Source organism: Lissotriton helveticus, chromosome 12 (assembly GCF_964261635.1).
Source record: "Lissotriton helveticus chromosome 12, aLisHel1.1, whole genome shotgun sequence".
Classification (NCBI taxonomy): domain Eukaryota; kingdom Metazoa; phylum Chordata; class Amphibia; order Caudata; family Salamandridae; genus Lissotriton; species Lissotriton helveticus.
The window spans coordinates 831,046,439-831,334,796 of record NC_136073.1 but is presented as its reverse complement, the minus strand read 5'-3'; the positions used below and the strand labels follow the sequence as shown (position 1 = coordinate 831,334,796).

The 288,358-nt window shown below is 46.6% G+C and overlaps 1 protein-coding gene and 1 long non-coding RNA gene across 3 annotated transcripts; both read right to left on the bottom strand.

The window, feature by feature from the left end:
• Window positions 1–20,159: 20,159 nt before the first annotated feature.
• Window positions 20,160–25,022, bottom strand: LOC144798268 (uncharacterized). Its single transcript, XR_013603494.1, has 4 exons — window positions 24,902–25,022; window positions 22,181–22,566; window positions 20,679–20,729; window positions 20,160–20,446 (listed from the first exon to the last, which is right to left on the bottom strand). It is a non-coding gene; the product is annotated as an uncharacterized LOC144798268 (long non-coding RNA).
• A 74,666-nt stretch (window positions 25,023–99,688) lies between these two features.
• SPPL2B (signal peptide peptidase like 2B) lies at window positions 99,689–228,209 on the bottom strand. 2 transcript variants are annotated; one of them, XM_078668824.1, is made up of 15 exons: window positions 228,062–228,209; window positions 196,056–196,175; window positions 192,128–192,310; window positions 183,235–183,324; window positions 181,113–181,252; window positions 178,997–179,139; window positions 172,474–172,570; window positions 171,982–172,098; window positions 158,631–158,712; window positions 157,254–157,328; window positions 156,306–156,368; window positions 146,622–146,721; window positions 109,961–110,038; window positions 106,186–106,414; window positions 99,689–102,274 (listed from the first exon to the last, which is right to left on the bottom strand). In XM_078668824.1, the coding sequence occupies exons 1-14, from the start codon at window positions 228,110–228,112 to the stop codon at window positions 106,233–106,235; spliced, it is 1,521 nt and encodes a 506-aa protein (XP_078524950.1). In that variant the 5' UTR covers window positions 228,113–228,209; the 3' UTR covers window positions 99,689–102,274; window positions 106,186–106,232. The 2 variants fall into 2 exon arrangements, with proteins under 2 accessions (XP_078524950.1, XP_078524949.1); XM_078668823.1 differs by having other exon boundaries at window positions 106,254–106,414; window positions 228,062–228,208.
• Window positions 228,210–288,358: the final 60,149 nt, after the last annotated feature.

Sequence of the window (288,358 nt, the reverse complement as noted above, 5' to 3'; positions counted from 1 at the left end):
TGTGATAAAACATTTAATCCCATATATATTTCTATATCCAGGATAAATTGCTCAGTAAATAAGATAACATCTCTTATTTACAGGGATAAGAAATGGCAGGTGTGATATTTTGTGCTATATAAAACACTATATTAAGATTATTATTTAAATCAATCTTACATAAATTACTCTTTTCAATACTTTCAAGCGCAATTCCTATTAATGTAAGCCATTTAAGCAACCTATTATCAAAGTACTTATCAATACAACTACAATGTAGAAAATGTATTCAGAGGTACTTCTCATTGAGTCATCTGTTGTAAACACAATGATGGATGTCAGTTGAAGATTGCCCTTTGCTATTTAACCAATAACACTGTAGCACTCATACCCTTCTAAGTAAATCATTAAATGTATTTAAACAAATGATATCTTCCACCCTATCCAGCAGAAACAGATCAAGATCTCCATTGAGGAATGCAATACCTACAGCCAGGAGTTTGCCCGTCTTGCAACTAATAAACGCAAGAAGAAAATGACCGGGAGAAGAAACAATCTTTCTTTACGCATCAACGTTCCGGAATTCCATCATAAACAGATCAGACAAATGTCTTCAAACCTCCACCCCAGGAAGGAGATAAAGAACCAAATTTTATGTCAATGCACGGAGGCAAACATTATGTAATCCTCCTTTATTGCAAACTCACACAGCAGCATCAAAGCAACAATTTAGAACAAAATATAAAACATTCTGAAATCCATATAAAATCACGTAAACCAAAGCCATCATCCTTCTTTTGTTGCTACTCAAGCTTCAGATAAGTAATGAGTGATGAGTCTGTGATTTAGGTGGATTCATGAATGGGGGATGATTTTTGTGGGGTCTGGTCAATTTATAGATCTTCAGAGGCATGCTTCTTGCTTGCCTTTAGTAGGAAATTGCTAAGCGAATTAAGCAAATTATAAAATTGGTTAAACAGTGGAGTCTATTCATAGCAATTGAACTATTAGCAAACCACACTACACATTGTATATATTCTGTGGAAAAAACATTTTCAGAAAATAAGGTTCCCCTATGAACACCCAGGAAATATCAAGCAATACTTCAGATAAATCAGATCATTGCTGAACATGGGAACATGGGTTTGATGGAGCTCGAGTTGTGGATCACTCACAACTCACCACTAGCCGTGGCACAACTTGCCCAATGCAGCTTTAGCTATATGGTTCTTCTTTAATGACGACTAAACATACAGAAAGACTATGCTTGATAAAGCAATAAGAAAATGAAGCCCACCTGATAAAAACACTTGATTGGCTCCCACTGGTTTATAAAATAAAACTCAAAGCTCTCAACTATGCATTGTATATAGTACTGCAACATTTATATCGCACTTTCTACCCCTATGTGGGGCGCTGAAGAACTTGCTTACATGGGTAGCAAGCTGCACCATGTTGGATGTGCATTTAGAAGAGTGTTGTCTTTGCTTTAATTCTAGGTGGGAAGTGTTTCCATCACATGCATGATGACCATCATGGTATTGTAATTGCGTTATAAGATGTAGTGCATTTAACCTGCTGGAGAAAGGATACACGTACATACAGAAGTATCCACCCTCTGACCTCACCACACCATTTGACCTTACTTTAGGCTGTGCAAAATCATGTCAACTCTCAAAACCTCGCGACAAGTTACTCAGAACCACAAGCACATGGTCCAGCAGCTGGGATGTCAACACAGCCTAGTGAGTACCCAGCACAGCCAAACTACTCGCTCCTTTAAACCTTCGATAAATAGCTTGGCCCGATGGTATAGAGAGGTGGTCTTCAACCCTTTTATCTCCACGCCCCCACCTCCCCCCAGTGGAGAAAAAAATCATGTTTAAATATGTCTAGACTTATTTGAACATTGCAGTGAAGTTCTGTTACAGTTTTAAAAATGCAATAAAATACATGATTGCCAAACATACTATTCTGGTCATGCAGGCCTTATTTGCGTGTAACTGTATCCACAGTGTGATTATTCAAATAGAGTGTGGGTTTTTTGTAGGGGAACATCCTTTACAACGCAACTTTTACAACCCACTACCATTATGACGCAACTTTTACAACGCATTGCTCTGGGGGGCGCTCTAGGATAGGGAATAGTTTTAATATACTAGCCAACACCTTCCCTACTATCCACGGGGACTGGAGTTTGAATAGTAAATTAAACTATTCACTATCCAGCGCCCCCCAACGCAAGTTGTTGTAACGACTTGCGTTGTAAAACCTGCGTCGTAATGGCATGCGTTGTAAAAGCATGCGTTGAAACGTCATACATCCGTTTTTGAAGCATATTTGGTGTCCCTTCCCTTTTGACACATACTCCCAGCCAGGATATGAATGACAAAAGATGTTAGTGATGACCCATTAACAGAGAGGCTTACTGACGCACATCCCCCCTCCACTTCAAAGTACTGTTATCAGCACAATGCTTCTTTTACCCAATGCCTGCGCTCCCCCGCCCCCATCACTCGAGGCCCGGGCAAGGGGCACCCCCAGTTTGAGGACCCATTGTATAGAGTGACTGAGCGTTGACAGAATTCGGGTCAGAACAAAAGCAAATCCCCTCGCATGTCGACGGCGAGACTGCCATCTCTGTGCCTTAGTAACTACTTTCCCACTTTGTAAGCCCTAACCAATCATATCTACACAACCCTCCTACATCTCCTGATCCATTTAGATTTGTAGGAAAACCTTTCCAAGTGGTGAGATCCATGATATGTTATAAAAATAATTAAATCAATACATAAAGGCACTAATACGCAGATCTTAAATTATTACGTTTCAACAAAGAAATCCTATTCGCCCTTCTCAGTGTTTTCCAGAAAGCATAGATGACTTTCTGTGATGGACTTCATAATTTGTAGGTATCTCTGATAGTGAATTAAAAATGAATTTTGCCCTACAATTTCAAATCATGTAGTCAAGTAAAATCTGCATCATTTGGTAGATTTGATAAGAAACCTACGCTTGAATTTGTTTTTAAAAAAATCAGAAAGAGCTCATTTTCACACATCATTTTTTTAAATACACTGCATGATTTATTTATTCATTCTACCTGGATGTCTAATGATCATGAACAGTAGAGAAGTCATGTCTGACTGGTAATTCTTTGGGAAACCCCCTACATCTATAAACATACTATAAAAATGTCATTTGATAACAATTGAATAAAGAGGAAAGTGATGAAGCATAGTTGAAGAGTTAGAGAGAGATATTTGAGAGAGGATAGAAGCATTTATAGTAGATCCCACGCATGCTGGTCTTTTTCACCGATCTATATTAATTATAGCCGTACAATTGCCACAAGCTAGATTATTCCTAAACATCTCAACAACAGAAATGTTAAATGGGTCTTTTTGAACTTACTTATTAGTAATCCCAGGAAAATACAGATGACAATAACACCAAGAAGCAAAGAAACGCCCGTCCCTTTACAACATGATGTGTCTGAACATCTCGGCTTCCGTATATCCAGCACTATTTCTTTTTCAATATCCTTTTGATCCATGCTTTTAAAATCCCTATCAGGGAGCCTGAAATGAGAAGAAAAAAAGATTGTACAGTCATGCAGTGTTTAAAGTAAGGATTTCTTACAGCTTTTTTCCAAAGGTGCAATGATTTCCTACAAGACCCCCATTTGTTGAGTGTTCATGCAGAAATAATTAGTTTACTATATGAGTTCAGAGTAACACAAATGACTGCTTCTATACTCAGTTATGTTTCACCCTCAAAAGACTGAGCCAGGAACCCCACCAACTGCATCCAGAATTGTAGATTAAAGTTCTCACAATGTCAAGTTAACAGAGCCCGATTAGGATGTTAAGGTGCTGGTCACAAAATGGTCAGTGATTCAGTTAATAAAGGATTTGAAATTGATCATTCTTCTGTTATATGCGCCACCATACTCTTTTCATTCTCTTTATCTTATTTTTGAAAAGCAAAACAAGACTATATTGTTCTACGTTTCAGTGATGATTTGCTTAATGCTCACATACAGATGTCCTGCCTTACTGACTCATTAAATGCTATACCCGACAGAGGTGGAAAGTGAATTAAATTACTAATACGTGCTCAGTATCTCAAAGGGTTGGCTGGTGCCATTGCTTTTAAAGTATAGTATTTTTGAGGCATACATTTAGGCAACAGCAATGATTACCCCTTGTTAGCCATCCTCCTAATGTGCAGAAACACGGATTTCTCCTAGGGCTTTGTTAGCAAGAAAGTCATGTCTGGTAAATAATCTGGATAACAGTGGTTGGAAACTATTCTTCGCTAAGAATGATCATCATCAAAAATACTTTATTCGAGTAAAATAATTGATCATAAAAGTACAACAGCTCAAATTCTTCGAAAACAGTAGAGATGGACATTTCAACAATAAAAACAATAGAGATTAAATAAAAAATGTATAGTTTTAAGACATTCGGTAGCACATTAAAATAAAAAACAATGCCACACAAATATGAGGGTCTTGTAATGTCTGAGGAAAGAGTAGGGCATGTCGCGATAATCTTAAGTTCTACATTTTCAAAACCAGTGAAAGAAAAAGCCTGGTATATTTAAGTTAGAAACTACGGAAAAATATAAAATGTAAAAGCGTTTGCTGAGAAACATCACCTCAGGGACAAACAAGGGCAACGGACCCCGCTATACTGATCCAATGGGACACAGAGAAGACTTCATATATTGCCACGGCTAAATTTCAACAGGGCTGGTCCCAGTGGTTAGATATAAGCAGCAAATATGGTCCAATTGAAACAGAGTTAACAATGAAGGACAGTGCCTACTGGTAGGCTTTTTTAGTTAATCCACACCCCTCATCCACAGGCTGTCATCGTGGAAACTGTGCATCAACCACGTCAAATTGGACTTGGTAATGCACTTGAGGGTCATTAAAAAGAGAAGACTTGTCCAAACAAGAAAAGCAAAGATTGACATAAGCAAGCAATTGAATGTGTTTGCTAGTATCAATTTTTGTAATCCCTTAGCTCTTGCTGATTTAAAGTGGTCTTATTATTGTTCCAAAGTGACAACCAAAGTCTCAAAGGAGCAGGTTTAATCTGGTCCTCAACATATCTTAAGCCTAACTCCTTATGGTAAACAAAATGGGGACAGCTGGGGGGCTGGGATATTTGCCTCCGATAGAAGTGGTTTTTTTTTCTATTTGAAGACCTGTGGCCGCTGAGGACCCCCAAACTCCAGCACCATAGGTAGCAGCTGGCACACATTGTGCATTATACATTTCTAGGAAAGCTACTATCTGTGTGCCCACAACCAGAGGGATCAGATTGAAAAGAGCACCAACAAACTGCAAATGTTTAACCAAGTGGTTGTTTCAGTATCCGAGGCTTCATTCGAGTAAAAATAGACTCCCAAATATGGCGACTGCTCACAGCTGACAATTTATTGGAATTAAAACAAATAGGTCTCAAAATTTGATTCTTGGCGCCACACACCAGGATATGGAACTTTGATTAATGTCCATCTCAAAAGTAGATGTACAAGAAGAAAAGGACTAGAATAATACTTCAATTTCGGGGTGCCCAAGCTAATAGAACAGCTTCGTCAGCATTCAGTAACGTTCAGACTTTCTGCTTACCTATCCGCTTTGAATCAAAGAATAAGTAAAATAATTAATATGAAGGATAGGTAATGTACTATATATATATATATATATATATATATATATATACATACACATACATACATACATACATACACATACGTGCTAAAGTATAGCCCTGTGCAAATCAAATGGCTTTGTGCACTCTTCGTTTGGTCCAAAACGTACCCTTGCCGATAAGTTTAATTTAAAAAGTGCAGGACATTAACCAATGCCGCATCCAAACCACTTTCTAGAAACATGGACCTTAACTTAGGCCGGTTAACACAGTCAAATGCACTAAAAAGATCCATAAAGGCCATGCACAGCTGGCAGCGACTGGCTACCACATATTTACTTATAAGGAGATGAAGATTTAGGCACTGGACCTAGACCTTCCATAAGCCCATACTGACACAAACACAAATTGTTTTAAACATTGGCCCACAATCTAATTCAATTTAAGAGCACTCTTACAAAGATGAGCACTCTTCCAAAGATGATCCCTCTTCCTAAGATGATCCCTCTTCCTAAGATGATCCCTCTTCCTAAGATGATCCCTCTTCCTAAGATGATCCCTCTTCCTAAGATGATCACTCTTCCTAAGATTTTAGCCCGAAAACTCAATATGGGAAATAGGATGGTAACGGCAAGGGTCAGACCAGTCGCCTTTTTTAAAAAATCGGTACAATCACAGAAGAGGCCAGGGTCAGATGTAGTGAAAAAAAACAGAGTTGAAAATATTAATACGTAAAGGGCCCATAAGTCCAGATTGCACTTGAATAGGTCAATCGGAACTCTATTCGTCCCGGTAGCTCTAGTAGAGGGCCGTTCCTGAGGGGAGGTAATAACTTCCTCATGATCAACCTTCTTACAGGAGTTCGAGACACCCAATAAAAGCATTCAGGTTGGTACAGGTAACAATCAACTTGAGCTACTGCACCTCTCTGGTTAGCATGGACCTCGCACGTGCCTTGGGGACTCTCGGCCCTGGCACTGATCATCACATTTTCTAAGCACAACTATAGTTTCAAGGGCCCATGAATAACCCATGAATGTCTGCATGCCCTGTGAAAACCATTGGCCAAACTGCTAAGCACTTTGACAAATATGTCAACATTTTCCAGTAAACCCATACCATATTTTCAATTCTGGCGGTCACAGTTTTCACCTCCCCATCTCTGTTCCTTATTTCCGGTTTAAAGGTCCTGTACCCTTGAATCATGTCCATGCATCCCCAATATACAGAGACCAACCTGCGCACTGTAAGCCAGATTTACAGCACTGTTCCCTCGTGGTGGACATTAATAGCCGGCCACTCGCACCTTTCACCACTGATTTACCTTTATCTGTACCACGACAGCCTCCTACTTTTTGTGTATTCATCTGTTCAGAAGCAGCCAAGCAATCTCTATATGCGACATAGCTATGGTGTCAAAATTATGATGACTTAACAAGACCCTGCAACAATGAAATTCAGCTCAGAGTGGTTTAGAACTTAGCCCAGAAGGTAGAAAGGAGTTGTAGGCATGAGAAAATCGGTAGCCTTCTTTGAATATGCAAGATGGGGCGTGTGCTAAAAAGTTGACATTTAGGAACTTACTTTGAGTTTGGTGCATGGGATACTCTGTTACCACCACCGCAGTTGACTTGACCGCCATATTATAAATGCATTGTTGCTTTTGACACTTGTAGTATGCCAGGTTTATGGGCTATGCATCATGTTTGTGACAGAGCATCCTGTCCACCAAATTCTACCTAAGTCCCGTAGTGGCTTCATAGACGAAGTAGGTCCATTCATATGAAGTAATTCAAGCCAAATATTTAAAAAGATCTGCCATTTACACAATCCCCAAATTCTAGACTCCGACACCAGAGTGAAATTCAGGGCCAGATTTTCTAAAACTTAAGCAATGCTGCATTAAAACCTACAATGCTACTGTAAACAATTGGGTAGGTTGATCCGTTCTAAGGGCTTCGACAGATGGGACCTTATAGGTATCTCCAAGGTGGGTGATCTGTGGAAGTCGGGTGAAGTGGTCCCCTTTCCCCAATTGCAGCAAGAGTACGAGTTAGCCCAGTCTGAATATTTCAGGTATCTCCAAATTAGACATGCCCTGCTAGCGGTACTTCCCAGAGGTGGTGCTTTCCCGGATTCCTCTCCACTTGAAGACAGGATCCTGGACGGAGACCTACCAGAGAAAGCCATTTCCCTAATGTACAAAAAGCTCATCAACAATATGGTGGATACTCTGACCCGCTTGAGAGCTAAATGGGTTGCGGGTCTGGAAGATGAGGAGTGGCGGGTGGCGGTGGCCTCTCCTTGAGAGGTGGCCATCTCCTCTCGGCTCCGCCTGGTGCAATTAAAGCTTCTCCATAGATCCTATTTTCCAGGGCCTCTGATGGTAAGCATGGATTACACCCTGGATGGTGGTTGTGTATGACAATGTGAACAGGAGGGAACTTTTATTCACACTCTCTGGAAATACGCAGGGATCCAGAGGTATTGGGAGAGGGTGGTGCGCCGAATGGAGGAAGCGCTGAGGCAACAGATTCAATGTAATATCAAGTTGGCACTGTTGAACATTTGGGACCCTACAGACCTGAGCTCCAGGGAACGAATATGGGTCACGTTGGAGCCGATGGTTGCTAAAAGGAATATTGCACAGTTGTGGAGGGAACGGACCCCACCGAAGATAGTAGACTGGGCCAGTGACTTGGATTGGTGTATGGTGACAGAAAAATCCATTTACGAAGTCAGGGGATGCCCGAATAAATGGATGCAAATATGGGGGTAGTGGAATATTTACAGGGGGGAGATCTGTGAACCTCCGAGGGCCAGAGTGGATATCACCGGTGGGTCTTGACTCTGTACGATGAGCACTGTCTACTTCATTTGTGATGTGTACACTTCAAGGAACCATTCACTGTGTGACTTTTATTGCCAATTCACATACTATTGCCTTTCGTATGTAACATGCCTTCTTTTTCAATAAAAAGAGTTAAAAAAAAACTACAATGCTGCGTTGCACGAAAGGAGAAAAAATGTATAGCCACATATTTCCGTTGTGTGCGCAATGATGATGTCAGCCACACTTCTGCACAAAAAGCGGTTAGAGAAAAATACTACAATTAAAAAAGCGCAACAAGGGAATGGAGTTAAATGCAATTGCATCTATCCTAAGTGCTGCCTTATTTAATCCTTTAGGTGCAGCGGACCGGAGATTCAAAATCCCCTAAATCTCCCAGGGCAAAAACTTCCCTTATTCTCAAATTTGACACAAATTGGTCCAGCACACTGGTTTTGTCCCAATCATTCAACAATAACCATAATTGCTAAATACAAATATAAATCATTGGTTGCAGAATCAGTAGTGTTGTTTGAAGTTCATTCTTTATTTATTCTTCAATAAAAGACTGTAGCCGTAGCCGGTTATTGTTGAATGATTGTGACAAAACCAGTGTGCTGGACCAATTTGTGTCAAATAGGGAAAAATACTACACATTACGCCACTGCACAAGGGCGGTAAAACGCATCTCAGACCTGTACTCTAGGTAGATGACCCAGTACAAATTCGTAGGCAATGACAACCAGCCATGGGTAACCAACACAGAATGTGTAATTTTGCCGAGATCACAGGTTATGCTTGTCTGTTATTTGTATCTGTTATCATTTGACACTAGAATTCCATACAGATCTGTTAGGCTAGTTTAGAATTTTTTAGGCCTGGCTAATCCCATAGTACCAACTTGTATAACACGATATCAGTCATCTTCTCATGGTCTTCCCAGCAAGAACAGATATCACACGGTGCAACACCAGTGTGCTGGAAACCTCTTCAAAGTATGGACTTCCAGCTCCTGTGTGGTGGAGCGGCGTGGCTAAAAACCTGCAAGGATGTCCCCTCTGATGCACATCAGTGGCAGCCTCAGAAGCTTTTTTATTTTTTTGCACTTCAGGTGAGGTGGGGATCAGATATTGATCCAGGCTTAACATAATACCCCGCCCCCGACAATTGTCCCGCCCCCTACCGTTCTCTCACACTGTGAAAAATATATTTTAAAGTTGGCTGGTCTGATCTCTGCCTTTTCTTGAATCCTGTGGGCTTTTGCATGGTTACTATCATGCTGCTGCCTCTTTGCATAGATTAGCAGGAGTATAGCTCTTATAAGGCATTTGACGCTCCTCTTGCGGTCTTGTTTGAGCCGCTTTGCCGTGAGATTTATCGCTCAGCAGCTCAAGAGCACCGGCATAAAAGCCAAGTATACCTAGAATTAAAGGTTTCAAATTAAATTGCCAAATATGTGTATTCATCTCAGAGGGGAAGAAACCCTGGACCCATGACTGCACAAATCAGGTAAAGATATCTCTGGAAAATGTTTTTGCAATACCATATTTGCAGCAAGTTGGTCAGCACCATAATAATCAGCAGGGTTATGCGGGTTCTGAAACTAAAGTTCTACAGCATTTTTCAAAATATTTATTTGCTAAGATTCCATATGCAAGAACTTTTCAAAAGGGACCTATAAAATAAATAAATGTTCCATGTCTGGTGCAGTACTCAGGAGCACTACTACTCTGCAGCAGCAATTAATGCGGGTAGCAATATTTTGGTTGCTACTGTACTGGAATTAAAAGGAACCCAAGTATCACAAGGGAACCTGGGGTATTAAAGTATTTATAAATAAAATTATCCCTATGCATAAGATAACGCTCTTCATTTAATGAAAAATGTATATGAACATAGATTTAAGACTGGTGCCAGTGAGAAAACCATGCTCCGTGCTTTGTCGTGCGATGCACACTGGTGAATAAAGTGATCAACATGTATATCATGTAAACAAGAACACGTCTTGTTTGATTAACCCGTTCCGTGCTCAGACAAGAGCACTACCTTCCAGGTGCTGCGCATGACTGTTGGCCGACGCAGTCCCGCCCACACTGTAGAACGCCCGCACCGCGGCGGAATGTTCGCCACAGTAAATGGGTTAAAATACATTAATGTAAATAGGGTCCGTGTTATAAGTCATACGTTTAAGTTGCATGGTAATTAAACTGAGCCTGCTCACAGAGGGCTGCCTCCAAGGTGGTGTGGACTAGGAATACCCCAACACACACTACCCCAAACCAGTCCCTTTCTTCCTGGCCTACAGTGAATTTTCTAAATTCCTCCCGTCAACACTCTGGTACATCATATTTTCTTATGCCCATAGCATTAGAATCCAACAGACAAATAACTGAAAGATAAAATATAAAGAGAACTTAATTTCTTGTCAGGAGAAACACCTACAAGTTCTTAAATTCTATGTAATTGTAGTAAGTCTTATACAGTTTCTATCCTGCTAAACAGACAAATATTCGTCTGTTTAGCAGGATAGAAACTGTATAAGACTTACTACAATTACATAGAATTTAAGAACTTGTAGGTGTTTCTGAAAGATAAAATATAAAGAGAACTTAATTTCTTGTCAGGAGAAACACCTACAAGTTCTTAAATTCTATGTAATTGTAGTAAGTCTTATACAGTTTCTATCCTGCTAAACAGACAAATATTCTGGCGCAATACCCCGGTAGTAGGAATAACACCTTTAATATGCCTAAATATAATAACCTATTGTTCTTATAACTAAACAGATTTAATCGATATAAAGGTTGTTTTCACCAATTGACTATTGATAAAGAAAATCAATTCACACCAAACTGCGAAAGATTGCATTGCGTCAGTGCAGAGTTGCTCAAAAAAATTCCTCGCACAATTTTTCTGGCCATTATTGGTCTAAGGTGAGGGTCTCTGAAGAATGGAGGAGGTGAGAATTCCTAAAAAGGTGAGCATGCGCAAAGCTGTAGCTGTAGGGGTGCCCTGTATCCCCCTCTTTAATGTCCGCTTATCACTCCATGCTCTTCCCGCCTCTAAATTGCATTCTCTTTTTACTGAGCCAGTGGAATCAGGAAAGTGGAGCCAAAGGGTCATGGTTGGCCAAGCAGCCGCACTGACCTGGGTCATCGAACCAACAACCTCTTGGCGCGAGCAACGAGCCTGTGCGGGTTAATGCATCTCTTAGCGGCCTTCTCGATGCCAGGAGCAGAGCGAGAGCACAGGATCCATCTCCATTACCCTTCTGGCGGTGAAAAACTCCAGCCTCGGCCACTCCACATCGTGCATCCATTTGGACCCGAAGCCAAGTATTGCTGGATCTAGGAATCACTGCCAACGCCGAAGTCACGCTTGATCGAACTTCGCCCACATTTGCCAACGATCCCACCTTATCGCTCTTACTCATTAAATTTAGATTTTCCAGGAAGAAAATAAATCCTATGCTCAATTTCATCCATTGTACTTTATCTTCTGCTTAGGTTCTGCTTGGTTTAGTTTTATCAGCAGTTATGCATTGGAGGAGCCGTTATCGTTGTACATTTATTCTGAAGCCTAGATGCCACGCGACTGACCCAAATTCCAATTCCAGAATTCTTTTGAGGCCATGCCGTATTCAAATGTGGAGACTAATTAGTACATTTTAAGATTCATTAGGTTTGTGAGAAATTTCCATTACACCGGCATATCTAGCATTATTTCAGAAATTTAGCATTACGCTTGTTACATGAAATTCCCAAATTACGCTGCTATCCACGATGCGTACTATTTGCAGCAAAAATGTAGGACGAGCACAAAGGAAAAATGTGCATGACCACAACTCGAGCAGCTGCTGTTTGCAGCTCTAGTTTAGGCACAACATGTGTCCTTCCGTCCAAAATGGTGGCTTTACAGTTTGCGTAATTACGAGCAATGTTGCACAAGTTTCCCAAATTCTCATATAATTACAGATTATGTGAATTTCGCACAGACCTATACTGCACTTCAGCCTTGCTATATCTATTGGTTAAGTAGAAATTGTAGTTGTGTGTTTACAGCCTGACGTCTAGTCCAATGTTAATTACCTGATCATTACTTGCGGAATAATATGCAGGCGACTTAGTGCCATTATTGGCAACACGGCCCACCCACACCAAAATAGAGCATGCATGATGAATAAATAAAGACACAACACAACTTTTGTGAAAATATTGCTGCAGGTTTATTCCAGACAAAAGTATGCAATATGGTGGGTTATCTTACGGGCGATCTAAGGGCAGGCAGCAGTAACCAACCCATGCTGCCCCGCCCGCCCGATGAGCCAAGCACTGTGGGAAACCGAATCAGTGCTACCTTATGGTGTGATCCTCTTTGCCGGATCACGTGAAATATTGGTCCCTTATTACTCACAACTCTTTAAGGGCGGAGCGCAGCAAGGCAAGCCCCCGGTTGCTGAGGCCACCGACGTAGTTCTTCCAGGAACCTGCCATGAGGCTCCTGGTGTTTGGCTCTGGTACCCCTATTGTGCTCCTGCAGAGGTACCCTTCTGTACCCATATGCTTCCAGATCGCTCTGGAACTCCGCCTGCAACATGAGAAAAAACAATACATCGTTCCATGTACCTAGCCTGCCACCCCCACGCCGGGTAAGCGGTAGGGTGGGAGACGGCGTGACTGGCGCAAAGAGGACACTAAAGTGGCCGGGGAGGCATAAATAGCCTCCCGGAATCCTCTGCGCACCGGAAGTGACGCACATCGTGCGCTAAGGCCAAAAAGGGGGTGGGGACCCCCACTGAGTCCCAAGCACTGGCAAGGGTGGTGCAGTGCCCAAATGGCACTAAAGGGCTGCTCTTTTAGGGTGGCCCTCTGAGTGTGCCTCGGGCAGCCACATTTTCCAAACAATTGTGAAAACAGTCGTACTGATTTGCTTGCATTTTCCTCCGGCTATATCCAGATGAAAATTGCCCTTGCAAAAATTAGGAATTATTATTAATTACACTTATTTAGTAATGTGCACAAAATGAATTAAAACAGACAGAAGCATCATTTTTGCCCAACTTGTGAATGAACAGGCAACTACTCAAGTGTGATACAAATTAGAAAACTCAAAGTTCTTAGAGATTTTTTTTAAGAGAGTTAAACAAAATAAAATATATTAAAAGTTGTTTTTGTGGAACAAAATCAATCCTAAACCAACTGGGAGAACACCTACAAAAAACCCCACACAAAACGTTTCTTAAAAGGAAGTTCCCCAATTGAGAAAGTTGTGCGAACCCACACATCTCCCAACTTTGTGAAGTGCACCATTTGCACAGATTCTCTTGCAGTAATGTGATTGTGCGCATCGGTACTACGATTTTATCTTAGTCAACTGTAGTTGCTTGTGTAATTCACAACCAACTACTCTGGGTGCTGCCCGACTTACTTTTATGGCACGGTGGACAAGCATTGGCAAAGCCAAAAGGTCTCGAATTGCTCTTTTTTTGCCTTTATTCCTGATGCTGTGTAGCATCAGGAAAAAGCTAAATGCTCTTTGTAGTGCTGTGCACCATCAGCACAAAGATAGGTGAAATTAAGCAACTGTGTTATTCAGCTTGCACCGTAGACATGAGGAATTATGTGCATGCCAGTGTCATAACACGTGCGCCATTTTCCTTTTTTTATAATTTACAGTTTCAAGATGTTGCTCACCAATTGACTGGTAAATAAAAACATTACCATCTGTTAGAGAGAAACTGCTTTCTTCATTAAGAGCAACCTGGCAGCAAATCACTGCAGCATGACAAAAAAAACAAGCATTGGCAATGCCAATAGGTCTGGCCTTAAAGGAATCTTGAATAGTATTATGAAACATTTTAAGTAGATGGCATGGGAATGGATATGTATTTGTGTGGAAGAAAAGAGCTTTAGAATAATATTGCTGTAGGTTAAAAGGTCAGGTGACAGTAGCACTGTCAAGCTAGACCTACAAATCCATGTAGTGTAATGACGGTCCTCCTCCCATCGTGCTGCTGCAAGAGAAAAACACCATAAATTATCTAGCTATATAAGGGCCTGATTATGACTTTTGGCGGAGCGGGCGGCACGTCACCTCCATGCTCCCGCACCGCCAAGAGTCGCTGCAGTAATTTTGTGCTCTGGTGGGTGGCGTGGCCGTCCCGCAGCGGTGCTGTTCAAAGGCTCATTGTGTTCCTCAAACAGCACTGCAGCGGGACTGCCAGTGCACGTTTCTGCATGGGAAGTAATGCACCACGTCATGCATTCCTTCCAGTCTGGGGTGCAACTAGAGGGGCGGCACAACATGTACCCCCCTGCATGCACCCTCATGCACAGGGGCAAGAGAAGGCGCTGTAGGGCCCCCTTTCTTTCCTCACTGCCAGCAGTTACATGAAGGAAGAAATTCCATGACACCGCTGGTGGTGAGGAAACTCGTAATACGCTTGGCAGTGCCTCAGGGAACCATCAACCATATTGCGGCCCTCAGACCGTCACAGGACCGTCAGGGATTGCGGTTCCCTGGTGGTTGCAGCGGTGCAATGGTGGTCCGACCGCCAAAGTCCTAATCGGGCGATCGGATTGCCGGTGCGGTGGCGGCTGGACCGCCACCGACGCGCCCTGGCAAGTCTGTTGTTCTCGGACCGCCAGACTTGTAATCAGGCCCTATGATACTTTAATAGCATTACAAAGTCATGTGTCTGCCCCTGATAGTTCAAGCATAGGCAGCTTGGTAAATAAAGTGATTGCAGCTGAGTGGAAGGCAAGCACTTTTTTGTGGAAGTACACAACGTCTGCCCAATTAAAACATGTCCTCCTGGCTCACAAAATGTGAGAGGACCCAAAGCACCCTATAGTGATGCTCATATAATTGTCTTGTGTCTGTTGCGTTGTCAAGCCAGCCCATTAAAATAGCAATTGGCCCAACGAAGGAGTGAGTGGGCGGAGGCAACGGCATGACCTGCAACGGATGCTAAACTCTCCATGCACAAACTTAAGGTGGAATCCAATGTCCACCCAAATGTGTATGTGACAGCATCTGGTGCGACTACAGCCTGTGCTCCAAAACTGCAAATTACCTAGAGTTCTTAGGGGAACAGTAGGTAGTAGCAGGCATGTTTCCCCCCTGGGGCACTTTGGTATTACAGAAAATGTTACAGATGTGTGTGCGTGCCTTTACTGTAATATGGATTGCACTGCACACATTTCATGGCTGCATGATCACTTGGGAGGCTTTACGGTGACACATGGGTGTGTGGCATATGCAGATGAGGAAATGCCTTTTACCATCTGTCTACCAAAATTGTCAGACCACACCACCAGGGCTCAAGCTTGGTACCTCAAGCTGACGTAGGTATAACGGTTCTGCATCTGTTGGTCAACCGCAATGCTTTATATGAGCAGGGACAGCCAGTTACTGAATGTCAGCACTTGTCATGTAAAGAGATGGAGTAGTAGCGCTTATCTACAGAGTTCCCTAAAAGTACTCTTTGATGGTACGTAGGTGCCCTTATAAATTTTCATGTCATTCACTGGACCAAACCTACCACTCACAGTTAACTTCTATTGACTTCTATGACCCGCAATAACGCTCCCCCCACCCCCACATACACACCCTCATCAGTCAGACACACACAGCGCCAGGAACTCAATTATTTGCGCCCTGCATTGGTTACCGGTTGCCAGAAGATCCACATTCAAGCTACTTTCTATCACCCACAAAGCAATACATGGAATGGGACCGCTCTTCATCAGGAATAAAATCACCAGACACATTCAACAAAGGAACCTACGCTCTAAAGGGGCTTCTCGCCTCAAAATCCCAAGATACAAGAAAAAAACATGGGTGGCACATCCTCCTCTGTTCAAGCAGCCAAACTATGGAACTCTTTACCCCCCGACATAAGATCCACCGACAACCACCTTATCTTCAGAAAACTACTCAAGAATTGGCTTTTCCCCACATAAGCACCATAAGCAAACAGAAATTTACAGCATATTCCTCTGTATATAAGCATTTATTTTCACTATCGATATGTACCTATCTTTGTGTATTGCTTTGTATAAACATGTAGAATAATTATGTTGTCGTAAATAAATAAATAAAAATCATCTTTGGTCTACTTGTACTTACTTCCATTGTGCATCTAAGTACCTTCCATGTACTTGGATCTGTGTGTCTGTTACCTTTCTCCTGAAAAAGCATATCCAATGCACTACCCTATTTCTCATCCTGTACCTCTATCAATATCTTTAATTTATATATATTTACCTCCTTTATGCATCTATATACTTTCAATGTACTTATGGATCTATATATTTATCACTTTCTTCTAATTTAGCATTTCAAATGCACAACCCTTTTTTTCAGCCTATACTTCTCCCAATATAGCCTCTAGCCCAACATTCTGACTCATCTCAGTCTTCTTTCTACTACTCTTTCCAATGCACTACCCTATCTCTCACCCTATACATCTATCAATATATCCTCTACATTCACGCTCTCATTTGTCCCAAACCCCATGCCACTACAATGATCCCCAAATTAACCCTTTCTAGACTCTCTCCTACTCTACCCCTCCTTGCATCATCCGACACCTCTTTTTACTATACCGACCCCTAAAACAAACCTTTATAAACACTTCCCTCTGACTCTTCCCCTCAAAAAACCCTTTTACTTATCTAAAAGCCTCCTCCTACTGCTATGACCTAAAAATAAATCTCTCTTCTGTCCCTCCAGTATCATTTTCAATCAAAATAACAGACTGTGTTCACTTCTCAATTTCTATATTCCACTATACTAATACACCACTAATCCGTTATGGGTTCCAGAGTAGTGTGCTAGTCGCCATTGAAGCATTTCAACACCCCATCAGGGTTACCAGCGCTATATAAATGCAAACCTTTTTCCCTTTTCTACCCCTCCCCAACCCTTCTCAATCCAAATAACTGACTAACATATCCACCACTCAAATTACTTTCATGTTTCGCCATTCTAATTCAACAGTAATCCTTATGGGTTCCAGAGTAGCGTACTACTTGCTAATAAAGTGCTTCAAAACCCCATCAAGGGGTAGCAAGCACTATATAAATACAATCCTCTTTCCCTCTTCTATCCCGCAACCTACCATTCCCTTTCCAAATAATTAAATAACATATCCACCACTCAAATTACTTCATACTTCGCGAACCTAATTTACAACACAAATCCTTTATGGGTTCCGGAGTAGGGTCCTATTCACCAGAAAAGCACTTCAAGGCCCATCAGGGGTAATAAGCGCTATATGAATGCAAACCTTTCTTCCCTTTTATCCCTACACTGCCCTTCTCACTCCAAATAACTGACTAATATCCACCACTCAAATTACTTTCATATTTCACCATACTAATTCAGAACTAATCCTATAAGGGTTTCCGGAGTAGCGTGCTTCAACACCCTATCACGGGTAACAAGCGCTATATAAATACAAACCTTTTTTTCCTCTTCTATCCTTCTGCTATCCTTCTGAATCCACATAACTGACTAACCTATCTACCAATTAAAATTTACTTGCAAGTTTCACCATACATGCCAATAGTCTCCCGCCTGAAATTGCATTTTCTACAATAGAAGTCAATGGGGAATTTTCATTCTTCCGATTTTTTATTTTAAATCTCCCACGTCCCTGTCCTAAAATGTTGGCATGTATGGTTTCACTATACTAATTCAACACCAATCCTCTATGGGTCCCGGAGTAGTGTGCTACTTGACAAAAGAGCGCTTCGACGCCTCGTCAGGGGTAAGCGCTATATAAATGCAATTACAATACAATACAATAAATATTAAAACAACGCAGGGTACAGCAACACAAAAGACGGACTAGCTTTGGCCCACATAGGCGGCCATTCTCCCCAGCAGACACTGGGCCTCCTGTCTGCAATCCGCAGCAATCCTCACAATGGCCGCCTTCTCCGCCTCGTCCTCAGTGCCCGGTCACGGGGGTCGGTGCCAGGGAGCGCACACCTGTCATAAACGTCCCTTTCGCTGCCTGTTTGTTGATGAGATCACTCAAATAGTTTCTCTTTATGGAAGCCATTCGGCCATTGGATACCCGCCTTTCATAAAGGTCGACGGCTGGGCCGAGGGAGGGGGTGTAATTATTCCAGGCTCCCTCGGATTTCTTTGGCACAACAAGGCGCCTCTGACCCGCCGGCACAAAGGGCCCATTCTCTCGGTGGCCTCTGTTCCGGGAAGGTGGCCCTCCCTGGTCAAAAAGGAAGATCATCCTGGAGTGATTCTGAAGTCATTGGATGACTTCTCCTGCAATTATCTGGGGACGTCATCCCACACCATCCTGAAGTCTGCCCACAGGGGAAAAAATGTAAACGGGATGACTCTTACTGTAATCACAAAAACTATTCTAGGATGGTGTTCTGATGACTCTCTTACTGTAATCACAAAAACTATTCTAGGATGGTGTTCTGATGACTTCCACTGGCAGGGAGTGATTACCTTTTACAACTCCACGAATACTAATTGACAACTTTAGGATGAGTGTGAATTACTCCAGGATGGGCTCCAGACAATTTAAGGATGATTGTGGATTATTCCTGGATGATCCTATTACTGCTTTAGGATGGAAGTGGATTACTCTGGAATGACCCCATGATAATTTCAGGATGAGTGTGGATTACTCCAGGATAATTTAATGATAACTCAAAAATGAGCATAGATTCTTTAGGATTATATTAGGACAACTACAGAATGAGCGTGGATTACTAGACAAGGACTACATAAGGGCTTTAAGATGGCTACGAAAAACTCTTGCAGGTTTTTATACCAACGGCAGGCCAAGTGTAGATAGCTCCCAGGTGATTTAATGAATAACTTAGCGTGGCTGTGGATCAATAATAAATCGTTACGGGCTGGATTACACCTTAAAAATTCCATGTTACAAGTACATTAGCCGACTGCCATTATTCCCTTGCAGGGTCCCACTATTAGTTTAGGAATATGGATTTGGTGGTAGGGAAATATTTAGAGGATCACCTCCTCAATGAACCTTCCTGTCAAAAACAGGCCTCTTGGATGCAATATGCCCTCTTTATACAATACCATGAATTATTTGCAATGCCATGAGTTCTAAAGTAAGGCCTAGATTTACAATAGTGTCACTTAACGCAGCACAACACCCAAATTTGCTGCGTTGCATCACAGTGAGAGAGCAGGAAAGTGCCATGTCTACCCCTCTCCCTTGCACCACTGCACCATTAAGCAGTCGAGCACCATGCACATGCGTTTGCACTATGGTGCAAAGGTGTCTAGCTTAGATTTTTTACTGGAAGGGCCCCCTTGCAGTACAAAAAATACTATGCCTAGAAAAACCTGAAAACGATTATTTTTTAAACTCTACTGTGAGATGGGTTCACTGTACAAAATAAATCTTCGAAAGATTCCTTCTGGCTAGCTTTGTGCTGTAGCAAGACCATATGCATACAAAAGTTGTGGCTTCAACAATGTTATATTTTGCATTCAGATAAGATTAACAACTTGGGCAGCTACTTCCATACTCCTGACTCACTGGGACTTGCCTTACTTTGAGGTACAGAGCATTAGCTGAAGCTGTTTAATGTGGTGACCAGTGGCAAAAGACTGAAAAAAGTAATAATTAAATGAAAAAGCATCAAAGGGGATGTGTTAAGATGTAATTTTATTGATCTAAAACACACCTGTGGCCTCATAGGAGCCAGGATACTGAACAAGAGAACATAGAGAAAGTCCAGGACACTGTTCAAGAGGGGTAAAATGCCAGAATAATACAAAAAGAACAAAAAGGCTTAATGAAAGCCAGCAACTTCAATTTTTGTTTTTAGATTCAGAGTTTTCTTTAGTCCTCTTCCAGTATTGCAAATCTTTATAGCCAGCTTCCTTCTCATAGTTCTGTTTTCCAGTGATGGCCAGCCTTTATCTGTGCACATAGACTTCAAAGAGTCTGGAGGAAAAAGAAATTAACATACATCAGTATCATGTTAACACCACTATTTTAGGTTTTTAATAGGACGGGGCTGCCTTTAAAATATTCCAATCCATTTATTTCATATAGTGTGCCTGATGAGATATGCTTACAAGGGTTCATAAGTTTAACATTAAGGTTACTTGGTCAAAGAGGTATGGTGAGAGCAAGGCATCGAAGAAGAGGTAGGCAGGAGGTAAAGAAGACTCACCTGTCCAAGTGAAGAAACTGCTGCTGTTCACCAGACGCTGTCACACTTCCTCTGCAAACAGAAAGCAATCAATACCAGATTTCATTTACAAAACCATCATGGAGGCAGCCATGTTGAGCCTGAACTCTACTTACAGTATTCTTATTTGGAAAACAGTCTAAAGAAATACCATACTGACCAGAAATCCAAATAGGAGCTTACAACCAAATGCTAGGAACTGATCTAATTATTGGGAGAGCTGAAATTAAATCCCAACTCAAGGTTATGCGCCAGATTTGCATGTCATTTGTAGCACAAATTCTCAATGAGTTACAACCCCTCCCCCATTGCTCTTTTGCAGACGGCTGTTAGTTAAGTGTGAAGGAGTCTGTGTACAATAATATGATCCAGGACCACATATGCAAACATATATTTTAACACTGTATGTATATTCATGTATTTTCATAGTCTAAATCAATCAGAGTGCAAATTGTGCCAGTAGTGGCTGGGTGTGGTTCTGCTTGGGCAACAGAATCCCCCAATACCAGTTGACAAGTGCAAACAGAGCCATGAGGCCATGCTTAGTAAGAGCAAGGCAAGTTTGTCCCATGGCACTTTTCACCGCCATGCGGAATGGGGCACTGACCACATAACTTAATGGACTCATGGTTATAAGGAAGAGGGCACAACTCTGTGATCCAGACAATGGATATATAATGTCAGGTCACCAGTTGCTATTTCTTTTTTCAGGTTGTAAGTTGGTTAGTCTTACTGGTTGAGAAAAACTTGGGGTTCACTATATATTAGCACATGGACATACGCTAATATTTTTGCCAAGGTAGCATGAGAAAGGTAATGTTATTGCTGCAAGAGTTCAAATATTTTTGTAAGACTAAATCTCAATGCACAGCCAAGGTTGCAGTGGCTTTCACATGGCCAACTAATGGTGCAGGTCAGAAATAGACATCTAACACATCCAGAGACACGAGAGAGATATCCTGTGTGTTCTTTTCTAGCTTGGGGAAGTGATAAGTTCGGAAGTTAACAGTTGACTGATTCAATGTTGTCCCTTTACAGTTGCATGGCTGTGGCACCAAGCCCCTTCACCACTCATTCAAACAAATATGTCTCTGGAAATACTATCAGGGCAGAGTGATAGCTTTCCAGGATACCAGTGATCTATCTGTTCCATAACTATCAAAGCATTTCAAATTTGTTGAACAAGGATCCATTCTACAACCTTCTTTCAGCATATAAAACAGGTAATACTGAAGATGGACTTTTTCTATGACACAAAAGCTGGTTCACTAAAAACAAGGCCCTAAACACCCAGTATTAGACAGAACAAGGCTCAAGGAGAGCAGGGTGCAGGCATTGTCAGTCACGCCCACTCCTACTGCAGACAGGGAGCTGGGTGGAGTCAAAGTGCGGATAAATTGGTCAGTCCGTGACAAGAAAGTGGTTTGCGTTCAGTCACAGATCTGCCTAGCATTTCCCGCATTCCCTTTGTGTTGTCGACTTACCTGCTCGGTCCTGTTGTCCTGCTGTCGGGAATTCGTGGTACTTTGATTGGACGTCTCTGACATGTTACGGCTCCGACACGCGGGTCTTCCTCTTACAGTTTGTTGATCTCTTCTTCCAGGTTCCTGTCCGCATCCATGGTCCCTCACCGGAGGTACCTGCTTGTGTAGCTAGGGTTCTTCGCGCCCGAGTTTCTTCAGCCTCTCGTCCAGTACAGAATACAATGAGAGAAGAAAGATATATTTAACCAAAGAATCCTCGTCTATCAGGTATATGGTAGGATGATGATGTTATATATGGTTAGAAGGACATAGTTACTTATCTGATTTATCTGATCCACGGAGAGTGGATAAATGGCTATTCTTTTGTTTCCCTTATTTAACACGGGCTGGATATAAAAAGAAAATAGATGTAAGTTAGTTTCCTAATTTCTTAAGGAGAGGCTATATTCTTATCTGATTTGTTTATAAAAGAAAGAGAGTAACCCTTGAACCCACAGGAACTGAGTATAGTACAGTAAACAGAAGGATTGTTCCCTGGGTCTTTTTATATTTGTCTATTATGACAATTCTACAGCTCTTATCATAGGTAACCAATTCCTATGTGCACCAAATTAAACTTAATTCTCACATTCAATTCCCTCACATTCATAAGTAGAACCACAAAAGACAGAAAATATAACAATGAATCACTAATTCCACATGTACATTCTATTGTTTTATTAAAAAGGTTTTACCCAAGACATACATTGCCAAAGAAAGGTTCATTACAACACATTATGCAGCAGACAGACATTCCCAAAGGTGCACTACCACACATTATGCAGCAGACAGACATTGACAAGGTGTACTTCTACAACACATTGGGCAGCAGACAAGCATTGCTAAAGGAGCACTACCACACATTATGCCGTAGGCAGACATTGCCAAAGGAGCACTACCACACATTATGCAGTGGGCAGACATTCCCAAAGGAGCACTACCACACATTATGCAGTGGGCAGACATTCCCAAAGGAGCACTACCACACATTATGCAGTGGGCAGACATTCCCAAAGGAGCACTACCACACATTATGCCGTAGGCAGACATTGCCAAAGGAGCACTACCACACATTATGCAGTGGGCAGACATTCCCAAAGGAGCAATACCACACATTATGCAGTGGGCAGACATTCCCAAAGGAGCACTACCACACATTATGCAGCAGGCAGACATTGACAAAGACATTGATACATCACAAATCAATTCCATATTTGGAAGGGATGCTTACAACATGTCCCTTCCAAATACTGAATCGGTATGGGGGGGTCACAATAAAAACAAGCATTGGCAAGTCCTACAATTGCGCCTAGGTGAGAGCTATTGTCTTTGCCACTGTCTTTTAGCCATGTTGTACAGCAGCGTGGCTGCTGTTTAGCATGGCTAAATGTTAATGGAGTGGCGTAGAGTGGAGTGGCACAGAGTCAAATGGCATAGGTGGAACTAGACAGAGTGGCGGCGATAGAACAGGCATAGGATAGAGTGGCGCAGAGTACAGTGGGATAGAGTGGCATTGTGCAGAATGGCATAGTGGCATTGTGTAGAGTGGCGTAGAGAGCCATATATAGTGCAGTACAGAGGCATTGTGTTGAGTGGCATGAGGTAAAGTGGGGTAGAGTAGCTTTGAGTGGAATTGTGTGGCATAAAGTAGAGTGGGGTGGTGCAGTAAAGTAATATTGGAAAGATGAAAGGCTGTGTTCACCACACAAGGATTCAGATTGCTCCTAAAGCCGTGGTGCTTAACAAACTGAGTTATCCCTCACTGCACCGGTTCAACTTCATGTACTACTGCAAAGGGAGCCGGCTGAAAATAATCTCACGTAAAATGCAGTTAAGGGTTTTAAACCCAGTATGCCTAACTCAGGCTTTCAAATCACACAATATTGGTAGTCACTTATGTGACAATGCTTGTGGTGGTCGACAGAATAAAGAACTTAAAGAAAGTGTAAGGATATTTTGCTAAAATAATAGCTACCTAGAAGTTTGGTAGTGGAATGTCTCTTGGTAAGTTTTACGATTACTTCTAGGGTTGCCACCTGGCCAGTTTTGTACAGCATGGCCGTTATTATAATCTCCCTGACAGAACAAAAGTTAGGAAAATCCCCCTATGCCTGTATTTTTCCCTTATCAGTACATATTTTAAACATTAAATCATGTAACGAGAAAACCATTTGAACTGTGTTCTACAACATCATTCATGACCCCAAAACGACAATTAAGGTATACAAAGACAGAAAGGCTATGTTCCCAACAAATACTGGCAATTTCATAAAAAGTTCTAGTTAAGAATCGTAGCAGACTCTCAAAACATGATGAGCTGGGCTGTATTTTTCTCTGGGAAAGGTGACATCCCTGTTAATTTATATCAGCAGCTAAACATTGTCCTAGCAACAGACTAAAAGTAAGTTGTGCAAGATAAGAAAAGATGAAAGCTGATGCGAAAAAGTGCAATTACTGATAATTATTTTAGCTTTTACGGAACAGTGTAAAGTCAGAGATCTGACTCTTAATTTTTAGCAGATGTAAACTCGTGTGCCATAAAAAATCACATAAAGTGGACGAGCATATCTTCAAAGGATATATTTCAGACTTGGATTAGCTTTGCAACAGAAATATATATGTTTTTGCCGGATGCCTTTTAAACTGAGATAACAAACGGAAGTAAGCCATGCCCCCTCTTACCTGCCAGGAATCCGATCTTTGGCTGCCGTTTACATCTTCCTGTGCAGCGCTGAAACTCTTAAAGGCAGCAGAAATAAAATCGAGTACAAGGAATCGCCATAAGACTTGCTGGAAGAGACCTCGACGCAGATATCTCCAAGTTGCATTCACGCAATGGCGCAGGCAGTGACGTATTTCCGGCGCCACAGGATGTACGTAGTTTAGGAGTGCAGCACACAGCGTTACTCTCTTCAATGTTTCCATCTAGCCGCATTCAAACAGAGCATCAAACATGAGGTATGACTAAGAGTCACCTTGGAACTGGTGTGGTGGAAAAATACAAACATACAAATCTTGCAATCTCGGGTATTACTATAGAGCTAGATAGATTTTCTGGGTCGGACTGGACTGCAGGGCAATCAGGCAGTTCCCAGATGGGCTTGTCTGACTGGTCTGTGTGTGAGCTGTATTTTTGGTTGTTTTTAGGCATTTGTATGGTCTGATGGGCCGTTTTCTTCTGTTGATTTCCCTAATGCTGAAAAAACATTTCCTGCGGCAATGAGGTGCGCCTGGGGGCGGTGGAGGATGAACCAGGCCTCTACGTCGAAGCAGCTGCTTGTGGTATGACGTCATTGCCTCTGAGGCCAGAGCCAGCAGGCTCCCAGGATTGCATTCCAGAATCTTCCATATCAAACAACTTCATTAAATCTCATTAATTCTGATAAAATAACTGACAGGGCGGGTCAATAGGTTGTGCACCTACTGCAGAGATGTGCGCACCCTGCAGATGAACTTTTTCAAAATCCTGGCAGGGATGACTCAGCCTTTCATCCCTCACTTGTTTAGAAAAGAAGCACCATTGGACTTGTGTAATGATAGTAGTGGTTACTAAAGCTGGTAGTGGACATGCAACTGTGCTATAAAAAATAATCAACACTAGAGCAACATGTCCCTGTTAATCAACAGTGTTTATTTACCAAACTCCAAAGGATGAAGGGTGACCACAGAGATCTCAGCAATTTTTGTTGTTGTTTCAAAAACCTTTATTGATTTGGTGCACAGCATAACAATACAAAAGGACACAAGTTCAAAGTCCAATCACAAGTATCAATAATATGTGCAGTGCAATATGCTGCGCAGTTCTGTAGTCCAACTAAACTTACCTCCAGCCTCTACCGTCATACAAATGCAGATGAAAAAAATTAAGCAGTACAAAGAAGTCCAGTCCATTGCAAGATAGTCCATTAGCATACATTAATATACAGGGGGAGACAAGAAAGAGAGCTGCCACTTACCTGGTTAGACGCCGCCACGAGTCATACAGGGGCTGACACTTACATGAGAGCACGCCGCCACCGCCAGGAGTCATCCAAACGCTGCCAAATCGCTCTGTGACACCGCGCCAGCGCCAGGAGGCGCACAAAAGCAGAGCTGCGCCCGCTTCGCGGGACGAGCCGGGCGAAGCCCGGGCCAAGGGCAGGCCCGTTTAAGCCCGTTCAAGACAGGATAAGGTCGGGTCGGGCCACCCCTCTTACATCTATTATACGGCCTATCTCGTGAGTACTCTGCTATTGCACATATTTGTAGTTGTCTGTGATTATTGCTTAGTTTGCTGCCCGGGGCCTTAAATAAGGTCTACCAGAGAGACCAGGAGTAAAAAAGCTGCAGGAGAGATTCTAACAACAGGCACCTTGGACAATTTTATCATTAGGGCTAACACCTTTATTGATCAAGGGATCACACAATTGGAGCGTAGGGTGTCCCAAGACCTCGCCATGGCAAAGAAAAGATCATCTATGGGCCCATTTGCGACGGCCAAAACTCCCGCCCAATCTAAGGCAGTGGGTCTTATAGATGTCCAGGCAGAGGTACACACTGCTAGATGTAGCCTACCCAATACAGTAGACCTCTCAGTCTCTTACCTATCTTGTGCCTCTGAACTAAATACTGATCTGGAAAACACCCCGGACCTAGTTATTAATACCTCTCAGGAAGACATAAGTCCTACCACACTGAGAGGCAGGAAGGAGGGCGCCATTCCTAAACGACACAAACATAATAAAGTGAAGAGAAGGGGACAACCCCAGAAAAAGACTAGTGAGGCCGCAACCCCAAAACAAAATGCAAATCACGACCCCCAGGCCAGTGACGCTATAATAGAGCCCGAGAATACATGGAATGTAGAGGGCCCAACTAGCCCGGTTGGGAATAGTGGGGAAATGGCTGACACCCAACTTCTAATGAAGGTAGAAGAACTTTTTAAACGCTACCTCTCTCCTATTGAGAAAAGATTAACTCACATAGAGAAGAAATTAGCTGATCTCTGTACCAAGCCTCATAACCAAAAAACACCTGGGGCCCAAAATACGGGGAGTAATAAGCCTAATCCTAACAAGACCACAATACAAGTTCTCAAAAACCCGGCACCTCTAGCAACAAACATCAATACTAAAAAGACCCCCGTTGTCGAAAAAAAAAGTTGTAAATGAGGGTATAACAAATACAGGTCCCATCCCTCCCTTTGCAGGATCCACACTACCCAGGGAACACCCCACACAGTTAAAAGAGAAACAAACTGGTGAAGCAGTCACCAAAGGTAGAGTGGTGAACCTCCCCCCGGAGGCCACACCGTTTGTGGTGGTTATGACAGGGGTCCCTGAACTGGAGGAATATCAGGAGGAACCCAACTGGTCGCTATTTAATAAGGTCCGACACTGGCTCAACCAAAATCGTCCCCTGCCCCCACACCGTGTAGGTAAGATCCTGACAGTGCGGAGGGTGGCATGGCTGGGGTACCAGAAGAAAACTATTCAGGGAGACTGTGTGTTGATCAATTTTGCGGATCCACACACCGCCGCCCAAGTCTGTTCAAGAGACACAGGACAGGTTTGAGGGCATAGCCACCAGACGACTCCTTTTTCTACCCCTCAATGAGAGGGTCCACTCGGGATCCTAGAGAAATCAATAATTGGCACAGAGTAGGGAATCAAAATTGGGGCAGGAATTGGGAGCCTTGGGGGGAGCAGCAATCCAGAGAGCCGGATTTTAGAGACAATTGGGGTGGTTTCCCAATTAGGAACAGGTTTAACTGCCTGGATATGGTGGATTGACATACAATATCACCAAGTATTTTAAATTGGGAAAATAAGGTCCCTAGAGTTGTGGAAAAATGCGGGACTGGACAAGAGAATCTTATAGGTGCCAACCGCCGTGATAACAGTAGTAATGTAGTTACCACAGAACTAAAGCCCCAGGGGGATATCGGTGAAACCGATCCAACCCGAAGATTAACCGACCCCTTAGAGGAAGTTAGTGACCCAATTCCCAGTGTGCAGACTGGGGACAAGGGAGTAACCACCGACATATCTGTTATAGGCCACAAGGTGATTAATCTGATATCCTGGAACGTGGCTGGGTTAAAAAAAAATGGTTTTACCCGATTGGAACGCGTTCATCGAGAAGTTCGATGTATGCATGTTCCAAGAAACTTGGAGTCTACTCCCAGTGCATAAATCTGGCTACACTACTTTTTTTGTGCCGGCAATAGGTAGCGGTAGGGGCAGACCGGCGGGTGGACTTCATATTTAGGTAAAAATCTAATTGAACTGGGACATTACCATCCATGAAGTAGCGACTAGTGATATCCTACACATTTCATTTGCAGGGCATATTAAGGGGAGCAGGATACACCTATTTAACATCTACTCTAGATGGATTACGGGGGATACAAGCCGATGTACATTGACAATACTAGAGCAGGTTCTTGCCAAATGCCCCCCAAACTCTAAAATCATAGTGGGAGGGGACTTTAATTGTACATTCGAACCCCTATCTAGGGAGGATCCTCTGGGTATAGAGGAGGAGGACGCCAGATGGTCTATCCCTGCCCTCTCATTAGCTCCAATTAGAAACTGGTCAGCAAGGGCAATTCAGATCAATGCCCTGACCATGGGATTTAACTTAAGAGCATTAAATGGTAGGACAATCTCTGATCGTGCAGGAGCAATGACCTTTAACCGGCTTAATGGCCCGTCCAGAATAGATTATATCTTATTGGACGTCACATTGTGGCGTGACCTATTAGATATGGAGGTCGTGCCTTCGCAGGATAGCGACCACAACCCCTTATGCGCGAAGTTAAGGTGGGGTAGATTAAAGGGAAGCGGAAAAAAAGCCCCTGTGAGGATAACTAATGAAGTAATTCCTTACAATGGCAACCGCAGGTTGAAATGGGATAAGGTGCGGTTCCAGGAAGGGAACCTGGAGAGGATTGGGGACCATGTAGCAGAACTAACATCAGAGCTGGAGAACCTTGAACTGGGAAGTGTTAGTGACCCGGTGATGGCCTTCTCCTCAGCTTACAAGAACATGATTGAGGAGGTAGGGCAATACTTTGTAGTTCAGGTTAAAAGGGGTAGAGAGAATAATAAACCAGCTACAACCAGTAACCCGTGGTAGTCAGTTGAGTGCAAGGCTAAACGGAAGGAGCTAACAGTCGCCCTGCTCCAAAAGGATCCCTCACTAGTTAGAGCGGCTAGGAAGGATTATGCGAGGGCGTTAGTGTTGGCTAAACGAGAGTGGGAGGAACAACACTGGCAGGACCTTAAATCTGTAGCCAATAATAAGAATGCCAGGCTGTTCTGGGATTTAATTAATAAGGCTAGGCAGCAAAGTATACCACCTATCGCCAACCATATAACGGAACACCAATGGCACTCCCACTTTTCTGCCTTGTATGGTGGGAGCGAAGCAGCGGGCTCACCTCCCGCAGATCCAGACGCTAGGATTCAATCCCAACTGGGGTTTGAAGAACCATTTCTGCCCTCCGAAGTAATTCTGGCTATTCAACATTTGACCCCCAGGAAGGCAGCCGGCCAGGATGGGATACCGGGAGATTTACTCCTGAAGGATCCTGAAGCCTGGGCCAGACGTATTGCCATAGTAATGAATTTGATCACCAAGGGTTATCCTGTGCCAGACTCTTGGAAGGGAGCAGAGGTGGTAACAGTTTACAAAAAGGGCCCCAGAGATGACCCTGCCAATTACAGACCGATCAGTCTGATAGACGTGATGCAGAAGGTGGTTGGCAGGGTCATCATTTCAAGGTTAGGTGTCTGGATGGAAGAAGAGCATGTCCTCTCCCACTTCCAAGCAGGGTTCCGCCAGAAGGTGGGCACAATGGACCAGGTCTTTTGTTTTTTTGCGATCTATTGGAAGGCAGTGACCATCAACAACGGTAGTTTATATTTGGCATTCATAGATCTCAAGACAGCGTTCGACCTGGTACCACGAGCAAGGCTCTGGGATATCCTGAAGAAGATGGGTTTCCCAAAGTCTCTTCTGGGTTTTGTTGTAAAGCTACATGAGGGGAATTATGTGAGGATCAGATGGGGCACCCAGGGGCAACTGACAGAGAAGGTGCCCGTGAGGAGTGGAGTCCGCCAGGGATGTGTTATGGCTCCGACCCTGTTCTCCCTCTTTGTGAATGGTGTGGTGGATCATCTGAGGGAGGAAGTGGCGGATGCACCATCCCTGGCGGGGGATAAAATACCTACCCTACTCTTCGCGGATGATACCATCTTGATCTCTAAATCCCCCATAGGTCTCCAAAAACTCCTGGATCGCTTTAGTGAGTTTTGCACTGATAGAGGCATTACCATCAACACCTCTAAAATAAAGCTTATGGCCATTTCACCCTCCAAGAGTTTTAGGAACAATTTTTTACTTAATGGCGGCCCCTTGGAGCTGGTTGACTCCTTTGACTATCTGGGTGTTAGGGTAAACAGTAGGATGAAATGGAAAGATCACCTGGCTAAAATGTTAATAAACCACAAAAGAGTCGCAGGGGTGGAAATTAAGGGAACATCGGGAGTCGACGAGTAAACCTGTGGCACCGACTCTCGCAATATATGATGGCCAAGTATTACCGGCAGCCCTCTACGGATCTGAGCTATGGGTGTTCGAGAACGTCACGGAGTTAGCCACAGCAGAAAATAAGTTTATGCGAGATCTGGTGGCCCTTCCAGTTTTTACCCCGTTGACCCCTCTACGCCTGGATCTGGGTCGGCGTACCCTTAAAGACATAGTACGTTTGCGCCCACTACTTTTCTGGGTGCGACTAAGAAGGACCCAGGAGCTACACAAGTATGCTGCAGCCCTTGATGCACTTATCCTGCTTAACACAGCTAATAAAATCAAGTGGTTGTGCAACCTGAGACAGCTGGTTGAGCAACTGGGCATAAGCGAATCATGGCTGAGCCAAACCCCCCCTCCGAAGGCAGTGATTAAAAAACTTTACTGGGACTGGATACAGGAGACGGGCATACGGAGGAGTGATGGGGGGCCCCCTCTCCCAGCGATTTCTGGAGTTCAAATGGACTAGAAAACTGGAACCCTTTCTCGACTTTATAGAGAAACCCCTGGATAGAGCACTTTACCTGAAATTCAGGCACGGGACTTTGCCGGTAAATTACTTTTCTTCTGGGTGGAAAAGCAAAGGTGCTCTTACTAAATCCTGCCCTGGTTGTGCAGCCCCCAACGAGTCAGTAGCACACCTTTTGTTTGCCTGCCCGGCCTATAGGGTTGCTAGGAAAATATGGTTAAAACCACTATGTAGGGGGTTGGGCTTTAGATGTCATAAAATGGCCCTACGTGTTCTCCGCACTGACACGTCATCTACTGCTATGGTGTGTGGGGTAGCCAAATTTTTGGGTAATGCATGGCAGACCCGTACAAGAAGGGCAAGCTTATCCCCTGTCTAGTCTAACCATTGGACAGCCCTATGGCAGGAAGTACTCTTCACGATTTTTACGCGACAAGTTTGAGCTCGATTTTAGATAATTTAAACTGAGTAGTATATGAGGATGGTTGAATATACATGAATGCTGATCTCCTACTCTTTTATCTTTTTAAATCTACTGTATAAATTGTATACTTTTATGATGAAATTTTTTATCGAATAAAGTAAATGCTACAACCATATCACCAACAATACTCTTAAATTTAAAGTACAGGTTCAACATCACTTTGCCCCTTTGGAATGTTTGGACATTAATGTTTGACTTATTAATTTGTATAAGGGAAAGTTCTGTTGCCCTGTTGACTCCTCTCCCATGGCCATGTGGCACACTTGCCAAGCAAAATGTTGATTTTTCTTCCAGTAAAACATCATGTCCAGCATATGGTCTCAACAGAAGTAAGTAGCGGAGCATCACAGGTGGACCCGTGCAATATCCCCCCACCCTCTCCATCAATTCTGCTAGGTGCGATTAGAAATATCGTGCCATGCCCAACTTTGGATCAGAATTCCACAGTGATCCAGCCCGCCAAGTTGCGAATGATTTGGTATCGCCCAAGCGGTGCGTGGGGGGGCATCAGTCCCAGGTGTAATTTCCCCTTCCTCCTGGTCCACTGCTCTCGCAAGAAGATATGAGGTGAGTGGGCCCAGCGTAATGATGCATGTAATCCTGCCATGTGGACATTGCGCGGAGCAGATCTTTGAATTTAGGGGTGCGGCCTCTTCCCCACTTACATGCTTCCTGTCACCTTGCCAGTAGCAAGCCCATTGTTAGAAACTTTATGTGTACCGTGTTGATTTCCTGGGTCAGGCCCAGAAGGGCCACAAGCAGACACAGCGTCATGTGGGTGCCAATCATGCCCGATAATTTCTGAAACGTCTGAGTCCAGTAAGCCATCACCAGAGGACACTCCCAAGCCAAGTGGAGAAAACCCGCCACTTCTTGACCACATTTCGTGCATGCATCAGTGTCCCCGAGGCGGAACTTATAAAGCTTAGCCGGAGCATGGTATAGGCAGTGCAAAAATTTAAAGTGAATGAGACGTAACCTGCTGTTGCCAATTATTGCCTCAGTTTGTCTGCAGCAGAGTTCCCATTGTTCGTCTGTCAGGGTCATGTTTACATCTGTGTCCCATTCCTGCCTGGCACGAATGGGGCGCGAGGGCGGTGAGTTTTGTGTGAGCTGATAAAGAAGGGAAACGACATGCTGAGGGTCATCAGCTTGTAACAAGGCATGTAACGGGGCTAAGGTATATGGTTCTTGCGGAAAAGCAGGTGTTACAGCCTTTACACTTTGCCGCAGGTGGGTATATAAAAATTTGTCTATTGTCGTTAGTTCACAAGTCTCAAAGAATTGTTCTTTAGAACGAAACTGCCCACCCACATAAAGGTCCCCCCAGGTACTATAGTTAAGTTTGTCTAGCATCTTCCGACAGATCCCTTAATAGGTGACCTGTGATAAAGGATTCCGCATCAGGGACATCGTAGGAGAGTACAGCATGGGTACTTCAAGCCTACGAGCTATACGGTGCCATGCTTGAATCGTACAGTCTACCGGGGACGGATCACGATCCAGCGCCTTCACTGCAGTGAAGAGATAGCATGTCGTGGGTGTTCGGGCCAAATCGCCGTCTTCAACTTTCAAATGCGGCATAAAGGGCGGCGGGTGAAACCAATGAGTGGCAAAATGAGCTTGCGAACAGTAATAATAAATTTCAAAATTAGGGACGTCATATCCGCCCTGATGATATGGCAGCATCAACGTGGCCAGGTTTAGTCGCGCCTGGTTCCCGCCCCATATCAGCCTTGTAAGCTGAGTTAAGGGTGCTGAAGAAGAAGGCCCCAGGATGATAGGGTATATTAATGAAGAGATACAACAGCTTCGGCAACAAAACCATCTTTATTAAGGAGATTCTACCCGCCATGGAGAGCGGGAGGCGTAACCACTTGGTGATGGTATCCGTAATTTTGTCAATGGCTGTGCCATAATTTAGACGCATGAGTGTGTCCTTGTCTCTAGTGACATGTATTCCAAGATATTTTATCTCATCCGTTTCCCAGACAGGGGATAGTCCAACTGGTGAGGTGGGGTACTGTCCGTAAGGGGAAAGACAGCAGACTTGGACCAGTTAATTTGCACCCCATAGATGGACCCAAATTGTTATCTCGCGAAGAATGGGGTTGAGATGGTCTTAAGGTTTAACGTAAAGCGTCATATCATCCGCATAGAGGGAGATGAGCAGTTGTCTGGACGGGTAAATTAATGCTTTGTCATTGTGTTGTTGCCGCAGTTTAGTAGCTAAGGGCTCAATGGCTAGGGCGAAGAGGACAGGGGACAGAGGCCACCGGGCTCTGATATAGGATTTGGACCCACTGGAGGAAAGAAGAGGGCATCCCCATATAGCTCAGTGTGCCTAGCAGGTAATCCCACTCCAGGGAGTCAAACGCTTTGGTAGCGTCGAGGAATACAGCAACTGCCAAGCACTTAGGATCGATATCTTGCAATACCGCAGCCAAGGTTCTAAGATGGTGCGATGTGGCCCGACTTGGCATAAAACCCGCTTGGTCGGGCAGCACCAAGCGCTGCAGTAACAAATTTAGCCGGGTCGCCAGAACTTTAGCTAATATTTTAGTATCGCAATTTAAAAGAGACAGAGGCCGATATGACTAACAGTAGAGTGGGGACTTCCCTGGATTTAATGAGGATGTAATAAGCGCCTCTCGCATCGTCACAGGCAAGCTTCCTTCTTCCAACGCTGTGTAGTACACTTCCTTGAAGATAGGGGCCAGGACGGAAACGTAGGTTTTATAAAACTATTGGCAGCCCATCGCACCCCGGGGCCCGCCCAGACTTCATCTGCATGATGGCTTGAGTAATTTCATCTAGTTCCAGGTCTAGATTAAGAAATTTCCATTGGGTATCTCCTAACCAGGCGAGGGCAGTATCTTTAAAATAGTCAGGTAAGTCCAGAGGAGTGCCTCTTTGGGAGGAGTATAAATTACTGTAGTAGTCTCTAAATGTGTGCAATTGAGCAGGAAGGTTTCTATGCATGATGCCATGTGCATCCTGTAACTCTGTTACATAGTTGGAAAATTTAGGCGTTTTAACCGCAGATGCCAGGGCTTTCCCTGGACGGTCCCCCTCGCCGTAAACCCTTGCCACATGATGCTTTCTCTGGAACTTACACTCCCTATCAGCAAGGTCTCCGTACTCCGTGAGTTTGTCGCGCATGGCAGCTCTAATGTCACTCCTATCTGGGTCTGAGCATAGCTCGTTCTCTAGGTGCGTAATGTCTTTTGCCATAGTGGATAAGCTAGTGCGCAGTGATTTGAAGATACCCCCACCTTTGGATATACACCAACCCCGAACTGTAACCTTGAACGCTTCCCACACTATTGTAATGCTGGAGACCGAGTCCAAATTTCGGTCAAAAAAATCTCGAATGTCTCGTTCCATTTCAGCCTTAAAAGCTGTGTCTTGGAGATGCAGCGGGTTGAGGCGCCAGCTGTTATATGGGGAATGAGTGAGGGGCACACGCAGCATGGCAACTACCGGGGAATGGTCTGAATGAGTGCGAGCTAAGTGCGTCACCCAATCCAACCAATGTGCCATACCCGTAGTCACGAAGACGTAGTCTAATCTGGCCCAGGATGAATGGAATGCCGAGAAATGTGTTCACTCTCGCTGTACTCGGTGTTTGTACCTACAGGAATCAAGTAGGTAACCCTCTTTAATAATGTCATGTAGCACTCTCTGGGTGTTCGTGTAGTGCGTTGGGGAATCTCAAGATCTATCCACGGGGGAGGTGCATCACTGTATTAACATCTCCACCCCAGATAACATAAGTAGTGCCAATCTCCTGGATTTTGCTTCAGAGGCGAAGAAGGGCTTGCGTATCATCAATATTAGGTCCATAATAATTAGCAAATGTTACATTATATGAGTGAAGCCTTCCCCAAATCAAACAGAATCTACCCTCAGTGTCAGTTTCCGACCCACTGGGAATGAATGGCACCCCACGTTTGATCAAGAAAGATAGTCACTCCGCAGGAATAGGTAGAGTATGACGCAAAGCAACGGTGCGTGGCCCATCTCGAAGCAAAAAGGCCATCCGCACTGGGACTCAAGTGTGTCTCCTGTAACATAGCCACTATAATGTGGTGCCTATCTAAATAGCCAAGAATCTGCCGTATTTTCCTGGGGTCGTTGAGACCTCAAATGTTCCATGATGCTATTGTAATAGTATTAATATCGCAAGCAGCATGCGTCATTGAACCTTATACGATAGTCAATATAAACGTTTATGGTAGAAAACTCAGTATACGGGACAAACATTAAGACGGTCATAAAAGCAGAACCTCCCACCACCCACACCGGCATCCCCAACTCGCTGGGTACAAGTCCTTCCCCCTCCCATAAAGAACTTCATAATGGAACTATTCATACCCCTTTCTTATGTAACTTTTGGGGGAACGCCCACAAAGGGAACCCTCTAGGGGCACACGACCCGCCCTTTCCCCTCCATACTCTCACCCACCCACTACACCACCAGTAGGTGGGCAGCTACAGCAGGACGGAGGCGAGTAATCGAACCAGATATCATATCTAACAATAAATGTGCACATACATCACCAAACCAGTTTAGTCCGTTAGGAATCAGGTAGCAATGTAGCGATCCGCAAGCACCAATGACAGGTACGTAGTTCAGTTCGGGTCTAACCGGGGTGACGGGGATCTGGAACGATCTCGTGGGCCTGATTTGGCGGTAACCGAGTGGCGGTGGCATCACAGGTAGTACTCAGCCTGCTGCGGGTTCAGGAAAAAGTGCTTTGATCCATGATGAGTTATCCTGAGCTTTGCCGGGTACAGCATTGCGTAGGGGATTTGTTGTGACTGCAGTTTTTTCTTAACAGCCGCAAATTTCCGTCTGGCATCCTGCACCACTGTTGTAAAGTCCAGGAAGAAGGCCAGCGTCATGTTGTCACAGTGAACCTGCTTCTTTTCCCAGGCAAGGCGTAATACCGCATCTCTGTTGTGGTAGTTTAAAAAGCGGGCTATCACGGGCGCGACGGGGCTCCCGGCGGCGGGCGAGCCGCTAGAGACCTATGCGCTCTTTTGACTGAGGCGCGCTGAGAAGGATTCTCTCCCACAGAGTTCCACCACCAATCGCTCTATGAAGTCCTCTATGCGCCCCGTGTTTGTAGTTTCTGCCAGGCCAAGGATACGAACGTTATTTCTTCGAGACCGTGCCTCTAAGTCCTCATTTTTTTGTGTGATTACTTCAAGTAGCTTGTCCATTTGTGACACCTGGGTCCTGCTCGTCATGGCGCCGTCTTCAAGATCTGATATCCTGGTCTCGGCCTCTTTCAGACGTTGTTCATGTTGTCCCAGCTTTGCGACTACTGTGTCCATCAGCGTGTTCATTGTGTCTATTTTACCATTAATGGACGACAGACTCTGTCTCATTCCCAATAGGATCGCTTTCCAATCCTCTTCAGGCATATCCGTGGCATCAGTGTCCTCTTGTTTCTCCGAGCGTGACGTGGGAGGCTTACGCATCTCAAATGGGATTTTGGTTTGTTTGGCGTCAGTGTGTCCCATATCTCCGACTGGTGAGCAGAACAAGCAATTGCGATGAAGACAGAGAGGTCAGAGAGTCTATCTGACATAGCACCCCATGCGCAGCAGCAGATTAGCCACGGAGTCCAGAGTCCCCAATGTTAAAAAAAAGACTCTGGACCTTCTCTGTGTGCAGCCAGTAATACAGGGCGAGATAATGACACAGCCAAAGTCCCAGGCACCTAGGACAGTTCAGGGGGGGGGGGGGGGGAGCAGTGAAAAGCAGCAAGAGGCACTTATAGCAAGTAACACATGACAGTTCCAGCATCGTTACTCCACGTGTAGCGCCACAAGATTAGTAATATGCAGCAGCGCACTCAGTTTCAGCAAAGGCAGACATGCCAACCCTCCCGATTCAGGCGTGAGACTACCGATTTGAAGGCTAGTCTCCCGCCTCCCGATTTGTACAAGCAAAAACCCGATTCCTCAGGGGTTTCAGCTGACAGGGTTTGGTATTGTTTAAAGTGCGAATTCTTCCAGCAAAGAGTGGCGATGCAGGGGCTCTCGAAGGGGTGAAAAACCAACAAAGCGTCATTAACAAGGGAATCGTCTTTTAAAGACCTGCCAAGTACTTGGGGGGGGGGGGGAGGGGTACATGCACTCCCAACAACCTGCCAGGCCAGTACCCAACACTTGCATCACCTGCCTGCCATTATGCTCCATGTGCTTCTGAAAGGTAAGAAAAAACGTGCATTTGCGTTTCGAGTGTCCAATCCTGCAGCATGCAGCTCACTTCCAAAGCCCATGCATGACAGTAACCCGATTCAAAGCCCCATTCTCCCGATTTTTTTTTTAATCTCCCACTTTGCTCTCCTGAAATGTTGGCATGTATGCAAAGGTGCCCCCTCACAGTCATAAAATGCATGCACCTGCTGTCACGTTCGCAGCCTTACAGTGCATGCAGTGCAGGAGGCAAGCAGCGCAACTCTTACCCAGCAAGGGGCGTCGGGGCAGGCGGGGAGTCAGGCCTCGAATTGTTAGAGACAGCATGTAGGGAGGCCACAGGGTACCGGGCGCCGAACGTGGCAGCGGTGAAATGGCGGCCGCCACACCCGGTAGTGGAGCCGCCGCACCGGTAATCACTTCCTTAATGCACCCTCCATGATGGGCGAGGGGGGAGGTTCAGCAGCGCTCCGTCACCAAGGATCCGCAAGGAAAGATGAGTGTGTGGCCCCCAGATAGGCTGCAGCAGTGGGTTGACTCGCGGTCTAAAATGGCGGGCCCCTGGGTGCCTACCGCCATGAATACCAAATTGATTGTTGCCTAATTCCAGTGGCCGTAAATATATACAGTCGAGTACCATATTAAACTGCAGGGTTAGTTACAGCATTTAGGAAGGTAAACTGTGCCACACCTCATTCCATTGAAAGCACCTCTGCTGAACAAGGTTTTTGTTTATTATATGTGTTTTATTAGAAGGTACTGTATGATTCAAAATAATGAACTTGAAGAGATGCAATATATTTGTGATTCTTCTAAAGTCTGAGTGTCCTGTTGAAAGAACTGCAGCCTTGAGAACAGTATCTGTGTTGTGAACATGCATGTTTTAATAGTAAAATAAAAGAAAATAAGACCAATAAATTGTTGTAAGCATCCTATTTGAATCATATTTAAGTATTTAAGGTTTTTCTTTACTGTTACAGAAAGAAAGGCTTTCCTCAGTCCACAAAATGGTTTAAATTATTTGGGTGAGTGGCTTGTTAATTGGCTTATTGTAGCAAACAACAGCTGGCGCCTGCTTGACTTTCTGCCACAGCATTGTTTAAAGTCTGTAGCAATTATCATTACTTTTGATCCATTTGAGTAAATTATAGTTGAACATGTTATTGGCAGAGGAATGAATCAATTATGCATGACACTAAAGTGGGTTAAATCGTAAGTGTACCATGGTCTGCACATTACCCAAGGTTCCTATGAGAAAAGCAGGTAGTAACGGCCATGTTTGCCTCCTGGGGCACTTTAGTATTACAGAAAAGGCTAAAGATGTCTGTGTGCCCTTTACTGTATCCAAAAATGTCGTAAGCGATGTCCGAGGGGAGGACAAATACAGCAAAATGTCGTCCGCATAGAGAGATATCTTATCCTCCCATTCAGATGTCCACCGGAGACCCCTAATCGACCTATCCCACCGGACCCAGGCCGCAAGCGGCTCAAGCGCGTGCCCTTTACTGTAATATGGATTGCATCACACACATTCTTTGCCTGCATGATCATTTGGAAGGCTTTCCCGCGACACATGAATGTGTGGCCTATGCAGATGAGGAAATGCCTTTTACCATCTAACATATCTGTGTTGGAATCCAGTCATAGCGAGCTGGAATCCTACCTCATGAATATTAATGAAGTAGGTTGGATGGATGGAAAGCCACTTTGGTTCGGAATTTTGTGAACTCATCAATCGGTAAGTGGGTATATTTGCAAAAATAATTTCCATTCGCAAAAGACAGTGCACAATTTGCGACCACTTTTTGCGAATGCAAACTTTGTATTTCGGATCAAACACAGTAGATCAGACCGCTCTGAGCATTTAGATATTCTGAAATCAGTCACTAATCTTACAGTCCTTAAAATAGAGGATTTTGGGGCATAATGTCTAGGCCCTCATTACAAGTTAGGCGAAAACGGGCATGGTATTTACCAGACGTGATAAATACCATTACTCAATGGCGAGTTATTTACCACAGGTGGTAAATACCTCACATTTATGAGTTTTTGAATTTTAAATAAGGCAGAACATGTGTGGAATTGGTATATAACACACGGGATTAGCGTTTTTTGCCTTTTTTTCTTACATTTTCTACTGACAGTGTGGAGAAGCGTGGCTCAATGGTTAGTGGCAGACCCTGATGCAGAGGACTGGCCCGGGACCAGGCTTCAATTCCCGCCTCGGCGGGTCTTGGGCTCAATTTTCTCGGACCTGATAATTCTCGCCTCGGTGCCTATTCTAATCATGGGTCCAACTCTGCAACTATGGGCAATAGCTTGCTTAATCTCAACAACGGCCCCAACAGCGCTGGGATGCCTGGCTTCACCTTGGGGGTGCCCAGGAGTGGGCACTTCACAGGGAAAAGCCAGGAAGGGTTCCACAGCGGTATGCATACAAGCGCCGAGATACCCCAGCTGGGGTCTATTCGTGCGCTACAAATACACTACATTTACAGAGCCCAGAATCTATCAGGGGACAACTGCTAGAGGGATATAATTATTGGCGAACTCGTAGGCATTTGAGTAGGGATCAGAATTTAGCCCCGAACTTGTAATGAGAACCCTTGAGTTTGTTCTACTTGCTCCTGGTTTAGGAGCTGCACCTACTGGGTTTAATGATTTAAGATAAATAACCAAAGAAGAGTGGACAGATTCCAGATAATCACTGTTTGCAAAGTTTCTCAGTTTAGTTTGACCCATGAATAGATTTTCTCCTCATTGGGAGATATTTTACGGAATAGCGAGTCTTTCTCATCAGCAAATGCAGCTCATCTGACAAATGGTTAGAGAATTTTCCTTTCTAGATTAGCTTTTGTTGATCTATTTTTCCATATGCAGAGATACACATGCCAATTTCTTCACTGAAAATTACCCTTTTTCTGAGCTTTGCTGTGTATATTGACTTTGTAGATGGGGGGAGCCGCGAATACTGGAAAGGACACCGGATGCAGAATCATTTTCTTAGAGTTAAATAAGGACATTTTCAAGAAATTGTCAAAACTAACGATTTTTCCTCTGAAGCGTGACAGGTGGAAACAAGAAACAGGCAGGAAAGCATTAGGGTTCATGGAAACAGTAAACCAGAATCCAACAACCCAAGAAGTACCAACCTCCTGAAACCTACTGACGAAGATGCAACTAGTGGATTTCAACAGTTATTTCTGAACGTGATGGTCTGACTGGTGATAGCACCTTAAGACGCCTAGTAGAATGGCGTGTTCACAGTCAGTGCTCTCACATAAACTTTGTGGTACAAAAGGGGGTGGTAATGGACGGAGCATCTGAACCAATCAAACACTCACACCCAGTCAACAGATCTGGGTTTAATCCATCACCGTTCTTTAGTCCACTCTGCCACCCCAGTTCAGATATGGCCATATGCAAATCAGTCTGACTCTGTGCCTCATGGGAACAGTCCAGCCCGAACTGCCAAGCCATGCCTTCCCTGGACCGGTAACAAGCTTCTGAGGACCGGTTTCTGGCATTTCAGCCGTCTTCAGCCCGGCTTGCTTGAATCCAGTGGCAAAGTGAGCAAGGGACTCACGTCTGAGCATACCCTGCCAACTTATGGCGAACAAAGTGGTACAAAAGGGGGTGGTGATGGACGGAGCATCTGAACCAATTAAACACTCACACCCAGTCAGCAGATCTGGGTTTAATCCATCACCGTTCTTTAGCCCACTCTGCCACCCCAGTTCAGATATGGCCATATGCAAATCAGTCTGACTCTGTGCCTCATGGGAACAGTCCAGCCCGAACTGCCAAGCCATGCCTTCCCTGGACCGGTAACAAGCTTCCGAGGACCGGTTTCTGGCATTTCAGCAGTCTTCAGCCCGGCTTGCTTGAATCCAGTGGCAAAGTGAGCAAGGGACTCTCGTCTGAGCATACCCTGACAACTTATGGCGAACACTTTGCCACTGGATTCAAGCAAGCCAGGTTGAAGACGGCTGAAATGCCAGAAACCGGTCCTCGGAAGCTTGTTTCCGGTCCAGGGAAGGCATGGCTTGGCAGTTCGGGCTGGACTGTTCCCATGAGGCACAGGTTCAGACTGATTTGCATATTGCCATGTCTGAACTGGGGTGGCAGAGTGGGCTAAAGAACGGTGATGGATTAAACCCAGATCTGTTGACTGGGTGTTTTCAGTTGGGATTAGCTATAGAATTGTTTCTTTGTGGTTTTATTTTTTTGTTTATCTGCTCGTCAATGAATTACCTACTCTCTGTAGGAAAAACAAAAGCCCTTATTACAGAAAAGTTCTTCGGACAGGTGACTCATTCACAGGTTTAAATGATATTGGACTAGTTTAAGTACCTTCTCGTAGGTATTCATCATCTAGTACTTCTCATGGCTGCTCCACCAGAAGGCCGCTGTGGAGAGACAGTATGATCACATCACACTTCTGGCCAGATTGGCCACTTTGACGAGGAAATGGGATCACATCCCTCTCTTCTGGTCAAAGGCTCGCAATCGTAGCAAGAAGCATTTTCAATTAACTTGAAGCACTTAAAAAATGCCCCATACTAGAACCCTTAACTTTCCACCAGTGGACTGACCACCGTAGACTGACCACTATGAAATGCAGACACATACTAGAAAAAACAGCTTTTAAAGAAGAAAACCCTCTAAAACCATCGGTCTCAGAAAGCACATGCATGGTCTGGAACACATTCCACCAGCAACGAAGAACCTCTCATCTAGTGACACTTTCACGAATGGGTTAAAAAGTGTGCTAACACCAGGACAGATGTGCCTTTCAACTGGCCAGTAAATTCGAATGAGCTACAAGTGTAAATATTCTGCATTTTGTTCTTATTTCATTGGGTAGAATTGTTTTGATCTGCAAACGTTACCTTTTTTTGTGTGGAGTTTTATATAGCACGAACTAGACCCGAAGGTATCGGAGCGCTTTACATGACCACCAGTTGCGTTACAGACACATTCATTTTGTCAGGCACAGGGAGATTAAGTGATTTGCCCAGAATCACATGATGTTGAGCATCCCTGCCGAGACTCGAACCCGGTTCTCCAGCTTGGTGGTCGACTGCCCTAGCCTTTAGACCACATCCTCTTCTCTTAGACCACATACTCTCCCACTTCTTTGGCCGGTATGTCAATATCATATGTGTTGGACTTGGCCCTTTTTGCCTAAAGTTCCTTAAACTTTTTGCCTTCCTCCTAGACCTTTTTCTGACATAATGCTGCCGACTTAGATGCTTTGGGCCCTTTGCCACTGCTGATCAGTCTCAAAGTGCAAGTGCTCCCTGTATAAAGTGTTATGGGAATTGGTTGTTCATAATTGGTATGTTTTTCTTACTAGTAAAGTCCCTAGTAAAGTGCACTATGTGTGCCAGGGCTGGTGATGCAAATGCTACTAGTGGGCCAGCTGCACTAATTGTGCCACCCACACGAGTAGCCCTAAAAAAAGAGCTCAGGCCTGCCACTGCAGTGCCTGCACACAGTTTGTTAACAGCCTTTTTGTCCTGACAAGTGCACCCACTTGCACATCAGACACCCCTATAGTCGGCCCAAGTTTCCAACCGTGTCTCAACGACGCTTGGTGCGTGGTGCACAGTTCACTAATGCAATCACAAGCTTTTGCACAGTGTACACATTTACAACTGTTCTACACAGCCATTAGGCCACGGTGTAACTACCTGCTAATGGGTGCTCCTCACATCATATGAAGTTCTTCATGCTGACTGCCAGGGTATTGGATTGCACCATTTATATAGCGCGTATACCCCTATGTAGAGCGCTGAAGCTCTTGCCTACATATATAGTATGCTGCACCTTGTAACGGTTTTGGTTGGAAGGGTGTTGTCTTTGTTTTGATCCTATGTGGGTAGTGTGGAAGACCACCAAGGTGCAGTTACCGCGTGCCGACATGATCAGCCTTTGCACCACTAAATAAGGCCAGATCAGGCGTCTCCGACCAGTCGAATGCTCACACAAACCTTCAGAGTACCTCCCAGCCTCCGGTGTCCCTTTTAACTAAGATCTGCAATAAGTGTTACATTTTCCTTTTAAAGTTAAGGACAGGCTATGTTTATTTTACATTATCAGGCGGCAGATAGCAGAACCCGATAGTGAGCAGTGATCCACTCAGATGCATGACCCAAGTGCGCCACAGAGAGTCCGAACTGAAGCACTGGGGTATTTAACTCAAATAAAAGTCATTCTCAACTCAATACTGGAGCATATACACAAAATGATATTTCTGAATGCTTTTAAGTGGGAGAAAATTACAATGAGGAGTTAGCTTAAAAATTAACTCTTCGTTTTGATGTTCTCCCTTATCAAAGTGTCAGATTTACAAACAGCAGGCATCTTGCTCCAAGTGGCTGGTAGACACAGTGCCATATGAATAACTGAAAAATATCGTCATTTTCTTTTAAATGGCAGAAATTTTAAAGTGAAAAAAATAATAATTCTATGCGACACTGTCTTCAAGTTTTTTCGACTTTAAATGAAGCCAACCAAGTCCTATATATGTTTTATGAAGCATGTTTCTTCACTTTAAATTTCACACATTTAAACAAACGACTGTATCTTCCTGTTATAAATATGGCACTGTGTCTACAGGCCACTGACAGTAATATGCGTTTTGTTTGTAAAGACACTTGGACAAGGGAGAAAATTAGAATGACTTTTTTTATGTAAAGCATATAAAGAAAGTTAACTCTTCAGGTGAATTTCCTCCCATTTCAGTGTCACATTTACGCACAGCAGGCATCTTGCTCCCAGTGGCTGGTAGACACGCTGCCATATTTATAACTGAAAATGCAGCCATTTTTGTTTTTAAAATGGGAGAAATTTAAAAGTGCAGAAAACCGTTCCAGATTATGAAAAAATGTTTGCACCCTAATTTTCTCCTATTTAAAAAAAATGGTTGTATGTTTGTGTTGTACATGTAACGGTTCTGCATATGCTAAAAGGTACTTCCTGTGCCAGATGTACATGACAAAGGCTCTCAGTCACCCATACACATATATGTCAAGCTGTGTTTATACATTCCCATAAATGTAAGTTAGTGGAATAGCTTTATTGTATGGTCAAATATACTCTGATAAGTCAATTGTCCTTCAGTAGTGCACACTCCATTGGGATCAGAGATGAACTTCAAGTTTGGTGCCTGGATTTTAAAGAACAGATCTTAAGGCTGATAGTGATGGGCTCACTGCTCAAGCCTTGGGTGACCAGCTTTTGAAAACCATATTCCGGGACTGGGTCGGTTTCGAAAAATCCAAAATACCAGGGTACCCATTTATTGGACTCCCATGGTAGGGAAAACATTATAATGCATATGGTCACGGAAAGGCGGAAAATGTGTTTAACTAGTGCTTAATTTGAGCCGATGATTTCTGGTGCTCGGCACCAGCACTTAATTGTCAACACTGGCACTTACGACAGCTAGCACACAGTTGCACTGTTTGCATAGTTTAGAGATGAGCAGAACAGCAATTGTTTATTAATTCAGTATGCATTAAAAACAATGAATACCTGCTGCCCAAGCTATTTTTTATAGCTTTGGGGGAGGGTGGAATAGTCTGAAGTGTCACACTTGTAGCAGTGTGCTGGTTAGTAGCTAAGTTGGTACGGTCATTGGCAACGCTGGCAGTCACAATGGGTGGTGCAAGCTTCACTGGCCTCCTGACGAGAGCCATTTCCCTTGTTTTTTAAATTTATTGCAAATTAAGCACTGTGTTCAACTCGTCTCTCCACCGGGAGCCCCAGCAGTTTCAGACGTTTGCTGCTACATTTAACCAATTTACATACAGGTAACCATGAGAAGAGCGGAGGTACCATTCTGGAGGCCGTGTCCATTCAAGGCAACAGCCGTTGCTAGGGAATGGGCCACTTATCGGCGGATCTGTCGGCTAGGTTGAAGAGCGCGGCTGACCGGGCTTGCGTAGAAAGAGACAAAGGAGGCTGTGCAGAATGTGCCCTTTTAAAGACAGGTCCACAAGGGATTGGTCCAATCATCCCCATTGTGTGGGTGCCCGCAGCGAGCCGGCCCCACCAGCCATAGAAGGATTTATCGCATCAGGGCCTGCAGTGAGCTGGTATCTGCAGTGGCGTAACAAAACTTGAGGGGGCACCCCTGCAAAATACATGGAGCGGGCTCCCCATGCTCTGGATCCAGTCAGAAGCTCTCAGGCCAGGAGCCCGCTGCCCTTGCAAAGTACCGGACACACCACGGGGGCTAATGTTACACCACGGGGCATCTTTAACCCCTCGGCTGCAGGGCCGATTCCCCCCCGCTGTGCTGCGGGGCGCGCACAGCGCCCCGTTGCTCATGACGAGTTCAGCTCGTCATGAGCCACGTTTCTCGTGTGCGAGCCACGTTTCTCGTGTGCTCATTACGAGCTCAGCTCGTCATGACCACACCCGTTCGTTAGAACGCCCAGCACAGGAGGGGAATTAGCCACGCACCTGAGCGTTCTAACGGTCATGACGAGCTCAGCTCGTCACGAGCACCGTGGCTCATGACGAGCTGAGCTCGTCATGAGCATGGGAGGGGTTAAGCATGAACAGTGCATGCAGCCCATTGATGCAGATATATATACGAATTGCGCGGATTCAAAGTCACCAAAAGTGATGCAAACTAGTGGAAAGTTTTGAGAAACTATTTACTTTCCACCCAAAACTTTTTTCCACCAGAAATGTATCAAAAATGTAAAAGAGAAACACCCTCCAGACACCTGCGCTCCTCTTCACTCGCCCTCGCGCACACCCCGCATCAGCCGCAGCGATGGCCGCTCCTTCGCCTACATCACTCCCAAGATTTAAAACAACCTCCCCCCCCCCCCACTATGCACAGCCCCCTCGCTGGCAGACTTCAGAAAGAGACTCAAGACCTGGCTCTTCGACGGAGACACAGCGCCCAGATACCCCCAGGGGTGACAGTGTGCGCTTTACAAATGCTGAATGATTGATTGAAAGGACTTATGCCTCCGGTCTCACGAGCCTCACTGGTTCGGACCAAGCACAGCATAATGGCCCTCCTTTCGGCACAGAAGGCCTGCACTTTGCAGATTGCAAGATTGTGCAGGAATTAGCAGCACTGCCTCTCCGGTAACACAACCTACAGGCAGCAGCTCATTGTTTCCGGACACACAGAATCCGAACTTCCAAGCCTCGTACAGCAGAGCTATCCCTCGCGTACCTCGTAAAGTGCAGGCCCACGACTCTCACCTCAGACACACCGAACAGGCTCACCCTTGGACTTCAGGGGGGCAGCCCAAGGGACCCACACCTGGTGACAGAACACACAGGGATCACCAGAGCGAGCTGCTAAGAATCACACCAAGTGTCAGCAAGGAGCCGGGATCTTGTCACTGGAGGCCTAGCGCGTGTGTGGTGCATGTCAGCTCTCCACCCTGCCAGTTTTCTGCTGAACACCTTATTAAGGATTGTAGATGTTTAGAGTCACTTTTGTTCCTTTAATGCAGAGAACACTAACGCTAAGCCTTCACTCACTCTTTCCCCCCCCCCCCATCACTTCCACTCACTCTCACTTTCTTTTATATCTCTTAATTCCACTCACACTTTCGGATGTATTAATCCGAATACTGTGCTGAATACTGTGCTATTAGAAGGGGCTGGGGGGTTCTCGACAACTGGGCCCTGATTCCAAAGTAGACCTCTGGAAACCTGAAATGTGTGGGGGTGAAGTGTGTCTCCGAGGCACACTTAATTCCATAGGAAATCTTTTCACAGTTGACATAGCACGGCATTAAATATTGTATTATGATTCATAAAAGTGCCACAGGCCTAGTACACAAAGAAAGCACTAGCCACCCACTGGAACTGAAGAACGCCTGCCTCAGAGCACACAGTACACCATGGTTGTGAAACACAGGTCCTGGTCGGTAAAGTCCATTCCAGATTTTCTGGACACCCACACATGGTGCATTTAAATACAGTGGCCCGAAGAGTAACTAATGTCCAACGCAGGGATTATTCGGAATATCTGGCATAAATCCAGCTCTCGTGGGCCGACACTGTACACCCCTGACGTCCTCATCATTTCTACAGGTTTATTATAAAGTGAATAAAGAAACCAACCAACACATGCCCATACAGCCTGGCCACCAATAGAAACATCTCCTTTAGCGCCTGGGGTTCCTAACCTTCTCATACCTCTACCTTCTGTGAGCTATAGATTTTTTTTTTTTTTAAACGGATTCTCTGCCCTCACTCGCCACCTTCAATAAAAAAATTAGGAACATAGCCCCAGAGGGCACAAAGCAAAGTGGAAAATATATTATTATATGGTACGGCTGAGTAAATTATGCAGAAAGGTGAGGGGAATTATGCAGCATATTGTACACTTAAAGGCAGATAAAGAAACAGGTCATATTATTTTATTGCTATTTTAACAACCTAATACAAAAGGGATCTTGGTTCCATACTAATGCGTGTTTAAGAAACAATATGATTTTCTACTCATAATATCACACAGCAATGAGCAATAGTTTGGTCTTATTTTGATGTTTAGAGACTATTTTATTAACCCTTCCCTTCAAGCCTTCAAACGTACAAACCTATCGTAAAAAGATACCGTTTTGCGCCCACCAGAAGATAAATTTACATACACACACTTCTTATAATAAAAGGTGCGGCTCATTAATTAGTCACATTTCATTTATTTTCTAAAACTTGTTTTAGGCTTTACTCTGGGTTTCCAGAGCACCCTTCCCACCAGGCAACAGACATGTACCACCCACGGTCTCTGCCGCATGTTTGTTATTTGTAAGGCTGTAGTTAGTGTCTGTTGAAAAAAGTGTCACTTGTGCACAGTGTGCGATGCCAGCATAATCTGTGCGAATAAAACATGCATTTACACTACAAAGGGTGACTCGCCGTTTCCCCCTCTTTGAACTGCGAGTAACTATTGGCTTTGTCCTGGAGATGAGGTTCTCTGGGCGGGCGGGCACAATGTGGGCAAAACTGTTCCCCCTTCCAATGGAGGAATTCCTTCAGTAGCTGAAATTCGGCTGAAAGGGGCCGGCTCTTTAAGTGCACAGCACTTTACCTCGTACGTGCGTTTTTAATACAAATTGTGTAGAAAATGTGGGCCGTTTCAAGTGAGGAAGAATCCTGTTTAGGAAGCTCTGGGGCCTGCTAATAGTACACCCAGCCTGGATCGATTCCGTGGGCGGTTCGATCGATCATAAATCCGCTCCAATGGTCCCTACTTCCTGGTAGCCTTTGACCTTTGAGTGTGCTGTACTCTTAAACCCAGGGCATCAGATTCCATGTGGATGAATGGTTTAATGCTCGCTGGTGAACGTGCACTTTTACACAACATGTCCTTCAAGATGTTTTAAAAAGGTCCCCCCCCCACCCCGATGACGTGTCTGGACCCCAAGCTGAGACCTGCACCCCGCAATCCCAGGATTTAGGGGGACCCCAGGCACCGATGGGGATCTGAGGATTACAGACAGGATTGCTGGAGGCACAGGTCCATGAGAATTAAGGACTCAAGAGGATGCGCATAGAGACACTGACAGAGAGGCTGTGAGGAGTGCATAGACACTGACGGGGAGGCCATGTGGCTTAAAGACTAAGAGGGTGTGCCTAGGGACACAGAGGCCATAAAGAGTGCCTAGGGACACAGAGGCCATAAAGAGTGCCTAGGGACACAGAGGCCATAAAGAGTGCCTAGGGACACAGAGGCCATAAAGAGTGCATAGGGACACAGAGGCCATAAAGAGTGCCTAGGGACACAGAGGCCATAAAGAGTGCCTAGGGACACAGAGGCCATAAAGAGTGCCTAGGGACACAGAGGCCATAAAGAGTGCCTAGGGACACAGAGGCCATAAAGAGTGCCTAGGGACACAGAGGCCATAAAGAGTGCCTAGGGACACAGAGGCCATAAAGAGTGCCTAAGGACACAGAGGCCATAAAGAGGGCATAGGGACACTGACTGAGGCCATAAAGAGTGCATAGGGACACGGACTGAGGCCATAAAGAGTGCATAGGGACACAGAGGCCATAAAGAGCGCATATGGATACTGACAGAGGCCATAAAGATTGAACGGGGACACGGACTGAGGCCACAGAGAGTGCATAGTGACTCGGACTGAGGCAATAAAGAGTGCATAGGGACACCGAGGCCATAAAGAGCGCACAGGGACACTGAGGCCATAAAGAGTGCATATGGACACTGAGGCCATAAAGAGCGCATAGGGACACTGAGGCCATAAAGAGTGCATAGGGACACAGACTGAGGCTACAGAGAGTGCATAGGGACTCGGACTGAGGCAATAAAGAGTGCATAGGGACGTGGACTGAGGCCATAAAGAGTGCATAGGGACACTGAGGCCATAAAGAGCGCATAGGGACACTGAGGCCATAAAGAGTGCATATGGATACTGACAGAGGCCATAAAGAGTGCATAGGGACACGGACTGAGGCTACAGAGAGTGCATAGGGACTCGGACTGAGGCAATAAAGAGTGCATAGGGACATGGACTGAGGCCATAAAGAGTGCAAAGGGACACTGAGGCCATAAAGAGTGCATAGGGACACTGAGGCCATAAAGAGCGCATAGGGACACTGAGGCCATAAAGAGCGCATAGGGACACTGAGGCCATAAAGAGCGCATAGAGACACGGACTGAGGCTACAGAGAGTGCATAGGAATACTGACAGTGGCCATAACGAGTGCATAGGAATACTGACAGTGGCCATAACAAGTGCATAGGGACACGGACTGTGGCCACAGAGAGTGCATAGGGACACGGACTGAGGCCATAAAGAGTGCATAGGGACACAGAGGCCATAAAGAGTGCATAGGGATACTGACAGAGGTCATAAAGAGTGCATAGGGACACGGACCGAGGCTACAGAGAGTGCATAGGGACTCGGACTGAGGCAATAAAGAGTGCATAGGGACATGGACTGAGGCCATAAAGAGTGCATAGGGACACTGAGGCCATAAAGAGCGCATAGGGACACTGAGGCCATAAAGAGCGCATAGGGACACAGAGGCCATAAGGAGTGTATAGGGATACTGACAGAGGCCATAAGGAGTGCATAGGGACACTAAGGCCATAAAGAGCGCATAGGGACACTAAGGCCATAAAGAATGCATATGGATACTGACAGAGGTCATAAAGAGTGCATATGGACACAGATGCCATAAAGAGTGCATAGGAATACTGACAGTTTATTTATTTTAAAAGTTTAATATAGCGCTGGCTAGACCCGGAGGTATCAGAGCGCTTTACATGAGCATCAGATCATAGTTACAGGTTACATCGTTACGAAGGTTACACAGTTCTTAGAGCATTGGCCATAACGAGTGCATAGGGACACGGACTGTGGCCACAGAGAGTGCATAGGGACACGGACTGAGGCCATAAAGAGTGCATAGGGACACAGAGGCCATAAAGAGTGCATAGGGATTCTGACAGTGGCCATAAAGAGTGCATAGGGACACAGAGGCCATAAAGAGTGCATAGGGACGTAGAGGCCATAAAGAGTGCATAGGAACACAGAGAGCATAAAGAGTGCATAGGGCCACCTGTGGTCAGTCCCCCCGGCCTCTCTCTCCCCCTACACACACCATAGCACACCAAAAACATACCATAGCTAGCCACACAACTGATTGTCACCAAGATACACCCTCGCCCCCCCCCCCCCCCCCCACCCCGGGTCCCCTCCACAGTTAACGGTTCTGTTTCTTCCCCTCGGTATCCCCGAAACCAACCTACCCCAATCAGGAACACAATTATGAACCTTACACATGACGACTTACGAAAGTAGAGATAGGGACGAAACACCAAACCACACCCCCGGGAAACCCACATAATCAGGCTCCACGAAACATACAAATATAAGTAGAGTCAAATTGAAGGGTAATCCCCAGAATATCCCACTGTACCTTATCCATTATGTGTGATGTATGATAGGATTGTAGATCTATTCTACACAGGTACCATCCAAACGCCTGCAAACGCCTGTCAGCACGTGTTAATGATAATGTATAAATTTGTAACATGAAATGTAAAATCCCAATAAAACAAATTAAAAAAACCAAAGAGTCCATAGAGACCCTGACAGAGGGCCACAAATAATTAATAGTGACAGAGGCCATGGAGAGTGCAAATGAACACTGACAGAGAGACTGTGAGGAGTGTATAGACACCAACAGGGAGGTCATGAGGGATAAAGACTAAGAGGGTGTGCATAGGGACACAGAGGCCATAAAGAGTGCACAGGGACACTGACTGAGGCCACAAAGAATTAATAGTGACAGAGGCCATGGAGAGTGCAAATGAACACTGACAGAGAGACTGTGAGGAGTGCATAGACACGGACAGGGAGGCCATGAGGGATAAAGACTAAGAGGGTGTGCATAGGGACCAGAGACCATAAAGAGTGCATAGGTACACAGAGGCCCTAAAAAGTGCGAGGGGTGCAGAGGCCCTAAAAAGTGCATAGGGGCGCAGAGGCCCTAAAAAGTGCATGGGGACACAGAGGCCATAAAAAGTGCATAGGGGCGCAGAGGACATAAAAAGTGCATAGGGGCGCAGAGGACATAAAAAGTGCATAGGGGCGCAGAGGACATAAAGAGTGCATAGAGACACAGAGCCCATAAAGAGTGCACAGGGACACGGACAGAGAGGCCATGAGGGCAAAAGACTCAAAGGATGTGCATAGACACACTGGCAGAGGCAATAAGGAATGAATAGTGACAGAGAAGCCTTGGAGAGTGGACATGAACACTGACAGAGGCTGTGAGGAGTGCATAGAGACACTAACGGGGAGGCTTTGAGGAGTGCATAGAGACATTGACAGAGAGGCCATGAGGGTTACAGACTCAGATGTTGAGCATAGAGATACCGCCTGGGGCTGTGGGATGCAGACCGAAAGAGGGTGGCACCGGAATACACATAGGGGCGCAGGGGGTGAACAGATCTCCACCAGATGGTGCAAAGGGGTACAGACTAAAATGGGGGGGCTGGGTCACAAAGATACTGACAGGAGGAGGGGCTGAGGGCCAGAAGCGCATAGGGACAGAGAGAGCTGCAGACTCAGAGAGGGGTGCACAGGGATACTGACGGGGAGGGGCTGAGGGGCGCACGGATACTGACACGCACAGGTGGGCTCCAGCTTCCAGGGGTACAATGAGGGGCGCTGAGGGGACAATGGCACATGCGGGGGCGCCGAGGGAGGTTCTGAGGGACACTGAGTAGGGCGCGGGGGGGGGGGGGGGGCTGATACAGGTGGGGGCTAGATGCTGGCACACAAAGGGGCACTTGTGCACGCACAGGTGCTGGGGACCGCCGATCCGAAGGGCACTGGGACAAAGACTCTGAGGGACACTCACAGACTCTGAGGGACACTCACAGACTCTGAGGGACACTCACAGACTCTGAGGGACACTGACAAAGGATGCCGAGACCCCCTTACCTCCCATCCGCCTATCTATATATCTATATCTATATCTATATATATTTGGGCCTATAAGTGTTGCGGGGTGAATCTGCCACAGATCACAGGGTGCCAGCTACACAGAAAGGGGTGTTGACGGGTAAGGTCGGTCTACACTGCTCCTTACCCGCTCCCTGGTCGCCTCTGCCCGCTGTGTGATCCTCGTGCTATGCGGGGTGCCGGACGCTGCGATAGGGGTGCAGCTCTCAGACGCCCTCGTCCTTCCCTCCCCGGCCCGTCCTCCCCTCTGCCCTCCTGCGGTCCGAGCAGAGCACTCTCCTGGCCGCACCTCTTGCCGGCCCCGCACTCCCTGTCCGCCTGTCACCTGAGGCTCCTTTTGTACCGGGGCCGAGGGGGGCGCGCCTGGGGTGGCAACCTGGACACAGCCTTAAAGGGGCAGGCCAGCAGGAGAGTGGAGCAAGAACAAGGCGCCTGCATCCTATCCGATGGCAGCCAAAAAAGCAGTTCTTCTGCAGAATAAAAACACCAAAGCACATTTCCAAGCTGAAGCATCATTTGATTGAGCCAACCTTGTAAGGCGTTTATCTTGGCGCTGGAACGTAGCGCTTAGAGGCGCTTTGTTCTGTAAGCTAAAATGGAGATTTTTCTGTATTGAATTGCAACATTTATATATAGCGCTTACTAGCCTGTGTGGGACGCCGGAGCGCTTTCCTACGCGGGGAGCAGGCTGCACACCGTGCAGGTGCGTGGTTAGAAGGGTGTTTCCGCGTCGTGCGTGAGGACCATCGAGACGCGGTTACCATGTGATGGGAGGCCGCGCTGAACTTTCCTTCATCCATCCTTCAGGGAGGGATGAAGGAAAGTTGGTTTGCGAGCGCTGCACAAACACATGGATAGTTCAACTTCCACATAGTTTTCTCTATTTATAAAAGCCCTGACCGAACGCACTGATGGGCTATGTCATCTGGACCCTGACTTCAGGCTTTAACTTTTCACCTACAAGGCACTGCGTCCAGGTGTTTTCGTCCAATCAGTACAATCGAAGCAAAGCAAGACTACAACACCCAGAATGCATTAGGCTAGCACACAAAACTCCAGGAGTGGAAACAGTGTCCATTACGACCTGGATGAAGGTGGATATGGACTAAAGAAACTGAAAACATTTTTACTGCAGGATGATTATCTCAGACAGGTAAATCTGTCATAGGCCAGGGGCGGTCGAATTGCATTAAATAAACGTATGGGAACTGGGATGCTGCATGCAATGGGGTGGGGTCAGTGAGCATGGGGCCGGGTCAAAGGTGTGGTTAAAAAAACCCAAAATATTCTGTACTTTTTTTTTGTTCTTTCACTGTCCAGTTGCCACATTTAAAATAACGCCCAGTGTAAATTAAAAAGAAATGTAAATAGTTGCTACTCAGTGGGAAATACACTAGTACATTCTGAAACCTCTATTAGTTAATGCACTGCAGATGTCTGTATTTAACCAGAGACCGACAGAATTAAACCTTGGTTGGTGCAGAGGACATGAGTGACATGTGTATTTTTAGTGCTACAAGGTCACAGCCTGTGACAGAAAGTGCAGTGAATATGTAAGAAATTATTTTAAATATGCATTACACAGTATAAGATAGACATCTAGAAAATGCGCAAAAGGTTTAAGGATAAAATGGTTCTTCCAAAATAAAGATTTTAGTAACACCCAGACTGTACGTAATACAATTTTGTTTACTTAACTTTCCCTTCTTCACCTCTCAGGGATAGTAAGTGCTATATAAGGAAAATGCTACTTACCAGTATGCATCTGTTCTTAGCATGTAGGGCTGCAGAACCACACACTATTGCATTAGATCACCATCTGGTGGTGGGCCTGGATTATTACACTTTGTTGTTGTCCTGGAAGAGTCTTTGTCTTTGGATGACTCCTCCCTTGGATCGTAGTGCGCATGGGCATCGACTCCATCTTCAGATCGTTTTCGCCATTGGGCAAATGATGGAGTTGTAAGAGTACAGATAAAGATGACCATGTGTTGTGTATCTAAATAAGATAATACTGGAACAGATACAGGTAGCCGGGAGGCGTGTGTGGTTCTGCAGCCCTACATGCCAAGAACAGATGCATACTGGTAAGTAGCATTTTCCGTTCGAGGCATATGGGCTGCAGACCACACGCTATTGCATAGATTACACAGCAGTTTCTCCCTTAGCGGCGACCACCCACATCTGTTGCAGTAGTGTAATGTTTCGAGTACAGCCTGGCCCACACTTGCTTGTTGTTTTGCCTGCACATCTACACAGTATTGTTTTGTAAATGTGTGCGGTGTAGACCATGTAGCTGCCTTACAGATATCTAATGGTATATTTCCTAGGAATGCCATAGATGCCCCTAATTCACGGGTAGAATGAGCCCTAGGGGGAATGGATAAAGTGCGTTTTGCTTTTTGGTAACAGATTTGAATGCACTGAACAATCCATCTTGCAATCCCTGATTTTGAAATAGGATTGCCCTTATGTGGAGGAGAAAAGGACACAACAGTTGTTTAGTTTTACGAAATGGTTTTGTCCTATCAATGTAGTAGAGAAGCACTCTTTTTGCATCTAATGTATGTAGAGCTCTTTCCGCAACTGTTTGGGGTTGTGGAAAAAATACTGGCAACTCAATAGATTGGTTGAGGTGGAAAGGTGAAATGACCTTTGGCAGAAACTTTGGATTTGTTTTAAAAACCACTTTATTCTGATGAAGTTGTATAAATGGTTCTTGAATTGTTAATGCCTGGATCTCACTCACTCTTCTAAGTGAGGTGATTGCTTCTAAAAAGGCAACTTTCCATGTAAGGAACTCACACTTATGTAGTGGTTCAAAAGGAGGACCCATAAGTCTGGTGAGAACAATATTTAAATTCCATACTGGAGTGGGTGGTATTCTGGGGGGAATGATTCTTTTGAGTCCCTCCATAAACGCTTTGATTGCAGGTACTCTAAACAATGACAAATGTCTGTTTTGAAGATATGCTGCTATAGCAGCAAGATGTAACCTGATTGAGGAGTACGCCAGGTTAGATCTTTGTAGATCTAACAGGTAGCATATGATGTTTTGTATGGAAACATCTAAGGGATTGATGTTGTTGTTTGTGCAATACACAGCAAATCTTTTCCACTTTGCTGCATAACATGCTCTAGTAGTAGGGCGTCTTGCTTCTTTTATGATATTCATGCAATCAGGTGGTACATTTAAATATCCAAATTCAAAGACCTCAGGAGCCAAATCGGTAGATTGAGCTGCATTGGGTCTGGATGCATAATCTCTCCATGGTTCTATGTTAGTAGATGTGGGGAGAGTTTTAATTTGTGATGTGGTACTACCGATAGCTGTAGCAGCGTGGTGTACCAGGGTTGTCTTGCCCACGTTGGTGCTATGAGAATCAATATGAGAGAATGTTGCTGTAGCTTGCATACTACTAATGGAATTAGTGGGAGAGGTGGAAAAGCGTACGCAAATTTGTTGGACCAGTTCATCCATACCGCATTGCCTTTGGACAGTGGGTGTGGGTATCTGGCGGCGAAGCTTGGTCATTTGGAGTTGTGGTGTGTAGCAAACAGATCTATTTCTGGTTGACCCCACCTTTGAAAAAATGGCTGAAGAACTTGATGATGAAGTTCCCATTTGTGTATCTGTTGTCTCTGACGACTTAACAGATCTGCAACTTGGTTGTGAACTCCTGGTAGATGTTCTGCTAACAGAAAAATGTTCTGAGGAATGGCCCACCTCCATATGCTCTGTGCCAGCCGGGAGAACTGTAGGGAGTGCGCTCCTCCTTGTTTTTGAATGTAGTACATTGCTGTCATATTGTCCGTCCGGACTAGTACAGCTTTGTTTGATAGGTAATGCTGAAAAGATTTTTGAGCTAGAAAAATTGCCAGTAACTCCAGATGATTTATGTGGAGTAGTTTTTGTTGCAGGAGGGGGCGTGGCTTGGACGCCGATCGGGATGGCGGCGTGAGCTCGTAGCTCCGCGCAGGATCCCGCTAATTCTCCTGTTTTCGGAACCCTGGGCGGCCCGGAGACGACTCTCCTGCCCTCTGAAGTGTGAGGGGACAGCTGGGTGCACTTGATGAACTGCTGGGGGACTGCCGCCCCCGAGGAGACCGTGCTGAAGCAGCGGCTGAGGTGTTGCCGAGGGTGCGAAGAAAATGGCGGCGGGGAGGTCGGAAGGCCCCGAACTTCAGCCCTGAGCCGAGTTGTCGCCGACTGGCGAGGGATCCTGGCGAGAGATCCTGCAAGCCGCTGACTGGGGCGCTAGGATCGGCGGGACTGTGATCTGAGGCCGTGGTGCGCTGCCTTGGCTCGTCCGGAGCTTGGGGACCCTAGCTGGATACCGTCTTGGGACTTCTCCTCTTCCCCTCAGGCTCCCGTGGGGGCGGCCGAGTGGAGTGGGCGTCGCAGGCCGTGGCTCTTGCGCCTGTGAGTGTCGGTGGAGACATTGCATTGCCGGCGACCGGTGCTGCCCACGGGCGCTGACGGTAACCGAGCTCCTGGACTTGTGACGCAGCACCCTGGAATGGCGGCGACGAGTGGGTCGATGGCCGCGGGATGCACTGAGGGGGACTCGGCAACCTCCACCCAGCTGGGCGAGAGTCCCTCCTCGGAGCTCGATCGAGACCAACGGCTGAACCAGCGACTAGATGCCATACTTGATGCGATCGCCTCGACTAAGGACGTGTTGCACCAAGACATCGCCCAAGTGGCCGTGGGCCTGGGGCTGCTGCGCGCAGATCACGCGAAGCTAGCGGACAAAGTTAAGGACCATGACCAACTATTGCTGGACCTGAAACCGTCGGTGGTGGCCGCGGAACATAAGATCACTGATATGTTGGCCCGGTTGGACGCGTTGGAACGGAGGGCGGAGGATGCAGAAGGCCGCAATAGGCGGAACAACGTGCGGGTCGTCGGCCTTCCGGAACGGATTGAGGGGGAGGATGCAGTGGCCTATATGGAGAACTGGTTCCGCACTGTGGTGGCGCCGGAGGGGCTCACTCCTTTCTTTACGCTAGAGAGGGCCCACCGGGTACCTGCTCGCCCACCGGGGCTTGGTCGCCCCCCCCGCCCGATGGTGGCGAGACTCCTCCACTACAAAGACCGGGATCTTCTCATTCAGCGGGCCAGGATGTCGGGCCCCTATGACGTGGAGAATAGTAGGGTTACGATCTTCCCGGACTACACCCAAATGGTCCAGAAAAACCGGGCGTCGTTCCTGGCGGTGAAAAAGGAGCTCAGGGAGGAAAGCATTCAGTACTCCTTGCTCTACCCAGCTAAGTTGCGGATCATGTTGGATGGGTCTACGCACTTTTTTCAGACTCCGGACGAGGTTTGGCAATGGCTGGAGTTGTACAGGGCGGGTACGGACAGATCGCATAAAAGCAGGCGAGATGAGCCCAAGCAGCCCCGGGTGAGACAATCGCAACGCATCCGATCCCGCAACAGGCGCCAACGGGAGAGGCGGGAGGCCCAAATGGCGGCGGAAAAGAGGGATGCACTCGCAGCGACGGCGGCCATTACAGGGTCGCAACAGAACAGTGAACGTGCGGACACTGACTCGGGAGGAGAAGGCGGCAGGTCGGGAGAGGAACTTTCAGAAGCGGACAGTTCGAAGGGGCCGGAGGTGACCCCACAGACCTCGGATGGTATCTTTTGCGGCTGACATTGGGTTGGATTGAGCTAGATCGGGACTTCATGGTGGGGTGGTATCCTGTTGATAGGGGGCCGGGACGCCGGGAGGGGGGGATCTGTGCTTCAAGAGGGATGGAGGCGCGGGGCGTGGGCTCCGCTCGCTGAGGTCGGCGGTGACTCACCCCCCTTGGGCCCTTAAGGCCGCCTGTGGTGGAGACCACAGGGTTATGAGTGTGAGAAGTTGTTTCAAGGTTTGGATGGGGGCGGACATTGGGTTCGTGTGCTCTGTCCTGGGGAGCGGGGTTTGGGAAGTTTTTCTGTTTTGGGTGTGTTTGGGGGGGGGCAACTGCACTGGGGGGGTTATGAACATTCGTTATTTGATTTGGACTGTACGAAGTTGGAATGGGGACATTACCTAATCTGAAATGCCGAACGTGGAATGTCCGGGGGCTGCGAACTATGGTGAAGCGTCATAAGGTCCATGCATATCTTGTACGCAGGGGGGTTCAGATTGCTATGCTTCAGGAGACTCATCTCACTAAGACGGAATGTACTGCCTTGCAGAAAAGATGGCGGGGCCAGGTGTTTGGCACCACCTACTCAGCGTATGCCAGGGGGGTGCTGATCTGGGTGAGGGCGGGGATACCCTTTCAATTGCTGAATCAAGTAGTGGATCCGGATGGCCGGTTTGTGGCGGTGGAGGGGAGGTTATATGGCCGGGATGTGGTTTTCTGCTGTGTGTATGCGCCAAACACTGATCAAGCTCGATATCTTGATAGCCTCTCAGGGGCGTTAGCCTCCTTCCTGGCGGGCCCGATAGTGCTAGGGGGGGACTTTAATTCGATTACTGATGTGGCTCTGGATAGGTCCCATCCCCCTCTGGTGGACTCCCCGGTGCGCAGGCTGACCGCGCACAGGAAGGACTGGCAGGATAGGTGGGGGCTGCTGGATGTCTGGAGGGAGCGGCACAGGGAGACCAGGGATTACTCCTTTTACTCTGCGCTTCATGACCTGCATGTCAGGATTGACTCGGTGCTCTGTGGTGGATCCCTAGCTCCGTTGGTCTCCCATGCGGAGTACTTAGCTAGGACTATCTCAGATCATAATCCCCTATTGGTGCACATTCAGTGGCAGAGGGAGCGCTCAGTTATACCAACGTGGCGGCTTCGGCCGGAGACACTTGAGGATCCTGTCTTCCAAGACGTGGTTCGGCAAGGCATTGATAGCTATTTCGGAATGAATGCGGGCACGGCCACGAGTAGGTCCATTGAATGGGATGCAATGAAAGTGGTGGCGAGGGGAGTGTGTCTGGGCAGGTTCTCGAATGCTCGCACGGCTGTGTTGAATGACCTCGTGACAGCGGAAGATAGGTTGAGGGACCTGGAGCGCCGCAGGCCGGCTAGACCGGACTTACAAGCCCAGCTATTAGAAGCGAAGGAGGTGGTTGCCACTGAGACGGAACGTTTGCGATGCTATGACTATAAGCAGTATATCGTCAGGGCGCATGCGGAAAGGGACAAGGTGGGTACCCTCTTGGCCAGACTGGCCAACCCGGAACTTAGGGGCTCCCCGATCCTCGGCATTCGCACTGCGCAGGGGGAGATGGTGTACAACCAGGCAGCGATATTGGAGTGCTTTAGGGGGTACTATGAGGAACTGTACCAGAGTCAGCTGGAGGTGGGGGTCCAGGACATTGTGGAATACTTGGGGGAGAGGCAGCTTCCGGTCCTTGCTGAGGAGGACTCGAAGGAACTGGGCGGCCCGGTAACGCTCACGGAAATACGGGCGGCCATAAAGCATATGGCCCGCAACAAAACGCCCGGGGTGGACGGATTACCGATTGAATTTTATCAGCTGTATGCGGATATTTTGACACCCAGATTGCTGACGGTGTATGCTGAAGCATTCGAGGCTGGGGCGCTGCCCGGATCCATGCGGGAGGCCTTGATTGTGCCGCTCCTGAAGCCAGGCCGGGACGCAGCGGACGTGCGGTCTTACCGCCCGCTGTCCATGCTGACGGTGGATTATAAGATTCTGAGCCGGATACTGGCCACCAGGCTGGCCCCGTATATGACGGGCCTAGTACATAGGGACCAGGCCGGGTTCATACCCACGAGGAGCACGGCGCTGAATGTTCGCCGACTGGTGGGGATAATGGACGCCATCTTGGACGGGGAGGGTGCCCCTGCGGTCCTATCTGTAGACATCGAGAAGGCCTTTGATAGTTTGGAATGGCCGTTCCTGGACGGAGTTTTGGAGAGGTTTGGTGTGGGCGAGGGGTTCCGCAGGTGGACAAGGGTCTTGTATGCATCGGCGACGGCGAGAGTACGTTTGGGCGGCCTGGTGTCTGCGGCGTACCCGGTGGGCAGGGGCACGCGGCAGGGGTGCTCTCTGTCTCCCCTGTTGTTTGCTCTGGCAATGGAACCTTTAGCGGTCCATGCGAGGTCGGGTGTCGTGTACTTGGGGATAGCCAGGGGCGAGCAGTGGCATTATATATCGCTTTATGCGGATGACTTGCTCCTGTACCTGGCTGACACCTCCCGGGCGTTGGCCGGTGCTATGGAGCTGCTGTCGGAGTTCGGCCGGCTGTCGGGCCTTAAGGTCAATTGGGCGAAGACTTGTGTGTTCCCGCTGCGAGCGGGTTCACCTGCTCCTGACGGAGACTTGGACGTGGTGTGGGAACCATCTTGTTTCACCTATCTGGGTGTTCGCATTTACCACGCTACCGCAGACCTATTGGAGGGCAACATTGGTCGTTGTGTCCGGGCACTGCGGGGCAGCTTGTCTTTCTGGTCGACCCTCCCGCTGACGGTTCTAGGCAGGATTGCCCTTCTGAAGATGGTGGCACTCCCCCGCTTTCTCTATTATTTCCGGACGCTGCCCATATGGATTCCCCAAGGGGTCTTCAGAGACCTGAGGTCGATGATTATTGGCTTTCTGTGGGGGCATGGCCGCCGTAGAGTGGCCCTGACCACGCTCCTCCGCCCGAAGATGGAAGGGGGTATGGCTGTGCCTGACTTTGAGCTGTATTACCTAGCGGCACAGCTGCAGGTTCTAACACAGAACGTGGCTAGGGTGTTCAGGGGTCCGGAGGAGGACCGGGATCGGGGGATGCAACGCCATGTGTTGTCCTATATTATCATGCAGCAGAGGCTTGAGTTGCGGGCCCTCACCGTGGAGGAAAGGACGCTCCGTTTGTGTTGGCAGAGGAGCCTTCGGAGAGCGAGGGCTTCGCGGCCTTATGCACCGGAGATTCCGATCGGCATGCTGACGGCCTTGCCGCACGGGGGTGATTGGTCCCCGTTGCTGGCTTGGGAAGAGATGGGATTGCAGGTGGTGGGCGACCTGTACATAGATGGGGCATTGGCACCGTTTGAGGTGCTCCGGGACCAGTTTGGGCTGCCTGACGGGGGGTTCCTCCTACACGCGGCAGTGGTGGCTGCCGTACAGAAGCACTGGAAAGGGGGGCTCGTAGAACCAACGACGACTATGGCGTGCCAATATGTGGTGATGGCGGCTGGTACGGTTAAGGCTGTGACGTGCCTCCATAATAGGATGCTGCATGAGGGTCTGGAGCCGCTCCTGGGGCTCAAGTCTAAATGGGAGGAGAGTGTGGGCCGCCCCATACCGGATACGGCGTGGGGACACATCCTGCGGCGTACGTGGAAGGGCACGAGAAATGCGCGCTTTCAACAAGTGCATTTCTATGTGCTTCATAGGGCCTATTTAACCCCGGAGAAATTACAGCGGTACTTCCGGGTGCCGGATGCCCGATGCCCACGGTGTTCGTCTTTGGGTGCGGACATGGATCATTTGTTTTGGGGGTGCCCGCAATTGGGGACCTATTGGGCAGAGGTAGGGGAACTCCTGAATGAAGTGTCTGCCAGGGAGGTGGACTTTGATATGGCGGCGTGCCTGTTGCTCTGGTTCCCGCACACCAAACGCACCAAGGTGACGAGCAAATTTATTGACCTGGGTCTGATACTGGCGCAGAGGGAGATATCGTGGCACTGGAAGTCCAGGGGGGGGCCCTCGCTGCGTAGGTGGAGGAATGAATTGCTGCGGTGGTCTGCTTGCGAGAGTGTGCTCCGGATGAAACAGGCTGTTAAGTTGGGGAATGAGAGGGTTCTGGACGCGGCGCGTGCATGGGAGCAGGTGGTGCAGGCCTTGCGTGACTCTATGGTGGATGACGGGGATGGAGAGAACTGAGCCGGTGGACACCACGGGGCGCACACAGAAGAGCTAATTTCCGCGCTGTGGTAGATCCATCCAACTCGACAGGGCGAGGGGTACTCCTAGCAGTTGCCAGGGGGGGGGGGTCTTGGGGGGGACTGGTTTATGGGACTTGGGGTGGGACGGAAGCCATTAGGGGGTGGCTAGCCTGGGTGCCTAGGCTCTATTAGGGAGGTTGCGTGCTGTAGCAGTGGGGGAGGGCTGGGGGAGCGGCCAGGCGAGTTGGGGCGGAGGCACTTAGGGGGAGCCCCGAAGCGCGGGATGTTACTGCATTAGTTTTGGGATGGCTGACGGAGATTTTGTTGTGGGGGGGGGGGGTAAAAAGCAGATACGTGCGATGGCTTTTCGACCATGGTCCCTGTGGGACTTGCACTGTGATTTTCTCCTATTGCTTGGATCAACATGCCGCCCGGCCTCCGGGATGCGGGCTGAATGGCTGTGTACAGTTTGGATTTATTATTGGACAGTGGGGTGTCGCGGGGGCACGGGTTGATTGTTTGTATCCTGTGGTTTCTAACTCTGCAATAAAAATATGTTTAAAAAAAAAAAAAAGAGTAGTTTTTGTTGCAGAGTCCATGTACCCTGTACTGTGTGTCTTTGCAAATGCGCTCCCCATCCTGTGAGAGATGCGTCTGTTGTCAGTATCATTTGTGGAACAGGTTCTATAAACGGCTGGCCCTCGGAAAGGTTTTTGGTGTTCCACCATTGCAGAGAGCGATGTGTCCGGTCATCTACCACTACCAGATCGGTTATTTGTTGCTGAGCCCGATAACACTGACTTGCTAAGCACTCTTGTATGGGGCGCATTTGTAGTCTTGCGTATGGCACTATGAAAATGCAAGTGCCATCATTCCTATTAATTGCATGAACACTCGAGCTGGTAGTGAGTGTTGTGGCTAGAATCTTTTAATGAGATCCTGCATATTCTATATTCTTGTTGGGTTGGGGTACGCTATTGCCTTGGAGGTATCTATTGTGGCACCTAGATACTGTTGAGACAGGGACGGTTGAAGATGTGACTTTTTTTGATTTACCGTGAATCCTAATTCGTGTAGCAGGCAGATTGTCTGGTGTGTGTGCTGTACACATTGGTTGTATGACTTGGATTTTATTAACCAGTCGTCCAGATATGGGAAGACATGGATGTTGTCCCTTCTTAAGTGTGCTGCTACTAATGTCAGACACTTTGTGAACACTCAAGGTGCTGTAGTTACTCCAAAAGGGAGTACCTTGAATTGGTGGTGTTGACCTTCTAGTATGAACCGTAGGTACTTTGTGTGATTGATGTATTGGAATGTGGAAGTAGGCGTCCTTGAGATCTAATGTGGCAAGGAAGTCGACTTTCTTTAGCAATGGTAGAACCTGTTGTAGTGTGACCATATGAAAGTGGTCTGATTGTATGTACAGGGGTCTTGGATCTAGAATTGGTCTGAGGGACCCGTCCTTTTTGGGTATGATAAAATATAGAGAATAAAACTCCTGTGTTTTGATGTTGTTTTGGGACTGGTTCTATTGCATTCTTTTGCAGTAGGGATGCCACCTCTTGTCTTAGTAATAGGAGGTGCTCCTGGGATGCTGTCTGGGTGGTATTGTTGGAGGAGTGGAAGTGAGCTCCAGAAAATAACCTGACTGAATTATTTGTCTCACCCACCTGTCTGTGGTGATGGAATTCCAGACAGGTAGGAACTGTTGCAACTTTCCCCCGACAGGAGTGGAATGGTCTGGGGGGATGGAAGGGAAGTCACTGTTTGGGGGTAGAGGTGTTGCGATTGTTGTTGCCTCTACCTCTGCCCTTATTGTTGTTTCCTCTATACTCTCCTCTATAATATCCCTTACTGGGCGAGTTTTGGTTGGGCGCTTTGCAGGAAGAGGAGGTATTGTCAGTTTGGAAACCTTTAGAAGCGCCCCTATATGAGGAGCGACGAAAGGAAGGTCTATGGGCTTGAGTTTGTAAAGCTCCCATGGATTTTGCCGTATCAGTATCTTTTTTCATCTTTTCTAGTGCACTATCGACTGATGGCCCAAAAAGATGTTGCTGGTCAAATGGTTGGTTTAAGATACTGGCTTGTACTTCTGGTTTGAACCCAGAGATGCGTAGAGCTGCATGCCTACGCATGAGTACCCCTGTATTAATTGCTCTAGAGGCTGTGTCTGCAGTGTCTAGTGCACATCGTATGGAGGTATTTGTAATAATTGTGCCTTCTTGTATGAGGTCAGAAGCCCAGATTTTATATTGTTCTGGCAAGTGTTGCATGAGTGACTCTGACTCATCATAATGAGCTCTATCATATCTCGCTAACAAAGCCTGTGTTAGCAATCCTCCATATATTAGCAGCTTGTGAGAGTGTGCGTTTCCCTGAAGCATCTAAAAGCTTAGACTCTGTCAGGGGGTGGAGCATCCACTGTTGTCTGTGAGTTAGCTCTTTTCCTCGCATTTGACACTAGTAACGAGTCCAAAGGCAACTGTCCTTTAATATATGCTGGATCAGTTGGAGCCGCTTTGTGTTTTTTTTCTAGTCTGGGATTAATTACCCTGCCTCCGACTGGGTCTTTAAATGTTTCAGGTGCATGTCTTACCACTCCACTAAGCATTGGTAGTGTGGTTGTGGTCTTATGTGATGACAGTAGTGTGTCCATGAGAAAGTCTTCTTCCACTGGATCCGTGTGCAAGTCCACTCCATGGAAAGTGGCTGCTCTATGAATGAGCTGCGTGAACCCAATAGTGTCAACTGGCGGAGATGGTCTAGAAGGGTATGCGTCGTCTTGTGGCAGATCTGGTGCATCTGGCGCATTATAATCTTCCCATGGGTCACCTAATGGCCCAGGAAGATCATCTGGATCATTAATGTCGTCCATGTGATGTTCACTTTCCACCTCCTGTGAGTAACTATCCCCATAATCCTCCTCTTGTGGTATAAGACTATGTGTACTAGATGGTGAATGTACAGGAATAATGTGTATTGGTATTTCTACTTCTGGTGAAGGAATCCTTATGGGGGAAGTTTGAACATGCTTTTTTAGAGAAACTGGCGGTGGTCTAGGACAGTCCATTTTCCACTTTTCAGGTGAGATGTCCAGTCCTTGGATTAAATTGAAGAGTTTTTTGCCTTGGGTCAGGTTTGAAAAGCTCTTCCGCTGGAAAATCTTTTTACGGCGTCAATTTATCTTGCTTGGGGCCCAAATGTTTAGATTTTACAATGTCTATTGTCTTCGGAGCTGGTTCCGAAGGCTTATCTCGTTTTTTCTTAGGATCCGTGCTCTTTGGATCTAAAGTCTTTGTTACTGGAGTACGTTTGGACTCCTCTACTCTCGGAGCCGAAGTATGTTTCGGCACCAGCGCATGCTTCAGTCCACTTTTTTCAGAACTGGGGTGGTCTTCGGTTCGGTAGCCTTGGGAACCTCTTTCAGTGCCGGGCTTGCCTTCGGCTCGACCGCTTTCCGTACCGATGGATGTTTCGGTGCCGGCGTCAATTTTGGCTTTAGGACATTTAGCTTATCGGGACCGACAGGCTGACTCGAGCCCGAGTCGACTGGAGGCTTTTTTATAATCTTCGCTGCCGAGCCAGAAGGCGGGGCGTCGGAAGGTTTTGGTTGGTGTGCACCTGGAGGTGGAACCGAAGCCTGTCCCGGTATGGTGGGGTGAACAGGGTCTACGTCAGTACTCACGACCGGTTGACCAGCTGGAAGATCGTCATCTTCGTATTGATCCGCGGCTCCAGAAGCTGAATCCTCTGCTTCGGAAGCGATGTCTTCGTGCTGCTGTTCTTCGGCATCTACTTCAATCGGAGCCTCGTCTATAATGAGGTCTGGTGTTGACGAAGATGACTGCGCCATTACCCTTCGAGCTCGACGGTCCCGGATTGTTTTCTTGGACCGGAACGAAGCGCAGGCCTCACAGTCCCGACTCTCGTGTTCCAGAGATAAGCAGAGATTGCAAACCTCATGAAGATCGGTGTGAGGGAATTTGTGTCCACACAGAGGGCACTTCTTGAAGGGTGTTCTTTCCATGAGCCAATGGCGCAGTTCGCCCGACGGCCCAAACGAACGCTGGAATCGAGAAGTGGAGCCTCTCTTAGACGCTGGTAACCGGAATCAATGTCAACGACGATGCCGATGGTATTATGATTGATTTATGGATTCGAAAAGAGATCGGTAACGGGACCGAACGATGAACACATCCGAGCCCGATGGCGGAAAAAACAATCTGAAGATGGAGTCGATGCCCATGTGCACTATGATCCAAGGGAGGAGTCATCCTAAAACAAAGATTCTTCCAGGACAACAACAAAGAGTAATCATCCGGGGCCACCACCAGATGGTGATCTAATGCAATAGTGTGTGGTCTACAGCCCATATGCCTCGAACATATAATTACAATTAAAAGCACACACTTCACAGCTCAGTTGTTAACTCTTTCCACTACCACTCAAAAAGATTAAATCTGTCATCACAAAGCTTTCAGTGATTGGATCAATTAAAGCCAGTACTAGTCCCAAGCATACATTACATCTGCATATTACCCTTTACATTTGCAGAATTAATTTGTTGCTCACCTTTGCATTTCTGTCAGACAAGCAGGCACCCTGGCAGGAAGGCGTGTTTAGATGTCAACCTGGCTTCGGTTATACAGCACAGGAGACTCATTGAATGCCACATCAGCCGAAGCTTTTTAGCTGTCAATTAACTGCCTGGGTGACTGTCTTTTGACAAAAAGTAAGGAATGGGTTTTCATATATCAAAAAAAAGATGGGCGATCAAGCCCACTTTGGGAAATTAAGTTGTTTACCCATTTGTCCAGATTCACAGGATGCTGAGCGAGTCGACGCAGGTCTTAAACCTAATTTTCCAGTGCCAAAGTCCGCAGCTTCAGGGCACTCAGAGGCACAGGATCGTATCAAATCGAATCAACAGCATTTGTAAAGCGCAACACTGTCATCCCTAGGTGTATCTGAGCGCTGTGTCTCCATCAAAGAGCCAGGTCTTGAGTCTCTTTTTGAAGTCTGCAATGAGTGGGCTGTACGGTGCTGGAGGAAAAGGTCGTTCCAGGTCTTGGCAGCGATTTAGGAGAAGCGGCCACTGCTGCGGCTGCCACGGATGCAGAGGTGTGTGCGAGAGTGAGCATGGAGGAGCACAGGTGTGTAGCTGGAAGTTCAGTCGATGGTTGGGGTAGGCAGGTCCTAGGTTGTGGAGGGCTCTGTAGGCAGAGATGTCAGATGTCCCTCTAAAGTCCAGGGCTGTCCCACTGTGGAACTCATTATGTGGTCTCCAGAGTTTACACATGGTCATTGCCTCTCAGGAGGTAAGCATATTAAGGGCACCTGTATCTCTGGAGGGGTGGAGTAACCAGAAATTACTTGAGGGTTACTTCGGATCCCCTTAGAACTGAAGAATTACCAGGTGATTTGGTTCCTATTGCGATTCTGCTGTTTGTTCCTTATTTTACTAAAGTATTTCACACGGGGCTACTGTTGGCAAATTAGGAACCCCGCAGCCCATTTGTTAAAATTTGTGACCTACACTTCTGCAGTATATTTGCTAACATTTGCTATCAAAAGTCTGATATTTACAGGGAAGAGGAGATCGCTTTAATTCTTTACCTCTCAGGCTCATATACTGGTATAATGGTATTTTAATGAAAGGTTAAATGAAACCAAATCATTATCATTTGACCATCAAAATTGACAATCTGAAGCTCAAAAGACACCGTAAATCTCAATCCGCAAATCTAATATTGCACCTGGGTGGAGATTTAAGACTCCAGGAATACACAAATGTTTCTAGAAGTACCTCTGGAAATATGTGAATTCATATTTCTGGCAATAAGGAGGCCCTCAGCAGTGCTTATTGGAATTATACTTTTCTCTCCATGGGGAACATATACACATCAAAACACACAAGGGTCCTGTGCTCACTACGCCACTGGAGTCAAGCTATCCTGGCTGAAGAAGGCTGATAGCCAGAAACCAGTCCTAGGATGCTTGATTCCAGTCCAGGGAAGACATGGCTTGGCAGTTCAGTCTGGACTGTTCCCATGAGGGACAGGGTCAAGACTGATTTGCATATGGCCATGTCTGAACTGGGGTGTCTTGGTGAGCAAAACAACAATGGATTCAACCCAGATCTGTGACTGGGGGTGAATGTTTTGCCATTGTGCAACATTCCGTCCATCATCTTTTGTGTTTTGATGTTCACCCTATGTGGAAAGGGTACGCCCAGAAGTGGGTCCCGTACTCACTACGCCACTGGAGTCAAGCTATCCTGGCTGAAGACGGCTGATAGCCAGAAATCAGTCCTAGGATGCTTGATTCCGGTCCAGGGAAGACATGGCTTGGCAGTTCAGTCTGGACTGTTCCCATGAGGGACAGGGTCAAGATTGATTTGCATATGGCCATGTCTGAACTGGGGTGTCTTGGTGAGCAAAATAACAATGGATTCAACCCAGATCTGTGACTGGGGGTGAATGTTTTGCCATTGTGCAACATTCTGTCCATCATCTTTTGTGTTTTGCTGTTCACCCTATGTGAAAAGGGTACGCCCAGAAGTGGGTCCCGTGCTCACTACGCCACTGGAGTCAAGCTATCCTGGCTGAAGACGGCTGATAGCCAGAAACCGGTCATAGGATGCTTGATTCCGGTCCAGGGAAGACATGGCTTGGCAGTTCGGTCTGGGCTGTTCCCATGAGGCACAGGGTCAAGACTGATTTCCATCTGGCCAGGTCTGAACTGGGGTGTCTTGGTGAGCAAAATAACGATGGATTCAACCCAGATCTGTGACTGGGGGTGAATGTTTTGCTATTGTGCAACATTCCGTCCATCATCTTGTGTGTTTTGCTGAATATATCCACACGGCAACCCCCTTGAAGTAAATTTCCAACCTGTTCCAAGATGCAATGAGGTCAGAGGAAATTGTGAATACTCCCACACGTATCCACAAATGTATAAGTTTGTAAGTTTTCCCACCTTCACAGGGCACTCCAACCTTAGAACGCCATTCTTCACCCACTTCCTGTCCTTAGGTGTAGATTTATTCACCCCAAAATACTGATGTGAGCAAATCCTTTTACAATGATAAAACCAGCTGTTGTAAATTCCTAAAGGATTTTTTCACTAACATGTATTCCAAACCTCCATGCTCAAACAGTCTTTTTGAATTGCGCTCAGATTCTCGGAGCACACTGCAATGGCCTTTATTGGGACATTAGAGGACTAAAGTTAAGAAAAAAAACAAGACGCAAAAATATTAATCCGAATAATTATCGAAAACCTTGTGATTTTAGGCATATTTTTATCTCTCTTTTTTTGACACGGCCCTTTCTACAGTGACCCGCCGGGAAATAAATCGAGAAAAAAACGTAAAACACAATAAAGATTATGTAGATACAGAGCGGAATATAAAATGAGTGAATACATGCGTCGTTTGTTCACGTTGTTAAGTGGTTTCCACATCAGTGGCTTTAGGCTTTCGATGAACTCTCGTTTTTCCAGAAAAAGGTTTTTTGAAGAAATAGGTAGGAAAACAAAGACCTTCCTTGCAGAAAGCCTCAGGGCTGCAAAGAATTGGCCTCGCTTGACAGGCCAGCCCCTAATGATCTGGCCTACGTGACCCGACCTACGTCACACCTGACACAGAGGTCAAGAGGTCTGCACGGAAACCCGACGAAATCGGAAGCAGCATTTTCATGCGACACAACATATACATGTATAAAAAAAAGAAACAGTTCGCAATACTTGTTTCTATGATTTTTACTGTTTTTGCGGGCAATATTGGTATTTGACAAACTAGATTGATTTCTTTTTTTTTTTCCTCTAATTTGTTTTTTTTAAATTTTGTTTTGGCATGCTTTCTTTCCTCAGTCGTGAGACCAGTCACCTCGGGGATGAGACCACTTCTATTTCGCATCACCTCATTTCCAGATTTGCTTTTGCCCATTTTGATTGGTTGATTTTTTCCAGACGCCCGCCCTCCATCCACATAGGTCTTCCATGCACTGGTGTGGCCTGACCATCCTTTTCCAATTCAAATTTTACACCAGGGTGCAAATTAAAAATCGGACTTACTGTCCCTGATACGTTGTGGCAAATCCTTAGCTGCGCAGATGAGTAGTGCGCCATATTTCCAAGAACGCACTTTTTCCAGTGCGAGTGTGAATTTGGGATGGCGGGGGGGACCTGCTCCGTGGTGAAAGGCAGAATGTCTGTTTGGCGCATACGTCTTGCACTGCAGACAGCGGATTAGGCCTAAACCCCTTCCACGTGGGGCTAATTCCCCGCGGTGCGGTGGGGGGGGGCGCGCGCGGCACCGCGGTGCTCATGACGAGCCCAGCTGGTCATGCTGCACAGTGGAGCTGTGCTAATGACGAGCTGGGCTCGTCACGACTCCGCCCACTGCTTTAGAACGCCCGCACAGGCGGGGAATCAGCCGCGCATAGGAGGGCCGCGGCAGTTATGACGAGCTCAGCTCGTCATGAGCATGCAAGGGGTTAATGGTCTGTCTATCACTTTCGGACCTAGTCTTGCTCTGAATGCAGGAGGAGGGATCTACAAGCAGTCGTATGCAGTGCATAGGACAGCAACCGCTTGTAGGGGAAGCCCAACCGAGGCAAAGTGTCAACCCCCTCCTAACAGCTTCTTTGCTAAAGTTGCAGGAAAACCTCTGAAAACATTGGTAATTTTCTGATAGCTGTAAAAGATGCACATCTGGAGATTACCCGTATAAAATCAGTAACAGTTGTAATGATAGTGTGAATCAGAAGACGCTACAGCCCTCACTCGACCACCTTAAGTGGTTTATCCCTCATTAATTACAGCTCTTGTCAGCAAGTATTTTTCCATGAAGGGTATTTCAGAGCTCAGTACAGCGGGCCAGACTTATAAATATTTGACGCACCCCACGCAGCAAGACAATTTACTGAGCTGAGCTGCGTCAAATGGAGAGGGCAGGATTGCGTGATTAAAAAAAATATGGGGCATTCCTGCTCTCTCTGCGCAGGCGTACTATATGCAGCCTAGCGTCAATTCAGGAACCCTTGCGCCATGGTGCAAGGGTGCTTGCGTTGCAGACAGGATTTTTTTTGTGGCACAAAACAATCCTTAGTGGTGTTTCCTCTTTCTATGTGTGCTGCAGAACGCAGTAGATGTTAACCCCTTCGCAGGGGGGGTTATTTTCCCGCTGTGCTGGGGGGGGGGGGGGGGGGCGCGTACAGCCCCCGCATGCTCTGCGCTCCTGTGCTCATGACAAGCTCAGCTCGTCACAGGTGCATTACTTGCCGTGTAACGCTCAGCACAGCAGGGGAATTATCCCCGCATGCGAGCGTTCCACGAGCTGAGCTCGTCATGAGCACCGGAGCGCCGTGGCTCATGACGAGCTCAGCTCGTCATGAGCATGGAAGAGGTTAAAAGAGGAAACAACGAGGAGAACTAAAGATATTTCTCCTTATTGCACCTCTTTCGAGAAGGCGTACATTTTTGACACATCCCCAGGGTTAGTACTCATGGTGCGAAAAAGCATGGGTGGGTGCATGGAAACACCCACTCCACCCATGGAACGCCTTCCTGGTGCAGAGTAGCGCAAGGCAGCGACTCACGCTGCCTTGCGTCACTACAGGTTTATCAAGCCACGCAGGGCCACACTAGGTGGCTTTGCGTGACATGGTAAATCGGCCTTCAGGATTACGTTGCCCTTGGACACCTTGCATGACACAAGGGCAGCACAATCCTTGGACAGATCTGACCCTACATTCTTAGACTCTTTCCAAACCTGGAAACAAAACCCCTGCCCTTTCAGAATGTTTAATCACCTGTCCAAAGAGGAGACTTAACAAGACTGACCAGTTCCCACTGGACAGACCTACGTGCAGGGCCTACGTGAGCGTGCCAACAGACAGGCGTGTGCATTCAGATTGGATCTCACTGTTGAAATGCAATCCCTTCAGCTTTGGGTTTACAATTTAATGACCATTTGGCAGAACTAGATGGAGCCTCAAGGATTGGTGCAAATTGTTTCTGAAATGAGCCCCTACTTTTACGTCTTCTGAAGCCTAGACAGATAGCTCGCGTGTACTGCTAAGAAACAAAACGTCAAACTGCCCGGTCACTTATGAGGAAGGATTTACCAAGGAGACCAACTTTAACTAAATTTAAATAAAACTTTTAAAGCCAAAAATCACAATTTTAAGAGCCCATGTTGGAACTCATTGCAGTATTTGCTCGCATGGAGAATCTCACCTGAGCAATTCTGTCAAGATGGGGGGGGGGGGGGGGCTTCCAGGTCCGGCATGCACTGCCAGATACAGGTTTGTGGACGGTCACACGCTCCAATCCAAACTCTTCCTTCCCCGAAAAAGGATTGGCAAAGTCAGACATTTATTCTAGTCAAAAACAGGAGACCCTTTCCAGCGTCGGAAGGGAAAAGAATTGCCCGCAAGGGCGGTGGTAGCGTAAGGAAATGGGTTTCTTGACAGCTAAAATATTTTTCCCATGGGTAGAAAATATAAAAGAAAAAAAAAAAAGAAAAAAAAGGGGTAAAAAGGGGAAACAGAAAAAAAAGGAATCCAGTGTATTTCTGCTTCATTTGCCGACAACCCCATGACCAATGTGGGAATTCTGAAAATAAAAAAATGACAAGAATACAAGACCGTAGGTAACTTTCTGGTGGTAGGTGAAGGCAATTTTTTTTTAGATTTGGTTCATTTGCAAAAACTTGTTTGCACGTGCTTTTTGTTCACATATGTCTTTGCACATATGTTTTTTAAGTGATAAAGAGTTTTAATTAGTTTTTTGTGGTCATCCTTTTGTCACATGACCCTATTTTCTGAATCCCGTTAGGCAGGGTGATTTTGGGGACTTAGCATGCCTGGGAGTTCTTCTTCCGATTCCAGGGCAGCCTTCCGTATTAATCTGGTTAATAAAATCTGAAATATTTAAAATTTTGTGTCCTCAGCTTTGGTATTTTATATTCATAACTTGTGTGGCCTGGCATGTGTCACAGTGCTGCTGCTCCACAGGTGGGTCGCTAGAGATCCCCATCCATTATCCTGCTGCATGGGCTACAACACCTAAAAAAGCTGGTGCACTGCACCTGCTGCACCAATGAAAGCCGTGCCCTGCACTCTATACAACAGCAGACAAAACCTGAAAAGGTGTCGCTCTAATTGTCTTGCAGATAATGAAAAAGAAGTAATAAATATAGAATTTTAAGTATGATAGTTTGAGAATTGGTACATAATATTTCTGTGCATTGTTAAGGTATAAACTTTGAAGGAGACTACATAGAGTATGGAATAGAAACCATAGGTGCCTGCGCCATTTCCACATTTGGAGTCGCAAAACATTTTGGACACCCTAAGATGGCACCCAACACATGCAAAGGATTGCATGCTCAACGCTTCCCATACAAAGATGGCTGCCATGAACCACCTGTCATGAGATGAACTTGGACCAAACATCTACTCTGATCACTTCCGCATGTTTTAAAAAACAATTTGCATATGCAGTACTTGGTGGGAGGGTACGTGCGCTGTCGCATGGCAGTCTTAAGTGCGTCACCAGTGGGGAAGAGCAAAACAGCAGCATATCTTAGCAGCAACTTTGGTTACTGTGCTGTGTTCTGTCACATTTTTGTAAATTTTCCCACCTAAAGCCTGGTTAGACTCTCCAATTAGGCTTTGAGAATCGCGTATTGAGATTTCCGCTCACCTCATTTATTGAATCGAGTCAGCGTTGATTCTACTATTTCATGATCCATGGACTCTGACATCAACAGAAGCTGAAACTAAGATAAACATATTTCATTCAATCCTGAACATGCCAATCGTCCTCTCAACTGAGATGAACCCAGAATCACAACTTGGTTACTTGAATCCGTTTTAACAAAACAAAAAGGTCTTCAAAGTGGGGGAACTCAGAAATAAAGTGCATTTTCTCCAACAGCACCTTGATAAGTACTGTCCAAGATTTTGAGATGTCAGGTAAATTTTGACTCATGGTTAATGGGAGTTTGTGCAGGGTTCAAAATTGAGTACAGTGATAATTCCTGCACCCACAAGAATTTTCCATTACAAAAATTGTGGTAAGTTTTAAAGAGGTTGAAAACTTGCAGGGGAAAAGAGCAGGAAATTATGATACACACACAATTCAGAGTGGAAAACATCGATTCCGAATGTAATTTCAATTCCTCAGTTTCGAGAAGAAAACTCAGAATATGAGGTATTTAAATCGCACTGTAAATAGTACATCCCAAGGTATCAGTAAACAAGTTCTCCTTTACCCCCACTTAGTATTCATAAAAGGCAAAGTCACAGTATCCAAACAAATAACTCGAACATGGATCTTCAACTATGGTAGATGTACGATTTCTCAATATTCCCCTTTTTGCAAAAAAAATATCTTTGTGAATTTTGCCATGATACATTTCCTGAATGAGGTCAAATGCAGTCACATATGTTCCTGTGAAGGGTATAAAGAATTCAGGTACAGGCGACAATGTAGCCTGCTCGTACCCAGTTGGCCAACTAAACACCCATTTTGGCAAATGATTTGAAAGTATAGCAAAACTGAATTTGCCTTTTGGGATTCAATGCATATTAGAACTACATGTGAGAAAGTATATCCTGGTCACTGGAAAATATTGACTTCTTGCTGGTTAAAGAGAAATACTAGATGCAAACATTTAAATAAAACCGAGAGATAACAAGGCCTCTCAAATTAGGACTAGAGATTTCACTGGTCAGGAAAAAGGGGCAAATGTTTACATTTTGTCTAGCAAACTGTGAAAGGATTGAGGTGGCAATGAAAGCAAAGAGAAGTCAACAGCAAACCCAATGATTTTGGACCTTTTTTTGTTGTTGCAACGGCTATTGTGCAAATTTTCTTACAATGGACGTCACTCTAAGATTGTGGACGGTCTTACTTGAAAAACTGCTGGAATACAGCTGGAGAAACAGAAAAGTCAAAATTCATTGATTCCCATCAGAAGGTGTGTTGGTCCCGCACCACAAGGCAACTATTCATCGCATGTGGTCGTCTGTATCAGGCGATCAGAAGTAGTCTAGTCGGGACCAAGCTGTTAGCCAACGTCTCAAGGGCCGGCTGGCGATCAGACGTTCCTGCTGTAATACGAAGCACAATTGTCTCCGATAAACTATGCTAAGGGATGGTCGTGTAGTCAAAGAGGCCTTTGTGTACTCGGGGAAGACCATCTCGCCTTTGTCGCGGGATCCCTTGGTAATGGCTCCACGACTCTCTCACCGCTGTGGGAAACTGCTGCCAATTCCAGCCACTTTCGATTAAGTTTCTTCAATAACTTATTTCTTAATTTTTATTTCTCAGACACATTTATGAATTTCAACAATTAAATGTTCGAATCATTTATTGATTCATATCTGTACTTTATTTTATGTTTCCTAAAGCTATTTTTGTTTTTTTGAAAGTAGGTTTTTCTGCTTTTTCTTCAAGAGAGAAAATGTACGGTGCATGTATATGTGCCACATTGGTGTAAATAGCGCACCTCAATAGACTATACTATTTTACTTCTGTTAATCTATCTTTGGACAATCCAAGAACTACAATGACTGATCTAAAAACAGTTTTACATTGCTGTGGGTTTCTCAAATTTGCATAACAGACAGTTAACACTCCTGCACCATAACAGAAGGATACATTCCGTTGAAGGGGTCATCAGAGCCACATTACTGAACACCGATCTCTTAAAATTAGGAAGGGGCAGAGTTGTCAAAGTTCCTACAAAAAATTGCTGATGTGAGTAAATCCATGGCAATTACTGAAAACTGTAATCTATCTTCTCAGACTGGTGTGCAATTGTCTTATCGTCAGCAGTTAGATGTGTCGCAAGCAGGAACACTCTGGATCCTCTATAGAAGCCTCCTTAAATGTCGAAATTGTGTCATGGCCTGGATTCCTCCCCATTGGCGGATTTCCAGCCATTCCCCCTGCACATGCCCGATTTCATTTTCTTCCTACCTTGACACTACATTAGCCTTTTGTGGCTCATTTTCAGGGCTCCTAACAACATGGGGGACTTCCTCCGCCACCACCCTGTCACCAGTTCAGTTTTTTTCTCATTGCACTGCGAACATCCAATTTCCCACTCCGCTAATGCTCCTCGCTTCCTTCCCTCATAGATTACATACCGGCGGTCTCTTTGGCCTAGGGCCATCGTGGTGCGCCATGTTCTGGGCCTGTGTAGCGCTTGGGACAGCACATTTAGGCAGGGCGTGCTGATGAAGTCACTGGTGCAACGGAGTGCCTGGAGTTACACCCAGTGCAGGGTTCTCTGGTGGTTTGTAGGCAGGTGTTCATCTTCTGCAAGATGAAGGAAGCTATTTCTTGGCACTGTGTTTGCTGCTTCCAGGGATTGGGGGGGGGGGGGGGTTATAAACCTTATGAGGGAGAGGAGTTGGCCTAGGGGCTGGGGCGGTCGTCATCGAATCTGGGGAACTGGGTTCAAGTGTTGGCAACGACGCTGAACATCCTGTGATTCTGGGCAAATCACTTAATCGCCCCGTGTCCTCATGTAACGCAACTGGTGCTATGTAAATCGCTCTGATACCCGATATCAATTAACATTCTTTGACCATAGTCTTCCAGCCACTGGCTTGAGACTTTGTCAATCAGGTCGAAGGATCAGCCCTTTGGAGTTTTTCTCTCTCGCCTAATGCAATTGCCTGTTTCAGTGTATTCTTCCACCTCCGCACAAGTGCTTGCATTGAACTGCTTGAGGGACTTCTTTACAACTAAAGCACTTTTTAGGTCGCTTCCTACCAGACAGCACAGCTGTGTGGTACATGAAAGACATTGTGAAGTTTCAGAAAGTTGACCTGGGAATGCATTCTGTCCGTCGCGTCCCATTGGCTTTGGGGTTTGTAACTCATGTTTTCTTGCTTCCCATTTGCTGGCTTTACTTGCTTTAGGCTGTCCAGCTTGAGTTCATATCTCTCCATGCGAAAGCAGTGTTTACAGTATTCTACATACTCCTTTTAGGTAATAAACAGGACTGTAAATCTTGTTCTTATCTTGTCACATTTGCTGGGCAATCAAAGACCGAAGTCAAATGTCAGGCGCTGTCCTCCCAGGGTGCTTGTTTTGTTACTGAAACCTGCCCTCCTGCTCTTGTTGCTAAGGTACCTCCGTATCTGTTGGAAACCATTTGATTTTTTGATACATTGTACGCCTTTTTATGGTTTCATTTTGCCACAGACGCATTGGAAATTTGTCAGTTTCTGTTCATGCTACGTTCGCTTCATTGCATGTTTTGAAAACTTTTTTTGTCATTGTTTCATTAAATCGTGCATTCATATTGGACTGTATGCCAAGATTGCAGTATTTTTTAAAATGAGGTTTTCCCCATTTGGTTGTTGGCGGGAGCAGAAAATACAGATATAATTATATGAGCCTGAGGTACAGTCGAAGAGACAGTAGCATAGTCACAAACTAGTCAGTTTATCAACCGGGCTGGTGCCTCTGATAGGTGTCCCGTGTCAGACTCATTACATATGACTGACTCACTTCAACCCGTTTGGCCTTTCCACAAATCACAGATCAGTTTATGCGCCAGTGTGGCTGTGAGTACATCTATGCAGACTGCTGCTGGGTTTACAGCTGGCTGATGGAGTGCACCACAGAAAGCTGCCTTAAAGTATCACATGAGTGCCAAATTTAAAACAAAAATTGGAAGGTGCACTCTTTCTTGGAGTCAAAGAAGCAGCGTAAAGAATAATTCCAAAATGTAGTCCTTTTATTCAGTAATTTTCTTAAAACTGGCCCACAGCCAACGCGTTTCGATCCCAAAACTTTGCCAGTGGGAACTTCCTCAGGGCTCCTATATTGCAAGTATCCAATCACAAATGGCGATTATTAGACCTCAAGGATTGGTATGTACAGTAAAAATTTCTCAAAGGCCCTTTCATTCGTCATATGATTTATATAGCACTGCAGTAAACCTCCCTCGTTTTGCCTGGTAAATAAATGATCTCACAATTCCAATTATAGTGGACATGAGGAAATCCTAAGTCGCAATTGGCATCTACAGTGTTTTTTTAATTCTTCGTCCATAATGAAGTGGCAAGTAGTTGTCAGAACTCGAAAACGGGAGGAAGCAGCGCGTATGGCATGATAACCGGCAGCCCATGAGTGTCTCCATGAAAGGTGTTCCTCGCCATAAAGGAGTTTGTCAAGAGACGGTGATTTGTTTGAGGGCTGTCCACAAAGAAGCCTTAATTCACCTATTTCCTCTAGCTTCCTTGCAGTGATGAAGCTACATTGCTCTTGGCAACAACCACCATTGCATACACCATTGAGCTCTCACGTTTCAGCCAACGGTGGAAGGCGGGGGGGAGGGGGCGGGCTCATACAGATTAACGGATTGTTTTTTAGATCAATGAAGATGTGCAGGAAACCCAAAAGGAATTCTAAAGATTTGTGCAAAGTATGCTGTTATTAAAAGATATCTCCTGCAAAATCTAAAATATATTCGTTTATTTATTTATCTGGAACAGGGCTGTGGATTCTGATTGTAAGCGTACCCCACCGATGCGTACCACTTAAAGACGCCCCTTTCTATAGTATATATATAACCAACCAGTAACACTCGAAAGATTTATTAGAACAATTCAGAGATGAACCGCTAATGCTATTTTGAGCAAAGCACCCAGTAAAAACCTTACCAATGCCTGCATATCTAAGATCCTATTGGTTTATATGTTGGTAGTCTGTTCAATGGTGTAGGTGTGCTCGTTCAATGAAAACAAGCATTGGCAAAGTCAATGGGTCTTATCTATGTGAAATCTGCTGGCTTTGTCAATGCTTTTCAGATATATTATACCGCAGCGATGGCTTCAGTGCCGCATAGCTGAAAGTAAAAAAACGATATGGCGCAGTCAACGCTGGCTGTGTCATAGAGCTTTTATCTTTACTTTCAGCCATGTTGCAACATGGCTAAAATAAAATTGGCAAAGCCAACAGATCTCACATAGGCGAGACCTACTGGCTTTGCCAAAGCTTGTTGTCTGCTGCTGTTGGCTCTAGCCCTTGTGTTTTACTAAAATGCACTAACACTGTATGCAATAGCACATATACCCCAGACCTACTCGCTTTGCTAATGCTTGTTTATGAGGTGCAGGGAATACGTTTGCTTCGCTTTCCCTCAGAAATAAGGGCGACATTTTGAAGGGTAAACTTATTAGTTGCATGATTTGATGACCTGGAATCCTCATCGCAGGCACTATTCAAAAATATGATTATCACAGGTCGAGAAAAAGCACTGGCAAGGACAAAAGGTCTGGAGTTTAATTCTTGTGTTTTGGCTTTGCAATAATAGTTTTGTTTTGTCATGGTCTCGTGCTCTGCAGAGACCTCTAGTGGCTGACATCAGCCATTACACACAGGGATTTTTTTTTTTACTGTTTGCCTGAAATCTATTATAAATACGCCAAAAACGGAGAAGGGCTTTGGTACGGATTCCTTGAACTAGTGGCAAATTTGAGAAAAACCCCATTCAATAATATGGCTTTTGTGAGATATCTTTTACAGGAGGGCTGCGTAGTTATACAACTTAAATGGTGATTTGTCAAAAACGTACATGTCTTCTGTCTATAGGGCACAAGTCCTGAATTGCCGCTGCTGCCACTGTCTAGCAAACAACATAACCACCCAAAAAGCGCTTAGTGTCTTTGTTAGGACTAAGAAAGCGATAACCTAACAATTGCTATAATAAACAAGATAGCCAGTCTTGCTTAATGTAGGGAAGGTTTGAAGACATCACCATAGGATAAATTTGCTCACATTGAATTTAATATACATATTCAATAGTTATCCTGTAAAAAGTTAAAATAAAAAGTAAAAAAGTACAAAAATAGTAAAAATAAAAAGTAAAAAGTAAAAAAGCAAAATTAAAAAGTAGAAAAGCGAAAATAAATGGTGGGGTCTGGTCACACTCCAGGAGACCCAAGTATCCGGTTACAGGAAAAAACATTACACTATTATCCTCAATCTTTCATTGCCAGACAGAGTGTGTTTTTTTGTTTTTTAAGTTCTAATCACCTCTTGCAGTACAGTATCCATTTTAACGGTCTGTACCTGGGACCGAAAGGTATTTGTCATCCAATTTTTAACACCAAGGAGTCTGAAATATTGTCACTCATATAAAAAGGCAGAGTGGTTGTAAAGTCCGCCTCTTATCCACCGTCATCCGTAATCATCAGAACAGACTACTTACATTTATATTAATTAATTTAAGCCATATGGAGCCATAAGCAAGCCTTCTTTTTATTAGAACAATCCATGTCTCATGTGCTTCTTTTATGCACTTGGTCAATCCATTCTTTACACTCAGGAGGGTTGGGCTCAATCTATTGGGCATGTCTTGCAATCAACATCAAGTTAAAAATAAGATTCCACTGCCTTTGCCATTATACTCTGTCTATTTTGATGGATACCGAATAGTCTTAAAGAGGGGCTTACCTTGAATTCTTGGTTTGTCACTTCAGTTATTTCCATGCTTACATCATTCCAAGATATGCTCCAGGTCAGGCAATCCACAAACACATCCCCTGCTTTTAAAACGTCACAAGTCTTACAATGGACCTCTAGTGCTTCTGTCCATTTTAGAAAGTTGTGCAGACTCCAGTCGCCCTGTGGAAGGTAATTAGATGATTCCTCTTAAGCAATTGAGCAAATGGTGTTTGACAATATATCATTAAGAGAGTCAAAACATACTTGCCATAAATAATGTAGCTCCTTATTCAGCAAGCATCGATTCCATATCGCGTATAGTGTGGGTTGCTTAACATTTTCAACTTGACAAATTAATTTGTACCATTTTGAATTTTTTTTGTATCCTAGTATATTGAAGGTCCATTTCAATATCCGTTGCCTCTCTTAGTTCATTTTTATACGTGGTCGGCCATGATGATATTTTAAGAAATTTGCACTTGCAAAGCCTTCCATTGGTTTTTATGCTTCGATAGTTCCATGGTCTTACACTGGCCCCCTCTATCAGGTCTCCCTAATTTTCTAACCTATCTTCCCTTAAGTGGAAGGCTCAAGGCATTCTTAATACTTTCTTGGGTGCTCAATCCCAATCAGAATTAAATACACTATTATAAAGAGGCAGCCCACCTTGATCAAAGAACTGCAGCAGTTGCCTTACTTACAAAAAAATTAACAAAAAAATGGGATCTCCAAAAATCAAGAAGAAACCTGCACTTACTTTGCAAATCTTTGTCGTTTCCTCGAGTAAGGGTACTTTATTAGTCTCTACGAGGAGGCTAAGAGCATCCATAAAGATTTAAATTGAAATGGGCAACAATATAGCCGTTTATCAGGTAATTGTAGGCTTTCCTTAGTTTTTTACGATTTCTTTTTCCATGCCGTCTTAGCTCTTTTTGAGGCTCAGTTAAAAGTGTTTACATCTTTTACATTAGGTAAAGACTGTTTATTAAATGAGTGAGCTGCAGTTAAAGAAAGTGATTTTAGAAAGAATACACATTTTGATTAAGTTAACCCTCCCATAAATTGCTAATGCAAAGGTCGGCCATTTTTATAAATGATTTATCTCGTCTGAATCCTAGTTAGATCATTCTTGAGCGTCAGATCTATGGCACACTCTCTGTGGATGCCCAAGTATCTCTTCTCTTTTCACAGGTGTAAGTTCCATATCATGACCTTTGCTTCTCCTTGCTAAGAGCATCCCTCAGTAAGGTTCGGATATCCTTGGCCAGCAGCTCAAACAATGATGTATTTGTAAAGTGCTGCTCCTCACCCCGGGGGGTCTCCAGGCGCTGTGCTGCCGGTCTCAGTCGAAGCGCTAGGTCTGGAGTTTCCTCCTGAAATGATCAAATCTCTTTATTATATCACCTGGGTGTACAGTGTAGAATATTAGATGATCAGCGTAAAACCCCATCTCCAACCCTTTTAATTCTAAAGCATATATATTTATCACTCCTCACTTGTTGGGCTAAAAGTTCTTTACATCGATTAAAAAGTGTTCGAGATGGGGCCACCCCTGCGCATACCTATTTTTACGGGTGGGCTTCCTGTCAGTAGACCGTCGACCAGGATTCTGGCCAATGGGTATGGGTAAAGTGATTTAAGCACTTTGGTGAAAGGCATGGGTATTGAGAACTTTTGTGGGCAGGCCGATCGATACTGCCAGTTAACCTGATCAAATGCTTTCGCCGCAAAAAAGGTTATTGGTGGGGTGCCTTAAGTGATATAGCCAGGCCAATAGAGCTAATTAACCGGTGTATCAGGTTGTGTTGTTTTCTGCTGGGAATAAACCCCTGCAGATTTTCATGAATAACATTTCCCAAAACCTCTGACAGTCTCTCGGCTAGTATTCCAATTAAGATCTTATAATCTGCATTTAGCAGGGATATTAGGACGTATGATTCACACCTTCTGGGACTGTTATTAGTTTGAAAAATACTACTATGGTAGCTTCGCTTCGAGATACAGTGAATTTTGACCTCTAACCAGATTATTATTAAACAAAGCACTCCATACTGGGCATATTTCTTTAGCTACAGACTTCTACATTTCCCCTCAGAATACCACCGCCGCGCAGCCCAGCCATTTTTTAAATTTTTGCTAGGGAACAATTAATTTCATCTTTCATTATGCCTTGCACCTCTATTTATTTGAGAGTTTTATATAACGAGAACAAGACCCTTTTGGGTAACAAAGTGCTTTATAAGAATAGCAACAGAAGGTAAGTTACAAACCGGTAGGCAATTTACAAAAGTACAATATAAATTACCCAAGCCCAAAAATCTGGAACACTCTCCTTTCCGAGATCAGATGCAACCCTTCCACATCAATCTTCAGGAAAGAAGTAAAAACTCTATTTGTGAATAACTTCCTCTCTCATTGAGGAAAATCCTCTCTCCCCGCCTGAATGACCCCTTTCCTGATTGTGCGTTACTGCTTTTGCCACACCCTTGCACATACAACTCTGTTCTGAGTCGCCTCTCCTGTACTTTCGCGCCAACCTACACAAAAGGGTTCATTCAGGCAGGCAGAGAGAGAGAGGAGTGTCCTCAATGAGAAAGGAATTTGTTCACAAATAGAGTTTTTACTTCTTTCCTGAAGATGGATGTGGAAGGGTTGCATCTGATCTCGGACAGGTGTGTGTTCTGGATTTTTGGGGCCATTTCTGAGAACGATCGTTTGTAGGTTTTCTTTTTGTAAAATGGTTGTGGTTTGAGTAGAAGGGAGCTTGTGCTGCTGGACGGACTATTTCCACCCAACGGGGTCAGTTTCTGGGCCAGGTAAGAGGGGTTATTGTGATGCAGAGCTTAACATTACATAACATGTGTATTCGAGAGTGTAGTGTAGTGGAGAAGTGTGGCTCACCGGTTAGAAGCGGCAGACCCTGAAGCAGAGGTCGGCCCGGGACCAGTGTTCAATTCCCGACGCGGCAGGGTCTTGGGTCAATGTCCGCGGACTCGATAATTCTCGCCTCGGTGCCTACTTTAATCATGGGTCTCACTCTGCAACTCTGGGCAATAGCTTGCTTAATCTCCACAACGGCCCCAGCAACGCCGGGGATGCCTGGCCTCACCTTGGGGTGCCCTCTCACAGGGAAAGCCAGGACGGGTTCCCCAGCAGTATACAGCGCCAGGACGCCACGTAACGAGGTAACAGTGCGCTTTACAAGTATACATACATTTGTAAAGCACACGTTCACCACAATGGGTATCTTGGCGTTGAATAACAGGTGTTAATTGTTACTCAATGGTACTCCTTTTATCGGAGTCAGAAGGATGAAAGGATGAGGGGACCCACCAGGATTTGAACCTGTTGCCATGAGGTCAAACACAGGCTCTTACATTGGAAGCATTAGTCCACTAAGCCACCAGACCCGGCATTTATGGGTCATACAAACAATTTTGAGATGGATCCTGGCCTCATAAGGTAGCGATTTCAATGACTGGAGGTCGGGGATATGATAACTTTATTTTTAAGAGGTGATGAGTCTGGCTGCAGCATTCAAAGTGTCCTTAAGCGGTGCATCAGTGATTTTTGGAAGGCCCGCAAGAGTGGCACTGCCATAATCTAATTTTGATAGAACAAGAGCTTGAACCGCTGTTTTGAGGTCTGCAAAAGGGAGAGAAGGTTTACGTTTTCTTAGGACATGAAGTTAAAGGCTAGCTCCTCTGGCGGCAGACCTAATGTGCTTTTGCATGGAAAAGGCAGTATCCAGGGTAATCCCTAAGGATTTTGCTGAGCCAATGAGGTGTGGGGTGCAATTCAAGACCATGAGATGTGGGAACCAATATTTGATACAAGGAGTGATGGCGGCAATGAAATCAACAGGAATTCTGTTTTGAGGGCATTGAGTTTGAGGTGGTTGAGAGCTAACCAATGGTGCGTCTTTATCAGGATGTTGTTGAAGATATTGAGGTAGTCGGGGGAGGGAATTTTCCTGTGAATCTGGGGGTCGTCCGCATACATGTGGTAGGAGATTTTGAGGATTTCGGTTAGGGGCACCTGTAGGAAGCTGAGTTTCTGTTGCAGTAATCCCCCACCCACTTTTTGCCAGATTTGTGATGCACTTTGACTTGAAGTGCCCTGGGTCCCTGACAATCAGGTTCCAAGGGCCTGTGTTCTTTCTCAAAACTGTACCTTTGTACCCCCAATTGGCACCTCTATGGCCACATGCAAGTCCCTTGTAAAAGGTACCATGGATACGAAAGACACTGTGACCAGGGAAGGCCTCCAAGGGCTGCAGCACATATTGTGCCACCCTTCGAGGTCATGTACCTAAACAAACACAAACGCACACACACACACGCACGCACGCACACCCCCTCCCCCATTGCAGGCTGGGTGTTTTGATGCAGAGAAAAGTGAAGTGCCGACATACCTGCAACGAGCCGTCTATGGTACAGGTATAGGTAAGACACCGCTCTAGCTGGGCGCACTATACCACTGGTGAGAGTACAGGTGCATGAGCCCTGTACCCCTAGAGTGTCTAAGTCCTTTCTTAGACGTTGTAAGTGCAGTGAAGTCATGAAATGAAAATAAAATTTGTAAAGCGCTACAGCTGCCCTCAGGCGTCCAGGTGCTAGGACTAAACGGGAGTGCCCTCAGATGGACAAAACAAGGATTCTAGTTACTGAAACAAAAAAGTTTTAAGCTGCTTGCGGAAGCTGGTTAGATTCGGGTTGTTTCTCATGTGCAGAGGGAGGGTGTTCCATAATCTTGATACATTATAGGAGAAGGAACGTCCTCCCGCTCTGGCTCTAAAGATTCTAGGAGTCTTGGCCAGAGATGCAGACGAGGAACGAAGCACCTTGTTGGGCAGATAAGGGGAAATCAAGGAACGGTTGATTTCTGGGCCCATTTTCCAGAAGGCCTGGTGAGCGATGCACAGAGATTTAAACTTTACTCTGTCCTTGACTGGCAGCCAGTGCAACTTTCTTAGCCCAGCTTTTATTGAAGTTCTTCGTGGGACTCCAAGTAATGCACGAGCCGCACAATTTTGGGTGCGCTGAAGTTTTTGTAAGGTGTAGTCCGGTGCTCCGAGATAAAGGGCATTATTAAAATCCAGGCCCTGTATAATTATCTGCTTGGCCTCAAATAGAAGGAGGGGAAGGATTTTTTTTATCACCCTAAGGAGGCCGAAGCAGGTGGCCGCCACCTTGGTAGCCTGTGTATTGAAACTCAGAGACTTATCTAACCATACCCCCAGACTTTTGATGTTATCTCTGGGGGCAGGGGCCGCCCCCATGCTCGCGGGCCATAGCAGCTCCAAGGTAGAAGGGGCTGCCGGGCCCAAGAGCATGAGCTCGGTCTTATCGTCATTGCTTCAAACATGAGCTCATCATCCATCTCCTCACCTCCTCCAGACACACTGCTAAATTAGGCGGTGATTGGAGGCCACTCTTCTGCACAAGGGAGACCACCAGCTGGGTGTCGTCTGCATAGGAAATGATGTTAATACCATGCGGACGAACAATCCCAACCAGCGGCCTCATATATGTATTGAAGAGCGTAGGGCTCAGTGATGAACCCCGAGGAACTCCACACCCTAGAGGCCTGCTCGATGAAGCGGATGTGCCGTCAAAGACCTGGAAGGTTCTATCCGTTAAAAAAGACTTGAACCAAACCAGGGCTTCTCCGGACACTCCTAGGTCGGCGAGACGGTTCATCAGAATTTTATGATGCACCGTATCAAAAGCGGCACTCAGATCGAGGAGGATCACTGCCACTGACCCCCCCCCGATCCAAGATCCGCCTCGCCTCCTCTGTCACAGCCAATAAAGCAGTCTCTGTCCCATGTTTTGGGCGAAAGCCCATCTGGGAAGCATCGAGGAGATGATTTTCCTCGAGGAACTTCGTCAGGATGGTATTAATGTGCTTCTCCAGGATCTTCGTTGCCCATGGGAGCAGGGAGATCGGGCGGTAATTACTAGGGTTAGCTGGGTCAAGGGCAGATTTTTTTAGCAAGGCCCGTACCATTGCATGCTTCCATGCCACAGGTACCATCCCACTCATAATGGAGGAGTTCAACAACTCCATGAGAGTAGGGAGAATGGTTTTGCTGGCCAACCCCAGCGAGCCCGGTGGAGCAGGGTCACACGGAGAGCCAGATTTTATTTGTTGTGCCAGTGACTCCAATGTTTCCAGATTCAACAGTGGGAAGGAATCTAGCTTGTTTTGAGGGGGAGTTACTGTATCCAGAGCTGAATCAGAGCATTGGGCGGATAATTCAATGGCTGAGTCTGGAAAGGAGAGATACATTTTATTAACTTTCTGAAAGAAAAAATCAACCAACTCTTTGCATCTAGAAGGAGAGTTACTATTGTCTGCCGCGAGCGGGGGGGGGGGGGGTTGTCAAAGAATTAACTATCCGATATATTTCTTTCGGCCTAGATTTGGCCATTGTTATTTTATCGTTATAGTAGGCTGCTTGTGAAGTTTTTATTGCGAGTTTATAGTTCCTAATAGCGTCCCTGTAAGTGGCTTTATCAGTGAGGTCATTTGTCATGCGCCATTTCCTCTCTAATCTCTTACAGGAGCGCTTTTTATCCCTAAGTTCTTCTGTGTACCACAGTGCTGATTTACTCTGTCTCTTTGACCCAGATAGGTATGAGGGGAGAACCAAATCTAAGGAGGTGGTGATCCAATCGTTATATTTGTTATTATTTACCAATGGGTCATGGGAGAGTAGAGGTCTAGTGGTACTAAGGGCCTTCGTCCAGTTATCTACAGAGAGTTTGGACCAGTTTCGCGTTTTCCGAGATGTGAAGATGGATGATGGAGGTTTGCTTGTGGTCCAAGTGAAGGCTATCAAAAAGTGGTCCAACCATGGTAGGCAACTGATAGTGCCCACTTTGAGTTGATCGCTATTACTAAAGATCGGGTCTAAAAGATGAACTTTTTCATGCGTTGGAGAGGGAACTAATTGCTCTAATTGGATGGCGGCTAAACTCAACATCATCTCTAGTGCCGTGGGGTCTGACAAATTATCAAAATGAACATTAAAATCTCCAAGTAAAGTAAAATTTGAGGGAGAGGTAACCAATTCGGAGGCCACCGACAACAGAGATGTATTGAATTGTCCGATGGTTCCAGGAGGACGGTAGATAAGAATACCAGTGAAGCTGGTGTTAGGGGAAAACTCGATCACGAAAGGAAGACATTCGCAATCCTCAATCTCCTCCGTCAGGCAACGGCAAACATAGCTCTATTTATAAATAATCGCAAGGCCACCGCCTTTACCCTGAGGTCAATCTAACCGCGCTATCTGGTAACCAGGAATAATGGCCTGCACCAGATCCGGCTGAGAGTCTTGGCATAGCCAAGTCTCGGTCAGGAAAATCACATCCGGTGAATGTTCATCTAAGAGCAAGGAGATTTCTAGACAGTGCTTAGCTAGAGACCTGCAATTAAGCAGAAACATGGAGTAGTCCTTTACCTCAGACCTGGCGGTAGTAGTGGTGATTAACTCCGAATTACAGTGCGGGCAGCGGCGAGGGATCTCCAGTGGATATATTGAATGGCCGCAACTAGATAAAGGTGGGCGTAACTGATGTAGAAGGCTCGAGCTATATGACCTATCTTCCACAAAAGAGCCAGGGGGGTAGCCCCTGGACCCGGTCGGGCGCCGACGGGCTTGCCTTCGGCGCGCTACCGGCGCGCCCACCCGCTGCGCGGACGTGAGACCATATCCCTATATCCGGTTTGAGGAGGGCGTGAGGCAGCCAGCAGCTGCAGCGCCACCCTTCCCTCACCCAAGATGGCCGCTAGAACCCTTTCTCCCCGAGCGTCACGAGATGGCAATGTGCGCTGTGATCGGGGTTCGAGGGGGCCTAGAAATGTGCAAAATAAGTTATTAATCAACTACGCAGTGCACATTATACAAGTTAATAAAGGTACAAGTTAAAACAGATTTTTGTTAAAAGCAAGCAACATGAGCCCCCGGCTTCCGCCTCAGGGGAGAGACACTGAAAAGTCTCATAAAAGAGTATATGGTCTAGGAGCTTATCATTATTAACTCCACAGCACCATAATGGCTTTACTGAATTCAGGGAAATTTGGTATCAAAGGATCCATGAAGGCCTGCCGCATTTGGAAGCCGTCCCTGCCTTTTGCTGCCCCCAGCAACTGGCTCCCACCAGTTGTGGCTCCCAATTTGGGTGGGAGAATCAGCGGGAAAACAAGCTAGGAAGAGAGGTGTGACCATCTTTGTCAACCCCACTCCTCAGGTGGGGGAGGAGAGGTGAAGCACATATCTCAGACCCCTCCATCTCCCCGCTGGAGGGTGGCATAATACGGGGTGTACCCACCCCAAGAAAGTGGCCTTTTGGTACTGACCAGCACACCTCTCTAACACCCCTAAATCTAGTACTTACGGGCAATCCCGAACCTTGCCACCTCAGAATCGAGGAAGAAATAAAGACCGAAGAGCCGTACTGACACAGGAAGAGGACAACTATTGCTTTGGCCCCAGCACTACTGGCCTGTCCACTCCGACCTGCCTACAACAAAGAACCTCGCATGTCCAACAGCACCACCCAAAGCACACAGGACCTGACCTGAACTCACCTTACAGGCACTGTTTCCCATGAGCACCGGATTTGCTCGACAAAGACTCCAAGACCAGAATCTGGATTCCGGCAACTCTGCGATCCTGCACTGCTCTGCACCTGACGCCCAAGGCCCGAGTTTGAGTGTCCCAACACCACGAGGAGGTCTCCCCAGCGATCCTGATCTGGGATCTCATGATTCCTGACTTGCCTCAAGATGACGCATGCTGCTTCAACCTGAAGGGTACCCAGACCGGTAGCTGGTAAGAAAATCAGACGCCAGTAGACACCCCTGCACCTGATGCCCAACGGCCTTGGGTGGCCAAACTGATGGTGTCCAGGCATCCCCCAAGAATTGAACGTACCTCTCCAGCGGCAGGTCACTTTCAGGAAGCCTCACTGCCCGAGCCTGCATCTTTGCTGAACCGAAGGTCTTCATTGAAAAGTACAGGGCCCCGACGACTCCTTGGCTCCCTGCACTTGGGCACCCCAGTGCTGCTGGTGATGCAGCTCCTGTTTGGATTCTTGCCCCTGCAGTGCTGCCCTTAACCCCATGAGCTTTGCTCCCACACCCTAGTGGCTTGCTCTTAAGCAGTGCCTAACCGAAGGCCCCCTTAGCCCCATTGGCTAACATTGGGCCCCTGCACTCGGCCGCTGGTGGTGCAATTAGAGTGCCTATCTAGACCTTGGGGAACCTTGGTCCTATCCCCCAAAAGTCCCACTTGTAATACGTTTACTTAACTGCAAAATCAATAACCATTTTTCCCATAGGAACCCATGTTATGTGATTTTGGGCCTAACATCTTCTGTGTTGAACTGTTGTTTCCTATGGGAAACCAGAAGCTATAACTCAAAGCAAAGAAAAATCTTACTTACCTTGTATTGTGAGATCCTTAGGTGTTGTATCTAGGCATACCACCCCGTGCTCAAAGTCATCTCAAATATAAGCTAAAAGTAACTAAAAAGTATTCTAAAAGTAATTATTTTGTAATGCAAACTGCTTTTTGAATCAATACCAACTGTAACTATTGCAAAATTCAATCATTACTGCATTTCATTGTGAAATCCTGCATTCCAAGTATAATTGACCTACCTGTACCAAGTCCTGCTTAGATAAAATACAAGTATATATTTTTTTATACTTACCCAATTGGTGTGGATTTCGCCTGCGAGTGTGCACCAGTCTTGACTGAGTGAATACAATAAATGCTTAACACACCCTCTGGATAAGCCTAACTGCTCGCCCACACTACCACAAAGAGAGTGGTTGGTACTTACCTAATTTAGCCTCTGCTATACCTTTGGGGACCTCCTAGACAGTGCAGACTATGCCTTACTTTGGAATTGTATATTGAGCCAGCTTCCCACAGGAGTAACGTGGGCACTTTTGAGGCAATCGGGTCTAGAGCCTTCGGTGAATGAGGCATTGATGATCATCATCCATAAAGGGAGTAGGAAGTGAATAGATTTGTTGAGAAGTTTGGAGGGAAGGGCGTTGTTGAAATGGTTCGAGTACTTTAGAGAGGTCAGAAGTTTCAAGATGTCATCCTCGAAGGTTTTAAAGGAGGACCAGGTAGCGCTGTTTTTGGGAGTGCCAGAATGGTTTTTTGAGCACTTGTCCAGGTTGCACGGGTGGTGAGGAGAGAGGAGTCACCACACGCTAGGAGTTTTGCTGTGTTTTAATTATCAGAGGTGATTAGTGTGGTTTTTTCAGCAGGAAGGAGGCAAAGGTATCGCAGGTAGGAAGTGCTTTGTTTGAGGTTGGGGGGGATAACGTTTGCAAGCGGTCTGGCTTTTAATGTTTTCAAACAGTTTTTTTTGGTTGGTTTCTTGAGGAGTCAAGCTGATTTTGGAAGAATGCTGCTTTGGTGTTGCTGATGTGCCTATTATAGGCGCTCCATTTTGTTGAAGAAGTTTAAGATGGAGGAGAGAGGGGGTATGTCACTATGCTCTTTTAGCAAGTCTGAGATGTCTGAATTCATTGTTAAGGTTACAATTGAACCAATGGTTGGATCTTTTAGAGGAGGTTTGCTTAAGTTGCAGTGGGGCAAGGGTGCCCGTGATTTTTACATGGAATTGGTATAGTGCTCAGTAAAGTCATGAGTGTCGTACATGGAGGACAGAGGTTGTAGGATATCTTTGCAGAGTTGCCATTGTGAGCGTATTCATATTATTATTATTAATATTGTGTGTCTCTCTTACCTGGCATTTGTATTTTACAGGTTGACTCTTGGTGGTTATTGCCTTTTCGAATAGGTAGAAGGTGATGAAGTGGTGATCGGTCCAATCGCAATGTAGGATGGATTCAGTTTGTATGGAGTTCTCTTTTGCGACAATTAAATCTAAAGTGGCCCCTTTGTTATGAGTCGGGCGATTGACTGCTTGGACAATGTTGAGGTCCTGGAGGAAGACTTTAAAGCAGTTTACGGGAGGATCGCTGGAGCTGTTCCAGTGAATGCTGAAATCACCTAGATTTGGTTATTATGATAGTCATAGTTAGTGGAGATAATCTCCATGATTTGTTCAATGAATGTATGGTGGTCACCAGGAGGGTGGTAGAACGTGTGAAGATAGCAGGATGAATTGTCAGTGGTGGTGATGCTGATTCCAAGGTATTCGCAACTGAGCAATAACAGATCTGGAGGTCGTTTTAATAGTGCGTGTGTTCCTGTAGATGAAGGCTAGACCACCATCTGAGTGGCCTGGATGATCTAGTCTGATGATGGAATGACTGTGGGGGACTAGAATGTTAAGAGTTGTGGATAAAGAAGCGTTCAGCCAAGTTTCAGCAAATACGAGGATGTCAAGGTCCGGTAGAAGATCGACGGCTTTCATAGTTGAGCGACAATTGAATAATGAACATTTAGAGATGTTTTGGCAGTGATCATGGAAGAGAGATAGGAACTTGCTTGAGGTTCTCTGTGTTTATATGCCTGGTGTTGGGGTGGAGCGTTCTGGAGATGTGAGTAATAATTGTCTCGATTTTTGTCTTAAAAGTATCATTGACGGTTGGGCAGGTTTATAAGAGACTAGGAGAGAGTATGTCACTGTTTGTTAACTGTCTGGCTAGCCTATTGCGATGAGGTGTGGCTGTTATTTGGTCTGGATTTCCAGAAAAGTTATGAGACCTTGGAGTAGGCAGGGGTAGTACCAGTGTGGTGATTTGGAGTAGGGGTGTTGGTATTATGAACGCGAGTGGGGTGAGAGGCCCGGTAGTGTTCAAGGTTGGATGTTATACGAGTTAGAATGAGAATGTCTGCCCTAATCAGCAACAATTCAGAATTTGTAATGTTGAGTGTGGCTTCGGTGTGGCGACTCGAACCGAGGCTCCTGGATGGAGGTATATTTATGGAATGGAGAGTTAGCCGCATCAGGAAGGTTGGTGGGGCCATTGTTGTTGGGGTCCGCAAACATTGCATTGGTAATGGTTAATAAGTGTGTGGGAGTAAGGGTCTATTGGGGAGTAGGAAGAGATGGTGACATAGTATTTGTTGTGGAGAGCCGGAATAGTCGTTGATGGAGGGGGTGTGTTGTACCGTGGTGAAGTTCATGGAGTGATCAATATCCGCTTGGGGAGAGAGGAGGGAGATTGGGTAAAGGGAGGAGGGGGAGGAGAGGTTGTCTGTAGAAGAGGAGGCAGAGTAAGATCGAGGGGTTGGCAAGGATGGGAGTGTCATTTGTTCTGAACATCGAAAAAAATATCAACGAAGAGTTCAAGATTGTAATCAGAGTATTGAATGAGCACGATCCCATTATCGTACATAGAAATGGTAACAAATGCATTGTACAACGTAGAGGGTGCTATAATGAAATTATGGCCCTGTGGGATTTTCTTAATGCTGGTGGTGTTGAGTGATGCCGATAGGAATTTCCCCCATTGAGCACGTTGATTGGTGCAGAAGATGAGGTCATTCAGCAGGGAACCCTTGTTATAGCAGGAGTAGCGATCAGAGATAAGTGTTTCTTTATTAAGGTGGAGGATTTTCTGTTTGAGTTTTCTCATGGCATTTCTGGTTAGGTTGGGGAGTATTTTATTAGGTAAGGGTTACTTCCTACATGGGATAGTAGGGGGTTCAGCTTGTTAACAAGGAGAGGGTCCATTATGGATGATATTGGTTGGAGGGAGCTGAGTAGATTAGACGCAAGACTATTCAGGATAGATGCCAATATTGGAATATGAATGAGCACTGATGAATAGAGATGTAGGGAGGGTCCTTGGGGAAAAGGGTTACAGTGCCCAGGACCAGAGTGTTCAGGGGGCCTTTGTCAAACCAGAGATCCATTATCTCTAAGATAATAAACACGTGGGTGAGGCTGTACGGGAGCAGTCCTCGCGTTGAAGTCAGGGCTCAGAATGCCTGGGAAGGAGAGGCAGTCTCACAGTAATGGCAGCAACAATAAGGCCTACAGTAAATAGCGTTGGAGCGCAGACTAAAGGAGCAGCTCAACACACTCTATAATTACTCAGGGCTGTTTTGTGAGGACAATGCCCAGGCCTGAGTGTTCAGGGAGCCTAACTCAATTATGTTGGCGAGTATGCACGGGAGCAATCCTCACTTGAAACCAGCATTTATTCTTGCATCTTTCGAAATCCAAGTTGTGTGTATTCATTTGCTTTTTGAGAAAATGTCAGCAGAATTTCGAGTATCTCCAATTCATTTAGCAGAAGTTAGTCTTCTTTCTTCTCTGCACTGATGAATATCCATGACCACATAGTGATGATGCCACTTATATAAGCTTTATATGCATCCCCAATATTTTTGGAACTACTGCCTATATTGAAGCGCATATACTCACCCATGTTTGAATGCAATACCGAGTGAAGTCTGCTTGTGATAGGAGCTGCCTCCCCATAGACAACTTTAAGCCAGGACACCTTTCCACTGTCCTTAGCTCTAGCTAGATTGTTGATGGCTGTATGAATATGAAGAAATTAATTTGACATGTTTGACTTGTCCTGAGCATTTTCAGTCTACAAACCAGCAATCTAATCTAGATCTTCGCCAATTTTTTGGGCTGGTACAGGAGTATATCCTCTGATGAATTCTCCACTTCTACCATAGATCGAAGGATAATTTTGAGACATCCTGTCATTTGAGGAGGTTTTCTGAGCTTGGGAATTTGATCTATTCAAAGTATCGTTATTTAAGATGGTCAAATGCCGTCCCTCCCCCAAAATAATTGGTGCCCTATACTCCAGCATCTTATGGAACCCCAATATCCAACACAGGTAAACTGAAAGTGGCCTATGCTCAGTGCTGCTATAATCCATCGCCCCTACTCGTCAACCTCTGCATCCAGGACCTGAATTCCAGAGTTTCTTCTGAGAAGTGCTAGGCACTTATCAACGAACAACTGTGTTGTGTATATGGTGGTCTGAATCTATCTCGGATTGTTGAACAGGGTCTGCTGTGCAACTCAGTTCTGTGAGTGGAAGAGATAAATGGTCTTGATTAATCAATCACTGGACAGACCCCTAAAGTGAGTTTTGGAGAAGATTTGAGGTAATTGACTGAAATCCCAAGACTGTACAGGGTCCTAGCAAGAACCAACTAGCTGTTTGCAAGCAACACTCTGTACCAGTTGCCTAGGTAAGCATAGCACTGGACATTCCGTAGCACTGAGAAGGATACACAGAGAAAAGTAAAAACAGGCAGAAAACTGAAGAAGAGCATCACCAAAGAAGCAGTATTCAATCCGTTCTAATAAATGAAACAAGCATTTGCAATGCCGTAGGTCTCGCATTTGGAAGAGTTAGAGCTTTTGGCGCTGTAAATGACAATGTCTTTTACCCATGTGTTTTGGTTTGGAGTGCAGTGGGTGTATATGGTGTGGAGTGGAATTATGTGAGTTGTATTGTAATTGTGTGGAGTGGAAGTCAATGGTGTGGAGTGTATTTGTGTAGTAGGATTATGTGGAATGGTGAATAGATAGGGATGAGAGCTGCAAAGAATAGGTAGAAAGGAATAGAGAGGGATCGTGTGGGATTGGGGAACGGAAACGGCACGGGAAAGAAATTGTGCTCAGTATGTGTGAGCAGGCAGTATAGAGCGGATAGAAGTGCGAGGGACGACAGCGGTCAGTGGGATTGCGAGATGCGAAGGGGTGAGGCAGTAGATAGTTTTGTTTTCAAATGTATCTGTTTAAATTAACATTCCTGACTGTACAAAACTTTCATTTTTCACAAGTGGACAGAGAGCACAAGTTGGAGAGCCTTTAGAATTTTGCCAGGTTATGGGTCAAGAGGACACACTCAAATTGGTGGGGGGAGGTGAAGGTTGAAAAGAGCGACTGCTTTTATAGGAAGGTTTGAGAGGCAAGAAGAAAAACTCCATCAGGTAACAAATATGTGTGATTCGTAGAGAAGTTTTATATGTTTAAAAATATGCTGCAAAGAGCTGATTTTCTGAAAGTACTGTCATGCAAAGTTATTTTCTGTTTATATAACGGTGCCCAACAACATAGTTTACAGTTTTCTGAGAATTCTGAAGATCGTACAAAATGATGCACAACAGTCAAGATGTGTGCTGAAGTCTTTTGATGAAAAGTAAAGGAAATGCTCATAAGTAAACGACTCTGCATGTTTTTAATATAATCTACCTTTAGGAAGTATATATGTTGAGTTTGGCACATGCTGAAAATTATTCTGCAAACATTTTTCTTTTCACTAGTGTACGCATGCTAATAAATTGCGGAATTAACACTTTGTAGCTGGATTGGTTTATGAAGCGACGCGTGATACCGATCTTCACACGTGCTCTTTCCAAGCGCAAAAACTGGAGAATATTTTGACAGTAACTATTCACCTGCACACACTCTCACCGAAACCACTTTCTTGATATGGCAGTGGTAACATGTATGCGGAGATGTGTGCCCCACTAGTAGGGCTAGAGTTAAGAAACAAGTGGAAACGTGTCCACCCCGCCTGCAACGCAAGCAGGGAATTGAGGTTCTGCCATGATGTTAATTAATAATCATACATTAGCAGGCATATGTGGACCCTGGTTATATAACTTGCCACGAAAAGAGTCGGCAGTAGAAGTTCCACTCTTTTTCGAATACTGCAGTGATTTTATTTGATGCTGCACCCAACACTACTGCAGCTCTTGATATTATGCAAACAAATGTGAATCCTCCATCCTTAAAATCACACAAAACAAAGCAAGGCTGCAGGAACAGCAGCAGATTGAATGGTTGATTCACTTGCAAAGTAATGTAGCTCTGAAAAATAACACTTTCGGGAGTGAACCGAGAACCCATCTTGGTGAGGTGTCTTCCCCTTGGAGCATGCCCAGCAGTAGCGCCCCGTGGTGGGAGTGCTGCTGGGTGCTGACGTGGGGCGGGGGAGAGGCAGGGTAGGGGGTAGTAAAATTCAAAATACGGCCAAACAGAGGTAAGTAAACAAATAAATAAATGAAATGAATTTCATTGCGTGCACTGCATCGCCAAATGCACTCCCACCACGGGCCGCTACTGATGCCCAGAAACACAAAGAGCTGACCATAACAGCTATGTTGATGGTGCCTCTCCGAGATTGTTCCCTGTATACATTTGCAGACCTTATTCAGGGCGTGAGACTGCAGTTCCAGACCTGCGAAACTTAACAGGTTTAACTTGCAGATTCATGTGAGGGCTGCCCAGTGCAGACAAAGCTCCCATCTGGATCAGGTTGTCAATAGGCATTATGTGGTCCCCGAGATCGCGTGAGGCCGGACAGTAATTTTAGTGTAAAATACAAACAAAAACAGAACATGTCCCTGCTCATTCCTCCTCCCAGATGCCTGGCTCAATGTAAAAGATGACGCGAAAAAACCTCCACGTCACATACACTAACTACATGAGGAATTGCGCTCGAGAAAGCGAGGGATGCATACACCTCCATCAAGGATTACAGCTAACTTTTCATGGTGGAAATGCGGAGAAAACACACTTGCTTAGTCTTGACCACTCTCACGAAGTTAGGCTGGTTAATTTGTTACAGCAGTTTTGCGCAGAGAAAAGAAGGACTGCATACACTTCCATGAAGGATTACAGCTAATTTTTCACAGTGGAACATCCAGAAGACAACGCCTATGTTACGTTATGTGTAGTAACATCACAATTGGGATTCACACTTGTGCAGTGAATCAGCTTAAAGACCCGCCCACTGCAAATCAAAGCAAGTAATCAAAATAAAAAATTGATGAAGAATGAAGTGAGGCGTCCTACCGTGGAGCGGGGAGGGAGCATCTAACAGCCGATTTGGCTTGTTTACATGATGGAAAGCGTTATCTGTTGTTTCCCAAACAGTGTGCTTGGAGCGGCACCCTTGGCTACCTTTTACGGTGCACAGGGGTGCCACGACACACATTGTGAACCACTGAAAAGCTTTTAATTTGAATTAAACAAAAAAAAACTTAAAAGCGATCTTGGAGGGATTCTGAGGGTGGGCAAGCAGTGTTGTGGGAGGGGTAAGAGGGTCGGCATGCTTAACCCCTTGGGCGCGGCCACGATTCTGCGCCTGTGCGGCCGTTTTTAAGAGTGGGCCGGATCATGAAGGACCCCAGCCGTCATCAGCACACGCCCACCGTGATGCATGACGGACGGGGGCCGTCATCAGCATAGAAGGGGTTAAAGCGAAAGCAACTAAAACAAAATAATCTGAGGAAGCATAAAACAAGCCAGGCAGCGTGGAACAGGGAGGGAGCTTCTTTAAAGGGCAAAGTGTGGCGCCCATGATCAGGTGCCATGCTGAGCCACGAAAACAGTTGGACTCTGGTTTGTAGAGAGCATGTTGTGCCTGCAACAGAGGCTAGGAGACAGCGATTAAGAAAACAGTGCTCACAAACAGTAAATAAAACATACTGAGTAACCACACATGTAACAGGAGCAGGGCTCATGGGAATTTACAACAGGAGAAAAGGAGGAACTACTAAGCCTATTAACGAATCAAAAGCCCCCATTTACAAAGGACAGTAACGTGAGCCAATTGAAAAGATGGGCAGAAAGTGGGCGGAGCGTAAAGTCCATCCATGAATACAGCATGTCTCGAAGAGACAGTACAAGCGCTGCCTAGGCGAGATGTAAAAAGGGAACTGAAGAGGATAAATTGCTGTACAAGTGTGTACACAGTATCAATCTGGCAAATATCTGGATTGAACAGCTTTGAGAAGCAGATTTCTGCCCAACCAATACCCATGTGTTACATGACGAGCAAACCCACACTTAAGTTGTACACTGAAGTAAATATGAGTGGCTCAAGGTGTCCAGCGGATAACTTGCTAAGATTGACAGGCGGACTTGGCTGCTAACAAAGATAAGTAAAACATCCCCAAGGAAAAAAGTAGACTATAAAACATTTGAAAAAGTATTTTTAATGCAAATTTAACAAACATGATGGATCACTGACCTTTACCTTGAAGGACAGTGTTGGGAGGCACATGACCGGATTTCAAGTCTTACATTCAAGTAATAAAAATGTAATAAATTAAAAAAAGATCAACACTGTAGTGAACATAAACTCCTCCCTACAGATTCTCCTCGCTGCAGATCTTATTCTCCATCTCCAGGTTCTAAACTGTATTCACTCTGTGAATTGCTTAAAAAAACAAAGACAACTGCGTGTTTCACACACCGGATGAAACACCCTTCTTTTCATATAGAACTAAGCAAAAACTGCAGAAGAGGGCCATGCTTCAAATGTGTGTACCACTTGCAGCTTCTTTTGGAACAAAGCCATAAAACGGCATCAGCGACATTAACGGCAATAGGAAATGGGGATCATACTTGCTTAAAACGTGCCAGCTCTGCTCTTACAAAGCAATGCTCTCTTTGGCAGTGGCCGCATAGTTAAAAGAGACAAATTATCCAGGCTGCTCATCTACAAGTGTCTTGTAGGCCATCCCCAGATATTGCTACACATTTCACTCTGCCAACTAGCCCTTGCAAGATAACCAGGCAACCAGTAGGACAACCTTGCAGGACAACCATTGATCATTTTTAAAAGTTTTTTTGGGAAGGGGTGGGGATTAGTGGGGTTTGCTTCACTGTGAAGAGGTGAAAATTTAGAGAGGATAAGTGGTGACTATTCCACCTCCTCCCATCCGATGTAGCTGGACACCCAGGATCTGGCACCCATCAGAAGAGAAGACTCTGGACATGCATACAAGCACAGATTTATAGCGTACTCCAGGCTGCCGTAGAAGAGATCTGTTTCAACAATGAGTCGCAAAAGTTAAAACTGAAGTAGCAGAAAGTACTAAAAAGTAACTGGCTTTTGGAAATGGACAACTATAAAATTGAGGGAAATAAGCAAAAAGAAGAATTTCTGAAGGATTAGCAAGTAAAGTCAGGAACAAAGAAGGCATGAAATGCAAGGGCAACTTACAAATGATAGAATATACAAGCAAATGAGAGAAACTGCACAGGCCCCAGAAGAAAAGTGAATGGTATGGAAAGAAAAGGTGGAAAAAATTAAACAAGCAGAAAGCATTGAGGTCAGAGCGAGAAATGGAATTAAAAATGCAAACATCGCTGTAGACGAGATAAGCAACAAACACAAGAGAAATATGGAGAGCAAAGTAAAGAAAAACAAGGGCAGAATCTTCTGGAAAATGGTTAAAAAAAAGAAGAAGTAGGAATAGCGGTACAGATAAAGAGATTAAAGCAAAGCAGTAGGCAAAGTCGCATAAGAGAATGAAATCAAGAAAATGAGAGTGGCAATAGAACGAGGTGATGGGAACGAAGTGCTGAACTGAAACATCGATCTAAACAATGGAAAGTACACTCACAGATGTAGGACGACAAGCCAGAGGAGAAACATTCCAGGATAAATTTAATAGATCACATTGTGGAAGATGAAAATTCACATGGGCAAGACATGCTGAGGAAACGAGGAGACAGAATGTGGTAATTGCTAAGGAGCACAGATGGAAAACTATGCACTTATTCGAGATTGGTAGATCCGAAAGTCAAATGCAGGAGTTACGTTAATGTGAGGCTAGAGGAGAAGAAAATATACGTAGTTGGGTACTATTTCTGAAAATAACCAGAAGATACTACATCCCTGAACAGCCAAATACCCTATTACCACAAGTGTCTCTTAATTAACCACAGATGCAACTTTGTACGTCCCTCAAGGCCCGAAGCCAAGGCAATTTTGCAAGTATGAGTCCTTTTCCATATCACTTAAAAAAAATAATACTACCAAAACAAAAGTAAAGTGCTATGAAGGGAAAGTGCTAAATCCAATTGTTACACAATCTCTCCCCCCCCTATTATTATCCTTTAAATCCTTCCCGTCAGTCAACTCAATCTCTACATTGTTGCCGGATGGTTATCCTATGCTGAAAAAAAACCAAAAAACTAAAGCACAACAGCCAAAAGCGCAGAAAATACATTCAGAGAGCAAAACAATTGCGATTCTACTAGCCTGGTATAACGGAATAGAAAAATAAGTTGAAGTTATTGACTAAAATTTTATAGCTGAAGTTCGTACATAAGAACCTTTTTTGTGTATAATCAAAAAAAAAGCACCGTATCTCATAAAGACAATCATGACCAATAAACACTTCTTTTAACCTATGCTTCAGAAATTGAACATTTCCAGACATTTATCATCAAAATTCCATGTGAAATGCATCGCTGCATGGCGTAGAAGCTTTATTTCCCCTCTCCTTTGCTCTAGATCTTTTCTGAAGGAGCTTCATTTTCATCAACATCTGGCTTTGCTGGCTCTTCGGAATGCCGCCTGCAATCCTCCTCGATGGACCCAGACTGGTCCTCTGGGCATGGGGTGGAGTCTATCAGTTCTTCTACATGTAGTCTGGGATTGGTCAGCTGGTCCTCTCCCTCAAGTTGAGAAGAAGGTCCATCTGAATCTTTAAGGGGCTCGAGGCAGCCAACAGGAGCCATGACCAAAGGGGACGGAGGCAGCTCCTTCTGCAAAACAGGAAGTTGGTAAACTATGGTTAGGTGTCTGCAAACCACACTAAGAAAATATTACACTGAACAGGAGGAAGCTGCAATGAGGACGGATGGGAAGATGGAGCTTGAGACAAAAGACACAATCTAAGGTGCATTCTTTTTCATTTTTCTATTAGAGAGTGTTCAATCATATTTAACCGCTTAGGATGTAGAAGTTCACACGGTGGTAGATGTAAGGCTAAACGGGTAGGATATACACTCAGGCTTCCAGCTAAGACAACTGCTTTTGTCAAGTACACCACCAATGAAATCTCCAACAATTATAAATAAGAAGGAAATGCACAGTAAATTCGGCTTTAAGGGGGTTATCTCACAATAACAAGGAGTAGTTGCTTGCAGAAGAGTGGTTAGGTATGGCGGGAAACATCCTTTAGAACGAAACTTTCACAACGCGGTACCATTACCACGCAGGTTTTACAATGCAAGTCGTTACAACGACTTGCGCTGGAGGGCGCTGTAGGATAGGGAATAGTTTAATTTACTATCCAACACCTTCCCTACTATCCACGGGGACTGGAGTTGGAATAGTAAATTAAACTATTCACTATCCAGCGCCCCCCCAACGCAAGTCGTTGTAACGACTTGCGTTGTAAAACCTGCGTGGTAGCGGTACGTGTTGTGAAAGCACGCGTTGTACCGTCATACATCCGGTATGGCAGTTACCTATTTCTACATATCTAACAACTATCCCTTGCACTGATGGATGTCACACCTGCCCGCTAGCTTACAAGATGAATGTGCATTCTGTCTTAGAATATAATGTTGTGATGTGAAATTCAGTGAAAGTTATCAGCTGCTATCTGGGCCCCTTATGCTGAAGCTATCTGTTTAGCTTCTGTTCAATAAAATGGAGTTAATTCTACCAGACTCTTTCAAGTTTCCTCATTATCCCATGAGGTGAGTGTTCTGAACTTGGGAGGCAACGCGTTGCAGGCCGCTCGGACTACTCCATGGAAGACTGTTTCTGGGCATTGGCTGTTGTGTATTAAGGATATTTTAGAAGCAGTGTTGGCTGACAGCTGAGGAGGTTGGCTAGGAAGGGTATTCATGCGACAGGCGTTGTTTATACATAAGACAGCAGATTTTGAATGTGATTCTGGCAGACCTCATTAGCCAGTGTTTACGAAGTATAGGGGTAATGCTGCCATATCTAGCCGCGGAATTAACTAGTCTCGCCAGTGTGTACAACAGCTCTGAGTGGAACGAGGGAGATTTGGGGTGCTACTGCCAGACCGAAGTGGATAATTACGACTGTACTGCAGTTTTCAGATGTTTGATGGGAATGAGGTGTTTGAGATTTTCAGGTTATGCAGGTGAAAGTTTGCGGATTTGGCCACATTATTGATGTGAGGTACCATCCAAACACTGGCTATCGCAACAATCTATCATGGTGGTAACAATATGGAGAGAGGTCTAAGTTGTGTACAAGAAAGACTGCACATCACAAATAAGGCACTCAAACGTGCGGCTAAAAGCATCCGGAGCATCCAATGGAGTCTGGATACATACTCATCAAATGTGGTCTGTTATGCTTTCAGCAACTCATTTATTGGTTTATGGATATTTTTTTTAGCTCAAATATACTCACCAAGATGCAAAATGAGTTTTAAAACTAACCAGAGACATACAATGCAGGAGCATCTGAAGGGGGGAAATAAATCAGAACAATGAGACGACGAGGGAGCGGACAACCAAGTGAAGTCCATAAAGAGCTATGTCCACAAAAAGCTTTAATAAAGCAACGGGGCCTTCCACATAATAATGCCTCTATATAGCATCGAAAAGATCATCAATCTGAAAAGAATACGAGAGTCCAAATAATTAAGTTCCCCAAATTGTTGCTGTCACATAGTGTTTATTATTATGAGCAAACCCAATTAAAGATGAATTACTACAGAGGTAGTTAAAGCCAGTTACAACGACAGAGCTGCGAAACCCCCAATTTTGAATGGATAACAGTCTAACAGAATGGATTCACCAAAGCATTACAAACACAAAGGGTGATGTCAGAAATGCATGCAAACGGTCTAAATCACTGGTAATCTGTCTTTATAAAATTTTAAAAACTGGTTTTCGCCCCCTGTGCTAATCTCGTCAAAGTCTGTCCATTGCAAAGCAGTACAGACTGCTTCTCAAGGAACAGTCCACCTCAAAGTGCCAAGGCCTCAACCCTTGGAGAAAGCACCCCAGAGAGGCAGGTAGGCTGCTTACCATCACAAGAGAAACACTTGGCCAACGCTTGGCACAGCTCTCTGAAATACCAAAAAAGGTAAGTCTATTCACTCTTCTAAGTGCCAGACTCCTGAGAGGGTGACACTGGTAAACTCCGCTAACTCAAGTGGTTGGTCTTCAACGTGCAAGATGAAGTCTTTTAGCGAAACGTGCCTTGTGGGACAAATTGTTATTCTAAAGGCTCTCAGCACTCCTGGTGAGCCAAGGATGCTGATAAGCATTTGTGTACTGGCTGGCTGTCAGCGGTATTACTCAAATGGACTGCACAAGATTTCATTGGGAGATCAAGTCTAAAACACCAACATTCTCCATCTTAGAAAGTCTACATTTTCTCATTTCCAGCTCATGAGGATTAATGGGGCTAATGGTAGCCAAAGAAATGCTCAATTCACAGAGACAGGTTAGACGATCCGCCACCTATTCCAAAGTTGACAGTTTAAATCTACCTCATAAGGCTCAGAACCGAACCCTCTGGGATGATAGAGTACAGCATCTCTTATTAGCAATGAAACTAGCACCTTAAGATAACATTGAAAATATGACACAAATTAAAAAAAAAACAGGATGCAAAAAATGCTCATTGTGAGGTGACAAGAAACACAGACAACAAGGACAGACGAGAAAAAAACCCTGTAGATTCTCAAGTAGTAAAACCATCTTTAATGAGTTAAGAAGCTTGTTCACCCTCCTGTGACCCCCATCCCCTCAACCCACACTCCTGCATTAAGACATTTTGCTGAACTTACAAAAACGTACTTCTGAAAGTTAGGGAACATGACAAACGTAACTATGAGACTCTTTCCTAACTACATTTTGTTTTTTATTTGAATAATACTAAGTCGCCGGCCGATGCTACTACTACTCCTGTTAACGCTTTTGGATACTTTGTGAATGACTCAATGCCATGACCTTATTGATGTACAATCAAAGGCCAAAGGAGTTCAGCGTGCTATCCTCCACAGGCAAGCACACGTCTGGTTGCTGGCTATGTGGCACGCTTATACTGACCCTAAGCAATCGTCAAACGACCCATGGTAACATGCAGACAAAAAGCAGCACAGATACCTCTATTGTGGTCTAATCTCTTGAATAATATAACTCGGACAATTGAAAATTTAAAGTGCTATTTTGGATAAATTGAATTTTGGGTTAGAGTTGCTAAACATTATGCAAGCAAACAAAGTGGTACTTTCATAGAAAGCATTAACATTGAGATTTTGTTTTATGGTTAAAAAAAAAAAAGTCAGTTCTTTAAATAAAAAACAGGAGGACTGAACACATTATGGAATGCTTTACCAACTCTCTACAATGTTGCTGGTAAATGCATTTTTCCAGCACATCTCAAATAGAGATTACGGCATATCATGAATGTAGTCTTTTAACCTCAAAAGTCTTCTTGAAAGTCTTCTCCAATGTCGTACTGTATTATATTACAAGAAAAAAAATTGTTTTTAGCCATTGACAATTTATAAGCTCCTTCAAAGTCACATTTAGAGGTTTTATGCAGTCCACCTAAACCACAATTCAGCTAGGGAAGGTTGACCAACAAGGGAAACAATACACTACAAATGTAACACAAAATGATAGAGGTTATCTGTTGTATATGTTGATAATACTACAATGCTTTACTCAACTTTAATTTTTAGTAAGAGTTTAAAATATTAGTATTTCTTGTAGACACTCATATCAAACTGGTATTCACCACAAATCCGCTGCCCGTCCAAAACATGGTGAATTCCTTGCGACATAATGCCACGACAAAGCTGGTGATCAGAGTGCAGGGCACCAGGTACAGAAGAGCCGGCTGCCCCATTTGCATCAATGCCAAGGCCACAAAAGTCACGAGGAGTCCAATTCCGTAGGCTGCGAAAGACAAGAAAAAGGCCATTGCTCTTCATCAATCCAGACAGCAGAAGACAAACATAAATAAGAACAGGCACAGAAATTTAACGTAAAGCAGGTCATCCCTTGAGACAGCAAGGGTTAAACTTGCCAACCAAACTAGAGCTTGGGTGAAAAACACATGGACATGTCTGGGGGGAAAAATATAACAGGAGATTTCCTCTATCGGCGACAGACTTCAATGGGGCCAGAGAGGACCCAACAACACAGAGCAAGGCAAAAGAGACTGTACTTATTTCTCCCAGTTACATCTCCCAAAGCAATATTGTGAGCAATATATCCATTGAAGAACAGGTTTGTGTCTAGGTGATAGAGGGACTTTCTACATTTTTGAGGTGGGACAAGGAGGAATAGAGTTATGTCTACAATCTTATGTGAAAATGCAACAGACATGTTCTCTTTGGAATGTTTAGCAAACAAATTAGCTCAAAATAATATTAAATACAACAGATTTAAGTCAATTCATCATATATAAAAAGTGGAATTTTTACCATACTTGCCATTTTCCATATATGTCCAAACATAATGTGTGGAAATTATCGAATAATAAATGCATGATATATAGGGAAAAATCTTATGATATTTTTCAACATGCACAATAAAGATTTAAGTCAGCATTACAATTTCTTGTAAGTGTCAAAGACGTCAGAAAACCTGAGAAGCAGAGGGTAGGAAGCAACAAGGAGCTGGCTTTGATAGTGGAAGCAACGGAGAGTTAGAGGGAGAGGCAGTAGCAACGGGAACTGGACAAGAGCGGGATAATGTACAGGGAGCAGGCAGGAGTGTCAAAGACGTCAGAAAACCTGAGAAGCAGAGGGTAGGAAGCAACAAGGAGCTGGCTTTGATAGTGGAAGCAACGGAGAGTTAGAGGGAGAGGCAGTAGCAACGGGAAGTGGACAAGAGCGGGATAATGTACAGGGAGCAGGCAGGAGTGGTAGAAGCTACAGGGAGTGGACAGGAGGGGTGGGATCTACTAGGAGCTGTCGGGGGGGGGAGCTACACAGAGCAGGCATGGGGGAAGCTACAACGAGCATGTGGAACTTACAGAAGCGAGCAGGAAAAGTGAAGCTAGGTCAGAGGGTAGGAGTAAGGAAGTTACAGGGTGAGGGAGGGGGAGCTACAGGGAACAGGCTGAGGGTGGGAAGCAATGGGAAGTGGATCAGGCGAATCAGAGGGGAGCGGACGGGAGAGGTGAAGCAACCTGGAGTAGGTGCGATTGAGGGAGCAAAGGTTAGTGGGGCATACAGGGAGCGGGCAGGATCAGAGATGCAAGAGGGAGCAGGTTGAAAGCAATGGGGAGCCGTCGGGAGTTGTGGAAGAAACAGGGAGCAGGCAGGAGTGCAGTAAGCAATGAGAAGTGGGTGAAAGTAGGGGAGCAACCAGAGCAGGTGGAAAGGTGGGAAGCAATGACAGCTTAAGCAATGGGAGCAAAAGAAACGAGGAGCAGGCAGGAGTGGGGTACGCAATGAGAAGTGGCGAAAGGAGGGAAGCGACCGGAGCATGCCGAAAGGTGGGAACCATTGAGAGCCTAAGAAACAGGAGAAGGCAGGAGGGTGAGAAGAAAAGGGGAGCTAATGGAAGGGATGGGAGCAACATGTTGTATCCTGTTATCTCTTAGTTCCCTGCTTCTCAGCAGGTGTGAATGTGATGTAATAGAATGTTCATGAGTGCATGGTGTGTATGAGTGGCACCTAGAATGATTGGGGCTGAGCAGCAGGATGCCGCTCCCAGGGGGCATTCTTACCATCTTACTTGTAACTAAATAAACCTGCTCTTATAATCTACATGACTGGCTACTGGACTTATTACCTACAAGGGCCTTACTTTGTTTACAAAACAACTGTGAGCGGGCCAGATGTGGAAGCAATGAGGAACGGGCATAAGGTCTGAGCAAACTGTGAGATGCCCGAGGGGGTCAAAGCAATGGGGAGAAAGTGGGAGTAGGGATGCAACGAAGAGCGACAAGGAGGCGGAAGCAATGGGGGAGGCAAGAGTGAGACAAAGGGTAGAAGCAAAAGGGAGTAGGTGGGAGGAAAGCCAAGGGGAGCTGGTGTGGGAGTAAGCAGGAAGGTGGAAGAAATTGGAGTTAAACAGCGGGCAGAGTGAGCATGTTGGTACACAAACCTACAGAGTGTTAGTGTAGCCAACTCACGGTCCTATCAATGCAGGGACAGCCCATCCTTTTTGGTCTGTGTTTAGAAATTGAAAGATTTCACTCAGCACTCTCAGTAGGAGCATTTGTAGATTAATGTGTGAAATTGATCATCTATAAGCAGGTGAGTGTCAAATTCGACCATTAAGCTTTTAGCAGTAGATACCGGAATGGATAAGTTACCAATTTCTTAAAACAGTACAAGACTGACAATACACTGTTTTAACTAACTAGGACTACTACTTTTTTGTGAGTGTTTAGGTTGAACCAGGTGCTTCCATTATTAAAACTTATGGAGCAGACCCAGATCTTATAGACACAACAGGACTTGGAAAAAGAAAATTTGAAAATTGTCTTGTTTAGTCAACATAGTCTGTGCCTACGTCTGGAAACATAGCAAGATTGGATGTAGGGGGGACCTGGTACCCAGAGATGGTAAACATAAGTCAAACCTGCCTACCTATACACTTCAGAGTGATTAAATCCAGTAAACATGTAGGTATAGGTGTGATCACGGTAAGCATGTATTGGGAATAGAAATGGTAATGGCCCACGTCGACTATTTCACATTATATAAATTTGCGGAGATTGAACTGCTCTCTTGTCGAGTGCCAAATGTGAACGTGCACGCAAAACTGCAGATCGGGAAAGTGACCTTCATTTGTGACTGCTCTCTATGACATCCAGGCATAGGGCTAGAAATGCAATGCCCTAAGGCCGAAAATATATAGGAAGCAGTTTATATAGGAAATTGAAAAATACAAAGTACATACAAAAAACAGTTTGCAAATCATAAGAAGTTATGCAGTTTCCCATCCTTAGACAAAATTGACAAAATTGCAAACGTCCAGGACAGTTTATATAGTATATACACAAAGTGTCTAGATACAACTGCCGAACAAGCCATTATTTATAACATTCTGTGCCTTTGGCCTCTGCAAAACTTTTCAAAGTGTGAATCAAATAGCAAAAGCAGCAGATAATACAAATTATTTAAGGAACTTAACAGCCCAAGAAATGACTATTTGAGTTGTCAAGGTCCTTTCTTTTAAAATAAATGTGATATCAACGATATCCTAAGGTTATGTTGAACCGCCAGAAACGTTAAAAAAAATAATAATTGTCTCACGTAGACAAAAAAAAAATCTAAATCAGATTGATACAGGAATGTTATGGGCTGTCCTAGCTGATATTTTTAAATCACATTGGAATATTTTTTTAAATCCTCTTGCACTGATTATCAGCTTCCTCTGTGGAATTTTTATATGCAATTTTCAGAAATGAAAAATTAATTAATCCAACATAAGAGTTGTAACATTATTTGATGTAGTTACGCCTGTTCCCGTAATACAAACCTATTGTGCAGGCTACGAAATATATCCTTGAAGATTGCATCTGAATATCAAATCTGTGGCAGTAGGCGACCAACAATCCTACCAAAAGAAACACACAAAAACATATTACAAATGTCTACAATTCATCCATCGGAATAAGAACATGATCATACTTGAACATAATTAAAAACTATGAGTTTGTAAGTCAATCACTCATTGCCTTTGATGGTATACAGGCTTTCTATATTCAGAAGAAGTGTTTATTGCATTCTGTACATCAGACATTTCACAGACTCTTAGCACTCAACAGGGTTATGGTATAGTTTCTGCAATCAGATCAAATATTTTTTGGAAAAGCTAAAGCAAGTACATTTGTTTGTTTATGCACCCACCTCTCGAGGGCCTCTAGATGTCTAAAGTCCTAACCCCCAACTGCAAATAGGATTGCCTCCTAACTTTTGTGCTGGCCATGATATAAGAAAATAAGCCACTACACAGAAATGAAAATGTTACTTAACTCGTATTCATCTATTCGTAACTTATTGTGCTGTAGATTCACATGCTCTGCGTATTCCTGCCATCTGGTGTTGGGCTCAGACTTAGCAAGTTGTTTTTGTTTGAAGAAGTCTTTTAGACTAACAAGATAACATGTCACTTCTCTCTTAGTTGGCAATGTGCATTGGCCTCAACTCCATTGTTAGACTTTTTCGCACAGCTTGTGAGGATAGGTATGTAGTGGTGAACTAGTACAAAATGATGACTAAGTAGTAGATGTTAATATACAGGCATGTGTAACACAAAAAGCTGACTCTGGGGAGGATGGAGGGTGCATGTGAATCTACAGCACTACAAGCTACAAACAGATGCTTACAACTTGAGTAACATTTTCAGTTTGTAGCATATGCAGTTGTGGATACACATGCTCTGCATATACTATAAAACAGAACTCTCAAAAGTGGTGGCTAGTCTGTGGAGGATACAGATGTGTGAAATAAAGCTCTGAATACTGTCTGGCCAACCTTAACATGGACAAGAATATCCACGCAGTAGTGCATAGTAAATGTGTGTGGGGTTGACACCGTTGCTTCTTTAAAGTTGTCAGCTATAGGTATGTTCCATTAAAAAAAAAGTACCTTAGAGCTCTTTTTATTATCATTTATTTTTATTGCTTTACATATTTCAATGGAATAAGAAAACAAAATCATAACCAATCAGAATCAAACACAGTACATCACGCGTCAACTCCCCAGAGTGCTACATTGATCGGGATATCAAATCGAGAATCATGAGCTGGCCTGCCTCCCCACCCGTCCCCAAAATTAATTCTCCCCTTCATACATAAAATTGTATAACACCCTGTTATCATATTGAGGGAACACAAGCTCTTCACAGTTATTACATTATAATACAGAGAAGTACAACATTGGACTAGACCCGTCCTAAGTTTGAAAATAGTCTTGAAGAAAGCCTCAGAAATGTTTTGGCCTAGAGGTGAGCAAAAGCAATTCAGCATAGGACTCAGCCAAGTCACTACACATAACCATATCTTTCAACCAACTCTCATAATCTGGGGTTCCTGTTGTCCCCTATGTCAATGTGACCCGTCTCCGACCCAAGAGGGATGCCATCCCCAATAGTTCCTATAGAGATTTTGAGCATCCATTAGAACACAAGGCAAGGGAGTAACAGTGACCACACCATCCACCATAATGTTCAAGGTGTAGGAAGCTGGCTCTTTATATAGAAGACCAAAAAGAGGTACACTGTGTAAAGTGTCAAGGCAACCCCCAAAAGAATGACTGAGGCACAAAGTACACCCCAAATGCTCTCTTTTGTGCTAGTGTGGGCAAGCAGTTAGGCATAGCAGAAAGTAGTGCTAAGCATTTATTTAACACACAAAAGCAGTAAGTGAGGCACACACTCAAAGAAATCAGACACCAATTTATAAAAATATCACACTTTTATATGAATTTAGATACCAAGATCGGAATCCGGAAAGTACTTTTTGAGTTATGAATTTTACAGCTTTCAAAAGTGCAAATTTGGGGAAAGGTAATGTTATCCAATGGAGGAAAGACCTACACTGCATACAGGTACTTCACAGCGACTTACGGAGCCAATCTCCTGGACTAAAGGTCAGTATGGGGCAAGGTCCAATGCATTACTATCAGGTCACCTTCGGCGGCACTGGGGCAGCCGGAAGCAGAGGTGCTTTTCAGCATGGGTGCCTAATTTTATCAAATTAGGGGGGGTTGGGGGGGGCTAATGAACTGCATTCGGGAACTTCACTGTGACTTAGGGGACCAACCTCCTCAACTTAAGGTGGGAATGAGGCAAGGCCCAAGGCCACACCACCAGGTCACCTCAGGAGTCTCTGGGCCGTCCAGGTGCAGAAGTGTGTTACAGAATTGGGTGTCCCACTTACTTTAATAGAGAATGGTCTGGTTGCAAAGAGGATGCAAGCTGGGACTGGGAGACGAGTCCAGCTGAACCAACCCAAGGGCTCTGGTCTCATGATGTTCGGGGATGTGGGGACACCTTTGGTCCTCTTCTCCTTGGGTCAGGATGGCAGGGTGCAGCAGTGTTCTGAGGCGTCCAGTTTTCGTCACCAGTGACACTTGCAGTAGAGGAGGCCTGCACAAAGAGGCTGCAGGTGCCGTCGGCGAGTCCTCTGTAGGCAAACCCAAGGTGAAATTTGTGTATGGAGGGTTGGGGGACCACACTGGCACTGTTGCTCACTTCAACTTGGGCTAGTGGGCAAGGGTGCAGTGGTGCTTTTCGGTGTCGGGTTTGCGGCGGTCCTGAGTCCTCACAGTTCTTTTGAAGTGCTGGATGCAGGGAAGCAGCTCCATGGAAGTTCCTGGGTCTTTGTTGAAGGCAGGCAGTCCTCCCAAGCTTTTAAAGGCACAACAGCTGCAGGATAAGATAACTTTAGCGCAATCAGGGGGAACAGCAAACAGGCTGGCAGGGTTGGCACCAATACAGTTGCTTCTCCACTTTCCTTGCTTCTCCCACCTCTTCAGTGTCCTGAGGTCAGCAGGGCTCCCCTAAATACTAGATTTTGGGGCATTAGGGAACTATAGCCAATGGGCTACTTTCCCCTGGGATCACTACGCCACATATATGACCACTTCCTGTTGGAAGTGGGCATAACCCTGTCCCAGAGCTCCTAATTCTGCCATCATCAAGATGGCAGACTTAAATATCGTATCCACATCAGGTAGCTCACCTTAGGGTTTGAACTAGCCTAAGGGTGGACATGCCTTTATGACTACTAATTTTCCAGCCTGTACTGGAACCAAATGGGCCCTGGTCAGGGGGGTTGGCTTCTCCTCACCTCTGTGGGAAGCGAGATTCGCATACCAAAGGCAGTGTGCTCTTTGAAGCTCTCTGCCTTGGAATGCTAATTTACAAGCCTTTCTGGAGGTGGTGTAAAACACTTTGCTGCAGAGCAGGGATTGTTCCTGACCTCCTGAGAGCGTGGACTCTCACAGCTGGCGGTCAGAATCTAGTCGTGGTGGCAGGCTGGACTGGACCAGTCAGCCAGCACACTAGAGGGCTGGTAGGTTTCAGGGGTATTCTAAAGTACCCTCTGTGTGCATGTATTAATAAATCCATCACTGGGATCAGTGTGGATTTATTAATACTAGGTGTTTGATACTGAACACCATGTTTCAGTGAAGCCATTATGCAGCTTGGGAACTCGTTTTGACCAATGCCCAGTACATACCTTGAGATAGCTTGCCTGCTCACTTGAAATATCCAGTAATAGAACTAGACATCACAGGGGCATTTCTGCTCATGCAGATATGTCCTCACATACAATAGGGCCTTAGGGCTCAAAGAAATGCTGTAGGGGTGACTTACATATATTAGATGCAGTGACTTCGGCATCACACACAGGAGTGTGCCATGTCATGTTTTTACTCGTGGTTTGCACCATGTCACCCAGCCTATAATAGCAGTCTGTGTGAAATTTGTGTGTGGGCCCCTTAGGGTGGCATAAGAAATGCTGCAGCCCTTTGGGCCCCCCTTTAGCACTCATACCCAGGTACCATTTACTAGGGACTTACAGGAGTGCTATCGTCCTTAGCCAATTGTAGCACAATTGGACAACACCTTGTTTTGGGGAAGGAGCACTGGCACGGAGGTTTGGTTAGCAGGCCTCGGTGTACTGTCAGTCGAAAATCCGCAACTATGGGTTCCGGAGTAGCGTGCTACTCGTCGAAAAAGCGCTTCAACACCTCATCAGGGGTAGCAAGCGCCATATAAAGGCAAACCATTACCATCTTCTATCCCCCCCACTATCTTACTCAAGCCAAATAACTGACTAACATATCCACCACTAAACTTACTTTCATATTTCACTGTACTAATTCACCACTAATCCTTTATAGGTTACAGAGTAGTGTGCTACTCACCGAAAAAGCGCTTAGACGCCTCATTAGGGCTAGTAAGCACTATATAAATGCAATTACAATACAATCTAGTAGCTAAAAGGGGGGCAAAAAGTGAGGAGGATAACTGCAACATAAGTCCAGTTTCCTACACCAGGTACATGCCACTTGAGCCCAGAAGGCCACAATCTTAGGGCATAGCCATGAAAGATGGACGAAGTCAGCCATTGGGGCAGCACATCTACAGCAAATGGGGTCAGATGATGTGCCACATTTGAATAGGCTTTCCGGAGTGTGATACGCCCCATGTAAATATTTTAAATGGATAAGTCCATACTTCCCATTAAGGACCATTGTTGATCAGTAATATCAAGGGCTAAATCAGTGGAAATTTGCATATGGGTCCGCCATTCTGGTTCAGAAGCAGCCTAAGAAATCATAGAGTACAGGTGGGTTACAATGTGTGTGGTCAAGGGATCGGCCAGCAAGAAAGACAAGTGCTGCCAATCCTCTGGGGTCTCAGGAAAAGTAGGGAGCAGCTTCTTTAGACATATTTGAGGATATAGTAACTAAGCATATCTACCACATGAGAAGAATTCGAATCAATGAATTCCTCAAGGAAAGGAACTAACGATTAGGAAACAAATCGCACATGAACCGAAACTATTTAAGTCCTAACACAGTAAAGAGCGCCGGATGAGAAGCAACATGTGGGAACAGATAATGGGCGGGCGACTTCAGCCTGCATCGCAAACCGGGGGCAAACTCCACTCCGGTCCGCCAGCCGCATCAACGCCCAGCTCGAGCATTTAACCATACGAATCTTCCTATCTGGATGGGACGGTCGGGTGCTGCGATATACTTGAATAGGAGCCAGGTCTGACAAGCCATATTCTAAATCTACATGCAGTGCCCCTTTATTTTCTTCCAGTGTAATTGGTTGACAAAGACCCTCCCTCTGATCAGCAGTGGGCCATGCCAGAAAGGCATGATCCAGGAACTCATGGATAGCAGGTGGAGGGTCCGGAACAAGGGAGCTGTTTAAGTGTTTATAATAAGCAGTAAAGGCATCCAGGAGAGCTCTTGAGCCATGAAGCAGCTGTCCATCCTTCCCCAAAATTCCGGTAACATGATTCGCCGCCAAATTAGGATGAATATTTGATGCAAGGGTGTGCCCAGGACTGTATCCCTCACCATAAGAGTGGAAAGCCTAATACTTGCTACAGAAGCATATCTACCGGTCAGCGGTCACCTTGTATTCCGGATTTTAAAATGCAGAGATTCCGGGACCTGAATGTCCCTATCTCGAACTTATGCCTCTTCAAGTGCCTAAATAGCACATTCTAGCTGCCGCACCTCACCCCTAAGGGACTTCAAGATTCCACCACTCTTACTAATACCACCCGCCTTATTGTGGTAGTGGGTCGTACCCCTGGTCCAGTCCACAGATACGTCCAAGACTGCAATATGGTCTCCCCACTAAAACCACACTTGCACATGAAGCGAGCAGAGGTGATTTGTGTACAGAAATTAGAAAAATCTACATCGGGGGCATAAGAGTTCACTAAAGCAACATGTACAGAGTCAAACATTCCCAGAACCAATAAGTAATGACTTCATGGGTCAGAAAATGTGTGTAGATGGTGAAAGTTGAGGGATCTGTGAATTGAAATAGCCACCTCTTGTGAATAGGTTGAATAGGAAGAAAAGTATCTATGATACCCCCCAGGCCTTGGCCGGAGTAGGCATCAAGCCAGGAGCCAAATGTGCTTCTTGAAGAAAGGCCATACTGACATTATGACAAGTCGCATAGGCTAAAATGTGGCAGCATTTCCGTGGATTCCCAATGCCTCGAATGTTCCACGTAACACATTTAAAGACCGTGCAGGAAGCTTGTTAAAAAACACACCGGCCACAATCGCCCTGTTAATGTACTCTAGTCGAATAACCTAATCAAGAACTTCAACAGCAAATACCTATGCAGCAATACAAACAACAGGTATTTAGTCTAGAAGGGCTTGAGAAACTAATAACCAATAGTTCTGTACAGTCCTCACAAAAGCAGGGGGAACAATAGTGCATTTTACCCAAACTTAGTTAATGGCAATTAAAAAGGCCATGTCATCCGCATGGGTCAAAACCTCATGACTGTATTTAACAAGCACACCACTCAGCAACGCTAATCGCATCCGCCTACAGATGAGATTCAGCTCAGTTCATTCAACATCACCCAGATAAGGAACCAGTTGACTGGAAACAGCTGAAGGAGGACTTCAGGAGGCTCTGCAGTACTTATCTAGCAGGAAAGAAACCTGCTTTGGCTCAGCAAAAATCAATGTCTTGCCCTCGAGTGTGAAACGGAAGCCGGCTAGATACAATATCAAGTAGGAGATGTGGAGTTCCTGGAGCTTTTTCTTAACTGGAGCAAATTTGCCCTGGACATCCTGTACACTCTGGGTACAGTCATGAAAGAATTATGAGGACATGCCTTCATAAGTGAGAGTGTGCATCTCCCTCACCAGGTGCAGGATAGTATCATGATCTTTATAATTAAGCAATTTAGCAATAATAAGCAGTGGAGGTGTGCCCGGGATTGGACGTGGGGCCAAGGTGCAGTGCGCGCGTTCCACAAAAAACATACGCGAGAGGGAGTCTGATCCAAAAAGGTATAATTTTTTCTATATAGTCCTCCCCATTTCTGTAGTCTCAGCAACGCCCAGAATGTGGAAGTTGCATCTGTGTGAACGGACCTCCAAATCTTCATTCTTTAGTTTGATACGTTCCATTTCCTTAGCCATTTCTTTCATCACAGAGTAGCGTTGCGCCATATCTTCCACCTCTAAGATTCTATGCTTTGTGTGATAAATGCGCTGTTGGGGACTATCGAGGCAGGGGCGTAAAAGGCCCCCACAGCGTGGGTGGCCCCCAGGCTTACCCATACAGAATCGGGCTCCCTCAGCCTCTACACATGTGCATGTGGGGCCCCTTCAGCATATCTTGCAGGGGGGCCCCTCAGGTTTTGTTATGCCACTCAATCGAGGCACTCCTTCATGTCATCCATATGGTAGGTCAGGGAGTACATTTTCGCATCAATAGTGGAGAGGCTTGTTTTCATCACCCGCAAATGGCCAGCGACTCAGTTGAGGTAATACCACCACCCGCCGCCCTCTCCTCACCGGGGTCCCCTCTAGCATCCACCGCCTGTTTATGACTTTTGCGGGCTTCAAAGGTTAAGTCAAGACTGTTCATCAAGCTTGCCCATGGCGCAGGAGAGATGAGGGGCGACCAGCACAACAATCAGCCAGAGTCAAGTCCAACTAAAACATGCAGCAGTGGGCAGTAGTAAGAGCCGAGTAAGGTAGAGCTATCTCCTCACCGTAGAGCTGCAAGCCAGTCCATCTGCTAGAACGACAATAAGCAGTTGTTCGCGCACCAGGCTAGCAAGGTGGCCGTGGAGTACAGGGGTCGCTAAGCCCAAGCACAAGTGCAAAACTTTAGGGTCCCAGCAAGTCTCACCCCATCTGAGGAATAGGCCACAAGAACTGCATGACAACATCATAAGGCCCTTACAATGCCTTACAGGCCCCAACAGGGTACCAGGGGTCAGAGCATCTAGCATGGTTGCACTGCAGAGGCTGGTGCCAAATGGCGATCTGTAAGGCACGATATCCAGAGGCTGCCATGCACTCCGTAATCTAGCAGGTAGGCTGCTTGCCGCAAGGAAATCACACCCAAAAAGCGGGAAAAGTGCTGGAGCGCCACATCAATGTGCCACGTAGTAGGGATTGAGCCAGAAGTGCAGAAGAAGTTTCCAACATGTTAGAATGGCCTCACAGGCCCACACAGTTAACCAGGTGGCAGAGCGATGCGCAACGCTACTCTGTATTTCAGGAGACCACAGCCACGAGGGGAGGCCAGCCGCATCAGGAAAATCGAACTTATACTGGATAGTTAGTAGCCCTGGGCCTCATGGCCAGGCATATCAAACTCACGGCAGATGGTGTTTCACAGGACTTCGCCCTTTTGGCTTTTGTGGCAGCCGCCAACCAGGGGTGTACAGTCCGCAAGGCATACACGCCTCCTACAGCAATGAGGGACCGCGTCGCTGCAGGGGCCAGCAAACAACGAACGAGCTGCCTTCCTGCTTCAGGACAGTAGATTTAATCAATTATGGTGGCAGCAGCGTAGTAGGAAGAATGTTGCTGAAGGATTAGCGCTTAGGAGCCGATTCACAGAGCCACCATGATTGACAAGGGCTCACTGGAGCACTCCCTAGGGCTCTTTTAATGTGTAAGGAGTGAAGGGCCCTTTGGGCAAACTAGTCTTCGTGAGTAAAAAAAAGTTGGGTAGCTCAACTGTTGATATGAGAAGAAGAGACCACCATAAAATGGAAATTAGGCCTGGTTCTAAGCTCAATCCTGCATGTAAAAAAAAGGCTCTATAACAAACTCATATGCCATAGAGAGCTATCAAGAAATCTACTTTCAAGGATAAGAGCTTCAAAGGACAGGAGGACAATGGCTTAAAGTAGGGACCCATGAGTCTTGTGAGCACAATATTAAGATTCCAGAGAGCTGCAGGTGGAACTCTGGGTGGGAGAAGTCTTTTAAGACCTTCCATGAAGACTTTAATTACTTGGATTCTAAAAGGGAAGAGTGTCCCTGTATTGCACGTATAAGGTAATAGTCGCAAGGTGCAGGCTTGTGGAGGTATACAATAACCCAGATTTTTGTAGGTGGAGCAAATAACAGAATGTCCTGGACTGCTAATTTTATGGGGTGTAGGTGTTTGGACTTATAGTAGTCGACCAGCTTTGCTGCACAGTATGCTTTAGCAGTGGGTCTGGGGGCTTCCTCTAGGATATTCATGTACTCCTGTGGGAGGCTTAGATAGGGAAACATTAGGACCACAGGTGCCAAATGGTTAGATGCACAAGTTACTACTTGTGTAACGATATATCTGTAAGAGACATTAGTTAGTATTAGATTCCTTACCTTAGAATATCCCCAGGCGTCAGACTGGATCCGGAAACTTTAGCGTAGCAGTACCCTTGCGCGTCGGTAGGCGTCCTCTGCGGCTCCGCGTCCGTCGTCGGCGTCGTGGGCGCCTTGATGACGTCGTCGGAGTACTTAGACGCCGCCTCCGCGTGCTGACGTCAGTTCTTAGACACAGCTTTTCCGCGCCAGAAACGCAGAGCCATGTTAAAAACCAACACTGGTGCCATTGAAACTAGGGCCCTGAAGGGGACAGCCCTAACTCTAGATATTGGTTCGCAGAACGGGGAGGATGGGTGGGTCGGTAAGGAATCTAATACTAACTAATGTCTCTTACAGATATATCGTTACACAAGTAGTAACTTGTGCATCTGAAAGAGACACGTTAGTATTAGATTCCTTACCTTAGAATGATACCCCAGCAATACCAACCCCGGTGGTGGGTCTGCGAACCAATAATCACACCAGAAAGTCCTGGAGGACGGAACGGCCAAAGAAGCCATCCCTCCGGACTTGGCTGTCCAGGCAGTAGTGTCTTGCAAACGTGTGCAGCGATGCCCACTTAGCTGCCTGACAGATGTCTTGTAAGGGCACACCCCTGCCCAGGGCAGTGGTAGCCGCCGTCGCTCGGGTAGAATGAGCCCGCAGTCCAACCGGGGGCTCCTTCCTAGCCAAGGAGTAGCATGCCTGGATACACAGGATGATCCACCGGGAGATGGTCCTCTTGTGCACCGCTTTCCCCTTCTTAGCGCCCACGTAACCAACAAAGAGTTGGTCATCCACCCGGAACTGGCGTGTGCGATCCAAGTAGAATGAGAGCGCACGTTTTGGGTCCAGACGGTGGAGCCGCTCTTCCTCTTTAGAGGGATGCGGTGGCGGGAAGAAGGTTGGCAAGGTGATAGACTGCCCGATGTGGAAGGCCGTGACAACCTTGGGCAGGAAAGAAGGTTTGGTACGCAGCACCACTTTGTCCGGATGGACAGAAAGGAAAGGTGGAGTACAAGAAAGGGCCTGGAGCTCACTCACTCTCCTGGCAGAGGTGATGGCAACCAGGAAAGCAGTCTTCGATGTCAGAAGGCGAAGAGGACAGTTGTGAAGTGGCTCAAAGGGAGCGCACATCAGAAAGGTAAGAACCCGGTTCAAGTCCCACTGAGGCATCACAAACGGAACAGGAGGAAACGTGTGTGTGATGCCCTTAAGAAATCTATTTACAATAGGGGATTTGAACAAAGAAGGTTGATCAGGCAGCCTGAGAAAGGCTGAAAGGGCAGAAAGGTAGCCCTTGATAGTGCCCAGAGCAGAGCCCTGCTGGGCAAGAGAAAGAAGGAAGAGAAGAACCTCAGAAAGAGGGGCATTGAGGGGATCCACAGCCTTTGCTGTGCACCATGCCACAAATCTGTTCCACCTGCAGGCGTATACCGACTTTGTGGAGGGACGCCTGGCTGCCAGAATGATGTTACAAACTTCAGGAGGCAAGTCAAATGGCCTCAACTGTCGCCGCTCAATCTCCAAGCATGGAGGTGGAGACTGGACAGGTTCGGGTGGAGGACCGTCCCCTGCTGCTGCGACAGAAGGTCCTCCTGAAGAGGCAGACGAACCGGGGGATCGACTGACAGACTGAGTAGCTCTGGATACCAGTACCTTCTCGCCCAGTCCGGAGCCACAAGGATGACTTGGGCCCGGTCGCGCTTGATCTTCTTTAGCACTCTGGGCAGAAGTGGTATAGGCGGAAAGGCGTACAACAGACCGCAACTCCACTCGCGGCGAAAAGCGTCTCCGAGCGAGTGCCGCCTTGGAAATTCCAACGCGCAGAACAGATGACATTGCGCGTTCTCTTCGGTGGCGAATAGATCTAACCAAGGCTCTCCCCATCGCTGAAAGAGGCCTTGCGCCACGTCCAAGTTCAGACGCCATTCGTGATCCATCATGCACCGGCGGCTGAGCTCGTCCGCCCTGGCGTTCAGAGAACCTGCCAGGTGTTGAGCCACCAGGGTCACGCCCTGGCGTTCCAGCCATTGCCAAAGGCGAAGAGCCTCTTGACAAAGGATCCACGACCCCACCCCGCCTTGTTTGTTGCAGTACCACATGGCGGTGGTGTTGTCCGTGAATACCTGCACTACACTCCCCCGGACAGAGGGGAGGAATGCCTTCAGTGCCAGACGAATCGCCCGGAGCTCCAACAGGTTGATGTGGAGCCGGGTCTCCGCCGGAGACCAGAGGCCTCTGATCTCCGCCTCTCCCATGTGGCCTCCCCAGCCCTGGAGGGACGCGTCCGTCACAACCACGTGCTCCGGTTGGGGAAGGGAGAGGGATCTGCCGCTGACCCAATCGCGGTCCGTAAGCCACCACTGCAGTTGTCTCGCAGTGCCCTCCGAGATCAGGACGTGGTCGGATAGGTTGCCCTGATGCTGGGCCCACTGAAACTTCAGGTCCCACTGCAGAGCCCGCATCCGCCACCTGGCGTGATGCACCAGTAGGATGCAGGAGGCCATCAGCCCCAGAAGCCGCAGCGTCAACCTGACCGAAACCCGGGATAACGGCTGAAAGATGGGAATCAGAGCCTGAATATCCCGGACCCGCTGTTCGGGCGGATAAACCCGAAACCGCGCCGAGTCCAGAACCGCTCCGATGAAGAGGAGCTTCTGAGCGGGGCACAGGTGTGACTTCGGCACATTGATGGAGAACCCCAGCAGGTGCAGGAGGTCTGCCGTCGTCTGGAGGTGGCTGACGACTGTCTGGGGCGAGCCCGCCTTCAACAACCAGTCGTCGAGGTAGGGGAAGACTGAAACCCCTAACCTGCGCAGATGAGCTGCGACCACCGCCATCACCTTTGTGAACACCCGTGGGGCGCTGGTAAGGCCGAAGGGGAGCACGGTAAATTGAAAATGCTCGTGGCCCACCATGAACCGCAGGTAGCGCCTGTGGGCAGGCAGGACAGGGATATGAAAGTAAGCGTCCTGCAAGTCCAACGCTACCATCCAGTCTCCTGGGTTCAGGGCAGCCAGGACCTGAGCCAGTGTCAGCATCTTGAACTTCTCCTTCCGGAGGAAGCCGTTGACGTTCCTTAGGTCCAAGATAGGGCGTAGGCCCCCTTTGCCCTTCTTGGGTACCAGAAAGTAGTGGGAGTAGCAACCACACCCTACTTCTGGCCCAGGAACGCGCTCGATGGCCCCCTTGGCCAAGAGGGCCGTAACATCCTCCTGCAGAAGTCGCAAATGATCGCCCGATACACGGTGGTTCTGCGGTGGCATGGCTGGAGGAGTCGCCTCGAAGGGGAGGGAATAGCCCCTTCGGACGATTTGCAGCACCCACCTGTCCGATGTGACAGTGCGCCAGTGGAGGTGGTGATGGCGAACCCTGCCCCCCACTGGCGTCACATGGGCCTGGAAGCACGGACGAGAAGGGTTTTGAGGCGGATGCTGCGGGGGAAGGTGTGGACTGCCCGGACGACGGTTCCCACGGCCGCCACCGCGTTGGGTATTGCCCTGCGGTGCGTGGCTGGCGGCGCGTGTGGGCGCACCCCTTCCGTGGCCACGAAAGGAGTGAAAGGCAGCCGATTGCTGGCGCTGGCCCGAGAGGCCCAAGGACTTGGCCGTAGCCCTGGAGTCCTTATAGCGCTCAAGCGCATGGTCTGCCTTGTCGCCAAAGAGGCGACGGCCATCGAACGGCATGTCCATGAGCGTGCTCTGGACATCTGCCGAGAAGTTGGCGGACCTCAGCCAGGCGTGGCGTCTGACCGCCACCGTCGTTGCCATCGCTCTACCCAGCGAGTCAGTGGTATCCAGCCCACACCTGATGGAATACTTGGCTGCATCCCGGCCCTCCACAAGGGCTTGGCCGAGTTTGGCCCGTACCTCCAACGGACACTCTGGCAGCACTTCCGCGACCTTATCCCACACAGAGTGGGTGTAACGTCCCAAGAGGCAGGCGGTGTTGGAAGACCGCAGGCCTAGACTAAGGGATGAGAAGATCTTCTTCCCATACTGGTCATACCTCTTGGATTCCCGGTCCGGGGGGGCGGACGGGAATGCGGTCTGGGAATTGGAGGCCTGGAGGACCAGGCTCTCGGGGGTAGGGTGGGAGGACAGGAAACATGGGTCGCCCGGGGCTGGGCGGTGGCGCCTGGCCACGTTCCTATCTACGGGCGAACCCGTAGCGGGCTTGGACCAAGTGCCCAGAAGAACGTCGGTCAAGGCCTCATTAAAGGGCAGCAGAGGCTCGGCCGAGCTTGACTGCGGTTTAAGGACCTCAGTGAGGAGGTTGGTCCTCATGGCCGCGACGGGGAGCTCAAGGCCCAAGGCCTTGGCAGCCCTCATCAGCACCACACTATATGTTGCCCCCTCCTCCGAAGCCACGGTAGGAGGGGAGACAAACCCAGTGTCTGGAGAGGTGTCCAGGCCACTGGCCTCCCCAAGGTCTCCTGTCCAGTCCTCATGAGACTGACACTCCCTGGTCAGAGGGTCCTCAGACCCCTCCCAGTCCTCTTCATCACCCATCTCCTGAAATTCAGGGTTCTCAACCAATGGGGCCTGTTCCTAAAAGTGAAATTCACCAAACGAGCGGCGCCCAGCGGGGCCGTCCCGACGGCTGAACAGGAATGAAGGTAGGACCGGAGCCGGCGCCGCCCGAGGACGGCGCCGGAGGCGACACCTGAGGGTCCGACGCCGGGGAGGTCGTGAGATCCACCGGCGACGAACCAGATCCCGAAGGAGGACCAGCGGCGTCGGGCCCGAAGGCGCCGGAACAACTGGAGCCCTCGGCGCCGGGCCCGAAGGCGCCGGCGGCGTCGGGATAACGGGGACCTGCGGCGCCGGGCCCGAAGGCATCGGCGGCGTCGGGGCCGGAGCCGCCAACCCGCTAGGGGCCCCAGACGGGTCAGCTGGGCCCTGAGGCGCCGCGGAGCCCGTCGGAGGAGAGAGTTTCCTCATGGCCATGAGGAAGCGCTCGATCTCCTCCGGCGTCGCGTTCAGCCCAGGGACCGGAGGGTGTGGAGCTGCACGCGGCGCCCGCGACTCCGACGGAGCCGCGTGGGCGGTGTCATCCGAACCCCCTGCCGCGTCGGGTGGGGGGGGGGGGGGGGGGGGGGGGGGGAGTCCGAGGAGCGATGACGCCGCTTGGACTTCTTGTGCCGCTTACCTGACGACGACTTCGACCCGGAGGAGTGCGGCCTACTCTCGGAGCTGTGGTGGCTCCGAGCCCGCGACCTGTCCCTCGACCTCCCATGGGATCGGGACCTCTCACGGCGCGGGACCGACTGCCGGAGTTCGAGTCGCCTGCGGGACCGCTCCCGCCTGGCTTTCGAGGAGAGGGCCCGGCAGTCGGAGCAGGCCTTGTCGTCGTGGTCGACGCCCAAACCAGACAAACATACGCGGTGAGGATCCGTGACCGACATCAGACGGTCGCAATCGTCACAGGGCTTGAAGCCGGGCATCCCTACGGCACCGTTCGGAGTCGAGAGACTTCGAAAAGCAATCAACAAGCATTTGCAATGCAATAGGTCTCGCATTAGAAAAGTTTGAGCTATTGGTATTGTTAATGACAACTTTTATATTTATGTGTTGGTTTTGAAAATAGCTAAATTAATAGCTTTGTCATTTACAATTCCAATAGTTTTAACTTTTGCAAAGGTGACACCTATAGTATTTGTAATGCAATATGTGTTGTATTTACGTGACTTAGATGTATTGATATTACAAATAACAATGGCTTTTCATTTTTCTTAATTAATACTTAAATAAAAGTTCTTGTAATTTATAATGGCAATAGCTTAAACTTTTGTAAATAACTTTTGTGTAGATTATGTTCAGTTTATTTTATTGTGACGAAAATCCAAGAACAGAAGTTGAATATTAACATATTTTTGTGAGATTTGTAATAAAGCTTGAAACATTGAGAAAACATATTTGAACCAGTTGTTGTTGAATTGTTGCACATATTGATGCAGTGGTGGCGATGAGTGATGTGGTGGCGACGAGTGATGCTGTGGCGTTCAGTGATACTGTGGTAGCGCATAGTGATGTTGTTGTGCCCCTGAGTGATGCTGTGGTGGTGCTGAGTGATGCTGTCGTGGTGCTGAGTGATGCTGTGGTGATGTGATAGATAGAGTGAGTGCGACAGATAGATAGAGGGAGGGCGATAGATAGATAGAGGTACGGCGATAGATAGATAGAGAGAGGGCAATAGAGGGAGGACGATAGATAGAGGGAGGGCGATAGATAGAGGGAGGGAGGGTGATAGATAGAGGGAGGGAGGGCGATAGATGGAGTGAGGGAGGGCGATAGATGGAGTGAGGGAGGGCGGTAGAGTGAGGGCGGTAGAGTGGTAGAGCGAGGGCGGTAGAGTGAGGGCGGTAGAGTGGTAGAGTGAGGGCAGTACAATGGTAGAGTGAGAGCGGTAGAGTGGTAGAGTGAGGGCGGTAGAGTGAGGGCGGTAGAATGGTAGAGTGAGGGCAGTAGAGTGAGGGCGGTAGAGTGGTAGAGTGAGGACGGTAGAGTGGTAGAGTGAGGGCGGTAGAGTGGTAGAGTGAGGGCGGTAGAGTGAGGGCGGTAGAGTGAGGGCGGTAGAGTGAGGGGAGTAGAGGGAGGGGAGTAGAGTGAGGGTGGTAGAGTGGTAGAGTGAGGGTGGTAGAGCAGTAGAGTGAGGGCGGTAGAGTGGTAGAGTGAGGGCGGTAGAGTGAGGGCGGTAGAGTGAGGGCGGTAGAGTGGTAGAGTGAGGGCGGTAGAGGGAGGGCGATAGAATGAGGGCGGTAGAGCGGTAGAGTGAGGGTGGTAGAGTGGTAGAGTGAGGGTGGTTGAATGAGGGTGTGAGGGTGGTAGAGGGGCAGAGTGAGGGCGGTAGAGTGGTAGAGTGAGGGGGTAGAGTGGTAGAGTGAGGGCGGTAGAGTGGTAAAGTGACGGCGGTAGAGTGGTAGAGTGAGGGCGGTAGAGTGGTAAAGTGAGGGCGGTAGAGTGGTAGAGTGAGGGCGGTAGAGTGAGGGCGGTAGAGTGAGGGTGTGAGGGTGGTAGAGGGGCAGAGTGAGGGCGGTAGAGTGAGGGCGGTAGAGTGGTAGAGTGAGGGCGGTAGAGTGGTAGAGTGAGGGCGGTAGAGGGAGGGCGATAGAATGAGGGCGGTAGAGCGGTAGAGTGAGGGTGGTAGAGTGGTAGAGTGAGGGTGGTTGAATGAGGGTGTGAGGGTGGTAGAGGGGCAGAGTGAGGGCGGTAGAGTGGTAGAGTGAGGGGGTAGAGTGGTAGAGTGAGGGCGGTAGAGTGGTAAAGTGAGGGTGGTAGAGTGGTAGAGTGAGGGCGGTAGAGTCTCTGTGGGGCACGGGCTGGGTGGGCTGGCCTGACACGTCCCTGTGTGAACCGGGTACTTGGCCACTATCGGGCCTGTTAAGGTCTGTCAGTCAGCTTTTAATTGCCTTTTTCCCTGCTATTCCTACCAACATTGGCTGCCGCAAGCACCACACTCAGCCTCTCATACTTTGCATGTGCTTACTAAGTCAAAACCGCCGTAATAGGCCAATGCGGGACACCTTTTTTTGCAGCTATCGGATATGTTGTTGGGGGGGAGGGGTGTATTTGACCAGGAGTGCAGTGCAGCGGAAAGAAAATGGCAGTTATTCATTCTCATCAGTTCACCAGCACTCACCACCTTCCTCCTCAGACCCGTAGCAGGTTCTTGTAATGAATATTTTGACACGTAAATGCTCTTTTAGCCCCAAGGATTATTAGTACCAAGCTCGGAGCAAATCCGCAATGTAGCGCCTTTATCACCCAAGGCAAGCAGCTCTCAAAGGGTTTGCCCGATCACAGACTCGTTCTGCCCCGTTTCTGCCTCTGTGCGCCTTGGGGTGTCGTGGGCGATGCACACACAGCTGTGGGCGGGGTTGTTTTCTCCTCGAGAGCCCGGGCTCCGCTGCGGGGTTCCCTTCAGGAAGCCGCCAGCCCCAGATAAGAGGCAGAGATGGCATCTGGACCGCTTTGACTTTAGGGAGATAGATTGCGCATGGCCAGGCCACGCGGGGGGGCAGTAGTGCGAGCGACTTTAGGTGGAAAATCACTGGGCCACGAGGGGCGAGTAAGCTGCCCACCTGGGCTAGGGCGAGTTTCCCACAGGGTCACCGACCGCAAAGAATGGCCTTTTGATGGCAAAAAGTCCAAAGCCAAGAAAGACCCAGCCAGGGACGTGACTTCCATTGGTGCAACAGGTGCAGTGACACCAGAGGCTCAACTAGAGCCAAATTACGGGGGGTGGGGGGGTACTAGAAATTTAGGGAGGGGGGCTAATTATTGTAGCAGTAGGCAGAGTGGAGATGAAGGGCAGAGAATCTGTCTCAGCCCGGGCTGACACTCGCGTGGGGTGTGAAGCCCTTTGAGCCCAATGGGCGTTGCGCACCTGTGTGACGCAGGGGCCCACTGAACGCCGATAGTTGCAGTATCTGCTTTCCCACCCGCAGTCTGGGGGTGTTTTGACACCTCTTAGTGAAGGGCAGCAGGTAGCCCGGAGTGCGTGTAGTGGTGTACCTCTTTTACGTACTGTGCAGTACAGAGAGCGGGTCTCTCCTTACCATGGACTCAGTGTCAGCAAGTCACTTGTTTCATTGTCCCCGAAGTACACTTGCTGCATCTCGAGAAAAGGGGGAGGGGGAATAATATAGAGAAAGAAAGAGAGAGGCAGAGAGAGAGGGAGAAATAGAGAGATCGTGAGAGAGGCAGTGATAGACAGAAACAGAAATCGAGAGACAGGCGGACTGTCCCCTGGTTGTCTGTCTCTCTGGACCTCAAAGTGACGACAAAGTGTGACTGAAGCAGAGAACACCCCCGTGTGAGGTCGGAGGCAGGGTTGGATTGGGATTGAAAATGGGCCCAGGCAAGCAAAAAAAAACAATCGCCCCACATTTGCATAATCACTCCTTATATCACTGCTTTGGTGTAATCTTATAAAAAACAAGGTGAGAACATAATTTAAACGCACGTTTACAGAAAGCAAGTATTCGTAAGGATAGTGTAAACAAAGTTTGCTACACAGGAGGGGCCAACTCAAGCTGGACAAATAAAGCCAGCTAATAAAAAGCAAGCAACTAACTGAGTTAAAAAGCCAACAGTAAGGGGCAACCTGCATTCCCAGGGAAGCTTTCAGACAGCTGTCTGGTAGGCTTCGAACTAAGAAGGCAGTTGAGGCCTGTACAGGGCCAAGTTTTAAACCACTGATAAAGACACAAAAGGGATGAGAAAGGTGGTGTGAAAGGTGCATCGAACGATGCAATGGTGTGGGATGTGCATGGAAAGGGCGTGAGTAGCTTAGTTATCTGAGGCAATAAGAAGGAAATAATTATTTTTAAGGGGTGGCGAGAGTGGCAGTCGCTCAACGGGAAGTATGGTCAGAGTGCGACCACATTTTGGTCTAAGTTTGAGGAGCAGGCTAGGTTTGCTCCTTAAGTCACACAAACGGACACTAGAATGTATTTTAGAGGAACAAGAAGTGCGTCAAATCCTACCCTTCTTACGAGGCTGAAATATGCTTAAATGTGGGCAGAAATTATCTCTTTAAATATTCCTTATTAAACTTTTCCGTCAGAGCGTCTAATATTTCTCCTCGGGTAACATGACTTAAGGAGCTGGAAGGCTGTCATCGGAACAGAATTCAGACAAAATGCAGACTTACTCTGCATGAAAATGCACACTTACTCTGTCCGAATTTAAGAGGGTAAGAAGAGGACTTGACTTAGGGCAGCGGTGAATAATACTGCCTCCGAAAAAAGAAGCAGGCGCGTGGGTGCCCATATTCTACCATGACCATCAGTTGAGACTCCTAACCATGTCCTGGGGTAAGCAGCATAGTAGAGCGAGAGGACTTCTTCCACTGACGACGAGTCAGGGAATTAGTCTGTTCTCGTGAGCTTTCTTTCGTTCCAAAGTCTTGGTGCTCAGTTTCTTGCGTATAATACTCGGGAGGCTGTAATATGCCCTGTTTTCCTATATATGGCCCCAAGTTTCGGCAGGCTCAGTGGGACGAACGGTGTGTCCCGGTCCGCTTGTAGCTTCTAAGTAATCCGGAGGTACACCCACAACCACGAGGGTGTCTTGTAGAGGTCCCTTTATACGGCTCGGGTGCGTGTCGATAGGATGCTATTTTGAAAGGGGCGTGGGGGCGTATTTCAAGCACAAAATACACTGTGCACCCACTCACCTTCAGAAGGCGGGTATCTAAATATAGCTGGCACGGAGCCTTTGCACAAGAGGAATAGCGTGAAAGCCACATGCGGGTCGCTCTGGGACCCGTCCTTGGTGCCAGGCGCCCTGCAGTAACCATAGAGACGAGCAAGCTCCTGTCTGTAATGCGAGGGGGCTCACAGCTTGGCAGGAGCCTAGAGGACGGGTGGGAAGCGCTAGCAGGAGGCGGAGGCGGGCAGTAGGAAGGCGGAGAGAAGAAGTGGGAAAGTGGCTCTGCAAACAATGAGTCAGCAGTGGATGGAGCCAGGACCGCTCTGACAGACAGCTAGATTCCAGGGAAGCCTTTGTATAGGGAGAAAAATAAAATGAACATACATGAAGGATTGTACACTAATACAACATTTGATGCTTCACAAAGGCCAAGATGTTAAAGAGTTGCAAACTAAAACACAATAAAAAAGATCAGCCTCGGCCGGTGCGGTCGGGTCCGGTCCCGGGTTACCGTGTCCCCCAACAGCAATAACAAAAACGGAAGTCAGGCACTTTTGCCTGAGACGGGGGCGGGGCCTGCAATCCAGCAGGAAGTCCCGCCCGCCACCACAGCCGCCGCCGCCGAGGAAGAAGTGGAGCAATGAGACACTGAACACGCCGAAAGAGCCCGGTAAGTGGTGGGGATGGGGGTCACGCGCGTGTGTATGTGTCTGGAGTGCGTGTGTGTGACTGTGGGGGAGGGGGGTGTGTGTGAGCGAGTGTCTGCCGTGTGCCTGCGCTCGCCTGTGTGTGCGCATGCAGAGGGGTGGGGGGTGGGGGCTGCCTATATGTGAAGCGCTCTGATACCTGATTCGGTTCGGGGCTGGGAAATAAAAAAAAAAAAATGCTGAGTTACTCTGCGCATGCGCGGGTGAGACGCGCGCTCCCGCGGTCAAATCCGACACTGGGAAAGCTCGTGACACTTTGGTGTCCACTCTCCCAAATACGGATAGCATTAGTTGGCGAGCTGACAGCATTCATGCTTCGCATGAATGCTAACGTCAGCTCGCCCTAAAAAGGATCAAAAAAGTTAGTCAAAAAATGACTAGGGTCACTGCTTTTTCCAGATCTGCGCTTGCTGGTGCGGAAAAAAGAAGAACTGACGTCAGCACGCGGAGGCGGCGTCTAAGTACTCCGACGACGTCATCACGGCGCCCACGACGCCGACGACGGACGCGGAGACGCAGACGACGCCTACCGATGCGCAAGGGTACTGCTCCGCAAAAGTTTCCGGATCCAGTCTGACGCCTGGGGATATTCTAAGGTAAGGAATCTAATACTAACGTGTCTCTTTCAGATAGAGCTGCCTTGGGTTTGCGATTCTGATCTTGCTCTGTTGATGAATGAGATGGCCTGAAGTTTTGGAGAGCTTGCGAGAGGAGAAAATTGACATCTTGACCCAGAACTGTCAAACTGTGGAGATGCACTTCCCAGTCAACAAGAGAGGAGTCTGTGGGGATGGTCACTTGCAGAATGGGGTCGCTGAAGGGCCTGCCATTCAACAGGTTGTTGCTGCTCCACCACTACAGAGAGATCATCTCTAGTAAATGCATCACTCTTCGGACTGAAAGACGATGATTTGGCTGAAAAAGAGATACAGAAGCTCCTAGAAAGCTAGCACTCTTTGAGTGCGAAGATAAGCCTTGCCAGTGACAGCACTAAGAATCAATCATAAAAAAAGGCTGAATTAATAGGGGCTGACGGTGGAATTAGCTGCCATTTACAGTAAATCCTTAACTGTGGGGAAGGGAGATAGCACATTAAGTGCGTGCTAGGCATTCCTGCTTGTCCACGCTTTTGATTATCCAATCGTCTAGATTTGGGAAAGGGCACGTGTCCCCACTTCTGAGGTGAGCAGCCACAACTCCTAGGCATTTTCTAAACACCCTTGGGGCTGTGGGAACCCTGAAGGGAAGCACCTTGAATTGGTAGGTTTGTCCACGTACCATGAAATGAAGGCAGCGCAGATGATGGAATGAATGGGTAAGTGGTAGTAGATTTCCTTCAGGTCACAAAGTCGGTTGCTGCTGTAGGGGGATAACATACTGTACGATTCTCATAAGGAAAGGTCAGGATATATTTTTGGAAGGGGCCCGAGGTAGGGAATTGGTATGAGGGAGCCGTCCTTTTTGGGGATACGAAAACACGGGGAGTGAACTCTTCTGCGCAGACGTTTTAAGGGAAATAGCTCCAATGCCCCCCTTCCCCGCCGTGTGTGTACCTCTTCTTGGATGAGGCGGCTATGTTGTTAAGTGCTCAGGGTGTGTGGAAGAGGTGGAATATTTGGTGGAGTTTAGTGGAGCTCTAGGGAATATCCATGTTGAATTATGCTTGAAACCAAATGATCAAAGGTGTTTTCGTCCCAGCGAGGAAGAAATTGTCACAATCTTTCCCCAATAGATGAAAGTGATTGGGAAGGATGAAAGGTAAGTCAATGTTTCGAGGTGGAGGCCACTTTAATCAGAGTACCTTTAATCTCAACCCTGTTCGAGTTACTGCCCAGGTATGTTCCACATGTGTATCCCTTAACTGCTTGTTGGTGGTAGGATTGCTACAAGAGTTGGTAGGACTGAGGCTGTTCTGGAGAAGTGGCCATGTACTACGGCCTATAAAAGAGCAGTGGATGGTGTTTGGAGGTCCCGTAGAAGCTCAGATATCTCCTTATCTTTCTTCATTTTTATCAAAATTTGGTCTGCTTGTGTACCAACGAGATACCCACCATCAAAAGGTAGATCGATGAGGTGTTCATGCACCTGTGGATTAAAGCCAGAGATATGGAGCCATTCGTGCCATCATAGTATGATCGAGGTTCACCTCCAGGCTCCTGCATTGCCGTCATCCAATGTGCACCGTATGATGGCCTAAGAGATGATTTTGCCCTCAGATACAATCTCCTCAACCCTTTTCATAAACTGTTCTGGGAGCTATTATAGCAAACCCTCCATCTCCTCCCACTGTCCCCTATTCTACTGTGAGGTGAGACCCACAGATAAGCGATATTCCAATGTGTGGCGACCCCACCTTGACCATTTTACTTGCAGCATGAATTATTTTGCTCTCCCTATTGGGGAAGGGAGGGGGGGCAACCCCTTTGGCTTGTGCAACTGCACATTCACCGATGGTGTGCACTAACAGAGTCTGGAGGAATGTGTCCCACCGTATAGGTAGGATTAGTGGGAGATGGTCTGGCTTTTTATCCACTCTTGTAGTAAGCACCCAGGTCCTGACAGACTCTGTGATGTGCCTGTGGAAAAATTGCATAGGTGGTCCTACTTTGAGAGTGTTTTTAGGTCTCGTGACCTATCAATGCGCATGCGCATTGAGAGAAGCGAGACTATAGGGCTTTAAACAAAGTTTACCTAACTGTGGCGATTTGGTGCTGTGCCCGTGGCTTTTAGGTCAATGCGCAAGCGCATTGACCTAAAATGCGCGTGCACATCACCAAATCGCCGTCTGTTCCCTCAGCCGCACTCCTCCCACACCTTTGAAGTGAAGCTTAGCTTCACTTCAAAGGCCCCGGCTGCTTCACACCCTCATGCCGCTCTCCCCGCTCCGCCCCCTCCCCTGCCCGCCGTGTGCATTTCTCCTCCCCCCCCACTCCCCACAGCAATGCCCTCCGTCTTGTTTCCTTTCTTGTTTTTCTTTCAGGTGAGATATCTTTTCCATCATTTGCGATAATACAGTTCTCATATGCTCTAAATCACAGTTGCCATTTGACCTGTGGTTTACCAGGAATCTGGAGAAATGGACTGGGTTAATGATTAAATAACTTATTTGAAGCCATACTTTAACAAGTCAAACACACCTCAAAGCTAGTTAAGTCTTGAAAGTTGCCTCAATGCGTTCCTGCATATAAGCTTCTGTTGCAATAATAAACTGTGTGAGCAGTGAAAGGTTGTCCATATTTAGCACACTCTACTCAAGCACATTATACTGAGCGTGTGTGACATTCCCAGCATGCACGGAGAAAACGTCACACAACCATGACGGCACGCATTGGTACACAAATGTCTCAGGAGGCTGACGTGCACAGCTTGGAACAGCGCGCGCAATAGAATCAAGGCAGTAGGATGTGGGGTTGAAAATCTGCACATGAAGCACGTAACGATGTAGTGATTTTTAGGTCTCGCCTGTCGATGCGCATGCGCATCGAGCAAGCGAGACTATAGGGGCTCATCTACTCTTTATCTAACTTGCAAGGAATCGTGGCGATTCCTTGCAGTGCCCGTGACTTTTAAGCTCAATGCGCATGTGCATTGAGCTTAAAAGCGCGTGCACAGCCGCCCGCATTCCTCCGACACCTTTGAAGTGAAGCTTAGCTTCACTTCAAAGGCCCGGCTTCTTCACACCCACATGCCGCTCTGCCCCGCTCCGCCCCCTCCCCTGAGTCATCCTGCCTGCCCCTTCCCGCCGTGTCGCATTTCTCCTCCCCCCTCCCCTCTCCCCTCTCTTCCCTCCGTCTTGTTTTCTTTGATGCTGGTATTTCCATATCTGGCAGCTTCCTGCCCTCACCCCACGCACGCTGTTTATTTATTTATATTTAATATGCAGGAGATCTCAGTTTATTTAATTTATAATTAATGATGCCGCCCACGCTGAGGCTCGAACCCTGTTCTCCTCCTCCAAAGTCGGCATCGTTATATGTTGAGCCACCTCTTCGCACCGTTTGTTTGTGCTGACTTTCTTGCTCTGCCGCTGCTGGCAGCGGCATTGCGCTTGGAGGGAACATGTAATTGACCCGTCTCGCTTCTTTTCATTTGAATTTTTTTTACATTGTCTCCTTCCTTCCGCCCCTCGCAGTTTGTTTTCCTTGCACCGTCCCTTCTTACAGTCCCTTTAACCATTTTGGTGTTGCTCAGCCCCAACTAGCATGTTATTGTCAAGCCTCCAAATATGCAGCACAAACACGACGTACAAAGAGATTAACGTGTTGCCTGGAGCACATTTCGGGAATAACATTAAATGAAAGCCCAAACCCGCTTTACCGCAACTTGCTTTCACTTGTTGTCTTTGTTTCCAGTGCTATTTTAGAGCTTTGTGCAAACTACACTCTCGTTATTTTGCTGGTAATAACTTTGAGGGAATAGCGTATTTTTGTTTTTTAAATAGCTGGCAGCTTCCTGCCCTCACCCCACGCACGCTGTTTATTTATTTATATTTAATATGCAGGAGATCTCAGTTTATTTAATTTATAATTAATGATGCCGCCCACGCTGAGGCTCGAACCCTGTTCTCCTTCTCCAAAGTCGGCATCGTTATATGTTGAGCCACCTCTTCGCACCGTTTGTTTGTGCTGACTTTCTTGCTCTGCCGCTGCTGGCAGCGGCATTGCGCTTGGAGGGAACATGTAATTGACCCGTCTCGCTTCTTTTCATTTGAATTTTTTTTACATTGTCTCCTTCCTTCCGCCCCTCGCAGTTTGTTTTCCTTGCACCGTCCCTTCTTACAGTCCCTTTAACCATTTTGGTGTTGCTCAGCCCCAACTAGCATGTTATTGTCAAGCCTCCAAATATGCAGCACAAACACGACGTACAAAGAGATTAACGTGTTGCCTGGAGCACATTTCGGGAATAACATTAAATGAAAGCCCAAACCCGCTTTACCGCAACTTGCTTTCACTTGTTGTCTTTGTTTCCAGTGCTATTTTAGAGCTTTGTGCAAACTACACTCTCGTTATTTTGCTGGTAATAACTTTGAGGGAATAGCGTATTTTTGTTTTTTAAATAGCATGCACGAAAACAGTATAATTTCAATTTGCACCACTTATTTCCCATGTTTGTGTCAATGTAAAAATCGACCCTGCACACCCAGCACCAGGGCCGTGTGCCTCAATGATGCAGTACACGCACCAGTAACTGAAATATGACGAAAGACTGAAAGGAGTAGCTACAAGCTGTGCTCTAGTTCTGCTCTCCAAAAAATCAGCAAAGAAACAAGCAATTAAGAACATTTCATTGAAGAAACCATTGAGCAGGAAACAGAAGGAAATCCTACAGAAAGAATCCTAGAGAAAGAAGCTTGAGGTATGTAAACACTTTTATTATGCAAAGGACGTCAATTTCAGGATGCTCAGATGCTCTCATTGGAGTGAAGCGATGGCTTACGTTGAATGAAGAAGCAGCTCTGAGCACTTCAAGAACAGCTGTAGTTTACCACAAGGCACAGAGGCTCTGGCAAGCTTGCATAATGTGGCGGTAGTCCACATCTCGTCATCTAGTGCCCCTCCCTCTGACCACATTATAACACGTTTGTGCCGAGTTGGCTCTATGGTTTATGCAGGAATGAAAAGAAACAAGTAATATGCATCAGAGATGAGAAAATAAAAAACAGCGAATCTTTCGTACTAAAAAGATGTATGTGAAATAGTTACGAATCTGTTAAAATATGAGCGACAATCCTCAAGTCATCCACAACTTACACTGGTGCTGTTCACTGAAGGGTTCACACTCTGCTTATTCAATTGTTGGCCTCTTGCTGAGATGGTGAATAAAAAGCTATTTAGTGTTCATTTGTATTAGAGCATGAATTACAAGATCAGCGAGTAGTAGTGAGACCACCCAACAATTCTCCATCAGTTGGCAAGTAAGGGGCCATTCTAAAATGGCAACACCCAGATCCTGGACTGCCTAACTCTCGGCCCACCCATAGTATAGTCTGGTAAAGATGATGCTCACGAGTGCCTGTGCAGCAACAAAAAATATCAAAAATGCATAATCTCGCCGGCGCTGAACTATGGATCGATAATTATTTGTCAAATACATTTTTAAAACATAAATGTTCCTCTAAGGCACATGGCAGATGCTATCTGTAGCCTTGAAAGTCCATAGGCCCTGAGAAGTGAAAGGTGATTGGTGAGGGCAAGTTGTGCTAAGACATACTCCTAAGCTTGTGTGCTCACCCTCACCCTCAAACCTTCACCCTCAACCCCTCACTCACCCTCACTCTCACTCACCCTCACTCAGCCTCAACTACTCTCACTCACCCTCAACCCCTCACCCTAACTCACCCTCACCCTCACTCACCCTCAACACCTCACTCACCCTCACCCTCACTCACCCTCACCCTCACTCACCCTCAACACCTCACCCTCAACCTCAACCCCTCACCCTCACTCACCCTCACTCTCACTCACCCTCAACCCCTCACCCTCACTCACCCTCACTCACCCTCACTCACCCTCACTCTCACTCACCCTCAACCCCTCACCCTCACTCACCCTCAACCCCTCACCCTCACTCACCCTCACCCACTCTCACCCTCACCCTCACTCATCCTCAACCCCTCACCCTCACACAGTGCAATAGGTCTCAGACCATTTCAGTTAGAGCTTTAAGAAATGTTTATGGCTTTTTTTATTTGTAATTCTTTAGCATTGGCTACAGGAAACAAAAATGCTAAACATTTACAAAAAAAACCCATAAACAATTCTAAAAGCACTAACTCTAATGGTGCGAGACCTATTGCATTTCCAATGCTTGTTTTGTTTGAATCTGTTATTTGAGTTTTTCAAGATTTCCAAAATAGTACAACATGCACATAGCTCATATAATTGTTCGAGGTTCGTGTCAGACAGTTACAGGGAAATTAACTCGTGATTCAAATACTGCTAAAAATAAAACAGAAAACTGTAATAATAAAACAAGCACTGGCATAGCCAATAGGCCTCGCCTTTGGAACCTTATATGAACCCATCTCAACCCCTCACCCTCAACCCCTCACTCACCCCCTCACCCTCACCCCCTCACCCACCCTCAACCCCTCACCCTCACCCTCAACCCCTCACTCACCCTCAACCCCTCACCCTCACTCACCCTCAACCCCTCACCCACCCTCAACCCCTCACCCTCACTCACCCTCAACCCCTCACCCTCACCCACCCTCAACCCCTCACCCTCACCCACCCTCAACCCCTCACCCTCAACCCCTCACCCACCCTCAACCCCTCACCCTCACCCTCAACCCCTCACCCTCACTCACCCTCAACCCCTCACCCACCCTCACCCTCAACCACCCTCAACCCCTCACCCTCAACCCCACTCACCCTCAACCCCTCACCCTCACTCACCCTCACCCTCATTCACCCTCACCCTCATTCACCCTCACCCTCATTCCCCCTCACCCTCATTCACCCTCACCCTCACTCACCCTCACCCTCACTCACCCTCACCCTCACTCACCCTCACTCACCCTCTCACCCTCACTCACCCTCTCACCCTCACTCACCCTCACCCTCAACCCCTCACCCTCACTCACTCACCCTCACCCTCACTCACCCTCAACCCCTAACCCTCACTCACCCTCAACCCCTCACCCTCACTCACCCTCAACCCCTCACCCTCAACCCCTCACCCTCTCACCCTCACCCACCCTCAACCCCTCACCCACCCCCACTCACCCTCACTCACCCTCACCCCCTCACTCACCCTCACCCTCACTCACCCTCACCCTCACTCACCCTCACCCTCACTCACCCTCACCCTCACTCACCCTCACCCCCTCACCCTCACTCACCCTCAACCCCTCACTCACCCTCAACCCCTCACCCAACCTCAACCCCTCACCCTCACTCACCCTCAACCCCTCACCCTCAACCACTCACCCTCAACCCCTCACCCTCACTCACCCTCAACCCGTCACCCTCAACCCCTCACCCTCAACCCTCACAACACATATTGTGTTACAATAGGTGTCACATTTGCGAAAGATAAAACTATTGGCATTGTAAATAACAAAGCTATTAATTTCGCTATTTTCAAAACAAGCACATAAATAAAAAATGTGTCCTTTACAATACCAATAGCTCAAACTTTCCTAATGCGAGACCTATTGCATTGCTGTGCTTCTCTCCCCTGCTGCACTCTCCTGCTCTCTAGAGATGTGGCCTAACGACCAGAGCTGCCATCTAAGTCACGTAAATACAAAACATGTTGCATTCCAAATGCTATAGGTGTCACATTCGCGAAAGTTATAACTATTGGCATTGTAAATGACAAAGCCATCAATTTAGCAATTTTAAAAACCAACAAATAAATAAAATATGTCATTTACAAGACCAATAACTCCAACTTTTCTAATGCGAGACCTATTGCATTCCCAATGCTTGTTATAAGGAAGTCTCTTCCTCAGGGATGATGTGCATGCCTACCCAATGGTAAGATGCAGCTCTTTTTGTATGACCCCATGATATGCGACTGTGCCATCTGTGCAGGAGGCTCTGACTAGAAATGACTCTAGGTCTGTGTCCCTTGGAGCGTCTACATAATAATAATACCGTGGGATGCAGATAAAGCAGTAGTCATCAGGTGTGGTATAGATACTGGGGATGCCCGTATCCAAGTAAGATTGCAGAGTCCCTGGTGGAGATAGTGATGGTATGTAGAGCAATTTGAGTTTGAGAGCCTCGTAGGTAGGTTTTCGTACCCGATCGAGCAAAAACGATTTAACAATGGGGTTAATGCCTATGCACATTACCAACTAAGGGAGCATTCACAGTGTACTCCATGACTTGAAAAGATTTATTTGAACAAAAATAACTTGTAACATCTGAGGCCAACACTAGATGGCAGAAGTATGCAGAGCAGGTGCATCTACAGCCATACATAATACAAACATATGGATTACATTTTTCTTTGAGATGCATTTAATTGGCAGGGTCACTCTACAGATGAAGTAGCCAGAAACTTCAATACTGGAATCAAAAGAAAATACAGCACAAAAATATGAATTGTGTTCTTTTTGTGCTGGCTCAGTCTGATACTGGGTCTACTTTTCCAGAAAGGTTTGGAAATGTAACTAGAACCACAAGATGTCATTAAGCGAACATAGTAGAGCGATTAAACATTATGTATTTTGTATATCTCATGTTTATTTTGGTGTAGCTAGCCTAAAAATGATTTTCCAAACATGGAATTCTTTATAGAAAGCAAGGGAATGTTGCACTATACCATCTGATGGTCTGCAGTAACAAGTAGAGAAAGGTAATTCATGAGATTTTGGTTTAAGTTTTTGAAATAAAAAATTCTTTGCTTTGTTGTAAAGCACTTAGTCTGTAGCACTCACACTTTTGCAACTGCTGCCTAAAAGGCACAATTATCAAAAGGCCCAAACATGAATTAGAAGTGTGGCATCTGCTTGCATTCAATGGGCAATTGTAAAGCTGTAAACAGTGGTTTGTGGCGGTCATTCTAAATGCGTTTAGAAATTACTTTAATGGAGTGTAGAAAATCAAGGAGGCACTTGGTGCCCTGTTGACTGAAACCTTTATCGAACAGAAATGATGTCATATCCACAAAATAATATTCATTGTCTGTGAAATATGGTGCAATAAAAGCACCAAACTCATGTACAGGTTATTAAAAGGACAAGCCAAGTGGGACTAGAGTCTGAGACCCAAACGTGTTAGAGGTTTAGTTCTGAAGCTATTCCTTCTCAGAGAAATAAGATTACATATGCTACCCAGTCTGACGCTGAAATGAATATGCTACTTACCAGTATGCATCTGTTCTTGGCATGTAGGGCTGCTAACATTCATATCTTAGCATTAGATCGCCGCCTAGTGTTGGGTCCGGATGATCGCACATTGTTGTCCTGGAAGAGTCTTCGAAGTATCCTGAGATAGGTGGCTCCTCCCCTGGACTACAGTGCGCATGGGCATCGGCTCCATCCCCAGATTGTTTTTCGCCATTGTGGCAGAAGATGGAGTGAAAAGTGTAAAGGATGTCCATGCTAATGACTGAATACAATAGTATATCTGCAGCTGCAACAGGCACCGGGGAGGAGGGTGGGCGATATGAATGTTAGCAGCCCTACATGCCAAGAACAGATGCATACTGGTAAGTAGCATATTCAGTTCGAGGCATGTGGGCTGCTAAATTCATATCTTAGCATAGAATACATAGCAGTCCCTCCATCAGCGGCGGTTGCCCGTGCCAGCTGCAGAAACCTGAAAGAGTGTCTTGAGAACAGCCTGTCCTACAGCAGCTTGCTGCTTGGAATGCACATCAACACAGTAGTGTTTTGTAAAGGTATGTGGTGTAACCCATGTGGCTGCTCTGCAAATGTCCTCTAAAGGAATGTTCCCTAGGAAAGCCATGGATGCCCCCAATTTGCGTGTGGAGTGCGCTCTTGGGGGTATCGTTAGAGTGCGCTTAGCCTTTTGATAACATATTTGGATGCACTTAACAATCCACCTGGCTATTCCTGCTTTGGAAATAGGGTTGCCTTTGTGTTGTGGTGCGAAGGCAACAAAAAGTTGTTTTGTCTTTCTAAAGGGTTGTGTCCTGTCTATGTAGTACATCAACGCCCTCCGTACATCTAAGGTATGGAGCATTCTTTCCGCTACCGTTTGTGGGTTTTGAAAGAATGCCGGCAAGTCAATAGTTTGGTTGAGATGAAACTGTGACACCACCTTCGGAAGGAATTTGGGGTTAGTGCGTAGCACTACCCTATTTGGATGAATCTGAATGAAAGGCTCTTGGATTGTGAGCGCTTGTAGCTCACTAACCCGCCTCAGTGACGTAATAGCTATTAGGAAAGCTACTTTCCACGTTAGGAACTGGAGTTCACACGAGTGCAGTGGCTCAAAAGGTGGTCCCATCAGTCTGGTGAGGACCACATTGAGGTTCCACACCGGAGCTGGTGGTGTTCTTGGGGGAATGACTCGTTTCAGACCTTCAAGGAAAGCTTTAACGGCAGGCACTCTGAAGACAGAGAGATGCTGCCTGTTCTGAAGATAAGCCGCTATGGCGGATAGATGTATTCGAATGGAAGTGTACGCTAGATTGCACTTGTAAAGATGCAACAGATAGCAAATGATGTTAGGGATAGATGCATCTAGCGGGTTGATGTCATTGGCTGTACAGTAAATGACAAAACGCTTCCATTTCGCAGCATAGCATGCTCTGGTAGTTGGCTTCCTTGCCTCCTTGATGATGTCCATGCATTCCGGAGGTAGGTTAAGGTATCCAAACTCTAGGACTTCAGGAGCCAGATCGCCAGGTTGAGCTGTTGCGGATCTGGATGCTGAATTTCTCCATGGTTCTGCGTCAAAAGTCTGGGCGTGAGGCGCAGTCTTTGATGCGGCACCACTGAGAGTTCGAGGAACGTGGTGTACCATGCTTGGCGCGCCCACGTTGGAGCAACTAGGATGAGAGTCATCGCGTGCTGCCTTAGCTTTCTTGCCACCAGCGGTATCAGAGGGGCTGGCGGAAAAGCGTACGCAAATTTGCCTGACCAGTTCATCCATATCGCATTCCCCTGCGACTGTGGGTGAGGGAACCTGGCGGCAAAGTGTTGGCATTTTGCGTTTTCTTTTGTGGCAAACAGGTCTATCTCCGGATGACCCCACTGCTGGAAGTACGGGTGGAGGACAGATGGGTGTATCCCCCACTCGTGCATTTGATGGCTGTACCTGCTGAGCAGATCCGCCATCTGATTGTCCTTTCCCGGGAGGTGTTCTGCCATGAGGAAAATGTTCCTCTGAATGGCCCACTTCCACATGCTCTGAGCCAGATGAGACAGCTGTGGCGAGTGGGTGCCTCCCCGCTTTTGAATGTAGTACATCGCGGTCATGTTGTCCGTCCGGACTAACACTACCTTGTTGCACAGATGTACAATGAAGGACTTGATCGCCATGAAGATTGCCATCAGTTCCAGATAATTGATGTGCATCCTCTGTTGTTGCGTCGTCCATAGTCCCTGCACTGTGTAAGTGAGCAGATGAGCGCCCCATCCCTGGAGAGATGCGTCCGTTTTCAGGATAATCTGTGGCACTGGCTCTTGGAACAGTCGGCCCTTGCAAAGGTTGTGTGGAGTCCACCAATGCAGAGAGTCGTATGCCCGACTGGTAACCAACACTAGGTCTGTCAATTGTCCCTGAGCCTGTGTCCACTGATTTGCTAAGCACTCCTGGAGCGGGCGCATATGTAACCGTGCGTGAGGGACTATGAAGATGCAGGAGGCCATCATGCCTATCAACTGCATGAACACTCTCGCTGGAAGCGAGTGTTGTGGTCTGAACTTCTGGATTAGAGACTGCATGCTGTCTATCCTGACTTGGTTTGGTTGAGCCATGGCCGTCAGGGTATTGATCGTCGCACCTAGAAACTGCCGGACATGTGCCGGCTGAAGATGCGACTTTGGGTAGTTCAACGAGAAACCTAGATTGTGAAGGAGGTGAATGGTGGTCGACATGTCCGCGGCGCACTGTCGTTCCGACTTGGCTTGAACGAGCCAGTCGTCCAGGTAGGGGTAAACATGGATGTTCCGCCTCCTGAGGTGCGCTGCTACTGTCGCCAGACACTTGGTAAACACCCTTGGGGCTGTGGTGACTCCGAAGGGTAGGACCTTGAACTGGTAATGCTTGCCTTGAATAGTGAACCTGAGGTATTTCCTGTGGGACGGGTGTAGTGGAATGTGGAAATAAGCATCCTTGAGATCTAAGGTTGCTAAGAAGTCCCCTTGGTTTAACAAGGGAAGAATCTGCTGCAGTGTAAGCATATGGAAATGTTCTGATAGGATGTACAGGTTGAGGGGACGTAGATCTAGAATGGGTCTGAGAGATCCGTCCTTCTTTGGAATAAGGAAGTACAGGGAATATACCCCTGTGCCTTCCTCTCCCACCGGCACGAGCTCGATTGCGCCTTTGTGCAGCATCGCCACTACTTCCTGCTGCAATAAGTGCAAGTGCTCTGCGGACATAGGCCTTTGCCTTGGCGGAATGTTGGGTGGAGTGGATTTCAACTCTAGGCAATAACCATACTGGACTAGTTGTCGCACCCACCTGTCTGTGGTGATGTTTCTCCAGACGGGCAGGAACTGCTGCAGTCTCCCCCCGACAGGTGTTAAGTGGTCGGGGGGCAGTGACAGAGAGTCACTGTTTGCTTGGGGTAGAGGAGCGGGAGTTGTTGTTTCCTCTGCCGCGACCTCTGTTGCTGTTATTTCTGTAACCTCCCTTGTTCTGTTTTGTGAACGAGGATTGTGCTCCACCTCTTGAGAATTGCGATTGTTGACCCATTTGTCCTCTGGTGACTCCACGTGCACCTGAGCGACGAAAATTATTGCCACGAAACTGTTGCGATTGTAGGGCCCCCATGGACTTAGCAGTTTCTGTGTCCTTTTTTATCTTTTCGAGGGTGGTGTCAACATCTGGACCAAACAGTCTATCAGGATTGACTGGCTGATTAAGTATGGTTGTCTGAATATCAGGTTTAAACCCTGATATGCGGAGCCAAGCTTGTCGTCTCAGCATGACGCTAGTGTTGATCGCCCTAGCTGCTGTGTCTGCGGCGTCAAGTGCACACTTGATGGCTGCGTTGGAGATCAGTTTCCCTTCCTCTATAAGCAGTTTGGTGCCCTCTTGAAACTTTGGAGGCAGGTGTTGTACAATCTGCTCTAGGGTGTCGTAATGCGCCCTATCGTAACGTGCTAAGAGTGCTTGTGTATTTGCAATACGCCAAAAGTTGGTAGCTTGTGCCGCCACTCTTTTGCCCCCTGCCTCTAGCACCTTGGACTCCTTGTCTGGGGGAGGAGCTTCACCCGTCGTCTGGGAGTTGGCCCGTTTTCTGGCATTTGCGACCACAAGAGAGTCTAGTGGCAACTGTCCCCGAATGTATGCAGGGTCTGCAGGTGCTGGTCTGTACTTTTTCTCGATACGTGGATTGACCACTCTCGCTCTGGTAGGTTCTTTAAAGATGTCAGCTGCATGCTTGAGGACTCCCTTGAGCATAGGCAGCGTTTTCACAGTTCTTTCAGAGACTGAAAAAGTGTCAAAGAGAAAGTCCTCTTCCACTGGGTCAGCATGCATGTCCACATCATGATTAGCAGCTGCCCTCTCAATGAGTGCATGAAAACCTGCAGAATCCTCTGTTGGGGATGCACGTGCACTGAAAGCCTGTGGGTCTTGCCCCACACTTTGGGTGCTTTGGTCACCAATGTCATCATATGCATCTGGATGTGCATCTGGTTCATTGATGGGGAAGGTGTATTGGTCATCTTCATCATATCCCTCACCCTCAGAGTGTTCTGGTGAGGGAGTAGGGCTTCTTCTTGGAGGAGGCTGGATAGGTTCTATGAGGCTAGAAGCGTCCTGAGGAACCCTTTTCTTCTTTAGTGGGATGACATAGGAGTCCAGAGGCTCCGAAGTGATCCTCCTTTTGTATAGGGTTAATTTGCCTGTGTTGGCGTCGATGAAGTGCTCAGAATCGCCCTCTGATTCGAGTTCTCGACCTGAAGGTACCCCTGCCGTAGAAGAATCCGACTTCTTTGGCGTCGATTTCGTAGAAAAGGCCTTCGGAGCCTCTTTCGGCGGCAGAAGGAAGAGAAGCTTACTCTTAGGCTTTGCCGGAGTGTCCTTCGGCGTCCGAGGCGACGGCAACGGAGCCGACGTAGCAGCGGCCTTGTCCCTGATTCTCTGTAGCGAAGCGGCGATGGGGGACACTTCACTTACAGTGGCTTTTGGCGCTGACGAGGATGTCTTGACCTTCCCCTCGGATCCGACGTCATGGTGGCCTTTCTGAGTCTTGGAGGCCGATGCAGTAGCCGCCGACCCAGAGTCCTTGGATCGATGCGCAGATGTGCCAGCCGTCGATCCGTGTGCTTGTGTCGCCTCCGACTCCACTACGCGACCGACGAACGGAGTCCCAGTCGGAACCGGAGCCGTGCCGCTGGCCTTGGCGTGCTTAGACGGTGTCGCAGCGTTTGATCCGTGCCGACCACCCTTCTTAGAGGATCCCTCCTCTGGCGCCGATTTTGACCCTGTGGAATCGACCGATTTCTTCGACTTCTGTGGACCGGAGGTCGACGGAGCCGATGCGGCGGCGGGTGCAGTAGTTTTCTGTGGGCCGGCCGCCATTTTAGGGACGCTCGAGTCCATAAGTTTCGTTTTCGTTTTCGGGTCGGCCATTTTAGGTGTAGTCGATACCGTAGGTTTCGGTTTCGATCCGGCCTGCCCAGCAAGTATGTCCGTGGCCGGGCCTGAAGGCGGGGCCGTGGCTTGCGGTACGGGGTCTTGGGTAAGGCCAACTGGCGATCCCGTGACCCGATCGTGATCTTAGAAACCTTCGGGGCATAGCTCGTCCCCTGAGCTATCTGCCGCGGCCCCATAAATCTCTTCGACGTCCCCTACCTCGTCGACGTATTCAAGGCCTTGATCCACGACTCCGTCGTCGTCTACCGGATCCGCCTCAACCTCCGTTTCGGGTGGGGATATTTGGAGATGATGACCCTGTTCATCTTCTTCTTGGTCGCCGAAGATGTTTTCTGGATCCGGGGCCGCTTGTCTAGCCTCCAGGCGCACCGCGCGCCGAAGCTTGAGAGTCTTTTTAGACCTGAATTGTGCGCAAGCCTTGCACTTGCCGTCGTCATGGTCCGGTGAAAGGCATTTGTTACAGACCGGGTGCAGGTCTATATGTGGGTACTTGGACCCACAGAGCGGACAGTACTTAAACGGACTCCGCTCCATGCTGGAAAGTCGTGGTCGTGTCGCGATGAGAAGGCCTCGATGTCCGAAGAGTGAAAAAACTCCGCTGAATCCGACTCCAAGAGTCGGAAGAACTCGAGACCGTGCGCAAACAATACCGACGCTATAAATACAAGGCCTTTTGGCCTTAAAAAGTTAGTTTTACTCGGTTCCGACAGAGAGAAGTCGAGACCGCATCCAAACCCAATGGCGGAAAAAAACAATCTGGGGATGGAGCCGATGCCCATGCGCACTGTAGTCCAGGGGAGGAGCCACCTATCTCAGGATACTTCGAAGACTCTTCCAGGACAACAATGTGCGATCATCCGGACCCAACACTAGGCGGCGATCTAATGCTAAGATATGAATTTAGCAGCCCACATGCCTCGAACACATGCATACAAAAAGTTATAATTTTAGAGTCAGGCATTTACTTCTTGTCCATGTGGAATGAGAGATTAAATGTACACCAATGTCTGCAACCTTACAAGGAGCCTTTCCTGCTTTGGTCCACCTCACTGCAAATTGTGCACTGTATTAAAAAAAAGCTGTGAAATTGTCTTAAAAAACACCATGGGCTCACATCATTCCTTCACCCGTGATAAATGGGTACAAATGTTATGCCACCCTCCTGCTGCCCATTCTTCACATTACCTGGAACCAGGACGTCTCCAAAACCAAGGAGAGAGAATGGTCTGTCACACAGTGCCAAAGGCGAGAAGTTAAGTCTGGGTACTTTTAAGACCATGGGAAGCTGGAAAGAGGAAGAACAGATGGATTAACAAGTACTTTTGGCAAAAGAAGACATTGAGAAAAATGAAAGAACTATTCGAGAGGACACTTGCTAACCATACTGGAGAGCAAGCATTTGGTACGCACCGCGTTCTTCACTTGCCTCTTAGGTCATTGATGCTACTAAATTATAGCCAAATGCTTAAGGGGTTTCAGGGCACGTACATTTATCAATGGAACACCACTGTAAGAGCAGTTACTTCATAAGCCAACCACAGTGACGTGACCACATGCGGTACAATTACACACAAAAAGGAAGGCAACCAGGAGTGAGGTGATGTGACCCCAGTTGTGTGAAATTAAATCAGTTCACTTCTAATAATAATAAAAAAACGATAAAATACTTTGAGCCTAGTGGAATAATTGTGTATAAGGGCATGGTTCCACCAAGATCCAGATATATCTATTTGAGGTTTAAATCCACACGACAAACACTCAAACATCCTGGACTATGCTGCCCTTCATATATGAATAGATGAAGTTGAAAAATGTAATATGGTAGGGGGGCAAGAATGATATTTCACAATAACAGAAAAATGTCCTGAAAAACACTTATGACCCATAAGTAATGTACATTTCACGCAAAGCCACTAAATCTAGCGGGAGACCCAATGGCCAAGGCAATGGAGGCAGTATTCTAGATTGTGTGCTATAGGTTTTGGGTGGGATGTCACTTATGTTGGGTGAGTGGTTGAAGTAGAGCCTTTTTATAAGCATGCAGTGACTAGCTGTGATGGTGGAGCACAACCATATCTGTCACATAGAGCTGCCCATTGGGTCTACGCTTCAGAAACCTGGTTAAAGTCTTAAATATAGATGGGGCTAAGCAGGAATATACACTCGGCCAAGCCTCTGCCCATCATCAGTAAAATGAACTTCACCAGAAAGCCATCTAATCCTTGTGCTGATGTTTGAGTTAGGATGATCAATACGCAATTTAACTTTTGCATCTGTTCTTTAAGTCACTCTCACCCTCCCAAGAGAAGAGGAAAGGAAAGTCAGAATGCAGTAAAACTCAAACCTGGGCCAGGAAACCTTTTACCTGTAGTAAAATGTAGCATATTTTCTGGCATTCAAGAACAATTAGTTTGCACTTGTTTCACTGTTGATAAGAAACTCTGCTAACAGACTAAAAGAAGAGTAGGTAAGAGCTGAATTTTCAGGACTATTCTCTGAAAGCTAACATGAAAAATAAAGTACAGCTTGAGACTGCATTGTCCTGGGGGAAGAAGGGAAGCTGATCTGCTGTGACCGAATTGCCTCTGACCTGAGAGCATGTGCAAAGTCCAGTTCTCTCGAAGGCGTGCACTAGACCGACTGAAGGAACGGACTTCGACTGACCATGAGAAAACGCTCTCGAGAGGCAGGTTTCTCATCTATCCAAGACTGAGGAGCCACACGCAAGCTTGAGCAGGGACTGTACCCATAAAACAGATTCACAACATTCAACTACCTGTGAATGATAGAGTACGCAGAGCCTATATATCAAAGGTACTCAACCTAATGGACAAAAGCGCCTCACACCTACTGATCCACGTGCAGCTCTAATGACTCACCCACCCTCCCTATTTTCTCAACAATGTTGTTCTGCCCAAACTCTGTTCATAGGTGCAGAGAAATCCAAAGCAGTTTCCAAGTCTTCACAGATTATAGGAAGGGTGGCCATTCTCAGTCTCACTGCACCCTTTCGTTTGATTTAGGACCAATCAGTCATGAATACTGGAATGAAACCTATAGCTGGGTTAGTACCTTCCGAGAAGCTTTATTGAATCTTTTAACTGATAACGACAGAATAGGGATAGGAAGCCAATACGCAAGATGACATAATTAAACCTTCATTCATTAATATGTATTTGTTCAGAGCAGAGGTGGCTTGCATGCCTTCAACCACTACTCATATTAGGGCTGCTCAAAGTACTAAGCCATTACCACCTCCTTGTGCATGAGAATCAAGGTGATTTTCAGACAAGTACACCTTAACATTCAACCAAAAAGGACTGGACGGTACTGATTCATGCAAGCTCAATGAGAAGTAAACATCAGCTTTGCGGAGAAACATTACGTTCAGACTCACTGAGAGTAAAGAAAGACAGAACAAGTGAATAGCAAGTAAACACTATGTGGTGATAAAGAACTCTGCTCATTTAGTTATCTTGCAAGTTCATATAAATGGTTTTATTAAAATGGTGCCTGGAGAAGGTTCAGACGGATGTGAAGGCATCCAATTAAATTATTTTGTTAGCCTTATATATGGACCCAAACGTTGCTTTCTTTGGATGAATGATATAATTAGATAGATTCAGACCACACTCTAGTCCTGTAAAGAAAGACATCTGCCATTACCATGGAGCTGGTGACAGATCAGGAGAAACAGATAAAATTAGCATTTCGCAGTGAGTACCAACAAAGAAACCTGCCCGAGTCCTGCAAGAGTGCACCCTCTGATTTAAGCATCTACCTTTAGGTGCATCGAGATTATAAAAAGCAAAATGCCAGAAGGGTGTGGCAATGGTGTATGTTATGCTATACAAAAACAAGTAGAAGACAAAAGGAAACGAAGAAAATGATCCAGGCTATTATTTACGGCTATAGAGCGCTTTAGCTGTGTCTTGCAAGTCCTTGTTACCATTAAAAATGGTTAGATGGACAGGACATTAGATCATGACAACAGCACACAGTCATGCTACAAAAGCTTCTAAATAACAATTGATAGTTATTGAAGACAGCAATATGCTCTAAAGCACAATCTAAAAAACTTAAGCACAACTTAAGAAAAAAAAATTGACAGGAAATTCACTTAAGACAAGGGTCTAAACTTTAAGGATTCACAACTAGCTGTAACATTTTGTAATCAAAAACGAAATGTAAACATACCTATATTAATAGCATAATATTGGAAAGCCAATACAATTATTGGGCACACATTGTTCATAGAATGCCTTACAAATATAACATCTTTAGAGTGTATTTTAACTTTAAATGTCGGTCCATTACGAAATGTTACTGCTGAAAATACAACAACATTCCTGGAGCAGGAAGGAGCACGGAACATGCAGACTGCAGTCTAAGTCGGCCAGTGAAAATAAAGTTTATGGTGGGCAGAAAGTGGTCATGGTTAGGAGAAGGTATTTATGGTTGAATATACAAGTCTTTGCGAGGAATAAGAGCAAGGAAAATGTTTCTTGTAGCTATAGATTTGAGATTATTATAGATTCACAACGCACATTTGTGCTCCACTTTAGAGTCAAGCTATCCTGGCTGATGAGGGTTGAAAGCCCGAAACCGGTCCTAGGATGCTTGTTTCCAGTCCAGGGAGAACCTGGCTTGGCAGTTCGGGCTGGACTGTTCCCATTGGGCTCTGGGTCAAGACTGATTTGCATATGGCTGGGTCCAAACTGGAATGGCATGGTGAGCAAAAAAACGATGGATTTAGGCCCAGATCTCTGTACTGGGGTGAATGTATGACATTGTTCTGCATTCTGTCCATCAATTGTTCTTTTTCCACTTTGTGGCTGGGCTTGAAAAACCCTGATATTATTGATGAAGTCGTCAGATTTGATTGGCTTCCCACTAAAGGAAGAGATACCTACAGACGTGCAGGCATTCATCATAAGGTTACAGCGCCAGGATACCCGTAGGGTGACAGTTTGCGCTATATAAGCATGCAATACAATAAGGCAGTGCGCAAGGCACCATAGTTAATCTCAATCAGCTATTTTGTATATCAAAATGACTGCGCCAGCTGAGGAGCTCAGACATTCTTCACCAAGAAACTCTGCCATCAAAACATCTGAATCAATTATTCTCTAAAAGTGCCCCCGGGTAATGGAATTCCTCATGACATCAAGAAAATGATACCTTACAAATCATTTAAAAACTTAATTAAACCAGCCATATTAAAGTTCCAATTCCACTAATAGCTGTCTAGGATTCTCAGGAGCAGCGTATCACACATTCTGCCGATCACTATGGAATCATGCACAATCAGTGGTGGCTCCTCCGCTATGGTGGAGGTGCGTCGCCCCACTGCTTTTAAGCAGTGCAATGTAAAGGAACCATAAAATGATAATAAAGTTATTATCACTTAATGTTTCTGTGCTGATTAATTTGTGGGCGGGGCTGCTCTGCTCTCCGGGGACATAAAACCTCAGAGGAGGTACCAGAAGTGTGCCCATAGGGGGATGCAACCACATTTAGTTGGGAGCGCAGAAAGCACCCACTCCTAAGTGCACATGACTGTTTGGTCTGCCCTCTCGGGCCACCTGAAACAGTCATGCGCACTTCCCTGTTCTCCATGCAGGCTGCATTACAGCCTGCATGGAAACATGCCCAGGCCCCCATTCCCTGGCTTTGCGTCGAACCAGGACGCTTAGACCAATCACAACGCTGCATTGCAGCATTGCGATTGGCCAGGGGAACCTGGCTGCGCTTTTTGTACCTCCAGTCAAGACGAGGAGAGCAGGAGCGGAGACATGGGACACCGGCGGCAAGGTATGTTTTTTTTTCTTTTCTTTTTTACATTGTCCACAACCCCCCGACGCCATTTTCCCCACCCCCCTGTGCCCGACTCACCACCCGTACATGCTATGCTGGCTGCCACTGTACACAACTATACAATGAACAAATAAACCAATTTACGTCAAAACATACCTAACAAAGTGGTACTAAATATTAGTTTTTGCCCTTGAATGAATGTTTGTATACAAGGACTGCTTACACTGGTAAGAGTGTGCCACTCTTCTTACTCATCATTCAATATTAAAGTTCAGTAAAAACATCACAGAGCGTGTTGTATTTGTGAACGAACAACGCAAAATGATAATTTGTGAAACTGCTCCTACCCAAAGTGCTCTGACATCCTGTGCGCTTGTCTACGCTATACAAAACTGCCAAAATAAATTAACACGTTATGGAGGTAGAAGATTTGCAATCCTGAAGTAGTGGTAAAGGAATCTTTGCTGCAAAATCACCAGGTGGGCAGGCAACTAAGTAGCACTGGTGTAGGAACTCTGATGGTGTACTAGCATTCACGTGGTTGTCGTAAGTGGTTTTCATATGGTATTGAAACTGTGCTAGTAAGTGAGGATTTGGGTGCTCCTAGATTACTGCGATAGGAGGTAAGGTAGTGCAAGAGATCCTGCCTGCACCATGAACATTTTTGTAGGCCGCACTATACAGGCTGTTAGGTTTCTTCTTCTGCCTGCAAATGAAGACAGGATGAGGCGAAAACCGATCTGGCTCGACAGCAGTGAGAACTTTTCCAGCAGACGACAGCAGCACTGGAGTATTAACCCAGAAATTAGACCTACTAAGGAGATATCTGAAAGCCCAAAGTAAATTTCAAGAAAATGTGCACCTGAACATGTTTTCCTATATTTAATTTTACACTAATCTCTTAATTCGAGCAAATCGTCAAATTATGATACTGGGCATCAATAATAAGTGGACTAAGTGCAAAGCAATATGGCGATGACCCAAAGCTTACATTGCCTCAGAACATATCCACACCTTCAGATTCTATTTTTCTCCAATAGTACAATGTATTTGACAGCATAATGACTCAAACTATTTGCACCCAGTTCGAAGTATGGACACAGACCACTTCTTGAGTACAAGGAGTTTCTTTTCAAATTAATTCACATCAGTGATACACAAAGTAGAGCCCAGGGGCCGCCTGCGGCCCTCCTGGCCTTCACATGCGGTCCCCAGGTGAACAACCGCACTGGACTACTGTTTACTTGAAACAGCACTAACAGTAAAAAAGACATGAAATAAACAGGCACGCGTTTATTTACATGTTAACCAAAGTAAAAGAGATGAAGGAAATAAGGTGGCCTTCAGCACTTAACTTAGGAGCATATTCATTTTTGAAGAAATCTTAGAAAAAGTGTAAAAAATATAATGCAGTTTCTTCGGAATTCAAAAAATGTATTTCATGAACATGCCGACACGTTTCACCTTAGTACATCAGATTATATCAGTGCATTCAGTAGTATATTTGTTAAAACTGCTCATTTTAAAAAATGAATGTAGAAACATTCATGCCTACTCCTACTTGTACAATGCCAATAGCGAACTAAGAGGCAAGTCGTTTGTTACCTGGAACCCTCTTCGAGGCCTGGGTTATTACACATGGAGAACATTATAGTTTATTAAATCAAACACAAGAGAAGGTCTTGTACAGTGTATATCTTTTTTGAAAAACTCTATCAAACATCGCCAGGCATACAGCTAGTACAGTAACTGAATTGCAGCAATCTTTTAGATACATTTTGATCAGAGCAGACTATATCAAGATTAGGACATGCTTATACATGTGGAATGGAGCCTTTATGGATTATTTTTTATTATATATATATATATATATATATATAATAATAATATAAATATTATTGGAATGCCCTCCCTAAAGACCTCCGCTGTAACCAGTCCTACCCCAGCTTCAAAAAACAACTCAAACTTCTTCTCCTTAATAAATACTGGGGTTTCTAATCCCTCCCTGGTAGCCTCGCCCCTCTGCATCACCCCACCTATCTGCTCTGCATATGACTTGTGACCACCCGCCTGGCCAACTCCCTTTCCTTCTATCTGATCACCTTACCTCCCCTCCTCATGACAGTCAGTTCTCTTGCATGTTTTTGTATACCTAAGTGAGGCTTCCCGCCAAACTGTGACCGCTATTTTGTATGACTCGTAGTGTCTAGCAATTGTTTTTACTTTTTTATCTAGATGTCATGTATCCTATGTGGACTTGTTCTTTTATTATTCCGTTGTCTGTGCTTATACACACTGTACCTGTATGGAAACACCTTGTAAAGCGCTCTGATACTCCTGGGTCCAGCCAGCGCTATATAAAACCTCTTAAATAAAATAAATAAAAAAATTTATGGCTATTGACATTTTCAGTCCACAGCAGGTAATAATTGAAAATGCGGTGCTCCTCCTTCCCTTCCCAGCACACCCCCTCCCCCCCAATTAGTACCCTCGGCAAGTGGGGCTTGTTGCCCCACACCTTTTCCCACTTCTTGGGGTAGCCCCTGCTTTGAACGACTGTGTGTGCCGCCCGTTGTTACCAGTACAAATCTGATTCCCAGTCTTCGACTCGTGGGGGAAATCGCTGTATCCCAGGCCCGTGCAATACAGCGCTTAGCCACTGCAACCATCAGCCAAATCTTCTGTTATTGTGGCCAGGATGCCTTCCCTGCTATAGTCAAAAGGAGCCATTTTGCGCCTGTGGAACCTCCAGAGCTGGTACTCAAGTCATTCCCTGTACTACTTATCCCCAATAGAGTTGTATTATTGGGCACCCCAAAGGATGTGAAAGAATGTGCCTTCCTGCCCTCACCCCCACAGACAGAGAGCAGAGTCTCCCCTTCCTATCTTCTGAAGTAGCACTATAGAGCAGTATGTTCTATGTAGGATTCTCAGTTGCAACAATCGAAAATGGGTACTAATCGCTCTCTCTCACGGGCTTTACAGGGTCTTTGTCCAATCATCCTCGTCAAAGGCTCCTGAGCTCTGTTCCCAGGCCTCCCTCAATGCCACCATTGGGTCGGGGGGGGGCAGTTATTAACCAGCTTTTTGTAAACAGTAGAAATGGCCTTATCCGATTTGGGTTCTGTGAGTAGGCGATCCCCAAGTGGCGCCGCATCTGGCAATTGCTCCCCCTACACTATATGTCTTCTAAGGACATGCCCAAGCTGTAGGTATCAATATCGCTCATTCTTTGCCATTTCATATTCTTGATCCAAGACCTCAAACGCTACTAGTGCTTGTTGCCTCCAGATATCACCGAGGCGCTCTCTGCTCTATGCCAATCCGGGCACATTTTGAAATGCCCACAAGTTGCCCACCTCCCGCAAAACCATAATAGGGTTTGATTAGTGAGCTTACCCCTGCCCCAATCCTAAGTAGTTAGTGGCTTCTCTCCACATTCTCACCACCATTTGGGTATGTATTGGTAAGTCCCACTCCCATTTCCGTTGATGCAGAACAACCTGCCTGGCCCCTGCGGTCCAAAGTCTCTCTATCCACCCGGTACCACGGTCCATCGTGATCAGCAAACACCCAGTCGTTGACTACCACCAATTGTGCAGCCAAGTAATATTTAAGTATGTCCAGGATTGTCAGTCCCCCATCACATACCCCCATTTGGAGCTTACAGTGCATATCTTGAACTCGTGTTTTTCAAGGTACTCTTATATGTTATAATGAAGAAAAAGGAGGCAAAATGAAATAAGACAATTGCCTAGGCTCACACAGAAAGGCTGGGATTGATACTAGTTTTTCTGGTTTCACATTGTACAATTCCATTTCTTTCTGATTCCATAATGAAGTTACTTCTTTTTTACGCTTGACTTTCTCAAGGTGATGATAGCAAGCAGAGAATCCTTACCCCAAGGTGCAGTACAGGGATAGCGATTCAGAGACCGCATAACATAGTATCGTCAAATTTATGACTTATTAGAGAATAGTGGCTTCCTTTAGAGGACAGTCTGGAGTGCAACACTCAAAAGGACTCGATGACTCACTGACCACACCATGATTTGCTTTACCTACAAGCAAGTAAACTCCTTCCCCCACACAATGCCCCACTTTCACCGTGCTGGCATTAATGCGGCCCTCTGGCATACAACAGACCATACTTTGTAGCCCTTGGGAAAATGATTGCGAGTACCCATGATTTAGATCCTACTTTTTGGAGAGCTGACTGTGCCAGACCAACACCTTCTTGGATTCTCTCAATAGCTGACAAGCAATGGAAGAAAACTCAACCGTCTCCTGCCTTACAAAGTGTTAGAAACTATGGACCACGAAGTAGATTTTCAAGGAAAGGCAAGCTGGTAGTGTCACCAGCAACAAATAATCTTGCACCGCCGCAACCTATAACCTAATAAATCCTCAAAGGTTGGATTGGCTTGCACTGAATACATAACACGAACACCACATGCATCCTTGCACAATGGAAGAGTTACTTTGCAGTGAATACTCCACAAATGGTCAACAGACTATTTCCAAAGGATTGCAAAGCATCTGCACAGCCTCCTGCATGCTGTAAATTACATCAAATTGCAAATCACAATTTTGGAAGATCTGAATGCCAATGTACCCTTTTACCACAAAATCTTGCATGGAACAGGTATATTCCTCCTGCAGGGAAGTGCACGATTTTATTTAGCGCGGATTTATCATTGAAGCATTAACATGAAGGGGAGATTTTTAGGTGGTAACAAGTATTAGAGGGAATGTTGCGCAAGCTCCTTGAAAGGGCACACTCCCTTTGTCCCATGAAAATCATTTTAAAACGTCAGTCAGAACGGTTACTCCATAACGCTAAACCATCACAAGGGCTGTGTGTTGATCACTAAATTAAGTATCCATCCATGCTGCTGTAATGCATCTTTATATGCTATTTGGTGCCACAGACTCTAAACCTTTCAGACAATGAGAACATCTGAACAACCAAGACTTTCATGCTTATGTTGTCTACAAGATTTCATAAAAGTGAACTATTTCTGAAAAGCCAACAGGAGTTTGATACTATACCTTTTCCTGCGTGGAGGACCCAGACGGGCCTGCAGCCACCTCCACCATTATGCTTTCACCACTCTGCGAAAGAATAAAAGGAGCAGTTGAGTCAAAATCAACACACATTACCTTAAAGTCCATCAATCGATCTACAAACAGGAGGACTACAGTCAGATGCGGGGGGATGGGGAGTGAGACACACTTTTACATACAATTTTACCTGCTGGCATTTGCATCTTTATTAGCACAACATTTCTCTTGGAATAAGTGTTTCTAGCTTCACCTAAAATCCCACTAAATTACAGTACTACTGGAGAGGGCCTTACACTGAACAAGGATTTAAGATTAGGATTAGAATAAATTAGTATCAACATTCTGCAAAAATATAACAACTGTATATTTGTATACATCATTGTTTATTTAAGCAGAACATTCCCAGGTTAGGACCCCTTAAGTAGTGTGGTGAAGCTCAACAGAAACACATTTCATATATTGCCACATACATAAACAACTGAACAGTCACTCCAAAACCCACAATACAATAGCAGACAACCTTCATGTATTCAGTATGTAATTGAAATCCCAAAAGTCTATATTTTCCAAATGTGCGCCAATTGTGAATGGCAGCAAAAGTCAATACACTTAACTGACTCGTTAGCAAAGGCTATTGATAAATACATTGTTTAACAAATGGTTGCCCTATAGTACAGATGCATGCCGCACAGTACAATTGGAAGTAGATGTGTGAAGCAACAATGAAATGGACTTCAGTTTCCAAGGTCCCCTCCCTTATATTGACTTCAGAGAAAGTTCTACTTCAGATCAGGTGCCTTCCACTGTCAAAACATATACAATATGATATACATATTATTTTTGAATGTAAAACTAAGTGAAAACATATTACGATACAATGCAGACAGTAATACGGAGTAACGTTTATTACAATGCACAGTGCGAAGAACCTACCTTTGTAATAAATGGAGTGATGAACACAAAAAACACATCGTAGATAAAAAGTACTACTAGAAGTAAAGTGCAGGCCTGGGAGAAACAACAAATAAGAGAAATTAGTTGTTACTTCAAAGAACGAACAGACTAGACAAAGAACAATGTTCATCTCAAAATTCATGCTTCGCCATTACTGTCAGTAATGAATCGCTTAACCACAGTTGCAATCATTAGAAAATTGTATTTGCTTACTAAACACAATGTAGTATTAACAGGTGGTTTAATAATACATTTGTCCTTATAAAAATAGCTACTAAAAAGGTTTACCATTTTAAAATGCTGTAAAAAGTGCTACCATGATCCGACTCAATGACAACCCCTTTTATTATTTACTCATTGGACAAAGTTAAATCTTAACTCCTTCATCTGGATTTAATCCGGAAACTAACATCATTAACAAAGATTTCTGCAGAGAGCAAATTAATGCTCCTGATCCCTAAGAATAACTTTATATTTATAAGTAATCAGTGACAAATATTCTAAGTGTATATTTACATCTTCTCTTTTGAAGCCAGGCTGACTCTTCCAAAACTCATGGTAGTTCCCTACACTGACTCACCAACCAGAGCTCAACACTACACACAAAACATAATGATACGTAACATGATTATCTGTGAACTGCTGAATTAGTGCCCAAAAATTTACGAACAAGAGACTTTGTTTTTCTGGATTTCTCATCTGCAAAGGTGAATGTTTTGAATGAACAGTATGCTATCTCTGGCCACTTCCAAGGCCTTGGATCACTTGCAACTCCACCTAACCAATAATAAAGGTGCACAGCTGCATCAACAATGGAAGGGCAGGTCTGCGGAACCAGGAGGAGAAAAGATTAGGATTAAAGTGGTCAGTACCCCCCAGAGAGGGTATGTTTGCTTTAGGAACAAGTTATCATTCCCAGCTATCCTGCCATACTTCGGAGACCCATAAACTGGAGTACGGCACTGAAGAGATCTGAATTTGCAAAGTCTTGCTACAAGAGTAAGGTGACCTTCATCTGAGCAGCTTAATACTTTTCCTTTTTTTTTCTAGATATGCATGGGGATACTTTAATACATCAAAAACCATGCCAGGAAATCCACATTTATTTAAAGCATATCAAATCTGATCAGAAGCGTTCGGTTTGTGCCTCCATTCTTGGTGGCTATATGATGATATAGCCACCAAGAATTCACACTTCTAAAATATAGTTCTAATACTCGATTGAATGCTTTCCTTAATCTCGACAACCGTTGAAGCAACCAAACCACGGCTCATACAAAATCATACGATATTTACGGTAATATTGCTAACCCAAATGCGTGCCCCTCTACTACTTTGGTAAGCCAATTATCTTACCTTGAAAGTAGGCAGGCGTATTGTTTTCAACATATAGAGGCAAAAGGCGATTCCCAAAATGTCTTGAAGGATCCAGGCCCACCTAAGAAAAACAGAAACAAAACTGATGGTGTTGTGCCTGATCAAACAATCTGTAGCAGGGCCGGGGTTAATGAATGCCCCTTAAGCAGTCAGAAGAACACAGATTCTCAAGGCTGGGAAGGGTGCCCTCTTCAGATTTTCAGTATAAGAAATCAATATATAAATGACCCCTCACTTGTATACATTGTATTCAATTTCATAACATTAACAATAATTGTGGAATTGCTCAAAGCCAGACTGGAAAAGGCCTTCAGTGATATACATCTAGAACGAATAGTTTTCTTACCTGTCGGTGTAGTTTTGCAGCTTGAAGATCTTTCTGGATTCACTATGCTGTGCATTATTCCGCGGTCTTGTGGTTGGGTCCGGATTCGTAGTCTTTTCTTTGTTTTTTTTTGTTTTTTTTTTTTTCTTTGCCCAGGTGGGCGTCGGCGTCACACCCCCTTTGGGTGTATTTCCGGTGACGTCGGCATGCTTCCTGCGGAAGCTCCCACTCTTGGGCGCCATCTTCGGGTTCTTTTTTTCCGTGTTTCTTTCGTTTCCGAAGTAATGGCAATGTTCATCTTAGTTTGTATTTACCGCTTTGTACTTTCAAAGTCTATTCTTTAGTTAACCACCTCTTCTCTCTCCAGCCTCATCTTTCTGGCGGAGGTGGGTGGGTTCGCTAGTGAATCCAGAAAGATCTTCAAGCTGCAAAACTACACCGACAGGTAAGAAAACTATTCGTTTTGCAGCGTGAATCTTTCTGGATTCACTATGCTGTGCATAGATTTTGTAGCGGTTTCTCATCTCTGTGGCGGCTGGGTGGAAGATGAGCGTTGGGTGTTGAATATGTGCCGTAGCACCTTCTGTCCCACTTGAGCTTCCTTGTTCATTTGTATGTCCACACAGTAGTGCTTCGTGAACGTGTGCACCGAAGCCCATGTTGCCGCCAGGCATATGTCCTCTATGGGTGTGTTAGCCAGGAAGGCTATTGTAGCGCCCTTCTTCCTGGTGGAGTGGGCACGCGTCCCCTCAGCCAGTTCCTGTCCTGCCCGTTTGTGGCAGAGTTGGATTGTTTGTGCGATCCATCTTGCAATGGTCCTTTTGGTTACTGCTTTGCCCATGAAGCTGTTTGCGAAGGACACAAAAAACTGTTTCGTTTTCCTGTGCCCCTTTGTCCTTTCAATGTAGTGCATGACTGCCCTTCTGGCGTCCAGGGTGTGCAGAGCTCTCTCTGCGCTGGTTGTGGGTTTTTGGAAAAAACTCGGTATCTGTATCGACTGGTTCATGTGAAAATTGGATACCACCTTCGGCATGAAGTGTGGGTCAGTCCTCATCACAACTCTATCGTTGTGTATTTGTATGTATGGTTCTTGTAGCGTCAGCGCTTGAAGCTCGCTTACTCTGCGTAAGGACGTTATCGCAACCAGGAAGGCTGTTTTCATAGTTAGCATCTTTAGGGAGGCCTTGTGAAGTGGTTCAAAGGGCTCTTTCATGAGTTCCGTTAGGACTGTGTTCAAGTTCCATGCAGGTGGCGGCACCCGCTTGGGTGGTGCGATCCTTTTCGCTCCTTCTAGGAATCTCTTCACCACCTGTGATGTGAAGAAGCTCCTGCACGTTTCTCCCCTTGTGTAGGCTACTATCGCTGCCAGGTGAACTCTTAACGAGGATGAGCTAAGGTTCTTCTCCAGTAAGTGCGTCAGGTACCTTAGCACTGTGGAGTCCCTCTTCATCTTATTGTGGAGTCTTTCCTGTCTGCACCATATTGTGAATCTTTTCCATTTCGCAACGTAACACTTTCGAGTGCTGGGCCTTCGTGCCTCCCGAAGTACCCTCAGGGTGCTTTCTGGTAGTCTCAAATGTGCGAACTCTATGTCCTCAGGAGCCACGCTACTAGGCTCATGCTCTCTGGCTCTGGATGCAGTACCTCTCCGTTCTGCATGGACAGTAGATCTTTCCTCCTGCTGAATCTGTGGGGTGCACACTGTGTCATCTCCATGATCTGCGAGTACCAGGTCTGCCTCGCCCACTGCGGTGCGACCAGTATCAGTGTCATGTTGCTCGCTCTGCATTTGCTCAGTACTCTGTGCATCAGTGGTATCGGGGGAAAGGCGTAGGCAAATGTCCTTGACCAATCTATCCATAGGGCATTCCCCAGTGTCCCCTCCTCGGGCTGCCTGGATGCGAAGTTTTGGCATTTTGCATTCTGGCGTGTGGCAAACAGGTCCACCGATGGTGTCCCCCACCTGTCGAACAGGTATCTTGTCTCCTGAGCATTGAGCTCCCACTCGTGGGATGCCGATGTCTGTCTGCTGAGCCAGTCGGCTTGTATGTTGTCCTTCCCTGGTAGGTGTATGGCTAGCAGGTCTATCTTGAGAGGGATGGCCCATCTCCATATCTCCTGCGCCAGCGTTGAAAGCGGTGCGGACTGTGTGCCCCCCTGCTTGTTGATGTAGAACATCGCAGTGGTGTTGTCTGTTTGTATCAATACCTTGTGCTTGTACAGTCTTGTTTGAAAGGCCTTCAGTGCAAGGAAGATTGTCTTCAATTCTAAGTAATTGATGTGCTTTGTGGCATCCGTCGGTGTCCACAGTCCCCTCACCTTGAGCTCCTCCATGTGAGCGCCCCATCCCTTCAGGGATGCGTCTGTGGTGATGGTCACTGTTGGCGTTGGGGGCGTTAGAGGCTTTCCCCTTGCTATGTTCTCCATGGTCCACCATGTCATCTCCTTCTGCACTGCGTGCGTTACAACCACTAGATCCTCCCAACTGCCTGTAGCTTGTGACCATTGCTCCTGTAGCCATTCTTGAATGGGTCTCATGTGGAGTCGTACATTCGGTACCAGGTGGATGCATGATGCCATCATCCCCATGATCTTGCTCGCCGTCCTCACTGTCCGAGCTTGTCCCTTCCGGTAGAGGCGAGTTTCCTTCACCAGCGCCCTCGCCCTCTTCTCGCTGGGGAACACCTTGCCCTGTAAGGTGTTGATCTGTGCTCCCAGGAAGATCTTCACTTGTTCCGGCTCCATTGACGATTTCTTCCAATGGATGGAGAACCCCAGGTTTATGAGCGTGCTGGTCACTGTATGTGCGTGCAGCTTGCATTTCTGGTATGAGTTTGCTTTCACCAGCCAGTCGTCCAGGTAAGGGTATACATGTATCCCCTGCCTTCTTAGGTGCGCCGCGACTGCTGCGAGGCACTTTGTGAAAACTCTTGGTGCCGATTTTAGACCGAAGGCCAGTGTCGTGAACTGGTAGTGGCTTTCTCCGACGGTGAACCTGAGCATGTGCTTGTGCTTCCTGTTCATTGGGATGTGCAGGTATGCGTCTTTGAGGTCTATAGTGACCATGAAGTCCCCGGTCTGCAACTGTGGGAGCACCTCTTGCAGGGAGGTCATTTTGAATTTTTGCGTTCTTATGAATCGGTTCACAAACCGTAAATCGAGAATGGGCCTCATTGTCTCGTCTACTTTTGGTACCAGGAAGTATGTTGAGTATACTCCTGTGTTTCTTTCTTTGAAGGGTACCCTTTCTATGGCCTGCTTCCGCAGGAGTTCTTTTGCTTCTTCCTGAAGGCACTGCAGCTGCTTGCTTGCTAGCGGCTTTCTTCTTGGTTTTCTGCTTGTTGGCCTCGCCTCCAACTCTATGCAGTATCCGAATTGGATAATGTTGAGGATCCATTTGTCTGATGTGATTCCTCTCCACTCCTGGAGGTGGAATCTTAATCTCCCTCCCACTGGTGTCCTGTGGTCGTGGGTGTCTAGTTTGTCTTGACCCATCTGTACGTGCTGCCCCCTGGGATCTTTTTTGTGGGTGGGCACACGGGTTTTTTCGAAGTCACTTGGAGGTGGGCTGCTGGCCCCCTCTTCTATTTTGTCCTCGTCCATTCCTCCCTCGAAAGGACTGGCCTCTTTGTTGGTACTGCCAGGGCTGTTTCTGATGGCCCTGCTGACCCTGCGAGTCTGCCTGGTGCGTTTGCTGGAAAGCCTGGTGTGAAGTACCTGGCTGGTTTCCGCCTCTTCCGCCGGGCCTCCGTGACGGGGTGCCCCTCTTGTTCCCTCTGAACTGCAATGCTCCCATGGATCTTGCTGTTTCGTTATCCTTCTTAAGTTGGCTGAGTTGCTCATCAACTGTTTGTCCGAAAAGCGTACTGCCGTTGAACGGGGTGTTCAGGATGCTGTGTTGCACCTCCGGTTTGAAACCGGATATCCTGAGCCAGGCGTGTCTCCTTTCCGTGACGCCCATCATCATGAGCCTGCTGGCCGTGTCTGCCCCATCCAGAGCCGTCTTAAGGCAAGAATTTGCAGCATTCTTCCCCTCTTCAATTAGCTTTTCGGCTTTCTGCTTGGCATCCTGGGGCAAGTCCTTCACCAACTGTCCCAGTCCCTCCATGATTTGGTACATGTGTCTGTTCACCAGGGCGTTGGAATTAGCCATGCGCCAGTGGGTCGCGGCATTCCGTTCGATCCTTCTGCCCACCAGATCCATCCTTTTGCTCTCTTTATCCGGTGGCGGGCCCGAGGTAGTGGGTACGTTAGCCCTCCTCCTTGCTGTGGCCGTGATAATGGAGTCTGCGGAGACCGTGCCCTGAATGTAGGCCGGGTCCTTTGCGGCATGCTTGTACTTCTTCTCAGTTCTGGGAGTCACTGCCTTGCATGTTGCGGGCTCCCTGAAAGCTTCCTTCCCCTGAGCCAAGACGCTCTCGAGCATCGGGAGGAACTGGCTCCTCGTTTGTGTTGGGAGCAATGTTTCCAGAAGAAAGTCTGCTTTCTGCTTCTCTTCGTCGAGCTTGAGCTTGAAAGCTGCTGCGGCAGATTGTATCACCGCGTTGTAGGCCCCGATGTCGTCCGGCGGCGAGGGCCTCGAGGGGTAGGTGTCGACCACCTCCTCCGGGCTGTCGGTCTCGACATCGATGTAATCCACATCCTGAAGGTCATAGGGCGCCGACTCTGTGTCTGTCCTGCCCTCATCTTCCTCCCCATAGCTGTAGCTCTCGTGGGGATTCTCGTACTCCTCCTGGTCGTCGAACACCTCGACGTCCCGGTCTTGCTCGGTGACTTCGGCGACCTCCTCTTCTTCCTCCTCGACCGCCTCCAGCACTGGTGGCTTGGTCTTCTGAGGGATCGTGAAGGCCTTCATCCTTGCGTCGAAATCTTTTTTCCGCTGCATGAAGTTCTCCATTTCTGCCTCGAGGCGCCTTCTTTTCTTTTCCATCTCGGCCGCGTGTTCCGCGTCGGATGGTTCCGCCGGTCTCTTCGACGGATGGCTCGTCGCCGTGCCTCTCGGAGTCGAAGTTTTCGACGTCGAACCGGATATCGGGTCTCTGGTCGTCGTCGACAGTTTCGGGTCTTTCTCCCTCGTCGATCGATCCTTTTCGGGGACGATTTTCGACGTCTTCTGCTGATCAGCAGCTCTCGGCGCCGGGGACTCCTTCTCTGAGGATCCGCTGGGCCTGGGAGTAGTCGCGGACGCCGCCTTTTTTGGCGTCGGCGCTTTCGGGGTCTTGCCCTCGATTTTTCGAGACTCAGAGTCTCTCGGGTTCTTGGGGGCCGAAGAGTCTCCTACCTTGTCAGAAGTCTTCGTGTAATCGGTCTCTACGACCGTGTAGCAGTCGTCTTCGGCGGCAGCGTTGTCTTCTTCCTCGGAGGACATCCCCAGCTCGTAGAGCGACGGGGTCGGGGCCTTCCCCTGCAGGGTGGCGTGTGCTACCCTCTGCCTCTCTCTCACACGAAGGGTCTTCGGGGTGAAGGCGGAACAGGCGTTGCAGTCTCCGCTTTCGTGGTCCACCGGTAGGCAAAGGTTGCATACCGGGTGCTGGTCTTTCTGCGCGTACTTGTGGTGGCAGTTCCGGCAGAACTTGAACGGCGTGTTGTCCATCCTCGAGCGTCCAGGGCCTCTCTGGTCGCGTGTTCGTCGACGTTCGAAGATCTGGATGGAAAACGCCTTATCCTTGCTTGTCTTTCGTCGGTGAAGTCCCCTGGAGTCTTCAGATGACTTCTCCTCGTCTTTTCTGTATTTTCTTTCTTCTTTCTCCAAAAATGTCTGGAGCCCAAACGGGAACGATCCAGACCCGACCGCGGAAAAAAAGAATCTGAAGATGGCGCCCAAGAGTGGGAGCTTCCGCAGGAAGCATGCCGACGTCACCGGAAATACACCCAAAGGGGGTGTGACGCCGACGCCCACCTGGGCAAAGAAAAAAAAAAAAAAAAAAAAAAAACAAAGAAAAGACTACGAATCCGGACCCAACCACAAGACCGCGGAATAATGCACAGCATAGTGAATCCAGAAAGATTCACGCTGCAAAACTTATGTTGTAGACAGAATCACACTTTCTATTCCAGCATCACTGATCGAAGCAGTCCACATTTCGTAACAACGATACTCCAGTAACCCCAGTGGCACCAATATCTGAACAAACACTTCAAAGATTAGGCAAATCATTAGAAGCTGTAAATAGTAAAAATTAGGTCCTCTCAACGTGGAAAGGGTGACTTCCAAAGCCTATTTGCTGGTGTGAAATACATACTGTCCTACCATTAACAAGTCATTATTTTCTGAAGTGCAGATCTCCAGCTGTACAGAGCTCTGCACATGGAACATGCCACAGCACCACACATAAAATAATTACGAACCTGTTAGCATATTATACCTTTCATGGACACATTCACTTTTTGAATAGTTCATGTGTTTAAACTAGGCAACATCAACATTTATTTGTGTATTAGTCCAATATAAACAATGACAGTCAGGTATACTCCTCTTATTTACGTACACCCATGTGCCTCAACTAGTTGTTCAACACCTAGCCAATAGGTGTAATTTTGCCTGAATTCAGACACATTTTATTTTAATTCATTCTTACCACTGATTTGTTATGATTGGGTAATGTGGGGCATTTAAGGCGAATCTATGAAAGATTCAAGTGCTGGTGAACTGCGCTTTCACATAAGCAATTCATCTCTAGCATTGATATTTCCATAGGCAGACATGCTTTAATGAAGCGGACCGTCACGTCGGAATACGAGCACTTTGCTGCTTTTGATTACAACTTATCAAGGTTGTCTAGATAATAGTGTATTGAAGTTTTTCCTTTACTCTGCGCCATACTCCACGCGCTGTAACTACAAGGACCCATTCGATATTTCTTGGGGGCAGAGTTTATACTTAATAATCCGGGTCATGCTGGCCTTTCCGCAATAATCCTTTATATGCTGTTGCCCTTCTATCGTGTGTATTAACCACCGCTATTGGATGCTGCTCCTCACATTTTGGCATTTTATCCTTGGATTATAACAGTGCCCCCCCGATACGTTCATCCTTGACATCACGAATTCCACACATGATTTATGCCTTGATAAAGTCTCAGCAAGAGACGAAACACGTGTTGGCGAACAATATGCTGGAAAAATCCTTATGAAATTTTGAATAAAGAAACTTTTGAAGATTACAGACTTGGATCTCAAATTATATTGGCGTCACAACTGTCGATCCGTCATTATATATGAAGAAACTGCTCCTTTTGAACTGCATCTGTGTCTGCTTGTTTGAACACTCCTGTGTATAAAAGCTTGAGTGCTGAGGGCTATATACTAGAGCTCGCTGTTGATTTTACCAATTTGGAGTGCTGTAATTAGAATTTCCCCATATATGCTTTAATGAACAGATTAAGAAACATGTGTAACAAGGGTCTACCAGGAAGAGGGCTCATTGCTCTTTGACTTAGTCTGATGTGGCCCACCATCGGGCAGGCTACAGGCTGTACGAAGACGGATTTTCCGTTGTTGACCAAACCATATGCCTCCTCCAACAGGAAGAGCAGATATGAACCTATGTCTGCGTTACACACACTAAAGGTAGGTCAGTAAATGTCTGCTCTGATACGGTCAGAGTCATAAATACTGGCAGAAATTGTTTGTATGATGTCAAACAGTGAACACAAGAGTGCCAACATGTTCTAGTTAAAGATAGTTCTTCCACCCATTTAAAAAATAATGTATAAGATAATAGCGCATGGTCCCATATTAATGCAGAAAAATAAACGGCATTTATTTCTAGAAATGCATGAAGTGCAAGTTCTTTGGTGCAGTAACGAAAAGACTCTTCAGTGCATTAATGAAAAGAGTGAGCGGTGGTGCACTTGAATGCCAAGTACAAACCAGCCTCAACCCAGCTAGTATTTTAAAGGTATATGTGAAACAATTCTGGGCATTTTGCTTTTGTTTACAAAATTAAAATAAAAAAGGAATTTGCGATGAGGCACATGACAAACCTGCACAACGTTTTGCAAGACTGCTGTATAGGTCCAATTGGTTACATCGCTTAATATCTACCATGACGTAGCCTGGTAATTCAATCTTGGGTTCATTTTTGCTAACAGGTGTATATTATATTTGAATGCTCACATGCATATTTGAGACTGTACTTCTCCTAGTCTGTGGCTGTAAAACATGGTCTTCATGTTCTTGGTCACAGTTTGAATGGTTCCATCCTGAACTCTTTTTCAGGACAGCAGGCGAGGATTAGGTTTTATCTTTATTGATACGTTGCACTTCATGATGCCCGGCCCCATAGAAAAACTCCAAGAGAAACTAACTGCCCCTAAGTTATCTTGGTTACTGTGTGGCAATTGATGACAGGTTGTTGGTCACATTATGTTTTTTGACTAACTTCCTGGATGTTTGAAGACGTGGCCTCATACTGGTGTTATTCATTGGCTCTGGAGTACATTAAAAGAGAGGCTAATCCTCACCTCCATGCCATTAATGGAATACTTCCCACCTCAACAGCTAGAAAGGTTATTTTCAGGAGGAAGGACTTTAGGAATCAGAGGTGTAGCGGGTTGACAAGAGGTCTCCTTTGTTGAAGAGATCACAGACCTTTTTTTCCCTCAGCTGTGGTCCTCATGCAGTCAGGGAGGTACCTGACAATTTGAGTGGGTCAACTGAGACTTGTGAGGAGGCAAGAGTTGTTGCTGTGTGATCTGTATAGTTCAAGCATGTTGAGTAGCCGACAGTCTGGAACATTAGGCTCAGTAAAACTTAGAACTGCCACAAAGCACAGCTGTGCGCATACAGAAAACTTGCTCCTGTGAGCCTTCAGAACTAAACGGTATAGGTCCATAATGCAAAGGTTTTAATTTAGTATGTCCAGAAGTATTTAACATATTGAATATCGAAATATGTGATGCAAACCCATACTGCATGCACAAATAGTTCCATAAATTAAAAGATTCTGCTGAATTGCAGTTCTGGGGGGGAAAACAGCAATTCCAAGATTTAGTTACACACTGCCTCAGAGGTTTGCAGCGCCAGCCTGGTAAATTATGGTGATTCACGTGCTTCAGGCACTGGCACCAAACCTATTTAGAAGTAATTTTTTTTTAATTAAAAAAATGTTTAACTTTATTTGGGCGAGGTCTAACTTTATGAGGTGCTTTTTTTATTAAGACACAAAAAAGATCAAATAATCAACAGCTTGTCTCAATAGATTCTTTTATGAAATAGTCACTTCAGTTTGTTGCAACTGGAGCGTCACAAACAATTTTGACAACCACAGGCTGTAGAGACAGAACATAGATGGCAGCTCTTCAAGACCCTAAGTCAGAACCACTAAAGTTGTCAGGTGCCACTCTGAAATGTAAGATTGTGATAAGGCATCTCCATGCCTACTTCCTTTGAGCTAAACAGTCAGAAGTAGGTGGACCGCCTGCACGTGAAGATAAATTGAAGACGTATACATGATGTTGTTAATCAGCACGGAAACTCAAAAAATAAAATAATAAATCTGCAGAACCCCACCTGACTGAGAAACATTTTTAGGTCTCGCCTGTCGATGCGCATGCGCATCGAGCAAGCGAGACTATAGGGGCTCATCCAGACTTTATCTAACTTGCAAGGAATCGTGGCGATTCCTTGCAGTGCCCGTGACTTTTAAGCTCAATGCGCATGTGCATTGAGCTTAAAAGCGCGTGCACATGCCCCCAGCCGCCTGCCTTGCCTACTCTCTCTCACAGCCTCCCCCAGCTCCGCCCCCTCACTACTTGATTGCACGGCCGCTAGGCCGTGCCTCCCCTACTCTCCTCCCCCCTCCTCCTCTCCTCCCCTGCCTGCCTGCCGCTAGGCCGTGCCTCCCCTACTCTCCTCCCCCCTCCTCCTCCTACTGCCGTGTCGCACCTCTCCCCTCTCCGCCCCCTCCCCTGCCAGCCGTGTTACGGTGAAAGGCTTGTTTTATTATACCTCCTTGCAGCTCTTTCACTCTTCTGGCCCCTTGCCTCCTTTTGGCCTGTTTCTCGTTTATCCCTGCTTGTTTTTTTTGTTACACGACATTCCTGGGGATTTACTTTTCAAAGTACAGGCTATCTTAGGACCGTGAAGAGGATACAGCGTGTACACATAACACTGCAGCAAGCATGCTGAAACGCCATGCACAAACGTTCAAAACAATAAAATAATAATGTATTTGCACTATTCAGAGCTGCAGGACTTGATTTGGATCCGGATTTATTATGTGAATGTTTTTGTTTTTCGAGGACTCATGTGATTCTCTCACTTGGAATGAACTGCCGAGAGTCGGGAACATGCCTAGCTCGTCGACGGAAGACACTCTTGGTGTCTCTGGCTAATTAAACTACTTCTTATGTACGTTGACCAGAATTTAAAAACGATATCGGGACATTCTGCAAGGATATAAGTAGGGCTACACATTTACATTGACAGAATAACTTAAGCACCACCTTTACCAACTTAGTGAGCTACTATGGGGAATGATGTGCAACGTTTAGCCACCGTGCCATCTAACTGAATCACCTAGTCGGAGATTTTAATCGCTTCTTGACTGTCAGTATTTCCATCAACTGGGGCTTGCATTTACAGTATTTCAGTTCTTACAACTGTATTGTCGCAGATACCATGAGCTGGGTTGCAACAATCATTTAAATGTTCAGAGAACATGTACAATTATCAGCTAGGAGGTTGAAGACTGTTAAATCTAAAACCCGCATTCTGGGGTAAGAGTCATTCTCCACGGCCGCCAAGCCACATCAAAGGCTTCCGCTGACCCGGCATCAATCACCCTCCCCCAGCGCTGCCCCGCCCCCTGCTTCACAGCCATCTGACTTATTCACGGCCGCAGGCCGTGACTCGACAGTCCTGCAGTGCTTAACTCCCTCCTCCTCCCTCGCCAAAGAGCACCCCGCCCCCGCAATGGATTGTATCCTGTGTGTCTTTTGCGCTTCTTTTGGATAAGCTGGCTTTAATGTATTTGTTTTTTCTAGAATGGGTAAACTTGCACTGAGAATCAAAATTGGGCAGATATAAGGTTTGCATTACTACCGGATTGTTTAATCTGATCCCACCTGTGCCTTCCAGTTGACATTATCACAAATTCTTACCACCATATCTCTCCTGTGCTTCCTCCCTCTTCTTGCTTACCCCGTGCCTCGCGTCACAGGTTTTCCTTCTTTTTTCCCGCCTTTCTCCCTCTCCTCGCTCACTCCATAGATGATGCCGGCGCCTGTGCTCAGCACAGAAACAATTATATGGTCTAAGACTCAGTTTAATAGCGTGCCCCCCGCGAGTGCCCCCCCCTGCAGCAATCAGTGTCTAATCCGCCATCACTGCTGACAGACGCAGGCCCTCGTGCTCCGCTCCGGTGCTGGCTTCCCGAATCCTCTCAGCGGGTCCCAAATCCCGACATGCTCGGGTTGAGTTGCCTGCAGTGCAGTGCTCTGCTCCTGTACGGTGGAAATGATTTACCATTGTCTCTGTATAATCCGGATTTATTTGCTCTCGTGTTCCCTTCGAGGGTGCTGTGACATTTGGCGAGATCCCACTCACCCTCACTCACCCTCACTCACCCTCACTCACCCTCACTCACCCTCACTCACCCTCACTCACCCTCAACCCCTCACCCTCACCCACCCTCAACCCCTCACCCTAACTCACACTCACCCTCACTCACACTCACCCTCACTCACCCTCACTCACCCTCACCCTCACTCACCCTCAACCCCTCACTCACCCTCAACCCCTCACTCACCCTCACTCACCCTCACTCACCCTCACTCACCCTCACTCACCCTCACTCACCCTCACTCACCCTCAACCCCTCACCCTCAACCCCTCACCCTCAACCCCTCACCCTCAACCCCTCACCCTCAACCCCTCACCCTCAACCCCTCACCCTCACACAGTGCAATAGGTCTCGGAGCATTTGAGTTAGAGCTTTTAGAATTGTTTATGGCTTTTTTTATTTGTAATTCTTTAGCATTGGCTACAGGAAACAAAAATGCTAAAGATTTACAAAAAAAACCCATAAACAATTCTAAAAGCACTAACTCTAATGCTGCGAGACCTATTGCATTTCCAATGCTTGTTAAGTATGCAAATCAATAAAGATCCAATGTTGGAGAGTTCAGGGTTCACTCCCAAAAACTCAGTTAAAAATAAATGGGGGGGGGGGGGGGGGGGGGGGGGAAGGGAGTAAAAAATAAAAATTAAAAAAAAGAAGAGAAGAATGTTGAAATCTGGTCCACTTACAACTGCTAAAAGGCAACAGGAAGCATAAACAATTCGGGTTTTTAGGTCAACATGGGCTGCTGTATTTTGCAATATGTATACAGCGTCTTCCCTAACTAGTACCTTTCACTTCTTTTCGTTTTGGGATGCAGAAACTACATTAAATGCATTCTGAAAAGCTCAGTATGAATTAAAGCTTTAACAATAGCGCTACATATATTAAAGAAAATCCATAATTTTAACCCCAGACGTTAGCCTCACCTTTTTCTGAAAGTACAACTAGCTTTCCAATGTATCTGCTTTTCAACAGGAAATTAATCTTAATTTCCATTTCAATAAAACTGGGCTTCCCAGCACCTCCTCCCCACCTTGCCAACTTTTCATTTAATAAAAAACACCTGCAGCCCTCAAACCTTTTCATATAGTTGAAGGTATGGGAGTTTCATGGTGCATATTCCACCTTTTATTGCCTCTATTTGCATTTTAATCAACTATTTTTATTAAGAAACTTGTAATTAATATATGTAACTCTTCGATTACGAATCTAATAGCATATTTAATTAAAAATGTGTTTGTAAAACTCTCAAGCTGTCCTATGTCCTCAGAAAAACGAATCATAATTTTATTACCATTTTAGTACACACATTTTGTTTCCCTGTGTTAAAATGCAAGACTGATAGTAGCAACAGGAACAGATAAAAACAGAAATGGAATATCTACTCATGACTTTCAAATAAAAACTTGAGATACGAGTGGAGAGTTCACATCACTTACTGGTCCTCATTTCGAAAGACACCCCACACCACGCTGACGGAGATACAGAACACAGCCAGCAGCAGCATCCGAACCTGCGGACGCTTGTGGAAATAGGGCAAGTTGTTGTCTGGGACCCTGGAATGGCCGACAAAAAAAAAAGATAAAATATTAGCAAAATCAGGCATAGCATAATAAAAAGAAATAACACTTTTCATGCAGAATTATCAAGTACAAGTTATTACATTTCAATAGCCAATATGTTAATATGCATTCATGTATGGAGTACATTATCCATTAACTTTGTTATAAACTTTTCATAGATGTCTAATTTTATATATAGGAACTATTTATGTGAAATATTCCTAATAAAACTGCTGCGTACAACATCTATGTCATTAATATTTGCTTTCATGATTGATGGGTTTAGTGGATATAGTTAAAGAGAAGAAATATTGTCCTGTTAGGACAAAATAGACAAGCATGTCAATGGCGCATTCACTTAATGCTTACCTGCATTTTCCAAATGGCAATCTGCGCACAAACGGACAAAGGCAACTGTACAATCCGATTGAGGCAGCCAGGCAGAATATAGCAATAATGACATACACTGCAAAAAATAGACAAAAAGGAACAATGACGAAAGAAATATCACATCACTTCGACGGCAGGCAGTAACAACAGATTTAACTGGTTGACTTACTAGAAACAGCATAACGAGTTATAAACCAAATCACTTGTTGCATTGGTAAAAGCAGACTTTTAAGGCAAGTACTTTTTTTTGTTAAGTTGTTTATTTTCAAGATTGTTGGGATTACAAAGTTGATGATGACAACTCTTCGTTCTAATACGCATATTCTGCCATCACAGTGGCCTCGAGGAAGACAGTAAAGATTACTATTGCACAATTAATGACATTCACTTTACAGACCTCGCAACAAAATGGAAGCCTTAGTGGCGAAGGACTGAGATTCATCTCAGCATCGTCTAACGTAGATATAGTGTAGAAAGCCAATACTATTTCCTGCTAAATTAATCAATTAAAAGGGAAATATATGAACAGCTAGGAATTAATGTCCTTGAGCAAACACCTTTCTTTCTACTACAGTACTAATGTATAAAGGAACTTAAACATGAGTAATATATACAATAGGTTTATGAAGTAACAGTATTAAGAGAGTATTATTAACACAAGCCAATGTGGCTGCCTACACAGATCTAATTAATAAAAGGTCTGCAATGAAAAGCAAAGTATGATTCAAATAACAGTGATAGGCAATTAGAAGTGTCTATACTGTAATAAGTAAGACCGGAAAGCTGTCTAGGTCATGCATTGGGTTGCTAACTGGCATCACAAATCAGTTGTATATTGATGTGTCTGTGAAATGTGTTGTGTAACAATAATTCTAAACCAAATAGGTTGATAACAACTGGTAACATATAGGAAATCCTTCTGAGATAACAGTCAGAAGTTCACCCCGGGTGGTGGTGAGTTTTGTTTGTAGGCGTCTTACAATGATTATGTTGGTCATAATGTGGAAAGGCGTTGTTGGTGTATATCAGCAGTAAGCGCATGTCTCTGATGTTCCTAGGAAGCGCCTTGGTAGTGGAGCAGAAGAACAAGTTACTTACTTTCGCCAATGATGTATCTGGTAGAGACATATTGTAATTGCGGCAGGACCCCTGTGTGTCGTTAGGTGGCATCTGTCAGCTCTGCGTCTGTTGTCAGCATTGTGGGTGCCAGGATCACTTTGAGGGCCCTACAGAGACCCTGCCCATGCACGCTGACGTCCGTTCTTAACACAACAAAACTAGTGCCCTTTAGGAGAGTCCTTATCCCTAGAAATCAGTTTGGAGAGCGGGGTGGGTTGGGGGGGGGGGGGAGTAAGGAATGTACACCTAATATAGGTTTACCACATAAATTGTTACAGAAGGTAAGTCACGTGTTCATCTGATAGAGACTGTTAGTTGAAGATTCCTTACTTTAGAATAGATACCCAGCAATTCCATTCCAGGAGGAGGTTCTGCGGACCAATATACAACCAGAAACCAGAAAGTCCTGGAGAATCGAACTGGCAAAGTACCCATATCTCCGAACTTGGCTATCCAGGCAGTAGTGCCTGGTAAACGCGCGCAAGGATGCCCACATTGCTGCCGGAAAGATGTCAAGGACTGGAACTCCATGTGTTAATGTCGTGGTCACCGCCGTGCCTCTGGTGGAATGAGCACACAACCCCACAGGAGGGTTCTTCTTTGCCATGGCATAGCATATACAACCCACCGGGAGATGGTCAATTTCTGAATAGCCCAACGTTTCTTGGCACCCATACAGCCAATGAAGAGTCGTTCATCCACCCAGAAGTCTTTTGTGCAATCAAGATAAAAAGGCAATGAACATTTTAGGTCCCAATGGTCTAGTTTCTCCCCCTCCTTGGAGAGATGCGGAGGTTGTTAAAAGGTGGACAGAGAGATAGACTGTACCACATGAAAAGGCGTGACGACCTTAGGAAGGATGCTTGGTCCAAAGCACCACTTTACCCGAACAGACAGATCGAAAAGGGGGCTTAGAAGATAAGGTCTGTAGCTTGCTCACCCTGCGAGCAGAAGTGATGTCAACAAAAAAGGTAGCTCTGAAAGTCAGCAACCTGAGGGGATAGTTATGAAGAGACTTGAAGGGAGCACACATAAGAAAGGTGAGAACCAGATTTAAGTCCCATTGGGGAATTACAAAAGGAGATGGAGGGAACAGATGAGTAAGGCCCTTAAAGATTCTGTTAACGACAGGAGATTTGAATAAAGAAGGCTGATCTGGCAGCAGAAGAAAAGCAGAGATGGCTGCAAGATATTCTTTAAGGGTGCCCAAAGTAGATCCCTACTGGGCACAAGATAGAATATACAAGAGGACCTCAGATAGAGAAGCATCTAGGGGGGTCAACAGCCTTTGCCATAAATTAGTTCAACCTACAGGCGTATACCAGTTTAGTTGGGGGGGGGGGGGGGGACGCCTGGCTGACAAGAAAACATTACAGACTTCAGCCGGAAGGTCGAGAGATGTCAACTTCAGGTGCTCAAATTCCACGCATGGAGGTGGAGGCTGGACAGGTTCGGTTGAAAACCCATCCCCTGCAGTCTGATAGGAGGATCAATATCCATGCTCAGAAGGTCAGGTATGAGACTCTTCGTGCCCAGTCTGGAGCTACAAGAATGACTTGAGCCTGGTCACGCTTGATGTTCTTGAGCACTCTGGGCAGAAGTGGTGAAGGCGGAAAGGTGCACAGGAGACCGAAGTTCCACCTTCAACGAAACGCTTCGCCCAGCGAGTGCCGCCTTTGAAACGCCAACGTGCAAAATTGCGGACATTGCGTGTTCACTTCGGAGGCGAACAGATCTAACCACGGCCCCACCACTGAAAGAGACCTTGCACCACCTCTGGATGGATATGCCACTCGTGATCGACTAGGCACCGACAGTGGAGTGGTCTGCCCTGGCATTCTGGGAGCCCCCCAGGTGTTGAACCACCAGGATTACGTCTTGATGTTCCAGCCATTTCCAGAGGCAGAGAGCCTCTTAACAAAGGATCCACGATCCCACCATGCCGTGTTTGTGGCAGAACCACATGGCGTGGTGTTGTCGGTGAACACCTGCGCCACTTTTCCCCCTGAGAGAGGGAAGGAATGCTTTCCTGCCAGTCTGATCACCCTGAGCTCCAAAAAGGTTGATATGGAGGTCAGACTCTGCCAGAGACAAGACGCCTCTGATCTCCACCTCTCCAAGGTTTCCGCCCCATGCCAGAAGTGACACATCCATCACCACGGTTATATCTGGTTGAGGAAGGTCGAGGGATCTGCCTCTAACCCAATCTTGGTTCATTAGCCACCACTAAACTTGGTGTGCAGTTCCCTCGGAGATCTGGACGTAGTTGGAAAGATTCCCAGTATGCTGTGCCCACTGGAATTGTATCACTGCAGAGCCCACATATACCATCTGGAATGATCCACCAGCAGGATGCAGGAGGCATGAGGCCCAGCAGCCTCAGAGTCGTTCTCACCGAAATCCGGGATAGAGGCTGAAACATCGGTATCATAGCCCAAATATCCCGGGCTCGCTGCCCGGGAGGATAGGCCAGAAACTGCAATGTGTCCAGAACCGCCCCGATGAAATGGAGCGCCTAAGACGGAGTCAGGAGGGACTTCAGCCCCTTGATGGTGAACCCCAGCAAATGTAGGACGTCCGCAGTAGTCTGGAGACAGAAGCCTGGGGCAAGGCCGCCTTCAACAGCCAGTCGTCGAGATAGGGGAATACTGGAACCCCTGATATGCGCAGATGAGCTGCGAACACCGTCATCACCTCTGTGAACACCCGAGGCGCACTGGTAAGGTGAAAGGGGAGCACGGTGAACTGAAAGTGCTCATGACCCACTGTGAACCGAAGGTAACGTCTGTGGGCCGGCAGGATGTGGATATGAAAATAAGCATCCTGCAGGTTCAAGGGCACCAGCCGGTCTCCTGGGCCGAGTGCAGACAGAACTTGGACTAGGGTGAGCATTTTCAACTTCTTCAGGAGGAAGAAGTTGAGGGCCTGGAGGTCTAACATAGGACGCAGGCCTTTGTCCTTCTTGGGTATCAGAAATCAGCAGGAATAACAACCATGACCTACTTCTGGCACAGGGACCCTCTATAGCTCCCTTGGCCAAGAGAGCCGATACTTCCTAGCGGATAAGGGCCAAATGATTCTCCGTCATACGATGGTAAGAAGGCGGTATAGAGGGAGGGGTAGTCTCGAAGGGGAGGGAGTAGTCCCTTTGGACTTTTGACCCACAAGGACGCTGGGTTTCATGTCTGTGGCAACGCAGAGGCTGGACTGTTTGCGTGACTCTGTGGCTCGGCTGAACAAGACGTGGCTGGGCGACCCTTCTGTAGCCACGAAAGAGACAAAAGGCAGACGGTAAAAGTGAGGAAGCCACGAGGCCCAAGGATCTGGCCACAAGTCGAGAATCCTTGACGCGCTGAGGCTGCCTTGTCAACAAAAAGGCGAATGTCATCAAAGGGCATGTTGATCAAGGAAGACTGGACAGCCACTATGAAGCAAGAAGTCAACAACCAGGTGTAGCGTCTAACAGCTACTGACGTGGCAACCGATCTGGCCAGTGAACCTGTGGTATCCAGTCCACATCGTATGGTGAATTTGGCTACCTCTCTCCAGTCTGCAACGGTTTGTGAGAGAATGGGCCGGGCCTGCTCCGAGCACTGAGACAGCACCTGTGTGACCGTATCCCAGATGGTAGGGGAGTATCGGCCATAGAGGCATGCGATATTTACCGACCGCAATGCCAATCTGGAGGAAGAGAACATCATCTTTCCAAGATGGTCGAGCTTCTTGGATTCCCCATCAGGGGGAGCAGAAGGGAATAGGCCTTTTGATGAAGAGGCTTGGACTACCAAGTCCTCAGGGGAGGGGTGCTGAACTGGGAATGCTGGGTCCCCCGGATCGGTCGGTGGTGGTGGGCAATCGTCCTATCCACAGGAGCCCCTCGGCTGGGCTTGGACCAAGTGCTCAGAAGGACGTCCGTGAGGGCTTCATTGAATGACAAAAGCGGTTCAGAATAGGAAGCTGCAGGCTGAAGCACCTCTGTCAGGAGGTTAGTCCTGACTGCCAAAGTAGGGAGCTTGAGGCCGAGGACCTCGGCGGCCCTCCTCACCACCACAAGATAGGAAACGTCCTCCGCCATAGCCACGGTAGGGGGAGAAAGAAAGCCAGTGTCAGGGGAGGTGTACAGACCACTCACATCACCAAGGTCAATACGCCAGTCCGGTTCCTCAAGCTGGTCAGCTAAAGGGTCTAGTTGCCCCTCCCAGTCCTCTTTCCTCAACTATTGGCCCAAAAGGAACACCAGGAATGAACACCGGAACGAAAGTCCCTTCCGGCGTCGGAATCGACATCGGTCAGGCTTCGTGTCCACTTCGGGGATGAGGCTGTCGCCGACTGGTGGCACGGTCGATGCCTCGAGCGTTGTCATGGGGATCGACATCGGGGAAGGTGGAGTAAGACGGACTGCGTTGATCCGGATCCACACCTGGACTCACAGGGACCCTCTCTCTGGAGCTGCCGGCGTTTATGTCCCAGGGCCCGACCGACTCGGCAGAGCCAGAGGCGCGCCGGCAGAGCCAAGCTGCCCAAATATGAGGTACATGGCCTCATAGAGTTGCTGAATCTGGGTAGGAGACGGTCCGGCTCCCAGAAATGGATGGAGGCGTTGAGCCGTATCAGAGGCAGGCTTTAGCCTTAGAGTGACGACGCTCGGGATCACGCACCATGTTGGCCGACTAACAGGGAGAAGTCAAAGAACGCCTGTGCTTCTTCTCGTGCTTCACTCACTTACCCAAAGATCTCCCCGACTACTTTGAATGCAAGGAGTGTGGGCTCCAAGACCTTTCCTTCAAACGAGAGCGAAGCAGAGTAGAGCGCGGGCCTCCAGCACTGTTCGGGACCCGCTCCTCCAAAGCCTTCGGGTTCATGGCCCAGCACTTGGAGCACAACTTCGGGTCATGGTCGGGCTCCAGACACCAAAGGCACACGAGATGGGGATCAGTCACGGACATCATCCGGTGGCAGGAACCGCCGGGCTTGAAGCAGGTCCTTTCGCTGGGACATCCTCGACGCATCTGGAGTCTACGACTCGAAAAAGACGTCAAAAAAAGTTACTGGGGTAGCTCGCTCATGGTCTGCGCTAGGCTGGTGTGGAAAAGGAAAGAACTGACGTCAGCACGCATGGGAGGCATCTCTATAGGACCAATGCCACCTACCTATGTACAGGGGTACTCCTGAAGAAGAAATCTCCAGATTCAGACTGATGCCTGGGGGAAATTCTGAGGTAAGGAATCCACAACTAACAGTCTCTATCAAATCCCCATCTTTAAGGGCTGCTCGTACATTTTTTTCTGAAAAATTTCAGTCATAAAAAACAGAAACTGCAATAAAAAAAAACAATTCTGAGTTTTTAAAGCTACTGTCCAAGTTGACAAATGAAGAATGGTACCTAATTGATCATAGAAGAAGTAGAGAAGGACCAGCATGGAGCAGCACATCACTACGAACACACAGATCATGATGGGCGTCACATCAAGTGTCTCGTCATCCAGCTTTTCTGCACCGTCGTCTCTCTTGTGCTTCATGTATCGTCTGAAAAGGAAGAGGCCTTTTGTGAATCCACCAAGAAGCTGAGCCTTATCCGAGTTAGCAACTAACTAATTAGTGCTTAAAATGTAATTAAAGTTTAAAATTATTATAGTTGAATTACATTTTCTTGAGAGTAACCAGACACAACGGAACACTTACTGAACTATTTTTTGATGCTCGCTTAAGATACACCGGCTTCCAAAGACAGAACGTTTAGCTAGTAGATACCATCGAAAAGTTAACATCTATTCTTGCCCCCCAAAACTTTTTTTTAATGACTCACCAGTATTGTTATTGTAAGTTGTTTGATTTGACCACAGAGAAATCAAATCTTTAGCAACTGGAATAGATTTCACATGTAGTGCCCTTAGTCTTATTTCGAATACATATACAGAACATTAAAGAGTAAGATTAAGGGGCACAAACTGTCTGATGGTGGATGAAAGAGGCATGGAATAGAATTAAGGCTATGCAGCCTTGGTGTTCAGCATCCCCCCACCCCTGGCTGATGTTTAAGTTGGAAACAGACTTAACTTGGAACCCTCTTACTGGCCTTTTTGCCCCATTGGCAAACAACAATTTCAACAGTCGCGAGCTCAAAACCTAGGTCAGAAATTATGCTTGTAGTCTCTGTTTTCTATTGAATAATCAACACATTTAGGATTTCTGGGATTCTGTTATGCAAGCTGAATAAACAATAAGGAGAATGAGCTGGTCTTTGCCAACTCTGGCATGCCAGACAGGTAGCAACCCTGGACATCCCAAGAGCCCTGTATTAAGGAGTCAAATTCATACAGAGGGATTTATTGTACCAAAACCAGGAATTATCTAAGGCTTACAGAGACATGGATCAGTAGTAGAATGCAAGTACTATAAGATAGGGAGATTATATAAAAAAAAAAAAAGCAGTAGCATGGGAGAAAAATTACATTGAAAATCTGTGTTATAAATAATCTTAAATAAAAAAATAAAGGTGATTAACAAATTAAGGCATAGAAGTGCTTAAGCCTATATTCAAAATTTCCCTAGATATTTTTTAATGAATCTTCGGTGGGAAATCTCACAAGAGAAAATAAACTGGCCATACACTTGTGGACCACAAACTAAGAACAATCTCATCACAGGCAAATTGTTAATTAAATGGAGTAATAACACGGTAAGATAACTTGGTAAGCATCAAACATGAAGGCCAACAGAGGAGGGTTGAAGGAGCTACATCTTTATGGTGCAGTTTTTTTTTATAGCCCATAATGTGCAAACCCAGTCACAGTGGTATGTTTTGACATGAAAACATGTGGAGTCAAGAAGACAGAGTACTGCCCTGGACAGTTCCAGGGATTCAATGATCACTAAATTTAACTGAGACACTTCATTGTATATTTGGCCTGGGTCAACGAAATTCCAGCTCTAAAACAACACAATCATGGGAGAGCATCCAGATGCATACTTATCTCCAAGGCATCAGACCTGGGACGTAAGGTGTTCGAACTATCTAGTAAAAAAGAAAATATTTACATTCTAAAACTAGATGGTTGATGTTGAGGCGCTAAAGATCAATTTAGATATTACACGTATTTGAATCACTGGGATGTTTGTCACCAAAAGATACATATAATAATGCTAAAATGTTAGGTATTTAACCCCTCCATTGCGCCAAACGGTCCGCGCTGGTGCGGAAAGTTCTATTGCGCGGGCGGGAACGTTCAGCGGATGTGCGCAGCACTACCGAGTTAGTGCACGCGACGTCCGCTGAACGTGCCCCGCATGGAAGGGGTTAACCTCTGGCACAGCTGACAATTGTTATGGACGGAGAATGAGCAAGGAAGCCAAGGATATTAAAGCAAGCCCCAGTTCAAAATTTAAAGCGTAGAGCAGTTTTTTAAAAGGTCCACTATACTTGAACGGCAAGGTGCTGTTGCGTTCTACTATTAATTTATGAACGTGGTTTCCTCGGCAACTGATTTTGCTTCACTTACTTTTTCACGTCTCTGCTTCCTGCCCAATAGCCACCGATGGCTACGGTGCCCACTGCCATTACAAAGATGATAACCATATTGTAGTCCAGGACAGGCTCATTGGAGGCATACATTGCCACCTTCACTGACTTGCCGAATGTCTGCCAGCAAAAAAAAGGAACAGTATAGTGTTACCTCAATATTTGGAGGAACCCAAACAAAAAAATAGCCAGTCTAGCACATCTTTATAGAAAGTTGCTTAGTCCCACTGAAGTCATCAGTACAGTGCCAGGAGGTAAAATCAGGTGGTGAGAAACGATTAAAGTAAAAAAAAAAAATTCTTGCTTTAGATTTATGCACCAGGTATTCTCTCACGTTCTCCAACAAAATGATTTTTTTCTTGGCCAACCACAGCTTCGGTTACCCACTTATCACAAGCTACAAAGCAACAGGCAACCCTGAACAAAAGAACCAGATCTTTCTGTCCAGGAATAGGGTGGTTTTCTACTGCAACTAAAAATACCCACACAAGTCTTCTACAGGACGCTTTTGTGATGAGAGATGGATTAAAGGCAGTCACACCCCATGATATGGACCCTCTGGAAAACAAAACGCATAATTGAAAGAAATAATTAAGAATAATTGGTGACTTACCTGCAATGGCTGGGCTTCACCACATAGCAAAATTGTAACCAAACGTTTTGATTACTTTGCAAAATATGGAGGTCCACTCTAGATTTTGATAACCTCAATTTCACAAACTATTAAAGAGAGATACCATGGCATGTGCAGGATGGGTCCGCGCAAGGCGCACACATTCAACTAAGTTTTCCAAAAAGCTTCATTATACATAAATAGGTTTGCTACTACTACTTATCTGTAATTGAGCAACAGCCTCTTATTCACACTGCATGGTTGCAATCAATTAAAGGGCTTAATAGTTCTACACTATCATGGCACTGTAGAGCGCTATTTCCTCAATCTGCAGCTAAGATGGAGGTACATACCTTTTGGTAAAGAAAAGGTGTTCGATAGCTTTGATGCAGCTCTCACTTCTTACATCTATTCACAACCTACATGTCACATATTTAATGTCTGGTAGTGCCAAGGCAGCCTTTTAGCAGATGGTGACAACTGGTATACCTTAGAAATGGGAAATAGAGAAATCTGTCTTTTGCAGACCTATGATGTTTTGGAGTTTATAATATCTTTGGAACAAAAAGTTAGAATATTAATAATGAAGCCCTCAACATTGCTTTTTTCATGATTTTTGTGAAAAACCAGTCTTGTAAGAAAGTCATGTTCGAGACACTTTCCAAGACTAGTCTTCCCTTCCTACCAATGGATTACATAGTTGGTGAAAACTCACTGATTTGTTTTCAGATTAGTGACCTTATGAACACAACCCATTCCAGAGAAAGCTTTGGCCTCACTCTTGGTGCCGCTAGATGGATATGTGTTATTACGCCGCCTTCTATCACAACAAATCTTTTTAATGGAAACTTGGGGTTTGTTTTTTTCTTCTTATATTCAGCATTAGTATGTGAAGAGAGAAACTTCTGAAAATATGTTTTCCTTAACTATAAGCTTTCCCATTTTCTTGAATTTGTTTTATTCATATAACTTTTCAAGGACTCCACTCACAAGCCACCTCTTTGTAATCCATTGTACTCCGATTCGTACACCATCTTAGCTTTATACAGTCTTTTACAATTATTTTCCAGGTGGTTCCATATTCGCTCTTTACACTTCAATAGTTTGGCACACGTGTCCACGTCTACCTCTCTCTCCTTCCTTCCCACTCTTAGTCATGAATTACCATGCTGCCAGTCACAATCTCTTAGTGCCTTCGCCTATCTGATGATCTGCAATGGTTATTGACTTTTTTATTTCTATAAAAACATACGCCGCTGATTTTCGACGCAAATAAGCAACAGTGAGTCAACTCAGACCATAAGGCACTTTTATATTTTAAGATTTGTAGCAGGATTCAAGCCCAACATTTGCATTTCTTAATTACATGTCTATAAATGTGTTTTTAAATTTTGTTAAGATGGTACATTTCCTTCCTGGTGAACTGTATACCTTTATCAAATGGACTGTCGCTGTGAAAAAATGAGAAAGATATAGTAGCAGAACGTACTTCACCAATATCCAGCATATCACTGTAGCTGAGCAAAGCCACTGGAATATCAATCTCTTCATACTGCGTATTATTGCCAGCAGGGGGCACCTATTAAATGAGAGAAAAACAATAACAATGTTCATTACTTGTAGACCCACTTTCATTGTGTAAAGGGAGGTGGTGAAAAATGGGAGTTCAATGTTTAACAATTTATGCGATAAAAGCAGTGAGTATACAATGAGCACTACAGGTAAGAAAAGGGTATTTTTCCAAAAAGAACATTTGTTCACCTCTCACATGTAGGGCATTGTAAAACACAAATAATCCATTATGTTACCACCTATAGGGATACTTGCATTATTTTGTCACAACCAGTGTAATTAACAACAAGCATTTGCAATGCAATAGGTCTCGCATTAGGAAAGTTTGAGCTATTGGTCTTGTAAATTACAAATTTTTTATTTATGTGTTGGTTTTGAAAATAGCGAAATTAATAGCTTTGTCATTTACAATGCCAATACGTTTATCTTTTGCAAATGTGACACCTATAGCATTTGTAATGCAACATGTTTTGTATTTACGTGACTTAGATGTATTGATATTACAAATAACAATGGCTTTTAATTTTTTTAAATAATTAATACTTAAATAAAAGTTATTGTAATTTATAATGGCAATAGCTTAAACGTTTGTAAATAACTTTTGTGAAGATTATGTTCAGTGTATTTTATTGTGATGAAAATCCAAGAACAGAAGTGAAATAACATCTTTTTGTGACATTTGTAATAAAGCTTGAAACATTGAGAGAAAATATTTGAACCAGTTATTGTTGAATGGTTGCACAGATTGATACTGTGGTGGCGCCAAGTGATGTTGTGGTGGCGTTCAGTGATGCTGTGGTAGCGCATAGTGATGTTGTGGTGCCCCTGAGTGATGCTGAGGTGCCCCTGAGTGATGCTGAGGTGCCCCTGAGTGATGCTGAGGTGCCCCTGAGTGATGCTGAGGTGCCCCTGAGTGATGCTGTGGTGGTGCGATAGATAGCTAGAGGGAGGGCGAAAGATAGCTAGAGTGAGGGCGATAGATAGAGTGAGGGCGAAAGATAGATAGATAGAGTGAGGGCGAAAGATAGATAGAGTGAGGGCGAAAGATAGATAGCTAGAGGGAGGGCGAAAGATAGCTAGAAGTGGATAGTGGAGAAGTGTGGCTCACTGGTTAGAAGAGGCAGACCCTGAAGCAGAGGTCAGACCCGGGACCAGGGTTCAATTCCCGACGCGGCAGGGTCTTGAGCCCAAATATCCACGGACTCGATAATTCTCGTTTCGGTGCCTACTCAAATCACGGGTTCACACTCTGCAGCTCTGGGCATTAGCTGCTTAATCTCCACTACGGCACCCCCGCGGCGGGATGCCTGGCTTTCACCTTGGGGATGCCCAGTATGGGTATCTCACAGGGGAAAAAAGCCAGGACGGGCTCCCAAGGCAAGCGCCGAGATGCCTACGGGTAATCGAGCGCTATATAAGAACGCATAATAATAATAATAGAGGGAGGGCGAAAGATAACTAGAGTGAGGGCGATAGATAGCTAGAGTGAGGGCGATAGATAGCTAGAGGGAAGGCGAAAGATAGCTAGAGGGAGGGCGATAGATAGCTAGAGGGAGGGCGATAGATAGCTAGAGGGAGGGCGATAGATAGCTAGAGGGAGGGCGATAGATAGCTAGAGGGAGGGCGATAGATAGCTAGAGGGAGGGCGATAGATAGATAGAGTGAGGGCGATAGATAGATAGAGTGAGGGCGATAGATAGATAGAGTGAGGGCGATAGATAGATAGAGTGAGGGCGATAGATAGATAGAGTGAGGGCGATAGATAGATAGAGTGAGGGCGATAGATAGATAGAGTGAGGGCGATAGAGTGAGGGCGAAAGATAGCTAGAGTGAGGGCGAAAGATAGCTAGAGTGAGGGCGAAAGATAGATAGAGTGAGGGCGAAAGATAGCTAGAGGGAGGGCGAAAGATAGCTAGAGGGAGGGCGAAAGATAGCTAGAGGGAGGGCGAAAGAAAGCTAGAGGGAGGGCGAAAGATAGCTAGAGGGAGGGCGAAAGATAGCTAGAGGGAGGGCGAAAGATAGCTAGAGGGAGGGCGAAAGATAGCTAGAGGGAGGGCGATAGATAGCTAGAGGGAGGGCGAAAAATAGCTAGAGGGAGGGCGAAAGATAGCTAGAGGGAGGGCGAAAGATAGCTAGAGGGAGGGCGAAAGATAGCTAGAGGGAGGGCGAAAGATAGCTAGAGGGAGGGCGAAAGATAGCTAGAGGGAGGGCGAAAGATAGCTAGAGGGAGGGCGAAAGATAGCTAGAGGGAGGGCGAAAGATAGCTAGAGGGAGGGCGATAGATAGCTAGAGGGAGGGCGATAGATAGCTAGAGGGAGGGCGATAGATAGCTAGAGGGAGGGCGATAGATAGCTAGAGGGAGGGCGATAGATAGCTAGAGGGAGGGCGATAGATAGCTAGAGGGAGGGCGATAGATAGCTAGAGTGAGGGCGATAGATAGCTAGAGTGAGGGCGATGGATAGCTAGAGTGAGGGCGAAAGAGATAGATAGAATGAGGGCAATAGATAGATAGAGTGAGGGCGAAAGATAGATAGAGTGAGGGCGAAAGATAGATAGCTAGAGGGAGGGCGAAAGATAGCTAGAGTGAGGTCGAAAGATAGATAGATAGAGTGAGGGCGAAAGATAGATAGAGGGAGGGCGATAGATAGCTAGAGGGAGGGCGATAGATAGCTAGAGGGAGGGCGAAAGATAGCTAGAGGGAGGGCGAAAGATAGCTAGAGGGAGGGCGAAAGATAGCTAGAGGGAGGGCGAAAGATAGCTAGAGTGAGGGCGATAGATAGATAGAATGAGGGCGAAAGATAGATAGATAGAGTGAGGGCAAAAGATAGATAGAGTGAGGGTCTCTAGCACCTGCCCTGACCCACCTACCCCTCAACACAAATTGCTTAACTCACTTGTCTATTGTGCCTATTCTGTAATCTTTTACTTCAAACCAGGAAGATGTATGCCTCCAAGCTAATTGCAGGTAGGGTATTTGATGGATCCAAATCAACAAGCAAGCAATGCTAGAATACTGGGCTTATACTTAACAATTGATTTCAAATGTGTTAATTCAATTGGATCAACTGAAGTGAAAAAGGACTAAATCTCCTCGAATGCTTTAAGATGTTAAACAGATACCCAGTATTGTAGCACTGCTTCCTTGCTGACATGGAGTTATGCGTTAACATTACCAGCAAGACAGAGAAACTTTGCCGCACCCGATTAACCCGATACGTATGTGAAACCTTCTCAACAGCCCGAAAGAACACACGGCTGACAAGTAAAAACTGGTTTTAGGTATACTGCATTCATCTTGGAGCTAAACGGAAAGACCAGCACAGGTAAACATTTCCACAATATAAAGATAAAAAGTCTCCCCATCCACGGAATATGATGCAAATATCAGTAAGACTGCCCCTGTGCTGGTGTGCTTCACACAAGATATTTGTATTCACAATGTTCATCACCCAAATGAAATGAACATTCTTTCTGTCAACCGGACAAGGAAAAAGACTGGAAAGGCATTTCCAGGAAGATGATGCAACCTTCAGATCAGGGAGACATCCTAGAAGAGCGTGCTTAAATGTCTGACAATCTTACTGGTCTTACATCTTTATCTCAAATGGTTTAGCAAACGAGGGTTATCAAACTGTCTCTGGGTGTCATTCGCTAGAAAGATGGGTGCAAACATTGCATCTGTAAATTGGTGTCTTGAGTAAAATCGGATAGAGGAAGTTCAAATGCCCCATACAAACACTGTGAATAGAAGTGTCTAGTAAATCTCAAATACTTTTCACATGTGTGCTTTAACATTGACTATTTGCCATACATTTCCCAGAAATCTAGAGATAGAAATCCCTGCAACACTGTGTGAAATTCTTTGCAGTATTAACCAACGTCCCTGTTAAATGCACATTAAAAGCTACATTTTCTACCAATCTCTCTAATTTCTCAAACAATTCTTGGGACAGGACATAGCAAAATGCTTTCTGTACTTTAATATATTATCCTCTCATACCATCTATTTCCCGAAAAAACTGATGGGCAGACTTCTTCTACATGATGCCTTATAAATGGGAACTATGCTCTCATAAATACTGACAATAGGCCTAAACCCAATTACATTGCGCATCTATCGCCCCATATAATTCATGGAACACACTCCCTGACAGCACCATAACAGTAAGAGCAGTAACATGCAGAGCTACACCACATAAATTATTTAGCCTGGACATGGGCCACTGACTGACTCTTTCCCTAAGTGGCAGGAGTGATGCTTTGGTAGGATTGCCACTTGTATACAAATTAATTATGCACTCCAATCCTTGGTCTCCAATAACCAACATGATGGTGTCCTCTAGGCGTTGACACCATCATGGTGTTCTCCATAGATCCCTTCCTCAGTACATTGCTCTCAATGGCCATCATTGGCTCAGATCCGCCTATAATGCAAATAAGCTACAAGACAAACACTTGCTCCTTTTTTAGTACAGATAAATAGATATAAGATTGAATGACATCAGAATAGAGCTATGACAAGTGTACTACCTCAATCCACTTCAACTTACCACCATACAGAAAATGGAGGAGCAGAGTACTAAAATTGGCATGCTATAGAAACATCTAACAAACCGTGCAGGACAATGGGTGACTCAAATTTAAACCAAGACTGCAGGTAGTACAACATATATAGTTTGATCTTCAATCATCACCCCACCATGCTGATCACAAGGAAGAATGACGGTCTGACAGTAAATCTAGGCACATTTTTGACACACTCTTTTCTCGCCAACACACCTGTACAGCCTCATAACGTTTTAAGTGGTCCACCTTAATGCTGCAACCAATACAGAAACAAGGCTGGAATATCCTTTATAATAACTATATGTACCACAGAGGTTCATGCACAGCCAATTCTGCCACCATATCTTAAACGTAAATCGTGGATCTATCCCTCCCAACGCTTTCCATGCACCACACTTGTAAGAACTGCGTCCCCCAACACAATTACTACTCTACGCTATCTGTGTGAGTGGTACCAGCCAGGACAGCATCAGGGGTGAGACTAATGCATTTGACTGATTTTGTACGCATCACTGTACTAAAATGCATTATTCAGGCATATTATAGCACACTTGGACTAACCCCACAAGGCATGCAGGCGCTCTACAAGGAGCTACAGTGAGCTGCGCTGACAGTGATCATACTGCCATATCTTCACACATCATCAATCATAAACTCTGCTAGGCGTATGCGGAATCATCATCACTCATAATCAAGCCAAGTCCGGCTCTGAATATACCATGTTTCTTGTCAGCACAGCGAGTTCATGATCATTAACATTATACAATTTGAACCCAGCAGTGCCCCAAGCTGGATCAGGGTGTAGATCGTTGCTGATTTCTGTGGTCCACCAAGGCGCCTGGCCACTGCGACCACGCAGTGACTGACTGGCCCCAGAGCAGCAGCTTTGTTTATCATCCACTCTTCTTCAGGTCGACGGACTTAGAGCAGTTGTACACTGAGACCTGAGACACCTCTGTCTGCCTATGTGCGCAAGACACCACCAGCAGTGAGCATCCTACCTTCTTCAACTAAATACTAGTGCATGCACAACCATATGTTTGTGTGTTTTGATATAAACAAGGTGTTCCGTGCTCCAGGGAGTCACTCACTGAACCCGAGTGAATCAAATATGAATTGGCTGTGTCAACAGTACGGCCCAGTGTACTCAAGTCTCCACAGAGAGCTTGCAGACTGCATGCTCTTAAAGCTACATACTGTTTTCTTACTAAACGAGTCCATGTGGTAGGCCGTTAGGCACATTAGTGTAACTCAATTGCCTTTCTCCTAGTTTATAAATATCATAACTGTGACGGGGCGGGCCGCCCCTGCGAGGACTACGAGAAAAGGGGAACTGTTACACAAGACTGGTGGTCAGCTGTGCCTTTTTTACCCCTCTCTCTTCCCCTCCAGCAAACAACGTCTTATCCTGAAGAGGAGTGGTCAAGCCCTGATTATGCGTACCCGTGGGGTGACGAGGTGAATTCGGGACTCTGCACCTTTAACACCGAAAGCGACGTAGCAGAGACCCCGCCCACTACACTGCTCGACACGTCAAAAGAAGGAGGAACCCGGAAGACGCCGGAGAACGTTTCCCCGGAGGACGAGAAAGGAGAAGAGAGGAAGCAGAAGACGGTTCGGAGAGAAACTAGCCAAACGGAAGACGTCAAGCCAGGAGGCCACCGGTTCCGCGAAGCGCCCTGCCACGCTCCCGCGGAAGGGGCGTGGCTAACAAAGGTACGGGGCAAGGTTGCGGGCTGGGCGGGTTGGAGTGGATGATCCGCTCACTGTTTTCCGCCTCACGTTTCCCGGCACCCCTTCCTCACTGGCACTTCGACACCTCGCCCTGTATATACACTGTGGCACTGACTCCCTCACTCCCGATCCCTTTTGGGAGTGTGAGAGAAACACTCCCCTGATACTTTTCTTTCTTCATCTTCCTTTCCCGGTGGTGCCCTCCCGGACTCCGGCTGGAGGTCGACGGCGACCCCGACATTCTGGCGGCAACTCCACCTGCACGTCGCAGAGCCAACCCGGACTTACCAGTTTTCCCGAGAGGCGTCAGGACAGAGACCGACGAATTTGCCCGAATAAGACTTTCCAATAGGAGAAAGAAAGCCTATTTGAAAATAAAACCCTCGTTAAAAGCACTCTTTCAGCCTTCCGACTCACTTCCTTCCCCCGTGATACCCACCCCGTTACAATAACGCCATCAAAACATTACAGACAGGAAAAGATTGCCATGATTAATTTTGCTACAGAACAAACAAGTACCTGGAAATCGCTTGAGTTCCTGGCAAGCCACCGGCCCGATCTGGTGCGAAATCCGGAAGTCCGGCAGCGTCAGGCTTGCTGTGGGGCGGGACTTCCGCCATAAGCTCGTGCACGAAGTGACTCGCCGAGATGGAAGTGGTGACGCGGGGCTCCCATGCCGGAGGGGGAGCCCGGCGGTGGCGGCAGAAAAGTGGTGAGCCACGTCAATGGAGGCGGAGGAGATGACACCCGGTGAGTGGGACTTGGTGCCTTGGGGGCTCGTGCACAGGCTCGGGCGACTGGTGCGTGTGTGTGCGGCCAGGGTGGCTGGTGCGTGTGTGGGCAGCTGGTGCGTGTGTGCGGGGCTGGGGGCGGCTGGTGCGTGTGTGGGCAGCTGGTGCGTGTGTGCGGGGCTGGGGGCGGCTGGTGCGTGTGTGGGCAGCTGGTGCGTGTGTGGGCAGCTGGTGCGTGTGTGCGGGGCTGGGGGCGGCTGGTGCGTGTGTGGGCAGCTGGTGCGTGTGTGCGGGGCTGGGGGCGGCTGGTGCGTGTGTGGGCAGCTGGTGCGTGTGTGCGTGGCTGGGGGTGGCTGGTGCGTGTATGGGCAGCTGGTGTGTGCGCGCGCGCGACTGAGAGGAATGGCTGACTACCTGAGATGTGCACGGCTCGGGAGGCGGGGCTGGGCATGCGCGTCCACGAGGTGAAAATCGGCGCTCGTGCCCCGGTCTGTGGTCCCTTCAGAGCTAACTAGGCAGCAATAGGTCTTTCGCTGACGCGAGACCTAAAAAGGTGCATGGGGCAGGGTGTGTGGAAATATTATGATGACCAACGCTACCACCTTCTACCACCATAATAAATTTTGTGTTACAAGCCGAAACCAACACTATGGATAGCCGTATAATAGAACACTGGGGCTACTAAGACTTAGCTAACACTTGTAGAAGCTGCCATATGGGAAAATATCTCATGGCTACTACGCTTAAGTAGTGCACCTGTAGCTGCTCAGCATATCTCTGACAGCAACATGCATGGAGACCGCCAAGCTTGCCCTCTTAACATTGGTAGAGTGGGCCCAGAGACTCATTCTTCCACCCACTGGAAGACATATATATATATATATATATATATATATATATATATATATATACACACACACATACATATACATATACACATAAACACATTTTTTCTTATTTTATATAAAAGTACACACTGCACCAGTACTCCTCGAGACTAAAGAGGGCTTCTTATTTTGTGGACACCTACGTTATGCATGAAGAGTGTGCTCTCGCTCACAGGCAGGTAAGTCAGCGGTTGACCCTGCGCCATATCCTATAAGCTGTGACGGGTGGAAACAACATGTTGATATTGCAACAGGATAATGTATTAAATGGCTTGATTGGAAGTGCATGCAAGTAAGTATGCAATGAAAGTAGTACTGAATTAAAAACAAACTGTCTTGGTTAATTCCAGAAATAAAATCCATTGCCAAGTCGTTCCTCAGTCAACTCTTCTATTCCAAACAAAATTGAGACATATTGTGCACCAAGATCTATTAGTTATTAGAAACAAAATCAATGCCATAAAGAGTATCTCATTTGCCAGATTCTGAGGTCCGGATTTGAGGATATTTTCCAAAAGCAGTTTTCGCAAACCACTGTGTGTGCCTTCAGAGGTAAATGTCCCATTATGGTCAGCTGTTTTAAGGAATGCATATGTGATGCTGAATCGCGTTGGGCTCTTTAGTAAAAAAACAAATGCGATATTTCGTTGGCTGGAATTAAATTAAGAAACCAATATCAATCAAGAGAGGAGAAGCTTTGTTTGCAATCTCTTCATGTGGACTATTCTGCTAGATTTTCAATGTCGTCAAGTTAAATACAAACTATTTTGAAAAAAATATCTAAACATTTTATGCACGTCATATTGTACAACGTATCTGGATTTGCTCAAATAAATACAACATTTTACACAATTTTGATAAAATAAATATAGGACTGAGAAACTGAACTTACCAGGTTCTCTTTGCTGACAATAACGAGACCTCGTGCACCATTGGTCTGAGCGAGTCTCACTTTATGATAGAAGGTGCAATTGCCGCGCATGACCATGGGAATTCTATTGACGAATCCCCCATACGGTACATCAGAAGGCGAGCACAAGACCGAAGGCGTCTGATCCTGCAGCTGCAACAGAGACTGATGGAAAAGAGAAAGACATTCATTTACTTCAAGAAGATCACATGGCAATATTAATACAACTTTCGCATTTTCATTCAGGAAGGGCAATTGGACAGACGCCATGAGGCTCCTGTGCAGCTACGTTCACAGTAGAGACTTCCCGCCCAAAAAGCCACAGCACCGACTGAAATGCAGCAACCGATCTACATGAAGGCACGGGGCTACTGGATGACGCCACTACCAATGTAGATGTATTCAAAAAAGGAAGGCGGCAAAAACAAGATCAAGGATCACTGATGGCTCTACCCAAGGCTATATGAACGCTAAAATGGTTCAGGTTCCTAGTTTTAAAAAAAACATATATAACTTCAAATAATTCATTTGAAGAATCAAAATACCCTCAAACAGTTATCAAAAAATATTTTTTTCATTAATGAAAAAATAAAAATATACATTATTACACAAGGTGCTCACAGGGTTACACAAACAAGTATCAATGACAAAGGACAAACTATAGTGTAAACAAAAATGTCAAAAAAGGAAATACAATTTTTTATGGGATCACAAAGACGAAATGCACTTATTACTTCCTCTTATTTTTTCCAAGGATGGCGTCAATGACTTTTTGACCTTATTGGTTTGACAGGGCTTCATCAGGACAAAACAGATAGAGCAATCATCAATTGTTCAGGCTGAGCGAATTCCACCCCAACGTCAAATAGATGCTAATCATGCACTACGATCAATTTCAAAGGATAATACACACAAAACCACGAAGGATTTAATGTGGCTTAAGGGCTACTGAAATCTTACATTGCGTGTGCCTCCTGAATCCAATCCATATATGTACCTGAGATGAATGTGTCCCAGTCCACTCCTCTCGTCAGTGCATTCCGAAATATGTGACCACTACCAATGAAGATGAGTGTAAAAAAGAATGGCAGCAAAAACAAGATCAAGGGTCACTGATGGCTCTACCCAAGGCTCGCCATCTCACTTCCTGCCATAAGAACACAATGTTTCTGCTTGAGTTTTTAACATGACATCCTGATACCTTTGTGGAGTTGCAGATTTGATTAGATTCTATAAAAAAAATGACTAGTATCTGATAATAATCAGTTCTGACAACTGCAACAAACAGGGAGGAAGGTGGCAACCCTACCAATAACATGGGTTCTTACAGATATGCTGCCACAACACAACATTGACGTTCTGTGGGCTCATAAAAGACATGCAAGTTGGCTGTGCGGCGGGAGACAGGTTAATCAAAAAACACAGGCACAGTACATTTCCTCAAATGCCACTGCCTGATGCTGAAATATTTAGGGTATATCTGATAATCGTGCAGGAAGGCTGTGAAATCATTGGATGAAGCAGATAAAATGGAATGAAGAGGAAATCCATGTAAAGCTAGTAACAGTGTCAAGTTGCATCAGCCCTAGACTTTATAATGACTCCTGCAAATGTTTATAGAAGGCCCACACAGGTAGCACCGTTTCCGTGATGTGCCACCGCAGAATATGCCCACGCCAGCATTGGGGGTAACCAGGAGTAATGCTTGAATTGGTCACATTGCGAGTTAACACGAAAGAACAGGGATTAACAAAAGGCCTCATTTTGAGGACTTCAAAATTGTGCATGGTTCTTGACCAACTGTGAGTCATGGGCAGAAAGCTCTAAATCAAAGTTTAAGAACAAAGAATGGAGTACTTCATGGACAACATGTGCGGACAATAAGGTCCCGAATAGCAGGTCACAAAACCACATATAGATGAGAATTTGGCATACATTCTGATTTTCGCATGAGTTTGCGAATTATTGTAGTACGTGAATGCATTACAATCTGGTCCAGCTTCAGAAGTATTATGAATATTCCAAATACAAAAATATTTTGGGTTATGTTTGCAAAGTATATCCTTCATTCAAAGTTCAGCCCTTACATGAAAAAATTTACTGAACGGAGGCAATATAGGCACAAGTGATGAGTTGCGACTGGAGCAAAGATACAGAAAAGCCTGGCTTTCTTTCAGGTAACGTAATCAAACAAAATAACTCAAGTACGTGCCTGTAATCGGGAAGAACCTCACTTTTCTTTTCAATGCCCTCATTCTAGCATATTTAGGATAAGCTTGTCCACGTGGATGGCTTTAGTTCTGCAAAAAGCTCACTTTACACACAACAAGACCTCAGTTTGCAGGGTTGCCATCCAGTAGGGCCTCACTTCTCAAATATTTCCAGGTTAAAAGCCCTCATTTTCAGTGCCCTCAATCTAAGGGGGCTTCTCTTTCATGATTTTAATTAGGCAGAACCTCACCTTTCAGGATGCTCAATCTCCAGTTCCATTTGGATTATTCAAAACATTCAAAAACCTCTAATGAGCCTGCAAATAAAATGTCTTCTTTCTTTTTAGAAAGGTCCCAAAGATCACAGCCAACCTGGATGCCTCACGGTTTAATGCTTCTCTTCGCTCAGAAAAGAAAAGAAATACACAGGTAGGTGCCCACACAGAAGGATACAACAAGCATTGGCAATGCCATTAGGTAAGGCTTCTAAACGAAAGTGCCTCTTCATTCATTCATTCATTCATTGGTTGAGGCACTCAAACATCACCGTACATGCACGGTCACTGATCCTTGCATCCATTTACCCACCTATGGACTCATTCTTACATGCACCCACTTAAATAAGATACACACAAACTCGACTGTATATATAGAAGATAAATTAAAAGAACAAAAGATAAAGGAAACTGTGCTTTCCGCCATGTTATAGTTTGGCTGCGTCAATTCTTTTTTTAATTTTAATTGCTGGCTGGGGTCCTTGTGGTAGGCAGGTTTGAGGAATGCTGTGAAACACGGAAGGTTTAGATGCCACTTGCCTCATCCTCCCCTCCATCCAGCAATAAAAAAAGTGCTATGATGCTGGGCAAAATGGCTAAAACATTGACAAAGGCAGTAGCTGACATATTTGAGACACATTAACTTTGTCAATACTTGTTTTCAGCTTGTCAGAGAAGAGCCACTGTATCAACACTGTTTAAATAGTAGTGCTTTAATGGAGGATTTTTGTACAGTACTCACACATTTAAAGAATACCTGGCATAATGTACCAAATAGGCAGATAAACTCATGTTGCCTTTTTCAGTCAAGGAGTGGCCGAACCACCTGATGTCATGTTATAAGGAGAACAAGATGGAAGCCGACCATGTCAACATCTTCAGTAGGAAGAACAAAGGTTGGGAACCACCCTAGTTGCCTTGGACTCGCGGCTCAAATGCATTCAAGTAATAGGATGGTAATCCAATTAGAATCACTCCCAAAACTTTAAATGAATACATAAAAGCTGGATGGCTGGGTGCTGTAATGTGGTAGGCTCTTGGGCAACCATCGCTAAATGTCCCATTGTTCCATAACAGTTAGATGTAAACCTTGGAGAATAAACTTTTACGAGTTGAGCTCTGGACCTTGAGTTTGGTAGCAAGAGTAAGCATACTACATATCCACTGATGACCGTGACCCACATTTCTCCCGCTTTTGTTGCAGCAGCTTGCATTTATCGGGGAAAGGTATGGAGTATCACTTTGAACCATGGGCTCAGCTATGACTTTGCTTTCATAACACCTTCTTCAGCTTGACTATTTGTCCAAAGCCCTCACAAAGACACACCCTTTATTTAATCAGTCCTTTAAGACTGGGCCGCCCTGCGGCATCACAGGTATAGACCATGTATATAATAACAAGTTCACATCTGTCTGTATACTTACTGCTTTGGCAAGATCATGAGGCAAGTGTGCCCACTGCGAGTTGAAGAGGATGCAATAATCTTTTGCATTGCTATTCACCTTCTCAGAGATGACATGGAGCATACCGTATTCACATGACACCTAGAAAAAAAAACAAAGGAGTGGTTAGGTATAGTAACATAGAAAGAAGTATGCCACAGGGTAATTTTCCAAAACAGTCACCAAGAATTCAAGTGCCACATCTAGACTTGGTGTGCCTCCCAATTTCGAATTAAAGTTAATCTTAAAAGGAGGACCTTTTGCATTTATAAATGCAGGTAAGGACAGGTGTGTAGAGGGGGAAAGCAGTGGAATTTGAACTAGTCTTCTTTCTTACAACCCATTATTTAAAGCTCGAGAAGCTGGAACTACACCAAACTCTTTGTTTCTTTGATAACACGACCAATGAAAGCTGATATGGGTAAGAACAACCTGGTACTTCAGAACTAATTGGCTACATGGCTGATGCGAACTGATTAAACAGTGACAAATCAATGGGATAAACATAACACAATGTTAGAGCCACTTCGGGACAAAGGCAGAGTCTGGGTAAGATTTGCAGTACTAGGGCAAGCAGAGATGATCTTCAGATCCTAACCTCTAGTTAAATCCTAGGCGAGCTGTCATTTCTAATCACAAGAACTGAGCTTTACAAACAGTACATAAATGGAGCGTGCAGTAACAAATGGTAACTCAAATAAACATGTAGATGAAATTGGACTGTAGTAGACTATAGAATCTGGCACTGTGTAATGTGCAGCCACCCCTGTTTACAGTGCTCCATCTGGACCTCATAGACTGACTTTCACAAAGACCAATGGGAAACCCAATGGGGGTTTCACATGTAGCCCCTGTATTTCCACTAGGTAGGATTGCATATTGATGTTCAAAACCAAAAGGAGGTACCTGACCATTTCAACACATGTGGAAAAGTGATTGGTTAGTGCCTAAATGAAAAGGGTAGTTAATGCTGGTGTAGTAGAGAATTTTCCCATGCACCTGCCTCTCTTCCCTTCCAAACCCTACCGCCCTCTTACTTCTCACTTCCACCCATGCTATCCTCCCTAGAGCTCACTAGTGCAACTTAAAGTGTTTATTGACTGGGGGGTCCTAGGTGCATGTCCTGCAGTACCCACAAGACATAGACCGCTGCTATGGTCCAAATATTTGTGACTGTAAGTCTATATTTCTATTGATGCGCATATCTCTAATAAAGACTAGAAAATTTGTATTTCTAGTATGATACATAATCAAACGTGCTACGGGAGGCTATTGTATTGGCCTATCAGAGCCAGTGAATAGTACAGTCCAGGAAATTTGTACGTGTATTGCCATTATTACACATTCCTTCTCTTCTTTGATACCCCCTATTTATATGATGTTTTACTGGCTCGTGAATGTTTATCAATAAAGATAACTTTATAAAAAATAAAAAAATACCACAAGGGATCATTCCTATTATGTTGCCTTGATTAGGGAAGGAAGGTGGTCAAAACATCATTATATTCAGAACCAATAAACAAAATAACACATATAAGTAGACTTGTACTGAATTTCAGCTGGTGCCCGAGACATATGGCAGGACCAGACATTAAAAGGAGTTAACTTGATACATACTTTCCTTAAAAGGATACTGCTGGGGGAAGCGGGCAAGATGCCATTAAACCGCGGTTTAATTACAGATGATAGATTTTTTATAATAATTCAAGTATGAACTAGTAAAAGTCGGTGGGTCATTAATCACTCACAAACATCACTTTACATGTATGAATGAGGAGGTCACTTTTTTCCATCTTCGACAGAGAAAGAGGGGGTAGCTAGTAAGATCGCTATCCAAATTTGCTATTGTAGAGTAAAAAGAGAAAATGGTTATTCTTTCCAAAGTTTCTTACTAAAGTTCCTTCAACGTCTGAATACCTCACCCACATCTCTTCCGTCATATTTAAATCTCTCAGCCTATTACTGCCCTGACAGATCCACTGTCCGCTTACCCATGTTCAATTTAATGAAACAGGACATAAAAGAAAGATGAAGACACCATTCCTTCACACACCATCCCTGGAATCTCTGACCTACCCTATTCTTCATCCTTATAACCCACCCCCTCCCTCTTCGCTTCTAATTCTCAGCTCAACCTTCCAGCTAACTTCCCCTCGACACCCATTTCCGGTCTTTCCTCCCTCCCTTATAAAAGTTTGTCAAATGTCTGTCCAGCTCCCTAGGCACTGTGATGCAGTGGGACACCCCCTACCACTACTGTCTCTGTGCTCTACAGCTCCTACTTGCCACTATACAACAATTACCTGCATCCTTATCTACAGACTCCATCCTGGACCTTCTCATCATCATCAAAACTTGCCTTCTCCAGGCCATCCCACCTGGTCACCAAATAAAGTCAGGGTAAAAAACTGGAGGAGGAAAGGCAATTGTCTTCAGAAACTCTTTAACCCGAACCAGTTTTCTAGAATATTAGGCTTCAGAATGAATACCTTTAGTCATGTGCTACTCCCCCATTACAAATCTACTCACCTTTATTTCAAATATCCTACATGCCACCACACAATCTAGTTTTTGATACCTTCCTTCACACTGTCCTTGACCTCACCTTCAACACAATCTCTGCATCCTCAGCAACGGCAACATATAGTCTGATAATGAAGACTCAAACTAAAAGCATTGAACTCCCAACAAGTCTCTGGTCCTATGAACACAGTCAAACATAACCCCCATGCAATCTTTGCCAATTCAGGATACATTACTGCAACAATAACCACCTTGTCCAGCCTTTCCTACCACAATATCCCCTCTATTTCCACATTACCATAAACTATGATTAACAATTTTCTCTTTAAACTATACAAGGAACTTTCTCCCACCACTCAACAGTGGCAATCAGTGGCTATATGTCCAATCAATTTCTATAACGAAATCCATTGGTTATACCTCTGACTCTCCACTGCCTTGGAAATTCCTACTAAGCCCTCAGGACCACAACATCAAGGTTATGGGGTGGTGTCTACGTATATTGCATTACGGAGGGTTACACCCAGTGAGCCTGGAGCACAGCAGACGGCTTTGCCATGCATATCAAGGGAAAGGATACAAATGTCACACCCTGCGCATACAGCCCGCTCTGAAATGCCATAGACTGCGCATAGAGGACTCTAAGAGCAAGGGCAAAGTTCAAACCCTGCAAATAGAGCCTGCAACACAGGACCTATAGGAAGTAGGGTGTCTGGGGACAGCCAGGAGGGCTGTCCCACACATGCTATGCAAAGGTGTAGTCCATGGAAGAGGAATGGTGTAATCCAAAGCATTTCGATAAAGAAAAGAAGATAATGATATGGAAGAAAGAACACCAAAATAAAACCAAAAGGTATTTTATCTTATTAAAGAGAAGTCATGATCTTTAAAGCTCTGCAAAATCATAGTTTAAAACCAGCAATTATTCTAATAAACCTGATTTGAGGTGGTTCTGTTAACTATCCAAAAGTATTTTAAAACCTGCAATTCGGCCTTCATGGTTAGCTTGGCAACCATAAATCCAGCAATGCTTTTGATCTCACATCACAAATGGAATCACTGACAACATGGCACAGATGACGTTAATTAAGCCTGAAGTGATAACTCGCACACACTTGTTGACTGCTAAACAGTCATGCTTCTAGTGATTCCCCGTGTTTTTTCACTTTTGAGGAAGATGCTTACCCGGCATCTGGAACTTCTTCAAAACTTTGCTGTGAACGATGACCATCATATTTAAAGTTATTACAAGGAGCTTTAATATATGAAACTAAAATGGATACTGCATATACGGCAAGAACTGTCTCTTGTTTGAACACAGATTATTACTATCTGCAAACTCAACAGTAGTATCACCATTAAATCGCAGATAGATGCCCCTGCTACTGGTAACCAGCATGTTATGTGCCTGCTACTCAACTATTCGATTAACTATTTTTCAAATATGATGTCTCTTGGAGATTTAGTGGGTAAAAATAGAGGCTATGCCTGTAAGTATGCGAAAAATAAAACATTTAAGGAAGAAACCCGGATAAACGCTGGGGACGCAAACCTTAAACACACCAAAAAGATATCGCTAACTGGCTTGCATGAAAATTTGTTGTGCATTTTTAACACCCACTTAAATTATAAATTGTGTTTCAATACATAGATCAGCTTCTTGCTGCAAGTACTCTCAAAATTACATCCTGTCTCTCTGAATAGCAGCTCTGTAATGTGGACTACAAAGACCCCATTGTGGCTAGCTGGGATGGCCAGACAGACACACTCACCATCTAAGTCGCTAAAGTGGGAGCGCTGTTCTGGGAAAATAGTGTGTACTTTATTTGTCGATGAACATGATGCTTGGAGGTCAAGCACTGGCATTGCACAGTATTGGGGTTGTATGTACTTAAGCTTTTGCTAATGCACTAAATGTGATTGAAGTCAGAGCCTTCTTTGAATTCACACCACCAATTTCCTGGATTAAATGAAGAAAATGCAACACAATTCCAGGAATCTCTAAATGCTACTTATCGGACACTTCAGTTAAAATGTGGGGAAATTAAGTTTGCAAATTAAATATTACTTGGAGTGTAACATAATAAATGGAACTGTAACCACACAAACCCTTGGACGCCTGTTCGCTTTATGGGAAAATGTTCCTACTGTTGAAACGGCCAGGTTTCTAAACGTGAGCTAAGCTTAGTTCAGTTTTCATTAAATGGACTATTTAGAAAGAGCTACGATGGTAAAAAAATAAAATAATTTAAGCTAGGTTATCGCTAAGCCAACAAGAGAGGATAATTGCAATACATTTATCAGCTGTGCAACTACTAGATACAAGGCCAGAATCCCTGCGGTTCTATTACAGGCTCAGTCTTCCAATGCCAATAAATATGGTCAACACTGAACTGCATAATGCTACTCAGTTGCACTGTATGTTTTTTAATAGAACGACATAACCCTGAAAAAACAATAGCAACTGTATGTATATTTGGCCAACAGCTAGTATTATGCAATTCCAATGAGTAGTCCACATAACCATGTACTTGCCAAATTTGCCACATGATCAGCCATTTAACGTAACTCTGGCGCCGCGGCCAGGGCGACTGATGCTGGAATCTGGGGACCACGGTTCGATCCCCGGCTCCGGCGGCAGGTTAGCCCAGCACCATGTGACTCTGGGCAATAGTTCGCTTAATCTTCCCGACGGCCCCCAGCGCCTAGAGACCCTTACGGGTGATTGTGCGCTTTACAAATGTGGACTTTACTTTTTACTTTTACTTTTTACATGTAATATAGCTCCCAACACACTGCGCATCTAGACTCCAGCCCAGAATATGTCCATTAACAAAATTACGGACGAAAAGTAACAAGGACCCCCTGTTAATACAACTGAATATGTTATACAGGGAAATTAGACAATGTGAAAAAATAACCATCAAATATGATATCACCAGGGAGATAACGACAACACAAGGCGCAACATACAAATTAAAAGTACAAAATATTGCTTTATTGTTAAGTATATATACTCAGGATAAAAACATTTGAAATCAATTATATAGCCAAATAATACACTTGACTTATTCTAATTAAAAAACAACACTAGTTGACATACAAAATAAAAATATCAGTGACACAATTAATAAATTCATAAGGTAGTGGCAAACAATAATCTTCGACGCGCGTTTCGGCGTTTGAGCAAGAACGCCTTCTTCAGGAGCCACAATTAAAATCTGAAAAACATATATAAGGAGGATTAAAAACACCATTAGGGGAGAAGCACTAGCCTCTCTACATGATTTTATTACATTAACAAAATTACCGCTGAGCCACTCATTTCTTTATGTTTAAAGAACTACATGCAAAAATTGGGTGGCATTATTTTTTATCCCCTTTTATTATTTTTTTTACTTGTGGGGCTGTTTTCTAACCTTGGGATGCACTTTCCTCTCTTGGTATGTATTTTGCTATTTTCCTTTTTTTAAATGTTACCATTGTATATTTAAAATGGCGGCTTTGGATTTTAACTCCGTGATTGATTATGCTTTTTTTTAGTTAACACTGGGTTGGTGAAACTATGGTGTTGGTGGTGAATTTCTTTTCTCTTCGAGTATTGTAGTAGCTAAGCCTCCATGGACGCATTGCGAATGAGGACTGTTTTTCAGCATCTTGAGTCTGTTGAGTCTGTTGAGTCTCTTTAGGCGTTGAATGTGTAGCCTAGTGGTAACTCATGCGAGTGCCTGGCCATTGATCCATCACAGCCATTAAATTGGTTTTATGAAGTCTCCTTGGTACCCACTTATGTATTTATGTATATCATTTTTGTGTTTTCAGATTGCTTTTGTGTGGTTGCTCTTAAGGTATTTCTTGTGTTCGGATGATGATCTATCAAGTTTAAAGGGTCGAAACGGCGTGGATGCCCCTTTAGCAAACCGGGAAAGGCATTAATTGGGTCATGTTCCTGTTGTAATATGAACAAACGTAATTGAATTTAAAAACACTTTAAACACAAAAGAGGGGTGCTGTTCCCATGGGGTGGGGAGAAGGCGCACAAGGCTGGATCCAGGGAACTGAACAGAAGGTCCAGGGGAGGGAATCCCAATGATCCGATCCGAATGTCCTCACACACCCAGGAGGTTGTCATGCTTCATCATAGGGCGCTCCTTGTCGAGCCGGCGCTGCAATGCTAGACGGGTCCCTCAATGGGGGCTCTTTAGCAGAGATATTTTGATCTAGCCATATGGTGAATACAAGTTAGAGGGTAAGGGTGTAGGGTGGTGCTCAAGTGAATTTAAAGAGTCTAAGGAAGACCAAGGAAGGGTTTAATCTGGTTGCCCCCTTGGCGCAATAAAAACAGTAGGGTTATCTGTTGTAATAATGTACTGGGATAGCTCAAAACGTCAACATGTTTTATGCCTAGATGCCCGGAGACTATAACCAACAGCATGGATTAAACAGAAGGGTTTTCTCAGCTTGGTTACCCCTTTAGAGGCGTGCAGGTGAGGCAATGCAAACATCTACTGGAGCATCAAGGTAATTCAGGGTTAAGAAAATAAACCACAAGATTAAAGGCAAACTGTGACTCACACAGTGAGATTATGCATGCATTCCTAAGCTGTAATGACATCAGCCTTTTCATTAGCAGCGGTCTTTTGCACTTTTTCATGAACATTTGTGTTCAGATGAGTTCTCAATTTTAGAATTGTACACTGTGAATGGAAAAGACAAGTTTATTGCATTTGTGTATTTATTCTAGGTGGGACTTTATTCTAAGGACTTCTCAACTCTATCTGCCCTCAGCTCTGAGAACCTCTGCATGGCAGGACTCGAAAGATTAACAATGAATTAGGAACCCAGCTAAAAAGAAGTGGGCAAGACCAGTTTGATTAAAGACTGTTTGTCAAACATGCTTGGGCATTGATTCTGGCAACAACATGTTATGAATGAAAAGAAAGAAGCTAAACAAAAGTAATGTATGGTAAGAAAACAATATAGTTACACGTTATTGTGGTCAACTGGAAGAGGGCTGAAACAGAACCAACTTCCTTTCCAAATCATCCAGCCACAATCATATAGAATGCATCCTCTAATGCAGAGCACATTTACCCCTACAGCAGTAAAAGCATCTCATGGAACAGTAATGCATGTTAGAGGTCAGGTCTAGTAGTTGGTATTTGCTTTGCAATTGCAGCCATTCATAAGTTGATGTTCTCTTTTCAAAAATACCTCTTCACAACCTGAGGAACAGGCAAATGGAGATTTTCCCAGCCACAAACTTTCAGTAATCATGGGTCAATGCCAGGAAAATAGTTCAGCTGGTTCCAAGGTTGACAGCTTGGGACCTAGATGACATCTCGTTTGAGACCCCGTGTGCCACTTTATATATTAGGCACTGTTGCAGCTCTTCCGAGGAAATATAAATTGTAAAAGTATCCAGCAGTAGGTTGGGAATGAAGTAATTGGATTCTGAGACAGGGCTTTCTTTGTATTAAGAAAGCAAGGTGGCGAAAAGTTACCCAAGAAAGATTTCACCATTATTGAGGGTTGAAGAAAAAAAAACATAAGAAATTCCCATGCATTGGTATTCGACACCAGTGCGCTTGCATAAAATGTTTGGGAGCTCGGAGTTATGTTAAAAGGGGTGCTGGGAACGCGGCACTTTCATACACACATGGTGGGCATGCCAGAGTATGCATACATTTTGGGAAGAGGTCCTACTGACAGAACACTCCATCACTAGCATTTCATTGCCCCATGACCCACGGTTGGTTCGCCTGGGTGATTCAGGAGTGATAGGCTCCCTCACCTACTCCCAGCAGCACGTCTGTCCATAGCACAGATGTGGAGGCAACCTCAGGCATTTTCACTAAATATGTGGTGGGGAAGGTATGGAATCTTTACACCATGGAAGAGAGTACAGCCATCGTCAGAGACATGCTGGCCAAATTTGAATAACATGGCGTCCATTTACCTCTTGCATATGATGCCAACATTGAACGGTAAGAATACACTTAATGCCCAAAACACTAAGGGCTTCAGATTTATGGGCAATGTCCCCCTCGGTCATAGAGCGTGACCCACTCTGACCCTAACAAATGCAAAGCCTATCATCAACAAGACATATTCCTGCTCCTTTTGTGTTTTCCGTTATTGTAAATTTTTGCATAATATGGAATGTTTAAACCTGGAGGGGTGGGGGACAACAGTTACCGTGAGTTGGGGAATAATGCTGGATTTTGCTTGATCAACCCTATTGTACAAGTCAGGGATATGGATTTGTGCCAAATTCCTCCAGATATTTGTCTTCACCAGTACTGATGATTCTGCAATGTGCACCGTGTTTCTTTAAACCAAAATGCTAAATAAAGTTGTTGTTTTTAAAAACCAAACCACAAGAATAGCATTCCCGGACAGAACGCTGGGCCTTTTTTTAAAGCTAAGAAACAAAAGGAATAAAATTGCCATATGTACACTTTTGTTGGTCAAAACACTCAGCAACCAAGGTGGAATTACTGCCCAAAATATGATTCTCAGGGAATAAAATAAATAAATAAATAAATAAAAAGAATCGGGGAGATCGGATGGCTAATTTTCGGTGGTGGGCATTCCAATTGAAACTTTTACATTTATACGGTTTACACTGGCTCACCGGCTCATTTTGATTGAGGTGTTAGAACCAGATAAATTAATATTACAGAGAGCTAAATACGAAAGGGTGAACCATGGTATCAGCTGACAAATGCCAACAGTTGACTCAGTTTCAAACTGTGTGTGGTGTTACAGGTCAGGTCTCCTCACCTTTTTTTTTTTTTAAACTATATTTTCATTTTATAAACAAACATTAATCCCATTGACCATTACATTTAGTGTAGCAACAGGAAAGGAGAAAAATAGTTACATACCATCGACATTATGATTACAAACATTTTACATTATACTTTGAAGAGGAGTTGCCCTTACATTGTTCCTTGTGCACCGATTACAAACAACCAGGTGTGAACTAGTACATTTCAGGCCACAAAACCGGCCCGCCCCAACGCCAAGTATATCTAGCAAGGTGAGACATTACCAGAGTTTTATTCCCCACTCAGGAAAAGTTAGCCAATACCAGCTCCATCACAGGCCTCCTCATTTACATGGAACCCAGGCAGGAACATCCTTGAAAGGAGCAAATGTTGACAGGAACATGAGCTTGTTAAGCTATAAAGGAGATTACAAGGTAAACAGCTTATTGTATGCTGAATACTACTACTGACTGTGACCTCCCTGTTCCCATGTTGCACTTCGAGTGTCTGGTGCCACATTAAGTTTCAAGTGTAGGTGGCGCGCGCCCTGAATCTTAGACCAGGCTTTTGCTGCTGACTGTGGGGCAACCAAGCACGAGGGAGGGTGCTGTTTACTGCTGGATGGTCCACCATAACAATAACCAGGACACTGAATTCTGGCCAATTCAGAATGTGAATCTCTGGAATCCGTGCCACTGGAATTATGAGGCAGGGGAGGGCCAAATTATGCGGCAGTGTTGAGTAAATTATGCGACAAGAAAAGGCAACTTATGTGGGTGGCAAAATATGGCATATTTTGTGATAGTATTACTTAATTTGTCATTTTTACATGTGAACCCATCTTCAGGACATTGGTTGCACCTCATTAGTATCAATAATGTTCTCACATCGTTTGGAGCATCCACACCTGCTCACAGCAACTTAAAGTTGTCGATAACTTTTGAAGGGCAGCTTGCTGGCACAACACAAAACACATAAAAGCTTTGCCCACAAGCTCTCTGCTTAAATGTGCAATACTGCCTTGTCTGCAATCTATTTACAAAATGAACCCTCTTTGGTAATTATTTAAATAGAAAAGACAAAACATACACATCACTCTTCCCATTAATAATTTACGTTAAGTTCACCCGCTTACTTCATTCAAATGCACCACAAATGCATGGCAGATGGGCCCGAAGAACCGACAGGCGGACAGGAGAACAGGGGTGTATTTAGTCCTGAAACTAATGCATCCCTTGTCTCTGTGTAGTTTGCAGTTGGCTTAGACCACAAAATGACCACCGTCAGCATGCATAATTTATGTCAGCAAACATTAAAAAAGCTATCCATTAATGAACAGCAGCTTGGACCGAGATAAATGGCAAACTATGTGTATAGGCAAAGTCCGTTAATCTGAACTTTTGGATATTTTTACCTGAAAAATATTATTTGAATTACATGTTCCCCGAAGTTTACTGTATGCCTTCCAGACTGGATCAAGACCCATGAAAAACAGTGCACCCTTTGAGGTCTCCACCGACAGGGATACGGCTGCGGAGCGTGGCACCAGAGGTATTTGCAGGTGTGTTATGTGTGGGCTCCCTAAACATTTCCAGAGTTGACTTAGAAGCTAGAGATAGCACTTTTGGGCATCTTTTCATGCTGGACGTGCAGTGGTAACTGGTTATAGTCTGGCCTGACAGTGCAGCTGTCGCCAGACAATTATGTGAGCATCACTAGAGGGGGGCTTTGGCTACGCCCACATGTTGGGAGCAAGGAGCACAGGTTTGGATTGGGCAGAAGTTGTGTGCTTCCACAAAAGAAAGTGCCTGCCTTCAATGCAGCTGTGATCATTTTATTTATCCAGCTGCCTAAGCTTGAACTTTCAGGGGCTTACACAATACACTAAAATGCTATAAAAGTGTCTAAGATAACTAGATAATGTATGTTGTTTTTCTCTGGCAGCAGCAGATGGGAGCAGGACAGTTAATAACCTAGATAGATTTTTAGGTCTGCTTGACAGTGTAACCGTCACCTGTCATTTTAACCTACACAAATATTACTCTACAGTTCTTTGCTTCTACACAAATACATATCTATCCCCATGCTATTTACTTGTAATGCTTCTCATTACCATGGAACATTCGTTTAAAGCCAGAGCTATTGGCATTGCCAATGCTTATTTTATATAATGTTATTTACTTCTACCAGATCTTTATACTGCAATAGTTTACACAGATATAACCTGAAAGTACGTCGTCGGAGTTTGAGATGGGTATGCAACACAAGAAGCACAATGACAGTGGGGTTAGAGTCGAGAGCACTGCAGTCTAACAGCTCATCCACATTTCATCTCCAATCCCGGAAATTACATGTATATCATGAACAACCTCCCCACTGACAAAGGGCCAGCCAAGTCAATACTAACCTTATACAGCATTACAACTATTTTCAATATTCCAAAGTACTTTCAGGACATCTAATTCTTATCAAGACAAAATGGCAGTTAATGTTGTGTTTGGTCTCGTTTTGCATTATTAGGTGGTAAAAAAAATATGTGTAGATCCTCCTTTTATGAGTTGTCTCTGCATATTTTTCGCCTTTTCTAGGCCCCATATTTTTGATGGCTTTAGAACTCAGTGCACTTTGCCCCTACTTATCACTATTAAAGTGCATGTGTCCCCACTTTAACCATAGACGCATTGGCATATTCCTAATTGGTATATTTAACTTGCCAATATAAGTCCTAAGTGTATGGTACAAAGTAAACCTAGGTCCTGGAAGCAAAATGCCTCTAGTGGACTGCAGCACTATTGTGCCATCCTCTACAGTGACAGTGCAAACATGGCTCCAGGCTAACCAGTATAGTCAGACACCAAATAAGTGTAAAAGCAGCAATTCGACCTGTCAAAATGAACCATTTTAACAGATCAAACACACCCTTTTAAAGTACAATAAGTCCCCTGCAAGGCAGGGTAGATGCGATTTAAAAGTAAGAGATGTTGAAAAGTAACATTAATGTGTACTTACAGTGACTAGCATCCAAAACCAATTTTTTACTGCAGTGGGCTAGTTGTCCTTTGCAGAAAACCAAAGTACAGATTAAAAATCTTAATAGTGTATCTTGTGAACAGGACAAGCAGGAACCTTTTTAACATCTTTATGACCCCTCTGGCGGAACTCGTGGAGGCCTCGGGGGCCCAGATCGTGTCCTACGCGGACGACACGCAGCTTCTCTTCACCTGCAGGAAAGATCAATCATTCGACGGTGAGAGCATTCAGGGTTGTCTGAAGAGGGTCTTTGGCTGGTTTCAGCAGAATGGTCTTAAGGCCAACTCTAGTAAATCAGAGGTTCTGCTTTTTGGGTGCGCGTCGGAACCGGAATGGCGTGACTGGTGGCCAGCTGACATGTGCCCCCCCGCCCAGCCGTCTGTGGCTGCCAAAAATCTTGGTGTCAAGGTCGATAATGACCTCACGTTCAGATCGCACATTCTTGGTCTGACGGGCACCTGCTTTGGCATCCTTAAGATGCTCCGGAAGTTCCTACCCCTGCTCACAGAGGAGCATAGGAAGATCATTGTCCAAGCTCTTATAGGATCTAGACTGGACTACGCTAATGCTCTCTATTTAGGGCTTCCGGAGTATCTGATCCAAAGGCTGCAGGTGGCGCAGAACTCTGCGGCTCGCGCCATCTACGGCCTTCCTAGGCGGGCAAGAACATCGGGGGTGCTACAGTCACTCCACTGGCTCCCTATCCGAAAGCGGATAATGTTCAAAACGCTGACGTTGGTGCATAAGGCACTTTCTGGCTCCGGTGCTAAGTATCTGCAGCGCAGACTGGCCTTCTACCGTCCGGCCCGCTCCTTGCGGTCGGAATCTTTGTTCCTTGCCGTGGTGCCCCGTGTGAGGAAGGCTCGCATCGGGGGTCGTTCTTTCAGCTTTAAGGCCCCCCAGTTGTGGAACTCTTTGCCCCTTGCTCTACGCAGCATTCCGAGCCTGCTCCTGTTCAGGAAAAACCTGAAGACCTGGCTTTTTAATCTTTAGGCTATTTTTCTTTTCACCTCATTTTTTTATTTTTTTTGTCTGTTCTCTGTTATGTTTTTTTAATTGCTGAGCCGCCCTCTGAAAGCGCCGGGACACTCTTGTTGAGCAGCCGTGCGCTATATAAATAAAATCATAACATAACATAACATAAAACAAAATAAATAGTTATTAAAAATAGTAGTCGATGTGAAGTCGGATTTTAATACATATTAAGAAAAATTACTTTTAGAAAGTTACGTTTTCCCTGCCTGAAGTTCCTGGAGGCTAATCTGCATTTGCTCTCATACGTCTGCTTGCAAGTGATTAGCATTTTAAGAGGTGTAAAAAAAGTGTGAAATGTCTCCCAGGAACAAACAATAGGCACACCAGAATGGGCAGAGAGGACTACTCTAACCACACAGAATATGAAGGATGGGGTGCCATGACCATCCATTTTGACATTACAATGTCAAATTCTGCCTGAATCTCAAATTATGCTGGACAGGTCTGCTCGGTTTACATACAACACTTTGGATGCACTTGAACAGAAGGTAAACATTGTGCCTAAACAATTCTTGCGAATCCAGTCCATGTGCCGGAAAACCTTACTTTTATTCTACCACACTTCAGTCTATGGGTTTATTGTGGTTACAGTAGCCGCTCCAAACTGGATATTAGGGTTAGGCGGGGTGCTGTGACTATCAATTTTGACATTATAATGTCAAATAATGCCTAAATCTCAAATTATGCTGGACAGATCTGCTCGGTGTACATATAACACTTTGGATGCAGTGGTACAGAAGGTAAACAGTATGCCTAAACAAATCTTGTGAATCCAGTCCATGTGCTGGAAAAACCTACTTTTATTCTACCAGACTTCGGTCTATGGGTTTATTGTGGTTACAGTAGCCCTCCAAACTGGATATTAGCGTTAGGTGTGGCTGGACACTAGTATTACAACTGGTCACACCTACACACAGTCATACCCACACACAGTGACACGCACACACCCAGTCACACACATACACACCCAGCCACCCACCCACCCACCCCTGAGAGCCCAAGTTTTGTTTGGCTGAAGACTTTAGTCATCTTGAAAATGCCCAAAGTAGGTGGGGTTGGCCCAGTGAACTTTGACACCATTGGATAGGGCATGCCCAGTGTCATTCCTACTCACTAACTCGTGTGAGGTATAAATGTAGCACCTCTGGGGACCCACTTCCAAGCATTCCTGGATCTCTGGAAGAACAAAAGAAGACTGGATTAGCTGTGTGTTATCTGAGAGGAACCCAGAAGGCATGGACCTGCTCCCTCTTGCACTGAGGAGAATGTAGTTGACTCCTAGAGTTATATGGCTGACTTCTAGTTCAATCTACAGAGACACACACACAGCTATAAGTGGTCTTTCCTGCAACTACACAGCTGCCCTGTCTACTGGAATAGGACCTGGACTGCCAGTGGTGAGATTAATTCAAGCATTTCATCCATCGCCTTCTTTTTTGATGCCCTGAGTGTGACCGGTATGTTCAGACGCATCTCCCATGCTCACTGTGCCACTAGAATCAAGCTATACCTGGCTCATGAGCCCTAATAAGGGTGGAACCATCCCAGGGCTGCTAGTGTTCCCGGTCAGGGAGGACTTGGCAAGGCAGTTTGAGCAGGGCTGCTCTGACTACAGCAGGGTTAAGACAGATTTGCATATGGCAGGGTCCAAACTGAGGTTGCATGTTGGGCGCAAAATGATTAAGTGGGATGCGGCGGCCCGTGGTCGTCAGCGGCTGATATAAATTCACGCATTTTATCCATCACCTTGTTTTTAATGCACTCAAACCTACTATTGGCATCTGTCGGACACCTATAATTCTCGAGGTCCTGGAAGTATTTAGAAGTTTACTCGAATGGTGGATTGGGACTTAATGGACTAAGATCAGGAGGCAAAATCATTGACCAGGATGACTTGGTTGGTGTATCCGACCCATGCTCCATCGAGGTCAAGGCCAAATTGCACTTATGTCCTTTTCTACTGTGACCATTGACTATCCTAGGCATTTTATGCCTTTTGGAGTGGCCCCTAAACAAATTCAGATCTCCGGTTCCCCTTTTTGGATTTTTGTCATTTTGTTTATTAAATGTTATTCCTCCTTTCTAATCTGATTTGCGATTCGAATTTTTTTGCATTTTGAGTTTATTACTATTTTGGTATTGCATAAATATTTTACACATTGCCCAGAATTAAGCCTTGTCTGCTCTGTGCCATAGCCAACAGGGGTTTGAGCGCAGGTTCATTTAGTGACTTTGTGGATTCAACCCAAGGGTTGCGATTTTTCCACATGTTAAGTAGTTACACACCGCTGATAATAACCCTATTTCTTAAAATATGCATTTTTGTTTTCAGAGCAGCGCAGTGTGTGATGCAACAGGCCTTTGATTTCATTACGTTAAAAGCTAAAAAATAAAAAAAAGTAGTCATAAATATTAGAATCACTCATGCAGTAATATTATAAAGTGCGACTATTCACCTGTGAGGGTCTCAAAGCACTAAACGCAGATAAAAAGAGGTGAATTTTTTTTTACGTAGTTACAGTCTGGTCTACTTTATGGGGCAATCCTATGGCAGAACTCATATGATTCAGAGAAAATAGATGCTATGTTTTGTGATGCTATGTTATGTTGTGTTGTGTTTTGTTATGCTGTGCTATGTTTTGTTATGCTATGCTATGGTTTGTTATGCTATGCTATGTTTTGTTATGCTATGCTGTTTTGTTGTGGTGTGTTTTGTTATGCTATGTTTTTGTGTTTTGTTATGCTATACTATGTTTTGTTATGCTATGTTTTGTTTTGCTATGCTATGCTATGCTTTGCTATCCTGGTGTGTGTGTGTGTGTGTGTGTGTGTGTGTGGTTGTGTGTGTGTGTGGTTGTGTGTGTGTGTGGTTGTGTGTGTGTGGGGTTGTGTGTGTGGGGTTGTGTGTGTGTGGGGTTGTGTGTGTGTGGGGTTGTGTGTGTGTGGGGTTGTGTGTGTGTGGGGTTGTGTGTGTGTGGGGTTGTGTGTGTGTGGGGTTGTGTGTGTGTGGGGTTGTGTGTGTGTGGGGTTGTGTGTGTGTGGGGTTGTGTGTGTGTGGGGTTGTGTGTGTGGTTGTGTGTGTGGTTGTGTGTGTGGTTGTGTGTGTGGTTGTGTGTGTGGTTGTGTGTGTGGTTGTGTGTGTGGTTGTGTGTGTGGTTGTGTGTGGTTGTGTGTGGTTGTGTGTGGTTGTGTGTGGTTGTGTGTGGTTGTGTGTGGTTGTGTGTGTGGTTGTGTGTGTGGTTGTGTGTGGTTGTGTGTGTGGTTGTGTGTGTGGTTGTGTGTGTGGTTGTGTGTGTGGTTGTGTGTGTGGTTGTGTGTGTGGTTGTGTGTGTGGTTGTGTGTGTGGTTGTGTGTGGTTTGTGTGTGGTTTGTGTGTGTGGGGTTGTGTGTGTGGTTGTGTGTGTGGTTGTGTGTGTGGTTGTGTGTGTGGTTGTGTGTGTGGTTGTGTGTGTGGTTGTGTGTGTGGTTGTGTGTGGTTGTGTGTGGTTTGTGTGTGGTTTGTGTGTGTGGGGTTGTGTGTGGGGGGTTGTGTGTGGGGGGTTTGTGTGGTTGTGTGTGTGGGGGGGTTTGTGTGGTTGTGTGTGTGTGTGGGGGGGTTTGTGTGGTTGTGTGTGTGTGTGTGGGGTGGGGTTGTGTGTGGTTGTGTGTGTGTGGGGTGGGGTTGTGTGTGGTTGTGTGTGTGTGGGGTGGGGTTGTGTGTGGTTGTGTGTGTGTGGGGGGGTTGCGTGTGGGGGGGTTGCGTGTGGGGGGGTTGCGTGTGGGGGGTTGCGTGTGGGGGGTTGCGTGTGGGGGGTTGCGTGTGGGGGGTTGCGTGTGGGGGGTTGCGTGTGGGGGGTTGTGTGTGGGGGGTTGTGTGTGGGGGGATGTGTGGTGTGGGGGAATGTGTGGTGTGGGGGAATGTGTGGTGTGGGGGAATGTGTGGTGTGGGGTTGTCTGGTGTGGGGTTGTCTGGTGTTGTGTGGTGTGGTGTTGGGTTGTGGGGTTTTTTGTGGTGTGGGGTTGTGTGTGTGGGGTTGTGTGTGTGGGGGGATTGTGTGTGTGGGGTTGTGTGTGTGTGGGGTTGTGTGTGTGTGGGGTTGTGTGTGTGTGGGGTTGTGTGTGTGGGGGGTTGTGTGTGTGGGGGGTTGTGTGTGTGGGGGGTTGTGTGTGTGGGGGGGTTGTGTGTGTGGGGGGTTGTGTGTGTGGGGGGTTGTGTGTGGGGTTTAGCGTGTGTGTAGTTGTGTGTGTGTGGGGGCGTTATGTGTGTGGGGGGGTTGTGTGTGTGGGGTTGTGTCTGGTGGATTTGTGTGGTGTGGGGTTGTGTGTGGGGTTGTGGTTGTGTGTGGGGTTGTTGTTGTGTGTGGGGTTGTGGTTGTGTGTGGGGTTGTGGTTGTGTGTGGGGTTGTGTGTGGGGGGTTGTGTGAGGGGGTTGTGTGTGAGGGGGTTGTGTGTGGGGGGTTGTGTGTGGGGGGTTGTGTGTGGGGGGTTGTGTGTGGGGGGTTGTGTGTGGGGGGTTGTGTGTGGGGGGTTGTGTATGTGGGGGGTTGTGTATGTGGGGGGTTGTGTATGTGGGGGGTTGTGTATGTGGGGGGTTGTGTATGTGGGGGGTTGTGTATGTGGGGGGTTGTGTATGTGGGGGGTTGTGTATGTGGGGGGTTGTGTATGTGGGGGGTTGTGTATGTGGGGGGTTGTGTATGTGGGGTTGTGTGGTTGCGTGTGTGGGGTTGTGTGGTTGTGTGTGTGGGGGTTGTGGGTGTGGGGGTTGTGGGGGTTGTGGGTGTGTGTGTCCCTCCCCCCTAGGGTTTGTCCTCATCTTAAGCAGCTCTGCTATGATTAGGGGGAAGGGGAACAAATCTGAAACCACATTAACATATTTGCATGTGAATTCTCTGCAGTCCTGCGTGGAGGAATGCAAGGAATCTTAAGGAACATTAAAGTCCCCCTTTTGCTATTATGTACCAGGCCACACACGGGAACGGCAACCAACACGTGTTGCCAGTGAACTCATGAGCACTTCTACGTTTTGCTTCAACTTATTAGAGGCGTTGAATTTAGAGTCCGTAGTAAAACAAATATGAAGATTTTCTCTTCTGAGACACCATAAAAAAAACTGGTAAAAAAGGAGCGATTTTACATACCAAAGTTTAAAGTATTCCCATTTTAAATTAATACAAATAAATGTAGTTTATTTTTGATTTGTAAAACACCAACTGACGCCATTGATCCCGTAAAACAGCGCGGTACAAGATAGTGTGACCGATCCGCACAACGATCTCTACAAAAAATTTACAAAATAAATATACAAATATATATAGTCATTATTTAGGTTCCTTGTTGCACTGCACCCACTCACACAAACGACCTTCAATCCCAATTTAAGAAAAGTTGAATTTGTGACCTTCATTTCTATCTGTCAAAATACACTGAACGAAGAGATTGTTAACGCATAGTTTTTCATCTTATAACATAGAGGAATGAAAACGCAAAACTGTACACTTTATGGACATACGTTTGGTCATAAACGTGTGCTTTATTTCGGAACGCATTCTGAGACAAAATTACCTAGTGTAGGTGATTTGTAGAGAGCAAATTAACAAACGAAGATGGAGGTGGTGCCGAGGGGTAACAATTAGAAGAGGCCTGTGGGCAGGAAGTGGGATAAGGGAGGGGGTGGCAAATGGTGAGCATTTCGCGGCCGCTCTGATGTTCTCAGTGCCCACGAGGCTCACTGAGAACATCAAAGCGGCTGCGAAAATGCTCCCAAAGGCTGAAGGCAGACAAAGGGTGCGCGCGCCTGGCGCAAATGCACTGTACCTCATCCGCCTGCAGACTGGGAGCATTTTTGAAAGTCCCTTACTATACTCTCGCTGAACAACGCATGCGCGTTGGTTCAGCGAGACCTAAAAACAAGCGCTTGCCATCTGTTTTCATTCAGCCACTTGTTTATATTTGCATCACGCTTTCACTTTCTCTGAAAGCGCGATGCAAAAATAAACACTGGCTGAGTGAAAACAGATGGCCCCGACAAAGATAAGAAAATGCTCTGCGATAGCCGCAAAGCAGACGAGACCGTCCTGATGGGCCGGACAAAAAGGCGAAAGGGCAGCGGCTCCAAAACTCCATTTCAAATGGTAGGCCACCGTTTATCATAAACGGTGATGCAAGCCAATGGAAAGGAGAGGCGGGGCTTCGAGTCTCTTTCTGAAAACCCCTCATCCACAAAATCTCTCGACGAGCGAGCAACGCTTTGCACTGCAACGCTAGGCGAGACCTAAAAACATGGGTGGTACATCCTTCTCTGTTCAAGTAGCCCAAATATGGAACTCATTACCCCCCAACATAAGATCCACCGACAACCACCTTATCTTCAGAAAACTACTCAAGAATTGGCTCTTCCCCACATAAGGACCATACGCAAACAGAAATATACAGCATATCCCTCTGTATATATGCATTTATTTGTGCTATAGATTTGTACCTATATATGTGTATTGCTTTGTATAAACATGTCAAATAATTATGTTTATAACAAAATTTAAATAAGAGTACATTTTTAAATACAACACTTGAAAACCAGAGTTCATCGAATGCATCTTTAATCTACTTATACTTATTGTCCTTTATGCATCTACATACCTTCCATGTACTTGGAACTATCTATTTATTACTTTCCTCCCAAAACAGCATATCCAATGCACTACCCTATTTCTCACCCTATACCTCTATCAATATCTTTATTCTACATATACTTCCTTCCTTTATGCATCTATAAACTTTCCATGTACTTATGAATCTATATAGAGACTTACAAACTTGGAGGGGGGAAGCGAGGAGGCCCCCACTGCAGCCGCCACCGCCACCGCCACCGCCAGGAGTCAATCTTTGCTGCCCACAGCGCTGCCGCCCCGGGACTACATCTCCCGGCAGCCTCAGCGGCGGCGCTGCATTTTGACATCACGAGAGCGCCAGGAGGCGCCTTAAAGCAGCGCTCTGCTCGGCGGAGCGCGGGGAGACTTACAAACTTGGAGGGGGGAAGCGAGGAGGCCCCCACTGCAGCCGCCACCGCCAGGAGTCAATCTTTGCTGCCCACAGCGCCGCCGCCCCGGGACTACATCTCCCGGCAGCCTCAGCGGCGGCGCTGCATTCTGACATCACGAGAGTGCCAGGAGGCGCCTTAAAGCAGCGCTCTGCTCCGCCTCGCGAAGCCCGGGCTAAGGGCGGGCCCTCTGTGGCCCTCAGAGGACCTGAGGAGGACGGGACACCCCATTTGACTCTATCACAGGAGGAGGTATTGTGATGCTTCAATTGTATTGACTATATTGACTATTCTGCCGTTTCCAACAATATTATAGACACTATGTCAATTTGGGAAGAGTTCAACGCCCTGTGTGGCACAAAGTACGTCCCTGATGCTATAACCTCCCCTACTGTGGGCACTAACTGTGTTATTTCTAATGGCTTCCCACGGGACCTAGCATCACCTGTAAATAAAGACCAAAATCAAGCAAACGCTTCACCCCTGGATCTCATTATTAGAGGGAAGCACAACAGCGAAATTGACACTGGGAACTATGCAAGTACACAAAATCTGTGCACCAGCCCAACATCATCTCCCTCTAAATTAACAACATCAATGGAGGTCACGGCAGCGGCCAAATTAGACGACCCTGTCTTGTCCCCCCAATTGACTTTATTAACCCAAATTGAGCAACTGTTAGCCGTCATCTCACCCTTGGTTTTAAAAATCAACGACTTGGGGGACAGGCTGATTAGCATCGAGGAAGTAATCAAAAAGTATCCTCCTCCAAATAATAAAATGGCTACACCCGCCTGCCCAAACCCTCCCACCGCCCCTGAAAAGCATAAGTCTGGTATTTGTAAGAATGGTGAAACTCAAATACAGCCTCCCTGTATACCTACCCCAATAGGCCACAAAGTAACTTTAAAACCTGCGTTACAAACTCATACAGTGGTTAGTCCAGCTCCGGTAAGAATGCCATGTATCAACTTACCTTCTGAAGCCGCCCCATATGTATCTGTCCTCTCTGGGGTCCCAGCCCTCAGCCAGGGAACACACGAATCACAGAAGGACCTATTAAATAAGGTCATTTTCTGGCTACAAAACAATAGACCTTTGCCACCTGAGCTAGATGGTGGCATCCTGAATGTCAGGAGGGTGGGGTGGTTAGGCACGCTGCCCAAAGACATCGCTGGGGACCTGGTGCTAATTAAATTTAAAAATAGGAATATCGTCCCCTGTTTACGATTTTGCCCCCCCCCCAAAGAGAGACATGGCACTTTTCGCATTTGGGATTTGCACGATGTTTACCCGAGCCCCCCACATATCCCGATACACAGACTATCGGTAAAGGAATACTACTCCTGGGGAAGGGAACCTCGTCTCTATAGCGCAACCAACCTTATAGCCCCCAACGGTTTTGAACTTTTGTCCAAAAATTGTATTTTTAAAACCCCATCACTAAGAGGCCACTCACAAGTTTGAGCTAAACTGATAGGGTAGGATGTAACTGATAAGTATCTTACTGATAGAGGCTTGCTTAATGCTCTTCCCCGGCTCCACAGTATGTACGTATGTCTTTTTTAGAGCTGTTTTATTGAAAATGAAATCTATGCAAATCGATCAGCTGATTCGATATATTTATTTAATCTTGTTTTATTAATTTTGTAATGAAATGTTACGGTGTTTATGTAATTTTTTGGTGTTTATTTATGTATTGTTGATGCTTTTATGATTTTAAACTAGAATCGAATAAAGCTATCTGACTGAATCTATATATTTATAACTTTCTTCTAATTCAGCATATCCAATGCATTATCCTATTTCTCACCCTATACCTCTATCAATATATCCTCTACATCCACTCTCTCATTCATCTCAAATCCCATACCACTACTAGGACTCCCAAAATAGCCCTTTCTAGACTCTCCCCTACTCTACCCGTCCTTGCCCCATCTGACACCTTTTTTACTATACTGAGCCCCCAAAACAAGCCTTTCTAAACTCTTTCCTCTGACTCTTCCCCTCCACATCCCTTTTTACTCATCCCAAGCCTCCCACTACTGCTATGACGTCCCCAAAAAATTAAAAAATTCTTCACTCTTCTATCCCTCCACCATCTCCTTTTCAATCAAAATAACAGATTAACATGTCCACTTATCAAGTTTCATATTTCACCATACTAATTCAAAAGCGCTTCAACACCGCATCAGGGGTAACAAGCTATAAACCTCTGTGCCTTTTCTATCCCTCTGCTACCCTTCTCAATCCAAATAACTGACTAACATATCATCCACCACTCAAATTACTTCCATATTTCACTATACTAATTCAACACTAATCCTTTAATGGGTTCTGGCGTAGCGTGCTACTCGCCAAAAAAGCACTTCAACACCCCAACACGGGTAACAAGTGCTATATAATTGCAAACATTTTGTCCTCCTCTATCCCTCCGCTATCCTTCTCAATCCAAATAACTGATTAATATCCATCACTCAAATTACTTTCATATTTCACTATACTAATTCACCACTAATCCTTATGGGTTCCGGAGTAGCGTGCTACTCGCCAAAAAAGCTCTTCAATACCCCATCAGGGATAACAAGTGCTATATAAATGCAAACCTTTTTTTCTCTTCTATCCCTCCACCATCCTTCTGAATCCAAATAACTGACTATCACCACTCAAAGTACTTTCATTAATCCTTCTTGGGTTCCGGAGTAGCGTGCTACTTGCAGAAAAAGCGCTTTGACGCCACGTCAGGGGTAGTAAGTGCTATATAAATGCAATTACAATACAATACATATATATATATATATATATATATATATATATACATACATATAATATCCACGCAAAGGCAGGGTCTGTGGAGCTGATACCTAAGGTGATGTTATACATGTAACTCAAAGACAATATTCACAGTGAACAAGAAACACAACCTAGGTTATCAGCTGGCCCCACGGATCCTGGCGATCAAACAGGAACACGCAAGGCAGTAACAGCAATGGGGTAGAACTAAGCACAAGCACAATAGACAAGGAGCTAGCAAGGGAGAGTACTTAACGGGAAAGGTAGGAATTCGCAGGGCACACTAGACAGAAAACAAGTAACAAACATACACGGCAATAGAAGCAAGGCAGCAGTAATAGCAAGACAGTAAACTAGGGAACTGGAACCAAGGAAATGTGAAGAAAAGCAGGGACTGGAAATGATGTACAGAAGGGGAGGCTACAAGGGTGTACTAGAATTGTATTGAATCAGAAGACAAACACAGTAGTACTGAAGGCAGTGCTGGAGCAGAAACAAGAATTTAACAAAAGCTCAAGAGCCTAGGTAGCACTGCAGGCAGTGCTAGTTCAGGAACAGGAAATTACTATAGCTCAGGAGTCAAGGTAGCACTGCAGGCAGTGCTAGTTCAAGGAAACAGGAAATAGCTACAGCTCAGGAAACAAAGAGTCAAGAGGAAAATGCAAGCAGTGCAAATCAGTAACAAAAAATAACTGAAGCTCAGGAACAAAGAATAACTATAGCTCAGGAACTCAGGAAACAAGATAGCACTGCAGGCAGTCCTAATTCAGGAACAAGGAATAGCTATAGCTCAGGAATTCTGGAAACAAGGATAGAAAACGCTCAGGAAACCAGGAACGGTTTCACCGGAACACAGCTACAATGACCAACATGTCTTCAAGTGTGCTAGAATGTGATGGGGTTCCCATCAGAATTTCTACGGAAAACCCAGAGAAATTAGCAAAACAGCCATCACTTCTTTATGAGGAATGCAAAAGATTGAAGACCGTACCAATACCTCGGAAAGGTAGCTTAGTCTTATAAGATGTGATCAATTCTGACCAGCAGATTTACCTTAAAACGCCTTGCTTTATAGTTTTTGTTATCACATTTCGATACTTTGACATTTGGTAAATTTGGTAACAAAATAACATCTTTTGACCAAACTGGCTTTCATCATTGAGATGTATCTAGCCTTCGTGCTACAGAGCACTTTGTGAATACTTCTGCTAAGTATTCAAGAAGTAAAAGCAAAGCACTGCATACTTTTTATATTTTAGCACAGTTTTTGATTTCGGTAAACGCTTACTGATTTAAGCTCTTGATTCAAGAATTATATGTTTTGATCAACTTCTGGTCAGGAGAATTAAAATGGGACGTAAACCCCAATACAATACAATATGGTGTTAACCTGGGTAAGAGGTGGAATGTTTTGTTGCTTTCTGGAATACACTGGGTGGCTTAACCTCTGGAGCGAGGTAAAATGCGTTTCTGAGAACGTTCAACTAATCAGAATGACTGTCCTCCAATGAGGGTTAGCAGATTGGGTTTAATATGTCTGCAAGATAAAATGCATGGAGGACGGGGATAGTGTGATAGAGAGCTCAATGTAACCAAATGTCAAACAGGAAAGTGGCTTAGTACTGGTCAGATCATGTTTTGGTGCCTAAGGACAGCTACTTGCCTGGCTGCAATGTTCTGGACAGCTTTTAGTACATGACAGTACATTTCTCATGCCACTGTTAACTATCAAAATTATTCTAAAAAAGGATCCAATGAAGAACATAGAATTATTTGATCATAAAAATGGATATGCTTCTAACATTTGTCAAATAAACATACTCTGTCTGCACCTCAAAATCAGAAGTTTGATTAAAAGTGTGCTGGTTTGGTCTCACTAGTTATTTCTCCATTTGAATCCCTTTTCGTACAAAGACGGTGTCTGCTAATGTCAAATTTGCCTGCGGAGTCCCTTGCCCCGCATTCTTACCCGTGCCTCCAATTTCCACTTGAAAATATATAGAAGAGAAATGAGTTGCAAATAGAAACAATTTCTCATTGTGGCAATGAAAGCAACCCACTAGCGTCTGAGATAAACCTTTTATTGAAGATGGAATACCTCCTCAATGTTTTGTCAATTAGCTGTATAGCACTGAATATAACTGAATCAAGCAAATCTCAGACATACATCAAAAGCATCTTGTGACCTCCAGCCGGTCATGTAAGCCTGTGATTCTGTATGGAGTAAAGTCGCACTCTAATCAATAAATCCGTTTAAAAACTAAACCTGCTGTACCCAAATCTGTCAAAGTAATTAAATCAGGACATAAGTGGTTAAAAGCATTTTCAAATGCAATTAACATTGAAAATGTAAAATATGCACTCCTAGTAAAAGATCAGTTCAGAATACAAAAACGTTTTGAAGAGAAAAAGTATATAAATACAAAACAATCCTATACTCTGACTTAATGACATTTTCAACACAATTTAAATCCTATTTTAAATTAATCATTTCATGAAACCGAAATATTTCAAATTCAAGAACCTTATTTCATGCCAAATGCATCTGCAAATCAAAATGGATGCTTTAATAAATGTTAAACACAAAGGTTCTGCTCTCAAGTCTTACATAAGCACCACTGTCCAGGATTTATAAAAAAAAAAGTTGCAACACGATCCTATGATATTTAATATTGCAAAATACCCACAGGACAGTGTTTTTATAGAAGACTTTATGTGAACTGAACAGGTAGTATTTAGGGGCAACACTCCTTCCAACTCTCCCCTTTGACAAGAAGGATTGCATGAATACCAGGACTTAATTGTTACTTAAGCAGTGAGGGGATGGCCAATGAATTCACTCTTGAGCCCAACAAAGCAGCATGTAGCGCTCTATATGTAACTGTATTTTGTAGTCAACTGCACAACACACATGCAGGACACTCATCGTAAAGTAATGAACAACATACCTAACTATATACAATGTAGCGAAAAATAGTCTTTGGATACAAAAGCCCTAGACAGCACATGGTTTATTACGAACAAAGGAACTCTTTGTATGAAAGGCAATTCTACGAATTGGACATCCACAATACTGAATGTGTGACAATTCTCACCCTAGCTGATAATCCATTGCCTTTTTCGTTGCCTCCCTCGCTCATTTAACTGTCAAAGCACACAACTTGTATACCCACGTGTCACTTTCTTTAATTTCTCTCTAACTAATAAATACATAGGTTTCTTTGAAAACATGAGTTTAAAGGCAGACAGGGCAAATAGGATGATTTAATTTCTTCTTTACTGTCCCTCTTAGGTTACATTACGTGACTGTTTAAGCGCAGTGCGTGCAAGGCTCTTTTTAGAACTGAAGTGGTCTTTGAACATATAATGCCATTAAACACAATTATCCTTGGAGGCTAATGTGATTAAGAACAGCAACTACCCTTTAGTTGTGATATCATTATGTACAGCAATTCTCTTTGGTGGTGAAATGTATTGTGCAGAGCAATTGAATGTGCCTTTTTCATGGCTCATGTGCAATCACTCTTTCTGATTTTCCTTGAATGCACAAGTAGAACAACATTCCTTATTAGCCGAACTTTCCCCAAATTTAACTTTTGAGGGTTGGAGCGATGCAAGCACAAAATTTAGGGGATGCTGTATACTGTGTACTACACAGCATTATGTAGCTGCAAATGAATTTATATAGCAGACACATGCGAGATTTCCAATCATAAAATTCTCATATTTCCTATAGTCACAGAAGTACTCAGAGATAGCCGGCATTATAATTAAAAGCAGTCGAGACACTGTGGCGAAGATACACACGACTCTTTCGTCGAACTGGATCGCTCCTGTAACTGGAAAGCTATATTGCAATAATAGAAGAAAGAGCAGCTCCTGCGATTTTTGTTCTGCTACACTACACTGCCAACTGAAAAGGGGTCTAAAAATTGTTTGTCAAATTAAGTACATAGGGGATACAAAACTGGATGACATTATAGCATTAAAGAGAAAAAAAATCGGCAACAGTGGTTAAAAAATGCATTCAACTGTTGAATTGACTACGTATTGCAGCAGCCTGCATATGTCCTTTAAATCATAATAAATCAGACTATAAGAAGCATGACTACTCACTCCCCTGACCACGTGGACAAAACCGAAACACTGATAGAGCTCCCAGCTACTGAACATTCAAGCGAGGAAAGGAAACTGTCTCACAGAAAGGCATCCACTTCAGAAGGAAGACACAGATGATCCTAGAAACCTAGAGTCCCGGTTGAGGCTCACTTTAATATGGTTCTTTTATAGAGTAAACTTCCGCTAGAAACTCCAAAAATCCAAATTCTACATGGTTTGACTGAATATGAAGGCAGTACTCAGAATAAGAGATTAGAAAGTGGTTGGAGAATTACATGCAGCTTTGTAGCATTGTTTGTGTGCTTGGATATTGGAACTGTATGATGTATTTAGATTATCAAATGCAGTGTGCTGCTTGTCGAACATGTGCAAGTAATGTGTATAGCAGGAGCACCCGGAAATTAGCTAGACACTAGACAATAAATGAAAATAATTGGAAAAGCAACAAATGGGTTAATCAAAGGATGTGAAAAAGAGGGTTCAAGAAGTAAGTTGGTGTACCAAAAGCAGCACATTGGCCACTCTGTATGGCTTGTGTACATATTTACCATACCGAGAGGATGGTCTCAGACCTCATAAAGTAAGATAGGAGAAGACAGCCACAAGACAGGATCATCCTGAAAATCGACACTGATCAGCTATGAAACCAATGTGGGATTAGTAACATTCTTTTGGGTTTCTCACTGAACAGTGGGGTCAAAGATACTCTACGGAGTACCAGAGGGTTTCTTGAAATGGTAGCCGGACATTAAATGTGACTGAAAATGCTCAGCCTTAAAGCAGAGTTAACCTTAGGGGTCCATGTTTGACAAATGTGATTTATTACACACTCTTAATAGTATTTGTGTTTTACCCAGGCACCGAGAAGGAGCCAAACACAGGAGATATATGGTCAGATATGTTACCCAAAAAATAAATAGGCTACATATTTGACTGGCATGTGTTGACCTGTTAAAGCGTATACGGGTAGTTTCACAACTACCTAGAACAGATGTGGAAGAGAGTCTGCTTTTGTTCAGGATAGAGTATTTGGGAGAAATGAATTTATTTTTATTTTCAAGGTTCCACAGCAGGAGCCTGCAGTTTTCCTGGTGTGCATGGTAAAAAAGGATGACCAAGGAGAATGGAGTTTGGTTTGCCAAGAAACAGCTGGTACACACAAGTACACTACTCGATAGGTCGACATGCTAGAGGACAATAGATGGTCAGATATAAATGCACTTTCTAACTTTGAAATTATTTTTGCTTATGTATGTAACAGCATGCATTAATATCTTAACTGAATTATGATTCACTACCCCTGAAAGAACGCACCCTGTAGGCAGAATTAGTTTTAAATATGAACATCTATAGGAGTTTCTGAGTAAAATCCATAATTGATGGCAATAAGTGGTTTTCAAAAGAGCACAAAAAACACCAAAAATCAAGCAAATCATGATATTAGGATCTTCTAAATGATAAACTGGTGCCCACTTTTTCATCCTTGCACCAAATATATTGCGAATATATAGATGTCTTCATGAACCAGGATATTTAACTCAATTCTTAAATTAATACAATCCATTATAACTATAAAAGCTAACAAAACAATGGCAATGAAAGATTACTAAATAATATACTAAGAAGAACTGCAACATTATTGATGGTATGCGTTACATTTAAGCACTGAATGTTAAACCCAGTGTTTGGTCACAATCTACTGCTTTCCAGCCTCTAGCAAACCTTAACACCAAGAGTGCCCATCTCAGTTTATTAGATGACCTCTAACTCACATGCCTTTGCTGAATATTGGAATTATTGTCAGTCAGCTTCTATTCTCTAGGAAGATATGTATTGGTCTCAATATTGCATAACTGAGCTGAGAAATGTACAGAGCATAAGAGATTGGCTCTGAAAGCTGATACCTTCACACAAGATGTTCACACCACATTGCTTGCTCACATTTCCCAAGGAAATCTGAAGATGTTTCTTACTGAATATAAGTCTGTGTTAAACTAAATACCCTTCTCTAATGATCATGAAAAATAACAGACCTTTTTCACAAAACGCAAATTGTGAATAGGCATGCAAAACATCCTGGTGCAGCTTACAAGATTTGTGATGCGGTCAGTTCTATACTGGACCAACAGTAATTACATTGTTTTCCAAACGCTCCACTCCCCTTCTCACCACAAAAAAAAGTGAATCAAAGTATTATATATTATTCTATATATGAAAATGTTCCTTATTTTTATCGCATGAGGCAAAATTGCCATTTAGTGCATTTTGCCAGTATAATTATTGTCTTAGAAAATAGGGCTGCGCTTTCTATCTGATGCATTTTAGGTCTAGCCTAGGGAGCGCAATGTTCGCTGTCTCTACAAGACATGCTGCATCTACAATGTGAGCTTCGAGCACCACCCATCTTTTTCATTGGTTCCTCTTACTGCCCTATGTAAATGCCTTCTTTTGTCTGGTGAATATATCTATTTAGTAGTCCCTCCTTTTGGACTTTTGTAACCTACCACGAGGACTGTCCCTGTTACATGTGCTCTTACTCATATTGTTATTTATGATGCTCTGGGCCTGAACGGCATCGTTGCGGTAAAGGGACCAGCCGACTGGTAGTCGGGGGTCCCGAACACCAAATTAGGATCCGACCGCCGTGGAGGGGGTCGGAAACATGCTTCTTTGCATTGAGGTTTGTGCTGCAGTCCGGAAAAGGGCCACAGCACAAGCCACAATTCCAAAAGTCATATCTTTAAACATTCCTGCACTGTGTGACAGGCACCTCATGGTGCCTGCCACACGGGACTTGGATGCTTGTGGGGGCACCACAGGTGTCCCCCAAGCCTCATAGCGAAGGCACGAGGGCCCTGCTAGGACCTCCAAAGTCCCTTTTTGTCTGCCTTTCTATGGCGGTTGGACCGCCATAGAAAGGCAAAGGGAAAAGGTCATCATAACCCCCAAGGCGGTGCCTGAGCAGGCACCACCCTTATTGTAGGGATTAAATTTCGACCGCTGGGCCGACAGGCTCCTTGAGCCCATCGGAACGGCAGAAGTTGGCCCCTCAACCCATGCGGTCGGATCGACCACAACGTACGGCAGTCTGATCGCTACTTCAGATGTCGGTGAGACCAACACAGACGACACGTTGGTGTCTGCCCCACCGTCATCATAATCAGGCCCTTTGTGAGCACTTTTTTTGTTCTCCTGTCTCTGCTTGCGTTTTTGGATTGTCGGGGTAATTGTTTGTGTTTTGTTTACTTTGTGCGCCAGCTTGATGAAAGGTTCATGGCTGCTTCATTTACCATGCTTGATCTTTCTTCATGGCTCCCGCACTCTAGTTTTTTCACTCTGGGTGCTATGTCCATAAATGTTTGTGTTTTTGTTTACTTTGGGTGCCATGTTCATAAAGGCGCAGGGCTGCTTCATTAGCTCTTGTCCCATTTAAATAATTTCTTTAGTCCATGCCCCATGTATACTTTTAGCCAGTTTTTACTTTTTCCAACGCTCCCCTATCATTCAAGCCACTCCATTTCTGTACAACTAGTTGTTGTGGCAGTCAGAAAGGGAAATGTGGCAGATATCATTAACCTTTGGGGATTTTGAATTAAAAAAAAATCCTGTGACAAACATTTTCCATTCAGCCAGGAAGCACACCTTCAGATAGCTTACATCTTGGACACAGTAGTGCACCAGCGCAGACAATCACGATTGTATGCTGCCAGTTATGCCAAGTCCCTGTCCAATGCCAGACAACCCGCTTTCAGCGCTCATTAAATTATCAAGCAGACGAAAACGACCCCTCAAGTTTGCTTCAGTTCTGATTCGAAATACATGAATCTATATAAATGCATCCCTAGGTTGAATAAGAAATATAATCCAATTGTACGCGAAAAGTAATAATTGTGTATACTGTCTTTGAGAAAAAAAAGAGGCTAAATTTAAAAGAAAGCTACAAAATGCCCACACAGCATAATAACATATTTACGTTAAGATTTTTTTATTTTTTATTTTAAAGGTCATGTTTGGCAAATGTATCGGTTTTCCTGGGGGCTGTTTTTCTTCCATATATACCACCATTGAAGACCGACTGCATGACGAGCAGTTTGGTTGAGCAGGGAGCATAAACAACCGTTTTAGGCATTTTTAGGTCTCGCCTAGGCAGCCCATATGCCTATTACTGGCAAAGCTTCCACGTTAAAGAACAGTGGATGGTGTAGCACACAGGATAATGTGCTGCATGACTAAAAACTTATAAGGTCCCAAAGGCAAAGCCTATTGTCTATGCCAATGCTTGTTGTAGCTGTCGTGTGTTGCTTTGGAGATACAATCCACCTATGTCTTCTGTCGAGAGCCACCTCCGTAAATAAAAGTGATGTGTAAGGGTGGTAGGGGCCACCCTTTGTTTCAGCTGTCATTTCATTACACTTGCAATACTGAAATCCTACCATTCCTTAATTAAAAGGACTTCGAAATCTGCTACATGCAGCTTCACATCTTTAAAAAATAAAATATAAACCTGCTTGTACCAGCAAAAGAAGAGCAGTTGGTTGAATAGCTGTGACAACATAGAGGTCTATACAAATGACTTGGGTGTATATATAACTAGTAGGCCAGGGATTATTCATAGGGATCTCTCTGAAAAGCAATCTATGAAGGTCACTAGAAGTCTCTCTTTAAAAAAATGAAGCCATCCCCGTCCCATCAACACTCACCTGTTTGGCGACCAGCACCAGAAAGCAGGGCACCAGGCCGAGGACCCTCATACCGCCCGCCGGAGTGAACGACTGGCGGAGACTGAGCACCAGCAGCAGCACTCCCTGCTGACCGGAAGTTCAGCCTGACTGCAACAGAGGGAGACAAAACACAGCGGCAGAGAAGGACTACAGAGCTGTGCAGCGCGTCCGCCATGCTGGAGTGGGGAAACTTACAGTTCAGGGTTATAAGTGATGCTAGTCCGCAGACAATAGACGCAAAATTAATTCACTAAACATGACGTCGCAAGCAGTTTCCTCTGCGCACAGTATAGTTCAGCTTAAAAGGGAAGAGTTGGGAGCCACAATTATAATGACGCCTTATTTTGGGTTATTCTTGCAGCGCTGCTTGACAGAGACTATAGGTTATTTTAAGCTCCGAGAGGAGGGTATTTGGGACAGTCTGATCAGTTGAACGTCCTACTACGCGCCTCCACGAGGAAAATATTCCCTACCGGAGCCGTTTCACCGCGCGGGGCTTGGCAAGCAGAGTAGAAAACTCCCAATCCAAAATGGCCACCGCGAAAACAACGGTGCAAAATAACATCTTCCTCATTATATCATACACCACCCTCAACCAAGCTCCTCGAATACGGCAGGCACCTACTCGGCTGCCTTTTTCTTTGTGTATGCTCAGTTCCAGCAGTTCAACTAGCAATTAACGGGTGCCAGCCATCTGTGTCAACATGAAACCACAACGGTAGAGCTCTGCATGATTAGACAAGCACAGTCTCCTTCTAGAATATCCACATCTTCCAAGAGAGGCCTGTTTAATCTTGTTCACCTCCTAGAAGGAAAGAAACATCGTATAAACAATGTTTCTTTAAAGAGAAATCATGATGTCCACATTCAACAGGAATCATATGGAATTGTTTATCATCAACAGGGAGAGCGCAGGGCAGGCTTTGGGCGGTGCGACCAGTGTAGCCGCACTGGGCGCTGACCTCAAGTGGGGGGGCGTTGTGATTACCAACAACTTACATATCAAGGGGCTTATTTACAAGCGCCTTGCGCCACCAGCACGTCACTTTTACTATGGGAAAAAGTGACAAAACAGTGGCGCAACAGGCTTGTAAATAAGCCCCTAAATGTGTCTGCCTCAAAGTTCCTTGAGAGTCCAGTTTTCAGGCAGCAATAAAGAGGTAAAGATAAGTCTTGTGATTAGTGTGTCTGCTAGACAGTGAGTACAGAGTTTAGTCTAGTGGCAGTTTTAATTTGCCATAAAGTAAAGCAGTGCAGAGGGTTAATATGCCTGCTGCAAAGAACATGTATTTTATGTGGATTGCTGAGTGGGTTAGTAAAGCCAACCTTTACCAGTGCTTTAAAACAAATTAAATGTATTTGAGAGAGGGTCTATGGAGATTCGAGGGGCACTTTTGCTGGGTGGTAGTGGGGCAATCTGTGAAGGGGTCAAGGGGAGGGCGCCAAAAAAGATTGTCGCACCAGCTCTGAAGCCAGCCCTGTGAGTTATTAGTAAAAGCAGGAGAATTAAAAAATCGGATTTAGTTTTAGAACGCTTTGAAACATTTAAAATCACTCCTTCAGAAAAAAGAATTCTACCTGTAATATCCAGTGCTTGTATGTCCGGCACCCTTTTGCAGGAGATTAGGCATAACAATATGGTCAACTTGACCAAAATTTATTTGCGAGACAGATCCAAGTAATCCACCCATCGTTACGAAAATTTCAAGATACATTGACGTACAACATTATTAAATAGTGTGGTTGAAGGGGATTGGAAAACCTAATTCCTCGTAACAACTTGCTGACCAATTTACCACCACTGTTATAGGACGGTAGTCATGGGACTCCGTTTGCCACACCAACCATCTAGACCAGGCAGAATAATCTCTTTTGTGCTTACTGGATGACCATGCACTGTGGATGAAGACAGAAGCTTGTTTCAAAAGTCCTGGCACTTGCCAGCGACTCTGCTTAAAAAAACCTCTGCTGATACGAATGACCTCAACAACTTCCGCCCCATCACTAACCTACCCTTTCTTGCGAAGATCACAGAAAGATGTGTTGCGAAACAGCTCTCTTGTCATATCAAGGACAATGATCTTCTTGACAATTTTCAGTCAGGCTTCATCCAAAACTGCAGCACTGAAACAGCCCTGCTGCAAGTGATTGATGACGGGCTGCGGATACTCGATTCGGGGGGGTCTTGTCTTGTAATTCTCCTTGACCTTTCTGCAGCCTTTGACACTGAAAATCACAACACCCTCCTTAACACTCTCAACAGAGAATGGGCATGGAGGGCACTGTGCTTAAATGGTTTGCTTCCTTCCTCTCTGACAGGTCCCAAATGATCAAAATAGCGGACAGTCTGTCATCTCCTTTGGCGGTGGGTCAAGGTGTTCCTCAAGGCTCTATACTTGCACCCACATTGTTCAATCTCTATTTGGAACCACTGGGAAATCTCCTAAGTAAATCCGGGGTCCACTATCATCTCTACGCAGACGACACTCAAATCTACCTCAAGGTTGCCTCCACTCACGATCTCTCCGTCCTAAGCTCTACTCTGGACTCCATTCAAAACTGGATGTCAACACATCAACTGATTCTGAATCCCTCCAAAACTGAATTCCTCCTCCTCTCCTCCTCACTTTCTCCTCCCCCGGTTCAATCATGGATGGACCAGATGAATCTACTGAACAATAAACCCATCATTGTCGACAGCGCAAAATCCCTTGGTGTCATACTCGACACAAAACTCAATCTACTCTCCCACATTAATTCAATTGCAAAGTCTGCTCGATACCAACTGCGCCTTCTTTGGGGGATTTGTCGCTTCTTCCCGGAGCATGACCTTAAAACCCTGGTCCAATCGCTGGTCCTCTCTAGACTGGACTACTGCAATTCTCTCCTTACTGGCCTCCCCAAATCCCACCTGTCCCCCCTTAAGTCTGTTCTCCGAGGAGGAGCCTAGCCTGCAGCCGAGATAGCCGCCTAGTCTCTCGGCTCCGCCGACCCTCGTGCCTTTCTTTATAATCCTGCCGCATATCCTGTGCCTTCACGCAACAAGTTAACTCGGGAAGTGCTCCTGATCCCGTTGTTTTGCTTCCCGGCGCAGTCCGAGCGCTGCCGGTGGTGCGGCGTCCCTGTTCTCTTTCCGGCCCTTTGAGGGATCGCAGCCGGGCCGTAGCCTGTGGGGTGAGGCGGGACACGGCCACAACAACAGCGGCCGCCGTGGCAGAGGAGGAGCCGGTCAGCTGGGGTTACATTGCTGCGCTGGGTTCATCGCCGCAGCGCTTCCCCTTGCTCGGCGCTCCTATGCTCCTGGAAACATTGTACCGGCGCTCTCTCTTTGTATCCTTCCCCAGCTTGGCTGTGACGGATCTGCTTCATTGTTGCTCTTCCCCCATAGCGGACGCCATTTTCTGCATTGGGCACCCAGCGCCTACCAGCGGAGTCCTCTGCTCATTTCGAGGGCTACTTGTTCGCCGGCGTTGCCACAGTTGAAGCGGCTTTAGGATCGGCTGTCCTCATGTATGTGTCCCGGCGGGGCCCCGCAGATCCTTTGCAGCAGTGTTGTACGTCGAGGATTGTGAATGGCGGCTTGCTTTCAGAACTGCTCTGCTGCCGTTCGCCCTGGGCGGGGGACGAGGCTGTCTCCTCCGTTGCGGTTACACTGCTGAGGCCTCGTGATGTCTTAAATGCTTTGGAGGATCTTGTGGTTGCCTTTCATCACACTGCCCGAGGATTGGGGGACCGGCTTGATGCGATTTCACCGGCTGGCCGTCATTGCCCTTCTATGCTGCACGCTACGCCACATCCTTACTCTGTTCACGGTGGTTCGTCTACCCTGGAGCCCGTGGGGGTGATAGCTGCTCAGGCCACAGTTTCTGCTGCTGTCTGCTCCGAAGTGGGTCTGAAGGGGTCTGGCGGTACTGACCTTTCTCGATGGCCGGCGCGTCTGCTTCGTACGCCATGTTTTCCACTTCCTTTGTTCTCTGATGGCGTGCCTCTTGGCTTCATCCTGGATTCGATGCCTTTGCCTCGGCCTGCTGCGGCAGTTGGACTTTGGACTTGTTTTGCTTCCCACTGTACTATCTTCGGGCAAGCGGCAGTGGCTTTTATTGCTTTTTGTGACCGAATTCCCAGCCGGTGTGGCCCATTTCGAGTGCCTCGACTTCTGCAGTGGATTTTACAGTCGCCTTTTCCACCTACGCTAGCTGTTTTAGACTTGGACTTCGCCGTCATGCTGGATCGAAGGGGACAGGGCTGAGACTGTTCCTCCTTTTTTGTTGAGACCTGCTGTGTGTATTGCTGGGGCTGTGATGGACAATTGCTGGAGGTAAAGCTTGGTTAGGTACTGAGGTGGGGTCCGGGGATGGGTGGCCGCGGCTAAAAGTGCTGATTGTTTTGAATTTTCTCTGGCCCTCCTCCAGTCTTCTGTGATTCTTTTTCTTTCTTTTCTTTCTTCTGCATTTCGGGTACTCTTTTGGGGCGACAGACGCACTGCTAGGGGGGGGGGGTAGGCCGTAGCCTCTGCATGTGTGTTGGGTGGGGGGGGTGTGGGGGGGTTTTTCTTTGTTCGTTTCTGTTCCTATGGGCCTTAATTTTTCTTTCCTTTTTTTTTTTTTTTTTTATTCTTTTCTTTCCCTGTTTCTTGGAGTCCTGGGGTGGATTGGGGGATATGGGTAGTGGCTGGGGTGTATTGTACTGTGTGTTCGTTATATATCCTGATTTATCTGACCCCAGCCGGATGTCTTGTGGATAATGTTTGATGCTTTTTCTGATGACCGTAGCCCACCTTTGTCCTGGATGTATCGTTTGGACTCTGATCCTTCTTGCTTTTTGTTGTTTTGGACACGCTTAAAAACTTTTAAAATTAAACCTTCATTTATCCTACTTCTCGGCAACGCACGTGTTTATAGTGTACCTCGTAATAATCGCGCTAGTCTTATTAAGTTGCTGAGTCGCCTCACTGCTTGCTACTGTGCTTTAAATGTTGTTGTGGCCGGCCCCTGGGTTGTAGGCCCGTATTTGTTTGCTTATAATTTTCAATAAAGGTTTTCAAAAAAAGAAAAAAAAAAAAAAAAAAAAGTCTGTTCTCCATTCGGCAGTTCGTTTCATTTATGGGGCCAAAAGAAGCGACCACATCACACCCATGTAATCCACCCTCCGCTGGCTTCCCATCAAGGCAAGATCTATCTACAAGACTGCCTGCATCACCCACAAAGCCTTGCACTCCTCCTCTCCTCGCTATCTGGTGAATAAACTGAAACTCTCTGGAGGCTCTAGACCATCACGAAATGCGGAAAATCTACTGCTTGAAACTCCCACTTTCAAGAAGGAAAGATTGATGGCCCAATCCTTTTCAGGCAACACAGTGAGAATCTGGAACTCACTTCCACCTCAGCTCCGGACCACCACCTCCTCCCAGGCCTTCAAAACTGACCTCAAAGTTCTCCTCCTTCAAAGACACTTCCAAAGTTAATTCATGCCCTCACTATTATCTGAAGGAAGACCCTTTAGTATAGAACATTTCTATTCTCCATGACTATGGAAGTGCCTTCCCAGTGTGTTCGTGTGGTTTGAGAGACTGCCATTTATTGCAGTAATACCCTTTTACCTGTGTTTGGTACTCTTTTGTAACATGCACACGTCACTGTTATCTTGTAACACACTGTTTGCTACCTCTTATACTTTGTTTACCTTTCGATACTTGCACAAGTGCCACCATTGCCTACGTAACGTTTGTTCTTGTGTTTGAGTGTCCTCCATTTATTGCAGTATTATACCTCTACTTGTACTTTGTACGTTTTTGTAACCTACACACGTCACTTTTTCCTCCTGTAGTGCACAGTTTGCTACCTCTTGGATTTTGTTTGCTCACAATTGTCACTTTTGCCTCATGAAATGTAACTTTTGCTTTTGTAATTTGTTCACTTGTAATGTTCTCATGTTTCAGTTCTGTTCCTAATGTGAAGTGCTCTGACACCCTCGGGTAAAGTCCGCGCTATATAAAAACGCATAAATAAATAAATAAATCAGGGAATGAGGGAAGCTCACTGGATGTCAGAACAACATTGGGAAGTATGGGAACATAATCAGAACTTGCAAGACATCTGAAGGAGGACTGGAAACCAAACTTGCATTCTTCAGGCAGGAGTCACTAGAATCAACTCCACCTCTTGCCTCTGCACCTGATTTGCTACTCTCTGAATCATCATGAATGGAGGGAACAGATTACAAACTTTACCTTGCCAATGCTGCAGGAATTCATCTGTTGCCAGAGCTTCTGGATCGGGTCTCCAACTGAAAATAGCATTTAGTTGTTGATTCAACCAATAAGAAAAAAGGTCCTCTTTGCATGGACTCTAATAGTGATCGCTGTTCATAAACACTTGGGCATCCAGCATCCAATCGCTGAAATCCAACAGATGTCTGGCGTGCCAATCTACCACAGTGTTCTGATGATCCAGTAGATAATCAGCTATGACAGAGATGCAGTGCTGAAAGAAGTAATGTGAGAAATCTTTGGCTATCTCCACTGGCATTTGCCGTCTTGTATCCCCCAGCCTGTTGATATAACGGACAGCTGAAAGTTGGTCCATTCTCAACAAGATACAGCAACTCGCTTTGTTCGGGACCAAGTCTTTATTGCAAAGGAGCTGGGTAACAATTTGAGGCAATTGATATGCATTTGTAGTTCCTCCATAAACCATCTGCCGCACATAGAGACTGTTCCACACCGGGCACCCCAATCCCAAACGCTAGCATTGGACTCTAATGTGACATTCGGAAAGCATCAGAATATCTCCTTGCCATTCTATGCCTCCATGTGCGCAAGCCACCATGTCAATTAAATTTTGGCTTTGTATGTTAATGGAACTAGGTTGGCATATGGTGGGCCCTTGCACAGATGAACATTTTTCAGTCGCTGCAATGCTCTGTAATAGAGAGGGCCTAGAAAAAAACTTTGGATCGACAAGGCCAAGAGACCCACTATCCTGGCTAAATGCCTCAAGGATACAGTCTCTTTTGTCAACACAGTTCGAAGCTCGCTCTTGATCGCTTTCATTTTGTGAGATAGAGGAAGCAATTGGGTTGTCCGTATATTCACATGAAATACCAGGAATTATATCAATTGCATCGGGGCAATATTGGTTTCTCGGAGTTTGTAACAAACCCTAGGCCCTGAAATGATTGAATCACCCATAACATATGTGAATCACTATGGTCGATTTTTGTGCCAAAACGATGAGATCGTCAAAATATATCATGAGATGCACATCTTTCGTCCGTAGAAGTTCTACGACAGGTCACATTCGTTTCATGAAACACAATGGGGCTGAGGACAGCCCGAATAGAACTTTGAATTCGAACCATTTGTTTCTCCACTGTCACTGAAGAAAATGGTGTTGGGGATCAAAATTGGAATTGCCAGATGCAAGAAAGTGCCCCCTTTCTTGCATGGTATGCCCCCACCTTTTGCTGATGTGCTGGTGTTCTTTGACTGAGTGTCCTCTGGGCTCCTGCTAATCAGGTGCCCAGGGCCTATGTTCCTTCCCTAAAACTGAATTGAAGCCTAAACCCAATTGGCATCTCTGGCCACATGTCAGCCTCTGGTAAATGGTACCACAGGTACCCAGGGCACTGTTGTGAGAAGTTGGCCTGATATATAATGTTCACTATTCTAGTGAGCACTTTGTATCAGTCCAAACAACCCTTATTGATGATTGGTTGTAAGTCAACCTTATAGACCAGCTATCCTAGTAGCATGGATACGAGCAGTCTAAGGCTAAGACTCTAGAGGGCGTGTTAAGCCAGCTGTTTTACCATCACATTACCCCTTGAACACCAAGTGAAAGGACACCACACAAGTTGTTATGAAAATAAACAGATATTTATTTATAACAAGTCTACCCTGAACTCTTTATGAGTCTGGGAGCTAAGCACACAACAAAACTCTTACGAAAATACTTTAAGTCGCACAATTTACACAAATGCCAGAGGGGCACGAAAAACCATATATTACAAAAGTGGAATGTGAATCACTAGCAGGTAAGTAACTATTCTCATAGACTTTAGAAACGCTAGGCCTACAATACTAAACCCTTAGATTAGAAGCAGGAGGCCTGTGGACGTCGTGTGCAGAGTGGGAACTCTCACGCGTAAGGCGGGAAAAAGTCTATGGAGGCTAGCAAAGACAAAGTTACTGTTCTCGGGCGAACCCGACTAGGTGGGTCGAAAACAAGAGTGGATCCGAACACTTAGAGTGTTGGACTATGCTGAAGCACCGGAGTACTTGGTTTACCTAGCCCAGGGGCTGCGGCTGCATAGGGTTCAAGTTGCGTCGGAAACCCTCGTTGAAGATCCAGGAGCCTGAAGAAAGAAGTTGCTGGCAGGCGGCCAGTGAAGGAGTTCGTGGTGATCCAAGCCTGGATCAGGGAAGAAGAAACCTGTAAGCAGAGAGGACCAAGTTCTGGATCACTAGCCAGTGATTTGAGTGGGCACCAGGATGGCAACGGACGAAGTCACCTCAGCCAGGTGAGTGGGCGCTGCTGGGCTCTGCAGTCTCTCGGACCAGGAAGCGTTGTCGGCGACCAGGATGGAGGTGCGAGCTGTCCCACGAAGGTTCTTGCTGTCGACGTCGCTGGACCCAGGATTGGGCAACAAGTCTTGGCAAATGCAAGGCCCACGCGGTGGACCTAAAATGGCGTCTTGAGTGGACCAGGAGGGTCCAGGGTGCTCCTCTTTTGGAGGGGAGCAAGGGCTAGTCTGGAGCAACCAGACCAGCAGTGGTTGTCGTCGTGGAGCGTCGTGAGAGGGCCACTAGCCAACGGGCAAGCGACCTGGACAACGCGGTTAGCAGCAAAGAGCAGAAGGGCCCCACGCAGATCTCGTGGATGCAGGGGGGCTGAACTTCGGTGCTGGAGCTGCTCAGGGTCGGGGCTTCTCTTACCCCAAAGCACTCGGTCGAGGGTCACTCGGTGGTCGTGCTGGACAAGCGTCGTGCAGTTCTGAAGATGGCCGGTCCCTCGAGGTCTCGTCGCACCCACGGATCACAGCTGGGCTGATGATGTAGGTTGAGGTCAGAGGTGCCAGGGAAGCCGGTTCTCGTCGTGCTGGAGCAGTCTTGATCCGGAGGAGAGACTGGCAACAAACCGCGATGCTTGGTTGGTGCCTGCTGCTGCAGGGTGACTACTCCTTAGTCACAAGGGAGAAATCTTGAGAAGAAGTCGAGAGTTCCTTTCGTGGAAAGTAGTTTCAGGATTCAAAGATGATCTAATTTGGAAGGGGGCCAGTTCCTACCTTTATCCTGCAAAAAGGGGCTGGCACGCGACTAAGTCCTGCCCTATGGGTGGGACTAGGAGGGGGGTGGTTACACCCCTCTCCTTTGGCGGGCTTTCCCCAGATCAGGGGCTGGAGTGCCCCTGGAACTGGTTCCAGCCGGCCTATGCACAGTGAGCACCGGGGTGCCACTTGCAGTCACCTTCCTCTAAAGCCCTGCCTACCTAGGATACACAAAATCCTGTCTGGGACGGTGCTGGCACCGCCCCTGGCAGGAAACCCTTTGTCCTTGCCTCCTGGGCTGGGAGGACTCCCAGCAGCAGGAGGGCAGACTTGTGTCTCGGTGGCAGCATCCATTTTGTGGAGCTAAGGCTCTGTCTAACTTTAACCGGGTTACAGGTTACATACATGTCGTGTCCCTCTAGAAGGGTGGGATGCTAACCCCGTCGCCAGAATTGGCGAGGGGTTAGTATTCCAATTCCTATGACACCTTACTCGACATGTTTTGATAAAGCGATACCAGAGTTGGCATTTAACCGCGAGGATTATAATGCACTTAAGAGTATATGGTATGCGATATCATGGAAACGGCTAAGGGATGGATCCCGAAAGCCGCAGACAGGCTCAGCTCATGCCAGAGCACTATCTCACACGATTCCAAGCACTCTGCCTTCAGGATTGTCAAGGCCTGCCATAGGAGTTACTGATAGGAGATCTGTGTGCCCATCTAGGTTTAGATATAGGAATACTATATCTACAGCAGAGGGTGAGTACACCACTTTGCCCCAGCTGTCAAGCAGCCAGTTGTGTCTGTTTGGTTAGTCAGCCCAGGGGTGGCATAATACATGCTGCAGCCCCTGGGAGACTTCTGGGTGCACCTCAGCCCTGGGTACAGGGACTTGGAGAGGGCCCAGTGCCAATTGGATGTGTACCTAGGGTACATGGAATCCGTTTTAACAGAGAGAGCAGTGGGCCTGGGGTCCTGAATAGCAGGGCCCCAGGTCAACTAAGTCAGAAAACCAGCAAAACACCAGGCAAAAAAGTTGGGGGCAACCATAGTCAGGGATCTACCTTCCTACATAACCCCCCCCCCAAACGAAAGGAGATAAGGCTATCCTTGCCAGGTAAGCCTATATTGCCTGAGTGGCCATATAAGGAAGTACCAGCACTGGCATGGTTACCCCCTATCTCATGGTCCACTAAGCAATCCCTCACCCTAAGGGTATCTGAGGGTCTCCACCATAGGGAATCCCTACCTGTGGTGTGTTTTGGCAAAGGAAAAGGCTGGTGCTGAAATGGAGTACTGAAGTGAGGCTCCACTAATTTTGGGCTCAGCTTCCTCCAATCATTTTCCACCATAGAGGCCTTTCTTTCCCAGACTGAGTTGTTTTGGGCTCTCAGGGTCAACCTCTGGCTACCTACAGCTGGAGGTTGGGTCCCTCTGTTTGGCTTACTGGAGGGACAGGTCAGGTTTGGGGCCCTTAGGTCCCAGGTTTGGCTGTGCCCAACAGTGTCCATCTGTGGGAGGTCCCTAACTAAGTTTAAGGGGGATCCCTCAGGAGTTTGTTTTATTTTCACTTGGCTAGGACTACTAGCTTCAGTGCCCTTAATCTGCTGATTGGGAATTTCTTTTGGACAGGGGGCCCTTTGGGGTCCACCACTGGCCTCCCTGACCTCTACAGCCCTGGGCTGACTGAGGCAGGGTAGAGAGGGGCAGGTTACCTGCTCCAGACTGGGTCCCACCTTGGAAGGGTCCACTGACATCAGGGGCTCTGCCAGGCTAGGCCTGACTACCTCTGGGGCAGTTCTTTCACAAGGGGTTAGGTCAGTTCCCTGAGGAGGCTGATCCTTTCCTAAAGTCTGGTGGGAGGGAGATTTCTCTTCCTCCTCAATGCTCTCTGTCTGAGTGGAGTGATCCATAGTTTCAGGCTTCACAACACTATCATCTGTCTGAGTTTGAGCTGTGGCCATCACAACTCCACCAACCTTTTCAGGAAGGGACTCAGTTTGGGTATGGGCTGTGACCATCACAGCCCTGCTAACCTTTTCTGGGAAGGAAGCTGTCTGAGATTAGGCTGTGACTGGCACAGCCCTCCTGACCTGTTCAGGGAGGACATCTTGGACTGGGGCTGTGGCTATCACTGCCCCACTAACCTTACCATGGAGGTTCACCATTTTAAAATGGGTTTCTTGCTCTACCTCAGCCCAGGCTGAGAGCTCTAAATCATTCCCCAGTAGGCAATCTACAGGCACGTTTGGTGACACTGCCACTCTCTTGTGGCCAGTGACACCTCCCCAGCTGAGATTTACCACTGCCATGGGATGATTTCTCTGTACTCCATCAATATTGGTCACCTGGTATGTGGCACCAGGTAAAAGTTGCCTTGAGGGGACTAGACTCTCAGTCACCATGGTGATGCTAGCCCCTGTATCTCTATAGGCCTCAACTTTTGAACCATTGATGAGGGGCTCCTGTCTGTACTTGCCCAAAGTGTTGGGACAAGTTGTGAAGTTGGCAAACCCCATGCCAGTCTCACAGACAAGAGTATCTAAGTCTGGGGACCTGGTTAGGCCAGAGTCCCCAGGAACTCCCAAAGTAAATGCACCCAAATTCTTGGGGGCACTCCCACCACCTGGGGGATTACTACTAGTAGTAACAGGAGGTTTGGGAATGTTACTTGGGGGTATGTTCTCCTTATTGTTGTTCTTTGGGCAACTGCTGTCAGTTTTCAAATGACCCACCTGTTTACAGGGATAACAATAAGGTTTCTTCTGGGCATTGGAAGGATTCTGGGACCCACCCCCCTCAGAGGATTTGTGGGGCCCTGATGTGGTTTGATCTGCAGATTTATTCCCACCCTTCTCTTGAGGCTTGGTTGATTCCTTTTTCTGGTCACCACCTTGGTTCTTAGGCCTAGTCCTGGTTCTGACCCATTTGTCTGCCCTCTTACCCAATTCTTGTGGAGAGGTCAGATCAGAGTCTACCAGGTGCTGGTGTAATAACTGGTTCTGACAATTATTTAAGACTTGCTCTCTCATAATAAGATTATACAATCCTGTGAAGTCCGTAACCTTGCTACCCAGTAGCCAGCCTTCCAAAGCCTTAGTGGCACAATCAACAAAGTCAGCCCAATCCTGGGACTGAGTTTTCTGGGTATCCCTGAACAGCAACCTGTACTGCTCAGTGGTTAAGCCAAACCCATCAACCAGTGTATTTTTCAGGACTTGGTAATTATTAGCATCCTCAACTCTAGTAGTGAGGAGCTTATCTCTACCTTTGCCATCAAAGGAGAGCCACAGTATAGCTGCCCACTGACTTTGGGGGATGCACTGTACAGTGCAGGCCCTCTCCAAAGCAGCCATCCATTTCTGGATGTCATCCCCTTGTTTAAAGGGGGGCACTATCTTTGTCAGGTGTTTAGTATCTAAACCCTTCTCTTTTTCTCTTGGGAGATTGCTGCCACCAGTGGGAACTGTCCCACTCATCTGCTGCTCTCTAGCAAAGGCAAGCTTTTCTTTGGCCAGGGCAAGTTCTTCCCTTTCAATCCTCAGATTAGCCTGCTTCATCCTTGCTTCATGCTCTCTTCTCTGAGGGGAAGTCAATCTCCTCTGGGGAGAAATCCTTCTCCTCTGAGAAGAGGCATTAGAGTGCAGAGATATACTGGAGTCCCTAGAAGGAGATCTACCTCTTCTAACTCCAAGGTTAGGCCTCATTAGGGTCAGTACTGGGGGTCCCCCAGATCCTTGCCCAAGTAGGTCTAAGTTGGCCCTAGTGAGTCTGCTGACTAACTCAGGACCCTTGTTTGCCTCACCCTCAGAGAGTTCTTCTAGATCCTCCTCCTCAACTGCATTTTCAGTGCCAAGGAGGTCTGGATCACCAAGGTGTCCCTCTAAGGCTGGCATATTCCCATCTCCCTGAGATGCTTTCCTAGCATCATATGTCTCTAAGAGACCTATCAGAAAGGGAATGGTGGGGTTAGACCCCTGTTTCAGTTTCCTGGAGGTACACACTTGTCTCATCTCCTGGAAACTGAGAGCTGCATATCTTGATTTGACCTGTGGAGGGTCAATAACCACAAGGGGAGTCTCAGTAGACTCTCCATGGGTAGACATGCTTTTCTAGTGAGGTGTAAGTGGTGCACTTACCTACACTATATGTTTACCTACTGATCCCTTGCTAGAGTTGTAGTTTAGGGTGTGCTAGGCCCTAGGAGCTACAACAGCTGGTTCAGTAGAACTCAGAGTATTCTAAGCTAAGTTATATGTACCTTAGTACTTATGTGATCTTTCAAATGATATTCTTAGGATATGTGTGGTAAAACAACAGCAAGCTCAAATCCCAACCGCTGCTCACCAATGTGAGAAGTTGGCCTGATATATAATGTTCACTATTCTAGTGAGCACTTTGTATCAGTCCAAACAACCCTTATTGATGATTGGTTGTAAGTCAACCTTATAGACCAGCTATCCTAGTAGCATGGATACGAGCAGTCTAAGGCTAAGACTCTAGAGGGCGTGTTAAGCCAGCTGTTTTACCATCACATTACCCCTTGAACACCAAGTGAAAGGACACCACACAAGTTGTTATGAAAATAAACAGATATTTATTTATAACAAGTCTACCCTGAACTCTTTATGAGTCAGGGAGCTAAGCACACAACAAAACTCTTACGAAAATACTTTAAGTCGCACAATTTACACAAATGCCAGAGGGGCACGAAAAACCATATATTACAAAAGTGGAATGCGAATCACTAGCAGGTAAGTAACTATTCTCATAGACTTTAGAAACGCTAGGCCTACAATACTAAACCCTTAGATTAGAAGCAGGAGGCCTGTGGACGTCGTGTGCAGAGTGGGAACTCTCACGCGTAAGGCGGGAAAAAGTCTATGGAGGCTAGCAAAGACAAAGTTACTGTTCTCGGGCGAACCCGACTAGGTGGGTCGAAAACAAGAGTGGATCCGAACACTTAGAGTGTTGGACTATGCTGAAGCACCGGAGTACTTGGTTTACCTAGCCCAGGGGCTGCGGCTGCATAGGGTTCAAGTTGCGTCGGAAACCCTCGTTGAAGATCCAGGAGCCTGAAGAAAGAAGTTGCTGGCAGGCGGCCAGTGAAGGAGTTCGTGGTGATCCAAGCCTGGATCAGGGAAGAAGAAACCTGTAAGCAGAGGGGACCAAGTTCTGGATCACTAGCCAGTGATTTGAGTGGGCACCAGGATGGCAACGGACGAAGTCACCTCAGCCAGGTGAGTGGGCGCTGCTGGGCTCTGCAGTCTCTCGGACCAGGAAGCGTTGTCGGCGACCAGGATGGAGGTGCGAGCTGTCCCACGAAGGTTCTTGCTGTCGACGTCGCTGGACCCAGGATTGGGCAACAAGTCTTGGCAAATGCAAGGCCCACGCGGTGGACCTAAAATGGCGTCTTGAGTGGACCAGGAGGGTCCAGGGTGCTCCTCTTTTGGAGGGGAGCAAGGGCTAGTCTGGAGCAACCAGACCAGCAGTGGTTGTCGTCGTGGAGCGTCGTGAGAGGGCCACTAGCCAACAGGCAAGCGACCTGGACAACGCGGTTAGCAGCAAAGAGCAGAAGGGCCCCACGCAGATCTCGTGGATGCAGGGGGGCTGAACTTCGGTGCTGGAGCTGCTCAGGGTCGGGGCTTCTCTTACCCCAAAGCACTCGGTCGAGGGTCACTCGGTGGTCGTGCTGGACAAGCGTCGTGCAGTTCTGAAGATGGCCGGTCCCTCGAGGTCTCGTCGCACCCACGGATCACAGCTGGGCTGATGATGTAGGTTGAGGTCAGAGGTGCCAGGGAAGCCGGTTCTCGTCGTGCTGGAGCAGTCTTGATCCGGAGGAGAGACTGGCAACAAACCGCGATGCTTGGTTGGTGCCTGCTGCTGCAGGGTGACTACTCCTTAGTCACAAGGGAGAAATCTTGAGAAGAAGTCGAGAGTTCCTTTCGTGGAAAGTAGTTTCAGGATTCAAAGATGATCTAATTTGGAAGGGGGCCAGTTCCTACCTTTATCCTGCAAAAAGGGGCTGGCACGCGACTAAGTCCTGCCCTATGGGTGGGACTAGGAGGGGGGTGGTTACACCCCTCTCCTTTGGCGGGCTTTCCCCAGATCAGGGGCTGCAGTGCCCCTGGAACTGGTTCCAGCCGGCCTATGCACAGTGAGCACCGGGGTGCCACTTGCAGTCACCTTCCTCTAAAGCCCTGCCTACCTAGGATACACAAAATCCTGTCTGGGACGGTGCTGGCACCGCCCCTGGCAGGAAACCCTTTGTCCTTGCCTCCTGGGCTGGGAGGACTCCCAGCAGCAGGAGGGCAGACTTGTGTCTCGGTGGCAGCATCCATTTTGTGGAGCTAAGGCTCTGTCTAACTTTAACCGGGTTACAGGTTACATACATGTCGTGTCCCTCTAGAAGGGTGGGATGCTAACCCCGTCGCCAGAATTGGCGAGGGGTTAGTATTCCAATTCCTATGACACCTTACTCGACATGTTTTGATAAAGCGATACCAGAGTTGGCATTTAACCGCGAGGATTATAATGCACTTAAGAGTATATGGTATGCGATATCATGGAAACGGCTAAGGGATGGATCCCGAAAGCCGCAGACAGGCTCAGCTCATGCCAGAGCACTATCTCACACGATTCCAAGCACTCTGCCTTCAGGATTGTCAAGGCCTGCCATAGGAGTTACTGATAGGAGATCTGTGTGCCCATCTAGGTTTAGATATAGGAATACTATATCTACAGCAGAGGGTGAGTACACCACTTTGCCCCAGCTGTCAAGCAGCCAGTTGTGTCTGTTTGGTTAGTCAGCCCAGGGGTGGCATAATACATGCTGCAGCCCCTGGGAGACTTCTGGGTGCACCTCAGCCCTGGGTACAGGGACTTGGAGAGGGCCCAGTGCCAATTGGATGTGTACCTAGGGTACATGGAATCCGTTTTAACAGAGAGAGCAGTGGGCCTGGGGTCCTGAATAGCAGGGCCCCAGGTCAACTAAGTCAGAAAACCAGCAAAACACCAGGCAAAAAAGTTGGGGGCAACCATAGTCAGGGATCTACCTTCCTACATAACCCCCCCCCAAACGAAAGGAGATAAGGCTATCCTTGCCAGGTAAGCCTATATTGCCTGAGTGGCCATATAAGGAAGTACCAGCACTGGCATGGTTACCCCCTATCTCATGGTCCACTAAGCAATCCCTCACCCTAAGGGTATCTGAGGGTCTCCACCATAGGGAATCCCTACCTGTGGTGTGTTTTGGCAAAGGAAAAGGCTGGTGCTGAAATGGAGTACTGAAGTGAGGCTCCACTAATTTTGGGCTCAGCTTCCTCCAATCATTTTCCACCATAGAGGCCTTTCTTTCCCAGACTGAGTTGTTTTGGGCTCTCAGGGTCAACCTCTGGCTACCTACAGCTGGAGGTTGGGTCCCTCTGTTTGGCTTACTGGAGGGACAGGTCAGGTTTGGGGCCCTTAGGTCCCAGGTTTGGCTGTGCCCAACAGTGTCCATCTGTGGGAGGTCCCTAACTAAGTTTAAGGGGGATCCCTCAGGAGTTTGTTTTATTTTCACTTGGCTAGGACTACTAGCTTCAGTGCCCTTAATCTGCTGATTGGGAATTTCTTTTGGACAGGGGGCCCTTTGGGGTCCACCACTGGCCTCCCTGACCTCTACAGCCCTGGGCTGACTGAGGCAGGGTAGAGAGGGGCAGGTTACCTGCTCCAGACTGGGTCCCACCTTGGAAGGGTCCACTGACATCAGGGGCTCTGCCAGGCTAGGCCTGACTACCTCTGGGGCAGTTCTTTCACAAGGGGTTAGGTCAGTTCCCTGAGGAGGCTGATCCTTTCCTAAAGTCTGGTGGGAGGGAGATTTCTCTTCCTCCTCAATGCTCTCTGTCTGAGTGGAGTGATCCATAGTTTCAGGCTTCACAACACTATCATCTGTCTGAGTTTGAGCTGTGGCCATCACAACTCCACCAACCTTTTCAGGAAGGGACTCAGTTTGGGTATGGGCTGTGACCATCACAGCCCTGCTAACCTTTTCTGGGAAGGAAGCTGTCTGAGATTAGGCTGTGACTGGCACAGCCCTCCTGACCTGTTCAGGGAGGACATCTTGGACTGGGGCTGTGGCTATCACTGCCCCACTAACCTTACCATGGAGGTTCACCATTTTAAAATGGGTTTCTTGCTCTACCTCAGCCCAGGCTGAGAGCTCTAAATCATTCCCCAGTAGGCAATCTACAGGCACGTTTGGTGACACTGCCACTCTCTTGTGGCCAGTGACACCTCCCCAGCTGAGATTTACCACTGCCATGGGATGATTTCTCTGTACTCCATCAATATTGGTCACCTGGTATGTGGCACCAGGTAAAAGTTGCCTTGAGGGGACTAGACTCTCAGTCACCATGGTGATGCTAGCCCCTGTATCTCTATAGGCCTCAACTTTTGAACCATTGATGAGGGGCTCCTGTCTGTACTTGCCCAAAGTGTTGGGACAAGTTGTGAAGTTGGCAAACCCCATGCCAGTCTCACAGACAAGAGTATCTAAGTCTGGGGACCTGGTTAGGCCAGAGTCCCCAGGAACTCCCAAAGTAAATGCACCCAAATTCTTGGGGGCACTCCCACCACCTGGGGGATTACTACTAGTAGTAACAGGAGGTTTGGGAATGTTACTTGGGGGTATGTTCTCCTTATTGTTGTTCTTTGGGCAACTGCTGTCAGTTTTCAAATGACCCACCTGTTTACAGGGATAACAATAAGGTTTCTTCTGGGCATTGGAAGGATTCTGGGACCCACCCCCCTCAGAGGATTTGTGGGGCCCTGATGTGGTTTGATCTGCAGATTTATTCCCACCCTTCTCTTGAGGCTTGGTTGATTCCTTTTTCTGGTCACCACCTTGGTTCTTAGGCCTAGTCCTGGTTCTGACCCATTTGTCTGCCCTCTTACCCAATTCTTGTGGAGAGGTCAGATCAGAGTCTACCAGGTGCTGGTGTAATAACTGGTTCTGACAATTATTTAAGACTTGCTCTCTCATAATAAGATTATACAATCCTGTGAAGTCCGTAACCTTGCTACCCAGTAGCCAGCCTTCCAAAGCCTTAGTGGCACAATCAACAAAGTCAGCCCAATCCTGGGACTGAGTTTTCTGGGTATCCCTGAACAGCAACCTGTACTGCTCAGTGGTTAAGCCAAACCCATCAACCAGTGTATTTTTCAGGACTTGGTAATTATTAGCATCCTCAACTCTAGTAGTGAGGAGCTTATCTCTACCTTTGCCATCAAAGGAGAGCCACAGTATAGCTGCCCACTGACTTTGGGGGATGCACTGTACAGTGCAGGCCCTCTCCAAAGCAGCCATCCATTTCTGGATGTCATCCCCTTGTTTAAAGGGGGGCACTATCTTTGTCAGGTGTTTAGTATCTAAACCCTTCTCTTTTTCTCTTGGGAGATTGCTGCCACCAGTGGGAACTGTCCCACTCATCTGCTGCTCTCTAGCAAAGGCAAGCTTTTCTTTGGCCAGGGCAAGTTCTTCCCTTTCAATCCTCAGATTAGCCTGCTTCATCCTTGCTTCATGCTCTCTTCTCTGAGGGGAAGTCAATCTCCTCTGGGGAGAAATCCTTCTCCTCTGAGAAGAGGCATTAGAGTGCAGAGATATACTGGAGTCCCTAGAAGGAGATCTACCTCTTCTAACTCCAAGGTTAGGCCTCATTAGGGTCAGTACTGGGGGTCCCCCAGATCCTTGCCCAAGTAGGTCTAAGTTGGCCCTAGTGAGTCTGCTGACTAACTCAGGACCCTTGTTTGCCTCACCCTCAGAGAGTTCTTCTAGATCCTCCTCCTCAACTGCATTTTCAGTGCCAAGGAGGTCTGGATCACCAAGGTGTCCCTCTAAGGCTGGCATATTCCCATCTCCCTGAGATGCTTTCCTAGCATCATATGTCTCTAAGAGACCTATCAGAAAGGGAATGGTGGGGTTAGACCCCTGTTTCAGTTTCCTGGAGGTACACACTTGTCTCATCTCCTGGAAACTGAGAGCTGCATATCTTGATTTGACCTGTGGAGGGTCAATAACCACAAGGGGAGTCTCAGTAGACTCTCCATGGGTAGACATGCTTTTCTAGTGAGGTGTAAGTGGTGCACTTACCTACACTATATGTTTACCTACTGATCCCTTGCTAGAGTTGTAGTTTAGGGTGTGCTAGGCCCTAGGAGCTACAACAGCTGGTTCAGTAGAACTCAGAGTATTCTAAGCTAAGTTATATGTACCTTAGTACTTATGTGATCTTTCAAATGATATTCTTAGGATATGTGTGGTAAAACAACAGCAAGCTCAAATCCCAACCGCTGCTCACCAATGTGAGAAGTTGGCCTGATATATAATGTTCACTATTCTAGTGAGCACTTTGTATCAGTCCAAACAACCCTTATTGATGATTGGTTGTAAGTCAACCTTATAGACCAGCTATCCTAGTAGCATGGATACGAGCAGTCTAAGGCTAAGACTCTAGAGGGCGTGTTAAGCCAGCTGTTTTACCATCACATTACCCCTTGAACACCAAGTGAAAGGACACCACACAAGTTGTTATGAAAATAAACAGATATTTATTTATAACAAGTCTACCCTGAACTCTTTATGAGTCAGGGAGCTAAGCACACAACAAAACTCTTACGAAAATACTTTAAGTCGCACAATTTACACAAATGCCAGAGGGGCACGAAAAACCATATATTACAAAAGTGGAATGCGAATCACTAGCAGGTAAGTAACTATTCTCATAGACTTTAGAAACGCTAGGCCTACAATACTAAACCCTTAGATTAGAAGCAGGAGGCCTGTGGACGTCGTGTGCAGAGTGGGAACTCTCACGCGTAAGGCGGGAAAAAGTCTATGGAGGCTAGCAAAGACAAAGTTACTGTTCTCGGGCGAACCCGACTAGGTGGGTCGAAAACAAGAGTGGATCCGAACACTTAGAGTGTTGGACTATGCTGAAGCACCGGAGTACTTGGTTTACCTAGCCCAGGGGCTGCGGCTGCATAGGGTTCAAGTTGCGTCGGAAACCCTCGTTGAAGATCCAGGAGCCTGAAGAAAGAAGTTGCTGGCAGGCGGCCAGTGAAGGAGTTCGTGGTGATCCAAGCCTGGATCAGGGAAGAAGAAACCTGTAAGCAGAGGGGACCAAGTTCTGGATCACTAGCCAGTGATTTGAGTGGGCACCAGGATGGCAACGGACGAAGTCACCTCAGCCAGGTGAGTGGGCGCTGCTGGGCTCTGCAGTCTCTCGGACCAGGAAGCGTTGTCGGCGACCAGGATGGAGGTGCGAGCTGTCCCACGAAGGTTCTTGCTGTCGACGTCGCTGGACCCAGGATTGGGCAACAAGTCTTGGCAAATGCAAGGCCCACGCGGTGGACCTAAAATGGCGTCTTGAGTGGACCAGGAGGGTCCAGGGTGCTCCTCTTTTGGAGGGGAGCAAGGGCTAGTCTGGAGCAACCAGACCAGCAGTGGTTGTCGTCGTGGAGCGTCATGAGAGGGCCACTAGCCAACGGGCAAGCGACCTGGACAACGCGGTTAGCAGCAAAGAGCAGAAGGGCCCCACGCAGATCTCGTGGATGCAGGGGGGCTGAACTTCGGTGCTGGAGCTGCTCAGGGTCGGGGCTTCTCTTACCCCAAAGCACTCGGTCGAGGGTCACTCGGTGGTCGTGCTGGACAAGCGTCGCGCAGTTCTGAAGATGGCCGGTCCCTCGAGGTCTCGTCGCACCCACGGATCACAGCTGGGCTGATGATGTAGGTTGAGGTCAGAGGTGCCAGGGAAGCCGGTTCTCGTCGTGCTGGAGCAGTCTTGATCCGGAGGAGAGACTGGCAACAAACCGCGATGCTTGGTTGGTGCCTGCTGCTGCAGGGTGACTACTCCTTAGTCACAAGGGAGAAATCTTGAGAAGAAGTCGAGAGTTCCTTTCGTGGAAAGTAGTTTCAGGATTCAAAGATGATCTAATTTGGAAGGGGGCCAGTTCCTACCTTTATCCTGCAAAAAGGGGCTGGCACGCGACTAAGTCCTGCCCTATGGGTGGGACTAGGAGGGGGGTGGTTACACCCCTCTCCTTTGGCGGGCTTTCCCCAGATCAGGGGCTGGAGTGCCCCTGGAACTGGTTCCAGCCGGCCTATGCACAGTGAGCACCGGGGTGCCACTTGCAGTCACCTTCCTCTAAAGCCCTGCCTACCTAGGATACACAAAATCCTGTCTGGGACGGTGCTGGCACCGCCCCTGGCAGGAAACCCTTTGTCCTTGCCTCCTGGGCTGGGAGGACTCCCAGCAGCAGGAGGGCAGACTTGTGTCTCGGTGGCAGCATCCATTTTGTGGAGCTAAGGCTCTGTCTAACTTTAACCGGGTTACAGGTTACATACATGTCGTGTCCCTCTAGAAGGGTGGGATGCTAACCCCGTCGCCAGAATTGGCGAGGGGTTAGTATTCCACTTCCTATGACACCTTACTCGACATGTTTTGATAAAGCGATACCAGAGTTGGCATTTAACCGCGAGGATTATAATGCACTTAAGAGTATATGGTATGCGATATCATGGAAACGGCTAAGGGATGGATCCCGAAAGCCGCAGACAGGCTCAGCTCATGCCAGAGCACTATCTCACACGATTCCAAGCACTCTGCCTTCAGGATTGTCAAGGCCTGCCATAGGAGTTACTGATAGGAGATCTGTGTGCCCATCTAGGTTTAGATATAGGAATACTATATCTACAGCAGAGGGTGAGTACACCACTTTGCCCCAGCTGTCAAGCAGCCAGTTGTGTCTGTTTGGTTAGTCAGCCCAGGGGTGGCATAATACATGCTGCAGCCCCTGGGAGACTTCTGGGTGCACCTCAGCCCTGGGTACAGGGACTTGGAGAGGGCCCAGTGCCAATTGGATGTGTACCTAGGGTACATGGAATCCGTTTTAACAGAGAGAGCAGTGGGCCTGGGGTCCTAAATAGCAGGGCCCCAGGTCAACTAAGTCAGAAAACCAGCAAAACACCAGGCAAAAAAGTTGGGGGCAACCATAGTCAGGGATCTACCTTCCTACATAACCCCCCCCCCCCCCCAAACGAAAGGAGATAAGGCTATCCTTGCCAGGTAAGCCTATATTGCCTGAGTGGCCATATAAGGAAGTACCAGCACTGGCATGGTTACCCCCTATCTCATGGTCCACTAAGCAATCCCTCACCCTAAGGGTATCTGAGGGTCTCCACCATAGGGAATCCCTACCTGTGGTGTGTTTTGGCAAAGGAAAAGGCTGGTGCTGAAATGGAGTACTGAAGTGAGGCTCCACTAATTTTGGGCTCAGCTTCCTCCAATCATTTTCCACCATAGAGGCCTTTCTTTCCCAGACTGAGTTGTTTTGGGCTCTCAGGGTCAACCTCTGGCTACCTACAGCTGGAGGTTGGGTCCCTCTGTTTGGCTTACTGGAGGGACAGGTCAGGTTTGGGGCCCTTAGGTCCCAGGTTTGGCTGTGCCCAACAGTGTCCATCTGTGGGAGGTCCCTAACTAAGTTTAAGGGGGATCCCTCAGGAGTTTGTTTTATTTTCACTTGGCTAGGACTACTAGCTTCAGTGCCCTTAATCTGCTGATTGGGAATTTCTTTTGGACAGGGGGCCCTTTGGGGTCCACCACTGGCCTCCCTGACCTCTACAGCCCTGGGCTGACTGAGGCAGGGTAGAGAGGGGCAGGTTACCTGCTCCAGACTGGGTCCCACCTTGGAAGGGTCCACTGACATCAGGGGCTCTGCCAGGCTAGGCCTGACTACCTCTGGGGCAGTTCTTTCACAAGGGGTTAGGTCAGTTCCCTGAGGAGGCTGATCCTTTCCTAAAGTCTGGTGGGAGGGAGATTTCTCTTCCTCCTCAATGCTCTCTGTCTGAGTGGAGTGATCCATAGTTTCAGGCTTCACAACACTATCATCTGTCTGAGTTTGAGCTGTGGCCATCACAACTCCACCAACCTTTTCAGGAAGGGACTCAGTTTGGGTATGGGCTGTGACCATCACAGCCCTGCTAACCTTTTCTGGGAAGGAAGCTGTCTGAGATTAGGCTGTGACTGGCACAGCCCTCCTGACCTGTTCAGGGAGGACATCTTGGACTGGGGCTGTGGCTATCACTGCCCCACTAACCTTACCATGGAGGTTCACCATTTTAAAATGGGTTTCTTGCTCTACCTCAGCCCAGGCTGAGAGCTCTAAATCATTCCCCAGTAGGCAATCTACAGGCACGTTTGGTGACACTGCCACTCTCTTGTGGCCAGTGACACCTCCCCAGCTGAGATTTACCACTGCCATGGGATGATTTCTCTGTACTCCATCAATATTGGTCACCTGGTATGTGGCACCAGGTAAAAGTTGCCTTGAGGGGACTAGACTCTCAGTCACCATGGTGATGCTAGCCCCTGTATCTCTATAGGCCTCAACTTTTGAACCATTGATGAGGGGCTCCTGTCTGTACTTGCCCAAAGTGTTGGGACAAGTTGTGAAGTTGGCAAACCCCATGCCAGTCTCACAGACAAGAGTATCTAAGTCTGGGGACCTGGTTAGGCCAGAGTCCCCAGGAACTCCCAAAGTAAATGCACCCAAATTCTTGGGGGCACTCCCACCACCTGGGGGATTACTACTAGTAGTAACAGGAGGTTTGGGAATGTTACTTGGGGGTATGTTCTCCTTATTGTTGTTCTTTGGGCAACTGCTGTCAGTTTTCAAATGACCCACCTGTTTACAGGGATAACAATAAGGTTTCTTCTGGGCATTGGAAGGATTCTGGGACCCACCCCCCTCAGAGGATTTGTGGGGCCCTGATGTGGTTTGATCTGCAGATTTATTCCCACCCTTCTCTTGAGGCTTGGTTGATTCCTTTTTCTGGTCACCACCTTGGTTCTTAGGCCTAGTCCTGGTTCTGACCCATTTGTCTGCCCTCTTACCCAATTCTTGTGGAGAGGTCAGATCAGAGTCTACCAGGTGCTGGTGTAATAACTGGTTCTGACAATTATTTAAGACTTGCTCTCTCATAATAAGATTATACAATCCTGTGAAGTCCGTAACCTTGCTACCCAGTAGCCAGCCTTCCAAAGCCTTAGTGGCACAATCAACAAAGTCAGCCCAATCCTGGGACTGAGTTTTCTGGGTATCCCTGAACAGCAACCTGTACTGCTCAGTGGTTAAGCCAAACCCATCAACCAGTGTATTTTTCAGGACTTGGTAATTATTAGCATCCTCAACTCTAGTAGTGAGGAGCTTATCTCTACCTTTGCCATCAAAGGAGAGCCACAGTATAGCTGCCCACTGACTTTGGGGGATGCACTGTACAGTGCAGGCCCTCTCCAAAGCAGCCATCCATTTCTGGATGTCATCCCCTTGTTTAAAGGGGGGCACTATCTTTGTCAGGTGTTTAGTATCTAAACCCTTCTCTTTTTCTCTTGGGAGATTGCTGCCACCAGTGGGAACTGTCCCACTCATCTGCTGCTCTCTAGCAAAGGCAAGCTTTTCTTTGGCCAGGGCAAGTTCTTCCCTTTCAATCCTCAGATTAGCCTGCTTCATCCTTGCTTCATGCTCTCTTCTCTGAGGGGAAGTCAATCTCCTCTGGGGAGAAATCCTTCTCCTCTGAGAAGAGGCATTAGAGTGCAGAGATATACTGGAGTCCCTAGAAGGAGATCTACCTCTTCTAACTCCAAGGTTAGGCCTCATTAGGGTCAGTACTGGGGGTCCCCCAGATCCTTGCCCAAGTAGGTCTAAGTTGGCCCTAGTGAGTCTGCTGACTAACTCAGGACCCTTGTTTGCCTCACCCTCAGAGAGTTCTTCTAGATCCTCCTCCTCAACTGCATTTTCAGTGCCAAGGAGGTCTGGATCACCAAGGTGTCCCTCTAAGGCTGGCATATTCCCATCTCCCTGAGATGCTTTCCTAGCATCATATGTCTCTAAGAGACCTATCAGAAAGGGAATGGTGGGGTTAGACCCCTGTTTCAGTTTCCTGGAGGTACACACTTGTCTCATCTCCTGGAAACTGAGAGCTGCATATCTTGATTTGACCTGTGGAGGGTCAATAACCACAAGGGGAGTCTCAGTAGACTCTCCATGGGTAGACATGCTTTTCTAGTGAGGTGTAAGTGGTGCACTTACCTACACTATATGTTTACCTACTGATCCCTTGCTAGAGTTGTAGTTTAGGGTGTGCTAGGCCCTAGGAGCTACAACAGCTGGTTCAGTAGAACTCAGAGTATTCTAAGCTAAGTTATATGTACCTTAGTACTTATGTGATCTTTCAAATGATATTCTTAGGATATGTGTGGTAAAACAACAGCAAGCTCAAATCCCAACCGCTGCTCACCAATGTGAGAAGTTGGCCTGATATATAATGTTCACTATTCTAGTGAGCACTTTGTATCAGTCCAAACAACCCTTATTGATGATTGGTTGTAAGTCAACCTTATAGACCAGCTATCCTAGTAGCATGGATACGAGCAGTCTAAGGCTAAGACTCTAGAGGGCGTGTTAAGCCAGCTGTTTTACCATCACATTACCCCTTGAACACCAAGTGAAAGGACACCACACAAGTTGTTATGAAAATAAACAGATATTTATTTATAACAAGTCTACCCTGAACTCTTTATGAGTCAGGGAGCTAAGCACACAACAAAACTCTTACGAAAATACTTTAAGTCGCACAATTTACACAAATGCCAGAGGGGCACGAAAAACCATATATTACAAAAGTGGAATGCGAATCACTAGCAGGTAAGTAACTATTCTCATAGACTTTAGAAACGCTAGGCCTACAATACTAAACCCTTAGATTAGAAGCAGGAGGCCTGTGGACGTCGTGTGCAGAGTGGGAACTCTCACGCGTAAGGCGGGAAAAAGTCTATGGAGGCTAGCAAAGACAAAGTTACTGTTCTCGGGCGAACCCGACTAGGTGGGTCGAAAACAAGAGTGGATCCGAACACTTAGAGTGTTGGACTATGCTGAAGCACCGGAGTACTTGGTTTACCTAGCCCAGGGGCTGCGGCTGCATAGGGTTCAAGTTGCGTCGGAAACCCTCGTTGAAGATCCAGGAGCCTGAAGAAAGAAGTTGCTGGCAGGCGGCCAGTGAAGGAGTTCGTGGTGATCCAAGCCTGGATCAGGGAAGAAGAAACCTGTAAGCAGAGGGGACCAAGTTCTGGATCACTAGCCAGTGATTTGAGTGGGCACCAGGATGGCAACGGACGAAGTCACCTCAGCCAGGTGAGTGGGCGCTGCTGGGCTCTGCAGTCTCTCGGACCAGGAAGCGTTGTCGGCGACCAGGATGGAGGTGCGAGCTGTCCCACGAAGGTTCTTGCTGTCGACGTCGCTGGACCCAGGATTGGGCAACAAGTCTTGGCAAATGCAAGGCCCACGCGGTGGACCTAAAATGGCGTCTTGAGTGGACCAGGAGGGTCCAGGGTGCTCCTCTTTTGGAGGGGAGCAAGGGCTAGTCTGGAGCAACCAGACCAGCAGTGGTTGTCGTCGTGGAGCGTCATGAGAGGGCCACTAGCCAACGGGCAAGCGACCTGGACAACGCGGTTAGCAGCAAAGAGCAGAAGGGCCCCACGCAGATCTCGTGGATGCAGGGGGGCTGAACTTCGGTGCTGGAGCTGCTCAGGGTCGGGGCTTCTCTTACCCCAAAGCACTCGGTCGAGGGTCACTCGGTGGTCGTGCTGGACAAGCGTCGCGCAGTTCTGAAGATGGCCGGTCCCTCGAGGTCTCGTCGCACCCACGGATCACAGCTGGGCTGATGATGTAGGTTGAGGTCAGAGGTGCCAGGGAAGCCGGTTCTCGTCGTGCTGGAGCAGTCTTGATCCGGAGGAGAGACTGGCAACAAACCGCGATGCTTGGTTGGTGCCTGCTGCTGCAGGGTGACTACTCCTTAGTCACAAGGGAGAAATCTTGAGAAGAAGTCGAGAGTTCCTTTCGTGGAAAGTAGTTTCAGGATTCAAAGATGATCTAATTTGGAAGGGGGCCAGTTCCTACCTTTATCCTGCAAAAAGGGGCTGGCACGCGACTAAGTCCTGCCCTATGGGTGGGACTAGGAGGGGGGTGGTTACACCCCTCTCCTTTGGCGGGCTTTCCCCAGATCAGGGGCTGGAGTGCCCCTGGAACTGGTTCCAGCCGGCCTATGCACAGTGAGCACCGGGGTGCCACTTGCAGTCACCTTCCTCTAAAGCCCTGCCTACCTAGGATACACAAAATCCTGTCTGGGACGGTGCTGGCACCGCCCCTGGCAGGAAACCCTTTGTCCTTGCCTCCTGGGCTGGGAGGACTCCCAGCAGCAGGAGGGCAGACTTGTGTCTCGGTGGCAGCATCCATTTTGTGGAGCTAAGGCTCTGTCTAACTTTAACCGGGTTACAGGTTACATACATGTCGTGTCCCTCTAGAAGGGTGGGATGCTAACCCCGTCGCCAGAATTGGCGAGGGGTTAGTATTCCACTTCCTATGACACCTTACTCGACATGTTTTGATAAAGCGATACCAGAGTTGGCATTTAACCGCGAGGATTATAATGCACTTAAGAGTATATGGTATGCGATATCATGGAAACGGCTAAGGGATGGATCCCGAAAGCCGCAGACAGGCTCAGCTCATGCCAGAGCACTATCTCACACGATTCCAAGCACTCTGCCTTCAGGATTGTCAAGGCCTGCCATAGGAGTTACTGATAGGAGATCTGTGTGCCCATCTAGGTTTAGATATAGGAATACTATATCTACAGCAGAGGGTGAGTACACCACTTTGCCCCAGCTGTCAAGCAGCCAGTTGTGTCTGTTTGGTTAGTCAGCCCAGGGGTGGCATAATACATGCTGCAGCCCCTGGGAGACTTCTGGGTGCACCTCAGCCCTGGGTACAGGGACTTGGAGAGGGCCCAGTGCCAATTGGATGTGTACCTAGGGTACATGGAATCCGTTTTAACAGAGAGAGCAGTGGGCCTGGGGTCCTAAATAGCAGGGCCCCAGGTCAACTAAGTCAGAAAACCAGCAAAACACCAGGCAAAAAAGTTGGGGGCAACCATAGTCAGGGATCTACCTTCCTACATAACCCCCCCCCCCCCCCAAACGAAAGGAGATAAGGCTATCCTTGCCAGGTAAGCCTATATTGCCTGAGTGGCCATATAAGGAAGTACCAGCACTGGCATGGTTACCCCCTATCTCATGGTCCACTAAGCAATCCCTCACCCTAAGGGTATCTGAGGGTCTCCACCATAGGGAATCCCTACCTGTGGTGTGTTTTGGCAAAGGAAAAGGCTGGTGCTGAAATGGAGTACTGAAGTGAGGCTCCACTAATTTTGGGCTCAGCTTCCTCCAATCATTTTCCACCATAGAGGCCTTTCTTTCCCAGACTGAGTTGTTTTGGGCTCTCAGGGTCAACCTCTGGCTACCTACAGCTGGAGGTTGGGTCCCTCTGTTTGGCTTACTGGAGGGACAGGTCAGGTTTGGGGCCCTTAGGTCCCAGATTTGGCTGTGCCCAACAGTGTCCATCTGTGGGAGGTCCCTAACTAAGTTTAAGGGGGATCCCTCAGGAGTTTGTTTTATTTTCACTTGGCTAGGACTACTAGCTTCAGTGCCCTTAATCTGCTGATTGGGAATTTCTTTTGGACAGGGGGCCCTTTGGGGTCCACCACTGGCCTCCCTGACCTCTACAGCCCTGGGCTGACTGAGGCAGGGTAGAGAGGGGCAGGTTACCTGCTCCAGACTGGGTCCCACCTTGGAAGGGTCCACTGACATCAGGGGCTCTGCCAGGCTAGGCCTGACTACCTCTGGGGCAGTTCTTTCACAAGGGGTTAGGTCAGTTCCCTGAGGAGGCTGATCCTTTCCTAAAGTCTGGTGGGAGGGAGATTTCTCTTCCTCCTCAATGCTCTCTGTCTGAGTGGAGTGATCCATAGTTTCAGGCTTCACAACACTATCATCTGTCTGAGTTTGAGCTGTGGCCATCACAACTCCACCAACCTTTTCAGGAAGGGACTCAGTTTGGGTATGGGCTGTGACCATCACAGCCCTGCTAACCTTTTCTGGGAAGGAAGCTGTCTGAGATTAGGCTGTGACTGGCACAGCCCTCCTGACCTGTTCAGGGAGGACATCTTGGACTGGGGCTGTGGCTATCACTGCCCCACTAACCTTACCATGGAGGTTCACCATTTTAAAATGGGTTTCTTGCTCTACCTCAGCCCAGGCTGAGAGCTCTAAATCATTCCCCAGTAGGCAATCTACAGGCACGTTTGGTGACACTGCCACTCTCTTGTGGCCAGTGACACCTCCCCAGCTGAGATTTACCACTGCCATGGGATGATTTCTCTGTACTCCATCAATATTGGTCACCTGGTATGTGGCACCAGGTAAAAGTTGCCTTGAGGGGACTAGACTCTCAGTCACCATGGTGATGCTAGCCCCTGTATCTCTATAGGCCTCAACTTTTGAACCATTGATGAGGGGCTCCTGTCTGTACTTGCCCAAAGTGTTGGGACAAGTTGTGAAGTTGGCAAACCCCATGCCAGTCTCACAGACAAGAGTATCTAAGTCTGGGGACCTGGTTAGGCCAGAGTCCCCAGGAACTCCCAAAGTAAATGCACCCAAATTCTTGGGGGCACTCCCACCACCTGGGGGATTACTACTAGTAGTAACAGGAGGTTTGGGAATGTTACTTGGGGGTATGTTCTCCTTATTGTTGTTCTTTGGGCAACTGCTGTCAGTTTTCAAATGACCCACCTGTTTACAGGGATAACAATAAGGTTTCTTCTGGGCATTGGAAGGATTCTGGGACCCACCCCCCTCAGAGGATTTGTGGGGCCCTGATGTGGTTTGATCTGCAGATTTATTCCCACCCTTCTCTTGAGGCTTGGTTGATTCCTTTTTCTGGTCACCACCTTGGTTCTTAGGCCTAATCCTGGTTCTGACCCATTTGTCTGCCCTCTTACCCAATTCTTGTGGAGAGGTCAGATCAGAGTCTACCAGGTGCTGGTGTAATAACTGGTTCTGACAATTATTTAAGACTTGCTCTCTCATAATAAGATTATACAATCCTGTGAAGTCCGTAACCTTGCTACCCAGTAGCCAGCCTTCCAAAGCCTTAGTGGCACAATCAACAAAGTCAGCCCAATCCTGGGACTGAGTTTTCTGGGTATCCCTGAACAGCAACCTGTACTGCTCAGTGGTTAAGCCAAACCCATCAACCAGTGTATTTTTCAGGACTTGGTAATTATTAGCATCCTCAACTCTAGTAGTGAGGAGCTTATCTCTACCTTTGCCATCAAAGGAGAGCCACAGTATAGCTGCCCACTGACTTTGGGGGATGCACTGTACAGTGCAGGCCCTCTCCAAAGCAGCCATCCATTTCTGGATGTCATCCCCTTGTTTAAAGGGGGGCACTATCTTTGTCAGGTGTTTAGTATCTAAACCCTTCTCTTTTTCTCTTGGGAGATTGCTGCCACCAGTGGGAACTGTCCCACTCATCTGCTGCTCTCTAGCAAAGGCAAGCTTTTCTTTGGCCAGGGCAAGTTCTTCCCTTTCAATCCTCAGATTAGCCTGCTTCATCCTTGCTTCATGCTCTCTTCTCTGAGGGGAAGTCAATCTCCTCTGGGGAGAAATCCTTCTCCTCTGAGAAGAGGCATTAGAGTGCAGAGATATACTGGAGTCCCTAGAAGGAGATCTACCTCTTCTAACTCCAAGGTTAGGCCTCATTAGGGTCAGTACTGGGGGTCCCCCAGATCCTTGCCCAAGTAGGTCTAAGTTGGCCCTAGTGAGTCTGCTGACTAACTCAGGACCCTTGTTTGCCTCACTCTCAGAGAGTTCTTCTAGATCCTCCTCCTCAACTGCATTTTCAGTGCCAAGGAGGTCTGGATCACCAAGGTGTCCCTCTAAGGCTGGCATATTCCCATCTCCCTGAGATGCTTTCCTAGCATCATATGTCTCTAAGAGACCTATCAGAAAGGGAATGGTGGGGTTAGACCCCTGTTTCAGTTTCCTGGAGGTACACACTTGTCTCATCTCCTGGAAACTGAGAGCTGCATATCTTGATTTGACCTGTGGAGGGTCAATAACCACAAGGGGAGTCTCAGTAGACTCTCCATGGGTAGACATGCTTTTCTAGTGAGGTGTAAGTGGTGCACTTACCTACACTATATGTTTACCTACTGATCCCTTGCTAGAGTTGTAGTTTAGGGTGTGCTAGGCCCTAGGAGCTACAACAGCTGGTTCAGTAGAACTCAGAGTATTCTAAGCTAAGTTATATGTACCTTAGTACTTATGTGATCTTTCAAATGATATTCTTAGGATATGTGTGGTAAAACAACAGCAAGCTCAAATCCCAACCGCTGCTCACCAATGTGAGAAGTTGGCCTGATATATAATGTTCACTATTCTAGTGAGCACTTTGTATCAGTCCAAACAACCCTTATTGATGATTGGTTGTAAGTCAACCTTATAGACCAGCTATCCTAGTAGCATGGATACGAGCAGTCTAAGGCTAAGACTCTAGAGGGCGTGTTAAGCCAGCTGTTTTACCATCACATTACCCCTTGAACACCAAGTGAAAGGACACCACACAAGTTGTTATGAAAATAAACAGATATTTATTTATAACAAGTCTACCCTGAACTCTTTATGAGTCAGGGAGCTAAGCACACAACAAAACTCTTACGAAAATACTTTAAGTCGCACAATTTACACAAATGCCAGAGGGGCACGAAAAACCATATATTACAAAAGTGGAATGCGAATCACTAGCAGGTAAGTAACTATTCTCATAGACTTTAGAAACGCTAGGCCTACAATACTAAACCCTTAGATTAGAAGCAGGAGGCCTGTGGACGTCGTGTGCAGAGTGGGAACTCTCACGCGTAAGGCGGGAAAACGTCTATGGAGGCTAGCAAAGACAAAGTTACTGTTCTTGGGCGAACCCGACTAGGTGGGTCGAAAACAAGAGTGGATCCGAACACTTAGAGTGTTGGACTATGCTGAAGCACCGGAGTACTTGGTTTACCTAGCCCAGGGGCTGCGGCTGCATAGGGTTCAAGTTGCGTCGGAAACCCTCGTTGAAGATCCAGGAGCCTGAAGAAAGAAGTTGCTGGCAGGCGGCCAGTGAAGGAGTTCGTGGTGATCCAAGCCTGGATCAGGGAAGAAGAAACCTGTAAGCAGAGGGGACCAAGTTCTGGATCACTAGCCAGTGATTTGAGTGGGCACCAGGATGGCAACGGACGAAGTCACCTCAGCCAGGTGAGTGGGCGCTGCTGGGCTCTGCAGTCTCTCGGACCAGGAAGCGTTGTCGGCGACCAGGATGGAGGTGCGAGCTGTCCCACGAAGGTTCTTGCTGTCGACGTCGCTGGACCCAGGATTGGGCAACAAGTCTTGGCAAATGCAAGGCCCACGCGGTGGACCTAAAATGGCGTCTTGAGTGGACCAGGAGGGTCCAGGGTGCTCCTCTTTTGGAGGGGAGCAAGGGCTAGTCTGGAGCAACCAGACCAGCAGTGGTTGTCGTCGTGGAGCGTCATGAGAGGGCCACTAGCCAACGGGCAAGCGACCTGGACAACGCGGTTAGCAGCAAAGAGCAGAAGGGCCCCACGCAGATCTCGTGGATGCAGGGGGGCTGAACTTCGGTGCTGGAGCTGCTCAGGGTCGGGGCTTCTCTTACCCCAAAGCACTCGGTCGAGGGTCACTCGGTGGTCGTGCTGGACAAGCGTCGTGCAGTTCTGAAGATGGCCGGTCCCTCGAGGTCTCGTCGCACCCACGGATCACAGCTGGGCTGATGATGTAGGTTGAGGTCAGAGGTGCCAGGGAAGCCGGTTCTCGTCGTGCTGGAGCAGTCTTGATCCGGAGGAGAGACTGGCAACAAACCGCGATGCTTGGTTGGTGCCTGCTGCTGCAGGGTGACTACTCCTTAGTCACAAGGGAGAAATCTTGAGAAGAAGTCGAGAGTTCCTTTCGTGGAAAGTAGTTTCAGGATTCAAAGATGATCTAATTTGGAAGGGGGCCAGTTCCTACCTTTATCCTGCAAAAAGGGGCTGGCACGCGACTAAGTCCTGCCCTATGGGTGGGACTAGGAGGGGGGTGGTTACACCCCTCTCCTTTGGCGGGCTTTCCCCAGATCAGGGGCTGGAGTGCCCCTGGAACTGGTTCCAGCCGGCCTATGCACAGTGAGCACCGGGGTGCCACTTGCAGTCACCTTCCTCTAAAGCCCTGCCTACCTAGGATACACAAAATCCTGTCTGGGACGGTGCTGGCACCGCCCCTGGCAGGAAACCCTTTGTCCTTGCCTCCTGGGCTGGGAGGACTCCCAGCAGCAGGAGGGCAGACTTGTGTCTCGGTGGCAGCATCCATTTTGTGGAGCTAAGGCTCTGTCTAACTTTAACCGGGTTACAGGTTACATACATGTCGTGTCCCTCTAGAAGGGTGGGATGCTAACCCCGTCGCCAGAATTGGCGAGGGGTTAGTATTCCAATTCCTATGACACCTTACTCGACATGTTTTGATAAAGCGATACCAGAGTTGGCATTTAACCGCGAGGATTATAATGCACTTAAGAGTATATGGTATGCGATATCATGGAAACGGCTAAGGGATGGATCCCGAAAGCCGCAGACAGGCTCAGCTCATGCCAGAGCACTATCTCACACGATTCCAAGCACTCTGCCTTCAGGATTGTCAAGGCCTGCCATAGGAGTTACTGATAGGAGATCTGTGTGCCCATCTAGGTTTAGATATAGGAATACTATATCTACAGCAGAGGGTGAGTACACCACTTTGCCCCAACTGTCAAGCAGCCAGTTGTGTCTGTTTGGTTAGTCAGCCCAGGGGTGGCATAATACATGCTGCAGCCCCTGGGAGACTTCTGGGTGCACCTCAGCCCTGGGTACAGGGACTTGGAGAGGGCCCAGTGCCAATTGGATGTGTACCTAGGGTACATGGAATCCGTTTTAACAGAGAGAGCAGTGGGCCTGGGGTCCTAAATAGCAGGGCCCCAGGTCAACTAAGTCAGAAAACCAGCAAAACACCAGGCAAAAAAGTTGGGGGCAACCATAGTCAGGGATCTACCTTCCTACATAACCCCCCCCCCCCCAAACGAAAGGAGATAAGGCTATCCTTGCCAGGTAAGCCTATATTGCCTGAGTGGCCATATAAGGAAGTACCAGCACTGGCATGGTTACCCCCTATCTCATGGTCCACTAAGCAATCCCTCACCCTAAGGGTATCTGAGGGTCTCCACCATAGGGAATCCCTACCTGTGGTGTGTTTTGGCAAAGGAAAAGGCTGGTGCTGAAATGGAGTACTGAAGTGAGGCTCCACTAATTTTGGGCTCAGCTTCCTCCAATCATTTTCCACCATAGAGGCCTTTCTTTCCCAGACTGAGTTGTTTTGGGCTCTCAGGGTCAACCTCTGGCTACCTACAGCTGGAGGTTGGGTCCCTCTGTTTGGCTTACTGGAGGGACAGGTCAGGTTTGGGGCCCTTAGGTCCCAGGTTTGGCTGTGCCCAACAGTGTCCATCTGTGGGAGGTCCCTAACTAAGTTTAAGGGGGATCCCTCAGGAGTTTGTTTTATTTTCACTTGGCTAGGACTACTAGCTTCAGTGCCCTTAATCTGCTGATTGGGAATTTCTTTTGGACAGGGGGCCCTTTGGGGTCCACCACTGGCCTCCCTGACCTCTACAGCCCTGGGCTGACTGAGGCAGGGTAGAGAGGGGCAGGTTACCTGCTCCAGACTGGGTCCCACCTTGGAAGGGTCCACTGACATCAGGGGCTCTGCCAGGCTAGGCCTGACTACCTCTGGGGCAGTTCTTTCACAAGGGGTTAGGTCAGTTCCCTGAGGAGGCTGATCCTTTCCTAAAGTCTGGTGGGAGGGAGATTTCTCTTCCTCCTCAATGCTCTCTGTCTGAGTGGAGTGATCCATAGTTTCAGGCTTCACAACACTATCATCTGTCTGAGTTTGAGCTGTGGCCATCACAACTCCACCAACCTTTTCAGGAAGGGACTCAGTTTGGGTATGGGCTGTGACCATCACAGCCCTGCTAACCTTTTCTGGGAAGGAAGCTGTCTGAGATTAGGCTGTGACTGGCACAGCCCTCCTGACCTGTTCAGGGAGGACATCTTGGACTGGGGCTGTGGCTATCACTGCCCCACTAACCTTACCATGGAGGTTCACCATTTTAAAATGGGTTTCTTGCTCTACCTCAGCCCAGGCTGAGAGCTCTAAATCATTCCCCAGTAGGCAATCTACAGGCACGTTTGGTGACACTGCCACTCTCTTGTGGCCAGTGACACCTCCCCAGCTGAGATTTACCACTGCCATGGGATGATTTCTCTGTACTCCATCAATATTGGTCACCTGGTATGTGGCACCAGGTAAAAGTTGCCTTGAGGGGACTAGACTCTCAGTCACCATGGTGATGCTAGCCCCTGTATCTCTATAGGCCTCAACTTTTGAACCATTGATGAGGGGCTCCTGTCTGTACTTGCCCAAAGTGTTGGGACAAGTTGTGAAGTTGGCAAACCCCATGCCAGTCTCACAGACAAGAGTATCTAAGTCTGGGGACCTGGTTAGGCCAGAGTCCCCAGGAACTCCCAAAGTAAATGCACCCAAATTCTTGGGGGCACTCCCACCACCTGGGGGATTACTACTAGTAGTAACAGGAGGTTTGGGAATGTTACTTGGGGGTATGTTCTCCTTATTGTTGTTCTTTGGGCAACTGCTGTCAGTTTTCAAATGACCCACCTGTTTACAGGGATAACAATAAGGTTTCTTCTGGGCATTGGAAGGATTCTGGGACCCACCCCCCTCAGAGGATTTGTGGGGCCCTGATGTGGTTTGATCTGCAGATTTATTCCCACCCTTCTCTTGAGGCTTGGTTGATTCCTTTTTCTGGTCACCACCTTGGTTCTTAGGCCTAATCCTGGTTCTGACCCATTTGTCTGCCCTCTTACCCAATTCTTGTGGAGAGGTCAGATCAGAGTCTACCAGGTGCTGGTGTAATAACTGGTTCTGACAATTATTTAAGACTTGCTCTCTCATAATAAGATTATACAATCCTGTGAAGTCCGTAACCTTGCTACCCAGTAGCCAGCCTTCCAAAGCCTTAGTGGCACAATCAACAAAGTCAGCCCAATCCTGGGACTGAGTTTTCTGGGTATCCCTGAACAGCAACCTGTACTGCTCAGTGGTTAAGCCAAACCCATCAACCAGTGTATTTTTCAGGACTTGGTAATTATTAGCATCCTCAACTCTAGTAGTGAGGAGCTTATCTCTACCTTTGCCATCAAAGGAGAGCCACAGTATAGCTGCCCACTGACTTTGGGGGATGCACTGTACAGTGCAGGCCCTCTCCAAAGCAGCCATCCATTTCTGGATGTCATCCCCTTGTTTAAAGGGGGGCACTATCTTTGTCAGGTGTTTAGTATCTAAACCCTTCTCTTTTTCTCTTGGGAGATTGCTGCCACCAGTGGGAACTGTCCCACTCATCTGCTGCTCTCTAGCAAAGGCAAGCTTTTCTTTGGCCAGGGCAAGTTCTTCCCTTTCAATCCTCAGATTAGCCTGCTTCATCCTTGCTTCATGCTCTCTTCTCTGAGGGGAAGTCAATCTCCTCTGGGGAGAAATCCTTCTCCTCTGAGAAGAGGCATTAGAGTGCAGAGATATACTGGAGTCCCTAGAAGGAGATCTACCTCTTCTAACTCCAAGGTTAGGCCTCATTAGGGTCAGTACTGGGGGTCCCCCAGATCCTTGCCCAAGTAGGTCTAAGTTGGCCCTAGTGAGTCTGCTGACTAACTCAGGACCCTTGTTTGCCTCACTCTCAGAGAGTTCTTCTAGATCCTCCTCCTCAACTGCATTTTCAGTGCCAAGGAGGTCTGGATCACCAAGGTGTCCCTCTAAGGCTGGCATATTCCCATCTCCCTGAGATGCTTTCCTAGCATCATATGTCTCTAAGAGACCTATCAGAAAGGGAATGGTGGGGTTAGACCCCTGTTTCAGTTTCCTGGAGGTACACACTTGTCTCATCTCCTGGAAACTGAGAGCTGCATATCTTGATTTGACCTGTGGAGGGTCAATAACCACAAGGGGAGTCTCAGTAGACTCTCCATGGGTAGACATGCTTTTCTAGTGAGGTGTAAGTGGTGCACTTACCTACACTATATGTTTACCTACTGATCCCTTGCTAGAGTTGTAGTTTAGGGTGTGCTAGGCCCTAGGAGCTACAACAGCTGGTTCAGTAGAACTCAGAGTATTCTAAGCTAAGTTATATGTACCTTAGTACTTATGTGATCTTTCAAATGATATTCTTAGGATATGTGTGGTAAAACAACAGCAAGCTCAAATCCCAACCGCTGCTCACCAATGTGAGAAGTTGGCCTGATATATAATGTTCACTATTCTAGTGAGCACTTTGTATCAGTCCAAACAACCCTTATTGATGATTGGTTGTAAGTCAACCTTATAGACCAGCTATCCTAGTAGCATGGATACGAGCAGTCTAAGGCTAAGACTCTAGAGGGCGTGTTAAGCCAGCTGTTTTACCATCACATTACCCCTTGAACACCAAGTGAAAGGACACCACACAAGTTGTTATGAAAATAAACAGATATTTATTTATAACAAGTCTACCCTGAACTCTTTATGAGTCAGGGAGCTAAGCACACAACAAAACTCTTACGAAAATACTTTAAGTCGCACAATTTACACAAATGCCAGAGGGGCACGAAAAACCATATATTACAAAAGTGGAATGCGAATCACTAGCAGGTAAGTAACTATTCTCATAGACTTTAGAAACGCTAGGCCTACAATACTAAACCCTTAGATTAGAAGCAGGAGGCCTGTGGACGTCGTGTGCAGAGTGGGAACTCTCACGCGTAAGGCGGGAAAACGTCTATGGAGGCTAGCAAAGACAAAGTTACTGTTCCTGGGCGAACCCGACTAGGTGGGTCGAAAACAAGAGTGGATCCGAACACTTAGAGTGTTGGACTATGCTGAAGCACCGGAGTACTTGGTTTACCTAGCCCAGGGGCTGCGGCTGCATAGGGTTCAAGTTGCGTCGGAAACCCTCGTTGAAGATCCAGGAGCCTGAAGAAAGAAGTTGCTGGCAGGCGGCCAGTGAAGGAGTTCGTGGTGATCCAAGCCTGGATCAGGGAAGAAGAAACCTGTAAGCAGAGGGGACCAAGTTCTGGATCACTAGCCAGTGATTTGAGTGGGCACCAGGATGGCAACGGACGAAGTCACCTCAGCCAGGTGAGTGGGCGCTGCTGGGCTCTGCAGTCTCTCGGACCAGGAAGCGTTGTCGGCGACCAGGATGGAGGTGCGAGCTGTCCCACGAAGGTTCTTGCTGTCGACGTCGCTGGACCCAGGATTGGGCAACAAGTCTTGGCAAATGCAAGGCCCACGCGGTGGACCTAAAATGGCGTCTTGAGTGGACCAGGAGGGTCCAGGGTGCTCCTCTTTTGGAGGGGAGCAAGGGCTAGTCTGGAGCAACCAGACCAGCAGTGGTTGTCGTCGTGGAGCGTCATGAGAGGGCCACTAGCCAACGGGCAAGCGACCTGGACAACGCGGTTAGCAGCAAAGAGCAGAAGGGCCCCACGCAGATCTCGTGGATGCAGGGGGGCTGAACTTCGGTGCTGGAGCTGCTCAGGGTCGGGGCTTCTCTTACCCCAAAGCACTCGGTCGAGGGTCACTCGGTGGTCGTGCTGGACAAGCGTCGTGCAGTTCTGAAGATGGCCGGTCCCTCGAGGTCTCGTCGCACCCACGGATCACAGCTGGGCTGATGATGTAGGTTGAGGTCAGAGGTGCCAGGGAAGCCGGTTCTCGTCGTGCTGGAGCAGTCTTGATCCGGAGGAGAGACTGGCAACAAACCGCGATGCTTGGTTGGTGCCTGCTGCTGCAGGGTGACTACTCCTTAGTCACAAGGGAGAAATCTTGAGAAGAAGTCGAGAGTTCCTTTCGTGGAAAGTAGTTTCAGGATTCAAAGATGATCTAATTTGGAAGGGGGCCAGTTCCTACCTTTATCCTGCAAAAAGGGGCTGGCACGCGACTAAGTCCTGCCCTATGGGTGGGACTAGGAGGGGGGTGGTTACACCCCTCTCCTTTGGCGGGCTTTCCCCAGATCAGGGGCTGGAGTGCCCCTGGAACTGGTTCCAGCCGGCCTATGCACAGTGAGCACCGGGGTGCCACTTGCAGTCACCTTCCTCTAAAGCCCTGCCTACCTAGGATACACAAAATCCTGTCTGGGACGGTGCTGGCACCGCCCCTGGCAGGAAACCCTTTGTCCTTGCCTCCTGGGCTGGGAGGACTCCCAGCAGCAGGAGGGCAGACTTGTGTCTCGGTGGCAGCATCCATTTTGTGGAGCTAAGGCTCTGTCTAACTTTAACCGGGTTACAGGTTACATACATGTCGTGTCCCTCTAGAAGGGTGGGATGCTAACCCCGTCGCCAGAATTGGCGAGGGGTTAGTATTCCAATTCCTATGACACCTTACTCGACATGTTTTGATAAAGCGATACCAGAGTTGGCATTTAACCGCGAGGATTATAATGCACTTAAGAGTATATGGTATGCGATATCATGGAAACGGCTAAGGGATGGATCCCGAAAGCCGCAGACAGGCTCAGCTCATGCCAGAGCACTATCTCACACGATTCCAAGCACTCTGCCTTCAGGATTGTCAAGGCCTGCCATAGGAGTTACTGATAGGAGATCTGTGTGCCCATCTAGGTTTAGATATAGGAATACTATATCTACAGCAGAGGGTGAGTACACCACTTTGCCCCAGCTGTCAAGCAGCCAGTTGTGTCTGTTTGGTTAGTCAGCCCAGGGGTGGCATAATACATGCTGCAGCCCCTGGGAGACTTCTGGGTGCACCTCAGCCCTGGGTACAGGGACTTGGAGAGGGCCCAGTGCCAATTGGATGTGTACCTAGGGTACATGGAATCCGTTTTAACAGAGAGAGCAGTGGGCCTGGGGTCCTAAATAGCAGGGCCCCAGGTCAACTAAGTCAGAAAACCAGCAAAACACCAGGCAAAAAAGTTGGGGGCAACCATAGTCAGGGATCTACCTTCCTACATAACCCCCCCCCCCCCCCCCAAACGAAAGGAGATAAGGCTATCCTTGCCAGGTAAGCCTATATTGCCTGAGTGGCCATATAAGGAAGTACCAGCACTGGCATGGTTACCCCCTATCTCATGGTCCACTAAGCAATCCCTCACCCTAAGGGTATCTGAGGGTCTCCACCATAGGGAATCCCTACCTGTGGTGTGTTTTGGCAAAGGAAAAGGCTGGTGCTGAAATGGAGTACTGAAGTGAGGCTCCACTAATTTTGGGCTCAGCTTCCTCCAATCATTTTCCACCATAGAGGCCTTTCTTTCCCAGACTGAGTTGTTTTGGGCTCTCAGGGTCAACCTCTGGCTACCTACAGCTGGAGGTTGGGTCCCTCTGTTTGGCTTACTGGAGGGACAGGTCAGGTTTGGGGCCCTTAGGTCCCAGGTTTGGCTGTGCCCAACAGTGTCCATCTGTGGGAGGTCCCTAACTAAGTTTAAGGGGGATCCCTCAGGAGTTTGTTTTATTTTCACTTGGCTAGGACTACTAGCTTCAGTGCCCTTAATCTGCTGATTGGGAATTTCTTTTGGACAGGGGGCCCTTTGGGGTCCACCACTGGCCTCCCTGACCTCTACAGCCCTGGGCTGACTGAGGCAGGGTAGAGAGGGGCAGGTTACCTGCTCCAGACTGGGTCCCACCTTGGAAGGGTCCACTGACATCAGGGGCTCTGCCAGGCTAGGCCTGACTACCTCTGGGGCAGTTCTTTCACAAGGGGTTAGGTCAGTTCCCTGAGGAGGCTGATCCTTTCCTAAAGTCTGGTGGGAGGGAGATTTCTCTTCCTCCTCAATGCTCTCTGTCTGAGTGGAGTGATCCATAGTTTCAGGCTTCACAACACTATCATCTGTCTGAGTTTGAGCTGTGGCCATCACAACTCCACCAACCTTTTCAGGAAGGGACTCAGTTTGGGTATGGGCTGTGACCATCACAGCCCTGCTAACCTTTTCTGGGAAGGAAGCTGTCTGAGATTAGGCTGTGACTGGCACAGCCCTCCTGACCTGTTCAGGGAGGACATCTTGGACTGGGGCTGTGGCTATCACTGCCCCACTAACCTTACCATGGAGGTTCACCATTTTAAAATGGGTTTCTTGCTCTACCTCAGCCCAGGCTGAGAGCTCTAAATCATTCCCCAGTAGGCAATCTACAGGCACGTTTGGTGACACTGCCACTCTCTTGTGGCCAGTGACACCTCCCCAGCTGAGATTTACCACTGCCATGGGATGATTTCTCTGTACTCCATCAATATTGGTCACCTGGTATGTGGCACCAGGTAAAAGTTGCCTTGAGGGGACTAGACTCTCAGTCACCATGGTGATGCTAGCCCCTGTATCTCTATAGGCCTCAACTTTTGAACCATTGATGAGGGGCTCCTGTCTGTACTTGCCCAAAGTGTTGGGACAAGTTGTGAAGTTGGCAAACCCCATGCCAGTCTCACAGACAAGAGTATCTAAGTCTGGGGACCTGGTTAGGCCAGAGTCCCCAGGAACTCCCAAAGTAAATGCACCCAAATTCTTGGGGGCACTCCCACCACCTGGGGGATTACTACTAGTAGTAACAGGAGGTTTGGGAATGTTACTTGGGGGTATGTTCTCCTTATTGTTGTTCTTTGGGCAACTGCTGTCAGTTTTCAAATGACCCACCTGTTTACAGGGATAACAATAAGGTTTCTTCTGGGCATTGGAAGGATTCTGGGACCCACCCCCCTCAGAGGATTTGTGGGGCCCTGATGTGGTTTGATCTGCAGATTTATTCCCACCCTTCTCTTGAGGCTTGGTTGATTCCTTTTTCTGGTCACCACCTTGGTTCTTAGGCCTAATCCTGGTTCTGACCCATTTGTCTGCCCTCTTACCCAATTCTTGTGGAGAGGTCAGATCAGAGTCTACCAGGTGCTGGTGTAATAACTGGTTCTGACAATTATTTAAGACTTGCTCTCTCATAATAAGATTATACAATCCTGTGAAGTCCGTAACCTTGCTACCCAGTAGCCAGCCTTCCAAAGCCTTAGTGGCACAATCAACAAAGTCAGCCCAATCCTTGGACTGAGTTTTCTGGGTATCCCTGAACAGCAACCTGTACTGCTCAGTGGTTAAGCCAAACCCATCAACCAGTGTATTTTTCAGGACTTGGTAATTATTAGCATCCTCAACTCTAGTAGTGAGGAGCTTATCTCTACCTTTGCCATCAAAGGAGAGCCACAGTATAGCTGCCCACTGACTTTGGGGGATGCACTGTACAGTGCAGGCCCTCTCCAAAGCAGCCATCCATTTCTGGATGTCATCCCCTTGTTTAAAGGGGGGCACTATCTTTGTCAGGTGTTTAGTATCTAAACCCTTCTCTTTTTCTCTTGGGAGATTGCTGCCACCAGTGGGAACTGTCCCACTCATCTGCTGCTCTCTAGCAAAGGCAAGCTTTTCTTTGGCCAGGGCAAGTTCTTCCCTTTCAATCCTCAGATTAGCCTGCTTCATCCTTGCTTCATGCTCTCTTCTCTGAGGGGAAGTCAATCTCCTCTGGGGAGAAATCCTTCTCCTCTGAGAAGAGGCATTAGAGTGCAGAGATATACTGGAGTCCCTAGAAGGAGATCTACCTCTTCTAACTCCAAGGTTAGGCCTCATTAGGGTCAGTACTGGGGGTCCCCCAGATCCTTGCCCAAGTAGGTCTAAGTTGGCCCTAGTGAGTCTGCTGACTAACTCAGGACCCTTGTTTGCCTCACCCTCAGAGAGTTCTTCTAGATCCTCCTCCTCAACTGCATTTTCAGTGCCAAGGAGGTCTGGATCACCAAGGTGTCCCTCTAAGGCTGGCATATTCCCATCTCCCTGAGATGCTTTCCTAGCATCATATGTCTCTAAGAGACCTATCAGAAAGGGAATGGTGGGGTTAGACCCCTGTTTCAGTTTCCTGGAGGTACACACTTGTCTCATCTCCTGGAAACTGAGAGCTGCATATCTTGATTTGACCTGTGGAGGGTCAATAACCACAAGGGGAGTCTCAGTAGACTCTCCATGGGTAGACATGCTTTTCTAGTGAGGTGTAAGTGGTGCACTTACCTACACTATATGTTTACCTACTGATCCCTTGCTAGAGTTGTAGTTTAGGGTGTGCTAGGCCCTAGGAGCTACAACAGCTGGTTCAGTAGAACTCAGAGTATTCTAAGCTAAGTTATATGTACCTTAGTACTTATGTGATCTTTCAAATGATATTCTTAGGATATGTGTGGTAAAACAACAGCAAGCTCAAATCCCAACCGCTGCTCACCAATGTGAGAAGTTGGCCTGATATATAATGTTCACTATTCTAGTGAGCACTTTGTATCAGTCCAAACAACCCTTATTGATGATTGGTTGTAAGTCAACCTTATAGACCAGCTATCCTAGTAGCATGGATACGAGCAGTCTAAGGCTAAGACTCTAGAGGGCGTGTTAAGCCAGCTGTTTTACCATCACATTACCCCTTGAACACCAAGTGAAAGGACACCACACAAGTTGTTATGAAAATAAACAGATATTTATTTATAACAAGTCTACCCTGAACTCTTTATGAGTCAGGGAGCTAAGCACACAACAAAACTCTTACGAAAATACTTTAAGTCGCACAATTTACACAAATGCCAGAGGGGCACGAAAAACCATATATTACAAAAGTGGAATGCGAATCACTAGCAGGTAAGTAACTATTCTCATAGACTTTAGAAACGCTAGGCCTACAATACTAAACCCTTAGATTAGAAGCAGGAGGCCTGTGGACGTCGTGTGCAGAGTGGGAACTCTCACGCGTAAGGCGGGAAAAAGTCTATGGAGGCTAGCAAAGACAAAGTTACTGTTCTCGGGCGAACCCGACTAGGTGGGTCGAAAACAAGAGTGGATCCGAACACTTAGAGTGTTGGACTATGCTGAAGCACCGGAGTACTTGGTTTACCTAGCCCAGGGGCTGCGGCTGCATAGGGTTCAAGTTGCGTCGGAAACCCTCGTTGAAGATCCAGGAGCCTGAAGAAAGAAGTTGCTGGCAGGCGGCCAGTGAAGGAGTTCGTGGTGATCCAAGCCTGGATCAGGGAAGAAGAAACCTGTAAGCAGAGGGGACCAAGTTCTGGATCACTAGCCAGTGATTTGAGTGGGCACCAGGATGGCAACGGACGAAGTCACCTCAGCCAGGTGAGTGGGCGCTGCTGGGCTCTGCAGTCTCTCGGACCAGGAAGCGTTGTCGGCGACCAGGATGGAGGTGCGAGCTGTCCCACGAAGGTTCTTGCTGTCGACGTCGCTGGACCCAGGATTGGGCAACAAGTCTTGGCAAATGCAAGGCCCACGCGGTGGACCTAAAATGGCGTCTTGAGTGGACCAGGAGGGTCCAGGGTGCTCCTCTTTTGGAGGGGAGCAAGGGCTAGTCTGGAGCAACCAGACCAGCAGTGGTTGTCATCGTGGAGCGTCGTGAGAGGGCCACTAGCCAACGGGCAAGCGACCTGGACAACGCGGTTAGCAGCAAAGAGCAGAAGGGCCCCACGCAGATCTCGTGGATGCAGGGGGGCTGAACTTCGGTGCTGGAGCTGCTCAGGGTCGGGGCTTCTCTTACCCCAAAGCACTCGGTCGAGGGTCACTCGGTGGTCGTGCTGGACAAGCGTCGTGCAGTTCTGAAGATGGCCGGTCCCTCGAGGTCTCGTCGCACCCACGGATCACAGCTGGGCTGATGATGTAGGTTGAGGTCAGAGGTGCCAGGGAAGCCGGTTCTCGTCGTGCTGGAGCAGTCTTGATCCGGAGGAGAGACTGGCAACAAACCGCGATGCTTGGTTGGTGCCTGCTGCTGCAGGGTGACTACTCCTTAGTCACAAGGGAGAAATCTTGAGAAGAAGTCGAGAGTTCCTTTCGTGGAAAGTAGTTTCAGGATTCAAAGATGATCTAATTTGGAAGGGGGCCAGTTCCTACCTTTATCCTGCAAAAAGGGGCTGGCACGCGACTAAGTCCTGCCCTATGGGTGGGACTAGGAGGGGGGTGGTTACACCCCTCTCCTTTGGCGGGCTTTCCCCAGATCAGGGGCTGGAGTGCCCCTGGAACTGGTTCCAGCCGGCCTATGCACAGTGAGCACCGGGGTGCCACTTGCAGTCACCTTCCTCTAAAGCCCTGCCTACCTAGGATACACAAAATCCTGTCTGGGACGGTGCTGGCACCGCCCCTGGCAGGAAACCCTTTGTCCTTGCCTCCTGGGCTGGGAGGACTCCCAGCAGCAGGAGGGCAGACTTGTGTCTCGGTGGCAGCATCCATTTTGTGGAGCTAAGGCTCTGTCTAACTTTAACCGGGTTACAGGTTACATACATGTCGTGTCCCTCTAGAAGGGTGGGATGCTAACCCCGTCGCCAGAATTGGCGAGGGGTTAGTATTCCAATTCCTATGACACCTTACTCGACATGTTTTGATAAAGCGATACCAGAGTTGGCATTTAACCGCGAGGATTATAATGCACTTAAGAGTATATGGTATGCGATATCATGGAAACGGCTAAGGGATGGATCCCGAAAGCCGCAGACAGGCTCAGCTCATGCCAGAGCACTATCTCACACGATTCCAAGCACTCTGCCTTCAGGATTGTCAAGGCCTGCCATAGGAGTTACTGATAGGAGATCTGTGTGCCCATCTAGGTTTAGATATAGGAATACTATATCTACAGCAGAGGGTGAGTACACCACTTTGCCCCAGCTGTCAAGCAGCCAGTTGTGTCTGTTTGGTTAGTCAGCCCAGGGGTGGCATAATACATGCTGCAGCCCCTGGGAGACTTCTGGGTGCACCTCAGCCCTGTGTACAGGGACTTGGAGAGGGCCCAGTGCCAATTGGATGTGTACCTAGGGTACATGGAATCCGTTTTAACAGAGAGAGCAGTGGGCCTGGGGTCCTGAATAGCAGGGCCCCAGGTCAACTAAGTCAGAAAACCAGCAAAACACCAGGCAAAAAAGTTGGGGGCAACCATAGTCAGGGATCTACCTTCCTACATAACCCCCCCCCCCCCAAACGAAAGGAGATAAGGCTATCCTTGCCAGGTAAGCCTATATTGCCTGAGTGGCCATATAAGGAAGTACCAGCACTGGCATGGTTACCCCCTATCTCATGGTCCACTAAGCAATCCCTCACCCTAAGGGTATCTGAGGGTCTCCACCATAGGGAATCCCTACCTGTGGTGTGTTTTGGCAAAGGAAAAGGCTGGTGCTGAAATGGAGTACTGAAGTGAGGCTCCACTAATTTTGGGCTCAGCTTCCTCCAATCATTTTCCACCATAGAGGCCTTTCTTTCCCAGACTGAGTTGTTTTGGGCTCTCAGGGTCAAGTTCAACCTCTGGCTACCTACAGCTGGAGGTTGGGTCCCTCTGTTTGGCTTACTGGAGGGACAGGTCAGGTTTGGGGCCCTTAGGTCCCAGGTTTGGCTGTGCCCAACAGTGTCCATCTGTGGGAGGTCCCTAACTAAGTTTAAGGGGGATCCCTCAGGAGTTTGTTTTATTTTCACTTGGCTAGGACTACTAGCTTCAGTGCCCTTAATCTGCTGATTGGGAATTTCTTTTGGACAGGGGGCCCTTTGGGGTCCACCACTGGCCTCCCTGACCTCTACAGCCCTGGGCTGACTGAGGCAGGGTAGAGAGGGGCAGGTTACCTGCTCCAGACTGGGTCCCACCTTGGAAGGGTCCACTGACATCAGGGGCTCTGCCAGGCTAGGCCTGACTACCTCTGGGGCAGTTCTTTCACAAGGGGTTAGGTCAGTTCCCGGAGGAGGCTGATCCTTTCCTAAAGTCTGGTGGGAGGGAGATTTCTCTTCCTCCTCAATGCTCTCTGTCTGAGTGGAGTGATCCATAGTTTCAGGCTTCACAACACAATCATCTGTCTGAGTTTGAGCTGTGGCCATCACAACTCCACCAACCTTTTCAGGAAGGGACTCAGTTTGGGTATGGGCTGTGACCATCACAGCCCTGCTAACCTTTTCTGGGAAGGAAGCTGTCTGAGATTAGGCTGTGACTGGCACAGCCCTCCTGACCTGTTCAGGGAGGACATCTTGGACTGGGGCTGTGGCTATCACTGCCCCACTAACCTTACCATGGAGGTTCACCATTTTAAAATGGGTTTCTTGCTCTACCTCAGCCCAGGCTGAGAGCTCTAAATCATTCCCCAGTAGGCAATCTACAGGCACGTTTGGTGACACTGCCACTCTCTTGTGGCCAGTGACACCTCCCCAGCTGAGATTTACCACTGCCATGGGATGATTTCTCTGTACTCCATCAATATTGGTCACCTGGTATGTGGCACCAGGTAAAAGTTGCCTTGAGGGGACTAGACTCTCAGTCACCATGGTGATGCTAGCCCCTGTATCTCTATAGGCCTCAACTTTTGAACCATTGATGAGGGGCTCCTGTCTGTACTTGCCCAAAGTGTTGGGACAAGTTGTGAAGTTGGCAAACCCCATGCCAGTCTCACAGACAAGAGTATCTAAGTCTGGGGACCTGGTTAGGCCAGAGTCCCCAGGAACTCCCAAAGTAAATGCACCCAAATTCTTGGGGGCACTCCCACCACCTGGGGGATTACTACTAGTAGTAACAGGAGGTTTGGGAATGTTACTTGGGGGTATGTTCTCCTTATTGTTGTTCTTTGGGCAACTGCTGTCAGTTTTCAAATGACCCACCTGTTTACAGGGATAACAATAAGGTTTCTTCTGGGCATTGGAAGGATTCTGGGACCCACCCCCCTCAGAGGATTTGTGGGGCCCTGATGTGGTTTGATCTGCAGATTTATTCCCACCCTTCTCTTGAGGCTTGGTTGATTCCTTTTTCTGGTCACCACCTTGGTTCTTAGGCCTAATCCTGGTTCTGACCCATTTGTCTGCCCTCTTACCCAATTCTTGTGGAGAGGTCAGATCAGAGTCTACCAGGTGCTGGTGTAATAACTGGTTCTGACAATTATTTAAGACTTGCTCTCTCATAATAAGATTATACAATCCTGTGAAGTCCGTAACCTTGCTACCCAGTAGCCAGCCTTCCAAAGCCTTAGTGGCACAATCAACAAAGTCAGCCCAATCCTGGGACTGAGTTTTCTGGGTATCCCTGAACAGCAACCTGTACTGCTCAGTGGTTAAGCCAGACCCATCAACCAGTGTATTTTTCAGGACTTGGTAATTATTAGCATCCTCAACTCTAGTAGTGAGGAGCTTATCTCTACCTTTGCCATCAAAGGAGAGCCACAGTATAGCTGCCCACTGACTTTGGGGGATGCACTGTACAGTGCAGGCCCTCTCCAAAGCAGCCATCCATTTCTGGATGTCATCCCCTTGTTTAAAGGGGGGCACTATCTTTGTCAGGTGTTTAGTATCTAAACCCTTCTCTTTTTCTCTTGGGAGATTGCTGCCACCAGTGGGAACTGTCCCACTCATCTGCTGCTCTCTAGCAAAGGCAAGCTTTTCTTTGGCCAGGGCAAGTTCTTCCCTTTCAATCCTCAGATTAGCCTGCTTCATCCTTGCTTCATGCTCTCTTCTCTGAGGGGAAGTCAATCTCCTCTGGGGAGAAATCCTTCTCCTCTGAGAAGAGGCATTAGAGTGCAGAGATATACTGGAGTCCCTAGAAGGAGATCTACCTCTTCTAACTCCAAGGTTAGGCCTCATTAGGGTCAGTACTGGGGGTCCCCCAGATCCTTGCCCAAGTAGGTCTAAGTTGGCCCTAGTGAGTCTGCTGACTAACTCAGGACCCTTGTTTGCCTCACCCTCAGAGAGTTCTTCTAGATCCTCCTCCTCAACTGCATTTTCAGTGCCAAGGAGGTCTGGATCACCAAGGTGTCCCTCTAAGGCTGGCATATTCCCATCTCCCTGAGATGCTTTCCTAGCATCATATGTCTCTAAGAGACCTATCAGAAAGGGAATGGTGGGGTTAGACCCCTGTTTCAGTTTCCTGGAGGTACACACTTGTCTCATCTCCTGGAAACTGAGAGCTGCATATCTTGATTTGACCTGTGGAGGGTCAATAACCACAAGGGGAGTCTCAGTAGACTCTCCATGGGTAGACATGCTTTTCTAGTGAGGTGTAAGTGGTGCACTTACCTACACTATATGTTTACCTACTGATCCCTTGCTAGAGTTGTAGTTTAGGGTGTGCTAGGCCCTAGGAGCTACAACAGCTGGTTCAGTAGAACTCAGAGTATTCTAAGCTAAGTTATATGTACCTTAGTACTTATGTGATCTTTCAAATGATATTCTTAGGATATGTGTGGTAAAACAACAGCAAGCTCAAATCCCAACCGCTGCTCACCAATGTGAGAAGTTGGCCTGATATATAATGTTCACTATTCTAGTGAGCACTTTGTATCAGTCCAAACAACCCTTATTGATGATTGGTTGTAAGTCAACCTTATAGACCAGCTATCCTAGTAGCATGGATACGAGCAGTCTAAGGCTAAGACTCTAGAGGGCGTGTTAAGCCAGCTGTTTTACCATCACATTACCCCTTGAACACCAAGTGAAAGGACACCACACAAGTTGTTATGAAAATAAACAGATATTTATTTATAACAAGTCTACCCTGAACTCTTTATGAGTCAGGGAGCTAAGCACACAACAAAACTCTTACGAAAATACTTTAAGTCGCACAATTTACACAAATGCCCGAGGGGCACGAAAAACCATATATTACAAAAGTGGAATGCGAATCACTAGCAGGTAAGTAACTATTCTCATAGACTTTAGAAACGCTAGGCCTACAATACTAAACCCTTAGATTAGAAGCAGGAGGCCTGTGGACGTCGTGTGCAGAGTGGGAACTCTCACGCGTAAGGCGGGAAAAAGTCTATGGAGGCTAGCAAAGACAAAGTTACTGTTCTCGGGCGAACCCGACTAGGTGGGTCGAAAACAAGAGTGGATCCGAACACTTAGAGTGTTGGACTATGCTGAAGCACCGGAGTACTTGGTTTACCTAGCCCAGGGGCTGTGGCTGCATAGGGTTCAAGTTGCGTCGGAAACCCTCGTTGAAGATCCAGGAGCCTGAAGAAAGAAGTTGCTGGCAGGCGGCCAGTGAAGGAGTTCGTGGTGATCCAAGCCTGGATCAGGGAAGAAGAAACCTGTAAGCAGAGGGGACCAAGTTCTGGATCACTAGCCAGTGATTTGAGTGGGCACCAGGATGGCACCGGACGAAGTCACCTCAGCCAGGTGAGTGGGCGCTGCTGGGCTCTGCAGTCTCTCGGACTAGGAAGCGTTGTCGGCGACCAGGATGGAGGTGAGAGCTGTCCCACGAAGGTTCTTGCTGTCGACGTCGCTGGACCCAGGATTGGGAAACAAGTCTTGGCAAATGCAAGGCCCACGCAGTGGACCTAAAATGGCGTCTTGAGTGGACCAGGAGGGTCCAGGGTGCTCCTCTTTTGGAGGGGAGCAAGGGCTAGTCTGGAGCAACCAGACCAGCAGTGGTTGTCGTCGTGGAGCGTCGTGAGAGGGCCACTAGCCAACGGGCAAGCGACCTGGACAACGCGGTTAGCAGCAAAGAGCAGAAGGGCCCCACGCAGATCTCGTGGATGCAGGGGGGCTGAACTTCGGTGCTGGAGCTGCTCAGGGTCGGGGCTTCTCTTACCCCAAAGCACTCGGTCGAGGGTCACTCGGTGGTCGTGCTGGACAAGCGTCGTGCAGTTCTGAAGATGGCCGGTCCCTCGAGGTCTCGTCGCACTCACGGATCACAGCTGGGCTGATGATGTAGGTTGAGGTCAGAGGTGCCAGGGAAGCCGGTTCTCGTCATGCTGGAGCAGTCTTGATCCGGAGGAGAGACTGGCAACAAACCGCGATGCTTGGTTGGTGCCTGCTGCTGCAGGGTGACTACTCCTTAGTCACAAGGGAGAAATCTTGAGAAGAAGTCGAGAGTTCCTTTCGTGGAAAGTAGTTTCAGGATTCAAAGATGATCTAATTTGGAAGGGGGCCAGTTCCTACCTTTATCCTGCAAAAAGGGGCTGGCACGCGACTAAGTCCTGCCCTATGGGTGGGACTAGGAGGGGGGTGGTTACACCCCTCTCCTTTGGCGGGCTTTCCCCAGATCAGGGGCTGGAGTGCCCCTGGAACTGGTTCCAGCCGGCCTATGCACAGTGAGCACCGGGGTGCCACTTGCAGTCACCTTCCTCTAAAGCCCTGCCTACCTAGGATACACAAAATCCTGTCTGGGACGGTGCTGGCACCGCCCCTGGCAGGAAACCCTTTGTCCTTGCCTCCTGGGCTGGGAGGACTCCCAGCAGCAGGAGGGCAGACTTGTGTCTCGGTGGCAGCATCCATTTTGTGGAGCTAAGGCTCTGTCTAACTTTAACCGGGGTTACAGGTTACATACATGTCGTGTCCCTCTAGAAGGGTGGAATGCTAACCCCGTCGCCAGAATTGGCGAGGGGTTAGTATTCCAATTCGTATGACACCTTACTCGACATGTTTTGATAAAGCGATACCAGAGTTGGCATTTAACCGCGAGGATTATAATGCACTTAAGAGTATATGGTATGCGATATCATGGAAACGGCTAAGGGATGGATCCCGAAAGCCGCAGACAGGCTCAGCTCATGCCAGAGCACTATCTCACACGATTCCAAGCACTCTGCCTTCAGGATTGTCAAGGCCTGCCATAGGAGTGACTGATAGGAGATCTGTGTGCCCATCTAGGTTTAGATATAGGAATACTATATCTACAGCAGAGGGTGAGTACACCACTTTGCCCCAGCTGTCAAGCAGCCAGTTGTGTCTGTTTGGTTAGTCAGCCCAGGGGTGGCATAATACATGCTGCAGCCCCTGGGAGACTTCTGGGTGCACCTCAGCCCTGGGTACAGGGACTTGGAGAGGGCCCAGTGCCAATTGGATATGTACCTAGGGTACATGGAATCCGTTTTAACAGAGAGAGCAGTGGGCCTGGGGTCCTGAATAGCAGGGCCCCAGGTCAACTAAGTCAGAAAACCAGCAAAACACCAGGCAAAAAAGTTGGGGGCAACCATAGTCAGGGATCTACCTTCCTACAACTGTGACCAGAGAAGGCCCCTAAGGGCTGCAGCACTTATTGTGCCACCCTTAGAGGCCGTGTACCGTGACACTCACACATTGCCTTTGCAGGCTGCGTGTCTTGGTGCAGAACAAAGTGAAGAGTCGACATGGCACACATCCCTGTGTAACAACATCCTAATGGAACCTTTTTTCGGCCCCAACCTGCGGCACAGCTTCTTTACATTGCATTTGTATCCATACTATTCACTTTTCACTTAGGTTATGTTTTTAATTCAACTCTTTTTTCTACTTCTAGATCCGCCATAGTTTTTTGGTTTGTCATCCACAAGCAAGGAAAAGGCTATTTTCCATGTTTCTTATGTTCCTGCGAGGCCATCCGAACCTCTCCCAAGAACACGCCCCAATGCCAAATCCATAAAAAGCAGTTTATTTAAATCCCTATGCATTTCAGACCACCCAGGGTCCTTCGTCAGGGGAAACTGAAAGCAAACATATAAAAATGCATTACCTAACCTAGCGCTAAACGCAAAAATCACACTAGCAAGCACTTCGCTGTTGTATTTAGAATTATCGCTATTGAAATGGACCCGTAATACAATAAAAAAACTCTTCTTAATGCATACTACTCGTGAATCCTCAGATTAACATAATCCACCCACTTACCCGTAATGGCTGCCACAATACTCTTAATGCATGCGCTTCTAACATCGCTTATTGCCTTCACGAAGTTACCCGAATCATTCATTTTCTTACCCGCTGGTAACTTAGTCAGCTACATCACTTAGTGTGAGGCAAGAGAAGAGTAACCTTCCCTTTTAGGCCACTTGATTATATGCTCAGTCTTCACCCCTCCTCCCATTCACCTCCCTCGCAAATGCAGTTAGAACGCCAGCTGTGACATAATTAACCTCCCACGTGTGCCTCCAATACTCAACCTCCCATAATGCATCCAGTCTTTTCTTCGTATTAAACAGCATATAGTCCATCAAATGCTGCTCTCAGCAACTGGACCCAACTGGTTCTACCCCCGCACAACCTCGAGTCCCCGCCTTCTTGAGGATGGGGGGACCCAGCCAACCAGGGACAGGCTCCTGCCCCCCTCCCACTGGAGAGAGGCAGAATAGGGGGTGTACCCATCCCAGTGGAGGGACCCATTGGTCCCTGCCCTTTACCTACCTGTAACACCCCTAAATGTAGTATTTACGGGCACCCTGAACCTTTCTTTCTCAGATCCAGCAACCACAAGAAAAAGAAGAGAAGAAGAAGGACGAGAAGCCATGCAGAGCTAACAAGAGGACAACGCCCACTGACTTGGCCCCAGCCCTACAGGCCTGTCTCCCCTCGAACCTGCTCTTGAAAAACCCAGGCGTGTCCAGTGGACAGCAACCTCGAAAACCCCGGAGGACCTGCCTGCCTTCACCTTCCAAGCTGTTTCTCCCGTGAACACCAGACGTGTTTGAACTGCAGCTTCTGGTGCCAGCCAGGAACTGCGAATCCAGCCCACTCTGCACCCGCCAAACTCGGCCTGAGCTCGAGTGGAAAAATACCACGAGGATGTCCCCCCGGCGATCCTGACCCAAGATCCGGTGACCCCTGACCTGCCTCAAGCCTCCAGACAATGCCTGCAGCCTCAATCCAGAGGACCCCTCCTACCGCGAGAGCGGGTAAAAATATCCGACGTCCCAAGGCACCCCTGCACCCAACGCCCCACGGCCTTGTGTGCCCAACCCAGCGTTGCCTAACCAATCTTCAACATCCCTACTTACCCCTCAAAGTGGTGGTCACTCCTGGAAGATCCTCACCATATGATATCCTCCATATGATAACATTGGGCCTCAACACTCTGCACCCGGCCGCCCGAGTGCCGCTAAGTGTGCAACAACAGTGCATCACTGACCCTGGGAGACCCCTGAGTCTAACCCCAGGACCCTAACTCCAAAGACCGATAACCTACTTGGAAACCGATAACCTCTTTTTCCTCATAGAATAACATTGAACTTTTTCTCCCAAAAAGTTTCTACGTGTCGACTTTTGAAAACTAAGAATATTCCTTAAAAATCACCTGAATAACCAAAACGCATTTTCTCAACTGTTTTCAGGAAATGTCTCAGTGCTGAATCTAGGTATCCAGCACTGACTAAGAAAAATATTGTTAAAGTAACTTACCTGCAAAGTGAATTTCCTCCCATAGGATAACATTGGTGATTCTATGTGAAAAAGTTTTTAAGTGTCAACTTTTGAAATACAATAATATTCTTTAAAAATCGTACATCTAACTAAAACGCATTTACCCAACTGTTTTCAGGTAATGCCCCAGTGCTGAATCTAGGATCCAGCACGGTGTTAGTAAAAGTAATCCGAAAAGTAATAGTGCCAATATCGGCCCGCACACCATCCCACCTATAATACATGTTGCGCATCATAAATAAGTAGACAAGACAACTTGTTGTTGGGAAAAAGTAGCTGCAGGTTTATTAGCATAAATGCCAAAACATGGTGGGTTAACTTACAGATGATCCAAAGGCAAGCCGCCCCTCGCAGCTTGCCACCTGATAGGCCAAGTAGCCCGCGGCCTTGGCTAGACGGTGCATAGCGGTTGCAGTGAGAGGACAGCCCCTCACCTGTCCGGTGAACCATTGGTCCACCCTCTAGCTCACACCCCCCCCTACGAGGGGCGGAGCGTTCAAGCGACCCCCGGTTGTCCAGGTAAGCAACCGCCCGTAGGATAACGGGGCGCCGTCGCACCCCCAGGGTCCACCGCACAGATCTCCCAGGGATATTGGGCCTCAGCACCCTTTGTGCTTCTGCATAGGGTACTCCTGAGTACCTTTCGCCTCGGGATCATCCTGCAACTCCTCCACAGCCCTGGATGTGGCGACCGTCACAAACAGGGCCCCCCACCAGAGCTAACTTCCTAGATACAGCCTGCTGAGAGAAGGGCTTCCTGAATGTCCAACAGGAATAAATCCATGCCTACTTTGGAAAGGTGGACTCCTTCATCGTCAAGGCAGCCAGTGGCTTTGGCGTGCAGTTCCCCATGTCGAATGAAGCCAAAGCCCATCAGCTCTGCGAATTTCCGCATTGGGCAGTTTACCTTCCTTCGTGCCACTTCTATCGCTTGCCCAGAGCGAGCACCTAGCCAAACCCGGCGTGGTGTGATCTCAGACCACCGTAGTTCGCATGGTCCTAATAAATTGCTGATCTTGGTGATGTTCACTTTCATGTCCCTCAGGAGGAACCTTTTACCTAGGATAGGCAAGTCATTCCCTCCCAGGTGCAGAATAAGCACGTCTGGGGGTGGGCATTCCCTTGTAATTCTCGTGTTAGCAAGCCCAGCACCCCGTTCCACCGCAAGCCAGCAATTCCTCGCCACACAAAATGAGTTTTTCTAAACCCATGATTCCACTTCCTGCTTTCTGCCCACAGGGCCAACTTGGAAACCCCCTCGTGGCCCAGCACCCAGACCGTTGTTCCTGGTAAATAAAGAGAAGTGTTGTATGTAACTTATTTATTAAAACATGCAATACAAAACACACTGGTACAAAATACCACACTGCAAAACCAACACAGCAAAACACAGTTCATGGGACAGGGCCAAGAATGCCCAAAATTCACAGTTGCTGCCTTGCGTCCCAGAACAAAACTTAACGCATAACCTATGCTCGCAGAGCACTACCTGCTGCTGTCTGGTCTGATGTACCTTTTGTAACAGTCAGAAGACCATCTCCCTAATTGTCTGATGACCTCTACGCGTACCCCTTCAGAGGATGCAGTTGTGGCTGCACCTATGCGGAAAGAGTGGGTGCTGTACTTTTTGCCTAGCGTTGAGACACCTGCCGAAAACAAGCAAGCGTGCAAGACATGTTCCACTTGGTATTTAGTAAGCGGAGTGCCATCTGAATGCAAGAGGAGATATCCCTCACTGGAAGGACGGATGGCAAGGTAGGCAGTCAGGAGGCTCACGGGGCAAAACTTGGGTGAGCCTAGGCTTTGTAACCAAAGTTCTATCTCTCTTCCCCTCTGATCAGTTTTGGATTGGCGCAGGGTGATCTTGAGCGTGTCCCCCAATACCACAACGTCCTGCAGAGACAAAGCTACACCTGACGTGTCATTATTGGATTTGGCAACCAGCTCAGAGATCCTAAAAGCGCCAAAAAAATGCTAAACTGAAAGCGGCTGCAAACAAGGCAGACTCGTGATCGGAGGAAGTGACCTGAGGTAAACACAAGATCATTCTCTGGAGAGTTATAAAATCAATAGGTGATCTGCTGTTGGGCACTTTGGGTTCACCTCTAGCCCACCCTTTTAAAGCTGCCCTGATGACAAATGCCCTGGTAGGGTCCGCTTGTCCTTTCAACTTGGCCTTGTGACTAATGGCTGCTAGGTGGCCTGAAATCCAGGAATGGCTCTTTTTGTTATCCTTTGCCCATAGGATGAAGGCCTGGACTTTCAATTCAGCTGCCTCCCTCGAGTCTTCCCAAGGCCCCACAGTGGCACAAAAAATTTTAACACAAGAAATGTATCTATTGTTAGTGTTCGGCGCCAGTGACATCTCCCCCAGGGCCCTCATCCTGTTCACCACTTCAGAAGGTACCAGAGGTGCGCTGGGAAGGGGGTGGCTTCCTCTCTCGCTCTCGGCCAAGCCTCTCGGAACCGTTGCCACTGAAAACGAGAGAGAGCGTCAGCGGCGATGTTCTTGATGCCCTGAATGTGACGCGCCCTGCATTCAACATTGTTATAAAGGCAAGTTCGCACCAGCTGGCGCAGCAGACATAGAACCAGGGGGCAACTAGCAGAGTGAGAGTTGATGGCCTGTACTACTGCTAAGTTGTCTGACCACAGCAGGACCCTTTTGGCGGACAGGATAGCAGGCCATAAGTGGAAGGCCACCACGATTGGGAAGAGCTCAAGAACTGTGATCTTAGAGGTAACCTTTTTCTTAATCCAGGCGTTGGGCCATTTCTCTGCGCACCATTCCCTGTCTAAGATGGCCCCAAAGCCGTGCCTGCCTGAGGAGTCTGTGTAAAGAGCAAGGTCAGGGCTACCCGCCCAGGGGGCCCTCCAAATCACTGCCCCATTGAAATTGCGCAGAAACTCAGCCCACATGGCCAGATCGTGTTGTATACCTTTGCTCAGTTTCACCATGTGGTGTTTCTTAGTAATGTTAGCAGTGTCCCTTGCTAGTCTCCTGGCGAAGACCCTACCTGCTGGAATGATTCTGGCAGCAAAATTGAGCAGGCCTAGGATGCCCTGGATGCAGTCCAGGGAAGCTTTGTCCAGCCCTACCAGCGCTTGAATCTTGTTAGACAGGTTGCGCACCTTCTCCTCTGGTAATCTGGACTCCCCCGCAACAGTGTCAATCTCTATTCCCAGGAAAGTCAGGATTTGAGCTGGCCCCACTGTCTTACCAGGGGCAAGGGGGACCCCCATGTGGTCTGTAAGAAGAACAAAATCTGCCAGGGCCTGTGAGCACAGCTGCGTCCCGTCACTCCCGATAAACAAAAAGTCATCCAAGTAATGAGTCACCCCCTCTACACCGTATGTGTCTTGGAGTTCCCATTGCAGGAAACAACTGAAAGCTTCGAAGTACGCACAGGACACAGCACAACCCATGGGCATGCATTTGTCAAAGTAAAACATGCCGTCGAGCTTGAAATCTAGCAGGTGATAGCTGCTTCTGGTGGACTGGTAGTAACCTGAAAGCTGATTCAATGTCTGCTTTGGCTAACCAGGCCCCTCTGCCCGCTCTCCTGACTAGATCCAATGCTACGTCCAGCGTGGCATAAGACACCGAGCATGCTCCCTCTTCTAGCCCGTCGTTAACTGACATCCCTTTAGGGTAGGAAAGGTGGTGGATAAGTCTAAAGGCACCTGGTTCTTTTTTGGGCACGACCCCCAGGGGAGATACAACAAAATTCTCTAGAGGGGGGGTGCAGGAAAGGACCTCCTATCCTGTTCAGCGATCTCTCTTTTTCCACCTTCGCCCTCACCACTTCTGGTTGTTCCTTGGCAGATCTAAGGTTGTCAGCATCCCTGCTTCCCAGAGCACCTGTGAAAGGGATCCTAAAACCTTCGTGGAAACCAAATAAAAGCAAGCGGCTGTCTGCCTCTAAGGGATAACGCCTGAGCAAAGGAGTGATGTTGTCAAGGATCACAGGGGGAGAACGCTTGAAGCCACCTCTGGCCCCACCTCCTCTACGGCCTCCTCGAAAGGAATGTTTACCCTTGCCCCGAAAATAGGAGGATCCCCCCGTGGAAGACTGCCCACTGGGAGAACTGCTTGTTGTTCCCACTGCACTCTGGCCCGTGCTCCCATGTGCTCCATCCAGAGCTGCACCTCCTTTTGATCCCAGTTCATCTCTGGGCACTGAGACATTTTCCTTCTGAACTCCCTATCATAGTTGATCCAACCATTACCACCCCATTTCAAGGCCTCATTGTGGATGATCCTGGAATATTGTACCAGGCCTGGGCCATGTTCCGGAAAATGTTCCATGATGACAGCCGCTAAAATGGAGAAAGCTTCTAGCCAATTGGCAATGTTCTTTTCAGGCCATGGCTGATACTTTACCTTTTTATCATCTTCCTTTGCCCCAAACTTTCTAGCATCCATGCCTTCCTGACCTAACATGAGAAGGGTAAAGATATCGATAAACTCCCTTTTCCAAATGCCCTCTTTGGCAGCTTGGGGTACCTGCCAAGCCAATGAGCATCGCCCCGAAAGGAGCGGTGCAGTGGAGATCGCGGGACAGGTGCAGGCACGGGAACAAGCAAAGGGCTGGTAGCAGGAGGCACCCCAGAGGGAGCGCTTGTGGCGGCAGAGGGTGTGATAGGAACCAGTGCAATGGCCGTGGAAGGAGCGGCGGGGGAGCTCTCCAGCGGCGCCCCGCTCGTCGCCCCATTCGAGATTGTGGGAGCCACAGGTGATGTGGCAACATGTACTGAATCCCCCTGCTTCGCAGCCTGCACCGATGACCAAACCGTGGAAGCTGCCAGAACAGGACTCCCGCTAACCATGCTACTACCGCCAGCTTGTGGTGAGCTAGCAGCAGAGAACCCCCCTTGGAAACGTCCCATAAAATTGTTCAAAGTGTCCAAAACTTTTGGTCAGATCGTCTCTGGTGGCGAAATTACCTTGGGCCGCCTGATTGTCCTTGGAGAGGACCGGAGTCGGTGGCGTAGCACTTGCCCCCTGTGACGGGACCTCACGGGGGTTCGCCACCGATTTGCTTCGTGTCAGCGGCAAAGATTCCAGGGGGAAATCCCTAACAGTGGGCTTTCTGATCCGCTTGGGCCTGGATGGAGCGGCATCGGTACTGTTCTGGGTGTCGGACGAAGGGGATTCAGCCGGGAAACCAGAATCCTCCGGCTCTGGCGTGTTCAACAAGTTCTGTGCCCAAGCAAGGCCTTTCAGCTTTGCCAGTTCCATAAAGTCAGCCCACACTGCGTCCTGGGAGGTGCCCGGCAACGAGTCCTCCACCTGGGTATTTTCTTGGAAGAGGGGAGGGGAACTTTGGCTGTCCATTCTCACTTCAGTACGCTCGCATGGGATCTGGGGATAAAAATTAGGATCAGCCATAGCACACACATGGAGAAAGAACCTGGCCGTCTTGAGTATCAACCCCAGACCCCTCAATACTTACATCACAGTGGTGCGACAAGCGGAACGAAAATTTTCGATCAATTTGGAGAGACTTCGCGAGTGAGAGTGAGAAGGGGCTATGGCGGTAAAAAGGGTAACGTTAGTTGGCGCACTTACAGGTGACAAGTTTCTAGACAACGCATTGCCGTGTTCCCTCCCGCTTTCAGAGTGTATGCGCCCCCCTTCTATGTCCACACCAAAGACTGGTCCTTCCCATATACCTGTCTCTGTCCCCACAGTTGCCACCTGTGCCGCCTCCTTGTCCTTTGCGTTGATTATTCTGCTTTGTATTCTGAAAAATTAAAAGAAATTGTCACAACGTTCCTTCCATTATTTACAA

Bases quoted from the DNA above. Each gene is read 5' to 3' on its own strand.
- SPPL2B (XM_078668823.1), bottom strand. From the start codon at position 228,112: ATGAGGGTCCTCGGCCTGGTGCCCTGCTTTCTGGTGCTGGTCGCCAAA. The intron at 181,253-183,234 runs GTACGTTCTGCT...TTTTGCTGGCAG, and splicing joins ATATGCTGGATATTGGTGAA to ACATTCGGCAAGTCAGTGAA. The intron at 146,722-156,305 runs GTATAGTATCAA...TCCTCTTTCCAG, and splicing joins GGTCCTCCACGCAGGAAAAG to CTTCCCATGGTCTTAAAAGT.